The sequence below is a fragment of the Schistocerca cancellata genome, chromosome 12 (genome assembly GCF_023864275.1).
Source record: "Schistocerca cancellata isolate TAMUIC-IGC-003103 chromosome 12, iqSchCanc2.1, whole genome shotgun sequence".
NCBI lineage: Eukaryota > Metazoa > Arthropoda > Insecta > Orthoptera > Acrididae > Schistocerca > Schistocerca cancellata.
In genome coordinates, this window is record NC_064637.1 from 62,527,364 (window position 1) to 62,815,721 (window position 288,358).

At 41.1% G+C, this 288,358-nt stretch overlaps 2 protein-coding genes across 5 annotated transcripts; one reads left to right on the top strand and one right to left on the bottom strand.

Annotated features, from left to right (window-relative positions):
* Positions 1 to 1,680: 1,680 nt before the first annotated feature.
* On the bottom strand, positions 1,681 to 29,964 carry LOC126109648 (ELMO domain-containing protein 2). The gene is made up of 2 exons (XM_049914698.1): positions 29,395 to 29,964; positions 1,681 to 4,116 (listed from the first exon to the last, which is right to left on the bottom strand). The coding sequence occupies exons 1-2, from the start codon at positions 29,829 to 29,831 to the stop codon at positions 3,618 to 3,620; spliced, it is 936 nt and encodes a 311-aa protein (XP_049770655.1). The 5' UTR covers positions 29,832 to 29,964; the 3' UTR covers positions 1,681 to 3,617.
* A 7,280-nt stretch (positions 29,965 to 37,244) lies between these two features.
* LOC126109764 (neurexin-4) lies at positions 37,245 to 204,435 on the top strand. Of its 4 annotated transcripts, none has more exons than XM_049914817.1 (25): positions 37,245 to 37,344; positions 37,651 to 37,746; positions 57,386 to 57,582; positions 84,760 to 84,901; positions 88,962 to 89,165; positions 91,028 to 91,194; positions 105,743 to 105,922; positions 109,734 to 109,895; positions 114,974 to 115,190; positions 119,445 to 119,536; positions 126,081 to 126,240; positions 141,128 to 141,253; positions 144,088 to 144,291; positions 149,375 to 149,530; positions 166,712 to 166,939; positions 171,267 to 171,437; positions 173,108 to 173,225; positions 178,548 to 178,648; positions 185,663 to 185,767; positions 190,655 to 190,786; positions 192,589 to 192,768; positions 195,037 to 195,170; positions 195,464 to 195,674; positions 197,090 to 197,227; positions 201,270 to 204,435. In XM_049914817.1, the coding sequence occupies exons 1-25, from the start codon at positions 37,281 to 37,283 to the stop codon at positions 201,458 to 201,460; spliced, it is 3,876 nt and encodes a 1,291-aa protein (XP_049770774.1). In that variant the 5' UTR covers positions 37,245 to 37,280; the 3' UTR covers positions 201,461 to 204,435. The 4 variants fall into 4 exon arrangements, with proteins under 4 accessions (XP_049770774.1, XP_049770776.1, XP_049770773.1 ...); XM_049914819.1 differs by having other exon boundaries at positions 166,793 to 166,939; XM_049914816.1 differs by lacking the exon at positions 57,386 to 57,582 and adding an exon at positions 74,596 to 74,795.
* Positions 204,436 to 288,358: the final 83,923 nt, after the last annotated feature.

Below are 288,358 nucleotides of genomic sequence, written 5' to 3' on the forward strand. Positions count from 1 at the left end.
GTGCAAATATTCTGTTATTAAAGGACTGACAGACAGTACCTTTGTACTGAACTCACTTTTTACAATATTTCTGGAATACAATGTTAAGTCAAATTCTCTTAACTGGTTACTCAGCCTTACTGTTGTTGTGACTAAAGAATCAAGTTATAAGGGATGATAAAAAACTTTCCATACAATGCCACTGCAGCAGCGTATATGCAACTTAGATTATTGAAGCAACTTAAAATGGGAAGGACACACAGAAAATGTTGTTGGGAAGGCAAACTAAAGACAGCAATTTTTTGGCTGAACACTTAGAAGATGCAACAGATCTACTAAAGAGATTGCCTACACTACACTTGTCCGTCCTCTTTTGGAGTACTGCTGCGCAGTGTGGGATCCTTACCAGGTAGGATTAATGGTGTACATTGAGAAAGTTCAATGAAGAGTAGCACATTTTGTATTAGCAAGAAATAGAGAAGAGAGTTTCACCAGCACAATGCTGGATTTGGGGTGGACATCACTAGAACAAAGGCATTTCCCGTTACAGCGGGATCCTTTCACGAAATTTAAATTATCTACTTTCTCCTCCAAACGTGAAAATATTTTGTCGATGCTGACCTACATAGGGCTAAAACTGTCATCACAATAAAATAAACGAAACCAGAGCTCGCATGTAAAGATATAAGAGTTTGTTTTTACCTCACACTGTTTGAGAGTGGAATAACAGAGAACGATTGTGAAGGCGGTTTGATGAACCCTTTGCCAGGCAGTGTCATTTGCAGAGTATCCATCTATCTGTAGAGCGACTCTGATGCGAGTATATAAGCATCGACATTTAGGCAGGTGATTGGTACGGCATTCGTGTCTTCAGCGTGTATGTGGTAACGTGAACTACGGCAACATTATTACCAAGTGTGTCTCAACAGGACGGACATGCTGTCGAATGCTGCTGATTCTTGATAATGCACGGCCCTATATTGCAAATATTGTATCACAAAAGTGACATCGACTCAAGTGGGAGAGTCTAGAGCACCTGCCCTACAGTCCTGATCTCTCACAATGCTATCATCACATGTTCAGTCCCTTAAAACATGTCTCAAATGGTCAACAATTCCTGTTGGACTAGCATGTGCACAGGCAGTTAATGGACTTCTTCACACAGCACGACATGGTGTTTTACCAAACAGATATCTTCAACCTGCAGCATCGGTTGGGCAGTAGCCTCAATGCTCATGGCGATTTTGCCCATTTGGCTCAAATATGGTTCAAATAGCTCTAAGCACTATGGGACTTAAACATCTGAGGTCATCACTCCCCTAGACTTTGAACTACTTAAACCTAACTAACCTAAGGACATCACACACAGCCATGCCCGAGGCAGGATTCGAACCTGCGACCGTAGCGGTCGCGCGGTTCCAGACTGAAGCGCCTAGAACCGCTCGGCCACTTCGGCCGGCTAGCAAGATTCAATTACATTTAAGGACAAACTGTTGAACATAATGCAAGTGACTACAATGATATTTAACAATTAGCATTGGTATTTGTACAGTAATAAACAGAAATGACAATGATTCTAACAGAAATAGTTACAAGCAGCAGAAATGGAGGTTTTGAAGACAGAAATACATATTTCAGTACGAATATATTAGAAAAAAAAAAGGAGCATCCATATGCTCCATTCCAAATTATTTTTATAAAACAGTACATTTCGTGTACATTCATTTTCTTAGTGGTGTGTGGTCTAATTGGAGAAACAACTAACAGTAAACAGTTACGTGCAGTTTTGGAAATTCAGTTAGTAGAGGCCCTATGAAATGGTCTGCAGTTCAAGTACAGCTAAGGCTCTCCATATTCTACCATATAATGGTCGTTTGCTTTAGATTTATTTAGTGTGTGAAAATTGCCAATCAGAAGCTGATTGTCCAAGAACCGAAAGACAAAGATGAATGCCCAACTTTTCTTCTTCTTATCCCATTGAACAAACTCAACTTCAATAAACCAAGTCTCTTTTGTTCACCGGTGGTAATATCGCACTGTCAGCGCAAGTTGGAAAATCCAGAGGTCTCAAGAGGATGCCTCTACAAGTTTACATGACAAAAAAAAATTCACGTTGTTGATTATGTTTTAATTTTTGAGAATGTAAAACATAACACTGTTAAATTAAATACAATTGTTCCTCGGACTTTTATGAAATGTATAGCTACTGCCACATGGACGAGGCAGTACCAAAACACAAATGTATGAAAATGTAACTAATTAAATCTCTTAATTACTGTGAATGTAAAAGCTGAGCTTCTTTCATATCAAATATGATAGTTTGTTTGATTTTAAGAAATAGAATTGCTTCTGATGACAGTGTTATTTCAGGCCTACCCATATGTTCCATAGAGCTAGAATGGCCACAGAAGAGCAAAAGTCGGCACTGATGCTACGAGGGGTGTTGCCTGGTGGACGAGTACAATTCAGAAGCCAAGGTTTTTGGTTCAATGCCTAATTGGTCCTAGGATGTTTTCATCCAACTTACTGCTTCTTTCACATCTGGCAATATTTTGCGTATGTGACAAACACAAAGTTGGTGAGTTGTCAGGATTCCACATTCTCCTATAACTGGCTGAATAAGTCAGGACAATAGCAGCCCTACTCGTACAGAGACAACCGACTCTGCTCCTCCAAAAGTCCTCGCCCATTATTGCCTGCTCTGCCAAATAGATGAGGATACGCTTTTTACTGAGTAACATAGAATGACAAGTTCAAGTAGAATAGCCATCTCGATACAATAAAGTAACAGGGGAGCATGTAACTGTACGGTTGTTAACCACACAAGTCGTCAATATTATGAGGGGTGTATAGACAACTTAATGACTACACTTTTAAAAAAAATTATTATTAACAAGCATCTCTTTTCTGTTTATTGAACACAGAAATATTCCATTCATTTATTATTTCCATCCTGAATGCATGTATTCAATTTTTCAAAGTCATGCACAGGCAATATTTTTCTAGTATCCACAGCCACAAAAATATATCACATAATAAATATAACACACACAAGTTAGCTCTGACCACACTGTCAGAGGTCTTTGCAATCTTAAACACTAAGAGAAAATAATTCTCATAGATTCTATGAACACATTTAACACGGTGCATTCTCAATTACTGAAATACTATTTGTCGCGACCTGTATAACGCAACAGTCTCGTACTTGAAAAAGTAAGGACTTAACAGGATATTTAAAAAGTGCAAACAAAATCAAATAAATAAGCACAAATGGAATCTTACAGTCTTACAATAACCAAAGTCGATACAATAAAATTCAAATAAAAACAATAGTTAATCATACATGGTATGTCAAAAGAAAAAAAAAAAAAAAAAAAAAAAAAAATAGCCAAGCCTGCATAATAAGTAAAACTTTGGTGGAGATGATGACCATTATATCACATAATATGACACTCTACAACTCATTCTTGTTAAGAGACTTAATGATTTTCTTTTGAGGAACTTCAAATCTGAAAGCCTATCCGTGCCACATTCTGCATCCTGGTGACAACTTTCTGGCAAGAAAGGACAGGGAAGAAACGTGCAAAAGGAGAGGTAACAATTCTAGCGAATGTCACTAGCCGTTCCAGGTAACCTAACTATATATTGTCTACTGATATGTTCAACCTGAAAATTGTACTTGGATTAGTGAGAGATGTGCGGATGGCACTTTCGAAACGCTCCTTGATTCGTGCGAAGTCCATAACATTTTCAGGTTTGGACTCTATCCAGAACCTGTCGAACTCGTAGAACAGGAAGCAGTAGAACTGGTGGAAGGAAGATATGGCGGGGCAGCCGCGGGTGACATTGAAGAAGTGCGTCTTGGCCGTGCCGTCCTTCAACATGTGGTAGGCCATGCTAGTCAGGTTGATGCCGACAATGGCGAAGGCGTACCCGTAGCGGGGGTGGTGCGAGTGAGAGAGCACGTGGCACGCGGCCCCGGGGTACTCCTGGGCAAAGTATATCAGGTTCTCCAGCCCCAGGAGACCCATGCCGCGGAAGTCCGTCTTGGGGTCTTCCCCCTGGAAACCGATATCCTGCCACTGCTTCGTAACACGCGACTCCAAAGGTTTGTCGGGCATCAGTAGCTGCCACAACCTGGAATGTAGAGAACACTGTAAGAACACTGGACAGAAAGGCCACAAATTTTCAGCAGACTTCAGCTAATTGTGTTTATAATGCATTACGAGATGTGATCAAAAAGTAACAGGAATTTTTTAATTTTGCAGGCTTCATACATCCAATTTTCAGAAATTTTTTTATCTTATTCGTGGACATATTCCTGATGTATGTTTGAATTTTCAGCTGTTTTAAATATTTAGTTTACTGTTGACAGTCGAAAAAGTTACACATGTTTTCGAGTGATCAGTAATTTTTTTATTTTTTTATTTTTGGAAACAGTGGATCAAAGAATTTGCATTAAATTTTGCTTGAAACATGGAATGAAGTGCAGCACCACATTCAAAATGTTGTCTGTGGCCCTTGGCGACTTTGCCACAAGTAAGACAAAAGTTTGAGAGTAGTATAAATTTTCCAAAGAGGGTCGAGAAGACTTTGGTGATGACAACAGCCCTAGCCATCCTAGCATATCATTACCAATGGCAATGTGGAAGAAGTAAAAAAATAAATAAAAATAAAATAAAAAAGTTCTGGAAAATTACAATCAGACAGGTTGCTGATGGTGTCAGTATAGCCTTTAGCTCATGTCAGACAATTTTTTCTGAGGTTTTGGGGCATTAAACATGTAGCAGCAAAGTTTGTTCCAAAATTGTTGAATTTTGACCAAGAACAGCACTGTGCAGACATTGCACAGGATCTGTTGAATGAAGTTGACAATGATCCAGAACTTCCAAAGACAGTTATAACAGATGGCAAAGCAAGGGTAGAACAGTATGACACTGAAACCAAGACCAATCGTCCCAATGGAAACTGCCTGATGGGCAAAGACCAAAAAATATTCCACAAGATCGGCCACATGTGAAGGTTCTTCTCACTGATTTCTTCAACCGCAATGGGACAGCTCATCACAAGTTTCTGCCTTATTGTCATACAGCCAACAAGGAATACTACTTGGAATTTATGTGCCATTTGCGTGAAGCAATCCAAGAAAAATGACCAGAACTGTGGTGAAACCGCTCATAGAAATTGCATCACAATAATGCTCCCACTCACAGCTCAATGCTTCTTTGCGTTTTGCTGGCAAAAAACAAAACTGTTATGTTGTCTCAGCCACCGTTTTTGGCAGACAAGGCCCCCTAAGACTTCTTTCTTTGTTTGAGAACCCTGAAATGACGTCTTTTGATGCCCTGATGAGATAAAAACAGACTTGCTGAAGGAGCTGAACACCATAGTGAAAAGCGAGTTCCAGAAGTGCTTCCAAGACTGGAAAAAGTTCTCACACAAGTGTATTATATCTGAGGGAGTTTACTTTGAAGGGGGCAAAGATGATGATGAATAAATAAAGACTCTTTAAGAAAAACAAAAATTCCAATTATTTTGTGATCACATCTTGTACATCCTTTAAGACACAATATTACATTGTGGAGAGAATCATTTTAGCAATGAAAGAGTCTAATGACTTTTTTATTTAACTATAATGACTGGTCTTTGGTGAATTGGGCTGTCTTCAAATGTGAAACAAAACACACAGGAGGACAGTTGTTACCACTGGCAACAGCTGCTGAGCATTGTTACAAATTGCAAACCATATTTCCAAAACTACCATACAAAAGAAGGCCAACCACAAATCAGTTCCTACATTCAACCACTGACCACTGTACATATGCAAAGACGACAGATACAGAATTAAGTGACTACTGCAGCAGAGGGACAGCTCAAATGCTGCCAGTTTTAGGGTTGTCTGTAGCATGGCTATCCGCACACACTCTGACTGTGAATGTATACATTTTGCTAACTGAGTGAATTAGTCTTTCCTGCAAATAATATTACCATGGCAGCATACTATGGAAATAAAAGATTTTTTTGACAGTGTGTGATAATATTGCTGATTGACTTACAGTCATAAGGCTGTGATAAAAGGCACAGTTCGCTGCTTAATGTTTCATCTTTCACTACCAGAGACTTCAGATGTTATAACAAGTCGATAAAGCTGTTAAAGACTCAAAACACACTGAACTTCCCAACTTGTCACAGTCTATGATGAAATCTCCAACAGTGGAAGGCGAAATGTTAGAAGGCAATTATGTATTGGACCATGGCCTTATGCCAATAAATCAAATATCAGCAATATCGCAAATACCAGCCATGAATGTCTACATTGTATGAATAATTTAGGAAGAGACAGATTGCTACTTACCACACATATGACACTCTTCAGTTACAGATATGCACAATTAAAAGACACTTACAAAAAAACTCCCAGTCACATACTTCATCAGCAAAAGAGAAATGCACCTCATTCATACACACAAGCAACTCGTGTACAAATGACGCCAACTCTGGCAACTCGGGCCAGAATGCCTTGTATGAATGTTTGATAATGCCAATGTTTGGGAGAGTACAAAGGACCACCTCTCCAGGTACGAAACTTGGGGAGTGCAGATAGTCAACAATGCCACCACACCTACACTCAATACAGTCTAAGGTTAATAACTGTATTGAGCAAATGTGTCCACAACAAAGAATTGATCAGCTCCTCAAAACTGAAACACAAATCATCAGAACTCTCATAAAAAAATAAATACCAGATTAAAGGAGCCAGAGAATCCTCCCCAATGAATCTGTGTAATGAGGGATTGGCCCAATAACAAGCACAATGAAAAAGAAAAATTTCTTTCACATCTTGCGACTGCAAGGAAACAAGATCTTACTACAACTTGTGATGAGAAAGAAGACAGGATGATGATGGATCTGACAAATTCAGGAAGATTCTCAAGCAGTTAGACTCCAGATAACAGATGCAGAAAACAAAGACGAAATACTTTTCTTAAGAATCATGAAATTTCAGATTAAATGTGAAAATCATGATCAGAAATAATGAATCATTATTGAGCAGATCACAAGCACTGAATAGTACAACCTCCAAAAAAAAAATAAAAATAAAAACTGAATGTATTATGACAAGTGGTCCAATGTGGCAAATAAAGTGAACAATAAGAAGAAGAAGAAGAAGAAGAAGAAGAAGAAGATGATGATGATGATGATGATAATGATGATGACTAACCCATCCAATACATAAAACAACTACAGAGGAATCTCCCTCCTGATCACCAGAATCCCATCAGTTTGTCTCTTGAACAGAACACAAAAACAATTGGTACCTAAATCAGCAGAATATCAAGCTGGATTCAGACTGAACAGGTCATTCCAAGAACAAATTTTTAACTTCAAAACTGCATTCAAAACGTGAGCCTTCCCCCCAGTCACAAACCTCTAGTATGTAGATTTGTCGATTTCAAAACAGTGTTCAACTGAGTAGACAGGCTCAAACTATTTCAAATCTTGGAAGAGAAGGGATTAGACCCAAAACACAAGAACTTAAAAAACAAACATGAACTGGCACAAAATCTAAATTAAATTTTACTGGGGAAACCTCGGAACCCTTTGACATTAAAACAGGTGTGATACAAGGAGAAGGATTCTTTCCTATTCTGTTCAGTGTCACCCCAGATAAGGTTATGGAAGAATGGGAGAAAGAACTCAAGAAATGTGGATTTTGGAAGCCAATCTTCCGGGGCTTTCCCAAAGACAACCACTACATACCATACCTCGCATTTCCAGACGACCTGGCAATACTTGCAGAAGACAAGAGACTGCTGTCAAACAGCTCAAGGCTTTTAAAGAACATGCAGAAAACGTAGGGTCTGAAGTGTTGCATGCACCTTTCCTTGTCTACACATATGATCTGAGAGGCACTGATTAACGGGACCTCTACTTCCAAGAGAATCAACTGCAGTGACTGGATTACAGGAAAACGTAAATATGTCAGATGTTACGTTGTGTGCAGATCTCATGAAGTGTTTCAACTACAAAGAGTGAGTCAGCTGCTACATAAAACCCTGGACCAACAAGAAAAACACTTCAGGTTACGAATCTCATTCAAGAAAACTGAATTCTTATGTCTGAAGGTAGAAGTGGGGAACCCGAAAATAAAACACAGTAAAATCAACAGGGTCCTGTATTTTAAAAACCACTAAGAATTCATCAAACTGATAGGCCTTGGAAAACATCTCTCAGCAAAATTGCCTCCAAAATGTCAGCATTAAGGTAAGCCCAAAACCTCTACAGCAAAAAAATCCATGTCAAGACAGACAAAAAGTCAGCACTACAACACATTTATACAACCAACAGTCTCTTTACATTTGCGAAACACTGACACTTAATAGAAAAAAAACAAATTTGAAGGGCTCAAAACATGAGAGAGAAAGATAATTAGGAAAATTTTAGAAGAAAGACATCCCAAAGACAGTTATAGGCTACAAACAATCAAAACAGAAAAATTTTCAAATATCTGAAGTCTAAATTCACATTACAAAAAGGTAAATCAAATTCTTTTATCATCTCAAAAGACTACCAGCAAAGCAAAAGACAAAAAGGATAATAGACCAAACAACACCACTGAAAAATTCAACACTTTGGCTGAACGCAATCTGAAAGGATCTCAAAACCACAAACATAAGACCAACCGGCATTTTAAAAAGGGACACCTTAAAACACACAGTGACAAATGGGAAGCTACATCACGGCAACAAAACAAATAGCGTACGGGCAAAAGTGGTCAGAAGAATGTAAATAATCTTTTTTGGAAAGAACAAAAGCTTATTGGAAGAACAAGAAGAACCTAAAGAAAAGTTGACTGACTTAACTGCTTAATGTCTCATTTATTAGGTGAATTTGATGATGATGATGATGATGATGATGCTTTTTAAATAATTACAACTTATCATTTGAAATGGTAAGTAGGTTAAAACATCACACACACTGAAGTCCATGTCTTCACAGTTCAACAATAGGAAAGAGTCGGCCACTCAATCCATTCTGTAACAACTCGGGGATGAGTCCCGACTCATCACAAATGCTTAAAGCCTCCGCTTCACTCATCCGATTGTTACTCAAAATAGTCCAACCATTTATTGCCCTAGTAGCAGCATACAGACAACATTAAAATATGGCACACTGTTACAGTAACGCCATATGCATCACCTTCTGGAGGTCTATCAAGATGCACGAGAAAGCCGTGGGTTACGGTGTAGAGCCCAAACTCTAGGATGAGCTAGGCTGATTTTGTTTCCTCGGAGTGGATTGACAAAAGGAGGCCACAGTTAGGTCACCCAACCAAAGTTTGCAATATTTCTAGCCAGTCTCTTTACTCACATGCCCACAATTGTGCTCCTCACCAGTAATATTTGCCTTTAGAGCTGGATGACCACCCTACGGCTTGTGACTAGAGTCACGCTCTATCAAAATGACATTTCAGTAGGTTCGGTGCAGTACATAAATGACAATGTAAATGCTAGGATTACAAGTAGTATTCGTAGCACTGATAGGGAAAGAAACATAAATGAACATGAGAGAGAGAAAATGGGAGCCGATCATTTCTCTTTGCTTTTTGTCTGTCTGTCTTGCACATAATTAGAACTGCATATCATTCAGCATTAGTCCATTTTACATCACTAAAAAATATAAGTAATAAAAATCAGTTGATCACATAACTTCTGTGCTTTTATGCAACTGAAGCAATTACTTTTGAGGCAAGTATAGCTTACACTGACAAACATAAAAATATGGGTAGTTATTGTTATTCTGTACTCAAAATAACATTCTTCAACAGGGTCGAAGGCAAGTGTTTCCTGTTATTACTGATAAATGTGTAAGTTAGTCTGTGAATAACAGAAACATTTTATCGCCAACTGCGACATAATCACGTGTACAAAAACAGTGATCCAATACTGTAAAATGCTTTTTTATTCCAGTCACTGATCACAAATGAATTCTTTAGACGATAAAGAATTCATTTGTGATTAGTAACTGGAATAAAAAAGGAGAAACATTTTATGTAAGAGTGCCCAAGTACTAAAGGGATGTTTGATATATTTTTGTTTAGTTTTATTTTTTGAGGAAATTGTGTTTTCTTGCACTATACAATAAGTCTGTGTTGTTTCCTTTATTTCTGCTACAACATCCTGTTTTTCACACTACAGTTCAACAATTTATGAATAAAACCTGAACCAAACAATTTCAATTTTTCTATAAATAGTGTTTATTTTTACGTAACAAACAAGAGAATAAGTAAGTAGAACGAAAATGTTTTTTAGGTTATGGAGCCCTTAATATATTCTCCTCAGTTTCTAGATTGTTCACTTTGTCCAGTTTCTAGGGAATCTAGGAAAACACAGATCACGTACGTAAATTAAACGATAATAATGAGGTAGCACCTGATAGGTATGCAATACATCTAACATTCTGGTAACAAAGGTACGATCTCAATTGGGAAACGCTATTAGAAAAATCTACCACCATCTACACTGGCTTGACGTAACCTATGGTAGTTTTACAACTCTACTTGCAACAAAACATGTGATCTTCTTTAGATTTCCTCTATCGGCCCCATCTGGTGAGGGTCCCAGACTAACAAACTACACTCAAGTATCAGTACAACGACAAAAAAGTTAGAAGCTACTGTGAGGAATGAGAAACTGGCACAGTGTGCACTAGACATTGTGGGAAACGTGTGCAGAAAACAGGATCTATGTGTCAGTCACAAGAAAACAGTAGTTTTAACACTTATAGGGAAATAAATCCACCACACATACTACAGTGTGTTTAACACTGTTTTGACAATTTCAAATTTGAATAAAACACAAACTAACTGCAAAACAAAGTTGAGCATTTTACACGAGATACAACATTTATTCATATTTACTTACAAAATACTACATTCGGCAAATGACGACCGTTCACGGCTACGTGACACTAGAGGCATTTCACCCAGTTTTTGAATAAACGTTTTGTAACTGCGGCAAATTTCATAGAGAATCTGAGCTTTTAACTGCTGCAAGCTTCTGGGGGGCAGAAACAGAATATTTGAGTCAGTACAGCCCGAAGAATTAGTGTCGAGTAAGGAACTAGTAAAAGGTCTCCTGGTGCTTTTTAGGAGTACCCGTTGGCTTCACTAGACTCACAGGAAGCAAAATTGCACAATAAATCCAGTTTTTCTTGCGAGCAAAGTGGGCTTAGACCACTGCTGTTTTCGTCTCCCTGCGTTAATCAAATCACCAAACCAAACTGGTAGAATGAGGGTTTTGTAAGCTACTTTGCTCATGGGTAGGCAGATTTATCTGAAGATTCCTCAGGAAGTCTATCCGCCTACTGTCTTTCTGACGATTACTTTAAGTATTGTTGCACTTTAACCATTTTTGTCTTACCTAACATATATGTTATGTAACAGTCTGCCATCATTTTCTCTTACCAGTAGCAATGCATACGTTTTGAATGCCTGCTGTTGTTGCGTGGACAGACACGGACACATTTGTACAGGCACACGAAAGTGAGGTCTTTAGTGCCCACGCAAAAACAGGGCGAGACTAATGTCAATAAAATACACAAAACAGGAAGATAAAACAGCATGTAAAACACAGGTAACAAAAGTTGAAAAACTATATGCATACCCGCACAGAAACATGGAGCGATATATTGCGTCAGAACAGTCAATATAATGACTCTTTCTTTTTAGATGCCTGTCTGTACATGATATCCTAGCTATTTTTGAGGAGGAGGAGGAGAAGATGCAACATATATTTATTGAGCCTCTTGAAGCTAATATGGAGTCAGATGAAGATTCTGATGAAGAAGATGCGGGTGGAAAGATTAATAATGTCGGCTTCAGGCTGGTGCAGAAGTGATTTTAATCAGAAAAAACAGGTTAGGTGGCAAACCTGAGAACGAGTACTTTCACGATGACATAACAGAAAATGTTAATTCCAATGAAACAAAGGCCACCACTGTAATCAAAAATTGGAGAAAGTACCATCTGCAAGGTATTAATGCTGTATTTCCCGACAGTGATTGTAGTTAATACAAAAGCTGGTCTATAATTCAGCACTTTGAACTGTTTCTGAATGATTAAATAATTAAATTTTTCCGTCACTGGATCAACGAAATAGACTTCATTCAAGAACTGACCAGATCTGAAAATAAGACATGAGGAGATAAAAGGCATTCTAGGGAGTCTAATTGTCACAGGCTATAAACCCTGTCAAGTAGAAGATGTTACTGAGAATCGGAGTTGGACATGAGAAATCAAATCATGTGCAACATAATGAGAGAGAGAGAGAGAGAGAGAGAGAGAGAGAGAGAGAGAGAGAGAGAGAGAGAGATTTGAAACAATAGTGAGATTCATTCACTAGTATAACACACAAATCAGTGTCAAGGACAAAATGTAGAAACTTTGTCCATTGCCAAATACGCTAAGAAAATAGCTCTCTCTCCACTTTTGTCTTGAACAGAATTTGGATTACGATGACAGCATGAGAAGTATTTTGTCAGGCAGAGATGCAAACAGTTTCTGAATGGTGTGTGCATTAGATCTGGTTACAAAATACTAAACACAAACACGAGTTAGTGGATTTTTAAATACATCAAGGAGCTGAAACACAAATGAATGAAGAGCATGAGACAGCATTTGGGAAATGTGGAGCACCTCTGGCTCAAGTGTTCCGTTCACTTCCTGAAAAAAAAAAGTAGGAATCTATCCTTATCAGTTTTATTTTCACAACCTCTCTCCATTGCAGATGATATTGGTTCACCTAAAGGAAAGAGATTATGGTGCTACTGAGACTATTCGTGAGAACTGCCTACCTAAAGAATGTCAGCTTGTACCTCGTAAGACAATATCCTAAAGGACTATGAGGAGACTTTGATTACACGAGCAGCAAGGAAAGTGGAGTTGTTATTACCAAATGGCTATATAATTATGCAGTAACAATCGATTCAACCAGCCACAGCACCAATTGTCAGAGACTCCAAATAAAGGAAGAAAAGAATCATTGTATCTAAACCACATTTTATTGAAGAAAACAACAAAAATATGGGGAAAGGGGGACGTGAACTGGCTGAATGGACAAAAATATAATGTTATATAGGGAGAGTATTTGAGAAAAGAAATAGTGGTGGCCAATTTGTAATTGGATTCTGGATGCATTTGTACATAATGGATGGCATCTTCACAGGAAGATGTATATGAATATGTCACAGTTGCAGTGTTAACACTACATTACAAAACATTAGCGGACTTCCAATGCAACAATCTCTAGAGATCCTCGATGCCCTGCAGGTAATTTGTATAGAGGTAAAATGGTGCACAACATCAGGTGTGATCAGAAAAATCATCTGGCAGTTATGGTATCAAGGGAAAAAAGAAGACACTGTACTGCAGAAAACTGAAGAGGAATTCTGAGAACAATGGGCTGCAACTGCAGTATAGGTTTGTCCATAGTGTGTCCGGTCTGTATCACTGAAAGTGAATACCATCACCTAAACATAATATAGATAAACACTGCATTATTTTATTTGCTGTGATGCATTCCACTTAAAATATATGTTCTGTCTAGGGTGACATACAGGGCAAAATATATTTAAAAAACAAAGATTCCATGACTTACCAAACAGGAAAGCGCTGGTAGATAGGCACAATAAAAAAACACACAAACACACACACAAAATTTCAAGCTTTCGCAACCAACGGTTGCTTCGTCAGGAAAGAGGGAAGGAGAGGGAAAGACGAAAGCATGTGGGTTTTAAGGGAGAGGGTAAGGAGTCATTCCAATCCCGGGAGCGGAAAGACTTACCTTAGGGGGGAAAAAAAGGACAGGTATGCACACATATATCCATCCACACATATACAGACACAAGCATACCTGTCCTTTTTTCCCCTAAGGTAAGTCTTTCCGCTCCCGGGATTGGAATGACTCCTTACCCTCTCCCTTAAAACCCACATCCTTTCGTCTTTCCCTCTCCTTCCCTCTTTCCTGACAAAGCAACCGTTGGTTGCGAAAGCTTGAAATTTTGTGTGTGTGTTTGTGTGTTTTTTTATTGTGCCTATCTACCAGCGCTTTCCCGTTTGGTAAGTCATGGAATCTTTGTTTTTTAATATATTTTTCCCATGTAGAATGTTTGTTTCTATTTTATTTGTGACATACAGGCGGCGCACAAAATGTGTTACCAATTGTTTCTTTCACAATTTACGACGCACATTAGATATCCCACTGGGATCTCTACAGCAGTACCAGCAGAGCTTGGAAAAACAAATGAGTTACGAAATGACGTGTAATTCATGATACTGCCGCTAGGAGACTAGTAAGCAGCAATGGCTGACAATGGAAGACTGACGACACAGCAACGATCGGCAATTGTGTTACTTTTTCATGAAACGAAAAGCCTTGTTGTGACTCAGAGGCATTTTCGACAACAGTTTAACACACGATGGGTCCCTTGCAAGAAGACTATCCACAGGTTATACGATAAATTTGTACAGGAAGGAACAGTATTGGAAGCGAAGCGACCTCTGCCTAAGCCTGTTTGTTCACTGGAGAATATTGAAGCGGTACGAGCTGCTGTACAGAGAGGTCCCGGGAAATCGTGTAGAAAGGCAGCAGTGCAACTGGGAATATCCAGACGCTCCGTTCAACCCATTCTTAAAAGTGACCTCCATATGTACCCATACAAGATGACCTGTGCACAGAAGCTCACTGAACAACGCAAGCAGCAGAGACTACTGTTTGCTCAGTGGGCGGAGGATAGGGAAGAAACTCTCAACAACGTTTGGTTTTCAGACGAGGCGCATTTTCATTTAGACGGTGTGGTTAACAAACAAAATGTATGCTTTTGGGCCACTGAAAACCCACAAGTGCTTCATGAACGACAACATTATGCTCTGAGGGTTACAGCATGGGCAGCAATTTGCAGTCACGGACTTATTGGACCCTTTTTCTTTGAAGAAACTGTGAACAGCGAGTGTTATTTGAGCATGCTTCACAATAGCTTCATTCCACAGCTTCTTGCTACTGCCTTGCCCTTCAACATGCAGTGGTTCATGCAAGATGGAGTAAGGCCACATACTGCAAACACTGTGTTGGAGTTTTTACACGAGCATTGTGACATGCGGATCATTTCACTCAGGTTTCCAGGTCGCTTGAATGACGGACAAAATTGGCCCCCCCAATAGTCCAGACCTCAATCCATGTGACTTTTTTCTTTGGGGGTACCTAAAGGAAAAAAATTTCCTGAAATGTCCACGTGATTTAATGGAGCTCAGAAGGCTTATTGTTCAAGCTCGCAGTGACATTACGGAAGACATGTGCCGTAGGGTAATCACTAATTTCAGTGTTCGTTTGAAGGAAGTTAGGAAACTAAATGGTGGACATATTGAGCATGTGCTGAGTTACAACAAATCTCCATGGACGGCTCTTCATTGTAGTACATGTTCCTTTCAGATTGTATTGACAATAAAGTTTATATTCAAAAACAAAATGGTAACACATTTCATGAGCCACCCTGTATGTGCATCACTTTTGTTTAAATCATTAAACATATGCATATCTATGACGAAGTCTTCTCGGGTTATCAGCCATGTCAAGGCATCATTCTGCGGCAATGTTTCGACAAGTTTCCTAGTTGTCATCTGCAGGTGAAATGTCAGGTTCGTGACCTGTCTGGGTCTTTATAGCCGCTGAGCTACAGGTTCCTCCCAGGAGGAGGAGGAGGAGGAGGATATTAGTGTTTAACGTCCCGTCGACAACGAGGTCATTAGAGACGGAGCGCAAGCTCGGGTAAGGGAAGGATGGGGAAGGAAATCAGCCGTACCCTTTCAAAGGAACCATCCCGGCATTTGCCTGAAGCGATTTAGGGAAATCGCGGAAAACAACCTAAATCAGGATGACCAGAGACGGGATTGAACCATCGTCCTCCCGAATGCGAGTCCAGTGTGCTAACCACTGCGCCACCTCGCTTGGTAGGTTCCTCCCACTCGCTCACATCGGCAGCACTAATTGCACCCCTCAGGAAGGGGTGTCGCAGCCAGCGGTGAGGTGGAGTCGCAGTCTATGGTGGTGGTGGGAGGTTCCCTGTGTGCTGGTGGGTCTGTACTTTGCGTCCTTGTGGGGCCGGTCCATTCCATCCACTGCCTTCACCGGTTTTGCATCAGTGTTCTTGCCGTATTTTTGTTGTTGCTGAATCCCATGTGGCACTAAGTTGGAAACCACTATGTAGGTTGACGTTGTCATGGACTCTTATCTCCATAGCCTCTTTAATTATTGAACACCAGAACCTGTTAACCCTGCACAGCAGTTCTGACTGTTCGAAATAAAACATACAATTTTCCTTGAGATTGTGTTCCACCACTGCAGATTTCTCATTTTGGCCTGGGCAAACGTTCTGAGCAGCTCTGTGATATACATCGCTGCGTATGGCCTACGTATTGTTTGCCATACTCACAGCTGATGCTGTAGATCCTAGGTACCTGTATTTCTAGTTTATCCTTCACTGAGCCCAGCATATTCTTGATTTTGGCGGATGAGTGAAAGATTGTTTTTAGGTTGCTCTTTTCTAATATTGTGGCAATCGTTGCCGTCTGTGGCCCAGCTTAAGGAACCGACGCCAAGCCCTTAGTGCCTTCTTCACATACGTCTTCTTTCTTCATCTCGCTCGACCGGACAGCGCAACTTACCTGCGCCTCAAAACAGCCATTCTCGCAGAAGGTTTTCCTCAAATGGTGCAGTTCCTTGTCACATTTATCTTTTGCTCTGTGCACCAAGGTGGTGAGCAGGGATTTGCGTTGTGCTGGATGGTGGCAGCTATTGGTGTTAAGATACAGGTAAGTGTGTATCTTCTTCCTGTAAATGGAATGATCTAACATGCGGTCAATTCTCCTCCTATACCGTGATGCTGAGGAAAAGTAGAGATCTGTTTTCTTCCGCCTCCACGGTGAATTTAATATTGACATGTATGCTGTCAAGTGATTAAGATATTCTTTTAGATTTTCCTTTGTCACGCGGCCAAATTACGCATGTGTCGTTCAAGTAGCGGCAGAACACCTTCGGTTTCACGAGAGGCATTTTGAGAATTTTTAGCATATTGCAGCCCCGTCAGCAACTGTGATAGATTAATATAGTGAAAAATCCGCCTCTGTTGTGAAAAATTTCTGGTCTTTACCAAGGTTTCAGCTAGAATAATCTAGCCTTCTTCATAAGCATAAAATTACTATAACATACCAAAATTACTATAACATGCCAGAGTCAGGCACAGTCAACATTAAAAATTAAAACCTATAGTACTGTGGTACCAAGGCACCATGTCGAATTAAAATTACTTAACTGAAGTCCAGCCCCAGCATCACTTCACCACACTGTTGGTTGGCAGCAGCAACTACGCTGGCACTGACTGTTGCATGCGGAATTGCACTGCAAAATTTTTGCAACTGAGGCAGATTTTTCCAATATCAGAGCCATTTTGAGAGATGTTTCTTCAATGTGTTCCATGTATAGATTTGCAATACGTGGCAACAGAGAGGAACCCAAGGCAACTCCTTCTATCTGTCAGTAGAATTTACCACCACACTGAAAGTATGTGATGCGAATGCATGGAGGAACAGTTCCACTGTGTTTTTGTTGAAGTGGCCCTTAGTTATGTCGAGGAGTCCTGAAGATGAGCACATCATCAAAGCGGACTAGGATGTCACCTTTGTCCAGACATGTCCCTCGAAGTACCTTCACAAACTCTGTTGAGTTTAACATGGTGAGCACAATGTGCCACAGGATACTTCAATAGCTGCACCAGGCGTTTGCCTACTCCAAAAATTCGCGAATTTATTGTATCCACTACTGGATGTAGTGAAAATCCCTTCTGGTGTACCTTTGGAAGTCCGTACAGGCACAGTGGTATCGGTGCTCTGAGGTACAGCCATCTAACTATATCCTTGTCTGTTCGTGAATCTTTTACCAGCGAGATGGTCTTCCTCGTCACAGCTGATTTTGGATCTTTTTTCACTTGTTTGTAAGCTGGATCTCGTAAAAGGATCTGAATCTTCTGCCAGTAGTCAACTGATATAGCACTTCTATCGCATTACCCTTGTGTACCGCTAGAACTACTTTATCTTTGTCTTCTCGTAGGTCGCTTACGGTATTTACTCGAATCTAAGCCGCACTTTTTTTCCGGTTTTTGTAATCCAAAAAACCGCCTGCGGCTTAGAATCGAGTGCAAAGTAAGCGGAAGTTCTGAAAAATGTTGGTAGGTGCCGCCACAACTAACTTCTGTCGTCGAATATATGTAGCGCTACGCAGGCATGCTTCGCAGGCACAAAGACAAATACTGGCACCAAAACCTCTGCGACAGTAAATAAATTAAAAAAAAAAAAAAAAGGTGGAAGACGAGCTTTTCTTTCTCTGCCCCGAGTTTCGACCACTGCATTTTCATACATTATCCAACGAAGTAAATACAAATTCCGTATTGTTCCTCTTCGAACGTAGCAGCATTTCAATGTACTACGAAAATCCGACTGGCAATACTGTTTGGGATGTTTGTCAATATGGCCAACTCTGCTTTCTGAATTTTTTCCTAACTTTGAGAAGAAATGGTTGCTAATAGGAACTTTTATGGATTGTGAATCACATACAGAATTCTCTTCACCATAAGAATAATACGAATATAAACATTTTGCCATGTATTCTTTCATGTTTGCTGCTATCTCATTTAAATCCTGTCCGCCTAACAAACTACGAAACTAGAGTGAGACAATAGCAGACGCGGAAGAATATACATACCATGTCATGTTTATATTCCTATTATTCTTATGCCTAGTAGTGATACAGTCAGAAATGAAGCACGGCAATTGACTAGATTTTTAAATCTAAGATGACTAATTTCTGTGCATAATGTAATGTACTAAAGAGGCGTCTGCAAAGATTTTCAAACGGAAAAAATTTTCACTAAATTCTCGTTCAGAACATCTTCTATCATACGCAATCTATTATTTGGTTCTTGCTGATCATTATCAAAGAAAGCAGCAGTGTAAGTAGCAACGAATAGCAGTCTCTTGCCATTGTTTCGCTAATGAGACGATTCCTTTCTTTGTTTTTTTTAATTGTAAGCGGCGGTAGCGTGCACAAAAGCAAGCCATACCGCGAGCGGCGACAGGCCGTAAACACGCACTACCAGAATGCAACAAACAATGCATGACACAGTACAGCAATGCATTTTCAGCTTTGAGTGACGCAAACACCTATAACAAAGAGAACTGCACTTGTCAGATCAAAGAAAAATAAGCAATCAATTCAAACCAGACGAAGCACGTGAAAAAGGAAGGGTACCCGTATAAATAAGGATGGAGCGCCTGATGCATAACAACGGCTACCTGGTAAAGCTTAACTGCTAAGCTTACGACTCGAACCAAACTACTACAGCTCTATCGTCATTCATTCAACCTAAATTGTGTCTCATATTACAATGGACCAACTTTGTTTCGATTTGGAAGTGTGACCTAAAACTTTTCTCTCCCTTGAATTCCGAGTCTCAGATTTCAGGTGCGGCTTAGATTCGGGAAAATTTTTTTTCCTCGATTTCGAGTCTCATTTTTCAGGTGCGGCTTAGATTCGAGTAAATACGGTATCACCCAGCTTTCAGCTGTGGAGAAGCCTGTTTTCAGCATTTCTCCCCTTTTTTTCAAGACCCTAAGAGTCTCCCTTCTGAACTATTTGGCAGTGTCAGACATCCCTTCTAGAGGCACACAGTTGGCATTGCCTACACAGACGAGGCAGAGGACCCTGCAGTTCGGCTGCTATAAAGACCCGGAGAGGACACGAATCCAACAACTCACCGGAAGATGACAATTAGGAAACTCGGTGAAACATAGCCGCAGAGCGACACCTCGACTCAGGTGACAACCCGAGAAGACTTCAGTGTTGAGATTCGCCAAGATAGTATAAAATTGCATATATGGATATGCATATATGGATAAGCAGAAAGGTGGAAGGAGTATATAGAGGGCCTATACAAGGGCGATGTACTTGAGGACAATATTAAGGAAATGTAGATGAAGATGAAATGGGAGATATGACAGTGCATGAAGAGTTTGACAGAGCACTGAAAGACCCGAGTCAAAACAAGGCCCCGGGAGTAGACAACATTCCATTAGAACTACTGACAGCCTTGGGAGAGCCAGTCCTGACAAAACTCTACCATCTGGTGAGCAAGATGTATGAGACAGGCGAAATTCCCTCAGACTTCAAGAAGAATATAATAATTCCAATCCCAAAGAAAGCAGGTGCTGACAGATATGAAAATTATGGAACTATCAGTTTAATAAGCCACGGCTGCAAGATACTAACAGGAATTCTTTATGGACAAATGGAAAAACTGGTAGAAGCTGACCTCTGGGAAGATCAATTTGGATTCCGTAGAAATGTTGGAACACGTGAGGCAATACTGACCCTATGACTTTTCTTAGAAAATAGATTAAGGAAAGGCAAACCTATGTCTCTAGCATTTGTAGACTTAGAGAAAGCTTTTGACAATGTTGACTGGAATATTCTCTTTCAAAGTCTGAAGGTGGCAGGGGTAAACTACAGGGAGCGAAAGTCTATTTACAATTTGTACAGAAACCAGATGACAGTTATAAGAGTCGAGGGGCATGAAAAGGAAGCAGTGGTTGGGAAGGGAGTGGGACAGGGTTGTAGCCTCTCCCCGATGTTATTCAATCTATGTATTGAGCAAGCAGTAAAGGAAACAGAAGAAAAATTCAGAGTAGGTATTAAAATCCATGGGGAAGAAATAAAAACGTTGAGGTTCGCCGATGACATTGTAATTCTGTCAGAGACAGCAAAGGACTTGGAAGAGCAGTTGAACAGAATGGACAGTGTCTTGAAAGGAGGGTATAAGATGAACATCAACAAAAGCAAAATGAGGATAATGGAATGTAGTAGAATTAAGTCGGGTGATGCTGAGGGAATTAGATTAGGAAATGAGACACTTAAAGTAGTAAAAGAGTTTTGCCATTTGGGGAGCAAAATAACTGATGATGGTCGAAGTAGAGAGGATATAAAATGTAGACTGGCAATGGCAAGGAAAGCCTTTCTGAAGAAGAAAAATTTGTTAACATTAAGTATAGATTTGAATGTCAGGAAGTCGTTACTGAAAGTATTTGTATGGAGTGTAGCCATGTATGGAAGTGAAACGTGGACAATAAATAGTTTAGACAAGAAGAGAATATAAGCTTTCGAAATGTGGTGCTACAGAAGAATACTGAAGATTAGATGGGTAGATCACATAACTAATGAGGAGGTATTGAATAGAATTGGGGAGAAGAGGAGCTTGTGGCAGAACTTGACTAGATGAAGGGATCGGTTGGTAGGACATGTTCTAAGGCATCGAGGGATCACCAATTTAGTATTGGAGGGCAGCGTGGAGGCTAAAAATCGTAGAGGGAGACCAAGAGATTGATACACTAAACAGATTCAGAAGGACGTAGGTTGCAGTAGGTACTGGGAGATGAAGCTTGCACAGGATAGGGTAGCATGGAGAGCTGCATCAAACCATCTTAGGACTGAAGACGACGATGACAGATATTTAAGTTGGAGAAGTCGGAAGTGAAAATTACTTCAGGCAGAAATGGGTTAAACTGGTCCGCATGCATACTCACGCGTACTTCATGTAAGTGACTGCACCCAGCGATTAATCATCCATCATGTAATTACACAATAGTGAGTCTTTGCACCTATATCACAAAATGTTACATTTTGTTTATGTTGAGAGTCCACTGACAATCCGTGTATCAAATGTCGACCTTCTGCCAGTCTTCCTGCATTTTGCTACCATTTTCTAGCACTGCTACTTATCTATTTACAACCTGTGACTCCTCTAAGGCATTTGACTTTGTGAATGTATTTTCCTAGATAAACTGAAGTTATACGAGACTGATGGTATAACTAACCAATTGGTTAATGTCAAATATGACCAAAAGAATGCAGGTAGATGTTCTCAGTAATTCAACCAGCATAGTACGGGAATGTAATTCTGACTGGGGAGAAGTCATGTGTAGAGTTCTGTGAGGCTTAGTCTTAGATACACTTGTTCCTCATATGTGAATACAACAAGCACACATACAGAAACAGAAGAAATGGTGAACAAAGTTAAGGGGGGAAGTAATGGATTTTGGTAAAAAAAATCAAGTTTTCAGAAATATTATTTTCTTGATCTACACAGTTTAATCTATGTTGTGTGTAAATTTTATCATTTGGGGAACTGCTTGCTTCAGAGGAATTTTTATCAGTGCTAAGGCTATTTTCTTTCGATATGTTTGGCTGACATCTATATTTCTGGCTGACACCTATATATTTGCCTGAAAACTTGCTTGCGTGTGGTTTATTAATGTTTTGACAACACTAACACATATTAGTGGGTGGAAGGTTGAATTCGCAAATCTAAATGTGGAGGTCAAGATTCATGCATAATGGGTGGTGGAAAAACTGTGTTTAGGAAATGGAGGTTTCATGGAAATCCTTCTACCAACAAAAAAGATGAAGCAGCCCGAAACGTAGGACACAAGCTCTAAGCTTCAGCATCGAAACTTGGGACAGGAGAATCGTACAGGTGTGTGAAGTTGATTTGGATTCCACTGGATTCAGACATTGATTTACAGCTTCTCTCCCAGACTATAAAGTTTTTGTTTCATGTGTTAGCTGTAAAAAATACAGAATGAATGATTGTTGTTGAAGAAAGAGGAGTGGGAATTGCTTGTGATTTTAAATTAATTTGTAATTCGTGTGGCTATGAATTTTCATTTTCCTTCTAAAAAAAATATATATATACCAGGTGATCAAAAAGTCACATAAATTTGAAAACTTAATAAGCCACGGAATAATGTATATAGAGAGGTAAAAATTGACACACATGCTTGGAATGACATGGGGTTTTATTAGAAAAAAAAAAAAGTTCACAAAATGTCCGACAGATGGCGCTGGACAGCAAAACTTCATTGACTGCACACGACAACTGTGTATAAAAGGAGCTGTAATGAGAGACAGTATCAGATGCGCCAGTAGTTGCAGCATGTTGATGTTAACTGAAAAAGCGCTTTTAGTGAAGCTGTATTATTAGAATGGGGAATGTGCTAGTTCAGCATTACGATCCTATCACCATAGGAATGGGATTTGTTGGCCGGGGTGGCCGAGCTGTTCTAGGCGCTACAGTCTGGAACCGCGTGCACAGTCTGGAACGCACGCACGCACATGTTTTAGATTAGTTTTAGGGTGCAAAAAAAGCTATGGTCACAAGCACCCATTCTGTGGGGGTGAAGAAGGGTAGAAACAGGAATTTAAATCAGCAGCAATGGGAGCAAAACTCAAGGAGGGAAACTAAAAACGGAAGGAAATCTTAGAAAAGTGTTACTGAAGGGGGATTGTTTTCCCCAAAAAGAGCTTCAAATGACCAATGTCATCTCAGTAACACTTATATACTCAAGGACGCAATACGCTGAATGTGCGTCATCTGCTAAAAGGTTAGATATATCAGGCGACAGCTGTAAACGGGCACATAGCAGATTAAAATAGGGGCACTGAAGTAAAAGGTGTCTCACCGTCCACGATTGAGAGCAGTGGGGACAAAGCAGGGGAGTATCGCCACTTAATATATGTCGATAGCTAAAAAGACAGTGCCTAATCTGGAGTCTAGTTCAAATTACCTCCTCCCGATGATGAGGCCAAGAGGAAGAGGTCCAAACACACGGAAAAGGTTTTATGCCCTGTAATTTATTATCCTGAAATGCAGACCAATGTGTGTTCCGTAAAAGAGCAAGACGACAACATAAAACGCTCTGCGATCAGCACAGGGAACCATGCGAACAGTGGTCCGAGGAAGAGAGACAGCAGCCTTTGCCGCTGTATGGCTGCCTCATTTCCGCGTATAGCAACATGCCCTGGGATCCAGAGGAATGACACAGAGATGCCCCCAAGTGGAGCTTGTGGAGGCAGGTTGAGAAGAGACGTGAGCAAATACGAGAGTGGTTTGAAAAGTTCTCAGAATCACCACGAGAGGTCAGTGCTAGTGCAATGAGTTGTTCACATGATATCAGGATATTCATTAAACTGTTGCCTGTAAACACGTGCCACATCAGTGTTCTTTGAAGAGAGCTGCAGGGTGTGTGTGTGGGGGGGGGGGGGGGGGGGGGTGCAGGGATTAAGTACTTCGTAAAGAAAGGTATGAAAGCAAAAGACATTCATGCTGATTTCCAGAATACACTGGGGGACTCTGCACCTTCACATTCAACTGTTGAAAAGTAGACACGTGAATTTAAATTTGGTCATGAGAACTTAGATCATGATCCACGCAGTGGTTGGCCAAGATGTGTCACTACTCCAGAAGTGCACAAAATGGTCACGGATGATTGCCGATTGAAAGTGTGTGAACTTGCTCACACTTGCCACATGTCATCTGAAAGGGTGTACCACATTTTAACTGAAGAATTAGAAATGAAAAAATTATCTGCAAGATGGGTACAGTGACTCTTGATGCTGGATCAAAAATGCATGAGAATGGACATATCAGAACAATATATGGCCCATTTTAGTACAAACAAACAAGATTTTTTGTACCAGTTTGTGACCACAGATGAAACTTGGGTGCACTACTATACTCCAGCGACAAAACAACAGTCAAAGCAGTGGAAACATGCTGATTCTCCACCACAAAAAAAAAAGCAAAAGGACATTCATGCCGATTTCCAGAATACACTGGGGGACTCCGCTCCTTCATATTCAACTGTTGCCAAGTAGACACATGAGAGCTTACATGATGATCCAAGCAGTGGTTGGCCAAGATTCAGCGGGAACGGTCATGGCATCAGTGTTATGGAATGCAAAGGGGATTCTGTTTGTAGATTACCACCCCACTGGGCAAACAATTACTGGAGGATACTATGCTAACCTCCTGGACAAATAGCAACAAAAGATACACAAAAAAGGCCAGGTTTAGCAAGGAAGAAAGTCATCTTCCATCAAACACATGTGCCATCATCATGGCAAACTTACACAAACTAAGCTATGAATTGTTGCCACACCTGCCATATTCACCTAATATGGCTGCGTCAGACTTCCATCTCTTCTGAAAACTGAATTTTTTTTCTTGGTGGACGAAGATTCACTCCAAACAAAGAATTGATAGCCAGAGTTGACAACTATTTTGAAGGCCTGGAGGAAACTCATTGTCGAGATGGGATCAAGGCACTGGAACATTGTTGGATTTAGTGCATTAATCTACAAGAAGACTACATTGGGGGAAAAAAACGTAATATACCGTATCTGCTGATGGCGATGGATGTATTGGAGAGCCTGGAGAACAGCTTAAAGCTCCACAGTAAAAACCAAACACTGGTTGGAAAGCCAAAATCTAATACGGGTGTCTGCAACAATACAGGCACTCCAGACATCAAAGATGGTCTTGGCATCGTCAGTGTAAATAAATTTGTCATCCTCCATTTGTGTGCATAAAGTAGCAAATGCCCGACGATAAACTATGGGGGGGGAGATACTATCCTTGGGAAGCTGACAAAGGTGACGGCAAAGGCAGGTCCGGGGGCGAAGCCAAGGTGGCATTGTACTCCCATTGTCAAGAAAGTTTTAGGAAAAGGGAAGGAAAGTGAATGCCACACTTGATGGAAGTAGACTCCCGGTGGTAGTAGATGGGAAGGGCTGCCAGCATACTCTAAATCCAAGGAGGTGTCGAAGAAAAGGACATGGGTCGGACGAGTAGGCATGACAGGTGACTAACTTGTAACGACTCACGACAGCACACCGACTGGACAGTGGAGGACCAGAAGGCTCTCCATAGGGCTAGTATAAAAAGCTCCAGATGCTAAACACAATCCATGGTGGTGGACAGAATCTAGACGCCAAAGAATAGACAGCCAATTCGGAGACCACTCGGTCCGCTCCCAATCAGGTACCACTCAGAACAGGGAGGGTCTTGAGGGATCACAGACAGTGAGCCGAAAGATATGAAACGTGAGAAGGCCAGCACAGTTTTCTGTCAAACTTAAGTTCCAAGAATTTACCGACGACAGCGAGCAAGAGGTCAACAGGGCCTAGATGTAGGGCAGGTGGATAAAACTCTGTAGGACGCCAAAAATTTACAAGATAGTCTTACTGGGAGAAAACGGGAAGCCGATTTCGATGCTTCACGAGTAGATGTGATAGAGACATCCTTGAAGACATCGTTCAAGAAGATCTGGTCCGTTGAGATCTGTAGTAGACTGCAAAATCATCGACGAAGAGGAAGCCCGAGACATCGGGAAGGAGGCAATCCATAATTGAATTTAGGGCAATGGCAAACAGTACAACACTTAGCATGAAGCCCTGGGGCACCCCGTTTTCCTGGAAGAAGTACGGAATGGAGTAGTGTCCAGCCGCACCTTAAATGTGCGTCCTGTCACAAATTCACGGATGGAAAGGAGTAGCCCCAAGAGAATAGTGTGCGGAGGATGCCTGTCCTCCAACAGGTATTGTATGCCCTCTCCAGATAAAAAAATATAGCTACCGTTTGGCGCTTCCTGCGAAAACTGTTCACAATATAAGCGGAGAGAGCAACAAGATGGTCAACTGCGGAATGATGCTTTCGGAAACAGCAGTGGGCAGGTGTTAAAAGGTTTCGGGACTCCAGACACCAGCCTAAACGGCAATTTACGATACGCTCCAAACCTTACAAATGCTACTCGTTAGAGAGATTGGGCAATAGCTGGAGGGGAGATCTTTGTCCTCTCCAAGTTTCAGAACAGCTTCTTGCCATCTTCTGGGATAGGTATAGTCAACCCGAAGTCGATTATAAAGGCGAAGGAGGCACCTAGCACAGACTAGGGTATGATAGATGTAGCAACATTTGGACATATGTAACAATGGCATCCTGTACCTCAATTGACCTATTAGGCCAACTGAAGTATAGGATACAAATTTTATTGTTGACGGTTTCTTCACTATCGCTAGTAATACTATCGTAATTTTCACTCGATATTATTAGTTTTGAAGGTGAATAAAAAATTTATAGCCCATACTACAGTTGACATATATAGGCCAACATTCATCTTTGCTGTTAGATATGTGCAATACATCATCTCTGGTAATTTCTGACATCATTGGTCAAAGCCGATGGGTTGTATCCCATTCTTCGGTAATCCCTAACAGCGCACACTATCCTAGTGTGAGATTTAGAGGATTTATTGTGCTAGTTTTATGTGGAAACCAACTACTAGACGTGCACTCTAAGGAGAGTTTGATCAACATGAGTGACAGAAGACGCAATATCCAAAGAAGTAAATCTATCAATACTGTCAATTTCTAACCACTGTCAACTTTAGCTAGCTGATAATACTGTGTTTAATGCATCTACGTCTATGAAAGCTGAAGCAATATGGAAGTTAATGAATACTGGAATATTATGAGTAATTCTGCCTGAAATCATCTTACTTGGGAGAGCTCTACGATCAATGAAGCTCCGCCATATAAAGGAGCACTACTGTTCCTTCCTCTTAACAGATACCATGAAAAATAGTATGTTCCACACATTAAGAATGAAAATCAACGTAACTGTCACATCAACAAAGGAAACTTTAGGCACAAATAAAGATTTTAATAAGTCTGTTTTCTGATAGCGGTTTCTCCCTTAAATTCAGAAAAACTTATTCCGGCCTAGGTTCATGGATTTTGTTACACTGTGATGTGATAGCTAAGAAACCCACCCTGATGTCTTGTGATGCCTGTATAATGGATTTCTAGCACAGGTTCAAATGTGAATACCTGTTACTTCCAATCTACAATAGGCCTATGCATAATATAGTAAACCACAATGTGATTGACACAGTGGTGAACAATGTTTTGTATATCACCTGGTGATTGTTATGAAGGACTACTAAAGCTTGTTCTTCCATCATGTCATGCCCTCAGACTTGGACAATTGCATGATGACAATGTCACACCAAAGCATCCTTAAGTTTGGGTATCAGGGCAGTTGAACGACCAACAGGTACCAGGAGTCCACTTCAAGCCACGATGAAATGACGTGGTGTGTGATGTCATTTGTCCAGGCAGAGATAGCACAGAAAATTGACAGTATTTATTTTACTTTTATGTTAGTTTCTGGAATGTAGGTTGTCAGAATAAACTGATTTCCATTACAGCCAGAGGTGAGGTGTAAGTTACGTTTATAGGTGACTGGCTGTGATTTGGCAAAACCAAAAATGTCAATACAAAATTTTTGTTTTGTCAACATCCTGGTCTTTAGCCTAATTTGAGGCCTAGTTAGAGCTGAATGGTAATAGTTTGGTTAAGGGTCAGTGAAGCCAACAATTGTGAAGTGATTAGAACTATAATGTTCTTGTTATAGCACATATTTTGTACAATACTGGATTTTACCAACCAGTTTTTTGACTATGTTCTGCACCCTACCTTCACCTTATCCTACCATATCTTGTTAATGAATGTGTGTGTATGTTATTTCTGCATGTTTCTGACATGTCCAATACTATTGTACTGAGTGGTCCATGGACGAATAAATAAAAGAGATGGTGGTATTAGCAGGATTCAATATTTTTGGGTATTAGGCATTACTTATGAGAGTTACACAGTGGGCACCTTAACACTAAAAGGCTCAGAACCCTGAAGTATGGAAAGTAAATTTTCAGTCATAAGTACTGAAGGAACTTAGATTGTATTTACAGAAACAAGCAGACATAACACAAGGCTGAGGAAACAGATGGATAGATGACTACCCACATATGGAAATCATCAGGTCTTTTCACATTGGGGTACTATGGTAGAGCTATCAATACACATATGAAATGATACATTTTAAGAGCAACTTCATTAAAGAAGATCTGGCTTTTCCATTGCTGTACCTTAACAGGTGAAACCTAAAAGAAATGTGTCACAAGCAGATAATTACAGGAAGCAGACAATTTATAATGTTACTTGCGAAGGCCCCTCATAATAAAACATCACTGAATCGGTTTTAAACAATACCATACACTTCTCTGAACGATAACTGTGTAGGCCTACAGCAACCAGACCACATTAAATAGTCTATGCAGTTGAAGTAGTTCCTCTCGTATTTGCCACAGCCTTCGTGTTAAGTCAATTGCCTCATTTGGGTAAATAGTATAAGGACTACTGACAAACAGTATAAGGACTACTAACAAACGTGAAGTGTATCCGTCATTTCCTGTAAAATCTTTGAGTAATCATTCTAACAGTCTTTTACTTTGATGTTGCTAGATTAACTATCACATAAACCGATTACTCAAATGCAAAGTTACATGTATAAATGATGGTGAAATACACTCCACTCATAAGGCGGAAACTGCTGAGCGATTTTCATGCACATACATACCTTAGTAGTTTCCTTTCATGATCTAAGTTGGATGCGTCGTACCACGTCTTCCTCAGTGACTCTACGTGGTGTATTAGTTCCCGATAGCCCCAAATTTGTTCTATACAAGTACTAAACGATTTTATGAACTGTCTATGAATATGGAGATTGATTTCCTTCGCACTGGCCACAGTATTAACGGCGAAGGGAACAAGACTTTTTCTCTCCGTTATGAACAGTTTAGAGTCACACTGGCGATCCAGTACATCCAGCAGTTTCCTAATAGACTGACTTCGTGAGTAGCGTAAGGAGAATTCCACACCATGGGCGCGTGAAGCCCCAGGCTTTTCTCCGTAACATATCCTTTGTAGCTCACACAACTTTGTAGTTTTCCTTAGGATCCACTTAACTGCCGGTCTTAAAAGCCAATAAATGTATGTCCACATCGATCGAAACATCTTCGCTCAGCCACTGCTTCCACATTACCGGAAACCGCCCTTTCTCACACACAATTTATATGACTCACATTCCAACACATCTACAACGCCGTCATTTTAAACGACGATGGAAGTTTGTTTTCCTCGTAACCAAAGTTGTTACACGTAAGCTGTGTCCGTTTTCCACGTGACCAAAGTTTTTACACGTAAATTGGAGCCAGTCACTAGAGTCTTGCGTATACGAAACGAGCGATAAAGCGATTGCGACATCTAAGGGAGTAGTTTCGTATTTGCGAGAACACGAATTAAAGAGATATTTGCGTTTCCTATTCCGCTGAAATATAACATAATAATCGCTTACTTGTTTCCAATCGTTATTAAAGGAATGCTTGAACGGGCAGATGTACATAGTGCTCTACTTAGTATGCTTTTTAAGGGGCCCTTAAGGTTCAATAATATTGTCAAACCGTTTAAGAGCGCGTATTGATGTATTACTAACACCAGAAATATATACGATCAGTACTGATCGACTTCAAAGTATTCTCAGTACTGTCAATACATAATGAACGAGTTTGACAATATTCTCCATTCAAATGTTGACAGACCTTCACGAACCAGCCACGCAGCGTTAGTGTAGAATGTTATTTTTCAATAAGCCGTTGTGTATATCATACCCAAGATTGAATTTTTAAGGAGTCTCTTAATACAAAAGAATATTAATAGCCTATGCAGGGGTAATCATTGTTGATACCACCTTTGTATTCTTAACGGAGGATTCGCTAAGACACTGCTAACATCATGAATTTGAAAATATAGTACAGATTGGTGTATTATGTACCAGTTTGGAAAAACTCTCCCATTTCTAAAATTGCGTCCTATATCTTCAACGACTAGTAAGAGGTCTGCAAAATACACGTCTTCAACAAATTGTCACAAATCATAAAAAACTATTGTACATTAACTGCCTAAACAGGTCCTTGCAAGGCAGATGTAATTGCTTCACATGTCTCGGATCTCTTGCTCATGATCTTCTGTCTTCATTACGACGGTCGCATTCCCTTATCGACAGGCAATGTCAATATACTCTTGTCGGCGTTGAGTTTCTTAATGGCTTGTAGTAAACGTCAGTAAAATCATTCGATGAACGTCGGCCGAAGAACCCGAGACAGAATCCAATAGGCAGTTTGTCAACAAGCGGCCACGAAAGCCTTAACAATTTTGTATTACGCCTCTATGGGGAGGAGATTTACAGATTGTACCGACGCCTTGACCAACGACGGAAGAACAAAGCGCGATTGATGTCCTTTCTCGCCTTTCTGTCACGGTGCCGAGATGAAGATGCTACACCAAAGTTCTTGAAATGTAAGCGCCTATTCACTACCACCCAAGCACATCGTATCTACGACAGAATGGAACGAGCTTTTCTTCCTGAGCGAATTCATATAACATGGAGAGACTTGGCAAGAACGGATCAGGAACTTTTGGACATTTTCTATCAACTAAGTAGCAGAATGCATCGAGACGACTGGGACAAGAACGACAGCATCACTCACAGGAGCATGCAGAACGAACTCGAGCACTGCACTGAGCGACAGAAGAAAAAGTCTGAAAGATGCCGAAAGCAGATCGATAAGGCGATTCCCGACATGTCACACACAGTGGTCAACCTCAAAGAACGACAATTGACCGTAGAGGAAGTGTCTGTTCTTCAAAAAGGAGGGAATTTTGCAATTATCCCGAGAACTGTACCTAAGGAGGACATCATTGCCAACACCGAAGCGGCCATTCGGACCCTTCCTTGTGAAAGGGCAGAGGAAATACGCACTGAATCACGATACACTTGGGACTTCAGGTAACCCCAAAGGCAATAATCACACAGACTGAGATCTGGGGACCTGGAAGGCCAAGCATGACGACTGTCATGCGCAGTCACTAACTTTTTGCTGTCCAGCGCCATGTGTCGGACATTTTGTGAACTTTGTTTTTTTTTTGTTCTAATAAAACCTCATATCATTCCAAGCACGTGTGTCAATTTTTACCTCTCCATCTACATTATTCCGTGTTTTATTAAGTTTTCAAATTTATACTGACTTCTCGATCACCCAGTATTACTAGGGGTAAGATATATACTGCCTACAGGAAAATTAAACAGACCCTTGAATACAACAGAACCACTTGTATGAATGTCAAGAGCTCTGATGGAAAAACAATTCTAAGCAAAGAAGGGAAAGCAGAAAGTTGGAAGGAGTATATAGAGGGTTTATACAAGGACCATTGCTTGAGGACAATACTGTGGAAATGGAAGAGGACGTAGGTGAAAATGAAATGGGAGATATGGTACTGCATGAAGATTTCGACAGAGCATGGAAAGATCTAAGTCGAAACAAGGCCCTGGGAGTAGACAACATTTCATTAGAACTACTGATAGCCTTGGGAGAGCCAGCCATGACAAAACTCCACCCTCTCGTGAGCAAGATTTATGAGACAAGCGAAATACCCTCAGACCTCAAGAAGAATATAACAATTCCAGTCCCAAAGAAATAAAGTATGGACAGGTGTGAAAATTACCTAATTATCGCTTTAATAAGTCATGGCTGCAAATTACTAACACGAATTCTTTAGAGACGAATGGAAAAATTGGTAGAAGCTGACCAGGGAATATCAGTTTGGATTCCGTTGCAATGTTGTAATATGTGAGGTACTTCTGACTCAACAACTTATTTTAGATGATAAAGGAAAGGCATTCCCAATCTAAAACAGAGCGGAACAATATTGTCTGTTATGGACATACTGTGGCTGAATGAAATTCGGTCACTACCATACAGTTTTGTCAAAACATTTTGTAACACGAAAAATCGGTTTTTTGTCTAAAACAGAAAACGCTGTTAGTAAGAATAGTACACATAACTTGTGTGATTTTTCGATTTGGTTAAGCCTATCGTGCCACTGTATGCTAAATAAAACGAAACAGTATTTTCCACTACTGTGGCAGTTGTAACACATGCACATTGGAGGTTGTACAACTGGCCCCTAAAATGTTATTTGATAAAAGTTACTTCATCAGTTTATGTTGTTACTTATGTACACTGTGGGTGTCAGCTCTGTTGTGTTATTGTAAAACCTAAATAATTTTTCACTTTCAGATATTTGGCCCCGCTTGAGGAAGAACACTGAATTGAAAGAAATAATCCAAGTCGTCATGGAACACTTGATTTGCCATGAAAACGAGGCACGCAATTAAAATAAAGATTAAGAATACAAAAAAGGACAAAACCCACTATTATATGAGCGAGCATGGCGGTAATAGGTGAAGTTACAATGTTAGGAGACTTCATCACTATCAAAACTTTTTCCCAAGAAATCTTGAAGTGACATGACGTGACATAACTATCCGATGACGACCTGAGCAAATGCCGCTATTTGAAATGCATTGTGTAATGTTTAGATGTGGCGTAAAGTGACATGACTGCCAGTGCGAATTCTGTTGCAGTAAATGCGAAGTCACACTGGCCGTCACGGCTCCATCACGTCATGGCACACAGTTGAGGTAAACTCACATGTCCGTCAAGTCACATCCAGCTATTTCAAATCCCATGATCTCAGCTCATATGGCTGTCCTCAACTGTTTTCAATCTATAACAAATAACAATAAGTAACAAAGAACGAACAATCATGATGTAGACTAACAACTGACATCACCCGCAAAAACCACGACCTAGTGAAGCAACGATGAAATGAAGACTGGAGAATGAAAACATGGCTGTCTGTCGACAGAAAATGAGCTTGGGGGTCATGGAAGATGACACTGTCCATTACATTACGTTAATACCTATTCCATAGATCATGAATACGACACTGAATACGACATTTCGTAAGGATGTGGAACATGTAAGTTTAACATACAGTTTCTGTAGAATATATAATTATTTTTTCTTTTTTTGCAATCACCACTTCACATCTAAAGGTTCATCTACTGAACAGAAGGAGTTTTCATTCGTAATTATTTTAATTTAGTTTTAAGTGCTGCTTCTTGGCTATTTGTCAGACTTTTAATGTTATTTTGGAAATGACCAAATAGTTTTGTGGCAGCATAATTTACCACTTTCTGTGCAAAAGTTAAGTTTAACCCAGGATTGTGAACATCAACTTTTCTTCTAGTGTTGAAATCATGCAATTCGTTATTATTATTGGGCTGGGATGGGGTATTAATCACTAATTTCATAACTAAATATTTGTATTGTGAAGGTACTGTGAACAGCCCTAGTCCCTCAAATAAGTGCCTGCTAGGTGATCTTGGATGCAGTCCAGCTATTGTTCTGATTACATTCTTTTGTACAATGACTACTTTTTATCTTTATGACGAATTATCACAAAATATGACGCCATATGAAAGCAGTGAATGAAATAGGTGTAATAGGCTAATTATTATATGTTTTTCAACAAATTTTCGATAACCATAGTAGATAAGTAGCTGAACTCAAATGTTTCAACAGATCGTCAATGTGTCTTCCAATTCAATTTTTCATCAATCCACACAGCCAGATATTTTGAACTGTCTGCCTTAACAACAGGCTTTTCTTCATAATCTGTATTTATCAATGGTGTTATGCCATTCATGGTTCAGAAATATTTAGTGAGACTCCATTTGCAGACACAACTTAATAATTTTCTGGAAGGCATTATTTGCAATTTCCTCAGCTAATTCTTGTTTGTTGAATGCGATTATTATACTTGTATCATCAACAAAAAGAGCTAGCTTTGCATCTTCATTAATATAGAGTGGCAAGTCACTAATTGCAATGCGAAGCCATTAAAGGGCTAACGTACATGCAACATTTCGGAATAATGGTAAGGAAGGCTAACGTTGAAATACAGTGTTAAGTGCACTGTTGTTTGAAAACGTAGACACCTACATTTTATTTTCCTACGCGACTTTCCTTAGATCATCGAAAAGAGTGACTATCCAAATTAATGCTCGCTACTATCTGTAATGTTGTATCTACATCTACATCTGTGCTCTGCAAACCACTGTGAAGTGCAGAGCATGCATCCCAACAGACCAGTATTAGGATTTGTTCCCGTTCCATTTACTTATGGGAAGACTAAATATTGTCTGCAAGGTCATTAATATACAACTTGAACACTAAGGGTTCCAGTACACTTCCCTGGTGCATCTCCGAGTGGAACCTATATGCAGATACATTCTTGCGGTTGGCACGCTATGCTTGTTCTCTAGTGTTCCCTCTCTATGTTCAAATGACAAATATAAGCAGATGCCAGTGAACAGCGACCACTGGCGAACTGTCTGTGAATGCTCGTACGCTTATGTTAACTTCATTTGCTCCGATGTAAACGAAGTTTAATCCAGATGTCAATAATGAAAAATCCAAGAAGTGCCAACAGAAGGAATTGTGGATTGATCAATCTCTGTACACAAGGAAGATAGAAAAGTCCAATATGGAAAATTGTTAACCTGTTTCTACTCCTATGGAAAACAATGCAAAAATGCTAACAACTGATGATGACAAGAAATGTAAGGAATGTGTACCCTATTTGGAAGCTGTAGGAAGTCTACTGAACTTAGCACAGACTTTCAGACCAGACATTGCATTTGCCACAAATGCAGTAAGCAAGTTTTGCAGTGATCCGAGAGAAAAGCACTGGATGGTAGTCAAGAGAATATTCAGATATTTAAATGGAACTGCTGATTATAAGTTAAAATATTCTAAAACTGGAAATATAAATTTCGAAGGATACAGTGATGCAGACTGGGGAAATGAGTTGGAAAGCAACACTCCATCACTGGAAGTTGTTTGAGACTAATGGGAGGATTGATATCATGGTCTTGTAAGAGACAAAGAACTGTTGCTTTGAGTACTGTAGAAGCTGAATAGGGGATATATGGCCTTGTCCTCCGCTATCCCAGGAGCTCTTTGGATCCGTACACTGATGAGTGAACAGAATCTCCTTCAACATTAAAGCCAACTGTGATATTTTGTGAAAATATTTTTTGCAAAAAATAATGTACCAGTGTAAGATCCAAACATATTGACATAAGAGTAATTTCCCTATCGACGTCAAGGTGTCCAAACGATACATATCGAGCGTGCGATCGTAAATCGATCATGCGACTCTGGTGGCAGGCGTTATGAGTATGTTTCCGTTGGTCACTACTGTAACGAAAAAAGTAAAGCGTTGCAAAAATACTTGTCACTGCAAAGGAGACGACTTACCTTACTCGTCGTCGGTGTTGTCGTCATGTGAAAGTCCATTACGGTGGTCTGGGTGGATAATTTGAATGAGTCTAACCACGTATTTTTCCTGAAACTCGACCGTTTGCGCACTGTCCGCAATGAAAGTGTAACGGTACTTCTGCATCGAAACTGTTCTTACGAAGTTGTACACACTTTGCACCACCCCAGTCTACACAGTCCCTTCTTTCCTCGTCTGGTAGTACTCCATATTTGCGACAAAAAGTCGAACAATTGTCTATGCTGGATAAACATGGAATTAGGTTCTTCCATGTGAGAGAATCCGCCGAAGAAACGTCAAGTACACCAGACATCCAACTCACTAACGACATAAATCGTCTCGGTTTCCCTAGCAACTCACGAATAATTCGCGGAGGTATGTAATTTAGAGTAACTAAGGGAACGATGCAAAACAGAAAATATGACGATCAAAAATAATTGATCAGAACGCCCCACAGCGGTGTTACATGATCGATTTACTATCGCACGCTCGATATTTACCGTTTGGACACCTCGACTTCGATAAGCAATCATTCTTGGAAATTACCGACATAAGGCATCACTTTATAAGACATCATGTGGAACAGGGGAATATAATCCTCAGTTATCTATGCACGGAAGAAATGTTATCTGATCTCCTAACCAAGCCTCTCAGTAAGGACAAATTTCAGAAGCTGGTGAAACATTATGGTTTAACCTGGGATGTATAGTGTTGAGTATCTGAAAAATATTTGTTCAAGGGGGAGCGTTGGGGATATTTGAACAAACATTTTCCAGCGTGCATAGTGGCGCACAAGATATGATGTGCAGAGTGCATTAGACTCTATGGAATATACATGTCCCATGTTTGTTGATGGGGCAACGTAATATAATTTGGTAATCAAATGTATTGATGTGTGTTGTGCGAATAAAACATAAGTTTATTTTGTCCCTTAAATCGTGTTACCTGTCATTTAGCTGCGTTAACCTGCATAAACTATGACAATGGTCGTTAAACTTTTTTCTCTTCCTTTTAATGTAGCAGCCATACTTAAACTTCACAGCATAATGATTGTTTCCTTGAAAGTGTCTATGTTAAGATATTTCGTGAACTATAGATGAACCGAAAGTGCAACGAGTTGGATGACATATATCGATATGAACTGGGCGTGTGTTGAGAATTGTCATCTAACTGTCTCAATATCTTTGGTTGGTGTTAGGTGTGTTTTGTTCTGTAACCATGGTGTACCTGAATTACTGTGTTCTATTTGTGTGCATTCTTAGTTTAAATTACGTTAAAGCAAGTAAGTAGATCAATACGATCGTTTTCATAAACACATTTTCCATAGTGCTTCGAGAAATCATTGTCATGCCACTTCACGGAGGACTCTGATGATTCATAACGGCCAAGCCCGTTCGAAAATGGCGCTGAATTAAATAAAATTGACGATTTCAATATTTACAGGCAATATTGTATCGGTGTAGTGTATTCGAAGTATTCTGCTAAGGTTTTTCCTTTGGTGCCAAACTTCTTTCCTTCCCTCAACGTTACTTGCCAGTCGTAACTGCCCTCAAGTATGGCACAATACATTTTACTTTCATATTTTCAGCTGATTACGACTGCAGCCAACCTCTTCTGGGGAATGCTGTGCTAAAATCTACTTCATCTCTTCGTGGACGAGGGCCAGAAAATGTACGCCTTGATGGTATGTCATTGTGAAGCATTTCCCCTCTCATTTTTGTAAGGTTTTTTCCTTGCTAGTGAGAGTAGTATCGTTAGTAGCACTGGTTTCTGAAATGTATGACTTAAGAATTAATAAGGGAAAGGATTACGGTCATAGAATGCTATATTTATCAAACTGAACCAGGCTTCCGTTGTTGTGTAAGTGGCGTTAGTGTTTCAGCTAAACAAGTAAGATATTGGCGAACGAAGTCTCGAACCAAAGCTGTAGTTGCCTTTGGTTTTGGTTCCGAACTTCTATGCCTTGTTCGCATAAATAAATCTGTTGTACACTAAAGTCTCACTTCCTGCTACTGTAGCCCAACATACAATACAAATAACGACGCTCTTTTATTTTGTATTTGTAGACAGGGGCATTCAGGTATGTACTACTTTTAACAAGTGACTCCTCTTAGCGTTTACTTGTTTTGTTACAAACTGTATGAATTTTGGGATTAAGGCATGTCTAATAGGTCATTGATAAAAAGGTTTACTGGTTTCTGACAGTTACTCATTATGCTAGCAGGCCTAGGTCTGCTGTGATCCATTGTTAAACAAAACACGAAAAGAAATAACTTTCAAACTATTAACAACATGATGAAATCATTTCTAAGTCGAAACAAGACCAGTAGCCAATAACTAAAGGCATTAAAGTAACTGTCTGTAAAGACAACAAAAGCAAACTTTGAAATATCGAATAACTCACAGCGCTATGCCCAGTGGCACACTAACATTACTTATAAACAATTTACGAACATATGCATACCACATTAGAGTGTTCCATTGTTTACTCCAACATACCCTCTGCAAACACAATCCGTTTCAAACACACTGCACCTCAAAGACCTCACACAACACAGTTGCAACATGGGTCAGAGCAGGCAGGTGGATTTAGACCCTTCAGTTGACCATTCATTAATTGCATAACAAAAATCAAAGACTTAACTCTACAAAATATTTGTCCTGTCACATCAGTAGTAGTTTTATAATTTGATATTTCTATAGTTCGGCTGTTGCTGTATTCATAGCATGTTTCCTGGTTATTGAATTTCATTTTTAAGATTTACAGTGTGAGGCCTGATTTACCACTTAGCTCAATAACTCTTCCACCAATAGCTTGTCAGCCCTGTGACATAAGCTCTCTCTTCCAGGTTAAAGTACTTGGTCATTTGTGCAGTGGAGTTAGCATTGCAGTGGGAAAGTAAATACTAAATATTGCACTTAACACCACCTACAAATGCAGTGCGTCGGCTGTGCCAAATGTTGTTTGGTGTGAAGATCACTGGCTATATGTGTCTTCCAGGCATTCTTCTTCTTTAACATCTCAGTGATGGATACCGTGATATATAGCTGGAACACATTGCTTTTAGTAAACAATGACTTTTAACAGAGTGATATTGTGCAAGTTCAAAAAAGAAGTTTCATAAGCAGAGAAAGCTGAGATGCATGAATTTGGTGCTTTCACACATTGAACTGTTAAGCATTACTGCAACGTCATACATAGTGTTCAAGCACTTACGATAAATTATATACAAATATTTTTGCTTGATGCGTTGTAGTTAAATCTTAGTTAAGTTTTATAAAATAATATGAACAGTTTAGTGGAAAATATGCACATTCTGCATTACCACTCTTGTGCATTAGAATATGTATAAGCCGTCTTGTACAAGTTTGAGAGTTTTTTTGCACACTGCACTAGTACGTTTTGCAGTTGAGAAAATAACTATCAAATCACATTTGGAAATTTGTGGTAAGTATGTATACCACACAGATGTGTGTGTGTATAATAGTAAAGTGACCAACTGTTTATCCAGTGCTCAGAACAATGGAGCTTGCCTTAAGTATTGGTACCAAGAAGACATAGTGGAATCTGTAAGAGAGAAAATACATTCTTTCTGTTTTTGTGGTATTTTGGTAGCACTGTCAGACTGCAAAAAGGCAAATACCTTTAGATATTTGCCAGAAATATTTTTGGTTGCTATTAAAGGAATGACACAAGCAAAGTCAAGTGCCTCGTGCCTGAAACTGAGTGAATTTTGTGGCAGTTGGACAGATCAACTGGAGGGTGCAGTTTTGCATAAAATGGAGGAGGCATCACTTGCAAGCTACGAGGAAGATAGAGTAACAAGGAAATCTGAAGTTGACTCTGCTGCTGTATCTCTTAACACTGAACATGTTGATGGTATAGCAGTGAGCACAGATGTTCCTTTAGAAACCAACAATAAGCAGGCAGCCAGCACTTCTCCACATTCGGTGAGGTGCCCAGAGCGAGATCTTGCAGACTTGTCAAAAAATGCTGAACCTGTTGTAACCGGAGGGCAAGAACAGCTCGCAAGTGCAAAGATATCTGCAGTGAAGGAGATGAGTGTGCGATGGATGTTTGACGTCGGTTCATGGCGCCCATCTGAGGCAGAGTGGGTCTCGGCACTGTCGAGTGTCCAGCCAGAAGAGTGCACTCGAATCCGTCGATTTGCTTTTCGGAGAGATGCTCGTGCGTCCTTGGCAGGTCGCCTCTTAGCACGATTGTTTGTGAGTCGCGCTCTGTCCATCCCGTGGAGTGCTGTTCGCTTGGAACGGGACAGTCGGGGCAAGCCGACGGTTCAGGAAGGGCTGACAGATGCCAAAGTCAGTTTCAGTATCTCTCATGCCGGGAGGTGGGCAGTGCTAGCTGGTGAAGCAGGATACGGAAGTTCAGTGGCTGATACTGTCGGTGTTGACACTGTAGAAGAGAAACATCGTGATGCTGCACACTTGTTGCGCATCATGAAACGAAATCTCTCCGCAGTTGAACAGGTTTCAATTGAGAATGCTGGCAGAGATGGCCCTGCCGTGTTCTTCAGGTTGTGGGCCCTTAAGGAGAGCTACCTGAAAGCAACAGGTGAAGGTATTGGTGGGGGCCCTGAATTATGCGATTTGAGTTTTTCATTTTGCAGCAGTCGTCTACCCGATACCCCCGGGTGTGTGGAGGTGGGTACTGCTCTGGAGGTGAAGGGCCGTCCTCTTCCTAGTGGATGGCACTTTGAAGAGTCTCGAATCGACGCCTTGCATATTGTCGCAGTGGCTGTTTCTGGTTCGGAAGATAACTGCTGTAAAATGAAATCAGCACCTCCAGTTTTTCAAGAAATATCTTGGAATGAATTTCAGGGTGCTTTGGAGTCTGTCACACATCATGAACCAACATTCTATCTGGATTATTTTAATAAGCCAGAAAGCCCTGCATACTTGCAGAACACTTCAAGGCGATGACTTTGCTGAAGTGCAAGAACAGGATACACACCATTTTGTTAGCATTAGTAGTACACTTGCTTTCTTGCACATTAAAATTTCTTAAATGACTAGATACCAAGCATAATTTTCAGGTTTTATACAGAAAGATAAAACACAAGGCTACTGACATTACTCTGCAGAATCTGCACAAAGTGTTCCTATATAATCGAACTGATAAATTGCTTACAATTAGTGGTGAGGCTACCACTTTGTCACAGACATTTTACAAAGTTGTTTATGCCAGAAACTTTTTGAAATGTTTGACAAAACTGGGAGGGAGATTATGACAGATTGAAGTAGTGAAGACAGATGTGAGATATGTCTGGATAACTTATTTGGTAATAATTTTTATCTCGTTTAAATAAATTAATATATAAGTTGGCCTCACAGTAGACCGTTACCTTTCTTTGGTTCTATTGGTTGGGCTGTGTTACAGATATCTTATGTACCAACATATTTGATTTATTAATGTTGTTAATGGTGTTTTGATGCTTACTTTGGCTGTACTTTTACATGGAGTATGATGTTGAGTACACTCTGTTTCTACATGCTGTTGCATTATTTTGTTTGATATATGGTGCAAACAGTGAAACATTTGATAATCAGAAGTGCCCATTAGCTCTCAGTAGAATTTGTGTTTTTTTAACATAGCACTTTCCATCTGTAGATAAGTCACATTTCTAAGGAACCATGTGCTACTTACATTTGTTTCTTAAGCTGTACTTTTGTTTCTCATGTAAAAATGTTACAGCACACAGTGGAACAGCTTGTTATATTTGGTTCAACTTCACTTATACTGCCTGTCAAGTAATTTTTGTATAATTGTATTCACATTTTATAAAATTATGGTATTGGAATGCTAGATCAAATTCAGTTTTTAATATCCTTTTTCTGTTACAGCATAATGTTATGTTCCAGTATATTAGTAGCACATAATGTGCCCTATAGCTTTACATTTTGCATTATGTTGCATGACAAATAGTCTGCCGTTCATTTTATTATGAGCAGAAGTTAATGGTGAAATATTTCTTCAATATTACGGGACTGTCTAATCCAGTATATAGCAGTTTGATGTGTAGAAAGTTCAGATTTGTTTTGTGTGTCTAAGTAAAGAAAACATTATAGCAATGTGCGTATGTCTGTTAAAAAGTAGATGTATCATGAGATAACAAATTTTTACTCGTATGTCCTCTTGTGTGTTTGATCTTTTAGTACTCTAATAATAGTATTTCTTTAGAATAATATCATGTTTTATTGTTTATTTCATTTACATAATGTTCTTTCTTACATAAACAGCAATACTCACACAAGTGTTTCCACAAAGAAGTTACTACAGTTTTAATTATTTAATACACCACTCATCATTGTGTTAGTACGCTGCAGAAACACTAAAAATAACAAGTACTAAAGCTACTTCCAGTTAATAAGTGTGTTCTGTAGTTGATTTACACAACACGTTTCTAAATCTGTAGGAATGAGAAAGTAAATGAATAGCAGTTTGAAAGATGCTGATAGATTACGTATACATGCATTGGGTATAATACAAGATAAATTAAGACTGGTCACTTTCCAGAGAGATAACATTGTCTTCACTGCATTTAATTTTGTGACAGTTTCAGTTCTCATTATTTCTTGTGCTTCATACGTTCAACCTTCGACCTGGCAAGAAGATACATTTAGCATTTCAGTAAAGTACCTTACATTCCAGCTTCGCTGGTAAAACTTGTACACTATCTGATCAAAGTATCTGGACACCCATTAGTGGACATTAATATGGTACGTCTCCACCCTTCATCTTTATGACATCGTGAACTCTGCTGGGGACACGGCTAATAAGGTATTTGAATATCTGCAGAGAAATGGCAGCCCGTTTTTCCTCGAGAGCCAAAACCAGAGAAGGCAGTGATGTTGGACACTTGGGTCAGGAGTGATGTCGGCATTGTAACTCATTCCAGAGGTTTTCATTGGGTTCAGGTTGGAACTCTGGGCAGGCCAGTCCATTTCAGGAATGTTTTTGTAAACTATTGCCTCACAGATGCTGCTTTATGACAGGGAGCATTTTCACGATGACATAACCAGTCATCGCCTCGAAACTATTCCTCCACTGTAAGATGTGTTCGTACCTTTATCCTTCTGCTGTTAGCGTTTTCTTTAGTGTACTACAAGGACCACACCCTAACCGTGAGAAACCCCAATGTTGTAACACCACCTCCTCTGTATTTCACTGTTGGCCCTGCACACAATGGCAGGTAAAACTGTCCAGACATTTGCCGAATCTGGACCCTTTCGTTGAATTACCACAGGGGGGTAGAGTGGTTCATCTCTCCAAATAACTCATTTCCAGTCATCCACTATCCACTGCTGTCACTCTTTGCTCCACCACGAGCATCACTTAACACTGTCTACAGAATGTGCGGTTTGTGAGGGGCTGCTTGCCCATTGTACCCCATTCCTTTTAACTACTGGCACACGGTCATTGTGCTGTAGCTGGGCTGATTCTATCACTTATGGAACTCCCATGTTAGTCCTTCTGCCAATTTCATTTGTGTACAACAATCCTCCATAACGTTAGACAGTCCGTGTCTGGCAGTATGTGTGGTCTGTCTTGTCTCGGTTTACCCACAGTTGTTCCTTCACATTTTCCCTTCCGATCACATCACCTGCAGTCGACTCTGATGGGTTCCAAAAGGTTTAAATGTCACTGACGGATTCGTTTCATCCAGTGACTACTCAGTGTTCAAAATCACTGAGCTCTCCTGACTGATCCATTCTACTGTCACTGCTTCTCTGCTTACAACCTAGTACTCACCACCTTCTTTTACATTGCCGGGTCCACCTCTTGTGATGTCTAACAGTCAGTTCCACAATACTTGGGGATACCTAGACACTTCTGATCAGATAGTGTATGTGATGGCACTGCTATGACGCCAGTGCTCACATTTAGGCAGTATCTTCTGCAACATAGAACATTTGTAGCTCACAGCTTTATGTGTATTAATAGAACAATGTTCAGGAGTGGAGGGCAGTGGACGGTATATGGAAAAGGAGAGGGGACAATTATGATGTTTCGATTATCGTCTGGACAAAATAAAGTTACATAATTGTGTGTAATCTTGGTACACATTGAAATCAAAGTATTGCAGTAAAATAGCAAGCTGATATGGAATCCAAAACAAAATGCTGCAACTAACGATAAAGTGGAGATGGGCTGCATTGTTTTGTTGTGGCTCCTCGAGTCACGCGCTGCATTACTGTGACATGGAGATTTCCGTGTGCACTAGGAATGCAGACACGTATCTGCAGACAGACAGAAGATTCACCTTGTAAAGGTGCGTCCACATGATGCCTTTTTCTGTTCAACTTTGCACAACCGCTTACATTTCCAACACTGCAACTATGCATGCACGTTTGTGCACATGTAATTTCCTCGATATGGAGGCCATACATATACTGCGTCACTTCCCAGATTCAGTGCAAATCTCCGACACTAATTAGCAGACGACAGGTAGGTGGGGCCCATGTGTGTTACATTGTGCAGTGCGTTGAGGTTGTGGTATAACGTCATTTTCGTGTAGAAATGTCAGTTTATTCCTAATAATTTATAAATGATGAGATTTGGTGCCCTTGGGTGTCAAGTACGATAAGTCTCCGATTATATCATTATAACAAACAAGACAGGTCTCAAAGTAGGAAAATGGAGGAGGAGGAGGAGGAGGAGAAGCCTACAAGTTTGTGAAATATGCATACGGAAACATCAAATATTCATGTTATGGTGACTTAATAGCATAGCAGTTGAGGAGTCTAATGTTGGAACAGAAGAAAAGATGAGGTTGGTGGAACTCTTCAACAAACAAATAGAAACTGAAATGAAGGACTTTGATGATGCAGGATGTACAAACTTGGAAAACACAGCCTCCATTCTAGCAGATTCTGGCATCTGTGTGAATTTGCAGAGTCACAGGGTGTTAATCTACATATAACCTTTCATGATTAAAATTTTGTAAATAACATTTTTTTGTAAAATAAAATACAAATGACACATTGAAAGTTAAACCTTCACATAACGACTAAGAATCTCCCTTAAGGATGTCTCAGTTTCAGAAAAAAATCATTGAACTGCTTCATTTTGAAATGTGAAATAGTGCAAACTGGCATACAAGTTGCAGTTACCAGCTAACATAATATTATTGCCAACCTTTTATCACTGCAGTTTTCCAAACACAAAATGTAAATATATGCTGTGACCACCTCCAGAAATTTGCAGACTAAATGGTGTCATCGCTTTGTGTTTCTCATACTTCTGTTTTTTAGATACTTTCTTACCCAATATGGTTTTTGTGTTTTCTTTTTCTCTCCCTTTTTCACCACAATAAATGCAGCACAAACTCCCAAACAAAGAAGAATGTTAGACCTGTTGTGCAGCAAGGCAATTTGTGGGCACAAAAAAGCCCATGCATACGTGTGTTTGTTCCATAAATTGTTGAGCATGCACATGTGTGTGTGAGTGCGCATGAGGAAAGAGGCATCGTGTGAATGTACCTTTACTTTGTTTTCGAGATGATAAATCTTTGTGACTTTTCCTTGTTTGTACTCCAGTGTTCCATACTCCATTGTACTTTTGTACGGGTCATTTTTACAGATGAAATTTTTAAAGTGGGGGGACAGTTTTTAAAAATAGTAGTTTCCATTGTCGAGAAAGTAAATACCTCATACTGAATTTTTAGAAAATTGCAAGAAGACAGAACAGCTGCTCAGGACCTTTTAGGAAGTGCCAATCCTAATACTATCAATACACACTTGAAAGTAGAAAATATTAATTTTAGCTTTGATAATGTCTATGTTCCTTTTCTGGGAGAGAAGAGGGATTATTTATGGGTGGTTGGAAAGTAGGGACTTATCTTTTGTGAGATGAGAGGAGAAAATCTACCCAGGAGTGGATTACACGTACTCATTGTACCGATTTTGTTCAGATGTATGGTAGATGCAGGGCTTGGCCAGGAATGAAAGTGACAGAAGTCGAAGCTTCAGATAGCCAAATATTTAGGAAATAAATAGCATTTTTGGCATATGTAGGGTGAGGCATTAGCCATTTACATTATAGTTTAGTTTCCAGACAGCACTTAACGCGGCAGAAAGAGTGTAGAATGGTAATCCGAGGGTCATTGGGTCCAGTCCTTATATGAAATTTTTTTGTTATTTTCAATTTTTATGTTACTACACTGCAAATAAGCCAAAAAATGCACAATAAATTATATTTATTAATATCTATGTAAAGGCATGAAAGGGAAAGGCAAAAGAAACTTTGGGATTGCAAATAATTTCCAAGAAAGGGTTGCACTTAACAGCTTCCATGAGGACTCTGCAAATAATTTTCCAAGAAGGGATAGTAATTAAAGCATACAAGACTTCACATTCCATTAATTTAACTTTGACCTCTGAGCAACTCTTGGAAGCTGCACACTGTTCTAAAGACAAATATCACACTGGCATGTGTAAATCATCAACTGTAAGAGTATCTAATGATACATATAAAGTTTTTGTGTATGCTTTGCAATCCTTTCCTTAAAATTTATATGCAATTTGAAATTTGCCTTTGGCTTTGCCTGTGTAAGCTTTCAACACACTGAATACACTTCCTACTCACCCTCTCTGTGTCCCTGTGTCCATCTCTTTCTCCATTTCTGTGTACAATTGATCATCATCCCATCTCTGTGAATTTCCTCCCCATTTTCTCTCTCTCTCTCTCTCTCTCTCTCTCTCTCTCTCTCTCTCTCTCTCTCTCTCTCTCTCTCTCTCCCTCTCTTTGTCCATTTCCTCCTGCCCCTCCCTCTGCACACTTTTTCCTCCCCCTTTCTTACCATCTCTGCCCACTGTGCCTCTACATCTCCCAACTGCTTCATGCATTTCCCCTTCCTCTCCTCTGTCCATTTCCTCCTCCTCTTTGCTGTGTCCAGCCCCCCCCCCCCCCCCACCCCTCCAAATCCATCTCAACCTGTCCCCAACAAGTGTAGCCTGTGCAGTATAGTTCAGTAAAACAGGCTGATATTCTCACAGTGCATGTCACATGGCCCTGTCATACATCAGTGACTTGAAAATCATTTATTTGCCCCTGGCATATAGGCCGCCATGCAGAGCAGATCAGTGATACTTTAACACAACATGCCTGTCTTGAAGTGTATACTACATGTCTGTGGCTAGGAAAACCATTTCTTGCCCCTGACATGTAGGCTTACCTTCAAAGCAGTTTGATTTGGCAGGTTGATACTGTTCTGTCATGCAGGGCAACCTATATGCCAGAAGTTTGAAAAACATGTATTTACCCATATCTGCACACCTATTTGAGCTAGGAGGTTATAAACCCCAGAGTGCTGATACATTGAGGCCTGCTGTTTGTGTGCCAAGTTTGGTTGAAATTGGTTCAGTGGGTTTGGGAGGAGATCCCAGATGCCCCCACATATATATATATATTTCTAAAAAGAAAGATGATGAGACTTACCAAACAAAAGCGCTGGCAGGTTGATAGACACACAAACATACACACAAAATTCTAGCCTTCGCAACCAACGGTTGCCTCGTCAGGAAAGAGGGAAGGAGAGGGAAAGATAAAAGGATTTTGGTTTTAAGGGAGAGGGTAAGGAGTCATTCCAATCCCGCTTTACCCTCTCCCTTAAAACCAAAATCCTTTTGTCTTTCCCTCTTTCCTGACGAGGCAACCGTTGGTTGCGAAAGCTAGAATTTTGTGTGTATGTTTGTGTTTGTTTGTGTGTCTATCGACCTGCCAGTGCTTTTGTTTGGTAAGTCTCATCATCATCTTTCTTTTTAGAAATATTTTTCCCACGTGGAATGTTTCCCTCTATTATATATATATATATATATACCTAAAAACAAAGATGATGTGACTTACCAAATGAAAGTGCTGGCAGGTCGACAGACACACAAACGAACACAAACATACACACAAAATCCAAGCTTTCGCAACAAACTGTTGCCTCATCAGGAAAGAGGGAAGGAGAGGGAAAGACGAAAGGATGTGGGTTTTAAGGGAGAGGGTAAGGAGTCATTCCAGTCCCGGGAGCGGAAAGACTTACCTTAGGGGGAAAAAAGGACGGGTATACACTCGCACACACACACATATCCATCCACACATATACAGACACAAGCTTGTGTCTGTATATGTGTGGATGGATATGTGTGTGTGTGCGAGTGTATACCCGTCCTTTTTTCCCCCTAAGGTAAGTCTTTCCGCTCCCGGGACTGGAATGACTCCTTACCCTCTCCCTTAAAACCCACATCCTTTCGTCTTTCCCTCTCCTTCCCTCTTTCCTGATGAGGCAACAGTTTGTTGCGAAAGCTTGAATTTTGTGTGTATGTTTGTGTTCGTTTGTGTGTCTGTCGACCTGCCAGCACTTTCATTTGGTAAGTCACATCATCTTTGTTTTTAGATATATATATATATATATATATATATATATATATATATATATATATATAGATGATGAGACTTACCAAACAAAAGCGCTGGCAGGTCGATAGACACACAAACAAACAAACACAAACATTGTTTGTGTGTCTTTCGACCTGCCAGCGCTTTTGTTTGGTAAGTCTCATCATCTTTCTTTTTAAATATATTTTTCCCACGTGGAACGTTTCCCTCTATATATATATATATATATATATATATATATATATATATATATATATATAGTTATAATAGAAGGAACCCTGCCTGGAACAGTTCCGTCCTCCGTCACAGCGGGACCCACCCCCTCTTCCTCAGAATCACCCTCTCCAAACCTTCCAGGAATTTCTGACTTCCAGCCTTGCCTCTCAATTCTTCTTAAAAAACCTTAATCCTACTCCCAACATCACCACTGCTGAAGCCCAGGCTATCCGTGATCTGAAGGCTGACCGGTCCATCGTCATTCTTCCGGCGGACAAGGGTTCCACGACCGTGGTACTTGATCGTCGGGAGTATGTGGCTGAGGGACTGCGTCAGCTTTCAGACAACAACACATACAAAGTTTGCCAAGGTAATCCCATTCCTGATGTCCAGGCAGAGCTTCAAGGAATCCTCAGAACCTTAGGCCCCCTACAAAACCTTTCACCTGACTCCATCAACCTCCTGACACCCCGCACCCCTACCTTCTACCTTCTTCCTAAAATTCACAAACCCAATCATCCCGGCCGCCCCATTGTAGCTGGTTACCAAGCCCCCACAGAATGTATCTCTGCCTACGTAGATCAACACCTTCAACCCATTACATGCAGTCTCCCATCCTTCATCAAAGACACCAACCACTTTCTGGAACGCCTGGAATCCTTACCCAATCCGTTACCTTCAGAAACCATCCTTGTAACCATTGATGCCACTTCCTTATACACAAATATCCCGCACGTCCAGGGCCTTGCTGCGATGGAGCACTTCCTTTCACGCCGATCACCTGCCACCCTACCTAAAACCTCTTTCCTCATTACCTTAGCCAGCTTCATCCTGACCCACAACTTCTTCACTTTTGAAAACCAGACATACCAACAATTAAAGGGAACAGCCATGGGTACCAGGATGGCCCCCTCGTACGCCAACCTATTCATGGGTCGCTTAGAGGAAGCCTTCTTGGTTACCCAGGCCTGCCAACCCAAAGTTTGGTACAGATTTATTGATGACATCTTCATGATCTGGACTCACAGTGAAGAAGAACTCCAGAATTTCCTCTCCAACCTCAACTCCTTTGGTTCCATCAGATTTACCTGGTCCTACTCCAAATCCCATGCCACTTTCCTTGATGTTGACCTTCACCTGTCCAATGGCCAGCTTCACACGTCCGTCCACATCAAACCCACCAACAAGCAACAGTACCTCCATTACGACAGCTGCCACCCATTCCACATCAAACGGTCCCTTCCCTACAGCCTAGGTCTTCGTGGCAAACGAATCTGCTCCAGTCCGGAATCCCTGAAGCATTACACCAACAACCTGACAACAGCTTTCGCATCCCGCAACTACCCTCCCGACCTGGTACAGAAGCAAATAACCAGAGCCACTTCCTCATCCTCTCAAACCCAGAACCTCCCACAGAAGAACCACAAAAGTGCCCCACTTGTGACAGGATACTTTCCGGGACTGGATCAGATTCTGAATGTGGCTCTCCAGCAGGGATACGACTTCCTCAAATCCTGCCCTGAAATGAGATCCATCCTTCATGAAATCCTCCCCACTCCACCAAGAGTGTCTTTCCGTCGTCCACCTAACCTTCGTAACCTCTTAGTTCATCCCTATGAAATCCCCAAACCACCTTCCCTACCCTCTGGCTCCTACCCTTGTAACCGCCCCCGGTGTAAAACCTGTCCCATGCACCCTCCCACCACCACCTACTCCAGTCCTGTAACCCGGAAGGTGTACACAATCAAAGGCAGAGCTACGTGTGAAAGCACCCACGTGATCTACCAACTGACCTGCCTACACTGTGATGCGTTCTATGTGGGAATGACCAGCAACAAACTGTCCATTCGCATGAATGGACACAGGCAGACAGTGTTTGTTGGTAATGAGGATCACCCTGTGGCTAAACATGCCTTGGTGCACGACCAGCACATTTTGGCGCAGTGTTACACCGTCCGGGTTATCTGGATACTTCCTAATAACACCAACCTATCCGAACTCCGGAGATGGGAACTTGCTCTTCAATATATCCTCTCTTCCCGTTATCCACCAGGCCTCAATCTCCGCTAATTTCAAGTTGCCGCCACTCATACCTCACCTGTCATTCAACAACGTCTTTGCCTCTGCACTTCTGCCTCGACTGACATCTCTGCCCAAACTCTTTGTCTTTAAATATGTCTGCTTGTGTCTGTATATGTGTGGATGGATATGTGTGTGTGTGCGCGAGTGTATACCCGTCCTTTTTTCCCCCTGAGGCAAGTCTTTCCGCTCCCGGGACTGGAATGACTCCTTACCCTCTCCCTTAAAACCCACATCCTTTCGTCTTTCCCTCTCCTTCCCTCTTTCCTGATGAGGCAACAGTTTGTTGCGAAAGCTTGAATTTTGTGTGTATGTTTGTGTTCGTTTGTGTGTCTGTCGACCTGCCAGCACTTTCATTTGGTAAGTCACATCATCTTTGTTTTTAGGTATATTTTTCCTTCGTGGAATGTTTCCTTCTATTATAACTATATATATATATATATATATATATATATATATATATATATATACACTTAATGACAACATACTTAAGAACTTACAGGTTCAAAAAATAACAAATTGCTTTTGTTATGTAAAGGCAATTTTTTAATTTTTTGTTTTATTTGAGAATTCAACATCAATTTATAAAAATTACTCTGAGTTTTTCATACAGTATTCAGCAAAACAGTTTCTGCTCTTTCATTGTCACATGCAAACACAGTGCACAGTATTTCAAATCTGATCATTTCATTTTCAAAGAAGAAACATTGACATTTAATTACAATCTTCACAAATTTTATCTCCTTTGTGCTGATATGATTTTGTTACGCTATTTTACTAAAATGCTGTTATTTCAAGTAAAAAAAAAAATACAAAATGATATAGAGAAATTCACAAACGTACAGGTGGCCGGCACAGTTCTCAGTCGTCGGACCCGTACGACACAATGTGACTATTTTGGTTACGGACGGTCCAGGGGCAAACCACAGAGCGCAGGCCTTCCTGGCACTTAGTACGGTCTGGATGCCTCCTTGGAGCGCTTCAACTGCACCTTAAGTCTCTTCGTGCCAATCTGGAACCCGTTCATCGCCTGTATTGCTGCCTGGGCGCTGACTGGGTTGTCATATGACACAAAACCAAAACACTTTGAAAGATTGGTTTGTTTATCAATGAATACTTTGGCTGACACAATGTTCCCAAAGGGCAAGAAGGTGGATGCAAGATCAGTATCACTGAATTCTGAATTCTTGTGGTAAGTGGTAGATGAAGAGGTTTGCTCCCTCAGGCCCCTCTATCTGCTTGCCAGCTGGACCTGCAGTGCTTCCAGCCCCTGTTATGCTCCCAGGTCCAGAGCCACCTCCGTGGGCACCGCCACTGCCAAATGCCGGAAAACCAGTGTACTGCTGGATGCCCGAGTAGGCAGGACAAACGTCGGGTGGTAGCCCACTGAGCCCTGTTACGAGCATGGGGCTGGGCAGCTTGACAGGGTCCCCACTGAACTCGATGGCCTCCATCAATGGCCTGGGTTCAGCAGCTGCGGCGCACAATGGTACGGGGCTGGGACTGGATGCCTTGACATCTGCCTACTCGGGCATCCAGCAGTACACTGGTTTTCCGGCATTTGGCAGTGGCGGTGCCCACGGAGGTGGCTCTGGACCTGGGAGCATAACAGGGGCTGGAAGCACTGCAGGTCCAGCTGGCAAGCAGATAGAGGGGCCTGAGGGAGCAAACCTCTTCATCTACCACTTACCACAAGAATTCAGAATTCAGTGATACTGATCTTGCATCCACCTTCTTGCCCTTTGGGAACATTGTGTCAGCCAAAGTATTCATTGATAAACAAACCAATCTTTCAAAGTGTTTTGGTTTTGTGTCATATGACAACCCAGTCAGCGCCCAGGCAGCAATACAGGCGATGAACGGGTTCCAGATTGGCACGAAGAGACTTAAGGTGCAGTTGAAGCACTCCAAGGAGGCATCCAGACCGTACTAAGTGCCAGGAAGGCCTGCGCTCTGTGGTTTGCCCCTGGACCGTCCGTAACCAAAATAGTCACATTGTGTCGTACGGGTCCGACGACTGAGAACTGTGCCGGCCACCTGTACGTTTGTGAATTTCTCTATATCATTTTGTATTTTTTTTTTTACTTGAAATAACAGCATTTTAGTAAAATAGCGTAACAAAATCATATCAGCACAAAGGAGATAAAATTTGTGAAGATTGTAATTAAATGTCAATGTTTCTTCTTTGAAAATGAAATGATCAGATTTGAAATACTGTGCACTGTGTTTGCATGTGACAATGAAAGAGCAGAAACTGTTTTGCTGAATACTGTATGAAAAACTCAGAGTAATTTTTATAAATTGATGTTGAATTCTCAAATAAAACAAAAAATTAAAAAATGTCCTTTACATAACAAAAGCAATTTGTTATTTTTTGAACCTGTAAGTTCTTAAGTATGTTGTCATTAAGTATATATATATATATATATATATATATAGTTATAATAGAAGGAAACATTCCACGAAGGAAAAATATACCTAAAAACAAAGATGATGTGACTTACCAAATGAAAGTGCTGGCAGGTCGACAGACACACAAACGAACACAAACATACACACAAAATTCAAGCTTTCGCAACAAACTGTTGCCTCATCAGGAAAGAGGGATGGAGAGGGAAAGACGAAAGGATGTGGGTTTTAAGGGAGAGGGTAAGGAGTCATTCCAGTCCCGGGAGCGGAAAGACTTACCTTAGGGGGGAAAAAAGGACGGGTATACACTCGCGCGCACACACACACATATCCATCCACACATATACCCCCGAAAACCATCCTTGTAACCATTGATGCCACTTCCTTATACACAAATATTCCGCATGTCCAGGGCCTCGCTGCGATGGAGCACTTCCTTTCACGCAGATCACCTGCCGCCCTACCTAAAACCTCTTTCCTCATTACCTTCGTCAGCTTCATCCTGACCCACAACTTCTTCACTTTTGAAGGCCAGACATACCAACAATTAAAGGGAACAGCCATGGGTACCAGGATGGCCCCCTCGTACGCCAACCTATTCATGGGTCGGGTCCTACTCTAAATCCCATGCCACTTTCCTTGACGTTGACCTCCACCTGTCCAATGGCCAGCTTCACACGTCCGTCCACATCAAACCCACCAACAAGCAACAGTACCTCCATTATGACAGCTGCCACCCATTCCACATCAAACGGTCCCTTCCCTACAGCCTAGGTCTTCGTGGCAAACGAATCTGCTCCAGTCCGGAATCCTTGAACCATTACACCAACAACCTGAAAACAGCTTTTGCATCCCGTAACTACCCTCCCGACCTGGTACAGAAGCAAATAACCAGAGCCACTTCCTCATCTCCTCAAACCCGGAACCTTCCACTGAAGAACCCCAAAAGTGCCCCACTTGTGACAGGATACTTTCCGGGACTGGATCAGATTCTGAATGTGGCTCTCCAGCAGGGATACGACTTCCTCAAATCCTGCCCTGAAATGAGATCCATCCTTCATGAAATCCTCCCCACTCCACCAAGAGTGTCTTTCCGCCGTCCACCTAACCTTCGTAACCTCTTAGTTCATCCCCATGAAATCCCCAAACGACCTTCCCTACCCTCTGGCTCCTACCCCTGTAACCGCCCCCGGTGTAAAACCTGTCGCATGCACCCTCCCACTACCACCTATTCCAGTCCTGTAACCCGGAAGGTGTACACGATCAAAGGCAGAGCCACGTGTGAAAGCACCCACGTGATTTACCAATTGACCTGCCTACACTGTGAAGCGTTCTATGTGGGAATGACCAGCAACAAACTGTCCATTCTCATGAATGGACACAGGCAGACAGTGTTTGTTCGTAATGAGGATCACCCTGTGGCTAAACATGCCTTGGTGCACGGCCAGCACATCTTGGCACAGTGTTACACCGTCCGGGTTATCTGGATACTTCCCACTAACACCAACCTGTCAGAACTCTGGAGATGGGAACTTGCCCTTCAACATATCCTCTCTTCTCGCTATCCGCCAGGCCTCAATCTCCACTAATTTCTAATTTCAATTTGCCGCCGCTCATACCTCACGTGTCTTTCAACATCATCTTTGCCTCTGTACTTCCGCCCCGACTGACATCTCTGCCCAAACTCTTTGCCTTTACAAATGTCTGCTTGTGTCTGTGTATATGCGGATGGATATGTGTGTGTGTGCGAATGTATACCTGTCCTTTTTTCCCCCTAAGGTAAGTCTTTCCGCTCCCGGGATTGGAATGACTCCTTACCCTCTCCCTTAAAACCCACATCCTTTCGTCTTTCCCTCTCCTTCCCTCTTTCCTGATGAGGCAACAGTTTGTTGCGAAAGCTTGAATTTTGTGTGTATGTTTGTGTTCGTTTGTGTGTCTGTCGACCTGCCAGCACTTTCATTTGGTAAGTCACATCATCTTTGTTTTTAGATATATTTTTCCTTCGTGGAATGTTTCCTTCTATTATAACCATATTATATATATATATATTTCAGAGGGAAACATTCCACGTGGGAAAAATATATCTAAAAAGAAAGATGATGAGACTTACCAAACAAAAGCGCTGGCAGGTCGATAGACACGCAAACAAACACAAACATACACACAAAATTCTAGCTTTCGCAACCAACGGTTGCCTCGTCAGGAAAGAGGGAAGGAGAGGGAAAGACAAAAGGATTTGGGTTTTAAGGGAGAGGGTAAGGAGTCATTCCAGTCCCGGGAGCAGAAAGACTTACCTTAGGGGGAAAAAAAGGACAGGTATACACTCGCGCACACACACACACACACACACACACATCCATCCGCATATACACAGACACAAGCAGACATTTGTAAAGGCAAAGAGTTTGGGCAGAGATGTCAGTCGAGGCGGAAGTACAGAGGCAAAGATGTTGTTGAAAGACAGGTGAGGTATGAGCGGCGGCAAATTGAAATTAGAAATTAGCGGAGATTGAGGCCTGGCGGATAGCGAGAAGAGAGGATATATTTAAGAGCAAGTTCCCATCTCCGGAGTTCGGATAGGCTGGTGTTAGTGGGAAGTATCCAGATAACCCGGACGGTGTAACACTGCGCCAAGATGTGCTGGCCGTGCACCAAGGCATGTTTAGCCACAGGGTGATCCTCATTACCAACAAACACTGTCTGCCTGTGTCCATTCATGCGAATGGACAGTTTGTTGCTGGTCATTCCCACATAGAATGCATCACAGTGTAGGCAGGTCAGTTGGTAGATCACGTGGGTGCTTTCACACGTGGCTCTGCCTTTGATTGTGTACACCCTCCGGGTTACAGGACTGGAGTAGGTGGTGGTGGGAGGGTGCATGGGACAGGTTTCACACCGGGGGCGGTTACAAGGGTAGGAGCCAGAGGGAAGGGAAGGTGGTTTGGGGATTTCATAGGGATGAACTAAGAGGTTACGAAGGTTAGGTGGACGGCGGAAAGACACTTTTGGTGGAGTGGGGACGTGGAATGTTTCCTTCTATTATAACCATATATATATATATATATATATATATATATATATATAAAGAAAGATGATGAGGCTTACCAAACAAAAGCGCTGACAGGTCGATAGACACGCAAACAAACACAAACAGACACACAAAATTCAAGCTTTCGCAACAAATGGTTGCTTCATCAGGAAAGAGGGAAAGACGAAAGGATGTGGGTTTTAAGGGAGAGGGTAAGGAGTCATTCCAATCCCGGGAGCGGAAAGACTTACCTTAGGGGGAAAAAAGGACAGGTAAGTCTTTCCGCTCCCGGGATTGGAATGACTCCTTACCCTCTCCCTTAAAATCCACATCCTTTCGTCTTTCCCTCTCCTTCCCTCTTTCCTGATGAAGCAACCATTTGTTGCGAAAACTTGAATTTTGTGTGTATGTTTGTGTTTGTTTGTGTGTCTATCGACATGCCAGCGCTTTTGTTCGGTAAGTCTCATCATCTGTGTTTTTAGATATATTTTCCCATGTGGAATGTTTCCCTCTATTATATTTATACACACACACACACACACACACACACACACACACACACACACACACACACACATCATTTCAGTTCATTTGCAGTGTAAGTAATGTAAAAATTCGGAAAAAAACACACACACCCTTCCATGAATGGACTCGTCCTCACGAACTTCGGATTACTGTTCCATACTGTTTTTCTTTGTGCCAACCACTGTCTGGAAACTACACCAACATAAATGGTTTGTGTCTTGTCAGAGCCGCACCAAAGTTTCTAAATGCTTGATCATCTGCGTCCCCACTTCCGTCACTTTTGTATTTCATTAAGGATGGCATGTACCAAAAATTTTGACAAAATCGGTGACTAGTAGGTACAGCTGCCTCATGAGTGAAATACTTATACTTATTCCCTTTGCCTGTGGAAGTTCATTGCACATGTCTTTGTCTTATGTCTACGGTGCTACAGGTGATACAGAAATGTTATGCTGAAAGGCAAATTCAATGACTGACACACACACACACACACACACACACACACACACACACACACACACACACAATGGTGTAAGAAAGATGTGTAAGATACAAAGTTATTTCATGCACAAAATTGGTTGCTTCGTAAGATCAAGGAAATTAGCTCAGCACTAGGAGTGTGTTCAGAGAATGTGTAGTAATGTAGTGGCACACCAGGAGCCAACGCATGGACGGCCTCCAGCTCGGACTACGACCAGTTCCTGACCGTCGACTTGGGCTACACTTACAACATAACTGGAATCGCAACTCGTGGACGTCCACATTCGTCTGAGTACGTGCAAGAGTATGCCGTTCAGTATGGCATGAATGGACTTGACTTTTCTTACTTCAAGGAACCAGGAGGAGAGATAAAGGTCTGTATTTCACTGTGATGTATGCCACACTGTTTGGGGACGTGTTGCCACTGTTTGAGTATAGGATACATTTGACTGTGCTTGGAGCAGAAGCCTAATTGGAGCATGTTGTGATAGTTGTCAAATGAAATTAAATGGTTTGATAGGAGTGAATATAATTATTTTGTCCTCCATCAGGAATCTCACAATACATTTTATATAACTACAAATTCTTTCAGCTTCAGTTGTGGCTGGAAAGACTTTGAAAATAAATAAAAATTAACACAGTATAAATAATTGGATGGTAAAAGAAGAATTCGCATTATATAAAAACTGTTAAAGATTCAGGTTTACTGTGCGATCAAAATTGGCCAACTTACAGGAAAATTTTTGGAAGTAGATCAGCCTTTATTAAGCAATGGTTTTTAGATAAACTTTTCAAAATGCATGTTTGTTGGTGCTGTGAGATTACGGAAACCATTTAGTCACTTTATTACTGACAAATCCCAATAACTGTGGAGGGCATTACAATATCACCTTATCCTCTTTTTTTTTATACTCTAAGTAATTACCTGGCAAAGCAAACTGATGACCTGGCCGGGATGGCAGCAATGTAACGTTTATGTCAAAGAAGTGGATTAGGGGTGGAGCTAATAGCAGTTTACAGCTCTGTATACTTGCTGTCAGAGTGCTCACATTACTACAATATGCCATTGCTTGGATTCCACAACAAACAAACGCTAACTGGCAATTTTGTTTGACTGTACTTACCCACTTTCACTGTGACAGCATTTATTTACAGTGTAATGTATTTGAATAAACCACTGGCCCCTTTCATTGCGATGTTTCACTTTTTTAAAAAATCTCTGTGGGAGAGTTGGAGGTTTCCTTCTTGTTGTTCAAAATAATGCAGACATTGCTGTCTGATAACACAATTTATCCATATTGTCAGTGGGATATTTATTGTGTGCACATTGCCCCCTCTTCGCCTCTTTTGTTTAAAATAAAGTACACCTAATTTGGTGTCACAATTCCCCACTGCTCCTCTGGTATTTTGCACACCTGATATTTCTATACCTGAAGAACAAGGAAATTTCACCTACATAGCATTTGCTGTTATGGACATTATTGCCAGAAAATGTAACTGGTCACTTAGCGAAGCTTGATGCATAAATTTGTTAAAAAAAAAAGAGGGCTATAAACACGGTTTGCACACAGTATCATATGTATACACAGGACGTCATTGTGTGTATGCTACAGCCTGCTCAACTACTTCTTTGGTCCTTAATTTTCAGTTTGTGTTTTAACATCACTGTGAGGAGAGGGGGTGAGGACATTAACTTTATTTGCAAATATATAGTCTTGCAATGATAGAAATTAAGAAAATCATCTTGGAGGCTTCTAGCTGCATCATGTCCTTAAATTCTCATAAATGCTTAGACGATGTCAAGTGGTAGCGTACTGTTTTGTAGTTGACAGTCTCGTCCTCACTTAACCTCTTGATGCTGGCAGGCTATTCTCTGGTGCTACATCCATTGCCAAATGAGGTTGCACTGTGCAACCACCACAACTAATTCTGTCTAACAGTGACTGCACCCTACACTGAACTGAGTTGCAGGCAGCAGTTTTTATTGTGGGTATTTTCTGAGACTTTAATTTCAGGAGCTGCTTTTATCATTATCTCACAAATCATATGTCATTGTAGTAGATGATGTCACCTTATACAATTCCCAATCCATTTACTAAAGGTGTTCTGAGAAAAAAACATCCCTGAAAAATATAGCAAGAGGCTTTTGTTTTTGCCATTTTGTCACCTAGTGATGGAGGAGCGAGACAACATTACCCAAATCACTCAATCCTCCAACGAAGATATGACGCTTCATCAAACAATATAAGAATTATGAGGGCATGTTGGAAAGTAAGGCCTCCAATTTTTTTGTGCGAAAACCATTACAGTTATTTAAATAAAACAAAAATTATTAACATTCTACATCTTTATTCTTCATGTCTACATACTTATTTATCAGTATAGTTACCATGGTGACGAACACATTTCTTCCAACAAGAGGCCAGTTTATTGGCACTGTTGAATGTTTAACTTTATCAATGGAACCACAGTCTCACCACTGGTTGCACTGCTTCGTCACTTTCAGAGTGAAGTGCTTAAAGATGTTTTTTTAAGTTTTGGAACCTGATTCTACAAAGTCTCATCAGTTTCTGTACGTGCCGTCCACTCTGAGCCCTGTCACGTATGCTGAGGTTAGTACCACAGTTTCCTTTATTATGAGTACGAAGAACGCAGTGCCACACATTACTGATGTCGATACAATCATCGCCGTACATAGCTTCTATTCTCCTATGGATTTCAGTTGGAGGCTCGTTTTCTGTGGTCAGAAACTTGATTACAGCATGGTGTTTCTCACACACTAATATAGTTAAATGATACACAGCTATGTTAAACATTGCAGTTCGGAGCCCTTTAATGGTAGAGGGTTGCAGCATGTGTCAGCGAAGTGGGAACGTCAATCAAGTAACATTATTGTGGAAACGAAAGTTGCTACTCGCCATATAGTGGAGTTGCTGAGTCACAGATAGGTACAACGGAAAGACTGTCACAAATATAGCTTTCGGCCAGTAAAGCCTTCATCAAAATTAGACGAAAAAAAACACTCACGCAAATGCAACTCAAACATTTGTGACTGCAGTCTAAGGCAACCAAGGCATTACTTCTGAGCATGCACTCAGAGAATGCACAGGCATTACTTTTGTAGGATGTATTTATAGAATGCCCATGTTAAGGGTGCTATTATATTGTTTAGACAGTGTACTGTATTTACTCGAATCTAAGCCGCACATTTTTTCCGGTTTTCGTAATCCAAAAAACCGCCTGCGGCTTAGAATCGAGTGCAAAGCAAGCGGAAGTTATGAAAAATGTTGGTACATGCCACCACAACTAACTTCTGCCGTCGAATATATGTAGCGCAACGCATGCATGCTTTCTAGGCACAAAGATAAATACTGACGCCAAAACCTCTGCGTCAGTAAATAAATTAAAAAAAAGGAGAAGACGAGCTTTTTTTCTCCGCCGCGAGTTTCGACCTCTTCATTTTCATACATTATCCAAAGAAGTAAATACAAATTCCGTATTGTTCATCTTCGAATGTAGCACAATTTCAGTGTACTACGAAAATCTGACTGGCAAGACTGGGATGTTTGTCAACTATCTGTGCGAAGAGATGGTTGCTAATAGGAACCTGATGAAATTTGAATCACATACAGTATTCTCTTCACCATAAGAATAATACGAATATAAACATTTTGCCATGTATTCTTTCGTGTTTGCTGCTATCTCATTTAAATCCTGTCTGCCAAATAAACTACGAAACTAGAGAAGAGTGAGACAACAGCAAACGCGGAAGAATGTACGTATTGTGTCATGTTTATATTCGTATTATTCTTATGCCTAATAGTGATACAGTCAGAAATGAAGCACGGCAAGTGACTAGATTTTTAAATCTAAGATGACTGGAATTTCTGTGCAGAATTTGATGTAATAAAGAAGCGGCCGCAAAGCTTTTCAAACGGAGAAAAATTTCCGCCCAACTCTCGTTCAGAACATGTTCTATCATACGCAGTCTATTATTTGAGTCTTGTTGATCATTATCAAAGAAAGCAGCAGTGTAAGTAACAACAAATAGCAGTCTCTTGCCATTGTTTCGCTAATGAGACGATTCCTCTCCCTCTCTTTTTTTTTTTTTAATTGTACGCGGCGGTAGCGTGCACAAAAGCAAGCCATGCCGCGAGCCGCGACAGGCCGTAAACACGCACTATCAGAATGCAACAAACAATGCATGACACAGTGCAGTAATGCATTTTCAGCTTAAGATTGACGCAAACACCTATAACAAAGAAAACGGTACTTATCAGATCAAAGCAAAATAAGCAATCGATTCAAACCAGACGAAGCACGTGAAAAAGGAAGGGCACCCGTATAAATACGGACGGAGCGCCTGACCCATAGCAATAGCTACGTGGTAAAGCTTAACTGCTAAGCTTACGACTCGAACCAAACTACTGTAGCTGTATCGTCATTCATTCGATCTAAATTGTGTCTCATATTACAATGGACCAACTTTGTTTCGATTTGGAGGTGCGGCCTACAACTTTTCTCTCCCCTTGAATTTCGAGTCTCAAATTTCAGGTGCGGCTTAGATTCGGGAAATTTTTTTTTCCTTTATTTCGAGTCTCATTTTTCAGGTGCGGCTTAGATTTGAGTAAATACGGTACACTGCAGAGCAATGCTGATTCAAACCAGTTGACACCTATGCTGTCCTGAGAAGTTACCTGTGGGGAACAGGCTTCAGAAAATGAATTTGAATTGTATTTTAATACCTCTGCCATTAACAGTACAAACCGTTTATGAGTTACCATATTAAAAGAAGTGACTGAAAGAGAAAATCTCAGAAAGCAACCTGTAAAAGACAGTGACCTACAATTTAGTACAGGGTGGGAGCCAGGTATCGTGAGGTGGGAGTGAATGCGCCAGACTCGTTGCTTTATCTGGTGATAAACTGATAATCATTGATGTCGTAGCCAAAAGAAGCAGGATGTTCATATAATAATGAGCTCTCTCTCTCTCTCTCTCTCTCTCTCTCTCTCTCTCATGTTTCACATTCTCCTGGATAATACATAAATAAGTTCATGAATCTCTGAAAAAGTCCGATGGTCATTAACTGCAACAGTTAGGATAGAAATTTTACTACTACAGTTCACTTCTTATTGAGGATTCGTATTTTGTAGTCGAAAAATGTACAGTAATCAATACTTAATTGAGTGTTCCTGATAATTTTTTATGTGTAGCTGTGTTATACCAACTGTAGACACCTTGGTGTGAGTAAAGTTTTGTAACTGGTGTTCAGCTGTTCACTGTATTTTTTTCAAATAATTTAACCTGTAGCCACAGAGCTCAAACATGGTTATCGTGGATAAATTAATTTTGTTTCTGCAGTTCACTGAGGAAATACGTCAGGTGTATTTACTAACAGAAGCCACAGTTATTTTCTTTTGCTGCCAAAATACTTAATTAGTTTATTTAAAAGTGTACATTATGTATAGATGTCATACATATCACTGATAAGTGTAGCTTGGGGTTCAGTGGGTAGGTAAGTGACATTGCAAATCTATAGGCCTGCGGTTCAATCAGTGACCGATCCTGGGATTTTTGTGCATCACCCCTGACGGTGTTTCATTAATGTGAAAAATGCCAACTTCCACTGAGAGTTGGTGTGAAATTTAAACTCGGTTCTCCCAACAACTGACATGATTTGTCGGTTTGGAGGTTGGATGAAGCGAAGAGCATACCACTCATAGTAAAACACCACATTGTTGAAACCAACCATCGGGTTGATGATGTGGTGACTTCACTTAATTTAATAAATTCTTTCACTTTAGACATGAAGATGTGGTGACTGGCTCTCTCTTGACTTCCTGAAAGCTAGTAAGTTGCATTTAAGAGGAATAACGTTCAAATCTCTGTATAGTTTTCCTAATTAATATGTCCTGTGGTTTCCATAAATTCAAGAAGGCTATAGAAAATGCATGCCCCTCTTTGTGAAATTGGCCTGATAAGGATATGAGAGAGAGAGAGAGAGAGAGAGAGAGAGAGAGAGAGAGAGAGTATAGGTATCTTTTTAAGGGAAAGCATTAGACAAAGGCACATTCTCTTTACAAGGAATGTCTTGGAAAGTGAACAGATCATAATGAGGCTTTTGCTCCTTGCAGGCAAATGAATGCGAGAATAAACAAACGTGAAAGATTCCCGCTTGCTGGTGGGTGAAAGAGTGGCAAGGGAGTCCTGGGAAAAGAGTCCTCAGGCTTTTGGAGTTTTATTTATTGTTGTGTCATAAAGATAAGTCTCTTTCCTCAGGAAATGAGAACGGGGAGAAGCAACTGCATCTGATGTAGTACGGAACCTTGAAAAGTTGTTATGCTTTTGCAGGAACTGATAATATGTGATAGTTGAAATTTAAGCATGTTGAAGCTGTGAGTTTGTCCATGACATACTTTGGTGGAAATCTTTTGACTCACTGGTGTGACTTGATTGTATGGTGTTGATTCTGCACCTAATGTGTATCTCTACGACAGTGACTTTGTGACTTTGGCTCTAAATGTCTGAGGATTCACTTCTAGAACTGCTGTTTTTTTTCCTGAAGTGCTACTCTTTCACTCGCTGCTGAACGGATGCCATTGATTATTGTTATTGCTAACATACTATATATTAGGGGACTGATGACCTCAGATGTTAAGTCCCATAGTGCTTAGAGCCATTTGAACCATTTTTGAACTTACTATATCATTGTTATTTTTGAATTATTTTTTACTGCATATTCATATGTTGCCACATAAGCTCCAACAACATTTAAGGGATTATGTGTAAGTGTAATAATTTTAAATAATGTACAGTTTTTGTGAGGTGTTGATAATAATGGAAACGAAATAAATAGCAGAATGTTTGTATGGTTGGGTGACAGGGAAAGGTGTGCTTACTCAATACTTCGTTAGTAGTATACAGTGCATGGCTAACATAGCGTATATTGAGCATTTTTGAGTGATGAAGTGGTGCTTTGTAGAAAAGTAGTTTTTTTTTATTTGAGTTGCTTACATTCTTTCTTTGGTGGGATGAATTTGCATTGTGCTGCATGGTGGTTGGGCTTTTAAAAGTTGTTAAGTATTGTCATTGTAGAATTTGTCCAATAGTGATTGATATTGACCACTAAGGGAAAGCATTGCAACAAGTGCACAGTCAACGGAGAAGTAAATTGTTACACCATGGTTCAGTGTGAAGTGCGGGGTTATTAAAATTATAAAGCAGTGCACCAGCTACGATTATTTAATACTGTTAAGTGTTGTGGTATAATTTTATTGGGTATTGATGCGGTTTTATGTTAATAAATGGACAGGGAAAAGTAACAGATCAAATAAAAATGTTTAGCAAATCTCTGGTGTGAATTGTTGTAAATCAACACCACTTCCATCATTTTGTATACATGATAGTTTTTTCTGTGATGGGGAAATCTGTGAATTCTTTTTGGTAAATATCGATCTAGTGTCCATTCAAGTTTGCCAATCGATTTGGCTCGGAATGTTTGATTACTATACATATTTCCAGTGTGATGCACATTTATGCCAACAAGTAATTTATTGTTTTGAAGAGGCTAGATTTTTAGTGTTTACTGAAAAAATCTAATTTTTTTCATTAAGGACGTACTAAATGTAATCAGTAGGACACTTTTACAATATAGGTTTTCTGAGAATGAAAATTGAATGGTATTGTTAAGAATCACTAGAAAAAAGCTGCATAGGAAAATACACATGCTGTTGTGTCAATTTGTCATCATGGTGCAAATACATACTCAGAGGAAAAGAAAATTTGATGCAGTTTGTGGAACACTTCTTTCTTTTGTGGTTAAAGAAGTAAATGCGTAGAAGATGGAATTATTACGAAAAAGCTTCTCACATCAGCAAATCACAGAAATCCGTGATGTACTTGAAAAACAGTAAAAATGATGTTTTACACACTTGGGAGCAACAGATTTATTTTAAAAAAAAGTTAGAATATGTTTTTAATGACTGGCCTAAAAAGTTTAATAGATTACAACACTGACTGTCCACAGTGTACTTTATAGAAAAGTAATTACTATGTGTACAGGTTGTGGAAACAGAAAATCACTTACTGCAATCAATAATTCTTGCCCTTTGTATCTTGAGTCTTATTTGTGCAGTTTCTGACTTTCCAGAATGACAGAGGTAACTTGCAATCACTAGAAAGACACATGGAAGTGTCAGAGGGTCATTGTTAATTAGAGAAAAAAGTTCAGTGGTTTAACTGTGAAGAGGCTTTGCATGCTAAGAGAATGGCTGTAGTATGTCAAACTTCATGTGATAATCACAATGAAATAATAGCAGAAGCTAGAGGTTAAACACAAATACAGGCAGTTCTGTTCACTGTATCCTACTTTTCATTAGAGTAAGGGAGATTTTAAAGTAATAAATGCTGAGTTGAGGTGTATTATTATCTGTGGCTGTAGGAGGAGGTAACAGTGAGGAAAGGAAGTGTGAAAAATCTCATTGCCATGGATTTTCAAGAGGTTATAATGAAGATGATTATCACATTTATACCAGTTCATTGGGCACTGTTGTAATGGTTTCCTTTTGGTTTGGGTGTAATGTCAACTGCATGGGTTCCCTCATTGTTATTTATTTTAAGGCTATCATGCACATTTTTGTGTTGCTTAAATTATGAGAAATGTCAACCTGTAATTTGATTTTCTAAACAATGTATTTGTCATAACTTTACAATTGTATTCAAAAGAATTGTAAATTCACTTATTTTATTGTATCTGGAAGTGTTGTTAATACTTGAGACACATAAGTAAATAAATAAATAAATGAAAAAAAATTAAATGTCATCCTAATTTATTATTTGTGGATAAGGGGTGAAAGAATAGTAAAAGTACTTTTAGTTTTACTTACATTCCTATCATGCACAAAATATATAAAAGACAACTTGATATGATAATGCTAATTTCATATATTGTATACAAATTTGATTTATAATTAGTCAGACATGACAGCTATTATTAATGGTGGCATGTCAATGACTGAAATATGTAGAAGACATTATAGAGGACATGATGTCTAATTGACAGATGGGGAGAAAGCAGCATTGAGGTATAGCAGTCAAAAAGTTAATGCTTTTTGCATATATATTTACAGACGTGGCCATGCAGTGAGTACGTATCGTCAAATTTCCAGTGATTATTGGCTAAATCTGTTGTCGCTCCCAAATTTCACTCAACTATCACCCCCAAATTTATGTTAAGTGAACAATGAAGGCAATGGTCCATGTTAAAAGTGAGTAGAAACTAAGGCCTAGTGAGGGAAAAACAATTTAAATCACATAGGCCTAACCAATATCAAACATTGTGACTGTTTCCCTCATGTCCTATCCTTTTCTTCTCCGTATTTCTGACTACACTAGAGCTCCGATGGCCTGTTTATTTCTAATCCCTACCTCATTTCATATTCATAATTATCACGTCTGCTGAAGTAGTTTTACCTCCATATTTCACTAATTCAGGGTAAACATAAAGTCACGATCCTTTCTCCTAAGTAATTGATACATTTACATAATACAAATTTATATGAAGATGGTATCTGTTCTTTCGAACATGTCCAAAAGATCAGATACCACTGGTTATTTGGCAGCTATCAAAGAATGAAATTACAATGTAATCAAGATCTTTAGCTGCTTACAGGCGTTGATAAATATCAACGGGGACAGTTGAAAATGTGTTCCCCGACTGGGACTCAAACCTGGGACCTCCTGCTTACATGGCAGACGTTCTATCCATCTGAGCCACCGAGGTCACAGAGGATAGTGCGACTGCAGTGACTTACCTCTGGCACACTCCCCGTGAGACCCACATTTTCAACTTACTGTGCACACACTACATTTGTAGTGCCCCTGCTCACATACTCACTACTCGCAGCAGTCTGTCTACCGATTCCCGTAAGAGTTCGGGCAATGTGGGTGCATCCCCACTGAAGATCATCATTGGTCGGTTAGCCTTATCAATATGATGATGATGGTATCTGTTCTGTGACTGTGTTGTTAATTGATAAAATTTTCTTTTTTGATATATTTTGGTCATACATTGTTTAGGTATCTTATAACTGATGTTCAAACATAACTTCAAATATACTTCAGTCATTCTGGAATTTCATCAAGACTAAAGGCAGGCAGTACAAATTGCTGCCTCAGTTTTTTGTGAAGGGAAGTCTTGCCTCATTTATTGTGAAGAAAAATTCTAATGACTTTGTTCCAGTGCTTACATTCTGTAAACAATTTTGTGCAATCCTTCTGATAATTTTTGCTGCAGCCTTAATAATTCCGTTCTTCAGGCTGTGAATGGTTTTACCCACTTCATCGGCCATTATCTCCAGAATTTTGTTGTTTTCAGTGTTTACTGTCTGTATTTTTGATTCAGTTTATGAAATATATGAACCTTGAAAGGCATCTTGGAGTGTTTTCCAATTTGATCTGTTGTTACTTACTGTGCCATTTGCCATATTAACTGCAAATTGTGTCTAATCAACATGGGTTTCAGTTTTGTTTTCTTTTTAATTATGTTGTTTCAAATTCTTTGATCTTATCAAATTTTTTACATTCTCTCAAGGACATATCCCTATAGTTCTGTGTATTATATCATGTGACTATTATCATGTTCTTGAAATTGTCGCCTTCTCTTTAGCATCTTACTTACCTTGTTCTATTTAAGATTTTCCTTTCACGTGATTTCTTTGTGTGTACATATTTTGCTGTTTAAGCAAATTGTTCATTTTGTCTATGTCTGTATAATTATATATCTATATCTAAAAACAAAGATGATTTGACTTACCAAACGAAAGCGCTGGCACGTCGATAGACACACAAACAAACACAAACATACACACAAAATTCTAGCTATCGCAACCAACGGTTGCCTCGTCAGGAAAGAGGGAAGGAGAGGGAAAGACGAAAGGATTTGGGTTTTAAGGGAGAGGGTAAGGAGTCATTCCAATCCCGGGAGCGGAAAGACTTACCTTAGGGGGGAAAAAGGATGGGTATACACTCGCGCGCGCGCACACACACACACATATCCATCCACACACGTACAGACACAAGCAGACCAGTCTGCTTGTGTCTGTATGTGTGTGTGTGTGTGTGTGTGTGTGTGTGTGTGTGTGTGTGTGTGTGTGTGTGCGCGCGAGTGTATACCCATCCTTTTTTCCCCCTAAGGTAAGTCTTTCCGCTCCCGGGATTGGAATGGCTCCTTACCCTCTCCCTTAAAACCCAAATCCTTTCGTCTTTCCCTCTCCTTCCCTCTTTCCTGACGGGGCAACCGTTGGTTGCGATAGCTAGAATTTTGTGTGTATGTTTGTGTTTGTTTGTGTGTCTATCGACGTGCCAGCGCTTTCGTTTGGTAAGTCAAATCATCTTTGTTTTTAGATATATTTTTCCCACGTGGAATGTTTCCTTCTATTATATTCATATCATTAATTATATATCTAAAAACAAAGATGATGTAACTTACCAAACGAAAGTGCTGGCATGTTGATAGACACACACACACACAAAATTCAAGCTTTCGCAACCAACAGTTGCTTCATCAGGAGAGAGGGAAGGAGAGGGAAAGACGAAAGGATGTGGGTTTTAAGGGAGAGGGTAAGGAGTCATTCCAATCCCGGGAGCAGAAAGACTTACCTTAGGGGGAAAAAAGGACAGGTATACACTCTCTCTCCGCGCGCACGTGCCCCCCCCCCCCCTCCCACACACACACACACACACACACATACATATATTCCCACATAGAAAGCTTCACAGTGTAGGCAGGTCAGTTGGTAAATCATGTGGGTGCTTTCACACGTGGCTCTGACCAGCAACAAACTGTCCATTCGCATGAATGGACACAGGCAGACAGTGTTTGTTGGTGATGACGATCACCCTGTGGCTAAACATGCCTTGGTGCACGGCCAGCACATCTTGGCACAGTGTTAAACCGTCCGGGTTATCTGGATACTTCCCACTAACACTAACCTGTCAGAACTCTGGAGATGGGAACTTGCCCTTCAGTATATCCTCTCTTCCCGTTATCCACCAGGCCTCAACCTCCGCTAATTTCAAGTTGCCGCTGCTCATACCTCACCTGTCATTCAACAGCATCTTTGCTCTGTACTTCCGCCTCGACTGACATCTCTACCCAAACTCTTTGCCTAACAAATGTCCGCTTGTGTGTGTGTGTGTGTGTGTGTGTGTGTGTGTGTGTGTGTGTGTGTGTGTACGAGTGTATACCTGTCCTTTTTCCCCCCTAAGGTAAGTCTTTCTGCTCCCGGGATTGGAATGACTCCTTACCCTCTCCCTTAAAACCCACATCCTTTCGTCTTTCCCTCTCCTTCCCTCTTTCCTGATGAAGCAACAGTTGGTTGTGAAAGCTTGATTTTTGTGTGTATGTTTGTGTTTGTTTGTGTGTCTATCAACATGCCAGCACTTTCGCTTGGTAAGTTACATCATCTTTGTGTTTAGATATATTTTTCCCACGTGGAATGTTTCCCTCTATTATATTCTTATCTGTATAATTATATGTAAATATAACAAAGGAAAATTCGTCTGAGAAAACTAATAAATAATGAGACAGAATCACTGTCCAGTACATTCAGGAGGCAAAACATTTATGGCCAGCAGTTCAGTCTCAGTATTTATTAATATACAGAAACATGCACAGATTATACACACATAAGTATGAGATTTCAGAACTCTTCCAGGAGAAAGTCTTGGTATTTCAGACCACATGAATTCATGACCAACTGTCTACAAAGTAAGTTTACCATCTCCAAACCTAATACAGTGAAAATGCTTCACATTTCAAAAGTTGCGTATCTTGGGGAGGAGGGGAATCCATTCTTCATTTGTTTCTTCCCTTTTAATCTAATTACAGTCACCACCATCAGTGCCACCATCATCACTACAATTATGACTTCAAACCCAATAATCACCTTATCGCTGAATTTAATGTTATTGTATTGCGTGAGTATATCCTTAATGATTGGTGTTCGAATTGTATTATTGGCACTGAATAACATATCTAGCATATTTGTTTTAATCTCTTCAAAATTATGAAGCCTGTGCTTGTGTTGAGATTATGTGCCCATGGGATCTTATTTTGTGGAATGTGTAGCTGAAATATTTCAGTTCTGCCACATCCATAACTGTTGGTAAAACATATTAATGCTTATGATGTTGCAGTGGATGTTTAATGTGTGTATAAGTCATCATAGTACTGCAACTATCATGAAAAAACAAGTTAGGTCACTTTGAGCCATTGAAGTGTTCACACGAACATCATAGTGTAGGTAAGATGATGCCCTAGAGCCAATGACATCTGAAAAATATTAACCATTTGTAGTCATTGTTTTTATTTCATATATCATCTGCTGGAGCCAACACAGTTAATTGATTTTTTGTGGAGAAATATCAGAGTTCCTAAACAAGGTGGATTTCTGCTGGCTTCCCCCCCCCCCCACCCCCCCCCCACTTCTTCTTCTTTTTCTTCTTCTTCTTCATCATCATCATTTCTTCCTACTCTCCACACTGCTATAAAATATGTTTGCACTTTCATATGTACCTAAAGTAACAATGCACAATTCATCCAGAGTGTGAACAGTGGTGCTCCAAAATTTAGTTTCAGAGCCCAGAAAAATTAAAAAGAATAATAAAAGGAATAGTGCTTGGGACAGCAAGTACTTCATAAAAGAAATATTACCTACACTTTGAGTGAAACTGTTTTGATGTTATTTAATGGTTAAGCGAGTTACAGACATATAAGCTTGAATGCAGTATTGTCAAGGATTTAAGAAATTGGCATTTGTTATTTAAATTTTTGTAATGTGGTAGTTTGAAATTCTGTGGTGCTATTTATTCCTCTAACCAGATGTGTAATGGTGTAGTTTTTATTGTTTAGTTAGATGCACAACATTGGTATGAAAGAACTAGTGTGTAACAAAGCATTAAAAACAAGTCAACAAATGTTATTTCAGACAATAGAATAGAAATAGAAAGATAAAAACCTTATCAAATCGTGGTAGAATAGTGGATATGTACAAAACTAGACAGATCTTATAGATTCTGGAGACTGGTGTTGATTTGTGTGGCAAACAATGGGAAATGTATCAGAAATAATCTAGGTTTCAGGGATTAGGTCATGACCCACCCCATGCTCAGAGTGAAATAACTAAGACACAAATTTCCACCTGTAGCTATATCATTCCTGTTGTATGCCATGTTTGCAAGGCAAACAGGGAGAACCACTTAATGCATACATATGTGCTATTACAGCTGTTAAACAAGAAGTTTCTGGGTGTGTGTATTGATGAGAAATTGAGTGGGAAGAAACACATTTGAGGATCTGCTGAAACAATGAGGTGCAGCTATTTATGCTAGTAGGGTTATTGCAAATTTTGGTGATAAACGTATCAGTAAATTAGCCTACTACGCCTGTTTTCATTCACTTCTTTCATTTGGCATCATATTTTATGATAATTCGTCATTAAGAGTGTGTAATCAGAAAAATAGCTGGAGCACACCCAAGATCACTTTGCAGACATTTATTTAAGGAAATCAGGATATTCACAGTACCTTTGCAATACATATATTCACTTATGAAATTTGTTATTGATAACCCATCCCATTTCAAAAATAATAGTGAAGTGCATAGCTACAAAACTGGAAGAATGGATGATCTTCACTATTCTGGGTTAAATATAACTTTGGCACAGAAAGGGGTGAATTATGCTGCCACAGAAATCTTTGGTCATTTGACAAATAGCATTAAAATTCTGACAGATAGCTGACCATTATTTAAAAACCAATTAAAAGAATTTCTGAATCTCAGTAGATGAATTTTTCGATATGAACTACCGTATTTACTCGAATCTAAGCCGCACTTTTTTTCCTGTTTTCATAATCCAAAAAACCGCCTGCGGCTTAGAATCGAGTGCAAAGCAAGCAGAAGTTACGAAAAATGTCGGTACATGCCGCCACAACTAACTTCTGCCGCCGAATATATGTAGCGCTACGCAGGCATACTTTGTAGAGGATAAATACTGGCGCCAATTTCTCAGCGTCAGTAAATAAATTAAAAAAAAAGGAGAAGACGAGCTTTTTTTCTCCGCCGCGAGTTTTGACCACTGCATTTTCATACATTATCCAACGAAGTAAATACAAATTCCGTATTGTTCATCTTCGAATGTAGCACAATTACAGTGTACTACGAAAATCTGACTGGCAAGACTGTGTGGGATGTTTGTCAATATGGCCAACTCTACGTTCTGAATTTTTTCCTATCTGTGAGAAGAGATGGTTGCTAATAGGAACCTGATGAAATTTGAATCATATACAGTATTCTCTTCACCATAAGAATTATACGAATATAAACATTTTGCCATGTATTCTTTCGTGTGTGCTGCTATCTCATTTAAATCCTGTCTGCCTAATAAACTACGAAACTAGAGTGAGACAACAGCAAACGCGGAAGAATATACGTATCGTGTCATGTTTATATTCGTATTATTCTTATGCCTAATAGTGATAAAGTCAGAAATGAAGTACGGCAAGTGACTAGATTTTTAAATCTAAAATGACTCTAATTTCTGTGCAGAATTTGATGTAATAAAGAAGCGACCGCAAAGGTTTTCAAACGGAGAAAAATTTTCGCCTAACTTTCGTTCAGAACATGTTCTATCATACGCAGTCTATTATTTGATTCTTGTTGATCATTATCAAAGAAAGCAGCAGTGTAAGTAACAACAAATTGCGGTCTCTTGCCATTGTTTCGCTAATGAGACGATTCCTCTTTTTTCTTTTAATTGTACGCGGCGGTAGCGCGCACAAAAGCAAGCCGTGCCGCGAGCCGCGACAGGCCGTAAACACTCACTATCAGAATGCGACAAACAATGCATGACACAGTGCAGTAATGCATTTTCAGCTTAAGAGTGACGCAAACACCTATAACAAAGAAAACGGCAATTATCAGATCAAAGCAAAATAAGCAATCGATTCAAACCAGACGAAGCACGTGAAAAAGGAAGGGCACCCGTATAAATACGGACGGAGCGCCTGACGCATAGCAATGGCTACGTGGTAAAGCTTAACTGCTAAGCTTAGACTCGAACCCAACTACTGTAGCTGTATCATTCATTCGACCTAAATTGTGTCTCATATTACAATGGACAAACTTTGTTTCGATTTGGAGGTGCGGCCTAAAACTTTTATCTCCCCTTGAATTTCGAGTCTCAAATTTCAGGTGCAGCTTAGATTCGGGAAATTTTTTTTTCCTTTATTTCGAGTCTCATTTTTCAGGTGCGGCTTAGATTCGAGTGCGGCTTAGATTCGAGTAAATACGGTAGTAACTGCCTAAAACTAAAATAAAATTATTAATTATATTGTTTGAAGAAAATTTATGTTAAACTGACAAATTCTACATCATTACGAAATGTTGTATTCATGATCTACGGAACAAGTATTAATGAAATGTAAGTTGGGGGTAGTGTATGTGTTTCTTGACTAATGATGCAATTGCAGCAACAAATGTGATTTCAGATATGGAAAAATTATAACAGGCGAAGAGTGTGTATGAGAAGGGGAGAGATGAGGAATAGAGATGTAAATGAGAGACAGATCTCCATGCCACCCTTTCACACTCATCATCATTTGTCTTCTACTCCTCTTTAAAAAGAATCTTTGCCAAATTTATTTGGCTACATTTCTCAAGTTTATATTTTATTTCCTGTTGTCATTTCTGGTTTTGTTAATTCTAATCACTGTTGACTTATGTCTGTTTTTTTAGTCCGTATTTCTCTTGTCATCACTCCTGATGTTACTTTCCCTTATCTCCTGTCTGGCTGCCTACCTTCTTTCCCATTTTTAATTTCTACATTTATCAAATATCCTGTTTTACTCACAATTTTATCAGTTACCTTTTCTACTAATCTCTCTCAATGGGTTCATTGTTTTGATGACCTTTTTGCTAATTCCTCATAAACTGTTGTTGGGTTTTCTCTCCTTTCTGCCGGAGAAAACCGATTTACCTAAGCAAATGAATCTGTCAGCTGGTATTTATGTTAATCAGATCTGCTGCTTTCTGCTAAGTAGACAGCATTGAATGGGTTGGATGGGAGTAGTTTCATTTTAGACTATTGGTTTCTTTACAGAATACCTTTCAGTAATTCATTATACAATTATAAGCCATTAAAGAGGATTATAAAAGTAAGGATAGGAGTTGCTTTAGAAAAGGTAAGGTGTCAGAAGGGAACACCGAAGCTGGTAACCCACGATATTTGAATGGACCTGTCGAGTTTTCCTACTTGCTTGTAGCTGTGTGCGAACCATTTCTCCATCCCTCATGCGTATGCCGTCCGGCTACGACTTCCCTCACGCAGGTCCCGGTAGCTGGAGCCCGGCGACAAACACGTACACTGAGTCGCTGAGTATCGACCTGCGCAGCAGGTGGCAGGTGCAGGCCATCGAAACCCAGGGCCGGGCAGGCACGCGCAACGACTTCGTCGAGGAGTTCCTCGTCCAGTATTCAGACGATGGCGAAACGTGGAGGACTTACACTGACGAGACAGGAGAGCCGCAGGTGAACATGTGTTGTGTGACGTCCCAGACTGTCGTCGTTACACTGCCACTAGTGTGAAGGTTGTGTGTCGTTGGCGACGACCGCTTACACGAGCGCTAGTGGTAATGTAGTGGACAGAGTATATTGTATTTTACATATGAATTTTTAGTGCAAATCCAGTAATTGTACTTTCCGAATACACTTTAGATAAATAACAATGGATGGCAGTTTGTTATGTAATGAGTGACAGTGATTCTGGTTTATGTTTTTAAATCTGTAAAAAAAAAACACACACACACACACACACACACACACACACACACACACATTGATGACAGTCTGGTGATCAGAAAATCCCACCGCCACAACCCCATTTCACTTATGAAAATTATTTGACATTTAAAAAAAATTCATTCCTTCTTGTGAAGCTGTCAGTGCTGTTGAAGTTTCTTGTTCTCAGCATCTCATGTATGTATGAATCCTGCATATCTTTTTGACCAAGTTTTGTTTTTGTACTTCCTTGTATATTAAGAGTTATTTGCTCATTAGTGTCTCATTTCTGACAGAAGATACTGTTTATTTGTTTAATTTTAAGTGACAAATGCCATCACTGATGTACATATCTGCAACTTTGCATGCAATGTGCTGTGTGGTGGTTGCAGTTTTTTGGCCCAGATTCCTCAACAGGACATTAACACAGCTTTCACTGCACTTTGACTAACATCATTTTTTTGCACCGAGTTTGTTATAACACATGCGATTTTCAAGGATTTTTAATATGTACTGTGTTTTTTCTAATGCTTAATTAATAACACCACTGCACCTGTGCTGTGTGACTAACATGAATGTGATTAACATGCTTTGAGGTAACATGCAAGGATACCTGCAAAACTACTCCATGTTGAAAGAGCTTTTTTTACAGATACCATTTTATTAAGTTTTTCTTCTAGTTCAACAGAGCTGTCAAAAGTGCTTTCATGGTAAGTACACCATTTAGAAATGTGTTGCCATGTTTGTCAATGAATGAACAGAATTTGTCAGTACAATTTTGTTATGGTGGAAACATGTACATGATTTTATGCAACCTTTCTGCCTGAGTAACTGCTTTAGTGATAGCAGTGGAAGCGACCTAGTAACTCTTAGCTCATTTATTGTGAAAAAAGTCATCACAGTGGGAGCCCAGTTCAGTCGATCGACATTTTGTGTGAAGTTGTAGTCCATTGTTAAGAGATCATTTATGGTACAGATACTGTGCATAAACATTGATACTAGTTTTTAAGGAATTGTGGTTCCACTGAGGCTGTATGTTGTTTGGCTTTACTCACTACTATTTGCCAGTTTCAAGAAAAGTAATTGTAACATATACCTAGTAACAAATCAATGGTCATACATTAAGATATGAACAAGCTGAAACATTCTGGTTATAATGTCACAGGTATCCAGGACGCTCTTCTCCTTTTGTGAGGATAGTGAAAGAAGGTGTTAATTTGCTAGGCATCAGGACGCAAGGGAATTCCTGAAAATTAAGTCTATACTGCAACGTTGGAGGCATGTGTGGTACATGATGTTATCCAGTGTGTGTATCCCTCTGTGTATCGTAATGTCATTGTTGGAATAGTCTGCAATGTGTCTGCAGAACAAAGATTGGCTGGGATTGGTGGATAAGAAGTTGAGATCGGTAAAAGCAATTGTACAGGGTCTACCCCCAAAAGATTCAAGAGTAATTGTTTCTAAAAAGAATTGTTGCTAAAATGCAAAACTTCCTTCTGTATCTACACATTGCTCCCACCCCTTTGCCTAGTCTGTGTAGTCTTCCTGGGAGGGTTCAACGGGAACCTCGCATTGAAACCCTTTTACCCTCTCCGAAAACCTATGATGTCCCTCTAATTTTTTCTGCACTCTCGGAAACAGAAAGAAGTTCAGTGGGGCCAAGTCAGGGCTGTATGATGAGCGAGGCAGCGTTGTGGCCACACCATTCCTGGCTAGACACCAGTGCACAATGAGGACATTGTGGCCCAGAGTGTTGTCTCAGTGGAAAATCCATTTGTTCACTATGTCATTGTTGAAGCATTTCACACTACCCTGCAACTAGATGGGGACTTGAGTGTAAAGCTGATCATTAACTTTTAATCACACCTTTGGAGTGGAAAAGACAATGTGCATTGTGTTAACCTCAACAAGGTGGACCTTCTTTGGCCAAGGTGAATTTTTCGTGTACCACTTACTGCATTTATTTTCCGATTCATTATTGTACTCAAAAATCCTGTGTGTCGTCACGTGTCACAACTCTTCCCAAAAGATTAGGGTGCCAAAAGCAGCATTCAAACAACTTGCAACACTTCAGCACACTAATTTCCTTCTGTTCATCAGTCAGCACTTGTGGGACCGTCTTTGCGCACACCTTTCTTGTCTCTAAATTTGTCTCAAAAAATGTGTTAAACTTCTAATTTCAGCACATTGCAATTGTATACTATTATTGTTACTCAGGTGTCGATATCCGTTCCAAACTTTTTGCACATTCTACACATATGTGCTCGGGATGTTGACGGACACCCAAACTGCTAGTTGTTGTAGACGTTTTCTTGGCCTTCCCGGAAAATCTTGTGAGACTCGTAAACTCTTGGCTGGGACAAAGCTTCCCCCCCCCCCCCTCCCCACCCCCTGAATGCTTCTCGAAATAGGCCCACCATCTCAGCTCCCAATTTTGTGAGTTAAACACGAAATTTGATTGCGTGTCCCTGCTCGATTAAATGTAGCCCTCTGTGTTTTGAGACATCATCAAAATACACACTGTGGGGAAAGAGTCCTCAGTCTTATCACTGCCCAGAGGCGACTGGCCAAGTTGCATTCGTTACGTGATCCCTTCTCACTACCATTACCACTGCAGGCCGCATTTTTCTAGCTCTTGTGGTTGACTAGAGAGTTATATTCTCGAAACTTTTGGGACAAACTCTGTAAGTTCATGGCACAATTCCTGGCCGGTAGGGGTGATGTGTCGTAGAGTATATAGTAGCCAACTGACAGGGTTTCCCACCCATACTCAGACATGAGGATCCTCCAGTTTGTTATACATTTGTCATACTTCCCTCTGTCCTCCGCAACAGAAAGAAGTCCAGTGGTGTCACGCCAGAGTCGTACGGCGGGTGAGGCGACGTTGCCACACCATGTCCAACTAGAAACCCTTGCGCAACGAGGGCTCTGTGGCTCAGAGCCACACTTTGAGTGTATTTTATATTGTGACAGCAGCACCTAAGCCAGTTTATTAACAGATCTGCTGTCAATTTTAAGTGCTACTGAGACGAATTTGTGTTGTCAGTCCTTCCATCTAAACTGCATCAAAAGGAAGATTCACTCAAGAAAACTGTAAAGTTGTGAAGACAGAATTGCTGGCCAGTACTTACTTCAGGATGCAAAATATCAGTACTGTGGATAGGCCCATATAAAAGTACACCGCACTGTCCAAGTTGTGTATTTCTATGAGTACGTGGCAGCACTGCTGATATTTCATCTCTTGAAGGTAAATGATGGCCAGCCATAATGTCTCATAATTTTATAGCTTCCACCTAAACCGTTATGTGAGAAATTTTAGTGTAATTGTGGGGGGATAGTAGTCTCAGCAAGTTATTATGTAAGTGATCAGTAAGCCAAAACATTGCAGACTTTTTCTGTCTTTTATAGTCCTGTGTTTGTATTTGCACCTGTGATCTAGAGGTAGCATCTTTGATTAGTAATGAAAATGTCATTGGTCCCAGGTTCAACCCCCCCCCCCCCCCCCCCCAACACACACACACAGCTTAAATTTTAATTAATAATCAACATTGGCAGCCGAAGACCTCTGTCATAAGAAGTCACCCCATTCTGCCAACGGCCTTGTCAAAGAGGGCGAATGTACAGACAGAGGTTTAGGGCACTCTCTTGTCCTAGGGAAACTGCCCCTAATGGCAGAAGAATCAGCAATGATCAATGGCATGAGGATGCAGAAGGCAATGGAAACCACTGCATTAAAGACATGTAACATGTATCCACAGGAGATGTGGCCCGTAAATGAAAAAGTGTCATGATGATATCTCCATTGGCAAAAGATTCCGGAATAGTCCCCCATTCAGATCTCCGGGAGGGGACTGCCAAGGGGGATGATACCATGAGAAAAATATTCAATAACTAATGAAATAATAATGTTCTAAGAGTCGGGGCATGGGATGTCAGAAGCTTGAATGTGGTAAGGAAGCTAGAAAATCTGAAAAGGGAAAAACAAAGGCTTACACTAGAGATAGTAGGGGTGAACGAAGTGAAATGGAAAGAAGCCAAGGATTTCTGGTCAGATGAGTATAGGGTGATATCAACAGCAGCAGAAAATGGTATAACAGGAGATTGCATGCACAGCCTCATCACTATCAGAGTGAAGTCCTGGAAGGTGTACTTTAAATTTCAGTAAGAGATGAAATCAGTTCGGCCTTGTTGGGGACTGTATGGATTATGCTCAGTGACAGTGAACTCGAGGCATCAGATTATCGTGAATGTCATAATGCTCGTGTGTGGTCTGGCATTTTCCTGCTAGAGCAGAGGGTACACCATATGTGGACAAACTCTTCAAATTCATGCTTTCAGTTTTCAGAAGTATTACAGCACAATTTCTCATGCACTGCGAATTGCATTCCACATCACTGTGTAACACACTATCATTTGGAGCCCTTTTGTGGCAGAGGGTTGCAGCTTATGTCAGCAAAGTGGAACAGTCAGTGGAGTAATATGCACAACATGTAATTCCTCAACTGATATTGAGAACAGAATAAAAGATTCAGAGGCATTACTTTTCAATATCTCAGTATTGATCCGTGCTGTATTATGTACATGATCGATGATATATTTGGATGATACTTTGAATTTTTTCTTTAATTGTGCCTTCGTGTATGATCTGTCAGTAGCGTACTGTTGTTGAAGAAACTGCTCCGTGTAACTGAGTGTGAGTGATTTGCCAAGTATATGCAAAAGCATGTGCCGTCACATCACTTTGTTATTGCTCGTTAAGCTTCTTTCCGTGTTTAATAGCAATTCTCAAGTCAAGGCTTCAGTTGATGGAAATGGACAATCTTTTCACAGCGAAAGAAATTGTTGCCCACTTGAAAGTAGTGTATGAAAGAGGAGATTTGTTTTTGAGACTGACAGTTATCAACCACTGCATCATTCACCAATCCTCTGCAAATCTTCCTGGATTTCTCTACATTTTCAGGCGCAGTAACCTTCCTGTAGACAACAGCATTGTCTGTGGAATGCTTCAGGGAACATCAAACACACCAGTTATGCAGTATTTCATTCTTTTGCAGTTACATAAAATTTACACCTTATTGTATGTTTTTTTACTTATTTGGTATTCCTTTACTCCACCTTCTTTGTGAATAATAATAATAATAATAATAATAATAATAACAACTTTGTGTGGCTCAATGGCCAAGTACATAGTCTTTCAATCTTACACTACTTCGGTGACTTGTGTGTCCGTAACCTACCCCAGCTATCCAGTTGGGAAAAGGGGACCTATAGTTTAATGTGCAATCCAAACTGAATGTTGTTTCTGGCAATACCCACATCACTAAGAGGTGAATGCTAAATTGAAACGCAGGCTGGAAAATCCGTGGTCCGATCCTGCAATCTTTCGGGTTCCAGGCAAGTGACTTTTGCTGCTGGATCACCATGCCCGACATGATGAAGGATTGAAAATTAGTCATTCCTATAGTGGGTGCACTTATTTCACTGAGTCCAGTATGCCAGCTGATGAAAATCTGGAAAATTAGGAAGTCATTAATATGGTATAGATTCTTCAATTATAATTTGCATTATTGTGTGTACATTTAGGTATTATGTTTTTATTGCTATGATTTTTGTACTCCTCTTGTAGTGTACTTGTGACTGTATGTCATATTGGTTTTCACTTTGTATTTAGATTTTACTCATCATGTATATCCATTTTTATTAGGTGCACAAGAAAATGATCATTGGGTAGAAACTGGTCAGTAGTGGTTAATAAAGCATTCCATTCAAATAATATACAGCCTTAGCGGAACAATATTATTTCTTTCAATCAGTGTCTGATAGCTGTGGCCCCCAAGCACAAGGAAAAAATTATATTAGTATTGAAACTTCCTGGACTGTGCTGGACTGAGACTCGAACTCAGGACTTTCATTTTGCAAACATCCCCCGGGCTGTGGCTAAGCCACATCCCATCCCATCCATTGGAACCCAACTACTGGTATCACTACGCAAGTACGGTAGAAGTCAGTCACACTTGTTTGTTACTAGGTTTTTGGCTGCAGTGTATTGGCCATCACCGAACATCTTAAAAATGCCAATGGTTGTGAGCAAAATAACAAAATAAAGACTTTCATTTTACAAAAATTTCAAAAGATCTTCATGGGCAAAAACTGAAAGAACCTTACCACCAGTCTAATGGAGCCACTGAGTGTTATATTACTACCTAATAGGTACATGTCAAACAATTTTAGTGCTATCTAAACATGCAGCAGATGAACATTAAATACAGTAGCCCCAAGTCCTGCCCATAGAGTCTTACGCAGCCTTCAGGAAGGCTACTCCATGTACATAATAGAATGTAAATATTCAGTCATCGTAAAGTATCATTCAAATTTAGAAACACCTGCAGTACACACAAATTCTGTATTAGCACTAAACGAAATACAAAGGTATTCAGCAATATGCCAATTGGTATAATGACAGCCACAAATGTTACAGTTTATGATGTACATCATGGTTGTCTAGATACACATGACAGTATGTCACAAACAAAATCTTTTACAATTGGTTCACCAAGGTACAAAATATTAATGTGGCATATTTTGAGAAAATGTGACTTAGTGATGAATTCATACTTAATCTAGTCATCATCTGACTCGCAATATCTGCTACTCCTCTCTCCTCCTCTTCTCTTCTTTTACATTCCTCTCAGCTCTCTCTGTCATACTAGTTTGTTCTTATGAATATCCCTTCCCTCATTCATTAACTCTGCCTCGTGATCTTCGAGCATTCGCTAGATATGTCCAAACCACTTAAACTGTCGCTTTTGGACATTCTTCTTCATAGGCTTTGCACATAATTTTTTCTGATTCTGTCCTTCCTAGTCTAATTTTCTATTTTTACTTACTATAGGGATTCACAGCCATAGGTCATTGTTAAGATGTAGTTGAGCAGTATACAGCTAACTTTTTCCCTTTCAGTATCTTCCTCTCTTGCTGAGGAACTTCTCTCTAACTGCATTGAACAGATGGCTTACTGTCCCAACTGTTTCCATTTATTTCATTTTCCATCTTTCCATTACTGCTTATGATGGAGCCCAAGTGCTTAAAATTTACAAGCCAATTCTGGTAGTTGTCTTTCAACTGTGGTGTTATACCTTTCTTCCCTTTAGTTAACAATCAAATTTTTCCCCATATTTACTTCCATTCCAGGTGTATGTTACATTTTGAAGAAGTGCAAAATACTGATGAATTTGTGAAAACCTTTACATAAAAATTTTAATTTTGAGGTTTCAGTCATTTGGCATTGACATGGGCATGCAGAAGGTGTGATGCTGCTCTTCCAATTTCAGTTGCACATTCAGTTTCAAGTAGTGTCACAATAGGGAAGACAGTTCACAATTCTGAATTAATGCAACTGAATACCACATCTACAATCCAGTAAAGCATTTTTTAAGCATTCTTTGGTTGCATGTAGGGCTATAATGTACGTGTATTCCACCTACTAGTATTACATTTGATTTTACTGTCTTTGTAATGTGTTGATTTTATTTCTTTTAGCTCTGTATCACACTTGGCACACTTGGGTGATCATTGAATTATGACCACTTTACTAATATTTAAATAAGACTGTATTGTGTTTTTTCCCCTCCTCTTGAATCATTGCATGACCTTGTTTTGTGTGCTGTTGGGTCTCAATTTGTACATAGTGGAATTGAAACAGAGGCAGAACGAAGGAATTTATAAGCTCTTGATAAAAGACGTACTATAAAGAGCTGGAGTGATTCTTCTATTTCAAAGCTCTGAAGTTTTATGGGCTTAAAGAAGTCATACAATACTGCCTAGAACTTAATATTTGTTTGGAGGGGGGACAATTTTTTTTTAAAGGGTCGAAGGATGGCTGTAAAAACGAGGCCACAGGTAGATTATTAGTATTTACCAACAGTTGTAGCACTTTGGAAAAGATGACCACACTAGACACCAATGGTCAGTCATTAGATATCCATCATGTCTCCTGCTCCTTACAGTGATAGCCATAAATGAACCGTGCATTGCCCTATGAACGTGCCTGTTGTACTGTTGGTGTCATGGTCATCAACTGAAATTGCAAAACAGCTGCACACATTGCCATTTTATCAGAAGTTTTCTTGATTTGATGGATACCTACTCTCACAGTTTAATGTGCAGAGCACTGGCACGCAAAGAAACTGTGCGTGAATCATTGTGCCAACTCTTGACCAGGTACACCGGCCACTGTATCTGCGGTTTATAGGAAAATACTGGCCCAGCTCTGCACCTTGGAAATCCAAGAGCCACAAAACTCTGCTGTTTTATCACATTCACTCATGGGCTCCATAAACAAATTTTGCTTGGAAAATATGGACTGCCGCATTACCCCAGTAAAGAACATACATCAGAAGGTCGTTCAGTAATGTTATTTTGTTTTCAAGTAAAGTTGATACTTTTGGATCAACAATATTATGGAAAGGACATATGCTGCTCGCCATAAAAATGACATATTGAGCTGCAGACTGGCACGACGAAAAGAGAATTACACATTGAGCTTTCAGCCAAAGCCTTCTTCAGAAAGGGGACACACACACACACACACACACACACACACACACACACACACACACACACGCTATATCCAGCTGCTCCAGATGCAACTCACTCATATGACTGCAATATCAGGCAGCTGAAACCACTTTCAGTTGCCTGAGACTGTGTGTGTGTGTGTGTGTGTGTGTGTGTGTGTGTGTGTGTGTGTGTGTTGACGAAGGCCTTATTAGCTGAAAGCTTTATTTGTGACAGTCTTTTTGTTGTGCCTATCTGCGAGTCAGCATGTCCGCTGTATGGTGAGTAGCATTTTCCCTTTTCATTATATTGTTACATTACATCTTGGATTTTCCATTGTGTGGAGAAAATAGTGAGAATTTCTATAAATGAAAACATTTGATTATATTAGTATTAATGGCAACAGTTGTGCTTTCAGGTCACTTGTAGTTGGTCAGTGATTTCACATTCATCAAATAAATTGAAATATGACAGCATGATAAGATTTTCCAAGATGTGAGTGCACCTAAGCTTTCTTCACCTCCTTTTCAGATCATACTTGACCACTGGTTCAGCTCTTATTATGCTGATTGTCCCCCAGTTCTGTTGCATGCTTCATTAGCTCTTACGATTAATTTATCTGGTCATTTGATAAGCTCCTACTGCCAATTGATTACATAGTTATAGTGAGTTGCAGTGTGTTTAGTCATACCACAAAACTACAGTAGGTAAGTTGATACAGGGTAGCCAAATAATTTAACTTCTGATTGGCAGGTGGAAAGAAGACGTGTGCAGCTGGTTATAATTTAGTGGTCACTCGGTGTATGTTGTGGTAATGTTGTGAGACTGTGAATAGGAAAGAAATTTTTCATGTTATGAACTGCGAAAAGGGAGATGTAAAATCACATGACATGGAGATGAATCCCAGTTGGCTGAAACTAGATATTTATATGTTGAGTTGCAGGGAAGAAGGCAAAGGGATAAGGCAACTGAAGAATAAAAAATGTGTGATTTCTCTGTCTGCCATATTTTAACATGGGAAAAATCAGTTGTCAAGCAGAGATTGTGTGTCAAGTGTGATATGGAGACATTCTTTGAGAGTATGATTAGTTGACTGACTGACTGTTGTCCTTACCCTGCACTGGATTTGTACTGTAATGTGAACATTATCCACCCACAGATGTTCAAAGGTAACATCGACGGTGACTCCACGCGCCGCAATCGGTTTGATGTGCCCATCATTGCGCAGTGGATCCGCATTAACCCTACCCGGTGGAGGGACAGAATCTCACTCCGTCTTGAGCTGTATGGATGCAGATATGGTGAGTATTGGATAGAAATTGCTAAAGAATATGTTACCAGTATGTGAAAGATATGCCAATCTGAAGCATTGTGAGATTCTCATTGGTCACTGGTAAAGTATGGTTCACTGCTGGGTGCAAGCCTCTTCTCAGGTGATTCCGATATGCATTGATGCAAAAATGACAGATATAGAAATAAGCGTATGCAACTAAAAAACTAGAATTACACCATTACTGCAGCAGTTGGTATCAGGTGATTTATTATGAGCGACTTGTATTGAAGCTAACAGTTTCTATTAAAAATTCAAATTTGTTTCAACAAATATACTCATCTATGATCAGTTTAGGAATTGTGTAATCATATGGTGATGATAAAGCACTAAAGCTTGTGGTTTTGAATTGATTTTATTATTCAAATCAGAAGCAGGCCAGGCAAAAAATTATTCACCCAGAGGATATGTCATACTGATGTACTGTAAGAGCACCTCTGCCCATGGTAATGGCCTCAGTTCATCAAGGAAGTGTGTCCATCAGTTATTTCATATATGCTAATCCAGCTGAAGTCACTCATCGATGATTAGGTCCCATAGAGCAAGGACACTTAGGGTGAGATAATTGCATGCGAGCCAGATGTAGGGGCGGCCTGACACAGCTTTGTTCGATCCTTCTCAGAAGTATCTGGTACAGTGTGATATTTCATTTAATGTTGCAGTGTGGCATTTTTCGTTCAGCACAAGTATCCTCAGTTCGGCAGATCTTGGTGTCAGTGTTGCTTACCCTTAGCTATTTGTGTGCGGTATCAAGGGTGTCCAGAAGTGCAGTGGCTGTTTGTACAAAAAGAGGCAGTCAAGCAATATATCGCCACAGTCCTTTAAGACTGAATGGGAATAGCAGAAGAGAGAGACGAGACTTCGTAATACCTGTTAATGCGTCACACAGTTGACCGATATTGAATTTGCTGTGAAACAACATTACTGTATCATACAGAAAGGATTTAAAGATTTAGTTGACAGTGAAAAAGCATAATATTACAACAATCAGTTGGTGGGATTCATTATTCTATACAGTAAGAAACACTTTCTGCTAAATTTGGAGGTGTGGGGCATGTGAAGAAGTTGATTATACAAATAGTAAAATTTCTGAAGTCGTGCACATTATTCCTCTGTCAGTTGCATCAGTTTTTGATGGAATTGAGTGAAGATTATGGAGACTTTACTACAAAGTATGTTTGTTAAATCGATGGATGTGCCTAGAACAGTTTTCAATTTAAAACCAGCTATTGTTGAATTTTTGAAGGGAAAAGCACCGCACGATGAGAATTGAAACATTTGAAATTAATTGCAGACCTCACATTTTATGTGGACTTGACTGCACGCTGCCCACAGCAAGACATTGCAATGTGAGAAACCACGCATATCTGATTTGATAGGGATGCATTTAACAAGAAAATTGCTTTCTAGAAGGGACAAATTCTGACAGACACAATCCTGTTCTCCAAGTTCACTGGTACTAAAGATAATGCAAAGTTTAGAGAACTCACTGTGGCTTTGAAAGAATTGCAAGGACGGTTTCTAAACATTTTGGTGACGTGCCAATCTCACATCTGTTTTCGAGACCATTTGCTGTTTCAGTTGAAAGCGCCCTTGTGCATGTGCAGATGTAGCTGATTGATGTGCAGTGTAATTAATGTTCTAAAGAGAAAGCCTTTAACATTAAAACTGTGCAGGCTATGTCTACATTGTTCTCCTCAGGTAGAGTTTCAACATTTCCTTAGTGAGGTTGCAGTAGTGTTACAGTGTTTAGTTCAACATATGTGTGTGAAAGACTTTTTTTCCATTGTGATAATGAGTTAGTCTTGATTACTGCAAAAATCAGTGTAATTGTCTGTGTCTGTCTGTATGCTGACTGTTTCGACCAGATAAAAATTATGTCTTCAGCTTGCCAAAATTAATTAAATAATAATGAAAATTTGTTTTGTTCGTGGTCAGTTTTATTGAGAAACATCAAATAGGAAACCGAGTAATTGTCATTTAAATATGTCACATGTGTTGTTTGCTCCTCCTGCCACTCCTTGTACTCATAAAGCGTTCTGTGGCAGTGGGGGAAATGTGTAGCAGTGTGAGCAGGAGAAATGTGTAGCAAGGTGAGTGCTGTGGCACTCGTACCAGGCCATGAAATGTCAGCCAAATTCTTGGCTACCCCTGCCATAGGTCTATGAAATTGTGGATATGTTACCTGTTTTGTAATTGCTATGGGGTTAAGGTCAGGTGAAGTAGTGGGCCAGTTGAGGTGCAATACGTTTCATAAGTGTTTGTGAAACCAGTAATGCAAGTGTGCAATCCTTTGAAAATGGCTGTTATTATCTAGGAAGTGGTAGTGACCTCAGCATACTCACCATGATGCACAAGAAAGAGCAACACTTGGTCACTGACATTATTGAAACAAATATTTTACTTCAAGTAACCTGAATGAATTGGCCCACATCATTGAAGTGTGTCCTTGTGGTTGGTTATGGTGTGATGCACTCCATACATGATCTGTCACCCACTCACATGTATGTCAACTTTACCTTCCAGTTAATTGTTAGTTGCTCTTCTTAAAGATAATTCTGTAGTGGATCTGCTTTGCAGTGCCACTACACTGTGCCTTGTGAATTCTTCTACTTTGCAGCTGGGGCTAGTGCTGAGAGTTCTGTTGTATTTAAGCTACTGAAATGGCGTAATCAGGTTTGCGGTAACTCTTCTGTGTTATAACAGCGATGTTACCACCCGTAAATTGACTTTTACAGTGGTAGATGATACAGATTGCTCACAAGTTGTAGCTCACAGTAGGTCATAACATGTCTATATTCTGCTATGACATTCAGTTGTGAAATAACGGGATGACAACTCTCAAGTTCAGTCATTTACATTTTTGCTAGCACCCTCTTTTCTATGGGACTTCTGAGGCACCACCAAGCCACGATGCCAAAGCATAAATGAGCCTCCTCAGCATCTGGAGACGCACAGTCACCATCGCACTGTGTTGATGCCTGGAGCTGGTGGCTTTCACACCCCGTCAGAACGTATGTTAAACCAAAGTGCACACGGTGAGATATTCCACTGCCTAAAGAATATTTTCAGTTTCCACAAGCATCTTTTGTCGGACTAATAAGATAAAGTTGTAACATGTTATTGTGTAGAATCCCATGTGACACCACATCGTGGCATGAAAAACACCTGCAAAACGTCACAGAACCACCTCCAGCCTGAACTACACCCTCTAAACACTGCAGGTTTAGTGGCTCATTGGATCGTCTGCTCCCTCAGTCTTTTATCGTATAAAAAGAGGCAAAAATAATGACTTCATGACAACAGGCAGTACATGCTTCCAGTCAGCTGCTATCTAGTTATTGTTTTGTTCCATCCATTGAAGATGTTAGATAACCAAAAATGTGTAATTCGTAATTTAGGAAAAGAGTATTGCATCATAGCATGTAGTTCATACAGTTTCCAAAGGTGACAGCACTTAACCCAACACATAAATGCCACATGGCATTAGCAGTACATTACATTCTAATACACAAGGTGGAAGAAGAAGGAGAAGAAACAGTCAAATGGTACACAAAAGTTGTATAGTCCATTTAAGTTATAATAATACAGGTTCACAGCACCTATAAATTCTTTCAATGTTGTCGTGTTCACTATTAGCAATTTCAGTTTTTGTGCAATTTCCAAGCATAAAAATTTGGTGTTATATTGTGGCATAGAAAGAAGTTCTTGGAGGTCTGTGTCTTAAAGAAGTTATGTGGTGTCTTGTATATAAATGCAAAATCCCACCAACATCCTATGTTTTTACTGCTTTATTGGTTTACTCTATATGAACATTTGAGAATTGCTTCATGGTAGTAAGTGTGCAGTAATGAAAACAAAATTACAGGATATTTTTATCGATTTGATGGGAACAGAACTCTATCATAAAGATAATTTGTGGTGACTGTGCATCTTGTTGCAGCTAAAAGATAATCACTTGCAACTCAGTAGCTGTGTTGTGAATTTGTTTGAAGTATTATTTTGAGACAAATGTTTGCTTGTTATTGCAGAGGCAGAGACGGTGTATTTCAACGGCACTGCCCTCGTCCGCAAGGACCTGCAGAGGGACCCAATATCAGCAACGAGGGGTGTCATCAGGCTGCGCTTCAAAACTAACAATGCGAATGGAGTCCTCATGTATAGCCGAGGCACACAGGGTGACTACATAGCGCTCCAGCTGCGTGACAATCGTATGCTTCTCAATTTGGATCTCGGTGAGTTTGCAGGGTTCAGTCTTACCTGTTCTTGGTACCTTTTAAATATTTGTTGCTCTTCTGTTGACATCTTTATTTTAACCAGTAAGTCGTTATTTGTGAATTTAGCCATTGCATTTACAACTGCTAAAAATATTTATTACATTTGCAGTTTCAATATTTTGTCATTTTCAGGCATACTGAAAGCAAACACTGTCACCAAATGAAATATGCTAATATTTAAAATAAAGCAGCAGAACTTGAAAGCTGAAAACATTAGTACTTACCCAGATTGTTAAAGCTTAGTCTATGGTGTTGAGATGTTCTGTGCTGTAACATAACTTCCAGCAATCAGAATGCAAATATGTGAATATGTGTGGCGGTATAAGCATACAAGTACTTCCACATGCTGTGTGAAAAAGTGCGAGTACAGCATTACGCTAACGTAAAAGTAGAGCTTTGTGTAGCCAGTGTGGTAATTTGAGTATAACAGTGATAAAATAACAAGGCAAGTTACAGAGGGTGAGCTCAGGCATGCAAAGATATTAGTACTTGTAGTCAATATATTACTCGTAAGATGTGTAACCCCGCCCCCTTCCCTCCCTCCCTCCTCCTGTGTGTGTGTGTGTGTGTGTGTGTGTGTGTGTGTGTGTGTGCGTGCATGCACGCAAGTTCTATGACTACAACCGTGCAGTTATTAGAATGATTAGGAACGTCTTGTTTATTTCATGACTGTTATTATTGCAGCAAGCTGTTTGTGCTATGTGTGGTTCCTATGCAGTTTCAAATAACCTTGTATGAAGACAAAATTTATTTGTGATGAGATTCAGGTTTGTTGAGGCTTTTCACTATTAGTTTCAATTTCGGAAAGGAAATGAAAGTACATGGAAGCTCTGTACGTGTTTGCAACACAAGTGATGAATTATAATTGTGGAGAGCAAATGGAAAATTCTTAAGAGACTATGCATTATGTAGCATTTGGCAGTTTCGGGAAAAAGAAGAGAGTGATACAGATTAATTTAGTTACAAATGTAAAACCAGAATGCTCAAGAAAATAAATGCAAAATAAGATTGCATCCTAAACAGGATCAATGTGGAAAAAAGACATTTATATGATCTGCAGGGATACAATAGTTCATATAACAGGAGAAAATTGTTTACATCTACATACATACTACACAAACCACCACATTGGGTGTGGCAGAGGGTATGTTTTACCACTGCTAGTCATTTCCTTTCCTGTTTCAGTTGCAGTTAGAGCAAGGGAAAAACTGTCTGTATGCCTTCATGTGATCCCTAATTTGTTGTATCTTATCTTTGTGGTCCTTATGCAAAATGTATCTTGGCAACAGTAGGATCTTTCTACAGTCAGCTCCAAATGCTGATTGTCTAAATTTTCTAAATAGCGTTCTTCAGAAGGAACATAAACTTCTGTCAGGGGATTCCCATTTGATTTTCTGAAGCATCTCCTTAATATTTGTGTGTTGATCAAACGAATACGGTATTTACTGTGATGATTTTCATAATTAATCATAAACCTATTTGAATGTTATACGTCCAGGTGTATAGAACCTTAAGAGAGTCACCAAAAGTTTGGTAGAAGTGTCCCAATTTCTGAAGAATTAAAAGGTAATATTGTAATCAGCAAGGACAGCTACAAAAAAATATATGTGAACTAGCTTTTAGAATTAACTGATTGCTGTGACCTACTCTTGTTCATGAAATTCATTGTGGGAATGCTCATAAAGCCAAAACCTCATGGTAAATGAATTTTGTATCACATTTATAGCACTACATGTTATGTACAGTGAGGGAATCCTGCAATGTATTTGAAGAATTGAGAGTATCCTTAAAATAATTAACTTTTTTTTTTTATTTGAAAGGTTCCGGTGTAGCAACAAGTCTGTCGGTGGGAAGTCTTCTCGATGACAACCTGTGGCACGATGTTGTGATAAGTCGCAAGCTGAGGGACATAATCTTCTCTGTGGACCGTGTGGAAATAAGAGGGCGTGTCAAGGGCGAGTTCCTCAGGCTGGACTTGAACAGGGAGGTAAGTATTGCTTCTCTAATGATAAAAATAAGCAACAGGCTAGTACAAATGATTAAAACCAGTGTTTTGTGAGGAAGGCTCTGTCAACATTGTTAACGTGACAAACGGCTGCACCTCTCACTGAAAAATAATTTATCTATTGAAAATGTTTTTTTGCCGCCATTCCCATCACTGGCACATGACTAAACAATGGAAGTTCTTCATTAAAAGTCTTCTCTAGTATCCTTATGGAGCGACGTGACCGAATGATGGGACAGTGGACTTAGATTTGGGGAGATAGCAGCTCAAATCCCCGCCCATCCATCCAGATTAATGTTTTCAATGATTTCCTCATCTCTGATTACCTCATCGTTGACGGAACGTTAAATTCTAATCTTTCTTCCCACCTCCTACCCTATCTCTTTTCCAAGAGTAGAAGTTATAGAAATTCGGCCTCATTCTCTTCGGGAGTTTTCAGTTATTTGCAATTGAAGTTGTGGAACATCATTTTAGCATCATTGTGTATGTCTTACGACAAAGTAATCAGTATTAATATGTTGGTTATAGGAGATATTGTTACCATGCAAACTTTAGTTAGGAAATAATAAAATGCCCACATGATACTCCACACTTCTTTCTCTTTATCTCTCTCTGAAAGTAAAATTAGTAATTTGTTAATATAATGCATTACTTCCTTCCGGTAGACACAAAAGGCACCCACATCATAGCTCTTTCCTTTCTAGGCTTAGGAGCAGTTACTTTTTTACTTATCAATTGTGAGAAAGAGATAGCAAATGATTTAATATGCCTATTACGGAAATATATGCTTTTAATATGGCAGTTATGAATTAAAAATGCAATGTTAATGAAAAAAGGCAACATATGCTAAGAAAATAATTTTCTGCTGAAATAGCGCTTTGTAAAGAACATGGAAATGTGACAATATGGTCAATCCTTATGAAGTGATCCAATGAGAGTTGCTTAACCATTTTTAAATATTATTTTTTATGTGTGATACCCTATAAATGAGAAGTCCAACACAGTTTTTTTTTACCTTGTATTATTACTGAATGGTTGCTATTTTTATTTGTAAGTGCACAACGGTTTTTCAATTTGGAGACATTATCATTAATTTGAATATATCTGCACTGGCTTAAGCTACAACATTGCAACAGATATGATTGTTTTTTATAACAGTCTCCTCTACAATATTGTTTGTTATCCAAAGTACCCCAAATCGAAAATAATCATTTGAAAGGACCTACAGGATTTGGTATTGAAAACTTAGAAAAATCCACTTTTTGGAGCCAAAAATAACATCTGGAGTGATTTATCAGAGTGTATTTTTTCCTCAGTTAGATATCATAAATTACTAGCCTTATATTGAGCAAGAACACTGACAAATGTTTCCTTCTTTTTTTATAAATTTTTGAAATATGAAAAATCTTTATTTTGTTGTGAAGTTGGGGCTAGTTATCTCCTAAGGGACTGAATACAAAAATAATAATAATAATAATAATAATAATAATAATAATAATAATTTTTGCTGATTTTGTACACCTATATGGTAGCAAAGTACTATAGAAATTTCAACATTGATATTTAACTGTGAACAAAGACATGAATTTTTGAAAATGATGAAATAATTCACATTACACTGCAGTTGATCTTATGGTAGTTGCCTATTGTTTCATTGTAATAAATTTTACTTGTGACCTGTTATTTAGTTAACATTGTCATCCTGTATTTAGTTAGTATTATTTATTTTAATAATAAAATATTAAGCAGTAAGAGCTTTTGCTTTAGTTCTACATTTAAAAAATTGCCCATTTACATCTAGCTTTATTGTCGGTTAAGTAGCACATTATTACAAGTATAGAATGATAAAAGTAAAATAAGAAACTTGTTAAATTTCTTTGTTGTTGAGAAGGCTACAGTTTTGTGCATGAGTTTACTCCTCAAGACAGATCTGTACAGGAGCCTAATGGACAGAGTTAAAAGTCTGCACAAGTCCCACTACTTAGTGACAGGTCTGTACATGAACTGTGTACCCCGACTACATTTGCTGGCTGTGGCTTTTTTATCAGTAGTCTGTTCAGAAACCTCTGTTAAGAGTGTAGAATATTTTATGTGCTTTAGTCGTGATTGTAATTTTTAATTAACTAAAATAATTTTAAAATTTAATAGTAAATAAATTTGAAAGAATAATTGGAATGCAATGAAATGGATGAACAATACTGTATTAGACAAATAGTAAGTGAAGTGCATCACGAAACAGTTTATGGTTCAGTTTAAAAATACTTAAAAAAATGTGGTTGACTTTGATGAATATAGACAGACTTTGTTTAAATTAAAAGTGCGTTCTTCTGTATCATCAGTTCGTGAGTATCATGAGAAAAAATATATTCCGAAGTACAATTACATGTTTGGATAAAAATGCTGTGATCCACTCAAAGTTCATAATAAGCCAGTTATTAAAGGTTTGAGAGAAATAAAATCTGAACATTTATCCTTGTCAAGTGTGAGTAAAACGGCTTCCCAAGTGAAACTTAATGTGATTCCTGGAAATTCCCTGTGTCCAAATTGTTACTCAAAAATATTTTATCATGAATCTAGGACCATAATCATATAAGCTTGTTAATGATATTAGCAAACTGGATCCGCTGGATTTTGGTTGTTCTAATTTGGAGATGTCTCCTGCTTTGAACATAAAAAAAGTGAGTAGCGGAAAAAGAAAATCAGCTATAGAATTTCAAACAAAATTAGAAAATGAAAACCACTAGTTTGCTCTTGTTCTACAGTATACTGTAGGTTAGTTAACAGTATACTGAAGAATAAAAGCGAACTAGTGCTTTTTATTTATTATAATATTGTTCTACCAAGAACCGGTGGAAGAGCCAGTTAACAAAATTAAAAGAGACTTAGAATCGTGCTTTAATAATGTAGATACCAACTGTGTTTCTAAAAAAGAAGAAAACCTACGTCCAGAATCATCCAACTCTGAATATTTGAGCTTAATTGAGAAGTTAAAGAGTAAGTAAAATTTTAAATTTGCTCCCGACTCATGGGCAAGAGATAAAATAGTTCACGAGTTCGTTGTTTCTGATCATTTGGTTAAACTCACCTGAAAATTAGTGAAAGAACAAGGCATTATACCAGTTTTAGGAAGAAAAAAGGAGTAGGTGTAAGTGAAAAAACAAGTGAAAAGATCCAGCTGTTTTTTTGAAGACGGTGAAAACAGTAAAATGTGCAAAGATAGCAAAAGAGTTGTTATAAATGAACAAATAGTGCTGTCAAATTTAAGTGAACTTCATACAGCTTTCAAAAATGCTCATTCTGAATGCAAAATTGGAAGGTCAAAAGTTGGTGACCTTCACCCTAAGGAATCCCCCCAGGGGGCTCGCCACTCTTTGGCAGGTTCGTGCTCGACTACCACGGGCCCCCAGCCTTTGCAGCATTTTTTCCTTCCGTGCTGCAAGTCTATCCTCTAGCTATTCTTTTTCCCCTCCCTTGGGGAACACGTGTGGGGTGTTATTGGAAATGTTCGGCATTCTGTCGTTGCCTTAAGAACAGTCTCACCTTTCTTTTCCTTTTTTTTTTGTTTCCCTTCTCCTCTCATTCGGCCGCTTCGGCATTTGAGGTTCCACTTTCTTCTCTTCCTCCCCGTGCGCTTCTGAAGGCTGGCCCACACGTCTGACGCATAACAGGTGACTGGGTAATGTGAAATTCCCAGCCCCGGGCCGACAGGTATGATTCGCACATACCCCGTGGTACAGGCCGGGCCAAGGGAGAGGCGATCGCCTGAGCTGTAACCTTTCAAATTGCCGATTGGCTCCTCCGTCAGATGTTCGGGAGGTGTGTCCTGAGGTGTGAAGAATCACCTAAGGCGGGTGCACCTCCTTGTGTAGGGGTCCCCAGTTGGAAGGAGTGTATGAGTCATCTTCCCACCCAGCATCTACAAAAATTAAACGTAATGAGGCTAATGATTTGAAGACCCTTCCCACTGCACCACAGTAAATCCATTTATTATTCAGAAAGGTGTTCATGCAATTGCCGGCCCTGTGAAACCCTGCTCTTGTTTATGGAATGGCACTTTGCTTTTGGAGACCACTTCTGATTCTCAAGCACAACAACTGTTTGCTGCCTCGCTTCTCCACGGTTACCCTGTTCGTGTCGAGGTCCGTAGAACTTTGTATTCTTCCCGTGGTGTAATTTACGCCAGGCTGCTCGACAGTCTACCTGAGGCCAAAATCCAATCTTACCTCTCTGATGAATGAAAAAGGTAGAGTCCCACCTTAGTGCCCACCCACAGTCCTTTTCTCACCTTTGATAGAGTGGTGCTTCTGTCCAAGATCAAAGAGGGCTATGAAATTATCACAGTCTGGCTGTACATTCCAAACCCAGAGCGCTGCTACCAGTGTCGTCCTTTCAACCGCACTAGAACGTCTTGTTGACATCCAGCCAAATGTGTCGCTTGTGGTAGGGATGCACACGAGAACAATTGTCCACCTCCTTCTCCCCACTGTATAAACTGCAATGGTGGCCATGCCGCCTACTCTCGGGATTGTCTTGAGCAGGCTGTTCAAAAGCTCCAGGTAAAGAAAAAAGTGCCTTATCCAGTCACTCTCTAGTTACCGGCTAGTCGCAAATCCTGCGTTCTCCCATCTGGTACCTATAGTTCTGTTCTTGTTATCCCTCGCTCCGTGCAGGACATGGCCATGCAGATGTGCGACCTCTGATTTAGCTCTGAGTTTGTGAAATCGACCAGTGTCAAGGTAGCATCGCCATCCCCCCGTCCAGCTGTTTCACAGAGGAAGACCGCATCGCACTTCCTTCTCTAAATCCTCGCACGAACGAAAAAATGGCTGGCATCGAAATAAGTGTCCAAGGAATAGAAAAGCAACAGGAATCACTCAACAGAGGAAAGTCCACTGGACCTGACGGGATACCAATCCGATTCTACACAGAGTATGCAAAAGAACTTGCCCCCCTTGTAACAGCCGTGTACCGCAAGTCTCTAGAGGAACGGAAGGTTCCAAATGGTTGGAAAAGAGCACAGGTAGTCCCAGTCTTCAAGAAGGGTCGTCAAGCAGATGCGCAAAACTATAGACCTATATCTCTGACGTCGATCTGTTGTAGAGTTTTAGAACATGTTTTTTGCTCACGTATCATGTCGTTTTTGGAAACCCAGAATCTACTCTGTAGGAATCAACACGGATTCCGGAAACAGCGATCGTGTGAGACCCAACTCGCTTTATTTGTTCATGAGACCCAGAAAATATTAGATACAGGCTCCCAGGTAGATGCTATTTTCCTTGACTTCCTGGAGGCGTTTGATACAGTTCCGCACTGTCGCCTGATAAACAAAGTAAGAGCCTACGGAATATCAGACCAGCTGTGTGGCTGGATTGAAGAGTTTTTAGCAAACAGAACACAGCATGTTGTTATCAATGGAGAGACGTCTACAGACGTTAAAGTAACATCTGGCGTGCCACAGGGGAGTGTTACGGGACCATTGCTTTTCACAATATATATAAGTGACCTAGTAGATAGTGTCGGAAGTTCCATGCGGCTTTTCGCGGATGATGCTGTAGTATACAGAGAAGTTGCAGCGTTAGAAAATTGTAGCAAAATGCAGGAAGATCTGCAGCGGATAGGCACTTGGTGCAGGGAGTGGAAACTGACCCTTAACATAGACAAATGTAATGTATTGCGAATACATAGAAAGAACGATCCTTTATTGTATGATTATCTGATAGCGGAACAAACACTGGTAGCAGTTACTTCTGTAAAATATCTGGGCGTATGCATGCAGAACGATTTGAAGTGGAATGATCGTATAAAATTAATTGTTGGTAGGGCGGGTACCAGGTTGAGATTCATTGGGAGAGTCCTTAGAAAATGTAGTCCATCAACAAAGGAGGTGGCTTACAAAACACTCGTTCGACCTATACTCGAGTATTGCTGATCAGTGTGGGATCCGTACCAGATCAGGTTGATGGAGGAGATAGAGAAGATCCGAAGAAGAGCGGCGTGTTTCGTCACAGGGTTATTTGGTAACCGCGATAGCGTTACAGAGATGTTCAGCAAACTCAAGTGGCAGACGCTGCAAGAGAGGCGCTCTGCATCGCGGTGTAGCTTGCTGTCCAGATTTCGAGAGGGTGCGTTTCTGGATGAGGTATCGAATATATTGCTTCCCCCTACTTATACCTCCCGAGGAGATCACGAATGTAAAATTAGAGAGATTCGAGCGCTCACGGAGGCTTTCAGGCAGTCGTTCTTCCCGCGAACCATACGCGACTGGAACAGAAAAGGGAGGTAATGACAGTGGCACATAAAGTGCCCTCCGCCACACACCGTTGGGTGGCTTGCGGAGTATAAATGTAGATGTAGATGTACAACAAGCTGTCAAACTCTTACTCAAGGGACGAAGCCATTAGCTACACAAGCGGTAGGCCAGAAAGAACAGGAAGAGTACTCCCGTGAAGACTTCCTCCGTCTCTCCAGCCAAACAACACCCGAGTCTTCCTGTAACCAGAAAGGCTCGAAGAAGTCCACCAAAGGCAAACGCTCTTCTGCTTCACCAACTCAAAGTCCTTCGATGGTGTCACTGTGTGATACCTTAGTAGTGCGGCCAGCCTCCGTGTCACTGGTGCGCACCGACAACTGTTCTTCAGCATTGGACTCCACAGACTGACCGCACGAGCAAGCTGATGCTCCTGTGGACCCCATGGGGCAGGATCCTCCAGCTTCTGTGCCCTGTAGCAGCGCCTCTTCCCCAGCCGCCGAGGTGACACCCCTACACCTCTTCCTCGTCGAGACTCTCCTCCAGTGGAACGTTCGTGGCCTTCAGTCCCACAAAGAGGATTTCACCTGTTTCTAGTGTTGCAGCGCCCTCTTGTACTCTGCCTTCAGCAAACAAAACTGCGCCCTCAGGACCGCTTTAAGCTTTCACATTTCTTACCGATTCGTTTTGACCTTTCCCCTGAGGTCGGCATTCCATCTCGTGGGGGCGTCATGTTGCTCGTACGAGATGACGTTCTCATAGTCAACCCATCTCCCGGATGAGCAATCTTTAAGCTGTTGCAGTTTGCCTTTTCCTTTCCCATCTGACTTCTTTTCTCTGTACCATTTGTGTCCCTCCGTCATTCCCTGTCACCGGGGCAGACTTGCTTCAGCTTATTGGGCAGCTACCTCTCCCATTTTTGCTACTCAGTGACTTAAATGCTCATCATCCCTTTTGGGGTTCTCGTAGGGTGTGTCAGAGAGGTGCCCCCTTGGTTGACCTTAACCAACCTCTTCTGCCTTAACAGCGAAGCACCCATTTTCCTCTCCAACTCCTCGCACACCTATTCCCATTTGGACCTATCCTTGTGCACTGCCAAGCTTGCCCCTCCATTCTTTCTGACACCTAATCGACTGACCATTTCCCCTGTGCTATCCATTTGCTGACTCCTACTCTGCATGCACGCCCAAGTGGCAGCTTCCTAAGTCTGATTGGCAGCTTTACTCCTCCCTGGCGACCTTTGAAGAACAAGATTTCCCCAGTTGTGATGACCAGGTGGAATATCTCACAAACGTTATCCTTAGTGCTGCAGAATGTTCCCGTTGTCCGCACTTCCTCTTTACCACATTGTGTCCCAGACTCTTGGTGGACTGAGGCAGGCCTTGATGCAATTCGCACACCGCACGTGCTCTCCGTGTTGTTAACCACCATCCTACGATGGAAAACTGCGTTCGTTATAAACAGATGTGTGCAAAGTGTCGTCACGTTCTCTGGGATCGCAAAAGAGCTAGCTGGATTTTATTCACTAGTTCTTTTAACAGTTCCACCCCTTCCTCTGTTGAGTGGGCCTACCTCCAGTGGCTCACTGGGACCAAGACCCATTCCCCAATTTCTGGCCTGACAGTAGCTGACAGTGTCATCGTGGACCCTATTGCTATCTCCAACACCTCAGGCTGCCGTTTTGCGGAAGTTTCGGGCTCTTCTATCGCCATCACCCTGCCTTCCTCCATCAGAAACGAGTAGAGGAGGCTCGGGCAATACCCTTCTCTTCATCGAATCGTGAGTGCTACAATGCTGCCTTTACTATGAGGAAGCTAGATCGTGCTCTCAGTTCATCCCGATCTTTCGGCCCAGGGCCAGATGTTGTCCACATTCAGATGTTGCAGCACATTTCTCTTGTAGGCAAACACTTTCTGCTTAACATGTACAACCTCAGTTGGGCAGAGGGCACATTTCCTGGACACTGGCATGAAGCCACCATTATACCCATACCTAAGCCCAGTAAGGACAAAAACCTTCCTCCTAGCTACCATCCCATCTCTCTTACCAGTTGCATTTGCAAGGTGGGGGATTCATGCCCGGCTAATATGGAGGCTCGAGTCTTGCAATTTACTGACGAATGCACAGTGTGGATTTCGAGTATGGTGTTCTGCAGTTGACCATCTCGTTACTTTGTCCACCTGTGTGATGAAATCGCTGACTGGCCATGTTTTTTGATTTGGAGAAGGCCTACGACACCTGCTGGTATCGTCCATAGTCTTTACACGTGGGGCTTCCTTGGGGGCCTGCCCTGTTTCCTTCAGGCATTTTTAAAAAGACCGAGTTTTCAAGGTATGTGTGGGTTCTGCTTTGTTGGACACCTTTATCCGGGAAAATTGCGTGCCTCACAGTCCTCTTTGCTATCGCCATTAACCCTATAATGGCCTGTCTTCCGACGGGCATCTCTGGCTCCCTTTTTGTTGACAATTTTGCAATCTATTGCAGTTCTCCACAGACCTGTCTCACTGAGTGGCGTCTTCAGCAATGTCTTGATCGTCTTTGCTCCTGGAGCATTGACATTGGCTTTCGCTTTTTGACTGAAAAAACAATTTGTATGAATGTCTGGTGGTGCAAATCGTTTCTCCCACCATCTTTACATCTTGGGACTGTTGCCCTTCCATTCGTGAAACTGCAGAAGTCCTAGGGCTCATGCTCGATAGGAAGCTTTCTTGGTCCTCCCATGTGTCTTACCTGGCAGTCCGCTGTACTCGGTTCCTCAGTGTCCTGTGTCCTCAATGGTACTTCCAGGGGAGCTGATCGGACCACCCTTCTGCATTTGCACCAGTCCCTCGTCAGTTCGAAACTCGACTATGGTTACTTTGTTTATGCATCTGGACGTCCGTCCCTCTTACGTCATCTCAGCAGTATTCACCATCGTGACATCCGTTTGGCCATGGCGCCTTTTACACTAGCCTGGTTGAGACTCTGTATGCTGAAGCTGCTGGTCTACCACTGTCCTACCACTGATTTTCTCCTCAGCAGATATGCATTCCGTTTGTCTGCCATGCGTGGCCACCCATCCTATGCTTCCTCCGATTATTCCTACGATTGCAAGTTCGGGCACGTCCCTCTTCTCTGCTACCTCCTGGAGTCCTCTTGTGGCCACTTGCTATGGTGGCTTAACTTCACACTACCTGCAACTTCCCCACCAACTTTCCCACTGTGTGAGAACCCTTCACCACCTTGGCTTCGTGAAGCGGCCTGTATTAACTTCGGCCTTCATTCGTTTCCTAAGGGCACTACTCCAGCCTTGGTCTATCGTCTTCAGTTTCATGACCTTCACATGTTTCATGACCTTCGCATGGAACTTTGCAATAGTATCTTTGTATACGCTGATGGCTGTCGGACTGACCGTGGGGTTGGGTGTGCCTTCGTCGGCACCCATGTCTTTCAATATCAGCTTCTGGTAAATTGCTCAGTATTTACAGCCGAGCCCGTCGCCCTGTATCAGGCCACAGAGTACATCCGGCAACACAGCCTTTTCAATTATGTCATCTGCTCAGACTCATTCAGCACCCTTCAAAGTCTATATGCGCTGTACACTGCCCATTCCTTAGTGCGGCAGGTCCAGGAAAACTGTCACTTGCTCTCTCTTGGTGGAGCCAGTGTGATGCTTCTGTGGGTTCCTGGTCATGTTGGTCTGCCAGGCTGCTGACGCTGCTGCCAAGCTGCAGTCCTCGTACCTCAGCCCGCGAATTCCTCTATTCCCTCCGATGACCTAAGTGTTGCTGTCTGTCAGGTGGTGGTGTCCCTTTGGCATCGCCAGTGGTCTTCCCTTCTCGGGAATAAGCTCAGGATTATTAAGCGTCTCCCAGTAGCGTGGACGACCTCCTCTCGGCCCTCCGACCAGGAGGAGGTCGTTTTAACTAGACTGCACAATGGGCATTGCCTTTTTAACCATTGTCATTTGATAAGTGGCGCTACCACACCACTTTGTACACATTGCGCCCAAATTTTAACTGCCCGCCACTTCCTTATGGACTGCCTATTTTTTTAAATGCTTACGTTCCCACGTGGGTTTTTCATCTGAGTTATCGGCCATTTTAGCAAATGACACGCGAGCTGTCGACCACGCTTTACTTTTTACCTGCCATGGCAATGTGGCAAAGGCCATTTAATTTTTAATTTTGAACCTCAGTTTCTAGAGTATGGTGTCTTTTTTAGCCCTTTTTCCACGTGCCTGTTTTCTATTATGTCAATAGGGACTGGTGTATAGTCGTTTTTTTAACTCCTCTCTGTCTTCGTGTTCTATAGTTTTGACTTGGGCGTGTATGACCTCAGTTGTTTTTTGCACCCTAAAACAGAACAAAACCAAAAAACCGTAAGTGGTGTACTATGGCCGGCTCCTCAGGAACACGCTCCATGTGTGTTTGTTTATATCATCAAAATGTCAACTGATGACTTTGGATGCAAACTCAATTATGTTAACTGCAAAGAGTTACTATAAGGGTAATCCCAAAAGTAAGGTCTCCTATTTTTTTATAAGTACATATACCTGTTTATTTCTACAATGGTTTACATCAGTTTACAGCTTGAACATTTAGCTATTTTTCGACATAATCACCATTTCTGTCGATGCGTTTTTGTAGACGCTGTGGCAGTTTTTGTATGCTCATGTCATACCAGCTGTTCAGAAAGTTATTAACCATTTCTTTCACCTTGTCGGAGCTGAATTGCTTTCCGGCCAAATGTTCTTTTAACCTAGGGAACATGTGATAGTCACTGGGCGCCAAGTCAGGACTATAAGGTGGGTCGGTTAGTATGTTCCACTGAAACTGTTGCAGGAGAGCAACCGTTTGCCAAGCGTTGTGTGGGCAAGCGTTGTCACGGAGAATGTGTACGCCCTTGCTCAACATGCCCCTTCTCTGGTTCTGAATTGCCCGTTTGAGTTTTTTCTAAATCTCACAGTAACTGTCAGCATTAATTGTGGTCCCAGCGATTCAACTCCAATGACGAGGTGAAAGAAGAGGTTCATAACTTTCTGAACAGCATGGCGGTGAGCTGGTATGACATGGGCATACAAAAACTGCCACAGCGTCTACAAAAATGCATTGACAGAAATAGTGATTATGTCGAAAAATAGCTAAATGGTCAAGCTGTAAACTGATGTAAACCATTGTAGAAATAAGCAGGTCTATGTACTTATAAAAAAATAGGAGACTTACTTTTGGTATTACCCTCGTAGATTTCATGGTCTGTGATGCTAACAGTTACAAATGCATGATGAGTTCTATGATAAATGCCATGGTAAAGAAACCGCTCTTGAACTGTTTAATGAATCTGAGGAGGGAATGCCTGAAAATGTTACCTTCAAACAGTGAGTCACAACTGACAGTACTGAAATGATAACAGTGGTTAAATCTCAGGAAAAGTACTTCAAATCTTTAATTGATAAGTTAGAAAATCTCAAAATTCACCATTATGTTTCTAAATGTAATAGTAAGTTTTTGAAGGACAAAAAAGGACAACTTTATGAAACTAAACGCATAGGCGTAGGTGATTTTGCAGAAAACTTTTCATTTGTGGTTCAGAATGAAATAAAAGGATACCACTGGATCACTGACCAGGCAACAGTGGATCCACCTGTTCTGTACTTCAGAAATGACAAAGACAAAGTTTGCAGTTCTTCAATTTGCATTCAAAGCAAGGACTTGGACCATAGCACTTAAGTTGTCCCAGAGGTAGGTTGGAGTTCGAATGACACGTTTTTGCTTCTTGCCATGGTAAAAAATGTATGTGATGGAGTAGGAGGTTCAACAAAATGTGAAGTGAGTAAAACCAGCCTACAAAGACCACAGACCAAATTCTTACAATAGAGGACATGTATGCCTTTTGCAAGGATAACATTAAAGGCATCACCTATTTTCTTGTCAAGAAAGAAGAGGTAGTTCTTCATATTAAAACAAACCTTCAAACCAGATTTGAAAACTATATAGCTGTAACAGGAACAAAGCAGTTCCAAAAATTCCTTGGCATTGCAGAAAACTTAGTTTGATCCTATGTAACATCGGAAATTGAAATACATGAGGATCATTTTGTTAGTAAAATTACATCTCTGTCTTTAACATTGAATGATTTAGTGGCATATGTATATGATGGAGAATGGTGGCTTGCGCAGCTTGCGAGAATAAGTTTGGAAAACAATGATGTTCTTCGGCCAGCAGGCTGGTTAATCTGGTTAATATGCACAAAAATGTCATTCAGGAAATCTGCAAGTGATAAAGTTTGGATACCAATGAAATACATAAAAAGAAAGCTTTCAGTGCTTGAACATACCATAGCAACTCGGAGGTCTTATTCTTTATCACTAAAGCTGTCTGAAGAAATAAGTGTTCATAACAATCACTACTAGCATTAGGAAGCATCATATCTCAAAACTATGTTAATTGGAAATACTTAATTTAAATTTGTCTAGATAATATATTTTTTTTGCGCCTAATTCAGTACATTAACTACAATAACATGATCATATCTAATCAATATGACACGTGAATTAGGCAACAGCCGAAAGCTCAATTGTTGTGTAATGTGAATTATTTTCTGATTTTCAAATTTCACATCTTTGTTCACAGTCAAATATCAATGTTGAAATTTTTACAGTTCTTTGCTGTCATATAGGTGGACAAAATGTGCAAAAGTCAAATGTTTATATTCGATCCTACCAAAGATAACTAGCCCTGAACTTTACAAAAAAATAAATATTTTCAAATTTCAAAAATTTATTCTTACTCTATACAAGGCTAATATTTATATCATCTCACTAGAGAAGAAAAAAACACTCTGATAAATCATTCCTTGGTTGTTATTTTTGTGTCTAAAAAGTGAATTTTCTGAGTTTTCAATACCAAATTTTGGAGGTCATTTCAATTGGTTATTTATTAATTTAGGGTATTTTGGGTAATAAACTTTGTTTGCAGACGAGACTTTTCTGAAACAAGCGTGTCAGTCGCAATGTTCTAACTTAAGCCAGTGTAGAGATATTAAATTAACGATAATGTCTCCAAACTGAAAATTGTGTGCTTACAAATAGAAATGGCCGCTATTCAGTAATGGTGCAAGGTTAAATTTTTTTAAAAACTGTTTTAGACTTCTCAGTTAGAGGATAATCACACGTAAAAATCCCAAAATATTTGAAAAATGTCAAGTGACCAACTTAATTTTGTATTGGATCACTTCACTTGGACTGACCCAGTATTAAGAAAAGGATAAATTGCTTCTCATCATATAGTGGACTCACAGACAGGCACAAGAAAGAGATTCCTAAGCAAATAAGCTTTCGGCCAAAATGCCTCCTTCTGAATTAGACAACCTGCAGGTGCATATTCATGCAAACACAGCTCACACATACGTGACCACTGTCTCTGGCTGCCGAGGCCAGACTTGGGTCTCAGCAACCAGAGACAGTGGTTGTGTGTGTCTGTGAGCTGAGTGTGTGTGTGTTGTGTGATTTTGGCCGAAAGCTTATTTGTTTAGGAGTCTCTTTCTTGTGCCTGTCTGCAACTCTGGTCTCTCCACTGTATGGTGAGTAGCAATCTATAATTTTCATAATGTTGTTGTTGTTATTCCATCCTGGATTTTGTGTGGAGAATAGTTAGATATATGCCCGCATCTCGTGGTCGTGCGGTAGCATTCTCGCTTCCCACGCCCGGGTTCCCGGGTTCGATTCCCGGCAGGGTCAGGGATTTTTCTCTGCCTCGTGATGGCTGGGTGTTGTGTGCTGTCCTTAGGTTAGTTAGGTTTAAGTAGTTCTAAGTTCTAGGGGACTTATGACCACAGCAGTTGAGTCCCATAGTGCTCAGAGCCAATAGTTAGATATAGTTACCAAATTGTGAAACATTCCAGCACACCTTTAAAAGTGTGGTCTAATGCATGGATTTAGCAAAAGTGCTAGGGTCTAGTATTGCATGTTCTTGAATGCATAAATAAAGTGTGCTTCACATTGTTTTATGTCGCTATAGCAATTCAGAAATTGTGGAAGAAAAGCAATGTTTGAATATTTTAATAATACTAAATTGCTGTAACAATTCCAAACCTTATATTTTCCAAGCATACGTTATGCTCAGCTATAGTTAATATAGTAAGTGTTGAACCCTTTTTTGTGAAACACATCATTAAATTGATCATTGTTGTTTATTGAGAGTAATAATCAGTAACCTTGTGCCTTATTATTATTGGATTAATTCCCTGGATTGAAATGTTTGAAATAATGTTTTTATATTTCCAAATGTATACTTCTTTCTGCAGTTGTTTATTGGTGGTGTCCCTAATAAACAAGAAGGCTTGGCGGTCATCCAGAACTTCACAGGGTGCATGGAAAATGTATACCTCAACTCGACCAACCTGATAAGTGTTATGAAGGGCTCGTCAGAGTACGGGCAGGATCAGTTTGACTACCGGACCATCAATACAGCATTTCACTGCCCTGTGAGTTACTGTAGATTTTTTACTTCACCAGTGTGTTAAGATCATTTCCTTACCACGTCTTTTTATGTTTGTGTGATCTTGACTCGTAATAGAAACTGGTATTCAGACACTTTTCAAATTAAAACATTGTAACAGGAAGATGTAATGTAATGTCACCATTATGACGCAGTATGCTAAATTCTTACTGGCAAAATGAGCACTAAACCAGACAATACTCTTTCAGAACACTTTATCAATAATCTTTCAGAACACTTTATTCCTTATCGAGTAAGGTCGCACAGTGCTTACAATTGAAGTAGCCCTGAATCTATCAGTGGAAAATGCGAAAATATACCGACGGTCTCACTGAAGCCTTCACTGACCGTAATTATCCTTGTAACCTTGTACAAAAACAAATCTCCCGTGCCTTACCTTTCCAGTCTCCCACCACCTTCCAAAGCCTGACCGTCCAGCATTCCACTCATAACTGAGTACCACCCAGGACTGGAGCAACTGAATTACGTTCTCCGCCAGTGTTTAGATTACCTCTCATCATGCTCTGAAATGAGAAATGTCCTGCCCCACTATCCTTTCCACCCCCCACCCCCACCCCCACCCCCCACCTCCCACACTCACATAGTGGTATTCCGCCATTCACTGAACCTACACAATATACTCGTCCATCCTTATACAACCCCTTACCTCCTGGCTCATATCCCTGTAATAGACCTAGATGCAAAGCCAGCCCTATACATCTTCTCACCACCACCTACTCCAGTCCGGTCACAAACATTGTCCACCTCATCAAAGGCCAGGCTACCTGTGAAACCAGCCATGTGGTCTACAAGCTAAGCTGCAGTCTCTGTGCTGCATTCTATGTAGGCATCGCAGACAACAAGCTGTCTGTCTGCACGAATGGCCACCGACAAACTGTAACCGAGAAACAAGTGGACAATCCTGTTACTGAACACACTGCCAAACATGATATCTTTCATTTCAATGAGTGCTTCACAGCCTGTGCCATATGTATCCTTCCCACCAGCGCAAGCTTTTCTGAATTGCGCAAGTGGAAACTGTCCATGCAATACATCCTATGTTCCCGTAACCCTCCTGGCCTCGACCTTTGTTAGTGCTGTCCTCACCAATCCCACCCCTTCCCTGCTCCCATTCCAGCACTACACACCTGTCATTCCACCACCACACCCAGTCCTCTCTCTCTCTCTCTCTCTCTCTCTCTCTCTCTCTCTCTCTCTCTCTCCTCTTTTTTTTTCCCCCCTGCTACTCCCCCCCCCTTCCCCTCTTCCCCCTTCTTGCCGCCCAACCTGCAGTACTTCACTGTCCGCCATACCTACCATACTATCCCTCCCCCTCCCCGCCCCAGCCTCCTCGTTTCTCCCATCCAGTTGCCACTCCCATCATGCACTGGTGCTACTGCTCACAGTGTGGTTTCAGTTGCCTGAGACTGCAGTCGTGTGTGTGTGTGTGTGTGTGTGTGTGTGTGTGTGTGTGTGTGTGTGTGTGTGTGTGTGTGTGTGTGTGTGTGTGCGTGCGTGCGTGCGTGCGTGCGTGCGTTAACTGAAAGCTGTAAGTGTAAAAATCTTCTGTTGTGGCTATCTGCGACTCAGTATCTCCACTATATGGTGAGTAGCAACTGTCCTTTTCATAATATTGTTACATTCCATCCTGGATTTTCCATTGTTTTATTTTTCAATTGACAAATTTCGGACAAAACCTAGTCTTATAATTGGGTATTATGGCATACATGTTTGTAATCGGCGTGAAATGCTCTTTCCTACAGGGCAGAATTTTTTTTTCCAAATTTTTGGTCATTTTTCAAACAGTGACTCATCAAAGAGCAACCGAAAAGGCTTGTATGGCCTGAGATTGAATAATAATATAACAACAACAACAACAACAACAATAATAATCTAACACAGCCACACATCGATCAAGACGCATCCAACACATGGCTAAGAAAAGGCAATATATACAGTGAGACGAAAGGATTCGTGATTGCAATACAGGATCAAACAATAAACACCAGATATTACAGCAAGCATATTATTAAAGATCCCAATACCACAACAGCTAAATGCTGACTTTGCAAACAACAAATAGAAACAGTAGATCACATCACAAACGGATGTACAATACTAGCAAATACAGAATACCCCAGAAGATATGACAATGTAGCAAAAATAATACATTAACAACTTGCCATACAACATAAACTAATAAAACAACACGTTCCCACATACAAGTATGCACCACAAAATGTACTGGAGAATGATGAATACAAATTATACTGGAACAGAACCATTATAACAGATAAAACAACACCACATATCAAACCTGACATCATACTCACCAATAAAAAGAAGAAATTAACACAACTAATCGAAATATCCATACCCAGTACAACAAATATACAGAAGAAAACAGGAGAAAAAATTGAAAAATACATCCAACTGGCTGAGGAAGTCAAGGACATGTGGCATCAGGATAAAGTTGGCATTATACCAATTATACTATCAACTACAGGCGTCATACCACACAATATCCACCAGTACATCAATGCAATACAGCTACATCCAAACGTATATATACAACTACAGAAATCTGTAATTATTGATACATGTTCAATTACCCAAAAGTTCCTAAGTGCAATGTAACATATACCGTACAATTAAAAGGAAGTCACGCTTGATCAAGGTCCGCGTCACTTTCCATTTTTAACCAGACATAACGTCTGAGACAGGAAAGAGAAATAATAATAAAATAATTTGTTTGCAAGGTTCTCACTGTGTTCCCCTAAAGCAGTATAACTATTCCGTATGAGCGTAAGTGTTGGGAAGTCCTTTATAAAAGTATTTGTCTCGAATGTAGTCTTAGAAGTGAATTGTAGATAACAAACAGGACAGAGAAGATGAGAATAGAAGTTGTTGAAGTGTATTAAAGAAAAAAAAGCAGATGAGTAACTTGAATAGTAGGTACTGATTTGGTTAAGAAGAAGAAAAACTTTATGGTACATATTAACTAACTGATGTGATAGATCAATAGGACATATCTTTGAACACAAGTTAATTTGATAATACACTGTCACAGGGGTGATTGGGGTTGAATGTACGAGTTAACCAAACTTTGCAGATATCGCGACATTGAATATAGAAAACAAAACAAAAATTAAGATATCAGAGAATCATTAATTGTGAATCTACAATTATTTGCACAAGCTGGACTAGCATAGAGAGTTGAATCAAACCTTTCTTTGGAGTGTTGATTACAACTTAGGAAGTGTAGTATTCCTTGAAATAGATCAGTGAAACCAAATGAACCAGCGTTTTGCATTCTATGAGCAGTTCTCTCTCTTTACTTTTAGGTTACTCTGAATATCAGTGAAGAAAACCCTTCAGCCAGACACATTTTTAATGAATTATTTATTTCGTTGTAATAAGTTGTGGGCTTAGTCTTTAGAAGGCAGCAAAAATTTCATGTACAAATTTCAGATTTTTGTCCTATAATGTATGAAACATGTGAAATTTGTACAAAAGGTCTTTGTTGTCATCTGGTAGATGTAGACCTAAAACTAGTTATGGTGAAATAAATCATTCTTTCAGAAATTGTGAATGGTTGCAGTTTCTTCTTCAATGATATGAAAACAAGTGTGTTTTTCAAAAACAGTTGTCAATAAAATAAGCAGCAGCTCTGATTTAATATGAATGCCTCTGTCATTTGTTCAAATAATGCTAGCTTGCCACTGTACATTTTGTCACAAATGCATTACGGAGATGTGCTTTGACCCACTCATGTGTATGCTTAATTTCTGTTTCAGGATCCCCCTGTTACACCAGTTACATTCCTCACTGCAGGATCATTTGTGAAACTGAAAGGTTACGAAGGTGTCCGATCATTAAATGTTTCTTTTGCTTTTCGTACATATGAGCCCAATGGTTTACTAATGCATCACAGTTTCCTTACAAGTGGACATGTGAGGGTAAGTTCAGCACAATATCTATGTTGCATATAATCATTTTTGGTACCTGTGCTTAAATATTACTAGGCAATGTGATCTGGTAATCAGGTTGTAGTGTGAATAATGTGGTCATGTGTGATTAGATCGGCCATCATGAAATTAGTCTCCTTGAGGCCACACCCTCTATCCGCAGTTCACAGGTGCTGTGAGCTGTGATTTGCATGTCTCATAGTTTTGTTTTCATACTGTAGGCAGTGCATTAGGCCAGTGCCAGCTAAATGTCCATTGTCTCCGTCCGATATTGTGCGGTTTCAGTCTTCCGTGGAACGGTGCATTGATGTGTGTTTGGTAGTCACCGAATCGTAGAAGCAAGGTCCTGTGTAGAATACTCTTAGTCATATTAAAGTGAGATGTTGGAACTAAAATCCTGGCAGTGGTGTACAAGTAATCGCACCTGCTGTGCAGGGATCCTCTCACAAGTAAAATGTGTTGTGACATGATAAAATAATAACGTCTCAGATGCTACCAAAATTAATTTTATAGTTTTCTTAACATCTTTCTTACTGGATGTTTCTACAAAGTCCAACAAAACGCAAATTCATTAGTGACTGTAATTTTCATTACACGTGTGGAGTAGTTTTGAGCCTCTTGTGATTTTTTGTTTTTTGTCTCGAAATGCTTTTATGTTTTCATGATAAAATATGTGTCACATGCTTCTATAAACTTTCAGAATGTATGTGTATTTTTTCAGTCGTAAGATGTCAGTGGTGCTGTTTGATCAACTGGGTGATTTCTTGGAATGTTATTTATTTATTTATTTTCATAGTAGTTGGCAGGAATTTACTTTTAGAAATTAATAATAGGGATGTCTAATGTTTTGGAATTTTTACTATAATTTGAAATTACCACTAACTGGCAGTGCTGTAAGATAATGAGATGACTTTGATGTGCCTATTTTCATGATGACTGCTACAGGTACAGTCACAATCCACTTCAAAGTAGCACACATTGCAAACAGGAAAAGTAATTGCAGGAAATGACGTTGCAGAAAGTTGTGAGAACTTACTTTAAATTTCATTAATTTTACTGGTAGTAAACATGGAAGGCGTTATAGAGCCAACAGAGAAGGAAACAGAATATGCAAGCAATTGTTGACAAATGAAAGTAAGTCAATGTTGCTCAATTGCGGAAGGAGGGGTGCAATACTGAGTGGAGCAGATTCAAGGACCTGCCCCAAAGCAGAATAAGTAAAATTCACACAGTAATTATTGCACTGATGGTATAGATGAAAGTCTCATTAGACATCAATTTCTATGATATTAGGCAACATAATTTTTGCAAGTAATTCACAGCTTTTGTCATGCAGAACTGTACTTTTAGGCTAGCAAAGAAACTCTGCAGAAATTTTTAGTGTGTGGTATTTGATTTTAAAAGGTGCCAGAATTTAGTGTGAAAAGTTTCATCGTACAGCAGTGCCAAGTAATGTGTAATTGTGGATGCAGAGTTTCATTTCGTGTTTACTTCTCCTGTATAACTATAACTGGAAATTTTCAGATACTGTCGTAGAAGTGGACAGAAAAAAGTAAAAATGTATAAAGACAAACTTTTGCCATTAATGATCCCTTTTACGGCTACAGACATGCTCTCTACATTCCGTGCTAAGTGTGTGTTTGTTGCTGTTGTACTGCTCACCAAATGCTGCTACTTGTTCTAAGAGGTGTTGTTCCATGCACATACTTATTATCTGATTTTAAAACTTTGTGTTGCATTAATTTTAGCTCATACATTGCTGTGTGTGAAATGTAGATAAGGTATCAAAATTTTATTTAAATTTGGAGTATAATGATATCTTGTTCTCGAGTTATTGGTTTTTATACTTGGTGGGCAGTAGCGTGCGGAGTGCACAGTGCCTGCGCTTTGGGAATTGTATGCCCGTAAAAGTCATCATATTTCATAAATGATTCAGCATATGAAAACAAATGGCTGATAGTACACAAAGAGGTACATGTCATACGATAAATACTTTTTATTCACTGAGATGCAGAAGAAACTTGTCTGCAGCAGGGAGAGTGGCAATGGGATGGGTAAACACATCAATAATGCTTAAGGGAAACTCAGAGGTTGCGTTTAAACATAACCTCAGCACTGGGGAGCAGCGGAGCATGACGAAGTTATCTCATCCACAGCAGTCAGAGGGCTAAGGTGCACTAACTTTCTCTTCTTTGTTCTGCTGATAAAATTTTGCAAGAAAGTGGTTTGGTTCCTATTCACACTGTGTCATCTGGACTTAAATCCTGTAGGAATTGTCCATAATTTTCTAAATAATAAGTTCTATAGTTTTTGTCAAACATCTTGCACTCGAACCCGAAAAAATTACGGTTACTGCTTTATCTGGCAATAAATAGTTATCATATTTCACATAGCCTTACGCAAGCTTCTCGGTATTATGCTGCTTCAGGTACTTGAGCATTTGTTTTGTTACTTTTATATTCGAGCAGCTTTCAAATACTGAGTGGACCTCCTTCAAGACGTTTCCACCAGAGAGAAATTTGTGGTGGTCATCAGGAATTGGAACCTAGTCATCAGGTTTACTAGCTAATAACTCTAACCATAAGAACACACGATCAGTTGGCTGTCATTTTTGTGACATTATCTTTTACCCTTGTGACACTAGATGATTTTAAAGGACATACATCGTACCGAGAAAGTGTGTGATGACTGTTAGTGGTGAAACACTTTGGCAAATGAGGAAACTGGAAAATACAAAGTGTATCAGAAAAATTTGGTGAATCATCATCGTCTTTCTCTTGTGCATTTGTTCTGCATTGGCGTAGGGTTGGCACAGTTGTTAACCCTTTAACTGCAACAGACGTGCCCCCTGCATTCTGTGCTGAGGGTGGCTTTTGTTATGGTTGTACTGCTTGCCAAATTCTGGTGCCTGTGATGAGAGGTGGCACTCTATCTGATATGAAGTACTTATCATTTGATTTTCTTGAAAAATATTAGGTGGAAAGAATTTGATTTTCGCACATCTTACAGTTCGATATCTTCACTCGATAAAGGACTGAATTTGCTTTCATTATTCATCATAGTTACTGTACTGTATCAGATTAAATAAAACATTGCACGAAATTTTAAAGGTTTTTCAGAGGTGAAAATGCATTGCACAAAGTTTGAGTTTGGCTGATTTTATCTCATACATTGCAGTTAATGTAATGTAGATTAGATATCGATATTTTACTGAAAATTGAGAGCAGAACGATATCTCACTTCATTCTCGAGCTATCTCCTTCAAAATACTCCCCTCCACAATTGATACACCACTCCCAACGCTGTTTCCACTTCCAGAAGCAGTCTTGGTATGCCTCTTGGAGCTATACAAGAACATAAGGTAAGTCTTTCCGCTCCCGGGATTGGAATGACTCCTTACCCTCTCCCTTAAAACCCACATCCTTTCGTCTTTCCCTCTCCTTCCCTCTTTCCTGATGAAGCAACCGTGGGTTGCGAAAGCTTGAATTTTGTGTGTGTGTTTGTGTTTGTTTGTGTGTCTATCAACATACCAACGCTTTTGTTTGGTAATTTACATCATCTTTGTTTTTAAACTATGTTCTTTGTTCTTTAAGTCTGAAATTTTCAAACTTTAATGAGGAAAATCAAATTAAGCTGAAAAAATGCTATATAATGGAGCAATTTCATTTTGTAGTCTTCAAAAAGAGTATATTGCAACAAAACACAGATCTCCAGGCTTCTTGATCCTTATCTTTTATGATGATGTCCTCACTGCCTGTGTGACCAGTCTGTGCTTTTCAATATTCCTGACCTAATCTATATTTTGGTTTTGGTGATATTTGTTTTATGAGTGTTGGATGGTGGTCTGAAGCATATTTCTTGGTCTAACATTTTGTTTTCCAGTGCTTGTTTGAGCTAGTAAATAAACCCTGACAATGTCTCCAGCACTGGAAGATTAAACTTTAGACAGAGAAAGATTGACCCCAGTGGTACTCAGTGCAAAAAAAAACCATGAATAAATTTTAAAGTGTCACAAATAAAAAACTGAAAAAAAACATGTATTAATGTGAACTGTGTTGTGATTTTCTCTTCTTTGATTTCTAATGTTTAAGAATGGATTTATAAGGAATGGTGTAAATCTATATCCACTATCACCTAATAAATATTTATCTTGAATCCTTCTTGGTTCAAATAACATTCTAATTTGTGAGTTGTCACAAATGAAACTAAACTGTCATGAACCAACACTGGCCAGTGAGCTGCTATGGTTCTAACTATAGGGTAGCATAACAAACTGTCTGCCCAAATATGGAGAATTATGATTTTCTATTGCAAAACATTTTCGCATTATGATCACCAGGTGACTAAGTAGGTATATGAGTACTGTCAATAGCTCCTATTACTCCAGGTAAGATACTAATCATGTAGAAGTCCAGAATAACTGAACAAACTTCATCACCTTCCAGGAATTTCACATATAGGGGTCTCAGCAATTTGGTTGTTTCTGATACCACATTGATGCATCAACATGTAGTTGATTTAGGTCTTCTATTACCATTTGAAAAGATCCAGTAGCATAGAAATGCAGAGTTGCAAGCAGCTGCTGTTTTAGAGTTAGAGGATACTCTTGACTATTTTCATTTGTTCCAGGAGTTTGTCATTCATTATGTAGGAATGGTCATTGCACTCAGAAATTACTCATTCAGGCCATAGATTTTCTAGCCGATCTATGTACAATAACTGTGCATCAAAATTATGTCCCATCTTCACAGCTAAAAGTCATGAACTGCAATAAAGTATCTAAATTACCTTCATAACAGCTCCTTAATATTCCAAATACAGTGGACCTATCTTATTTAAATGAAACTTCAAATGGTTTGAAGATCCAAAATCGGCACATCAGTTTTGATCATCATAACATTTAACAGACATCGATAAAATGAAAAATAGAAAATTAGACAATTGTTAAAAGATTGGGTAGTCATCAAATTCATAAAAGAAGCTTGGAGAAACGGGGGATGAAACTACTTAGTGACAAATTCACTTGACGTTTAAGTTCTCTAACGAGTACTGTGTTCATACTTTCACAGTTATTTCTGCATGAAGGAAAAGTGAAGGTGAGAATAGTGACAAATGGGAATCCGGCAGCACTTCTGGACAATTACGATGAGCGCTTCGATGATGGACAGTGGCACTTTGTCATCCTGACTGTTGCACCTAACCTACTCGTGCTGTCAATTGATGGCAGACCTATGAAGACAGTGAGATTAATAGCCATGACCACAGGATCATCATATTATGTCGCAGGTTGGTATTGCTAGAGGTTCGTACTGTTAACGTTAGGAAGTAAAGGTGTACAAGTATTTTTTTGAAACAAGTGAAATGTGGACAGTAATCTGTACATGCAGGAAGAGAGCAGAAGTTTTTGAAATGTGTTGCTACCTACAGGAAAATGATGAAGATTAAGTGGGTGGATGAAATAACTAATGAAGAGTTAATGAATCAATCGAATGAAACTATTGGGTGGGTGCTTAAGTTGTAATATTTTTACATAAGTTTAATAAATACAGCAGATACATGTAACAGAGACTTCAGTCATCAATAATATATTCTCCTTCACTATTTACAACAATCTGCCAACACTGGAGTAGGTTTTCTGTTCCGCGACTGTAGAAATCATGTTTTGAGATAAAGACCTCGTCTAACTATGTTCGGAGTGTATATTCATCCAGAAAGGAAGTACCGTGAAAGTTGTTCAGCAGAGAGCAGAAAAGGTGAAAATTTGAGGGTGCAAAATCAAGTGAATAAGGTGGTTGCAGAACGACTTCCCAACCCAACTCGTGTATTGTGTTTTTTGTCAGTCTAATGGAATGCAGGCATGCATTTTCGAGATGTAGCATTAGTTCACATTGTCTGCCCATAGCTCATTTGCTACCGATGTATGACGCATGTTCAGAAGGGAAGTACTGTTTTGGGGAAAAAAAAAAACTCATAAAACATTTCAAACCAAAATTTATTTTTACAAGAAAGAACTTATCTTAAACTATTTTTCTATGTAGTTGCTGCCATTGTTCAGACATTAATTATAGCAGGAAACTATTTTCTATGCCACCTTCATAGAAATATGCCGCCAGTGAAGGCAGTCACTCTTGAACATGATTTTTTGTGTTGTCATCACTGTCAAAGCACCTTCTTCCAAAGCCACGCTTAAATTTCAAGAATATGTCGTAGTCAGAAGACGTGAGATTGGGGCAGTACAGCATGGAATGCTCAGTCAAGGCATTGCGTTGTAACATCGTACACATGTGCCCCGTCATGCTGATATCACTCAAAACCTTATTCAGAAAATCAGGTGCAAGCAGTTCAATCACCCATCATACAGCCTCGATTCCACACCTTCTGACTATCACTTGTTCCTGAATTTTGAAGTGTGATTTTGAAGTAAGTCGCTTTGACAGAAATGACAATGCAAAAATCGATGTTCAGGAGCGGCTGTCTTCATTTATGGCATATTTATATAAAAAGGGCATAGAAAATTTGGTTTCCCACTATGACAAATGTCTGAATAATGGTGGCATTTATATAGGAAAATAGTTTAGAAAGTGGTCTTTCTGCGAAAAGTAAATCTTGGTTTGAAAAAAAGCATTTACAAGATTATTTTTATAAAACAGTACTTATCTTCCAGGGAACCCTTGTGGTGAAAGTTATCTGCTATTTTTATTGTCTCTTTTCCTAATTTAATTCCTTAAAGACACCGTCCATTCTACATATATTCTTCCAAGTTTCGCTGCAGTTGACTCTTTGACAAGTTTGTTCTCGCAGTTTTTTTTTTTTCCATTTTCAAGTGATACTTCAATAATGGTACAATGTTTTGTAATATTATACACAAAAAGTATATTGCTTACATCTGTGTTAGTAGTTGTTTGTCTTGCAATGTACACCACAATATAGGAAGTGTGATCGAAAAGAAATGGGAACTTTTAATTTCACAGCCTTTATACATCTTGATTTTCAATTTTTTAAATCTTATTGGTACACATATTCCTAATGTATGTTTGCACTTTCCGCTGTTTTGAATATTTAGTTTATTGTTGACAATCAAAAACGTTGTGTTCTTCAGTGCTTGGCGAATTTTTGCCTTTGGAAAAGATGGATCAAAGAATTTGCATTAAGTTTTGCTTGAAAAATGGAATAAAGTGCAGCACCACTTTCGAAATGTTGACTATGGCTTTTGGTGAATCAGCTATGAGTATGACAAGAGTCTACGAGCAGTATAAATGTTTCAGAGAGGGTCAGGGGGATATTGAAAATGACAGCCACCCTGGACGCACTAGCACATCAATTACTGACGACATTGTGGAAGGAGTAAAGAAAATGTTTCTGGAAAACTGCCGAACCACCATTAAAGAGGTTGCTAATGATGTTGCCATGTCCTTTGCCTCATGTCAAGCAGTTTCTTCAGATGTTTTGGGCATGAAACAAGTAGCAGCAAAGTTTGGTTGAATTTCAGCCAAAACCGACATCACATAGACATCTCTAAGGAATGGCTGTATGAAGTTGACACCGGTCAAGAATGTCTAAACAATGTTATAAGAGGTGATGAAACGTGGGTATACTTGTATGATGTTGAAACAAAGGCCCAGTTGTCCCAGTGGAAACTGTCTGAAGGACCAAGATGGAAAAAAATTTGACAAGTTCGAGCACACATGAATGTTCTCCATACTGTTTGCTTCAATTACAGTGGGTTCTCCATCATGAGTTCCTGCCTTATGGTCACATAGCCAGTAAGGAAAACTACCTGGGAGTTATGCACTGTTGGCATGAAGCAATTCAAAGAAAACGACTAGTATTGTGACAACACCACAAGTGGAAATTCCATCACAGTAATGCTCTCAGTCACACCCCAATGATTAGTTGTGATTTTTTTCCAAAAAAACAGAATTGTTTTGTTGTCCTAGCCGCTGTATTCGATGGACGTGGCCCCTGCAAGTTCTTTCTATTCCCGACGCTGAAGGCAACCATGACTGGACAACATTTTGCCACCAGTGATGAGATAAAAAGAGAACTGCTGAAGGAGCTAAACACCTTAACAAAAAATGAGTTTCAGAAGTGCTTGGCAGATTGTAAAAAGTGTAGCCACGTGTGTATTATATCTGAGAGGGAGTACTTTGAAGGGGACGAGGTAGATGTTGATGAATAAATAAAGATTCTGTAAGAAAAACAAAAATTCTCATTAGTATTTGATCATACCTAGTATTATGCAACAGGAGTAATGGCCTGTGTTTTTGTAAATAGTTGTTAAGTTGGTTTCAGTATAGGATAATATAAAAGTATATGGCTTACGGTTGTATTAGTAGTGGTTTGCTTTGCATCTCATATGTTACAACATGTATTACAATACTTGATCCTGGAATGTTTTTTGCTTATCTGTCAATTTTTTGCTTTTGGTAATTTCTGTATGTGATGATGTTTATAATAGCATGTACATAGGTTAGACGGCATTCTCCAGTGATGCTCTAAATTTTATGTGCAGAAAATCAGTGATAATAGGTGTATTACAAAGATTGTGTGACTATATTTTTTTTAGTTTCTGGTACAAAGATATTTGTTGAACATTATGTTATCATTTCTCTTTTAGGATATCAGTAAAATCGTCTTGACACTTTTGTATGTTTTAGTTTCATTTGCTCATTAAGAACTTCATACGCATTTAGTTCTTCTGGGATACTTATTGTTATGTCCTTTTGAGTACCTTATGCTAAATTCTTACTATTTCCCCCCACCGTTTGTAGGTGCATGTAAAATGTAGATTGATTGCTCTCACTGCCCTAGGTGTATTCTTTGTGCCTTATTCTGAAATTTCTTCCTTTGCCATCTCTGACAGAAGTGCAGTCTCACTGACAATTCTCATGTGATTGATTTATTTCCCTCAAACTTAGTCCCTTTCCAGATTTCACTTTGGTTTCCGTTATTTCTGGGTCAGCGTAGGGACTGGACATCATATATGAGTAGAGTTTTGACATATGCAGTATATGGACTGGATAATATCTCTCTCTCTCTCTCTCTCTCTCTCTCTCTCTGCGCCCCCCCCCCCCCCCCCCTATCACCTTCCTCAACTAATGCTTTTCCCTCAGATTCATTGGCTCCTGTAACTTCTGACTAGTTTCCGTACACGTAGGTGATTATCTTTGACTGTATCATTTTATCTTCAGAACTTTTCAGTAATTTCGCTTTTAATTTGACACAAAAAATATTTTTTTTCTACCTGGCGTAAAAATGCAAGTAAGTTGCGAAATGGACAGTTGAGGAAATTTTGCATTGAAAGGATCATGTTCATTACTAAATTAAATTGTATTAAGTTAGCAGTATTAAGTTAGCACAAGATATACTCCTAGAACACAAATATTTTGTTTTGATTCTGCTTGAACATATAACTGTGTGGTGTACATGTGTGTATCATGTTATTTGCATGTGATGAGGGACTTGAATTACCATTCTTGAACACATTTTGTTAGCTTGGGCTGAATGAAAACTGATGTCTTTTTGTATGTCTGCATTTAGGTGGAGTGACTGGGACTCCAGGTTTTGTTGGCTGCATGCGTTTGATTAGTGTGGATGGAAATTACAAGCCACCAAAGGACTGGACGCCAGATGTGAGTAGAGTTTTGAAATTTGTTTTGAAATTTTGAAAGCTGAATGCTTGTTGAACATTACTGTGTTGTACTATGTATAATAAAATCCCAATTTAACAAACCCAATCTTAAGGAAATCCTACTTTTAAAGAATATTTCCATTACTGGTGAAACTGGCATAAGAAGAGTGGCGAAATTCCCATAAGAACAATGTTATTCTTCCCCACTTTGAGGGAGCGCTACTTTTAAAAAAGCCTGCTGTTATGGAATAAGCACAGAATGTTCTGACAATTAAAATCCAGTTTTTGTGCAATTCCTGACACGTCTGAGTGACTTTGACTTTTCATTTTCTCATAGGTCTTACTTTGTGTGATGATGCATTAAATGATAATCAATTGTTTCACTCGACACTTACATAGATTGTAGTTTTTTGGATTAGTTATTCAGGTTCCCTTGTAGCGATACTGGAAAGCGTGTTGAACAATTCCAAAATCAGTATCTGCCCTGCGTAATATGTGACGTAGGTCACTTGATCTGATGTTGTAGTCACGGAGTGTACAAATGTGAGATGTATAGTTGTTTGGTTATTGAAGTAAAAGAGTCATCAGTTTTACTTTTGTGGAGTTATAGCATGAAAATGTAGAAAGGTTACAATTCAGGAAAAGCTGATCTTCCTCAATGTCGAAGACAATCGTAAGATAAAATTTTCCAACATGGTGAAGAAGCACTGTTTCGTACCATCTATGTTATGAAAAATACTTAAAAAAAAAAAAAAAAAGGAAGTGTTCTTCAATTCTGAAGCTCCTCTGGATCCAACAGAAACATCATTTGTATGTCTACAGGGTTGGCGAGAAGTCCCCGTATCCACAGGTATCAAGTGAGGAGATGCTGTGTGTTGCTGCAACCATATGCATTCTGTGAAGCCCCTTTCCATGAGCTGAGGTATTGGCTGTGTTTGTAATGTGTAAATAATTTGCGCCATTCACAGTTCCTTAAAAAAAAGTACGATCCAAGTAGATTTGATGTCCTCACTGTCCATGTCCATATGTGAGGCAGATTCCATTCTAAATCAACTGCGTAATGAGGATTCTCTTACAGGGGTACAGGGACTTCTCACCCTCTCTGTGCATTCAGTGTTGTTGTAAATATTATTTAAAGTGGGCTCAAAAAATCAGAAGTAGCAACATTCTTATAAGCAGAAACATGCTGCAAGAGAAGCCTCATAAAATTGCCTTGAGATTGGCGTTTAAAATTTCGGTGCACCCAACAGTTGGTTGGATTATCTCATAAATCATCATAATGTGTTGTTCAGGGAGTAAGCGGAGAAAATGTGGCTGTGGATGTAGAAAGTGTTAAGTCCTGCAAAAACCTATTCCTATCAGGGAAAAAATGCCACGGGGATAAAAAGGTGAAGAAAAACTGATTGCACTATTGTGTGTACACAATGACGGAAGTGAAAATTTGGCTCCACGAATAAAATGCAAATTTACTTGTATTAAATTGGTGCATAAATCCGTAATATTTTTTTTGTAAGTGTAATAAACACAACAGGCACTCATAACATAGTCTGTAGTCATCAGTAATCTATTCTCCTTCACTATTTACATCAGTCTGCCAACGCTGGGGTAACTTTTCGATTCTGTGACTGTTTTGTGGCAAAGAACTTGTCAAGCCATGTTCTCAGGAGTTTCCTTGAAGATGATTTGATAGAGTGCGGACAAGATAAAAATATGAGGCTGCGAGATAGGAGAATAACGTGGGTACAGAATGACTTTCTAATTCAACTCCCGTATACTGTCTTTTGTCAGTCAAGCAGAATATGCATTCTTGTTGTTATCAAGTAGCAAAACTTTGTAGTCTTCCTGATTGTTGTTTATTCTTGGATTACCTCTGCAAGATGTCTTGAGTTGTCAACAATAAATGTCCGCCGTGCTGGGTGCACTCAGGGAAGCAATTTGTAGTACACTACACTGTCGCTGTTGCACCAGATTTGTAACATTACCGTTTGTGGATGTGCTCAGGTCTTTGTACAGAGAGTTGCTGCATTGTTTGGGCTCAGCCATCCTCTCCTTTTCCTTGTTTAGCATAAAGACACCATTTTTCATCACCAGTAATGATACGTGATATGAGTGGTTGGCGTGGTTCAAGAGCCAGTTGATGAAGAGGAAGAAGAGATGCACTCATGGCCAACCACCGATTTTTGTGATTTTGACTTACAGCATGCTGTACCCATACACCTGATCTTGGAACTTTCCACATTGCACGCAAATGTTGCGCAATGGTGAATTGATCACAGTTCATAACATTTGCCAGTTCTCGAGTACATTAAAATGTGTCATTGTGGATTGATGTGTTTAAACGATCTTCTAGAACATGGAGAGTCACTGATGTCAAAATGATCATCCTTAAAATGATAAACCATTTTCTTACCATGCTCTGTCCAATGGCATTATCCTCATATGTGGTACTAGTATTTCTGGCAGTCTCTGCCACTCTCACACCTCTGTTAAACTCAAACAGAAAAATATGTCAGAAATGTTCAGATTTCTCCACTTGGCAATCCATTTTCTAGCATTCGCAGCTCCACTCACTATCTTCAAATAATAAAATGACAATATGTAACACAAATAGCAACAATGAACCACAAATAAAAAGGGCAATCAAAAAATAAACCCATAGCAACTGGAATACCAACATGCAAAACAAAAACCTCTAAGAAACTACCTAATACTAATGAGTACAACAGTAGTGCCTGGATGAGGTCAGAAATCTTTGAGATTTCTCAGGTGTTTTGATACCAAGATGGGTGCAGCATTATTGATCAATGCCCTGTGCATCTCGAGGAAATATCCCTTCAGGGAAATGTAAATGTGTTACTTCCTCTGAACAGCACAAGTCTTTGGGAGAATCTGGACCTGGGCATAATACACTCTGTTAAACCTGGATATGGATTAGCAGTTGTGCAAAAGCCTTTTCATTCTTTACAAGGAAGGAAGTGGTGAGAATGAGCTGCTTCTTTCTTTCTTTATTTATTTATATATATATATATATATATATTTAAAAAGAAAGATGATGAGACTTACCAAACAAAAGCGCTGGCAGGTCGATAGACACACAAACAAACACACAAAATTCAAGCTTTCGCAACAAACTGTTGCCTCATCAGGAAAGAGGGAAGGAGAGGGAAAGACAAAAGGATATGGGTTTTAAGGGAGAGGGTAAGGAGTCATTCCAATCCCGGGAGCGGAAAGACTTACCTTAGGGGGAAAAAAGGACAGGTATACACTCGCACACACACACATATCCATCAGCATATACACAGACACAAGCAGACATTTGTAAAGGCAAAGAGTTTATATATATATATATATATTTTTTTTTTTTTTTGAAAAGTCATTCTCCAAAACAGAAGTGATGTCTGACATTTCCCGAGGAAGGGTTATAGACCCTCTGCTGTTCCTAATCTATGTAAATGATTTAGGAGAAAATTTGAGCAGCCCTCTTACATTCTTTGTAGATGATGCTCTCATGTACTATCTGGTAAAATCATCAGAATATTAATACTAATTGCAATATTATTTAGACAAGATATCTGTATGGCGGGAAAATTGGCAATTGACTCTGAATACTGAAAAGTGAGATATTATCCATATGAGTACTAAAAGAAATCTATTAAATTTCAGTTACACAGTAAATCACACAAATCTCAAGACTGTCAATTCAACTAAATACCTAGGAATTACTAAATACCTAGGAATTACCCCATGAACCATGGACCTTGCCGTTGGTGGGGAGGCTTGCGTGCCTCAGCGATACAGATAGCCGTACCGTAGGTACAACCACAACGGAGGGGTATCTGTTGAGAGGCCAGACAAACGTGTGGTTCCTGAAGAGGGGCAGCAGCCTTTTCAGTAGTTGCAAGGGCAACAGTCTGGATGATTGACTGATCTGGCCTTGTAACAATAACCAAAACGGCCTTGCTGTGCTGGTACTGCGAACGGCTGAAAGCAAGGGGAAACTACGGCCGTAATTTTTCCCGAGGGCATGCAGCTTTACTGTAGTAGCATGGAGAGCTGCATCAAACCAGTCTCAGGACTGAAGACCACAACAACAACAACAACAACAACACTTAAGTAGGTACTATCACGTCGATAAGAGGGCTGTTCAATAAAGAATGATCTAGTCATAATTTCTCGCTCTAAAATTTAATCTTATGATATTCTGGTAGCTTAATGCGTAGCGGTTTCATTGTTGGGACTCCTGGTTCCCGCCTGTGAGAGGCAGGCAGGGTCAGGCATGTTCAGTATCGCATACCACTGCAATGGAGGTAACACATGAGGAACAATATGTGACTTTGAAATTCTGCTTTCATCTCAACAAATTTCCAGCTGAGGCCTATACAATGTTACAGGAAGCCTAAGGAGAGCCTGTACTTCCCTACAGCACAGCTCGAAGGTGGTTTAAAATGTTTAAAGAGGGGAGACAATCAATTTCATAGGAAGTTGGACCCGATGCTCCAGTTACTGTTCTTATGGAAGAAAACATCAACACTGCTGCTGTCATTGTGAGAGAGGATCGATGAATTACCTTAAGATCACTTTTGAAATACTGAACATTTCATTGGGTGCCATCCACACGTGAGTGACAGAAAAATTACACACAACATGTGTTTGTGCACGATGGGTTCCAAGACTGTCAATTCCCGAACAAAAGGACATTCGCGTGCAGGTCTGCATGCAGTTAAAGTTGATGTTAGAGGAAGATCTGGAGTTTCTTTCAAAAGTAATTACTGCTGATGAAACTTTGCTACGTCATTTTGATCCTGAGAGCAAACAGCAAATCTCAGTGTGGAAATATGCTTCATCACCAACCCCCAAAAAAGCAAAAATGGTTGCTTCCACTGGGAAAGTTATGGTCATCTCATTCTTTGGTATTCATGGAATGGTTTATCAGCATGTTGTACCTGCACACACATCAGTAACTGGACAATACTACAGGTATGTCTTGAAAACATTGTAAGTCCATATCAGGCGCAAAAGACTACATTTCCATGAAGCAGGCTGGATGCTGCACCACAATAATGCGTGGCTGCATATTGCCAGTGTTGTTGCTGAATATCTTGCAGAAATCATCGTGAAGTGCATCCCACACCCTCCCTATTGTGGGGAAGGTGAACTAGAGATTACATTTGGTTGAAGGAACACTTAGAAGATGTAACTTATCCACTAAAGAGACTGCCCACACTGCACCTGTCCACCTTCTGTTAAGAATATTGCTGTGTCATACGTGATCCATACCAGGTAAGATTGACGGACGACATTGACAACTACAATGAAGGGCAGCTTCTTTTATATCACAGAGTAGGGGAAAGAGTGTCATGGATATGATACTGAAGTTGGGACGACAATCATTAAAACAAAGGCATTTTTTGTTGCGGCAATATCTTTTCATGACATTTCAATCACCAGCTTTTTCATCCAAATGCAAAAATGTTTTGTTGACGCTATCTATGGAGGAAGAAATGATCATCGTAATAAAATGACAGGTATCAGAGCTTCACAGAAAGTTTTGGTTGTTAATTTTTCCTGCACCCTGTTAGATAGTGGGACAGTAGAGAAGTGGTGTGAAAGCAGTTCAGTGAACCTGCTGCCAGACACTTAAGTGTGAATTGCAGAATTGTTACGTAGATGTTTTTGCTGGTTGAGATTCTGTAACACAACAGCTTGTGTTAAATTGTGTAATAAAGACTGACTGTAGTACATCAGTTGCTGTTGAAGAGAACATTGTCCCAGAAGAAGAAAGTAATAGAATCACTAATCGAACAATGGAAAATCCAGGATGGAATGTAACAATATTGTGAGAAGGAAATGAGTAGAATCACTGATATTTCTTTAATATCCACTCCATAAACACAGTTTTACTGTAATTCTAACTAATACCAATCACTTTATAGCACCAGATGTTAGTAATTTTGTAGTTAAATAGCCCTTATATTAACTAAACATGCTTGAATTATTATTTTGTGTCACTCCTGTGTACACATGCAAAACCCCTAATTAAGATAAAACCCTGTTTATGGAGAATATATTTGGGCCTTGAGAGATTCATTAAATGGGGGTCTTACTATATTACATTTTATTAGAAATGAACTGAAATAGTTGACAAGCAAAGGAGTTTTCTAGAGAGAGAGCAGAGCTTCATCCTTATATCAGCCTCACTCGATCATAGCACAGCTTGTCCTTTCGACAAAAATACTCTGTGAACTTTTGATGCAGACCAACAGATTCTACATTCTCACACTTCCAGAAAGCATTTGACACTGCAGACTGTTAACAAAGGTCAAAGCACAGGGAATAAATTTCAGATATCTGACTGGTTTAAAGACTTTTTGAGTGATAGAATGCAATATATTACTGTAGATGAGACGAGCGTTTGTCAGAGACAAGAGTGCCCTCAGGAATACATTTACTTACTAAGCACAGTGTTGGTCAGACCAAAAACTTTGAAGCTTACTTGTATAGAAATGTATTCCTGGTTTTAATTTAGTCTCGTTGGATTTTTGCAGGAGTATTGCTGTCCTGGTGAGGTGGTGCATGAAGGTTGCCAAATGATTGATCGTTGCAATCCAAATCCCTGTGAACATGCGGGTGCCTGCCGCCAGAACTCCCACGAGTTCTTTTGTGACTGTACTGGAACAGGTTATTCTGGAGCTGTTTGCCACACATGTAAGTCCAGTGACAAAAAGTTACTTTTCTTTTTTTAAATTTTAAGTGTGGACAAACACAAGAGCAGGCATTGTCTGCAGGGAGAGCAAATGTTAAAACTATTTTGGAAACAGCCACAAGTCGCATTTGTTATTTTTTATTTACTGATTTCACTCTTAAAATGAGCAAGAGCATTGTCAGAATATACACTGTAAAAGATAGGAACTGAGCAGCACAAAAAACTTACATTGACATTACATAAGGTAATATTCTATTTATAGTATGGTGACTTAATGTTTGAAGTTGGCTGACAACGCTAAAGAGTAATCTGGCTCTACTATAGTTCTTAAACTTATGTTTAAAGTATAGTTATAATTGATGACCTTGACAATGCTAAAGAATAAATTGACTGTACAACACTACCTGTAACGTCCGTTTCATAGTGTATCCAAAGATAATTATATGTGTATGTGTGTTCGTGTGTGTGGACAGCTCAGATCTTTACATGTCTGCTTATCCTTCAAAATACATCTGTAATAATTACAATGTGTTTCAAAATATATTATAAAAATCAAAGTCCGCAGGTCGTGGTCTCGCGGTAGCGTTCTCGCTTCCCGAGCACGGGGTCCCGGGTTCGATTCCCGGCGGGGTCAGGGATTTTTCCTGCCTCGAGATGACTGGGTGTTGTTGTGTCATCTTCATCATCATCATTCATCCCCATTATGGTCGGAGGAAGGCAATGGCAAACCACCTCCACTAGGACCTTGCCTAGTAAGGCGGCGCGGGTCTCCCGCGTCGCTCCCCTATGCTCTGTAAAGGAGTATGGGACTCATCATCATCATCATCATCATCATCATCATCATCATCATCATCATCATCATCATCATCATCATAATATTATAAAAAAGGCATATTAAAAATGTCTGTACAAACATGCATTCAAAATTACTGTTCCTAAATATTAAATGAACAAACTGAATGTAATTTCTGTAGGTTCTTCTAGTTATTTGATGACATATTACCTCAAATATTTCTATAAATGCATATTTGTGAAGACATTTTAATATGTATTTTTCATCATATATTTTGAAAGATGCTGTAATTTTTACAGGTGCATTTTGAAATTTTAGCAGATATGTGCAGATATGAGATGTCTTTCTGTAAATTATCTTTGGCTACACTATACCATGGATGTTTAAAGTACTATTGTACAATCAGTTTCATCTTTGCCATTGCCAGTGCCACCACTTACTACTGTACTTTAAATCTAAGTTTAAGTACTAAAGTACAGACAGTATAATCTTTATTGCTGTCAGCAAATTTTAAACGTAAGTCACCATATTGTAAATAGAATGTGTATGTACCTTATGTAATGTCAATGTAAGTTTTCTGTGTTCTCAATTTGTATCTTTTACAGTATATATTCTGATGATGCTCTTGCTAATTTTAAGAGCAAAACTGGCAAATAAAAAGTACTAAGTGTGACTTGTGGCTGGTTTCAAAAACTTGCATCATGTTGTCTTTTAATTTAGAGTCCATTGTTCAGTTTTTATCACACATATAGCAAATGAGTCCACTCATAATACTGCTTTACTTCCTAGCAATATATTGCAGAACAAGTGCCCACCTTATGTAGATTCTTTTCCTATAGGCTCCCACATATTGCCTGTGCTGATGAATTCCTTTCCACAACATGTTTAAATTGCTGATCTCAAGTGTAATGCCGTGCAATTCATGGAGATGAGGACATTGCCATTCAAATTTTGTAGTTTTTGATGATGTAGCTGAGCTACTCAAAAAGTGTTTAAGAAGATAATGAAGAGGATAGTGCTGCTTACTATTTAATGGAGATGCTGAGTTGCAGAAAGGCACAACAAATAGACTGTCAGAAAGTTAGCGTTCGGCCAACAAGGTCTTTGTTGAAAATAGACAACATACACACGCCTGCGCACACAATCGCAAGTCACACACACATGACCACAGTCTCCAACATCTGGAATTGGATGGCAAGCAGAGAGGCAACTGGGTGGGGGTAAGGAGGAGAGATGGATGGGGAGGGATAGCAGAGTAGGGTTAGGGATATTAAAGTGCTCTTGGGAGCATGCAGGGGTGATATGGAGTATAGGGCCGCTAGGTGCAGTTGGGAGGTTAGACTGTGTGGGGGGGGAGGGGGGGGCAGCGGAAAAGAAGATAAGTAAAAAGAGAGGATGCATTGGTGGAATAGAGGGCTGTGTAGTGCTGGAATGGGAACAGGGAAGGGACTAGATGGTTAAGAAAAACGACTGTCAAAGATTGAGGCCAGTAGGATTACGGGAACACAAGATATATTGCAGGGAGAGTTCCCACCTGCACAGTTCAGAAAAGCTGGTGCTGGTGGGAAGGATCCAGATAGCACAGGCTGTGAAGCAGTTATGTAAATGATGTCCTTCATGTTGGCTGGCATACTCAGCAACATGGGACACATGTTGTTTGTGACTGGACTGGAGTAGGTTGTGGTGAGAGCATGCATAGGACAGGTCTTGTATCTAGCTCTGTTACAGGGATAATAGCCATGAGGCAAGGGGTTGGGAGCAGGGACTGTGTAGGGATGGATGAGGATATTGTGTAGGTTCGGTGGGCAGCGGAATGCCACTGTGGGAGCGGTGGGAAGGATAGTGGGTTAGATGGATGTAGTTGAAACCCTGGTGGAGAATGTAATTCAGCTGGGTCGTACTGAATCGCGAGGGGAATGCTCCTCTATGGCCAGACGGTGGGCCTTCATTATGTGTTGGGTGACTGGAAAGATCTGTTTCTGTACAAGATTGGGAGGGTAATTACAATCTGTAAAGGCCTCAATAGACCCTCTTCATATTCAGAGAGGGCCTGCCCTTCACTACAGGTGCGATGGCCATGGGTGACTGGGCTGTATGAAAAGGAGTTCTTGGTATGGAATGGGAAGCAGCTCTTAAAGTGGAGTTATTACTTGTGGTTGGCAGATGTGATATGGATAGAGGTTCTGATTTAGTCATCTTTGAGGTGGAGGTCAACATTGAGGAAGGTGGCCCGATAGGCTGAGTAGGACCAAGCAAAGTGAATGATGGAGATGATGTTGAGGTTCTGGAGGAATGTGGATAGGGTGCCTTCACACTCAATCCGGATCACTAAGATGTCATCAATGACTCTGAATCAGGTGATGGGGTTTGGGATTCTCAGTGTTTATGAAGGATTCCTCCAAATGGCCCACGAGTAGGTTGGCATAGGATTGTGCCCATAGTTGTACCCCAGATTTGTTTGTAAGTAATTCCTTAAAAGGACTAGTAGTTGTGGGTGAGGATATAGTTGATCATGGTGACTAGGAAGGAGATGGTCGGTTTGGAATTTGTCACACGATGTGAAAAATACTGTTCATTAGTGCTAAGACCATGGGCATTAGGGATGTTAGTGTAAAGGGAAGTGTCATCAATAGTGATGAGGACACTACGTGGTAAGGGAACGGGAACTGTGGAGAGTCGGAGGAAATGGTTGGTATCTTTTATATAGTAGGGTAGATTGCAGGTAATAGGCTGAAGGTGTTGGTCTATGAGAGCAGAGCTCCTCTCAGTAGTGGCACAGTAACTCACGACAAAGGGGTATCCTAGGTTGTTGGGTTTATGGACTTTAGGAAGCACGCACGCGGTGTGAGTGCAGGGAGCATTAGGGGTGAGGAGAGAGATGGGCTCTGGGGACGGGTTCTGGGATGGGCTTAAGGGTTTGAGGAGAGACTGGAGATCCTGCTGGATTTCTGGAATGGGGTCACTGTGGGTCAGTTTGTAGGTGCATGAATTTGACAGCTGGTGGAGTCCTTCTGCCATGTAATCCACGTGGTTCAAAAGAGTAGTGGTGGTGCCTTTGTCAGCAGGTAGGATTATAAGATTGGGATCAATTTTTAGATGGTGGATTAAGGATCTTTCTGCAGATGTAAGGTTATTGTGCATGTTGTGGGGTTGGGGAACGATGGTGAGGCAAGATTCGAGATTTAGAATTTCTGAAAAGTGAACAAGAGGTGATTTGAGGGCAGTGCGGGTGGATCACGATTGGATGGAGGAGTGAACTGAGTAAGGCAGGGCTCAACTTTGATCTTTGGTTGAGATTGATCGGGCTGTTGGTGATAAGTGTTTTCCCCCGTAGAGACTGTGAGAAAGAAAGAAGGTCTTTAACAAGTCCTGCATGATGGAACTTGGGAGTGGGGCAAAAGGTAAGGCCTGCGGGAAGGACTGATACTCTCATGGGGCTAAAGCTTTTGGAGGAAATGTTCACGACAGTGTTTCGGGTCTGTTTAGGCTCTGGATTCTGTGTGGTGCTGGGAGGGAGTTTTGGAGGGTGAGGTAAATGTAGAATGTCTACGACCATTGGGTTTGAAGCTTTGAGAGGACTTGGGGGCAGTTTGGAGGTTGTTCTGGAGGTGGTGGACATTGCTGGTGTAAGATGGGAGTAGGAAGTGAGCAGGTTGGAGAGATTTTTGAGGTGGCATTATGCGTGTTGTTCTAGTTCCTGGAGGGCAAAAGTTCAATGTTTGTTATGACATCAGGAATTTGGGATTGCATAGTTAGAGAATTTTACAGCTGGAGAGAAGGTATTACAAGAATGTTTGGGCCTAACTTATATGGTTTTGCAGGATTCTGTTGGTGAGGGTTAAGGTTTGGCAGAATGTGAACAGATGAATGTCATTGTGGAAAGAAGGGTGGCAGCTGGATATGGTAATTTGATGGAAGGCCATTTGGGAGATTCTATGAGTCAAGCAAACCCTCCCCCCTCTCCCCAGCCCCCCTCCCTCCCACACACACACACACACACACACACAGTGTGAAGTGACTTCATTGCAGATATGGTACACAGGAGTGTTTTAGCAATTGATATTCCACTAATGACAGCCATCCTCAGCACTTCTTATAACTTAACCACCAGTAATTAAAGCTAGATTGCAGGCCACTTCCTTTGTTGACAAATGGTTTCAATTTATGAGTGTTATGTTGTGATTAGGAACTATATACATTAACTAGACATGTTCCTGAGTTAACATTTTAGTCCCACACACAATGTGACTATTGTTGAAATTCATAGCAGGAAAATTGTTGGCCATCCTAGCATCACACAGCAATGGAACTCAACATATTTTGTGATAAATTATGAAAGGTGTTGGTTTCCATGTATTGTGAGCCATAAATCTGTTGGTAGTCACCCGCTATCCTCACATTTATGACATTATTGCTCAGGCCTCAGTGAAATGGTAGATTTAGGGGTATTTTGTATAAAAGAACGTAATTTTAATGTAATTTGTTCTCGTGTCATTTAAGGCTCATCAGCCAAATTGTGTCATGGCAGCACAATGTCACACAGTAACATTACAGTGTGGTAAAAGTTGAATATTGTCAAAATACTATTGGTCAGTCACATATCTTGCAAAAAGACATACAGATTGACATTGCAACTACATAACTATCTGAGCTTGTTTGCAGTGGAAGCAGTAACTGTAACCATTGACTGTGTGTTGTGACATTTGAGTGGTCAACAAGCACACAATAGAAAATCCAGGATGGAATGATAATAACAATAATAATAGGAATTAAGGTAGATTGCTAGTAACTGTATAAAGAAGTTGGACAAAAATATGGAAACACCAAAAACCCAACACATTACCAGGCCTAAGACAGTGTTGGAACACTGTTGGCATTCAAAGCAGCTACCAGTCATCTTGGAATGGATGAATACAGATCCTGTATGGTTTTCAAAGGACTGTATACCATTCTTCCTAGAAAATAGTAACAAGTTCAATTAACAATGATGGAGATGTTAGCAATTGTGCATCCTTTTCTCCAAAGTAGACCACAAAGGCTCTTAATACTAAGATCTGGTGACTGTGGTGGTAGGGGAGATGTGACAATTCATTCTTGCACTCACAAAACCAGTCTTTGGCTATGCGAGCTGTGTGAACGGGAACCTGCTTGTCTTTGAACACTGTGTCACTATTGGGGAATAAACATTGCACCATGGGATGGACATGATTGGCAACGACCATAGAATATCATGATATGTCTACCTGATCACTGAGCCCCCACCATGTTTCACTCTTGGGATGTAAACTCATCCAGAAATTGGAAACAGCATCCAATAAGACACGTCTGACCAAATTACGTTCTTCTAATACGCCATAGTCCAGCGTTTGTGGGTTTGACACCACATTTTCCTGTTGTTAGCATGTGCATATCTGAAGAGTGATTTTTAGATTCCAGCTTGTTAAGCAATTCCCTGTTTCTAGAGCTCCATTTGGGTTTTGGTGCTGACAGGGTTTGCAAGTGCAATATTCTGTTCTGCAGCGACTTTCACAGCTGTTGTCCTCTTATTTTTCATCACAATCCTCTTCAGTTATTGTCTGTCATAATCAAGTGCAACGAGCACTTTTATCCGTATTGCGGCTTAGTGGATAATCTTTTTGCTGCTTTCCCTGTACATCGTATAAATCCTCGAAATGGTACTTCTGAAAACATCGAACACTTAGCCTCCCTTGGTTGTGGGAGCACCCACTAAATCAGCACCGACAATTTTGCCACTTTCGAATTCCCTTAGCTCAGACATAATGCTCACAACTACACAAAACATTCTTCTGATCATAACTGATACATGCTGTGTATTGGGGTATTGCACAAGTGCCTTTTGTGCTCATATACAAAAACAGCAACTTTCAGATTTGGCTAGCATATGCTCAAGCGAGCATTTCTCGTGGTGTGTCCATATTTTTGCTAACCTGTGCAGAAGAGGTGTTGAGCAACAGACGGGCACATTTAGCAGTAGACTAAATTATCAGACAAAGCCCTTCTTCAGATTTAGACCTTATAATCGTACCTGCCAACAAAGGCTCCACCACTACCATTATGAACTGCACAGATTACCTGGCTAAGGTGCTCTGCCTGCTGTCAGACGTGTCTGCCTGCAAGTCCTGCCACAGTGACGTCATTCTTGAAATCCAGTATGATCTGTTCCTCCTCAAATCCTAGGTCCATCCCATAACCTCTCCTCTTGAGTCTCCCTCACTCCTCATCCCTACTGCTTCCCACACAGCTAACTTCTGCATGCTTCCTACAATCTTAAAACCAAGTACCTGTGACACACCATTCTGGTTGGGATATTGCAGATTCACTGATAGGATTTCTGCACTTGTGGAGCAACACCTGCAGCTTGTTACCCATAACCTATCCATGTATGTGAAAGACGCTAACCATTCCTGTACTAACTTTCCACAGTGCCTGTCCGCAGCTCGTGATCTCGCGGCCACGTTCTCGCTTACCGAGCACGGGGTCCCGGGTTCGATTCCCGGCAGGGTCAGAGATTTTCACCTGCCTCGAGATGACTGGGTATTTGTGTTGTCTTCATCATCATTCATGAAAGTGGTGTGATTGGACTGAGCAAAAGTTGGGAATTTGTATGGGCACTGATAACTGCGCAGTTGAGTGCCCCGCAAACCAATCATCATCATTCACAGTGCCTGTCCTTTTACCACTCAGTGCCCTGCTCGTCACTGTGAATGCCACCTCCATCTGTACTAACATCCCCATTGCCTGGGGCCGTGGCACCAGTGAACACTACCTTTCCTAATGCCGAAATTATGCCAAACATGCCATCCCCTTCCTGGTCACCATGACTGCCTATATCCTTTCCCACAATTTCTTCTCCTTTGAAGGTATCAGATACAAAGGAAACTGCAGTGCAACCACAGGCAACCACATGGCACTTTCCTGTATCGACCTTTTCGTGAACCATCTAGCAGAAACCGTTCTAGCCACCAAGAATCCTAAAATGCTCATGTGGTTCTGATTCGTTGATGACATTTTCATTACCTGGACCAACGGCGAAAACACTGTACTCGTTCAATAATGTCAACACCTTCTTCCCCATTTGTTTCTTCACCCGGTTCTCCTCAGTCCAACGAACCACATTCCTTGATGTTTACCTTCACCTCACAATTGGCCCGTTCACATCAAACCTACCGAACACCGACAATACTTCAATTCCGACAGCTGCCACTTATTCCACACCAAAAAGTCTCCGAATATTCTAATGGTCTCACCGAGTCTTTACACGCGTAAATTATTCTCCACACTTCAGCATGGCAATTCATGTGCAACATTCGGTCTGTTCTTTTATATAGATAACAGACTAAATGAAAATAGCAAAAAAAAAAAAATAATCCAGAAACAAATCTAGGCCTAGTCTCACCAGTCACCTACAATAGCTCATCCCCACTAATTGGGTACAAAGAAGTGTCTTCCTCATGACAGCATCACCTAGGATTGGAGCAGTCGAGTAGTGTTCTCTACCACGGTTTTGACTATCTCTTGTTACTTCGTTTTGAGAAATATTGACCCCACCAGTCCCACAGTGGTATTTCGCTGCCCACTCGACATATGCAATGGCCTTGTCTGTCCCTACTGCACCCCTGCTCCTAACCCCCTTGTGCCATGGCTCATACACCTGTAAGAGACCTAGATTCAAGAACTGTTCTGTACATCCTCCCGCTACCACCTAGTACAGTCCTATCACAGGCATTTTCTACCTCATCAGAGGCAGGGCCAGCTAGAAAAGCAGCCATGTGGTTTAACAACTTAGCTGCAACCACTAACAAGCTGTGTGTTCCCACAAACGGCTACCAACAAACTGTTTCAGAAAGACAATTGAAGCACCCACTTGCTGAGTGTGCTGCCAAACACTATGTACTTGACTTCAATAACTGCTTCATAGTTTGTGTCATGTGGATTCTTCCCCATGATATCAGCTTTTCTGCAATTCCTCAACCTTATATAGCCCCTGTCCATCACCTGCCTCTATTCCCATCCCTGTTCCCACTCTGGCCTCACGCACGTCTTCTTTCCCCTTCTCCTCCCTCCCAGCACAGCCTTCCTATGCTGCGCCTTACAACCCACAATCCTATTGCTCCGACGTCCCTGCACACTTCCACACACAGCACTAATATCTTCCCCCCTTCCCCCTGCTGTCCTCCCCCCTTCCTCGCCCCACTCTTCTGTACCACCACTATCCACCCCAGCAGAGAAAAACCAAGCACTGGTCTGTCCTTGGTATCTGTAGACAGTGATGGAAGTTGCGATTCAGGAAGGACCCATATCTTGCACAGCAGTTCACTCTAATTAATTACTGGAAAGCGTAGTGGCAGACAGTAGCAGAAGATATTTATCATAATATGGGGTGCTCAGTTTTTTTGTATTCTTCTTCTTTCTTCTTCCGTGTCCGGATGCACCAATTATATCTTCCCTTCCCAGTAATTAGCAACGTAGATTGCTTTGTCATTGACTTTCAAAATATCATCTTTAGTGCATGTTATAGACATATCTGGGCAGATCAGTAGGTGGTCCAAGTCCTGTATTGCTCCGCATTCACACCTGTCGCCATCACTGTAACCCCATTTAAATAGGTTTGATTTGCACCCAGTTACTCCAGTGCGCAGCCGGTTTAATGACCTCCAAGTTGTAAAAGGTAGTTGAAATCCTGCAGATCCCTCCTCTACATCTACATCTACATCTACATTTATACTCCGCAAGCCACCCAACGGTGTGTGGCGGAGGGCACTTTACGTGCCACTGTCATTATCTCCCTTTCCTGTTCCAGTCGCGTATGGTTCGCGGGAAGAACGACTGTCTGAAAGCCTCTGTGCGCGCTCTAATCTCTCTAATTTTACATTCGTGATCTCCTCGGGAGGTATAAGTAGGGGGAAGCAATATATTCGATACCTCATCCAGAAACGCACCCTCTCGAAACCTGGCGAGCAAGCTACACCGCGATGCAGAGCGCCTCTCTTGCAGAGTCTGCCACTTGAGTTTGTTAAACATCTCCGTAACGCTATCACGGTTACCAAATAACCCTGTGACGAAACGCGCCGCTCTTCTTTGGATCTTCTCTATCTCCTCCGTCAACCCGATCTGGTACGGATCCCACACTGATGAGCAATACTCAAGTATAGGTCGAACGAGTGTTTTGTAAGCCACCTCCTTTGTTGATGGACTACATTTTCTAAGGACTCTCCCAATGAATCTCAACCTGGTACCCGCCTTACCAACAATTAATTTTATATGATCATTCCACTTCAAATCGTTCCGCACGCATACTCCCAGATATTTTACAGAAGTAACTGCTACCAGTGTTTGTTCCGCTATCATATAATCATACAATAAAGGATCCTTCTTTCTATGTATTCGCAATACATTACATTTGTCTATGTTAAGGGTCAGTTGCCACTCCCTGCACCAAGTGCCTATCCGCTGCAGATCTTCCTGCATTTCGCTACAATTTTCTAATGCTGCAACTTCTCTGTATACTACAGCATCATCCGCGAAAAGCCGCATGGAACTTCCGACACTATCTACTAGGTCATTTATATATATTGTGAAAAGCAATGGTCCCATAACACTCCCCTGTGGCACGCCAGAGGTTACTTTAACGTCTGTAGATGTCTCTCCATTGAGAACAACATGCTGTGTTCTGTTTGCTAAAAACTCTTCAATCCAGCCACACAGCTGGTCTGATATTCCGTAGGCTCTTACTTTGTTTATCAGACGACAGTGCGGAACTGTATCGAACGCCTTCCGGAAGTCAAGGAAAATGGCATCTACCTGGGAGCCTGTATCTAATATTTTCTGGGTTTCATGAACAAATAATGCGAGTTGGGTTTCACACGATCGCTGTTTCCGGAATCCATGTTGATTCCTCAAGTAGTTCCATTGTGGAGTGTGGCACCATTTCTTCCCAAAGAGATAGCCGCCTTGCGGCGGGCTTGGTGGCGAGCTCTTCAGTAGTTTCAATGAAACTCCTGCGGGATTTCAGCTGGACACGTTGTTTTCGGTGCATATGCATCGGGTGTCGAGGATCATTCTTTTGTTTTGATCTTTCGATCTCGGCGGCTACTTGTCTGCAGATAGTGGGTGGTGCTATGCCTATGATGGGGTAAATGATGTCTGTGGGAGTTGGTTTGAGGCATCCTGTGGCAATACGTACAGTTTCGTTTACGGCGACGTCAACTTGCTTAGTGTGAGCAGAGTTCCTCCAAACTGGTGCCGCATATTCCGCTGCTGAGATACTCAGCACCAGACCCGTGGTGCGCAAAACATGTGGTTGAGCTCCCCACGATGAACCTGTTAGCTTCCGCAGTATGTTGTTCCTGGTACAGACTTTTTTTTTAGTGTTGTGACAGTGCTGCTTAAAAGTAAGTGCTCTGTCCAATGTTACTCCCAGGTATTTTGGGCTGTTTGTATGTTTCAGCTCTTCCCCTTGCCACATGACTCGGAGTTTCCGTTTAGCTTGTTTGTTCCTAAGATGGAAGGCGGATTTTTGTATTGTGTATTAGGGACATTCCAGTAAGTTTCCCTATTTCATAAATAACAGTATACGCAATTTATCATTTCAAAATAATTTTATTGGGATTGTAAAATGTTTCTGTTACTTTTATATGTAGTCGCCATGTTTTTCCGAGCATTTTTGGTAATGTGACACAAATTTTTTTTAAACTGGCGTTCTGGCAAGTTGGGTCCAGTGATTGTTACTAGCTTTTGCTGTCAGATGGCTTATCTCCAATTTGACCTTCGAGTCAGGGGGAGCACGTAAAAATCACTCGGGGGCGAGATCTGGCAAATACAGTGGACGAACACTTCCCAGTCGAATTCTCTAAGATCCGCCTAGGCCGTTTGAACTGTACGAGGCTGAGCGTTATCGTGAAGAAAAACAACTGTGTGGAACGGAAGTCCGAAATGTTTTCGTTTAATGGCAGTTTGCAGATTCCTCAAGACATTACAGATCATCACTGCATTCATTGCGGTGTTGCAAGGCAGGTAGTGGATGAGCAAAACCCCCAGACAGTCCCAAAAGATGGTTGCCGTAACTTTCCCTGAGGTATGTGTAACCTTTACCATTTCTGGTGTACTTCAGTCAAGTTTCTTCCACACCATGTCCCGACATTTGGTCTCAGGAGTCGAATGATGGGCTCGGGCCCTTTGAAGAGCAGATCTCCCTCTGTGCAGTGCATTTTGAGAAACATTCTGACCGAATTCATTTGCTGCTGCTTGTGGATATCTCTTAGCAAACATGGCACCCGTCTCACACAGAGTTTGCTGTAGCGAAGACGGTATGTTGGGATCTCCCTGACGGATGAGTGTCTGATTGCGATATCAGGAGACAGTCGAATTAGGATGGTATTGGTGGTAATACGGCAGTCTTCTACTACAGTATTGTGAGTTGCAATAATGATATCGTCATGTGTCTCTGTAGTGGGCTTGACTGTGCATTCTCATTGTGCACATCTTTGTGCCCTTCCACAACTTGTACACACCAATTTCGAACCATTTCGATGCTCTTACTGCCTTCTCTGTTGATGGACGTTAATCACTGATGGATAGCGACAACAGATAATTGTTTTGCTGCGAAGAAAGGAATGATAGAGCTCGGTTCACAAGCAGATACACTTTTCAGTGGTAGCTCCATGCTAGCTGGCAGTGTATTCGCACTAACTGCGGTATGCGTCATAAGCCAATGTGAGCATTGTCATGTTGACAGCTTAGTTTGCCCAGAAATAAAATGGGGAAATGACCCTTGTAAATAAAAGTAATGTCCATTCAATTTATAGCAGCCCAAGGGTGTTCGGAAGAACAATAGAACATTCGCCTTCCGAGCCCATTTGTGGGGAGAATGGCCAAACGTTGAGTAACAGTTGACTATAATATATAGCTAGCGCCCACTTATCTGGATATGAATTACCTGGCTTCCAAATTCTCCAGTTTACAGTTTAGAAATTTTTGAAAAGATCTGCAGCTGCAGGTATTCTATTATAATTAAAACATATTTTCGTTTGGAATACAAATTTCTGGTTGTGAAGACACAGATACGAAAAACATCTGCAAGAGGCTTGAAAGCAGTCCCTATGAACATGGATTTGAGCAGCTCAGTGATGTGGATTTAGTGAACAAAGTATGTTCGCTAGAGGAAGAGATCGAAGAGGAGGCAGTCAAAGAACCCATTATCACGTACACTGAGGTACTGAAAGGCTTTGATCAGTCATTAGAGTATGAAGGACAAAATCATTTGATTATACTGATATTTTGAGTTTCTGGAAAATGAGGACTCGCGTCCAGAGAAAACTGAGTCAGGAGGAGAGGAAAAAATTTATTGTCCAAAACTGAACTGAAGCCAAGCGATACAAAATACAGCGTGTTTTAATTGTAATGTTCTAAATAAGTTCAATTTGGAAAGAATAAGGTGCTACTCACCACATAGAGGATGCACTGAGTTGCAGACAGACACAATGACAAGAATGCTAGAAATGTTCAGCTTCAAGCTAAATCTGTCATTAGAAGTAAAAACGTACATGTGCGTGCGCACCTACGTACGTGGTCACTGTTGTCTCCGGGCACTAAGGCTTTGTAATAGGCTCTGAGTTCCGTAGGGTGGTGAAGGCGAGTTTCTGGTGGTGTGGTAAATGTAGTACTTGGCAACTATGGGTGTTGTGGGGGAAGTGTAATGGAGCTTCAACCAATGGAAGCTTAGACACATTATGAATATAAAATGAAGGTGACTTCATACCAAACACTGCTGTTCTTGAGAAGGAAAGATGTGTAGTGTGGAAGCCCCTGTTGGTGGTCACCAATGCTGATGGATTGGATATATCCTGCAGATGAAAAACAACATACTTCCTTGGGAAATTTTGTACAATGAAGTGAGCACAGGTAGAAGGCCCCATGATGCTCCTCTGACGTGCTATAAGGACCAAGTCGAGAAGAATCTATTGAGTCTAAACATTGACCCGAGTAACTGATGCACCGCAACGGAAGATCGTAAATACTGGTGCACAACTACTTCGGCTGCTGTCTTACATTTTGAGCAGGAATGTCGGAGGCAGAAAGATGAGCACCTGATCCTTCACCCTCTATTATACGCAATCTATGTGACTGTATGTTTCACGCTAGATTTGATCTGCTAATCTATCAAAGGCATCTCCATCACTGAATTGAGATGCAATAATGGAAATGCAGGAGAAAAATGAAAACGCAGATAAAAGTATCAGTCGCTGTCGGTGGTGAAGGAGACACTTCTAGTGGTGGGTCAGTTGTGGTAGTCCAAGGTGGGAATATTAGATGAATAAATTGGAGACTTTTATGAGTTTCTGGTGAGCCAGGGTTTCAGTATGGGAGACAGGATGCAGGAATTTGCGGTTGCAGAGCATGAGAATTTTGCAAATGAATAGGAAGTAGTGCAAGGAGGTTTCGACCTGATTTATATGGTTTTTCAGAACTAGGTTCGTGAAAGTTGTTGACTGATGAAATTTGAGCGGCTAGAGGTCGCTGCGGAAGGAGGGCTGCCACTAGAGCATCTGGACATGACAGTGGCCGTGTGTGTGTTTTTTGTTCTTCTGCCGAAGGACGTAGTCCAAAAGCTGAACATTACTAGCACATTTCCCCTGTGCCCCTCTGTGATTGAACACCACCTCTATATTTTGAGTAGCAGTCTATTTTTCTCATATTGTTCTCTGCAAATAAGTTGTCAGTTTACAGTGAGTAAAGTGTTAGTAATGCAGTATGCTTTTAAATATGACATGTAGCATGTTTTGTAAACACTGAAAATAGCAGTTACCAGTAAAAACGTGAAATTTGAATTATCCTTGTTTTTTGCTTATCTGTTCATAACCCAAATAATCAGGACCTGAAAAAGCAGAAAAGTTTCAGGAGGAAGAAGAAGAATCAGGGACTTGCTATATTTTGATGTGTCCTGAGAGTTTTAATTGTAGAGACTAGATGTCATGGTGTTTGGTTCTTGATCTTTTATTGTTATTGTTATTATTATTATTATTATTATTATTATTATTATTGAAACTACACTCCAACCTTGTAAATCTTCCTTTCAGCTCTAAATCCACTGTCTTGCACGGCATACAAGAACACAAATGCAGTCAACCAGCAGGCGGAAGTCAAAATAGATGTGGATGGCAGTGGTCCGCTAAAGCCGTTCCCAGTAACGTGTCATTTCCATGGTGAGTACATAGAATGGTAGATTGATTATGTCCTTTTTTCAGTTTGGTGCAAATATTTGTTGACCCACATTACATGTGAATATCTGCAGTGTTGGTTAACCACTTCTGCATTGTGGACGGATTTACATGCATGAAACTACACTAACAAGCCGAAACATTATGACCACTGCCCAACGTGATATTGATTGCCATCTGGTGGCATTGTGAGTACGTTAAATGGTAACAAAAGTATGTAAGCGGAGCAGACACGGACGAGGGACCACTCTAATGGAGATAAGGGCTGCAAAGGGGGAAATCCGTTGAGATAAGCGACTCTGACAGAGGACAGGTTATCATTACACAGAGCCTGTGTACGAGTATCTTGAAAATAGCATCTCTGCCAAAAGAGCACAGTTCTGGTGCCCACACAGGTGTTTCGGAGCACACCGTTCGTCGTACATTGTCAAACGTGGAGCTCCGCGGCAGACCACCCATCACATGTTGACCTGACGACATCGTCAATTAAGATTGCAGTCGGTACAGGGCCGTAGAGATTGAAGTGTCAGTCAGTGGAAACGTGTCAGCTCTTTGGGTGAATCACATTTTTGCTACACTAGATAGGTAGTTATCTCCACAGACGCCATCATCAAGGTGAACAGTGGCTCGAAACGTGCAGTGCGCCATGGATGCAGGCTGGTAGGAGCAGTATTACGCTAAGGGTGACATTCTGCTGTGCTTGCTTGTGACCTTTGGTAGTAATTAAAGACACGCTGACAGCTGTGAACACCTGCACCCCTTCGTGCTTTATGTCTTCCTGATGCTGATGTCATATTTCAGCAGTATATTCGTCCTTGTGTCCAAGCCAGAACTGTGCTAGTGGGGTTTGACAGGGTGTATACGACCCGGGACAACCGGGAGATCCGGGAAAAACCCAGGAATTTTTTCATCCGGGAGAGAACCGGGAAAAACCCGGGATATTTTTAGAATTCCGGGAATTTTTCATTGTTTTAGTTTTCAGTTAAATTTTTGTAATTTTGACTGGTAAGAAACGACATGCTAACAAAGGATATTATTGTATCCCGCTACTGCAGAATAATACTTCAACAATAAAACATAAATGAGAGAAAAAATCGAAAATAACTTAATTTGCAAAGGAAATGCGCCTACTGGTTGAATTCCATGCATCTGGCAGTTATTGTGCAGCAGATATTGTTGTAATTACAATCTCTGCTATTGATATTTGCATCACACAGTGCATACAGAAGATCTTCAATCACTGCCGTGTTCCCAAGTTCAACTTCAGTGCTTTTCTTTGGTCTCTGGCAGACAATCATTGAAATCCTATGGCTCTGTTGGGATCTTGTATCATAGGCATTCCTAGTGTTTCAAAGATATTGGATCTTTTCTTTGTTGCATTCTGTTAAGTAACTCTTCTTGCCTTCTGTAAATAGGCATAGGAGCTCATTTGCTAACGAAGGTGTTACAAAAGGTGACAAAAAATTCCTTTCTTACCAGACTGTAGTACTCAACCTCATAGTATTGCAACAAATTAGACGATCATTTCAAAGTATGTTCATAATGTTGTAACTACACAGCACACGTCGCTCAATAAAAGCCGAGGTATTCTTATGAAATTATGTCTGGGCACTGTATATTAATACTATATGTATGTAAGTCTGTTTCATATGCTGTGTATGGAACTACCTTAATGGTTGCTACATTCTTGTACCACAGAACACGCGCGTGTGTGTGTGTGTGTGTGTGTGTGTGTGTGTGTGTGTGTGTGTGTAAGTAATACTATTTTGTAGCATGATATTGTAGGTGCGCTAAATTTGTTGTGAAACTGTGCGCCCAGCTGAGAGTCGCATCAGATGTGCATATCAACTTTGTTGCAGATGTGATTACGAGGGGAGATCAAATGTGAACCAGAATTATTTTTGCTAACTTTATTGAATCAACTAAAAACAAAATACACGTGCCTCATACTTCTATGTAATTCCCTGATTTTGCTACCATTTTGTCCAGTGAATTGGCAACTTTTTGATGCCGTTCTCGAAAAAAGTGGGATGTACATACAGCGAACTCTTCTACTGTTGCATTGTTATCAAACCAGTGTCTTCTGAGTTCTTAATTTTGTAGTCCAAACATGATGCAGTCAGGGATTATGAATCTGGACTGTAGGGTGGATATTCCATAGTTGCCCAATGACTTTATCCTGTTTTTCCATCGTTAAAGCAGTAGGTGCTGAAGACTCATCAGTGATGATGGCACGAGCATTTTCACAGCTTATTCCTGTCGCCCAAGCAATTTCGGAAAATTTCATGTGCAGTTCTTTTGCAATAATGTCCCGTACGGCACGAATGTTGTCTAGTGTGACGCTTGTTCGCAGCCATCTTTGATAGGATACACTTTCTGTGGCTACCCATTCTGCCACAAACATTTTATGCCACTGATACACTTGAATCTTCAAAGGGGGTTCTTCACCAAACTGTGCAAGAAGCCTCCTCCAAAATTTCCGCAGCGTCGGTGACTTCTTTTGCGAGAAACTTCATAATTATGCCCTGTGCAATGAACTCGTGTACCACTAGCTCACACACTGTGGCCTAACTTGAGTGGTCGTATCACTCTAACTGCAGCATGAAATTGCTAACTTCGACATCAAATTGCTCTTCCAAACATCCACACCAACATCCTGTCAAGGTTGCACCCATATCCGTCTACTACCACAGCCTCCAGGTTTAACGTCCAGTTCATATTTGATATCCTTTTACAGAATTGAGAGTCACTGAAATTTTATTTCGGAGCAGGTGAATTCAGAATTTCTCTATAGTAATGGTTTCATTTCAATTCCACAGCTGATGGGCGTGTTGTGACAGAGGTGAGTCACAGCAACATGCAGATCACACCTGTAGATGGCTTCCAGGCACCAGGCAGTTTTGTCCAGTCCATACACTATGACGCCGACATGGATCAGCTGATCGCACTCGTCAACCGATCCCAGTCCTGTCAGCAGTCCCTGATGTACCAGTGTCGCAATTCTAGGCTCTTCAATGCAAATGGTAAGTGTGTAGTCATTGTGAAATGTGCTCTCTATCTTTTAAGTTCTCCCCTTAGGGGTGACTTAGTCATATAAAAATTGCTATTTGCTACAGAATTTAAGGTGGTAGTAAAATACTCAGGAGGGTTACTGGTAAGTCTGCGGTACTGGCTTGTAACTTCTCAACACCTCTTTTTAACACCAACGCATATATTTTACACCTTATGTGCCACACAAAATCAAAATGGACCCCTGTAGCTTAACCCTTTCACTGTTGTGGACGAGTTAACTCGTCGTAATACGCTGGCCCCCAGGTGCTGAGGACACGTGTTTAAAAAAGCCCTCCGGGCTTTATTTAAGTGCTGTTGATGTGGTTTTACGTGTCCTGTTCCATCAGTTCTTTCACTGCTGCAGACGAGTTACTTCCATATCTTGGTAAATAAAATAGTTTTGTGTAGTTATCATACAACATACGTGCCCAAAAAAAAAAAAGAAAAAAAGAACTACATTGTATTGATTGATATCTTGAACTTCGTATGAAATATGAATAAGATTTTTATTTCTTTCTTTCTTTTGCTTGTGCCTGTTTTCCCACGGATATGCAGCGTCAGCATGGTTAATCGGATGTGGCAATGTTAGTATAAGGGGGTGGCCGGATGCCCTTCCTGCCGCCACCCCGTACCCCCCAGGACGGAATTGGTGTAGCCCAACTGCCTGCGACTAGTGCAAGCCATGGAATAGTGCGAAAGTGTTCAGATGTCTGCGAGCCATGTAACTGAGGTGGGACGTGGGGACCAGCCCGGTATTCACCTAGGGAGATGTGGAAAACCACCTAAAAACCACATCCAGGCTGGCCGGCACACTGGTCGTTGTCGTTAATCCGTCGGGCGGATTTGATCTGGCGCCAGCACGCCTACCCGAGTCCAGGAAGCAGCATGTTAGCGCTCTCAGCTAGCCTGGCGGGGAAATATGAATAAGATTGTTATGACTGCATAATTCCTAATATGCATCTATCTATCTTTCTATATTTCATACAAAAAAATGGATAAGCAAAGTCTGTGCAACGGGTTTTTGTCTTTGCAAACTCTTTAAAATTTCGTGCAACGGTTTACTTATGTTTGATGCAACAAAGTAACTGTGATGAATGACAAAAAGACATTCAGTCCTAGATTGAGAAAAGGTATCAGACTGTAAGATACACAAAAAAAAAAAAAAAAAAATAATAATCAATTATTAGTTTCTTAAAAATTGAATGATACGTAGTAAAAGCAACCAGAAAGTTCACATGGGCATAACTGGCGCTCCACATGTGACCATCTACTGCATATAAAAACCAGTAACTTGACAATGAAATGAAATAGCATTCTGCTCTTAATTTTAAATAAAATTTTGACACCATATCTACACTTTATACACAGCAGTGTACAGGATGCAATGTGGGAAGATTCTTATTTGAAACATGCACCACACAGCAACCGTTATTCATTGCTGTGTGTGCGTGAGTGTATTCGGAAGGGCAGGACCTAATGTTTTTAAGATGGTTACCGTAGTAGCAATTGTGCAGTGGGCAAAAGGCGAGGACGTGCCTCTTTGCACGCTGTCATTTGCTGCTCGCTTTCCAAATTGCTAGTAGGTCATAACGACCTAGTGTGCATTCAGGGAACAGTTTAATATTGTACCTGCAGATTGTGTTCCTGATCAAATTTTATTTTTATGGGGATGGAGATGTTCATGGGTACTGGTAATGTGCAGAAAAAGAAACCAGTATCTTTAAGAACCACCACGACACTAGAAAACATCGAGAACGTAAGACTGGGTATTTTGAATTCCCCCAACTGCAAACATCCAGTGCTCTTGCAAATTCTGGTCACCCAGTAATATGAATTCTTCACGAAGACATCAGATTTCATCCATAAAAACTGACATTGGTGCACACACTTAATCCATGCGATTTTGTTTCATGCAGAAATGTGTGTGAAGCCTTGATCGAGAACCTGCTTCATGACGCCCTCGTGTTCTTAAGCGACAAGGCACATTTTCATTTGTATGGTTTTGTGAATAAACAAAACGTCTGATACTGGAGTGGCACAAATTGCCAAGCCTCCGTAGAGAATGTGGGATTGTTTGGTGTGCTTTATCCAAAATTGGCATTATTGGCCCTCTCTCTCTCTCTCTCTCTCTCTCTCTCTCTCTCTCTCTCTTTCTAATGAGAGAGAGAGAGAGAGAGAGCTAGAGCAATTACGGTCACTTCTGAGTGTTAAATCCAGATGATTGAGGAAATTTTGCTTCCTGAACTTGAAGAATTTGACATGGGGAATGTCTTTTTCCAAAAAAATGTCACCACAGTTCACATGGCACGAACATCAGCGACGTCCTTGCGCTAACACTTTCTTGGCCATCTCATCTCTTGCAGAGGGTGATCTTCAGTGGCCAGTATGGTGTCACATTTGGCCCCTTGCAATTCTTATGGGGCTATTTTAAATTCTTGGTGTATACCAGTTGTCCATGTACCCTAAGTGAGCTGTGGAACAATATTTGTGCTGCCATTGCCAATGTAGACAGACATATGCTGGACAAGGTGGACTGAAACTTCATAGTTTGACCCACCAAATGCATTGAACAGAACAGAGGCTGCCTTCGAGATATCATTTTCAAAACCTAATGAAATAAAACTTTAAATGTGTCTCTAAGTAAAGAAAAGAGAATTAAATTGATTTTTTAGTACTTTCTCTTTTATGATTTTTTTTTTAAATAAGGAAGTTCCCACACAGCACCCTGTATGAGCTAAAATCATATTTACGCAAAGTTTACACAGTGCATTTTTACTGCTGCAAACCCTTCAAAATTTCACACAGTGCTTTATTTAATGTGATGCAGCACAGTAACAAATATGAGTAATGAAAAGAAATGCAGTCCTTTATCAAGTGGATATCAGTCTAGGATGTGCAGACATCATATTGTTTCACCAAATAGATATCTTTCAATTGGATGATGAATAGTTCATTGATAAATGAATGCCATCTCTCAGCACAGTTAGCAGCATTAGGCAAGCAGTAGTGTGACAAGAAAGCCGCACTCAGCACAGAATGCAGAGAGCATGTCTGTAGCAGCCGAAGGGTTAATGCAATCTAGGTTGTGTGAAGCGACTGTGAATTCTAGTGACATTGCCACATATCAGGTTGGTTCTAGATACATTTCTGGCAGGTTTTATCAAAATGCAGGTATTGCATAAATCCTATATGAACTCGAATGGGAACATCTAGAGGGAAGATGATGTTCCTTTTGGGACGCACTGTCGAGAAACTTCAGAGAACCGACATTTTTGACATAGTGCCGAATACCGCTACTGCCATCGCCACCGAAGTACTTTTGCATAAGGATGTTGAAGAAAAGATCAAATGTGGCTTGTACGGATGCATATAGGATGCCAGGAAAGGGAGTGACTAGCAATTGTACGAGGTGACTTCCGCCATGCGTCATACGGTGGCTTGTGGAGTACGTACGTATTTAGATGGTGTCGCAATGAAATCACTATCTATTTACAGCTATGTTGATGTAAGAGGCCAGTGTACTGTGTATCTGTGGTTGGCCTGTTGGGTTGTGGATCTGACATGCAACAAGTGGCCTGTAGCTCATTGCATTATACCCGCAAATTTCGAGGACCTGATTTGTGGTTTCTGTTTCAAATCTTATTCTACGCAAGGATTAGGAACGTGGGAATTAAGAGAAGTTTTCTATTTTGAACTGTGTCCTCTTCCTCCTCACACCATAAATCTATGCAGTCTGGAGCAAGTGGTCCTAACAATAGACTTTCGCACAGGGAGGGATGTTTGACCATAGATTATGGTTTTTTTGCTCGTGCTGTATTTCCTACCTGATCAACATCTATTCACTTTAAAACACTAACAGCATTTACAACTCTCCTGCCTACCTGCTTCTTACAGGCAGTAAGGGCTTTCATGTTGTACTTATGTAGCAATACCAAGATGATTGCTGCTGACTTCTCTTAGTTCTTCAGCAATGTTGATTTTGAACTGATCACTGGATGCACATTAATTTTAAGGTTTGTTATTATATATTTTGCATGTATTGTGCTTGTACCAGTAATTATTTCTATGGCTACTTCTTGGTAGCATTTTATTCCCTACAGGTGATTTTATTCCCTACAGATGATTACATAAAACATTCGAATCGTGTAGTTATGATGTCACTCTTGAGAATCCCACCAGTAGAAGCTCTTTTGTTTTTTATTATTTTTTGGATTCTATATTCGTTATCAAATTGAAATATTATTGACAAATATTATATCATAATTTATTAATTAATATAAGATTTTTATTTTTAATTGCTAATAACATGAATGTGAGTATTCAAAATAAATTAATATTTGATACAAAATATTAGAAAAGTCTAATTGTTAAATGAAAAAATATATACCTCAATAATAGTGTTCATTCTCTGGAAAGAAATCAGTATTTACTTTTCTAGCTATAAAAACTCGATTACTTTACAAATGAGTTAATGCATTAAGTAATGTAAGGAAATGGTAGATTGCTAGTCACTCTAAAGATGACATGTTGAGTAGCAGACAGGCACAATGAAAACACGCTTTTGGCAAAAGAGTTTTTCAGATAATGAAAGACACACACACACACACACACACACACACACACACACACACACACACACACACACACACTGCACCCGGTCATGTGTGCGAGAGATGTGCTTACTTGTGTGAATTAATTTCAATTTCGTAGTAAATATGGAATTGAAATTAAAATTGAAGTATAAATAAAAAATTTTGAGCCAGTATAAGGTTTGAATGCTACGCATTCAGCTTTTAATACAATCAAAGTGTTTTGTACTTAGCAGCACTTGAAAACTTCAGAGTTGATTATTTTGAGTGCTTTTAGGAATTGCATGTTCCTGTTTTAGCGAATTGATGCCCTGGCACTTGCCTCCAAATCTTCGTGGTATGAAAAATTGAAGAGGGCCAATACTTAAGATTGTTGTGTATGGTATTCCTCAGTCCTCAATGTTTTGCGCAGTCATCATGTATTTCCTGTTGTTTTATTTGTAAATTTTGTTCCCGTGTTTTTCAGCACAAACGGACAGGTTTGAACCCTACTCTTGGTGGGTGTCCCGGAGTAATCAGAAGATGGACTACTGGGCAGGAGCTGTTCCGGGTTCACGCAAGTGCGCCTGTGGGATCATGGGGACGTGTGCTGACCCGACCAAGTGGTGCAACTGCGACGCAGGTAGGGGGTTCACTAGATGACCAGCTGCAGCATTTCTGGACCTGCCGGTAAAGATTATGACACACACAAACTGTCAAGAACACGTCAACTTTGAGCATGTAACATCCCCCTATGGTCTCCACAGTTTTTATGTTGCCAGGTTTGGTCACTTTGCTATCTGTAATGCTCTTGCAGGAACAATAGGAAATTTATTGTTACGTTGGAGAACAAGTCAGAGCTACAGTCGGGCAATAATAGTTCAGCGAGAAGCTTGGGACATTATTATATACTTAAGTTGATTCACTTTAGTAAATACTTTTGACCAGTTGATTAACTTTAGCAAATACTCTTGACAAAACTGGAGTGTAAATTAAATACACTATCTGCCCTGCACATTATCGAAATTACAGTAGATGTGCCATCTCAGATAATCTGTGCAGTAAGTGAACCAGCATATATGCTTCCCACCATTGCAGACTCAGAAGCGTGAGTGTCTGGTGACAAGCGATAATGTCAACAGCTGCTACTCTGCTACTTGTGGTGATTGTTATGTCCATAGACTACATTTAATATGTCTGGTGTTGCAAACTATATATGTGTTGGGGGGGGGGGGGGGGGGAGATTCGTTTTTGCAATGTATAGATGGAGTTGGCTTTGCCAAATACTGTCTCTAATGTTTTATCTGATGCCTAGCTTGCTTTATTTCTCATCAAAAACAAAATGTTTTTTAAACAAAAATTTTTTGTGCCCTCTTGATAAAGCAATCACAAATAACTCTAGTGCGACATTTGGAGTAATGACACATCCTGTAGCACTTATCATATTGGGACAAACATGTTGACCTTGCCTTGCTTGCTCCTTTACTTCATGCCTCCTCTGCTGTGGTGGCTCTCTGCTACATGTACCAACAACACTTCTTAGTCACTACTGGACTACTAGCTATTCTTCATGTTTTTTAGTTCCTGTTGACAATGTTGAATATAATACAGATTTAAAAAATATAGGGTGGACACTATCTGACGGCTTCCTAGAATTTGTGTGAAACTATCGAAAAGAAATAAACTTCTACCTGCACATATCACAGGTTGCCATGTTCTTTTTTTTAACTTTTCCTTTTGTCTCTTAGCAAGCAGATGGTCTAGTGGCAAGGCATTGGACTTGCGTTTGAGTGGACAGGGTTAAAAATCCTTATCAAGACTCCAGATTTAATGTTTCTGTAGTTTTGCCAAATTGTTTATAACAGATGCTAATGCCCATCAATACAAACATGTTCTCTGTCTACAATCATTTGTCATCAGTGGATGTTGATCAATAATCTTCTGTCTCTACTTATGTCCTGAACATTTGTTGTCCACCACAGACAAAACCTTGTAAATGTTTTGACTTAACTGGCTCAAGATGGAATATCAAAATGCAAGTTTTTGACAGATTCTCTTCCTTAACCTTCACCGAAGAACTGTCATTTGATTTACTCTCTTTTTGTAGTTCGTTGTCTTTCCACCAACCTGATTAAATTTTTTCGTTGTTACGTCACAACTTATGTCAAGAGCCCTGATTGTCAAGAGTAAAGAAATGCTGTGTGTCATTCTGCCACAGATATACACACAAGTTTTGCGAAGCTATTCCACACCCAATGCAATAGAGTGATATGGAGAAAATGATCATCAGGACAATATTTCAGGAACTTGTGGCTGATGTCTTCTGCAGTTGTGCTTTACAAGACTGTCTCACTTTGAGTAATAATGCTCATCTCATTCCCCTCACCCCCTAATGAGCCATGTTATTTCATGCTGTTTTAAAGCTGGATAACTGTGTGGGCCAGTTAAACATGTTGTGGGCGAAGAATCTGGAATAATGCTCTAAAATTTTACCATTTGCTTTGATTTGAGTCGGGATTCAAACATTGGCTAACTATGGTGTGAAAATGTGTTGCTACATACCATCGTGAAAACAATTCAACAAACACCCTAAGACAAGTAAAATTCACTGCTTAGCAGCAACATTGTTTCTGTCGCTAGGCTACCCAATACATTATGCTTGATACAGTGCTTCCAAAGCATGGTAACAAGTGCAGTTTTTTCACATATGAAACAAAATTATGTTTCTCGTTCAGACAGGTACGCAGAATAAAAAGAACACACAGTATATTTCCCACAGTGTCCTGTTGCCATATGAACCCGGAAACATGTCATAAAATAAGGACCCATACTCTTCTTTATTTTTTATCATGTGTGAAATACTGTGATAAGTCAAAGCATTATAACCGTGACATTGAATCTCCATTGACGTTGCAGGCATGTGACACAATAAGGAAAGTGTATAAAAAAAGCTAAGAGAAATGAGAATCTGTGGCAGATGACAAGACTGCATTGTTGGTGGCACAAATGTTTCGGAGCAGGCTGTTCAGTGCACATTTTTTAAGACAAGGCTCTGTAGAGGTGACTTATCTGTGTTCCCATGTAAACCCAACAGCATCATTAATTACAAGTGCAGTGCATGCGGGATATCGTGATTAGACCATGTGTAAATGGAAATGTGTCTCCTGGTTGGATAAATCACATTCCTTGTCACACTAGGTCGACAGTCGTGTCCTGATATGCCACCATCCAGGGGAACAGCTGCTCGAAATTTGCACCGGGCCATGGATGCGGGCTCATAGGGGTAATAGGTATACATGTGACAGCATGCATACCTAATATGTTCCAAAATGCCATGCGTAAAAACAGGATTTTCTGATGCTGATACCTCGGGTTCTACTGGTGATAAAAAGGTGTTTTGGATAATTCTTGGGCTAGGGACCATTTGCATTCCCAACAGTAGTATTGTCTTAGTGTCACTATCCTGCACTACACATCAATGTATGACTATTACGCTCTTCCTCCTGATTAGCCAAATAGAGCAAATCAGTTGATTCTTTTTGCATTGGATGTTGTCTACAGTGAGCTCGGTGGAATTTATGGAGGTACTACAGACGGTTCCTCGGGAAACCCCACAAAAAGGTTTTTTTTATTATATTTTTGTCATCACCAGAGGAACAAAACACAGCCGAGGATTCCAAGACACCTGTGCACAGGAAGTGGCTGAAATTTTTACGCTATATTCCTAAGATCCTGATCTCGAACAACCTCGAAAATTTTCACGATATCTTTATCCGTTTCAAGGTACAGAGGTTCAAAGTTGCCCTACTTCTACACATAAAATGCGATAAGAGACAAAATCTAAGTAATAACTGCAACAAATTGCTAAAATTTGTATGGCATATTCTCTAGGCATTTATCTAGAGGGGCTATCTCCCTGCTTTCAAAAATATTTATCTGCTATCAAGAAACAATCCAAGAAGTTGTAGATTATGAGATAAGTCCAGCAAATGGCTGCAGTTATTACAATGTATTCCTAAGATCTTGATCTCGAACAAGCTTGAAAATTTTTCCCATCTCTCTGTCCGTTTCCAAGATACAGAAGTACAAAGTTACCCTACTTGTACACACAAAATACTCCTTTAATATCCGGTATGAGGTGAAAATATAGTTTATAAAGTGACATAGCAAGGAGAAATATGCTGTCAAGTATCTGTTATCGTACGAAAACCCCACGTTTTAGTACTGAGTCCGCACACAAAATTGTTTTTTGCACGTAAAGTCCGCTCTGAGGTGTAAATTTTGTGTTATGTTATTTTAATTTCACATAAATAAACTATCAAAATTTTAGTGACCAATACATTTCTTTTCGTATGACTTACATGCCCTGCTGTAGCAGTGAAAATAAAGGAAACTGCGGAAAAATACTGTTACTGGAGCAAAATGGGGTACCAGCCTGGCTCATTGTACCTTCCTCGGTACCTTCAAAAATTTTCACAAAAACTCTTATCGTGTGAACATATTTGCACATTTTTATGCTGAGAGAGAAGACAGTGTCAGTGGCAAATACACAGTAAAGTAATAAATACTAGAATATAGTAGACAGTGATCATATTATAGAAAGAGCGAAGGAGACGATGGTAGTGTGCGAAAAATAGAGGGATGTAGTGGCAGTGGAACATAGTTGAAAGTGACAGAACAGTAATAGGAAAAGAGTGGAGGAGACTGTGCTAGAGGGGAAGGAGAAAGTAGAAGTGGGTGAGAGCCAGTGATAATGAGAGACAGAGTATACGAAAATGACAAAAGGAAGTGAGAGACAGTGACAGTGAGAAGAAACAATAGCAGTAAGAAGAAAGGAATGAGATGTTAGCAGTAAGAGAGAGCAATAGGAAGACAGTGAGAGGAGACTAGCAATAGGACAGAACACATGTGACTGTGGCCGTGACACAGGACACAATGACAGAGACACTCAAAGAGGTAATGACAATGGGTTGAGTTAGGCTGAATGAGTAAGTGAGATAGGGCATCTGGGAGTGGATGGGTATGAGCAACTTACAGAAAAGCACTAGTGGGTGTGAGTGTGTTGCAGTGGGGGGAGCTTGTGGGAGTTTGAGGTGAGTTGCATGTTAAAAAAAGTGCGAGTATGTTCACATGCCAAAATTTTTAAACGTGCTGAGGAATGTAGCATGAGTCAGCTGGTACGCCATTTCTCGGTCACAGTCTTTTAAACAAAAAGGTGCATATTCACATCTTTGTGCTCTGATAGGAGCTTTTTTTCTGCTGGTATTATGCTACGAGGGATACTCATTTGAGCTTCCAGGGCCTGTGATAGTATAATCGAAGGCACTATGACAGCAGTGAATTACACTGAAATGCCAAAGAAACTGGTATTGGCGTGGGTATTCAAATATAGAGATATGTAAACAGGCAGAATACGGGGCTGCGGTTGGCAATGCCTGTGTGAGACAGCAAATGTCTGGCACAGTTATTAGATCAGTTACTGCTGCTACAATGGCAGGTTATCAACATTTAAGTGAGTTTGAATGTGGTGTTAGAGTCGGCACATGAGCAATGGGACACAGCATCTCCGAGGCAGCGATGAAGTGGGGATTTTCCCATACGACTATTTCGCAAGTATACCATGAATATCTGAAATCCTGTAAAACATCAAATCTACGACTGTGGCCGGAAAAAGGCCTTCCAGGAACGCGACCAACGATGATTAAAGAGAATGATTGAATGTGACAGAAGTGCAACCCTTCTGCAAATTGCTGCATTATTTCAGTTTTGGGCCATCAACAAGTGTCAGCATGTGAATCATTCTATGAAACATCAATGATATGGGCTTTCAGAGCCGAAGCCCACTCTTGTACGCTTGATGACTGCACAACACGAAGCTTTACACCTTGTCTAGGCCTGTCAGCACTGTCAGCAGGGGATTGTTAAAGCTGGTGGAGGCTCTGTAATGGTGTGGGGCGTGCGCAGTTGGAGTGATAGGGGGACCCTTGATATGTCTAGATGCGACTGACAGGTGACACGTACTTAAACATCCTGTCTGATCACCTGCATTCCTTCGTGTCCATTGTGCATTCCAACAGACTTGTGCACTTCCAGCAGGACAGTGTGACATCCCACACATCCATAATTGCTGCAGAGTGGCTCCAGGAACACACTTCTGAGTTTTAAACACTACCTATGGCCACCAAACTCCCCACACATGAACGTTATTGAGCATATCTGGAGTGCCTTGCAATGTGCTGCTCAGAAGAGATCTCTACCCTGTCGTACTCTTACAGATTTATGGACAGCCCTGCAGGATTCTTGGTGTCAGTTCCCTCCAGCACTACTTTAGACATTAGTCGAGTCATGCCACATCGTGTTGTAGCACTTCTGCTGCTCGTGGGGGCCCTACATGATATTAAGCAGGTGTACTAGTTTCTTTGGTTCCTCAGTGTATGTGAAGATTATTGTGGCCCACCTTTATCTCTTCATGCTGATGTCTTCCGTGACTGTAATGGCACTTTCCAGGAAGATAACTGTTTTATGAGGCCAGAATCATGCTACAGTGGTGTAAGGACTGTTGTGAACCTGGTGAACTTGTCTTTGCCACTGTGGGATGTCAGCTCTTTGCCTACAGACCACTGGCTTGTAATTTATGGGAGTTGCATGATTTGGGTCTACACATCTGGTACCACATACATCTGGAAACCTACTGTGGGCTTGTCAGATCCACTGTATGCGGAATATCTGTTGTGTTGCATTGCAAAGGTGAACCCATAAGCTACTAAGCAGGTGGTCATAATGTGTTGGCTCATTAGTGTATTTTAGATGATTGTACAGTCATCAAACAGTGCAGGCTTTCATCATCAGTGTTTATTTCATAGATTACATCTAATATTTTGAACTTGGGCCATGATGACAAGCATAATATTCTGCTTGAAATTTTTGTGGAGATGACAGTGAGAATTATGCACGATTACTGTGTAAAAAAAATTATAAAAAATACTATCTCTGCCATTGTTGCCAAGCTGAGCTGAAGTGTGTCCTGAAGCCTCTGTGGGAAATGAATAAATGCTGTTTTCTTTAATGCCAAGGACCACAACTACTCCAGTATATGTTGTCCTCCTCGTTTTGAACTTATTATGTTTTTTATTTATTTATTTTGATGTCCCTCCTGGTACATTGTAGTGCAATAATGAGTACACTTGGAAAAAATTGTGCTTTCAGACAAACATATTTGTGATTTTTGTACTATGGTAAATGGCATGCTACTCCTAGGTTTTAGGGCAGCCCAGACCTATTGTGTTCATGGATTTTAAGAGGACATCCATTAATTATGTGAGCTCAAAATGACGGAGAGGGGTCTGGCAAAATCTCACCAAATCTTATTTAAAGGGGGAGAGGGGCACTTAGAATCTCATGTCAGTTTTATAATTCAGAGAATATATGTCATTATAATGGATAACATTTTGTTTTACATAATAAATACTGAGCATAGACATTATTTATTGTGACTTGGCAAGACAGCCAAGCCACTATGATTGGTAGCCGATAGGCACGCGTCTAAGCTCACGCAGACTGGCGTGAGGTCTGGAACAGTTATAGGAGTTTATAGTAGGAAGAAAAGTACATAGCTTCTGGAATACTTAACTTTAATCCATAATTGGTGAACATCGGTCTGACAGTACATGCATCACAAGATAAATAGCAAATGATAATGGCGCCTTGCTAGGTTGTAGCAAATGACGTAGCTGAAGGCTATGTTAACTATCGTCTCGGCAAATGAGAGCGTAATTTGTCAGTGAACCATCTCTAGCAAAGTCGGCTGTACAACTGGGGCGAGTGCTAGGAAGTGTCTCTAGACCTGCCGTGTGGCGGCGCTCGGTCTGCAATCACTGACAGTGGCGACACGCGGGTCCGTCGTACACTAGCGGACCGCGGCCGTTTTAAAGGCTACCACCTAGCAAGTGTGGTGTCTGGCGGTGACACCACAATATTAATGTGCCGACTAATTTTTATTACCTCTCTGAACTGAACTAAATGCTTTACACATGTGCATGCCCAGAATTTCCCAGTTTGGAACAAATGCCGCACAAGTGTTAATTAGATTTCATTCAGGGAGTTCTCTGCCTCTTCGGTCAAAATTGCTGTGTGCCAGTCAGTGAGTCAGTCATGATATTCTGTAACGTGTATGAAGCTGATGTTATTGTGCTCAGCTTTTACAATCTATATGTTAAGTGGCATGCTGACAAGCCAGAACAAATAAGAAGTTGATTGTTTGTGGATGGAACCTTAGCTGAAGTTCACAGACAAGAATTCTCTTAGTGATCATATAGATAACGAGGCTGAAAAGCTACATAATCATACAGTTCAAAGGAATGTACAACAAATGCTGTTTTTCAAATGCAGAGTAAGTAAAGGTTCAATTACATTTAACGTATACAATATAATAATAAAATGTCAGTTTTCAAAGATCCGTCAAAACAGTTAATATTATTTTCTTGGAGCCTTTTTGTCTGAACACTGCTCAGGTTGGACTGTTTAAATAATTTTTTTAATCACATGTTAAAACCACTGTTTATTACACTTTATAAATATAACATGGCTTTATTAAAGTGGAAAATCCAGGATGGAATAATGACTAATATTACGAAAAGGATGGTTGCTACTCACCATATAGTGGATATACTGAGTCGCAGAAAGGCACAAGAAGAAGACTGTCAAAAAAAAACACACACACACACACACACACACACACACACACACGAGACCACAACCTCTGGCATCCAAGGCCAGTCTGCCCTCAGCAGCAAGAGACTGTGATCATACGGTGTGTGTGTGTGTGTGTGTGTGTGTGTGTGTGTGTGTGGTCGTCTAATTCTGAGGAAGGCTTGTTTGGCTAAAAGCTTTGTTGACAGTCTTTTTCTTGGCGAGTAGCAACTACCCTTTCATAATGTTGTTTTTGTTAAACTGTTTGTCAGTGTTTAAAAGGAAATAACAATATCTCACCAAATCTCATTGAATGGGGAGGGATTGGTCTAAATTTTAAAGAAAATCCCTCACATAATAAATGGATGTTCTCTATCGTTAATGCTGTGTGTACATCTCACCATTAAACTCTTATTTTACTACTAGTCCAGCTACACAATATCTTCCATGTACAAGCATATTAATCTTGTAGGCTACAGTGCAAGATAAATCTCTAAATGTCCTGTAGAAGAAACAGGATCAGAGTGTGCTCAGATCTGGAAAAGACTGAAAATGTCATTTTCTAAGATATGTACAAATTCTTTTTCAGGATGAGTTACAGAAGAGAAATAAAGTCTACAGTCAAATGTATGATGCTACAGAGAAATTTAGGGAACAACTTTGGTAAAGAATGTATACATATTGTCTGTAATGTTTATGCAACTTTATTGTAGGCAGTCCATAAACAAATAGCAATGATGAATTTTAGAAAGGAGGGTGTAAAATACATTACTGCACAGAGGCATCACACACCCTAAATTTGATACTGAGCACTCTGTTCAGACAAGCAAAACAGATGAACAAATACCTGGATTCCACATAAGACTGCCGTTCTCTGTTACCTACAGCAGGACAAAATTTTGTTGCCCTGTACAGTTTGCACCTCTTTGGCACGTGCCCAAATATGGCTCTGACTGTGTCAGTACAATGAAATAACTCCAGCACCCACTTTGGATAGGCTATTCAGTATTTGCGTACATTATGTCAAAATTACAATATTGTGCCTATTTTGTATATACAAATAAGCACTTTGACTCTATTACATATATGTCAGAGAATTTAGATACCGTATTTACTCGAATCTAAGCCGCACTCGAATCTAAGCCGCACCTGAAAAATGAGACTCGAAATAAAGGAAAAAAAAAAATTTCCCGAATCTAAGCCGCACCTGAAATTTGAGACTCGAAATTCAAGGGGAGAGAAAAGTTTTAGGCCGCACCTCCAAATCGAAACAAAGTTGGTCCATTGTAATATGAGACACAATTTAGGTCGAATGAATGACGATACAGCTACAGTAGTTTGGTTCGAGTCGTAAGCTTAGCAGTTAAGCTTTACCAGGTAGTCATTGCTATGCGTCAGGCTCTCCGTCCATATTTATACGGGTACCCTTCCTTTTTCACGTGCTTCGTCTGGTTTGAATCGATTGCTTATTTTGCTTTGATCTGATAAGTGCCGTTTTCTTTGTTATCGGTGTTTACGTCAGTCACTCTAAGCTGAAAATGCATTACTGTACAGTGTCATGCATTGTTTGTCGCATTCTGATAGTGCGTATTTACGGCCTCTCGCCGCTCGCGGCATGGCTTGCTTTTGTGCGCGCTACCGCCGCTTACAATTAAAAAAAAAGAGAGGAATCGTCTCATTAGCGAAACAATGGCAAGAGACTGCTATTTGTTGTTACTTACACTGCTGCTTTCTTTGATAATGATCAACAAGAACCAAATATTAAACTGCGTATGATAGAACATGTTCTGAACGAGAGTTAGGCGAAAATTTTTCTCCGTTTGAAAATCTTTGCGCCCGCTTCTTTAGTACATCAAATTCTGCACAGAAATTAGAGTCATCTTAGATTTAAAAATCTAGTCAGTTGCCGTGCTTCATTTCTGACTGTATCACTATTAGGCATAAGAATAATACGAATATAAACATGACACGATACGTATATTCTTCCGCCTTTGCTATTGTCTCACTCAAGTTTCGTAGTTTATTAGGCAGACAGGATTTAAATGAGATAGCAGCAAACACGAAAGAATACATGGCAATATGTTTATACTCGTATTATTCTTATGGTGAAGAGAATACTGCATGTGATTCACATTTCATCAGGTTCCTATTAGCAACCATCTATTCTCACAGGTAGGAAAAAATTCAGAACGTAGAGTTGGCCATATTGACAAACATCCCAAACAGTCTTGCCAGTCGGATTTTAGTAGTACATTTAAATTGTGCTACATTTGAAGATGAACAATACGGAATTTTTTTTTTTTATTATTTTTTTTTATTTTTTTTATTTTTTTTTTTTTTTTTTAAATTTATTTACTGACGCAGAGGTTTTAGCACCCGTATTTATCTTTGTGCCTACAAAGCATGCCTGTGGTAGCGCTACATGTATTCGACGGCAGAAGTTAGTTGTGGCGGCACCTACCAACATTTTTCTGAACTTCCGCTTGCTTTGCACTCGATTCTAAGCCGCAGGCGGTTTTTTGGATTACAAAACCCAGAAAAAAAGTGCGGCTTAGATTCGAGTAAATACGGTAGCTAATTCCATACATCGTATGGCAGAAGAAGATATGTTATGCAAAAAATTATACCTGTGACTGAAATACTGGGTGTTACCATTGAACTGTAATATTACTGTACTTAAATTAACCAGTGTCACTGAATATTCACAAACAGAACAGAACATTGCACATTGTTTTATGTGTTATTTGGTGGCTTTATCCCTGCTATTTCAAGTGAATGCACAATGTAGGCTACTAAATGTGTGTATGGTTTATACTTGCACTGTGTGAAGTTAGTAGTAGAATAACTTGTGCAGTTGAAGTAGGTTTGCTGTAGTAAATGTTTTGTGTGCCCAGCTTGTGTAGTAAAATTATAGTGGCAGTAATGCATTGATTACTATACTTACAGAACTGTATAGCTTACTTGTTTTGTATAATCAAACAATTGAAACTCCAGGTAGGAATATCACAAATATAGAAAGAGAGATTGCAATTACCATTTTTAATTGTGTCTGTCAGCAATTTAATGTGTCATCATTACAGGAAGTAGTAATCTGTCTTTTCCTACATTGTTTATATTACTTGCATTGTAATGGCACTTAAGGAGAAGATCTTCAGAGTGAAACTACATCCAAATATTGATGGGAAAGAAATTGTGTGTTAAGTGACAAATACTAATGCATCTGAAGTTTCTGGTGCACATTGATGTAGTGCTCAATTCAGAGACAACCAGTTTCATATTCAGTATCTAATCAGCTAGGCAAGGAGAGCTGATGACCTTGGAATCTGTGATTGCAAGACTATACACAAATATCTTGAGCTAAAATCCAAACCTCCCCACATTTTCTCTTGGAGCTAGAACATGTTTTACTGCTGATAGTACAAATACTCAACAATTTTGTACACGAGACAGGTACCCACTTGACACTTCACAATGGACAAGAAGGCAGCTGTGACAAACCAGCTCAACAAGTACCTAAAAAACAAAGCAAGATTTCTACATTGTCCCCAAAACTTGAGGGACTAGCTGTGACTTACTTTGGATGTTAACTTGCAGCAGACAGACAAAAACAGAAATGAAGGTCATGGCCGAAACTTTTAAGCACTTCCAAATAATTACAGATGTGAGCTAATGTGTTGGGTTCTGTCTTCTTCAGTTGTGCATCAGGAAAGAAAACAAAGAATTTGGCATGATAAATGAAAAGTGTACCAAGTGTCACCAGTAAAGTTGGGAAGAGGGAAGCAAGGTATTGAAATGAACTGTTAGATGGTTGTGAGACACTACCTGAAAATCTAGCAGATAACTCTGTGGAGAAAACTAATTTTCGTACCAACACTGAAAATGCACTGATGTTTTTAGTAGCAGACATTGGCGAATTATGTAAAGCTGTCGTCAGCTTGAAGGTTGTTTTTTACTAGGCACGATGCTATTGAAGTTGCTAACCCATTGACTTTCTCTGACCTTTGAACTGACTGACCTATGTGGTTACAGGGAGACCTGTGGTTTAGAGTGGGCTCTGAACCATGGAACAGCTGGGCATTTTTCACATTAACAAACATTGCCAGAGGTTAAAAAAAGTTATATGTAACAAATAAAAATGCTAGGACTGAGTGGGAAATGATCTCCTTACCCTTAGATCTGTTATCTGCTACTTCACAGGGCCACACTGGTTTAATAGACTGGATTAAACATTTAAGCTATGTAGTACAGAGAATGAAAGAAAGTGGGCCAGAAAACCTTCCACAGATAAAGGGGAGGAACTAAGAATATTTACAATAAAAAGTGGGTATCAAGAGATGCAAAAATAATGCTGTAACAATATGGTAACGTAACTGGAATGTGTCTGGGCAAACCGATACTGAGAACTAATAGTGAATTAGATTGACTATAAGAATTGGAGAAGAGAATTACAAAGAAAATTATAGTTAAAAAAGGGGAGTGAGCACAGAAACCTAAAATTAGGGAGCAGTGAGAAAGATAATAGGAGCAATAAGAGAAGTAAGAACCACGTGTTAGATATTTACACAGAATAAACAAGAATAGGCTAACAAAAATCAAACAAGGAAAATCCAGGATGGAATGTAACAATATTGTGAAAAGGAACGTTGCTATTCACCATATAGTGGAGATGCTGAGTCGCAGATAGGCACATCAAAAAGACTCTCACAAATACAGCTTTTGGCCTAAAGCCTTCATCAAAATTGGATGACACGCACTCACACAAGTGTTGCACAGGACTGCAGTCTCAGGCAACTGAGGCCACACTGTGAGCTGTAGCACCAGGACGTGATGGGAGTGGCGACTGGGTGGGGGAGGGATAGTAGGGTAGGAGTGGCAGACACTCACGTGCTGTTGGGGAGCGCATAAGTATGATGAGGTGGAAGGAGGGTAGAGCAGCTATGTGCAATCAGGAGGTTAGGCGGAGGGCAGGGGGGAGAGGGGGGGGGGATAGCGGAAAAAGGAGAGAAGTAAAAAAGACTGGGTGCGATGCTATGGAGGAATGAGGGCTGTGTAGTTATGAAATGGGAACAGAGAAGGGGCTGGATGGGAGAGGGCAATGACTTAACAAAGGTTGAGACCTCGAGGGTTACGGGAATGTAGGATATATTGCAGGGAAAGTTCCCACCTGCACAATTCAGAAAAACTGGTATTGGTGGGAAGGATCCGTATGGCACAGCAGTCATTGAAATGAAGGATGTCATGTTTGGCAGTGTGCTCAGCAACAGGGTGGTCCACTTGTTTCTCGGCCACAGTTTGTCGGTGGCCATTCAAGCGGACAGACGGCTTGTTGGTTGTCATGCTCACGTGGAATGCATCCGCAGCTCGTGGTCTAGTGGCTACTGTTGCTGTCTATGGATCGTGGGATCCCAGGTTCGATTCCTGGCCGGGTTGGGGATTTTCTCTGCCTGCGGACTGGGTGTTTGTGTTGCCCTTATCATTTCATTATCATCATCTTCATCGTTTGGGACAGCATCGGGATTGGATTGTGAAAAAAATCGACTCTGCAAGAATTGGGACTTTGTATGAGTGCTGATGACCATGCAGTTGAGTGCCCCACAAACCAATCATCATCATAGTCATCATCATCACCACAGTCACATGGAATGCAGCACAGTGGTTGCAGCTTAGCTTGTAGATCACATGACTGGTTTCACAGGTAGCCTTGCCTTTGATGGAATAGGTGATGTTTGTGACCAGACTGGAGTAGGTGGCGGTGGGAGGATTCATAGAACAGGTCTTGCATCTAGGTCTGTTACAGGGGTATGAGCTGTGGGGAAAGGGGTTGGGAGCAGGGGCTGTGTAGGGATGGACAACTATATTGTGTAGTTCGATGGACAGTGGAATACCACTGTGGGGGGTGGGAAGGACAGTGGATAGGACATTTCTCATTTCAGGGCATGACGAGAGGTAGTCAAAACCCTGGCAGAGAATGTAATTCAGCTGCTCCAGTCCTGGGTGATAGTTATGAGGGGAATGCTCCTCTGTGGCTGGACAGTGGAATTGTGTGAGGTGGTGGGAGACTGGAAAGATAAGGCACGAGAAATGTGTTTTTGTGTAAGGTTGGTAGGAGAATTACGGTTTGTGAAGGTTTCAGTGAGACCCTTGGTATATTTTGAGGGGGACGGCTCATCGCTGCAGATGCGAAGACCGTGAGTGGCTAGCCTGTATGGAAGGGACTTCTTGCTATGAAATGGGTGGCGGTTGTCAGAATGGAGGTATTGCTGGTGGTTAGTAGGTTTCATATGGATGGATATACTGATGTAGCCATCTTTGAGATGGAGGTTAGCATCTTGGAAGGCAGCTTGTTAGGTTGAATAGGGCGAGGTGAAGCAAATGGGGGAGAAGTTGTTGATCTTGTGGAGGAATGTGCACGGGTTGTTCTCACCCTCAATCCAAATCGCAAAGATGTCATCAGTGAATCTGATCCAGGTGAGGGGACTCTGGGTGTTTAGGAAGGATTTCTCTAGACGGCCCATGACTAGGTTGGCATAGGATGGTGCCATGCGGGTGCCCATAGCCGTACCTGTGGGGACACCCAGGACATCCCATTGTGGTTGGTCACTGCAAAGGGAGACTTTTTAGAAGGAAAAAGTTATAATTTTAAGTCTTCCAAAGCAGGAATTTGAAGAACGAAGGTGTAATGTGGTATGAAGAAAGAAAAAGACATGGTGGGATTATTTTAGAATACTGGATGAAAACAAAACAGTGTAGCAGAAGGAATTGAAGTTTTCCAGGAAGCTTAGCTGGAGTGAGAGGAACACTTCCAACTGTAAGTGTATTTTTGTGGTTTTGGAACTAGCCAAGGAGAAGTAACTGTTGCAATATCTAAATAGGACTGTTAGACAGGACTACAGAAATGGACACAGAGCATATGCAGGAACCTTGAATTTGAATATTGAGTGATTTCTGTTCTTAATCCCTTCTTAGTATTGTGTCTGTCAGATCTTTCTGTAGTTTTACCAGTTTTACCTCTTGTGCAAAAGCTAGTGTTTGTGTCAACTTAATAAGCAGAAATATTTTTTTGTTTCGTAATTGATGTAACATTCTGTCCAGCATACTTGCTTGCTGAAAGAAATTTGTATGTTATCGCATTATTGATGCAGCATGTAAGCTTTTAATATAAAAATGTTTAATATAAAAATGATGCTGTTGCAGTATGCTAGCTTGCCAGTTTTTTGTGTGCATTGTAATTCCAGTTGTAGCATGGCTAGTTTTATTTTTGCATATTGTGCATGAAAAGAGTGTTCAGTATAAAACTGATTTGTGTTGCTGCATACATTTTCCTTTGTGTACTTTTTGCAACAATATAGTAATTTTCTTGCTTGTGATTGTATACTTTTTCTTCGTTCTGTGTATCTTCGTTGTTTTGTGTGTTTATATTTGCATATTTTTGTGATGTAGATTTTTTGTACCAAGTAAAACTTACCTTAACTCTCTCAGGATTTTCCGGTGCAAACAGTGGCAGAATGAGTGGTGAAATGCTACACTGGGCTCCTTTACCGAGATAAATAAAGGAATACTGCTGCCATTTAATCGTTGCTACACTGTAGTGGTCATTGACATTGGGCTAGCGATGTATGTTGATCTTGTACAAAGAAGAGCAACGTGTATGTTCACAGATGGGGTCTGACTCGTATAGGATAATCCCATAAACATTGGCAAAATCTGAAGTTATAATTATATTGTAGAAATCAACATACAAGATATTGCGCAGGCATATGGTCTCATGTGCTTCAGTGATGGTTGTCATTTGTTGTGCACGTGTTTGTTGAACTAAGTTTTCATTGCCATCATAACTCTCAGAAAAAGTTTACTAAATACTAAATTCAAGATGTAAAAATATATTTTGAGGGTTCCTCCAAAAGAAAAAAAAAAAGAAAAAAAATAATATTGTAGGCTGAAGCAGTGAATTAAAATTCATACCAGTGCCGTAACTCATACCCTGGTTTCCTGCTTACTGGGCGTACACACAATGATAGTACGTCGCATTAAGTAAGCAGGAGAGACCTGAGTTTGAATCGTGATGTTGGTACAAGTTTTAATTCATTGCTTCAGCCTACATCATTGTTGTAGATAAAGGTGAGACTAAATATGTCTCAGGAACATCAACTGCATACAATTCTTTTATTTCTCACACGTTACAGTAGTGTTGCACCATCATTAGCAGGTTTTTACCTTATTCTAATGAAAACTAAATGTTGGATGAAAACACATACATCTTGGTATTACAGTTATAGGATTAAGGAAAACTGTTTCAACAAAATATGTGCGCCTGAGCATCAAATTTTGTTGTTTATGTTGACTGAAGTTGTAACTAAAACAAGTGTGGTAGGTAGAGAAAAACATGGAATTGTGTTTTGCTCGTGGCAGAATACCGAAAATGTGATTATTTTTCAAGGAAACGTGGGTATATATGATCATCTTTCCAGAAGAAACTCGTATCAAGATAAAAGGTGGATTTATTGAAATGATTACACTTTTTTAAAGTCAGTTTTTCAGTTCCTTCCCCCTTTCATTTCTTTACAACACACGAAAGCATTGCGTGGTGTGCCACAAACAACCAGCTAGTGGTCAGTTGAGAATGCAAGTTAAGTCATGTCATTGCTTTCAGCATGTGCTCTTTAGTCTGATGACCAATGGTTGGTCAAGAAAAGTTGTATAATGTGAAATTATTTTCTGATTATGTTGTAAGAGAATAAAAGAAGACAATCGTGCAACTCCATCGCGAATGTAATTTTTTCCAATTCCTTCTTCATTTCAGCTCTGTGCAAAAATATAGGAATTGCAATGGCTATTGTCAGACACCCCTTTTGTGTGCATGCACAATAAATTTTGTGCTCTCGAAGATATTTTTTGAAAATTTAGTGGTTCAGTGCTTCTTGCCATACTGTAACAAGTGAATGTTATAACAGCTTTATTCCAGGAATTTATACGCATTGCTTTTCCTGTACATGTTTGCTTGCTATTTATGTAGTTTGTCTGACTCGTTGTTGTTGTTCCAGTGTGCATTAGCTTGCTGTCTGTGTAGATTGCCTGACACGTTGTCGTTGTTTGTTTTGCTCGTGGTGCTTCCCTTCCTCACCCGCACGACCCGTAGACCCGCGCACTGTTCAGGCACTGCAGCAGCAGCAGCGCGAGCAGCGGCTGGCCAACGGGCTGAGTGTCGGTGATAACCCAGGTTTCGAGGGCTGGCTGGAGGACTCTGGGGACATCACGGAGAAGGAGAACCTGCCGGTGAAGCAGGTGCGCTTCGGGGATACCGGCGGCCCGCTCGACGACAAAGAGGGGCGCTACCGCCTGGGCTCACTCCGCTGTGAGGGAGACGGTAAGTTCTTCAAATTAAATGCTGGGTGCATATTGAAATTATTGCTATTTATTAGTTATTACTCGTACTTGTGCTGACGAATTGGGATTACTTGTTCATTTAAGGTTACTTCGACTGTTTCGCGTATTGAGACGCAGGCAGTATGACTTTTGCTTGTGAAATGTGTTCGGGTGGCTGGTCGTCGTGTGATGGGCCCTGAGCACATATGTATTGAGTTCCGCAAGTATTTCAGCTCGAGGGCAGTCTGCAAAATTTTTTCTTTGCATCTCATCTCGCTAGTCTGCAGCAACACAATAGAAACGTCAACAGCTCCCACAAGAGCAGCCGTTTATGCCATGCTGGGTTTTGTTTCCTAAAGTGCCAGGAAGTTCTACATCAGTGTATAAAACATTTACCATTTGAAGGATTGATTAGTTTTGAAGCTAGTATATTATCATTTAAAATGAAAAAAATGTATTTTCACCCAGAAAAAGGTGTATTTTCCCTTGCGATACAGCGTATCCACAAATCCGGAAGAAATCTGTTCCCTCCTCCCCTCCAGCATATACACCCTAGTACATTCCTTCCACAACCTCACATTAATTCATTTGTGTTGAGACCAGAACTATAATGCTTCAAAACCGGTCAGTGAAGTAACATATTGAGCTGCTACATGGTCGAATTTCTTTTCCTTCTGCAATGATAATTGCAGCTGAAGTCCAACTACATTTGACCACAATGTGGAAAATAGTCAAGGTAATAGATCATTGTTGAAGAATGTTGTGACAACTTCACATGAAGTAAATCCCAGAGAAGCAAAGCTTCTGCTGATTCTATAAGTTTTCTGATAAACCCATATGCACAACTTAAGAGTAGCCTCGATGTCTTCAAGACATCTCATCATGTCAGTCATCACTATTGTGGTATTATTTGAGATTGGCATGCTTTCCGGTAGTAGCAGTGCTATGAATAGGCATATTCATTCTGTTCTGTTTAATCAGAGAAGGAAACTACCACGTGGTTGTTGTTTTTTTGTACATACATAGACAAAGCTCACTGGCTAAGCGGAATGCTCCTTGAATCACGCACATAGCGTCTTAGCTGGTCTTGATTTCTTACAAAGTCATCAGCTAATATTAATATGCCACATACTGAAAGGGAGAAGAGGAAAAATGGTAGGAGAACATTGGCTAGGAGAAAAGAATAAAAAGTGAAGCCACCTGGTAGAATTCTGCACAGAGCATAATTTAATTATTGTTTTTACTCGGTTTAAAAATTATGAGAGATGTTTTGTGTACATGGAAAAGACATAGTCACCGGTAGGCTTTAAATAGATATTATATAATGGTAAGACAGAGGTTTCAAAAGCAGATTTCAAATTGCAAAACTTTTCCAAAACATGGCCATAATTTATTGGTTATGAGGTGTGTATCAGAACTGAAGTAATTGGAGAAAGATAGCAAGTTAAGGAGATGGGATCTGGAAAAATTGAAATAACCAGAGGTTGTTGAGAGTTTCAAAGGTAGCATTAGGCAGTGATTGACTGAAGCAGCTGTAAGTAACACAGTAGATGAATGAGGCATTGAATGAAATGGATAGTGTCTTGAAAAGATTTTGTAACATGAAGATCAACAAAAGTAATGCAAGGGTAATGGAATGTACTCAAATTAAAGCAGGCGATGCTGACAGAATTAGATTAAGAAATGAGACACTAAAAGTGGAAGATAGCTTTTGCTGTATGGGTGCCAAAATAACTGACAGTAGGTGCAGTAGAGACAATATTCGTGAAATGCGGGCTTCGCATAGCATGAAAAGCTTTTCTGAAGAAAGAGATTTGTTAAAATCTTAACATAATTTTAACCATCTTGAGGCTGAAGCTCTTTTGTCTGTGTTTGCTTTAGCAATAACACATGTTTTTGGGTGGGGTCCACCTTTAGCAAGTTGTTTGGGTCAACAAACAAAATTGTGTTTTGCTAAAGGCAGACCCTATCCAAAAACATACGTTATTATAATTTTAACCATTAGGAAGTCTTTTCAGAATGTACCTGTCTGCAGTTTAGTGTTGTATGAAAGTGAAACGTGGATATAGGCAGTAGAGAATAGGAGCTTCCAAAATATGATGCTACGAAAGAATGCTGGTGACTTGATAGATAGATCAACTAACAGAGAGGAAATAAATAGTGTTGGGGAGAAAAGAAATTTGTGGTGCAGCTTGACTGGGACACGTCCTGAAGTACAAATGAATTGTCAGTTACGTAATGGAGGAAAGGGTAGGGTAAAAATTGTAGAGAGAGGCCAAGGGGTATTTATGGGGTGAACAGGTTCAACTGTATGTGGGTTTTAGTAGTTGCTCAGAGATGACAGGGCTCGTATAGGGTGGACTAGCATAAAGAGCTGCATCAAATAGGTTTTCGAACCAAAGATCACAGCACACGACTGAATAGTAATTCGCCCAGCTCAGCAGAGGTCCTCCCAGTGTCGGCTCACACTAAGAGCGCTAGAGGCTAGAAAAACAACTCTAATATTGAAGGTTGCTCACATTAGAAAACAAGGTGTCGCTATTACATCCGTACTCCAACTTCCTTCCTTCCCACTGTAGTTCCACCAGCATGGTGAGCCTCAGAACAATTGGGTTACAGTCACTTTCTGCTTGATGCATTCTCTTTTCCTGAGATGTACAGGAGTGTAAAAGTGTTTGTGCACTAGCAATTAACTTTCGCAGTTAATTTCTGCGAGCACTTGCTGAGCTATTTATGTTGGAACAAGAACTTGTGCAAATTTACTTCTGCAAGTTGCTTTGGTAAGCTAGTTTCAGCAATCTGCTGCAACTATTTACATAATGTTGCCACTAGAGATGTCTCATGAGATCCACAAGAGGAAGTTTAGTGTCATGCAAAAAATGGGAGTAGCTGCCATCATTGTTGCAGCATAATCATAATCATAATCATCATCATCATCATCATCATAATCATAATTATTATTATTATTATTATTATTATTATTATTATTATTGAAGAAAAATTGTGATGTAAATCAAAAATTTAAGAAAAAATGTTTGGGTGAAGAAATGAATACAGAGGTGTACATATTTATCAAGAAACACTGCTGAATGAATTAACATCAGAGAACTTTGCTCAAATTAAAAACTTTATGAGAATATCATACTCAATTTTAGAAAATCTCTTGTCTGTTGCACAATAAAATATTCAAAACCAGGGCTAATAGGGAATTGTGTAACTTGTCTTCATTTCTTTTTTGAAAACTATTGCAAATTTATATTAATAATTAAGTACCATATAGAGAATGCACTTAATCTGTGTGTCCTGCTTTCTTGTACTGTCAGTAATGTGTCAAAATGGTTGTGTGTGTGTGTGGGGGGGGGGGGGGGGGGGTTGTGTGTGTGTGTGTGTGTGTGTGTTAGAGAGAGAGATAGAGAGACAACATAATTGTTGTACATTCTCTGAATAGAGTTTTACACACACACACACACACACACACACACACACACACACACATATTGTATGTCAGCAAATATGCGCTTCAAAACTTACTTTGTGTACATAGCTTAGAAGAAAATTGTCAAGGAGGTTTGGTAAAAACTAATTTACATCCTGTTTGTGGGCAGAAGGGAACCAACTTTGTTATTGTAAGTAAGCGAGATTTGTTCTTTATTTGCCACAAATCTCTTTGTCTTAATGATCTGACAGCCAGTGTAAAAATACGTGCAAAAAAAAAAAGATGAAAAACAGCTAAATCCATTGCAATGTTACAAGGTATATTGAAAAACCCTTGATGTAGGTTTCGATGTCTTTAAAATGTCTCCTTCAGAAGGATCTGTGATTAACACAGGTGAATTTATGTTTATGGAAGTAGCTTAAATATGTAGCCATAGGGCACAAATGAATATCAAGTTCATCTCTTAGTAAAACTGCAAAATTTTGTGCTATCGGTCATTGGGAAGTACTTCACAAACACAAAAGTTGCAATTTTGAGGTACTTTATGATGACAGTGAGTACGGTATATGGTGGTTTTATTATTATGGAGATGAATTTGATCTTCATTTGTGCCCTATGGCTTAATATTTAATGTACTTTCATAAACGTCATGTTACCAGTGTTAATCATTGATCCTTCTGATAAAGACGTTGAAAACATATGTAGAGCATTTTCAGTAAACCTAGTGCTATTGCAACTGATTTGGCTGTTTTCTCACCTTTTCCTTCAGAAAGTTTCTGCGTCTAGCCATGTTCAAGATTTTTAAAAACAGAAATAGGAAATGATTATGTATCAAACTAGGAGAGTGGACTTGTCAGCTCAAATTATCTGAACTAAAATGCTTCTCTTGCAGATCTGTTTGACAATGTGGTCACTTTCCGCATATCTGATGCCACTATTAATCTGCCAAAATTTGATATGGGGCACAGTGGTGACATATACTTTGAGTTCAAGACAACAGTAGAGAATGCTGTTATCATCCACAGCAGGGGACCAACAGATTACATCAAGGTTTCAATCATTGGTGAGTTACAAACTCCAACATGGAAGTTTACAATAGTTAAATGTTATTTAAAAAATAAAAACAAAATGCACAATGATTGATTAACAACACTTTTGCGAAGTAGATTTGATTTACACATTTAAATTGTACTAAACATGTTAATTTGTGGTTATTTAAACGTTAAAAATTGAAATGAGATGTCCCGTCATTTTCCTTCAGATGTTGTGTTGAAGCATTTGAATTATTTGCAGTGAGGATCATGTATGTGAGGTGGAGTTATTTGTAATATATGCTCAAAAAATAATGCATACAGTTTGGAAATGGGCAGTAATGAAATACAATTTTCACAATACTCCAAACCAGTCTATGCATTATGTAGATTTATAGGATAAATGAATACAAGACAACCTCCAGAAATAAAGGATTTTTAGTCTGAATTTACATTAAACTGGCTGTAATAATATGGCCGGTACCTGTATGGCAACGGTGAATCAGTGCTCCTTGGAAAACATTATTAATATGGTGGCTTCTTTTTGAGATATTTTTATTTAAAAAAATTTATTATGATTTCTGTGTCTATAATTATGATTTAAAATTGAAGTAAACACTGAATAAAATGGTTATTCTCATTTTTTAATTTTTATTGTTTGTTTTTATTGTTAGAGGCGGTACTTCCTGAGTAATCAGACCATTGTCTTCTGTGCTCAAGCAAAGTTTTTGTAAGGAAAATAAAGTTTTACATGGGGCAAATCTAATCTTTTATTTTTCTTGTGAAATAAAGGTGCTGTTACTCAAAGCCAATGACAGTCTTGGCTGAAAGTGTTCCTATTGTTTGTGAGATAACAAGTAAGCAGCAATGGCTTGCTCTAAATTAAGTTGCTTGTGCTTAAAGTTGATAGTAACTAGGCACCCACTTTCTCGTCCTTTGCTATGGACTACAAGTAAGTGCTATGGTGCACTGATGCATTTGCCATATTGTCACTACTTTTACTGCTTTGGTACATAGATCATCATCATGAGGACAGGCACTGCTAATCGGTTCTCGCAAGTTGTTTGTTATTGTAATTCCCAACCTGGAAATCACATCTGGTGGTCGCCTTTCTGTTCTTGGGAATGTCACAGATAAGCACTGTTTTCTAGCAACTGCACAAGTTGTTGACTTAATTCAAGTCCATCAGCTTCAGCAGCTAGATGGTTTTACACCTCAAGATGTGTTATTGGCAGTGCTTAAAATTTCACTTTCTGAAAGTAAGTAGGGGGGCAACCATTCAGTTGCCTTTTTATTTTAGTTTTCTCACTTGATTTCTTACGTCGATACAATATTCTGCTTTTATCTTCTCTGCCTCACACCTTTCCCTTTTGAAAAAAATACATATAATACATTGAACCTCTCAGCCATCTCTACCTGTAATGATGCTGATAGAACCATAAAAATGCTTGAAAATAAATGTTTGGTTCCAGACTGGAATAATATGAAGTCTGGAGAAAAAAAAAAAACCACACACACACACACACACACACAGTAATTGTATGTAGTTATGGGAATCAGTTTGCCAAAAAGAAAGCATTCTTCAGAAAACTAATGTCGCAGTTTGTAGATGTATAAATTGCTGATAGAGAGACATGTGAAATACTGTACTAAAATTGTGTCTATTGTAATGTGTAGTTGTACATTTATATTAATCTTACAGGAGGAAACCATCTTCAGTTTATTTACAAGGCCGGCGGTGGCCCTCTGGGAGTGAATGTGGAGACTTCGTATCGCCTGGCTGACAACAACTGGCATTCTGTTTCTGTGGAAAGGAACAGGTGAGCCACCAAAATGATAGACAGTCAAAAATTGTTGTTGTACTGATGCTTATAGCTACTATTGATAAGTAACTTTTTGCAATTATTTTGTGCATTGTGTTCCCTTTGCAGGCTGCAAGATAATATACATTAAGTCCTGTTAATATATCTCATTGTTTGCAATCCAAACTTATCTTTCACGAGAATTCTTTGACAGAAACTTCATAATAATACTGGTTAGTGAATTATATGTTTGCTTTTCTTACGTTTATACTTTTGAGCATAAGTATTTTCTTTTGAGATGCTGTCAGCTTTTATTTTGATAGTGGCCGGGAAGAACAAACCTAGGCCTAATAAGCAATTACAGAGTGGTGCAAGAAATGTTACCATTTTGTTTTTTAATATAAACTTTATTGTCAGTGCAATCTGAAAGGAACATGTACTACAATGAAGAGCCGTCCATGGAGATTTGTTCTAACTCAGCACATGCTCAATATGTCCACCATGTCGTTTCCTAACTTCCTTCAAACGAACACTGAAGTTAGTGATTACCCTACGGCACATGTCTTCCGTAATTTCACTGCAAGCTTGAAGAATAAGTCTTCTGAGCTCCATTGAATCACGTGGACGTTTCGGGAAAATTTTTTCCTTTAGGTACCCCCAAAGAAAAAAGTCACATGGATTGAGGTCTGGACTATTGGGGGACCAATTTTGTCCGTCATTGAAGCGACCTGGATACCTGAGTGAAATGATCCGCATGTCAAAATGCTCGTGTAAAAACTCCAACACAGTGTTTGCAGTATGTGGCCTTGCTCCATCTTGCATGAATCACTGTGTGTTAAAGGGCAAGGCAGTAGCAAGAAGCTGTGGAATGAAGCTATTGCGAAGCATGCTCAAATAACACTCGCTGCTCACAGTTTCTTCAAAGAAAAAGGGTCCAATAAGTCCGTGACTGGAAATTACTGCCCATGCTGTAATCCTCGGAGCGTAATGTTGTCGTTCACGAAGCACTTGTGGGTTTTCAGCGGCCCGAAAGCATACATTTTGTTTGTTAACCACACCTTCTAAATGAAAATGCGCCTCGTCTGAAAACCAAACGTTGTTGAGAGTTTCTTCCCTATCCTCCGCCCACTGAGCAGACTGTAGTCTCTGCTGATTGTGTTCTTCAGTGAGCTTCTGTGCATAGGTCATCTTGTATGGGTACATATGGAGGTCACTTTTAAGAATGCGTTGAACGAAGCGTCTGGATATTCCCAGTTGCACTGCTGCCTTTCTACACAATTTCCCGGGACCTCTCTGTACAGCAACTCGTACCGCTTCAATATTTCCGGCAAACAAACAGGCTTGGGCCGAGGTCGCTTCACTTCTAATACTGTTCCTTGCTGTACAAATTTTTCGTACAACTTGTGGATGGTCTTCTTGCAAGAGACCCATTGTGTGTTAAACTGTTGTCGAAAACGCCTCTGAGTCACAACAAGGCTTTTCATTTCATGAAAAAATAACACAATTGCCGATCATTGCTGTGTCGTCAGTCTTCCATTGTCAGCCATTGCTGCTTACTAGTCTCCTAGCGGCAGTATCGTGAATTACACGTCATTTCATGACTCATTTGTTTTTCCAAGCTCTGCTGGTACTGCTGTAGAGATCCCAGCGGGATATTTAATGTGCGTTGTAAATTGTGAAAGAAACAATTGGTAACACATTTTGTGCGCCACCCTGTATTTGCTAAAACAGTTGAGAAAAAGGTCGGAAAATTTATATTGGGATGGCCAGTACGAACTTGGATCTGACTTGTGGCAGTAATCGAGCATTTAAATTTGCTGGCAAATAACTTGGATCAATCAAAGTACAACAACTAGAGTGCACCATGTCCCTTCAGTTGCTTTCATTTGGCAGGTAATCATTACAAGTTAGTATAATTGGAGTGACCTCCATCGTCATCTACCATGAAGTAAGAAGACTTTCTCCATATATTTCATTTACTTTCACATAGATACAAGTGAGATACAAATTATGAAAAAACAAAATGAATTTCTAACTATCACAGGCTTTGGGTCAATACTGAGTGAATATTAAATTGGATTCTAAATATTTTCAGTACTAGTGCTAAGAATGGCTACAGTACTGTATACACTATGTGACTAAAAGTGTCGGGACACCCCCAAAAACATTCGTTTTTCATATTAGGTGCATTGTGCTGCCTATTAGGTGCATTGTGCTGTCATCTGCTGGCAGGTACTCCATATCAGTGAGCTCAGTAGTCATTAGGCATAATGAGAGAGCAGATGGAGAACTCCGCGGAACTCACGGACTTCGAATATGGTCAGGTGATTGGGTGTCACTTGTGTCATACATCTGTATGCAATATTTCCACATTCCTAAACATCCCTAGGTCCACTGTTTCCGGTGTGATAGCGAAGTGGAAATGTGAAGGGACACGTACAGCACAAAAGTGTACAGGCTGACCTCATCTGTTGACTGGCAGAGACCGCTGACAGTTGAAGAGGGTCGTAAATGTGTAAATGGCAGTCATCTATCCAGACCATCACACAGTAATTCCAAACTGCATCAGGATCCACTGCAAGTACCATGACAGTTAGCCGGGAGGTGAGAAAGCTTGGACTTCATGGTCGAGCAGCTACTCATAAGCCACACATCATGCTGATAAATGCCAAACAGCACTTCACTTGTCAATATTGGACGATTGAACAGTGAAAAAACGTTGTCTGGAGTGACAAATCACGGTACATAATGTGGCGATCCGATGGCAGGGTGAGGGTATGGCGAATGCCCGATGAACATAGTCTGTGAGCATGTGTAATGCCAACAGTAAAATTCGGAGGCGATGGTATGAACGTGTTTTTTATGGAGGTGGGCTTGCACCCCTTGTTGTTTTGTGTGGCACCATTACAGCACAAGCCTATATTTCTTGCTTCCCACTGTTGAAGATCAGTTCGGGGATGACGATTGCATCTTTCAACATGATTGAGCACCTGTTCATAATGCACAGCCTGTGGTGGAGTGGTTACACGACAATGACATCCCTGTAATGGACTTGCCTGCACACAGTCCTGACCTGCATCCTATAGAACACCTTTGGGATGTTTTGGAACACTAACTTCATCCCAGGCGTCACTGACCGACATCGATACCTCTCCTCAGTGCAGCACTCTGTGAAGAATGGGCTGTCACTCCTCAAGAAACCTTCCAACACCTGACTGAACAGATGACTGTGAGAGTGGAAGCTGTCGTCAAGGCTAAGGGTGGGCCAACACCATATTGAATTGCAGCATTACCGATGGAGGGCACCATGAACTTGTAAGTCATTTTCAGCCAGGTGTCCAGATACTTTTGATCACATAGTGTATTAATTTAATGTTTTGAAGCCCTTATTTTCTTTTACAAACAGCATAAAATGCATCAGATAAGCCGTAACAACTTTTATTTCCTGTAGAGTGTTGGGAGAGAAATGAATCGCTTTTAAAAGTTATCAGGCAGATGATGATGATGATGATGATGATGATGATGATGATGATGATGATGAAACTGTAATATAGCATATGTTGCTTTAATACAAAGACATTTTTACATCACTTAAATTAACGGAATATCGCAATAATTAGAGAGCTTCGTGATGCATCTGTGAAAGGAAAAAAGAAAAAAAAGGAAAGAAAGAGAAAAAAGTCTCACTGGGAAGGATATTTCCTTTTAATCTGACTGTATAGGTGTAATGCCAGTTTTACAAGAAGTACAGCAAATATTGAATGGTCATTAATCTAGCATGGTATTTGTGAGGAAGGAAGTTGAATTGAGTAGGGGAGGTGATTGCAAAAGCACAGGTAGTGGTTTGAGATTGGAAAGAAAGCTAGTGCAATATTCTAAGGGCTCTGAGAATGCCTTCAAAGAATTGTATTAATTTGTGGATTACTAATTGCAGCTGCATGTAGTTGGGAACCTAGCAAATATCCCGTGCAGGGAAGAAGTTGCAAAGAACCTTGGGTTTTGTGAAAATAATTAGCTTACATTAGAAAGTCGCATAAGTCAGATAAACTGGTGTTTGGAAAGAAGAGACAGTTTCACCACAAACGATTCATTTTTTCAACAAAAATTAAATATTAGAATATCATGAAAAGCACAAATCTTTGCATGATACTAGCAATATAGGCAAAATAATTCTACTGTGAATAAAATTATGCATGACATTATTGTATACAGCAACACAGTGGAATGAAAATGAAGATGATGAAAGAAGGAAATAGTGAATCTTGACAGTTCTAACGAGGTAATAATTTAGAAATGAAATGACATGTGGGAATGTTTAGAGATAGGAATAATATAAATGCACAATGAATTTAGAGAGAGAGAATTAGCATGGTGATGTACAGAGGAAAAACAGCTTACATATTTGACATTATGAAACTAACTCTGGGTTGGAAAACCAACAATATAAGGAAAAGATTGCTATTCACCATAAGGATGACACGTTGAGCTGCAGACAGATATAATGAAAAGACATTTACACATTAGCTTTTGGCCAAAGCCCTCATCAATAAGGAAACACACACACACATTCATTCACATAAGTAAGAACACCTCACACACACAACCGCCATCTCCGGCAGCTCAGAGTGGAATGCTGGAGATGACAGTGAGAGGTGTACTTGCTTGTGTGAATGAATGAATGTGTGTGTGTGTTTCCTTTTCTGAAGAAGGCTTTGGCTGAAAGCTTACGGCTGTCTGCAACTCAACCTGCCATCATTATGACAATTAGTAGTCTTATCTTATCTTTTCCTTATATGTTTGACATTATGAAAGATAAAAAATTAACATTTCAGTGCCAACAGTACATTCTGGAATGTCCCATGGTAGTCACGACTATTAATTAAGATTACTAAAAGCATATTGCATGGCCACAGCAGTAGACTGTGTGTCGATGTGTAGATCATCGTCATTCTCATTTTGTACAGTTTCCCACCGCTGCCTGGATATGTTTGGAGCACAATCTCTCTATATTGTCAGTTCTTCCCACCACCTGTCTGTTGATTCCCTGGTCCAGACTTCTCCATTCGGTCGCCTCTAACTTGGTCTATCTATCTTCAATCTTCTTCTCATGTGTATTCCTAGGCATCCTTCTCTTCTCCATTCTATACAAATGCCGTATAATTTTAATCCTCTTCCATCACTCTTGTCTTGTAAGGGTTTCTCCTGTGTTAACTCGCTAACCCTTCAATTTCTTATCTTTAGAAGACTCTTCAAAACCATGTTGCATCGTTTCATGAACTGTAATCCTTATCTTGAAATATTTCTATACTGTACATTTCTCACGTGTTTATTGTCTTTCAGGAAAGAAGCTCGCATAGTGGTCGATGGGGCTCTGAAGGCGGAGGTACGAGAACCCCCTGGACCTGTTCGAGCTTTACACCTGACATCGGATCTCGTCGTTGGTCGGTGTTCTCAGCATATTGTTGCTTACACTAACTTGAAAGTTCAATATTGTTATTTTTAATTAAACAAAAGCATACTCTACTCTCATGTTTCACAGTATTTGCTATTTCTGCTAGTAAAATACAGTCTACTAAGAGAAGCTAAATATGGAACCACAATTTCAAGAGATTGAGCAGTATAAAATGTAATTACTTTAGAAGTAAAGGAGACCACTCACCAAATAGTGGAAGCTTTCAGTCATTGACAAGCACACAGTAAAGAATGGAAATTTGCTAGCTTTCAGACATCTCCTCTAAAGAGCTAGAGAGAGAAAACACACACACACACACCTGTATAACTACATTGTGCTAGCTGAACACACAGTGCAGAGATAGTAGTTCAGTAGGTGGGCTGGAGTGAGGGGTTGTCTTGGGTGGGATAGGCAGAGGAAGAAAGAGCCAGGAATTATGAGGGGAGTTGGGAGGGATAGTTGGCAGCTTGGAGGATGCCAGTATGTGGGACAAAAATCCAAGAGAGAGAGAATAGAGGTAGCAGGTGTGTGACACAGGGGCACTGGTGCCAATAAGATTGTGCAGCACAGAATGACAACATGGATTAGGATGGGGCAGACATGGATTAGGATAGGGTGACATGACAGGGCAAGAGGAGACCATTGGGTAGGTTGTGTGCATACAGATTGGGTTAGTGGAGGTTGAGGCCAGGAGGATTATGGCAGAGTAGGATGTGTTGTGACATTAACTCCTGTCATCATACTTGAGAAAAGCTGGTATTGGAGGAAATGATCAGATGGCACGGGTTGTGAGGCAGCTGTTGAACTTGTGTCGAGCTCAGCAACATGTTCCATGACTAGTTGGTCAACTCTTTTCTCATCCACAGTTTGGCAGTGGCAATTAATTCTGGTGGGCAGCTAGTCAGTGGCCATACCCATGTAAAATCCTTTGTATAAATTGCAGAGAGTTGATAGGTGATATGGCTGCTTTGCTTTCACAGGTGGTCCTGCCTCTGTTTGGATAAGCCTGTGACAAAACTAGTAGTGGATGTGCTGGGTAGATGAATTTGGCAGGTCTTATGGCAAGGGTTGACCAGAATTTATATACACATATCAGAAAAAGTTTTGCGTCACCCTGGTTCCCAAAACTACTGAAGATAGACGTTAACTGTGGATATTTTATCACAGACACAGTCCCTTTGACTGTTCAGAGATGTCACTAAACCCTTAATCAACCATGCATGAGGAGCTCCTATTACACGGAGGGGGTCCGACAGCCGATCAGTTCCAGTCATTCCACCAGGAAAGAGGTACAAGGCTCGTGTTGTCTATAGGTCAACCATGCCTAGGCGGTCAATACCGCAGTTCGATCACGTTTGCATTGTTACTTTGTGGCAGGAAGGGCTTTAAACAAGGGAAGTTTCCAGGTGTCTCGGAGTGAACCAAAGCGATGTTGTTCGGACAAGGAGGAGATACAGAGAGACAGGAACTGTCGATGACATGTCTTGCTCAGACCGTCCAATGCTACTACTGCAGTGGATGACCACTACCTATGGATTATGGCTCGGAGGAACCCTGACAGACAGCCATGCCACCATGTTGAATAATGCTTTTCGGGCAGCCACAGGACGTCGTGTTACGATTCAATCTGTGTGCAACAGGCTGCATGATGTGCAACTTCACTCCCAATGTCCATGGTGAGGTCCACCATTCCAAACACGAAACCGTACAGCACGGTACAGATGGGCTCAACAACATGCTGAATGGACCGCTCAGGATTGGCATCACATTCTCTTCACCAGTGAGTGTCGCATATGCCTTCAACCAGACAATTGTCGGAGATGTCTTAGAAGGCAACCCGGTCAGGCTGAATGCCTTACACACACTGTCCGCAAGTGCAGCAGGATGGAGGTTCCCTGCTGTTTTGGGGTGGCATTATGTGGGGCCCACGTACGCCGCTGGTGGTCATGGAAGGTGCCGCAACAGCTGTATGATACGTGAATGCCACCCTCTGACCGATAGTGCAACCATATCGGCAGCGTATTGCCGAGGCATTCATCTTCATGGACGACAAGTTACGCCCCCATCATGCACATCTCGTGACTGACATCCTTCGGGATAACGACATCACTCGACTAGAGTGGCCAACATGTTCTACAATCATGAACCCTATCGAACATGCCTGGGATAGATTGAAAAGGGCTGTTTATGGACAACATGACCCACCAACCACTCTGAGGAATCTACGCCGAATCTCCGTTGAGGAGTGGGACAGTGTGGACCAACAGTGCCTTGATGAACTTGTGGGTAGTATGCCATGACGATTACAGGCATGCATCAATGCAATAGGACGTGCTGCTGGGTATTAGAGGTACCAGTGTGTACAGCAATCTGGACCCCCCCACCTCCGAATGTCTCGCTGTACGGTGGTACAACATGCAATGTGTGGTTTTCATGAGCAATAAAAAGGGTGGAAATAGTGTTTATGTTGATTTCCATTTCTATATTCTGTACATGTCCCGGAACCGTGGTGATGCAAAAACTTTTTTTGATGTGTGTATTTTCCAGAGCTGGCCGAATACCACTTTAGAAAAGGTGGAAAGGATCAGGGGCAGGATGTCCCTAATTTCTGGGCAAAACATTAGATAAAGCTCTGGCGAAGAACATGATTCGGTTGCTCCAGTCCAGGTTGATATCGGGTGACGAGAGGGCCACTCCTTAGCAGCTGGTTCTTGGGGGTTATGGGAGTACTAGGGGTCTGCGGGGGTATGATACAGTAAATCTCTTTGGAGGTGATATTGCTCGTCTATGAAGGCCTATGTGAGACCTTCAGTGTTCACTTATTTGCATTTGTTTTCTAGCTCCTCAAAGGATTTTCTTGAAAGTTAGCAAGTTTTCATTTGTCTCTGTGCGACTGTCAACAGCTCAAAGCCTGTTCTATTCAGTGAGTGGTGTCCGTCACTCCTAAATTATTTATGTTCTATCAAAATGTTCCTTACAGTATCCACAGATATAAAAGTCATATTCAATTATTTTCTTTCGATTTTGGGTGTGAGGCCTATAGTGTAATTGGCAGGACCTTACAAGTTTTGAAGCATAATCATGAATGAGAGTTTAATGAGAAGAAACACACACTGATGGCTCTTAAAAGCTAGAAACAAATCAATAAGTCATCAATTTTGTGTGTTTTCTTTAACATCATCTCATTGAATAATGTTTGGGGCAACTTGTCTTGTAGGAAGAATGCTTACATTATGCAAAAATACAGTGTTAGGGTAATATCTAGTGCTCATCCCTAATATTGTTGAGACCTCTTTACATTGCAAAGTGTTTCTAACAACTTAGTTCAGTTGAAGATGTGCCCATAATTAAGCACCAGCAAAATCTTGTATTAACAGTTCATTCAGGGTAGCGTTCTGGAAAACCTTGAATTTATTTACCAAAAAAAAAAAAATCACAGAAATCTCAAGGAATTTCAGGAATTTCTTAAAATCTCGGGGAAGTCCATGTTTTTAACTCAACATTGAAATTAGAATCACAGATTATGAAATACTTAATATTTCAAAATGTGTTAGTTATACAAATATTATTCCTTATAAATATCAATATTTAAAAACTACAGTTAAACAACAGCTTAAGGCAAGTACCGTATTTACTCGAATCTAGGCCGCACTTTTTTTCCGGTTTTTGTAATCCAAAAAACCGCCTGCGGCTTAGAATCGAGTGCAAAGTAAACGGAAGTTCTGAAAAATGTTGGTAGGTGCCACCACAACTAACTTCTGCCATCGAATATATGTAGCGCTACAACAGGCATGTTTTGCAGGCACAAAGATAAATACTAGCGCCAAAACCTCTTCGTCAGTAAATAAATTTCAAAAAAAATGTGGAAAACGAGCATTTTTCTCCGCCCCGAGTTTTGACCACTGCACTTTCATACATTATCCAACGAAGTAAATAGAAATTTCGTATTGTTCATCTTCTAGCAGCATTTCAATGTACTACTAAAATCCGACTGGCAAGACTGTTTGAGATGTTTGTCAATATGGGAAACTCTACGTCCTGAATTATTTCCTACCTGTGAGAAGAGATGGTTGCTACTAGGTACTTTTATGAATTGTGAATCACATGCAGTATTTTCTTCACAATAAGAATAATACGAATATAAACATTTTGCCATGTATTCTTTCGTGTTTGCTGCTGTCTCATTTAAATACTGTCTGCCTAATAAACTACGAAACTAGAGCCAGACAACAGCAAACGCGGAAGAATACACAATCATGTCATGTTTATATTCGTATTATTCTTATGCCTAATAGTGATACAGTCAGAAATGAAGCACGGCAATTGATTAGATTTTTAAATCTAAGATGACTCTAATTTCTGTGCAGAATATAATGTACTAAAGAGGCGTCTGCAAAGATTTTCAAACGGTGAAAAATGTTCGCTAAACTCTCGTTCAGAACATCTTCCATCATATGCAGTCTATTATTTGGTTCTTGTTGATCATTATCAAATAAAGCAGCAGTGTAAGTAACCTCGCACAAGAGCAAGCCACGCCGCGAGCGGCGACAGGCCGTAAACACTCATTATCAGAATGCGACGAACAATGCAAGACACAGTACAGTAATGCATTTTCAGCTTAGTGACGTAAACACATAACGGCACTTATCAGATCAAAGAAAAATAAGCAATCAACCCAAACCAGGCGAAGCACGCGAAAAAGGAAGGGTACCCATATAAATACAGACGGAGCGCCTGATGCATTTCAATGGCTACCTGGTAAAGCTTAACTGCTAAGCTTACGACTCGAACCAAACTACTGTAGCTGTATCGTCATTCATTCGACCTAAATTGTGTCTCGTATCATAATGGACCAACATTGTTTCGATTTGGAGGTGCGGCCTAAAACTTTTATCTCCCCTTGAATTTCGAGTCTCAAATTTCAGGTGCAGCTTAGATTCGGGAAATTTTTTTTTCCTTTATTTCGAGTCTCATTTTGAAGGTGCGGCTTAGATTTGAGTAAATACGGTATATGAGAGGATAGAAAGTCATTATTGTGGTGTCACCCCCTCCTCTTCCCTTCATCACTCAATGCTTGTTCATCAGGAGCTTCATATGACACAGTCATCCTCCCCATATATGGAGTTCTCTTGGTGTTTTATTGCACCCCCCCCCCCCCCCCCAAACTTTGTGTAGGCGGTTTGCAAATCTTTTCAGCCAGATGTCCTGTGATGTAAAATACTTCATAAGTGACAAAGTGAATTGAAATAAGTTTTCAGCTATAAACACTCCTTTACTATTCATGAAGGTTGTTAGAGAGCAGAAAAGGTGAAAATCTGAGGGGACAAGCTCAGGTGAATAAGCTGGGTGGGAAATGACTTCCCAACTCAGCTCCTGAACAGCATTTTTTTGTCAGTCAAGCAGACTGCGAATTGGCATTGTTGTGGAGTAGCATCACTTCATGCAGTCTTCCTTGCCATTGCTCTTGGATTGCATCTGCAACAAGTCTGAGTTGTTGACAGTAAATGTTAGCAGTGATGGTTACGCACCACTAAAGCAATGTGTATTAGACCACTTTTTTTTTGTGGGTGCATGCAGGTCTTTGTGTGAGCTCACTCTCTCCCTTCTTTTCCTTATCATTCCAAAACACCATTTGTCATCACCAGTAACAGTACGGGATAAGAATGCTCAATGTTGTTTGTGAGCCAGTTGATGATAAGGAGCCAGAGATGCACATATGGCCACCTGCGGATTTTTGTGATTTTGGATTAGAGCGTGCAGTATCCGTACACCCAATTATTTAACTTTTCCCATTGCGTGCAAATGTTGCAGAATGCTCTACTGATCACAGTTCATCACGTTTGCAGTTCTTGAGTACACTGATGTGGATCATTGTGGATTAATGTGTTAAATGATCTTCATCAAATCCTGAAGGTCTTCCTGAATGTGGAGAGCACCTAATTTCAAAAAGATCCTTCTTAAAATGAGAAAATTATTTTCTTGCCGTGCTCTGTCCAATGGCACTATTCCCATACCCAGTGCAAATGTTTCTGGTTGCCTCTGTTGCTGTCGCTCCTGCATTCGACCAAACAAAAGAATGTCAGGAATGTTCAGATTTCTTCATTCCATTCTCTAGTGTACACAGCTCGATTCAATATTTCCGAATGACAAAATGATATTATTTAAAACTCAAGTAATAACAGTAAACTAAAAATAAAATGTGACAGTCGAAAAATAAACCCGTATCAACCGGAATACCAACGTGCATCACACAGACGCTACGAACTTATGCACCGACCTAATTATACTTACAGGCTTTCGGATCATGTAGCACACAAGATTTTCAGAACATTTAGATATTGTAAAGGGTATGTGAATAAATAAATTTGGTGTAGGAATCGTCGTAAGCTACCAGACCGTCAGTTATTGCAATCTTAAACACTAAGTTTTAGCAGCTGCACAAGACCCATAAGCAAAAGTAAAATCTTGAAGACTGTGACAGTCTTCTTTAATGCAAAGGAAAAGGAACTTGTGTCTCTAGACAATATTAGATGCTGTGTTCCAATTAAAGGGTGATATCTGCTTTAACAAACTTTTAACTTGAAATCCAGTAGTACTCAGTGACATCCACCCGAGCAAGTCTGAGGCGAATGGTAGGAGACAGCTTTACAGTCGCAGTTAAAACATATTATGGGATTGCCGTACAAAACAGTTTTGTGTATACTGCTTGCAAAAGAATTGCTTCAATTGTTGCAACTTCGTGCATCATTTGCTCGAGTAGTATTTTATGATGATCCACTTGTAACATTACTGAAATGTGCTTAGTTTGCATCTTCATTTCTTTATTTCGTGGCTGTAAATTTTATTTTTTATATTATTTTGCATGCAGCAGTTCATAATTTCAAAAAACATTTATGTTTGCCACCTCATTGCTTAAAAAATGATTCACACTTTCTGTTGGACATCATACATTTGATACAACATAATGTGGATACTTTTGTAATGTTTATGTGGCGGTTTACAGGAGCATCTGTAGACTACCGAGATGGATTTACGGGCTGCATCCGAGCTTTGCTGCTCAATGGACAGCGAGTAGACTTGCGAAGCTATGCGGAGAAGGGATTGTATGGTATGTAGCATCGCTGTTTTGGTCTTTAAGTGGTAGCAATTACGTTTATAATTATCTGGTGAGAGATTTAAAGGCTGTTGTACCTGTAAACGAACCAGTGAGTTGCTGATTCCACAGAAATCAGATGGCCAGTGTTTGACATTTCTCTATCAAAATTGGTTTAGAATAGTAGCTTTTCTTTCTGTGTAAGAGTTTGATATTGAGTTGACGAGTATGGTTCTCGGCGCTACAGTCTGGAACCGCGCGACCGCTACGGTCGCAGGTTCGAATCCTGCCTCGGGCATGAATGTGTGTGATGTCCTTAGATTAGTTAGGTTTAAGTAGTTCTAAGTTCTAGGGGACTGATGATCTCAGAAGTCCCATAGTGCTCAGAGCCATTTGAGCCATTTGATGAGTATGGAAGCAGGAAGGTGGACGGTATTAGTGGTAGAAGCCAGGTTGCAGTTGGGAAAGATATCTTTAGTTAGGAGATGTGTTTTTGGATCTTCATCTGAGTTGGTGATTTCATTTTTATTACAATTTTTAACAATTAAAATATCTGTCTTATTTATAAGTAGGGACCTGACAATGTAGTGTCTGTTTTTAGGGAAATTGCATATAATTTTTTTTGCTTGTAAATTAATGTGCCTGAAGATAAAACCTTATTGCATTGAAACTGACTATTAAAAAATGCCATTCGACTGGAGCAAACACTTCAACGATTTCTCTCCGAAATGGCGTGCGATTGTGAAATGGAAACATGAAGGAACAACTAGACCTAAACAGAGACCAGGCAGGCCTCACATACTGATGGACAGGGACCGTTTCACATTGAGGAGGGTGATTGTAAAATATCATTGATACCAGCAGAACAACTCACTCGTGAGTTCTGAAGTGCAACCAGCAGTCCAGCTAACGCAATGTCTGTTGGTAGTAAGTTAAAAAGAGTGGGGTATAGCCACGTAGCAGCACATCATACGCAATGCATTTCTGTAGTCAGTGCTAAGTGACTCTCAAGTTGTGCAAAGAGCAATACCACTGGGCAGTGAGTAGCTGGATCTGAGAGACGTGGAGTGACAAGTCGCACTATAGCTTGTGGCAATCCAGGGGAAGGTTTTGGGTTTAGTGAATACCTCGAGAATGTTGTCTGCCATCTCGTAAAGTGCCAGCAGCGAAGTACAGAGGACGTCATGTTATGGTACGGTTTCTTGTTTCATTGTTAGGGTGTGCATTGAAGAAAATTCTAAATGTGGAAGGACATGCGCCCATTTCATAGCATTGTGTAAGGTAAGGAAATGGATTGTGGTTAGTAGCATTCCTGAAATTGGCTGGCCTGGCAAGAGACCAACTTGAACTCGATGGAAGAGCTTTGGAACAAGTTAAAACGTTGGCTTCACGCTAGAGATCGGTGTCCGACATCACTACCATCTCTGGTTTCAACTCTTGAGGAAAAATGGACTTCTGTTCCTCCACAGACATTCAGACACCTCATTGAAAGTGAAAGTGTTTCCAGCAGAGTTCAAGATGCCATAAAGATAAAGGTGAAATATAGCCCGTATAAATTTTGACTAAAAGGTTTCTGGTTAGTTTTTATCAGATAATCTACACTATGTGATCAAAAGTATCCAGACACCCCCAAAAGCATATATTTTTCATGTTAGGTACATTGTGCTGCCACCTACTGCCAGGTACTCCATATCAGCGACCTCAGTAGTCATTAGACGTCGTGAGAGAGCAGAATGGGGCACTCCGTGGAACTCACGGACTTCAAACTTGGTCAGGTGATTGAGTGTCACTTGTGTGATATGTCTGTACGCGAGATTAAACATAGATAGGTCCACTGTTTTTGATGTGACAGATTAAACATAGATAGGTCCACTGTTTTTGATGTGACAGTTAAGTGGAAACACGAGGGGACACGTGCAGCACAAAAGCGTACAGGCTGACCTCGTCTGTTGACTGGCAGAGACCGCCAACAGTTGAAGAGGGTCATAATGTGTAATAGGCAGACATCTGTCCAGACCGTCACAGAGGAATTCCAAACTGCATCAGGATCCACTGCAAGCACTATGGCAGTTAGGCATGAGGTGAGAAAACTCAGATTAGATGGTCGAGCAGCTGCTTATAAGCCACACATAACGCCAGTAAGTACCAAACGTCACGTCACTTGGTGTACGGAGTGTAAACATTCGATGATTGAACAGTGTAAAAACATTGTGTGGAGTTTTGAATCACAGTACACAATGTGGCAATCTGATGGCAGGGTGTGGGTATGGCGAATGCTCGATGAATGTCATCTGCCAGCGTGTGTATTGCCAACAGTAAAATTCGGAGGCGGTGGTGTTATGGTGTGCTCGTGTTTTTCGCGGAGGGGGCTTGCACCCTTGTTGTTTGGCGTGGCACTATCACAGCACAGGCCTACATTGATGTTTTAAGCACTTTCTTGCTTCCCACTGTTGAAGAGCAATGCGGGGATGGCGATTGTATCTTTCAACACAATCAAGGAGCTGTTCATAATGCACGGCCTGTGGCTGAATGGTTACACTACAATAACATCCCCGCAGTGGACTGGCCTGCACAGAGTCCTGACCTGAATCCTATAGAACTCCTTTCGGATGTCTTGGAACGCTGTCTTCGTGCCAGGCCTCACTGACACATCGATACCTCTCCTCAGTGCAGCACTCCATGAAGAATGGGCTGCCATTTCCCAAGAAACCTTCCAGCACCTGATTGAACATATGCCTCCAAGAGTGGAAGGTGTCATCAAGGCTAAGGGCGGGCCAACACCATATTGTATTCCGGCATTACTGTCGGAGGGCGCCACAAACTTGTAAGTCATTTTCAGCCAAGTGTATGGGTACCTTCGATCACATAGTGTATTAATTTGTTATTTTCAGCCAAGTGTCCGGGTACCTTTGATCACATAGTGTATTAATTTGTTGACCAGGTATATAAAGCTTTTGCAGCACAATGAGAAAGTGACGAACTATATGAGTCACAGCTTAGGACCGAGGGTTCGGCTTTGATGATGAAGGAAATCTTGAGTGTTGTAGCAACCCGGAGAGTGGGGCCGCTGTGGTGTAGAGGTGGTGAGGTGGTGGGTTGTGGAGCCAGTGGTGCTGGGGGGGGGGGGGGGGGGGGGGTAGGAAAACTTACCTGTAAGATACAACATATTTTATTCATCTTAAATTACAATGGCGGAGTGCGGTGATGCCCCTGGATTTGCCCTTAGTAGGCACATGGTCCACTAGTGATGCCGACGACGTCAGAAGGCCACAGCGTTGGGTGGCCAGTCGATGTCTGTGTCCTGCTTTGCTGACACTGTTCATGTCAGTCAGCAGCATGTGCTTGAGTGAGCACTGCCAGTGACATGTATGTCTGCTAAATTCTTGTAGTCTTCTGGGTTAGAAGCTCACCCTGGTTCTGAGGTACGGCAGCAGTATTGCCGTGGGTGTGAACTGCTGCCCTCTGAGACAGAAATTCAGTGGTGCCTGGGGGGCGGCTCCCTGTTGTGTCACCTAAGTCTGTGGGCCAGACTTAGAATTGTGAACTGGTCTGTTGGAGCTGGCTGCCCAGACCTGCATCAGCTGCTTACTGGCCCGTAGCACGTTGGAGATAGATGTGGACCCGATGTCGTGGAGGGTGCTGCCAGCGTGCACGTAAGTGGCTAGAAGCAGAGTGTGTTTATAGCAATTAGTTGCAACCTTGTTGTGCCGTTACACTGCTTCCGGGCACGTACTGGTCAACATCTCTGTGTCCCAACGGTGAGGAAATAAACCGCAGGCCAATCGGGCATTACGCAGCCTTTGTGTGATGTCACTACAATTGCGCACCTTAACCCGGTTGTCTTGTGGTGTGCAAAGGGGCTCAGTTGTGAAACTGCATATCAACACCTCTGTGCCTGCCCACTTGCCTCACATGTGGCTGCAACAGATCTACTGTAATTCGGTAACACAGAAAACTTAGTGACTGCAGTACAACTTGATTTAAGAATTATAATAGCCATAAACTCTCATAATTTTGACATCGTACAAACTATGCATTTACTATTATTGATATTTCACTGCACTGTGATTGTGTACATGTGAATGCAGAATACGACTAAGCGAGTGTGCGCAAGGGTGAAATGCTGATTCTTTGCTGTTTTGACCTATGATCCTGAAATCTGATCGTCTGTAATTTGTTTTTTCTTAGTAGAGTGAGGATTCTTTTGGATTGTAAAGGACTGTACTTTACACTTTTGTAATCCAGTAGCTTTTAATTTTGAAGATGGTACTATTGGTATCAGAGTCCCTTGTTATTTTTGGTCTGTTCTTATTGGTCATTATAATGTTTGAAACTCGGGTTTGAGTCTCGGTCTGGCACAACAGTTTTAATCTGCCAGGAAGTTTCATATCAGCGCACATTCCACTGCAGAATGAAAATCTCATTATGGAAACGTCCTCCAGGCTGTGGCTAAGCCATGTCTTCGCATATCCTTTCTTCCAGGGGTGCTAGTTCTGCAAGGTTCGCAGAAGAGCTTCTGTGAATTTTGGAAAGTAGGAGATGAGGTACTGGCAGAATTGAACCTGTGAGGACGGGTCATGAGCCGTGCTTGGGTAGCTCAGCTGGTAGAGCACGTGCCCGTGAAAGGCAAAGGTCCCGAGTTCGAGTCTTGGTCTGGCACACAGTTTTAATCTGCCAGGAAGTTTCATATCAGTGCACTCCGCTGCAGAGTGAAAATCTCATTCTGATTATAATGTTTAGTTGTGAGATAGGACTTACTCCATATGTGGAAAAAGATTCCACCTTGAAACCCCTTCGCCTGTCTTACTCCCCCTGAGTTTCTTTAGTTCCTTTCACACTTATGTGCATGTGTGCTCTGTGATATTACAAGTCTGTGTTTTACTAAGTGTTCTGCATTGACAGGTGTAAGCCCAGGATGTATTGGCAAGTGCGACAGCAGTCCGTGCTTGAACAATGGGACGTGCCACGAAGGCTACGATAGCTACTGGTGTGACTGCAGGTGGACTGCCTTTAAAGGGCCCATCTGTGCTGATGGTAAGGACGGCTGCTGCTGCTGGTGCTACTGTTGCAGTTGTCTTCTTCAGCCCCATATTTCAACTATACTCTGGTCTGCAATGTACTACTTACTACAGTGATATTAAATGTAAAATTAATTTTAGCGGAACTCTCCCATAAAAAAAATTCAAAAAGCAATGTACAGTATTCTTATATATTTCATCCCAAAAAATATTACAGTTGTGTTTAAATTTATGCACACGTATGAAAACAAATATTGATTTGTATTAATAATACAAAAATACAAAGGTAGATCAAATATAAATGGTATTTTATTTTTTAAAAATTAATTCAAATATAATTTATTTTTCTACATAGTTCTCTGCTTTAGAAATAAGTTTTTCCAGGAAGAAGGAAAATTTTTTATCGCTGCATCATAGAATGAAGCTTGTTGAGTAGGGGGCCAGTTGTGCACAAATTCGTGTATGCCCTTGTCATCTTCAAATCATTGCCTTTCCTCAAGTGTGTTTAAGTGACCAAAATAAACTAAAATTGCAGAGCAATAGTTCCAAGCTATGATCAAATTGTGTCCAAGGAATTTCTTGATGTTTTCAGACTATTAGAGAGGCAGTATGGGGCATGATATTGTCTAGGAGGAAGATAGCTTCTTGAATTGGTTGGTCTTTTGCGGTGATACGCAGGCATCACCTCATGCAGCTGGTCACAGCAACATGCAACACTGATTGTGCATTGCTTGTGCAAAATGTTAATGAGTCAAGTGCCTTGTCGATCAAAGAAAATGGTTGAAAGAACCTTGCCAGCTGACAGTTTTGTCTTGGGTGTTAGTTGGGCTGCGTGCCCTTTCCTTCGCCATTCCATACCGGCTAGCAAAAGATTTTTTTTCCTTCAAAATTACGTTGAGACAGAATGGATGACTGTGACACCATTATGAGTTGAAATCAAAGTACTGCCAGTAGACACATTAAAGGTTGAAAAATGCTGTAACTAGTTTTCCAGATTGCAGGTCATCATCTGGACGGGAAGAGGGCTAGGTTTGGGAACATCGTAAAGAAGGGCAGCTGTGTCCAGCCAGTCTGTCCCATAATATTATAGTTTGTAATGCGACAGTGTGACAAGGGACTGAAACAATGTATTTTGCTACCTTTTCAGAATGCACCACCACCTTGTATACCTATTTATTACAGATTTCTGTACAATGTACAAGGGTCACTCCAAAAGAAATGCACAACATTTTCTGAAAACTTCAACTTTTGGTCTGTATCTTTAGTATTTACAGAGGACGTAGAAACATTCTTCCTGCATGTATTCAAATTTAATTCAATCTGTTTCCACAAATCACACTGTTGTAGCACTGCATGAAGACGGCTGCTGCACTTGATGTTGGTCTGAAGCAATGTGTTGTTAAAAAGTTCCTGTGTTCTTAGAACAAGACAATGACAGTGATGTAAGGCAGTGAAAAAATGATGTGTGTCAACATACTTTAAAAATGTCGAAGGTGTAGAAGATAAATTGGATGTTCTAAAAAGCATTATGCATTTCTTTTGGAGTGACCCCCATATAAAACATTATGTAGAAATATTTGAATTTGATTTTTTACTTTGGATGATCTACCTGCCAGCAGAGGAATTATGTTTCTTTATCCATTATCTAGCAGCAGAGAGAAGGCAAAGCTCTTCTGGTGCAATACGGCTGGTTATATCTGTGTAGTATTAACTGAAAGTTGTCCCAGCATTTCAGTTTGATGTATAATTTTCGTTTTAAGGCAGTCAGCTTCCTCTGTTGATAAGGATCTGTTGTAGAGTATGTGGTTGTTCTTTCAGAAATTGGTGTGGTCATGAAATCTAGCTCCATCGTTAAGTATGACTTCATGGGTAGCTGGAGGTCAACCATTTCAGAAAAGATTCGTGTCGGATTCACGACCACCAACCCAAAGGGGTTCCTTCTGGGTTTCTTCTCCAACATCACTGGTGAATACCTCACAATCATGGTTTCCAACAGTGGTAAGTGAGATATCATATTTATATTGATTATCATTGGGTGTTTGCCTGTCAATACCTAGCAGAAACTGTAAGTTTAATTTGTACAGTCATATTTCTGTGTTTTGTTCATGTTAAATCTTTGAATGTGTAATATGTTGATAATTATTATGGTGAGGCTATCAGTTAATAATAATTACGCTGGCTGACAAAAAAAAAAGTGAAACACCCAGAAGACATGGTCAGTTGTAAATGTAACTTCATACACTTACACACCATTGTCGGGCTTGTGAATGATTAGATACTACGTAAATTGAAGTGGGAGGGCGAAGGGAAGGGAAGGAACTGACAATATAAGCTGCATTGGGACATTGAAAGGAAGTTGAGTGAAATTGTGTGACGGACAGGGACTCGAACCTGGGATCTCCTGCTTACTAGGTAGTTGTGTTAACCGCTGTGCCACCTGGACACAACATTTATTGCAAATGTGCGGACTACCTCTGCAGTCTCCCCGTCCGTGTCCTCCGTGCTCACTAATTTTAGAGTCCTGCAAAAGGTCAAATGTAAATGTACATCCATACTGAAGGTTGTGGATTGAGTCCCCGTCAAGGTGAATCAATTATATGAATGTGTAATGTCTGTCGTTTCGGCCATGTCCGAAAGAACAGATGATTAAAATCTCTGTAACTAGTAGAATGGCAATCAGAGTGCGTTAGTGTTGTTCGTGTTTAATATTGTGACTTTGTCTGGTAGGGCGTGTAAGGGACACAAACAGTATCAGATGTTGTGTGCTCACAGTCCAGGACATAAAGATGTTGAGTATTCGTGTGAGACAGCATTATCAGCATGTGACCCTTTGGAAAGAACCTCATTGTGGGTCTTCCATTGGCCAGTTTGTCGTCGGACTGTGTCAGAACGTAGGGGCAGGCATACTCATTAATGAGGGTACACTCGACAGAGTCTGACCACCACAGTGGAAGATTGACATATTGTGCATTGGGTGCATCATAAGCTCTTCACGACTGCACCTGCCATCTGAGAACAGGTAGTGGACTACCTACGACACACCATTGATCGAAGAATAGCAGCACCAGATGTAGGGAATTACCGTCCCGTGCGTAGGCTGCTGGTAACACCACAACACAAACTGCTGTGTTTAGTGTTGCCATGACTGGAAAGCACTGACTGCTGACGAATATGCCACATTGTGTTCAGCAACAAATTGCACTCCTTCATTACTCCGGACCGCCACTGTCGGCAATTATGGTAGCAATGTGGGGAGAGGTCCCATTCTTCCAATGTTTTGGAGAGGCACAGGAATATTGCTGCTGGTGTCGTGAGGAGCCATGTATATGACTTTAAGTCACAGCCGGTAGCAATTGAAGGAACTGTGACTGCTCAGCGGTACGTCACAGACTTCCCGTAACTTCGTGTTACCTCTCCAGAGTGTATACGATCCGGGACAACCAGGAGATCCAGGAAAAACCCGGAAATTTTTTCATTGTTTAAGTTTCAAATTAAATTTTTGTAATTTTGACTGGTGAGAACTGACACTCTAACAAAGGATATTACCGTATCCTGCTACTGCGTAATAATACTGCAGCATTAAAACATGAACGAGAGAAAAAATGAAAATAAAACTTAAATTGCAAAGGAAATGCACCATATAAAATAGCAGTGCACGTACAAGCGTCTGTCAACAGCAAAATGTGAAGACTGTGCAATGCTTCATAACGACAAATTGCCTCCAATGAGCGTGACATCACAACAGTTTACATTAAGATTCATTTAAGCAGTTACAAGCGGGCTCATACACATGCACAGTTGAGTCGCATATGACTAATACCTTCTCCTGCTTCTGGCTACTGAAGTGAGGCTGTTGGCTGTGTAAGCAGCAGTAGCAGCAACCAGCCACATGAGGTACTTGGAAAAATTTCACTGGCATGCCCAAGCTGCCAGGTTCACTCGTGTATCTGAACCGGGTGGCAATTTTTTTTGTCTTCTTTGGGGGGGGGGGGGGCGGGGGGGGGGCTGAGAACTGCAGGCCACATGAATACTTGGTCGTGAGCCCCAGTTTGACAACCACTGGTCTAGAAAATTCACTGTAATTGGATTTTTAATAATCTCTCAAGATATTGTGTATACACACACACACACACATACACACAAATAGGGCAACAAGTTTGTATGTTCTTGCTGAATATGGCTGCTCAGGTTCTTTGTTTTTTGGTTTTGCTGATGTTCACGTTGGTGTTCTGAAACTTATTATATTGGTAAATTTTCATTTTACAGGTCACTTGCGTGTCGTATTTGATTTTGGCTTTGAGAGACAAGAGATCATTTTCTTGGAGAAGCATTTTGGACTCGGTCAGTACCACGACGTTCACTTATCAAGAAAAAATTCAGGTGCGACAATGATCCTACAGGTATGGAACTCTTCACATCAGTTTTTATGTTATGTTATGTTGCATGAATAATAGTGGTAATCTTGCAGTGCACAAAATTCATCAAGATGCCTTGCAAATTCTTGCAGATTATAAAATTCTTCAGTAAATTCTTAATGATGTAAAATAAGGTAAAATGACATTATGATATGAATTTCATGATAAATGCAGTGGCTTTGTAGTTTTAAACTTTTTTCTGCCCAAGTTTAAATAGAACCTACAATAGCTTATTCTTATCACTTACAGTTTAACAGTGTATTTCTTTTGTAATCTAGGTTGACAATGACGAGCCACGAGAATATAATTTCAACATTAAAGCCTCAGCAGATGCGCAGTTCAATAACATCCAGTACTTGTACATAGGGCGAAATGAGTCCATGACTGAGGGCTTTGTTGGCTGCATATCACGTGTGGAGTTTGACGACATTTACCCTCTCAAACTGCTTTTCCAGGAGAATGCCCCACCCAATGTCAGGTCTCTTGGAAGTGAGTATTATTATTATTATTATTATTCCCCCAGGAATAAACTAGAAACTTCTGCTGTGAAACATTTTTATTGTAACAATTTTATTTCCTGCTAACTGTTCAGTAGTTAGCAGCAAGCACTCTGTGAATGAACTTTAACTTTTTTACTTGTGTCCGAGTGTAATGTACAGAGCAGACAGCTAGCACCATTTCACATAAGTAGCATATCTGATGATTAGAAGAAATATCAGTAAGTAAATATGGAGGACGTAGAAGCTTATAACAGAACAGAACGTAACATGAAATCGTGGTAAGAGGTAATAAATACAGCAGCTCAGCCTGTTCTGCATTCCCACCTGCGGGCCAATTTGAGATGCAGTGACGAAACTGCTCATGTGCAGACAGTCAAGAAAGTTATGGAAAACTCATTAAATCCTCCTCTCTCTTTTATTTAAAATACCCTCAGCAAAATGCTGACACATTTAACACAATGTCTTCATTCAACCAATCCACTAACAGGATACAAAACAATTTCCTTACATATGACAATGCTTAGTCAGTAGAGAACTCCACATGTATACTAATACTTTGTGGTGTACTAAACATCATTCTCCAACATGTAAATAAAGAGGGTCGCGATTCTGTGAAATATTTGTCTGTGTAATCTCTCTTTTTGGTAGGATTTAAGTAGTTTTCTGTGTAGAGAATAGAAATTTTGTTTTTGGGAAATTTGTTAACACTAACCGCAAGGAAATTTAACCTTGGACGAATAGAATAATGGAGATTGAGTTTCTTTGTAACTAGCTTGTATATTTATTTTGAATGAGGCACTCCTGATTGCAGTGATATTGTAGTTGATATAATGGTGGTGTTAAAACAAAGTTTAACATTGTTAACTTTGAAGCTTTCAAAAATATTTATTCTGGTAATATGCTGAGTTAGTATTGGAGTGGTGCTTGTGATTTTTCCAACTACTACATTTTAAATGACAACTTTTCTATTGCAAGTGCTGGTCACTCTATGATGATGTGATTTCTGATTTTTGCACTCATCTGTATTTTTTATATGCAGTATAATGTGATATTTGCAAGACTTACATATTTGTGGTATATTTAAATTTGTGTATACAGAGGTGATAGTTGTGTGCTGTAGTGTGAATATGTGAAACTTTGAAAGACATATTAGAAATAAAATTGTACTTCTTCCCATAGGTTGTAGAGCATTGTAAAATGACACCCAATAACAGCACTTTTATAACATTCACTTTAGAAATATTTGATTGCTACACAGGTGTTTGAAGTGTATCTTGGCTAAAGTTGTCTGTCACTTCTGAGCTTGGGGAAAACGATTCTTGAAAGCATTAAACACAACAGTATGTTGTGAAAAAAACCTGTACACAAACTGACCATAGTTTACTTCTTTTGTATTACCAACAGGTCCACTGAATGAGGACTTCTGTGGTGTTGAACCAGTGACTCATCCACCTGACATTATAGAAACTCGTCCACCACCTATGGTCGACAGTGACGTATTAGATAGGATTTATCGCCATACGGATTCTGCCATACTTGGAGGTGAGTGTCTGGGTTTCGGTGCTACAGAGCTTTTATGTTGACTGCAATAATTACATATGAGGGTCTGAAATAGGCACAACACCATTTTGTAATGTGAGTGGTATGTGTGCTAATATAACAGAGCATCTGGGGAAATGTAATAACAATTGTTGTCAACTATGCTAGTTCCTTAGATACAGTTTGTGTTTATAATTTTATTTCAGAATAGGATTGTGATGCTGTGGCATGAATATCACATAATACTTCCCATGGCATGCTGTCATAATATTGTCAAAAACCTTTCTGGCTTTGTAGACAAATCGTAGTGTTCTGTTACTCAGTATAACCGTCATCTCAGTATTGCTTAAATAAAGTGCAACGCCCCCCCCCCCCCCCCCGCCCCCAAAGATACAACTAGTTGTTACCCCACTGACAAAAGTTTCCCAGTCGCTATAGTGCAGTCGCATTATTGGCGATAGTGGCAGACAGCCGCAAGTGTGTAAAAACGAAGGAAAAAAAAGAGAAAGAACTAGAATTTTGCCTGCTAGATGGGAGAGGAGAGGTGCAGGGAAACGAGCCCCACCTCCCATTAGCAGGGCGGCAGCCCACAGCAGGACTGATAAGTTGTTACAGGGATTGTCAATCTCTTCTGGTGTTGTAAGGGTGGTAATCGAAATACATGATAGACCAGGATTAGTCACTTGACTTTTTTAAAAATAAGAAAAGAAAACAATGAGCAACGCATGATAAAAGACATTTGGGGACGGCTATGCGCAATTGCTTGTTGAGATTAGCAGTGTATTGTTAACGACATAGTTTAGGCACGACCTGTCGTGGTATTCGATGAAACCACAGTTCAAAACATTTGCCGTGTTAAAGGTTTCTGCATTTTTTGAGCTTTGGCTAACAAGCAAACAAAACGTACGCATTTCTTGGTTGCAAAATGCTAGGTGCCACGGCTGAGAACTACAAAGTTGCATTATATGGCGTGTATCTTAAATAGACCATTCAACCGTCCACAGTTGGCATGGCGCCAGATGACTGTGCTTGGCATGGCACCAGATGACTGTGCATTGATACCTTGTTGCGTTTTTACACTTTATTTTTCTGCAAACAGGTTCTTATGCACATTATCTTCCCAAATTGGGTTTCGCCAAATGATGTACAATACCAGTAACTGAAAATTGGTTACTTTTTCGATATTTATATCCAGACAAAAGAACTGTTACATATTATCTCAGATAAAACAGTTCATATGCATAGAATTCACTGTGAAATAGTGTCTATTAAATAATTTTGCATTTTGAGGCTGAATCTGCATCTATTTCGTGTTTATCACAAAATGTGTTTTTTCTGGTCCCTAGCCACGAGTTTAAATTCAAGTCTACAAGATGCTTCGTCTGTCACAGTTCAGCCATTGGTCACTTATTGTTGTCAACAGTCCATCTTGCATTTCTGACGTACGTTACATTGGGCGCTTCCGACACTGCCTCCGCATTGCACATTAACAGCATTTGTGAACTGGTCCATTGTGTTTGTCACCTATAACCGAGTGGTAGCTGGTAGCCACTGTGGCAACATTGTAGCAGCAAGTGACAGACATCATCGACCAAATAATTTTAATTGGAGTATAGTTTCAAATTTTTTGCTGATGTACTGCTTCTTGCAGGAAAATACATGAACTAAATGGGATTTGTTGGAATATTATTTTGTGTAAGAGAACAGCTTTACTTGCTGTGAGTGAAAGAAGCAGCATTTACTTTTTCATTCCTACTTATTTGGCACCTCTGAAACCATTCACATTTCCTGAGGTGATAGTTAGATTGGCAACTAAAAACACAGCTGAATTTAATTGCACATTCCACTCTATATCATGTCATATATATTTATAATTCGTTGTGCACTGTTTAACTTGCTACCACTAATGTTGTTAGACAAATGCAGTTGGTCAACATCTTGTAAACATCTCTCACTGCCAACCGCTATACTGTATTTTGCAGCCGGCCGCTGTGGCCGAGCGGTTCTAGGTGCTTCTGTCTGGAACCGTGTGACCGCTACCGTCTCAGGTTCAAATCCTGCCTCGGGCACGGATGTGTGTGATGTCCTTCGGTTAGTTAAGTTTAAGTAGTTCTAAGTTCTAGGGGACTGATGACCTCAGATGTTAAGTCCCATAGTGCTCAGAGCTATTTGAACCAATTTTTCTTAAAATATAACTTCTCCCCCCCCCTCCCCCATATGGTATGGCAAGTTTATGACTTGTAGCAGTAAATAAAATACTTGTATATACTCCGTTCATCATAAGAATAAACCTGATATAAACGGACACAAACATGATGATTGGTTTGCGGCCGTAGCTCTCGTATTGGCGGTGTTCTGTTCTTGGAAGTAGGTCCAACTTTTATGTATTGATTCCTTATTACTGTGTCATTGTAAACGAAACTTTAAGACATTCTAATGTATAAACAGCAATCAAAGTTTTTCTTAATCATACTTTAGCTACGTAATTTTTATTTCAAAAATCGTGTACAGTCACAATCTCTGTAAGCAGTACTCGTGCTCTGATAGTACCACAAAAATGGATGACACTGCTTCCTGCATCTAGTGAAGCTTGTACGCAGAACACCATTAATGGCTAGAAACAAGTTGTTGTTAATGTTTTTCACAACACTGCAGAAACAAATCATCTTTGACATTTTTCAAGAAACATTATGTAATAAATATTAGGAATGATATTTCGGACATATTTGTGGCGTGTGTTGCAGATTGATAATTGGGTGGGCAGAGGTTCGTTACCCGTTATGACGTACAATATATTTTGTTTTGTTTGTTCGGTTTGAATAACTAAAAAAATTGTTAAAGATTTTGAATTTATGAAAACATTACACAGTTAAATTTTTTGGAGAAAATTGAAAAATCAAATACTCTTTGTTTGAATATGCCCGTTGTTTTATAGGACAGATGTGGTCTCACACGAGCCAGAGTGATAAGTGCCATAGAAACATAGAAAACAATTTTCACAGTGTCAAACAAACACTGCAAATTATGCATTTTTGCAGTGGTCACCTGAACACTGCATTCTGAACCCAGCCGAATCAGTCTGGAGCCATGTTAGGGGATTAGCCACGAGAAATAACATGACATTGAAGCTGCCAAACTTACTGGAACTAATGCACGAAGCTTTGTGACATGTCACTGCTGAGCGACGGTGAAATGCAGTACAGTGCGTCATAAAAGAAGAGGGGAGGAAATGTGGACGTGTGGCTTGGGATTCTGTTGCTGATCATCTCGTTGTCAACGTAGCAGTACTGAAATGTACCACAATCCTCGGAGTCCAATATGAAAGAAGTTCAGTGATTACCAGATTAATGACTGTAATACTTTCAGTGGCTTCAATATTTAGCTACATAGTGAAATCTCAGCACTGCGCTCTTACGCCTCACGTCACTAGTGCAGAAAAATTACCCTTGTTAAAGTCAGGAATTTTCATCACTCTCGTGTTTAATTATAGTACTGTGTTAGCCAAGATTGAGAGCATGTAATGTTTTTCATCAGCTCACCTAAGAAGCGTATCGCCTGAGTTTTACCATTATTTTCTTCTGTTCAAAAACTGAATGACATTCAAGGCTATTAAATGACGTTCAGGGCTATATTGTTCACTACTTGTCTCTTTATGTGTCTTTCCTACAACTGTTTATATCACTGCAGGTTTGTTGGACCAGATTGCTGGCCAGTGCCTTCCAAGTTATATGCCCCGATAAAGCTGTTGTCCCGTATTTTTGCTGAGTCGATGTACACGTAATGCACAGCATAAAACATATCCTCATTATCGTACTTGGCAGTACTCGAGACAGCTTGGCTTGTGCTCCACGTCAACCAGAATCTAATGACATGCCAGCAAACGCGGAAGAATACATAGTGTAATGTTTACATGAGGTTTATTCTTATATATAATATATGCCGATATCTCTTATTGGTTCTGAATGTTTGCTAAAGTTTTACCAGACTGTTTATTTAGTGAACTTCAGTTAAAATAATTATACTTTTTTTTTTTTTTTTTTTTAAGGTGTCCTTGCAATAATTTTCTTGGCCTTGGTGCTGATGGCTGTTCTGATTGGCCGATACCTGGCCAGACATAAGGGTGAATATTTGACACAAGAGGACAAGGGAGCAGACGATGCGCTCGACCCGGATCAGGCTGTTGTCCAGTCGGCGACAGGCCACCAAGTAGAGAAGAGGAAGGAGTGGTTTATTTGAAGTGAAACAGGTTCCACGTAGTGACAGTGGCAGACTCTGAAGTTTGTCATTATGTTGTGTCAAATGCGACCCGTGCTCTTAGTTGTGTGGGAGTAGTAGGTGCACGCTATTAATGTTCACAAGAAGAAATCTCACAAAGAAATCACACCAAAACTTTTGAGTGAAAAGGGAGTTATATCGAATTCAGTCAGCGTCGGTGAAAGATATCTGCTTTATCGCAAGCTTTATTTCAGAGACAAAGTGCAAAGTTTTGTATGGCGAATTCTGTACTGGGCTGCAGTGTAGAGGTAGAGTTATTTGCAACTGGCTGGTGTTTCCTCAGGTATACATTTTATAACAAAAGAGTACTTTTTTTGGGAATTGAAACTTTTGCTACTACATATCAGTTAAAGTTTCCATACCAAAAGTAAAAAGAGAAGGTAATTTGTTCAAACAACCTTGTCATTATGGACCTTATAGACTGACAGTACCTATTTGAGTAATAAGAAATTGTGGTCATCTGCTAAAACAGTCTGTAGGTAGAAGATTCTTTTTACTTTGTTTCTACAGATTTAGTAAATGACAAAGCAGTCAGAATGCTGCTGTAAATTTTGCTGAGTAAAATGCAGTGTTTTGTAGTAACTTGTATAGTTTGGTTGTGGCAGCTGCCTCCATTTTATGTACTTTACAACCTATCCTTTTCCCCCCTAAATTAAAGATTTTTACATATCCAGATTTTAATAAACTTTTGTGAAAAAACTCCAATTTGATTAAAAAAAAGATAACCTTTTCATCCACTGCCACTAAAAACTAACCTGTTGCTCAGAACTGTAATTTGTAGCCACAACAGAGGTGAAATATTTGACCTGAGTGTGCTGTGTGAGCATGCCTTTGTATCTCTGTGACTAAAGTCACTGTTAGAGATTTATACTGTAAAATTTTTATTACACTTTGTGTGGTTGTGTATTAATGATTGCACTTAATTTTTTCAGTATTTCCCAGAGCAATAAGCAGATATTATTACCACAGTCTAACGCATGCAGTCATAACATTCACGGCTGTGAAAGTTGTTACTGTCTGGTAGCCGAAACAAGACTAGCTCCCCCAGTGGCAGGAAATCCCAGGATTGGATCAGAGTTTGTTGTTTGTTCTTTTTCTATTTAATTAATGAAGTGATTGCTATATTTTTGCTTTCTGAGCATTACTTAATTATCAAGAGACGTGAATTGTCATAAAATAAAGCAAAAACAGCTCAATCTGACAGATTCAGTGACATAATCTACAATTTGTTCATGAAGAAATACTCTCAAATGCTTGCATAATTGCAGCTTACTCAGCTGAAAACAAGTGAGTGTAAACATATATTTCGTCCATGAGAAGCATATATTTCTGTTGTTGTCCTTTCTTATTGTGATTGACACTTAACTCAACACAAAACAATTTTGTATAGAGTCTAATGATTCGCACATTCCTAATACATGAATATTTTCATAATTGTAATTACTTTTGCTTCAGAAGAAAATGTCTTGGAAGAATTTTTATGGCAGTACTACACCCCCTTTAGTAAAAAATTGTTTTACAAATCAATATAAACGATACTATTCATATTTGTCAAATATCGTGTTTGACATTGTAGCTTACTCTCCGCTTGGAGTGCTGCTGTCACAGTTTATAGCAAAATTTAGCTGGAGTGTAATGACTGTATGTGTTCGACTGTGTTATTACTAAGGCATTATAATATTTTATAGATTTAAAAGGTATTTTATTTAATATAAATGTTCTGAGAAAGTATTATCTGCCACCTCTTTTGTTTCTTATATTTAAATGTCTAATTAATCTACACAAGTAAGAGTAAGCCTGCTGATTTTGAGAAAGGTAGGCAAGCACTTTTTCAGAGTTTATTAGTGTCTGATGGTTGTTGTGGAACATGTGCATGCAATTTTTAAAATTCGTACATTGAAACAATTTTCTCTTCAGCCAGTTGTAACATTATTTTCAGTGGTTGATAATGTGGCACAAACCAAAAAAACAATAATAGTTTTGCGTCATGAGAGAAAGACATGCAAATTATGTCATTCACCAAGTGTTTAAGAGGTCCTTCAGTAATGGTACGAGATTATTTGTCCAGAGTGCTTACTCAGATCTTTGGCTCAAAGAAAAATATTAACAGTATCACTTGTATGTGGTAATTATAGTGGAACAAATCTGTGATGCTGTTTGTAGAAAATGAGCTTAGGATGAAAACCACTGTTGTGACTGAAATTCTAGAAAATACATTGTTAAAATAAGGGAAGTTTCTTATTTTATTGTAATGGAACCAGTTTCTACCACTATTTCTGAATATGGCAAGTATGTGGTGATTTTTAGAAGAATCCAGTACTTCACTTTTTTATTTTTTATTATAAGTGCAATCTGTAAGAAAGGAATCTCATTTAGTGTTTTGAAGTTACTTGTAGGCTGCAGCTCTGAATAATCTCAGATATATTTTTTTATGTGGAAAAAGAACAGTGAAGACACTGTATTTGTTTAAAGTACACTCTGCATTCAATGGTTTGTGTCACAGATTTAAATTAAATATTGCTTTGTTAGAACTTACAGTATTTTATTTAGAGAAAATGAATAAAAATAAGTTACTGGAAGGTAATTTTAGTCCTTCACAAATAGGGATAGGAAGTATTAATTCTGTGTGTAACAGAGCATTGCCTTGCTAATGTGACATGCATATTTTAAGACTTGTCATGGCCTTTGGAACTTGTGATAACGTTATGCAATTTATGATGCTGGAGTTGAAGAAATTTAAATATTTTATTTCTTAATTTTTATTTTGTCAAGTAGTTGTATATATTTGTTATTTTGGTGAATCACATCGCCGAAGCATCGGCAAATTATGGCAGCTATTAATTCAGTTATACATATGTTGTGTCTTATATTTTAGTAGTATACATGTGATTTATTTTCAGTTTATATTTTGTAATAAATATACATTTGAAATATTATTTATAGTTTTTTTCCATCTGACACCAATAAGCATTTCCTGTATTGAGAGACCAAAAATATATGATGATGTTTAGGTCCTACTTTATTGTAAAATCGTGCAGCTGTAGTTTAAAGAAAAATTAGCAGTGTCATCAACTTTTATTTTATTTAAGACAGAATGATGTACACAGGCAAAATCAAAACATAATTCTGGGCTTGCATGTGTTGTTGTTGTTGTTGTTGTGGTCTTCAGTCCTGAGACTGGTTTGATGCAGCTCTCCATGCTACTCTATCCTGTGCAAGCTTCTTCATCTCCCAGTACCTACTGCAACCTACATCCTTCTGAATCTGCTTAGTGTATTCATCTCTTGGTCTCCCCCTACGATTTTTACCCTCCACGCTGCCCTCCAATACTAAATTGGTGATCCCTTGATGCCTCAGAACATGTCCTACCAAACGATCCCTTCTTCTGGTCAAGTTGTGCCACAAACTCCTCTTCTCCCCAATCCTATTCAGTACCTCCTCATTAGTTATGTGATCTACCCATCTAATCTTCAGCATTCTTCTGTAGCACCACATTTCGAAAGATTCTATTCCCTTCTTGTCCAAACTATTTATCGTCCATGTTTCACTTCCATACATGGCTACACTCCATACAAATACTTTCAGAAATGACTTCCTAACACTTAAATCTATACTCGATGTTAACAAATTTCTCTTCTTCAGAAACGCTTTCCTTGCCATTGCCAGTCTACATTTTATATCCTCTCTACTTCGACCATCATCAGTTATTTTGCTCCCCAAATAGCAAAACTCCTTTACTACTTTAAGTGTCTCATTTCCTAATCTAATACCCTCAACATCACCCGACTTAATTCGACTACATTCCATTATCCTCGTTTTGCTTTCGTTGATGTTCATCTTATATCCTCCCTTCAAGACACCATCCATTCCGTTCAACTGCTCTTCCAAGTCCTTTGCTGTCTCTGACAGAATTACAATGTCATTGGCGAACCTCAAAGTTTTTATTTCTTCTCCATGGATTTTAATACCTACTCCGAATTTTTCTTTTGTTTCCTTTACTGCTTGCTCAATATACAGATTGAATAACATCGGGGAGAGGCTACAACCCTGTCTTAGTCCCTTCCCAACCACTGCTTCCCTTTCATGTCCCTCGATTCTTATAACTGCCATCTGCTTTCTGTACAAATTGCAAATAGCCTTTCGCTCCCTGTACTTTACCCCTGCCACCTTCAGAATTTGAAAGAGAGTATTCCAGTCAACATTGTCAAAAGCTTTCTCTAAGTCTACAAATGCTAGAAACGTAGGTTTGCGTTTCCTTAATCTTTCTTGTAAGATAAGTCGTAAGGTCAGTATTGCCTCACGTGTTCCAGTATTTCTACGGAATCCAAACTGATCTTCCCCGAGGTCGGCTTCTACTAGTTTTTCCATTTGTCTGTAAAGAATTCGTGTTAGTATTTTGCAGCTGTGGCTTATTAAACTGATTGTTCGGTAATTCTCACATCTGTCAATACCTGCCTTCTTTGGGATTGGAATTATTATATTCTTCTTGAAGTCTGAGGGTATTTTGCCTGTCTCATACATCTTGCTCACCAGATGGTAGAGTTTTGTTAGGACTGGCTCTCCCAAGGCCGTCAGTAGTTCCAATGGAATGTTGTCTACTCCCGGGGCCTTGTTTCGACTCAGGTCTTTCAGTGCTCTGTCAAACTCTTCACGCAGTATCGTATCTCCCATTTCATCTTCATCTACATCCTCTTCCATTTCCATAATATTGTCCTCAAGTACATCGCCCTTGTATAGACCCTCTATATACTCCTTCCACCTTTCGGCTTTCCCTTCTTTGCTTAGAACTGGGTTTCCATCTGAGCTCTTTATGTTCATACAAGTGGTTCTCTTATCTCCAAAGGTCTCTTTAATTTTCCTGTAGGCTGTATCTATCTTACCCCTAGTGAGATAAGCCTCTACATCCTTACATTTGTCCTCTAGCCATCCCTGTTTAGCCATTTTGCACTTCCTGTCAATGTCATTTTTGAGACGTTTGTATTCCTTTTTGCCTGCTTCATTTACTGCATTTTTATATTTTCTCCTTTCATCAATTAAATTCAGTATTTCTTCTGTTACCCAAGGATTTCTACTAGCCCTCGTCTTTACCTACTTGATCCTCTGCTGCCTTCACTACTTCATCCCTCAAAGCTACCCATTCTTCTTCTACTGTATTTCTTTCCCCCATTCCTGTCAATTGTTCCCTTATGCTCTCCCTGAAACTCTGTACAACCTCTGGTTCTTTCAGTTTATCCAGGTCCCATCTCCTTAAATTCCCACCTTTTTGCAGTTTCTTCAGTTTTAATCTACAGGTCATAACCAATAGATTGTGGTCAGAGTCCACATCTGCCCCTGGAAATGTCTTACAATTTAAAACCTGGTTCCTAAATCTCTGTCTTACCATTATATAATCTATCTGATACCTTTTAGTATCTCCAGGGTTCTTCCATGTATACAACCTTCTATCATGATTCTTAAACCAAGTGTTAGCTATGATTAAGTTGTGCTCTGTGCAAAATTCTACCAGGCGGCTTCCTCTTTCATTTCTTAGCCCCAATCCATATTCACCTACTACGTTTCCTTCTCTCCCTTTTCCTACACTCGAATTCCAGTCACCCATGACTATCAAATTTTCGTCTCCCTTCACTATCTGAATAATTTCTTTTATTTCATCATACATTTCTTCAATTTCTTCGTCATCTGCAGAGCTAGTTGGCATATAAACTTGTACTACTGTAGTAGGTGTGGGCTTCGTATCTATCTTGGCCACAATAATGCGTTCACTATGCTGTTTGTAGTAGCTTACCCGCGTTCCTATTTTCCTATTCATTATGTGTAGTGACAAACAATTGTACTACAATTGAGTTGAAAAACACTATTGTTCCATTAACAAGTTCTAATGGTATTAGTGACAAGAAGAGTTAGAGCAGTGAATCATGTGCAATGTATTTTGTATTTGAACACACAGAAAGGTTTGGCTCTTGTAAATTAAGAGGCAAACTCTTGAATGCACTTATTATTGACAAAAATTTAACTGTGTGCATGATGTGTGTGGGAACTGTACAGACTGAATATTCAAGTAAAATGAAAATGTAGCACTGAATCCAGTCGCACCAAGCTGGACTAAAAAAAGAGATACACGGCAAATGTCAAATCGGAGAACAAAGATAATTTAATACTATGTCATAGATTAGACAGAATGCGCTGACATTACACTGTTGTGGTGGATGATAACTGTGTTACATAGTGAGTTGGCTTGTGGTGCAGTTGTCTACAATAAAGTTTCATCTTTTAATAGCTGTAGCCTTAGATGGTGCAAAACTTGAGATCTTGCATGTGAAAAGGAATGCTCAGTAGCTTTTGAGTGCAGTGTTTTGTTGAGCTAATTGATTGATTAAATAGTGGTAGTGCTACACAGTGGAATTAACATAAAATTGTTGGAAGTATTCTAAAAAACTTGATCCAGCTGCAAAAGAAAGTATACAAGACCCGTGTACAACGTACCCTCGAGTATTTAGGATCGTCATCATGTTGAGTTGAGAGTAGGCGGTCAAAGGTGTGCTGGTAGGTTAGTAACTGGCTTGTTCAGTCAGTGAAACAATGTTACAAATGTCATCATGGTTCATAGAGAACTGCCAAAATTCTTGTAACAGAAATTCATGGGACCCTGTAACTTCATCTGAAAGTCTTTTGGGAGGGTCGTAGTAATGTGATAGTCTGTGACATATATGTCGTCTGTATGTGGGACAGGAAAGGGGGGGGGGCAAAAAGTGGTATTAAGCACCCTTGCTGTTCACACTACAGAAGTTTGCTAAGTGCTACTGTAGATGCCTGTAGGTTGAGGGGGACCACGAGTGAAGAAACAGCTCACGAGAAGGGACTTGACAGTGCCGGCTGTTGAGTTGTCCATGACAGGAAATATTATTCTAACTGGATGTGTTTAACAGAAAAATTTAAAGCAAGTGAAAAAAACTAAAATGTTATTGCTTGTGGATATGGCATTTCTGTTTATAACAACTGACAGAATATTTAGTGTCAGATCTAGTGTTTCCACACACACACGCGCGCACACACACACACACACACACACACACACACACACACACACACACACACACACACACACCAAGACTTCAAGTCACCAAATTTTGGTGTTGCTTGCAAAATTCTTACATATGTACACCACAGCACCACCACAACAAACACGTGCAGTTGCAATAATAGTTCTTGATCAGTATGCAGTTTTTTAAATCAGTCACTTATAATTATATTTCCAAAGGTGCAGTGTACTGTATATCTGAAAACTTGAGTCTTAAATAATTTTGATTCATCTCCAGGGCTATGCAGGTTGTGAATATTGATTTCAAAACTTTAACAATAATACACAACATTTTGTTAATGAACTGTGACTCATGTGACCAGAGGTAATTGTAGTGATGAAATACATTTGAAAGAATTCATTTGTGATCAGAGACGGGAATAAAAAAGCATTTTACATTTGAAAGAAGTTAAATTACCTGTACTGAGCTGACATTCAGATAGATGTATTATGTCATTGAGAGCAGGTTTGATCATAAGACGGAATTAGGTGCAAATGTGGTGTAATAGAGCCACCTAACAGGTAGTGAAGTTTAATTTGCATAAAATACTGGTTCGAAGTTCACAGGTATTGCAGGAGATATGGGACTCTGTAGGACTTTTAGCAGCTGCTGTATTTACTAGCATAAGAATAGGCGATGTTCTCTTCAAACAACGGAAAATCCAGAATGAAACGTAACAATATTGTGAGAAGGAAAGTTGCTACTCACTATATAGTGGAGATGCTGAGTCGCAGATAGGCACAACAAAAAGACTCTGACAATTAAAGCTTTTGGCCCATTGGCCAATATCAACAGCAGACACACACACACACACACAAAAATTTTACCCTTCCACATATCGCTATTAAAATTCTCTGTCTTTGCACAAATTTTGAAAGCTTCAAGAGGTGTAAAAAATAATAATAATAATAAAATTACTTATCTTCATTATCTTCTTCTTGTTGTTGGCTGTAATTATTGTTGTAACTAGGGGTACATCCTTATGGCTGAAATTTTGATTTAACTGGTTCCTGATAACTGAATAACTAATGAAGATTTGCCTGTTGCGATGAATATCTTATTATATTATCCCATTCTTCTAAATCACACCGACTTTACAATTTTCACTTCTATCACTCCACAAATTACAATACACGTCTGTTTCCATGAGAGACATGACCACCACTACTAATTTTCTGCTGTACTAACAGTATTCCAAAGAGTTTATGAGGCAAAACAGTTTACAAACTTTCTTGGCACGAAAATAATCTTTACTAATTTATACCATTATTTTATAAATGAATTCAAAATTAAATTTAATAATTACCATTAGATTGTGCAATTATAATATGAATTTTAAATATACAGAAATTTCATAATTTCAAATATTTTTAAAAGAAGAGCAATTTTAACTGTACATACAGAGTACTAACAAATTAATTTCTTTTTACATATTTTAGCCTGAAACATAACACACACACATCATCATATGAAGGTCATACAGTTGCACGCGCGCACACACACACACACACACACACACACACACACACACACACACACACGACTGCGGTATCAGGCAAGTGAAACCACACTGTAGTGTGGTGAGACTGCAGTCGTGTGTGTGAGTTGCGTTTCTGTGAGTGTGTGCGTCTATTGTTGACAAAGGCCAATGGCCAAAAGCTTTAATTGTGTGGGTCTTTTTGTTGTGCCTATCGGTTATGTTGTCTTGGTAAACAAGCATTGAGAACATTTATCATAACCTGGTATGATTGAAGGCTAGTTGTTCAACTGCCACAGAAATTTTCCTTCAACTGGTTCAAGGGGGAAAAAAGCTTTATTTTCGTGTCTCAAGCCTACCTTATGGTATACAACTATTCTACCTGGTCAGAGATGCCTGTTTGGCTGTGTTTGAACCACGAATTCTGTTTCCATCCACCGTGCTCACAAGTTATAGAACATTTCTCGATTTTTTTTATGGCAGATTTCAACATGAACCCTGGACCATGCCAGTGGTGGGGAGGCTTGCGTGCCTCAGCAATACAAATAGCCGTACTGTAGGTGCTACGACAATGGAGGGGTATCTGTTGTGACGCCAGACAAATGTGTGGTTCCTGAAGAGGGGCAACAGCCTTTTCAGTAGTTGCAGGGGCAACAGTCTGGATGATTGACTGATCCAACCTTGAAACTCAATCAAAGCACCCTTGCTGTGCTGGTACTGCAAACGGCTGAAAGCAAGAGGAAACTACAGCCGTAATTTTTCCCCGGGGGCATGCGGCTTTCCGGAGGCAAAATAGTCCCCCATTGGGATCTCCATTCGGGGACTACTCAGGACGACGATGTTATCAGGAGAAAGAAAACTGAATTGCAGCTTGTAATGTCAGATCCCTCAATCCGCCAGGTAGGTTAGAAAATTTAAAAAAGGAAATGGATAGGTTAAAGTTAGATATAGCAGGAATTAGTGAGGTTCAGTGGCAGGAGGAACAAGACTTCTGGTCAGGTGTATACACGGCTATAAATACAAAATCAAATATTGGTGATGCAGGAGTAGGTTAAATAATGAATTAAAAGAAAAAAACTGGAGCACAGATAAGCTACTACAAACAGCATAGTGAACACATTGTTGTAGTAAGGATAGACACGAAGCCCATGCGTACCATAGTGGTACAAGTTTATATCCCAACTAGCTCCGCAGATGATGAACAGATTGAAGAAGTGTATGATGCAAAGAAATTATTCAGATAGTTAAGGGAGACGAAAATTTTATAGTGTGGGGCGACTGAAGTTTGATAGTAGGAAAACGGAGAGAACAAAAAGTAGTAGGTGGGGGCATGGAATGAAAGAGTAAGCAGTGTGGTAGAATTTTGCACAGATTGTAACTTAATCATCACTAGCACTTGTTTTAAGAATCATGAAAGGAGGTTTGTGTACATAGAAGAGACCTGGAGATACAGAAAGGTTTCAGATTGATTATATAATGGTAAAACAAATTTAGGAACCAGGTTTTAAATTGTAAGACATTCGCAAGGGCAGATATGGACTCTGACCACAATTTATTGGTTATGAACTTTAGATAGAAACTGCAAAAAGGCAGGAATTTAAGGAGACAGGACTTGGATAAACTGAAAGAAACAGAGGTTGCAGAGAGTTTCAGTGAGAGCATTAGGTAATGGATGGCAGGAACAAGGGAAAGAAATACAGTTGGAAAAGAATGGGTAGCTGTGAGAGATGAAATAGTGAAGGCAGCAGAGGATCAAGTAGGTTAAAATATGAGGGCTAGTAGAAATCTTTGGGTGACAGAAGAGATATTGAATTTAATTGAAGAAAGGAGAAAATGCAAAAATGCTGTAAATGAAGCAGCCACGTCTAAAAAATGCGATCAACAGGAAGTGAAAATTGGCTAAGCAGGGATGGCTAGAGGACAAATGTAAGGCTGTAGACGCATATATCACTAGGGGTAAGATAGATACTGCCCGCAGACAAATTAGAGAGACCTTTCGAGAAGACAGGACCACCTGTATGAATATCAAGAGGTCAGATGGGAAACCAGTCCTAAGCAGAGAAGGGTAGCCCTATAACACATGGATTCTTACTACGGCGAGAGGACCCTCCAATGTGTGGTGCTTGTGGCGTGCAGATTACGGTGCGCCACATGTTATTAGGACTGCATTTTATTTGCCGAACAGTGGACTGCGGCAGATTTTCCTTGCCGACGGATGTTGTCTATTTTATGTAATCATCAAACGAATGTGGTTAGGGTTTTAAAGTTTTGTGAATTGTCCAACGTTTTTAACAAGATTTTAAGGAGATGTTCTTAATGTGTCAAAGAGTGGATGACTCGCCCTAGTTTTTTGTAAGTGGTCAGGAGTAACAATTCCCTGTGGTTTTTTTTTAGTTCTGTGTTTTGTTTTCTCTATGTCTTAATTCATTGGTTAGCTCTCTTCCCTCCTAATTGGTTTTAGTGTATATGATACTGAGTTACTGTGTGGTCCTTTCGAGTGCACGCGTGCACAACACATTTAGTTCATCTCTACATTTGTTTGTTTTCATAAGTGTAAGGGCACTGATGACCTCACCGTTGGGCGCCCATCACACACACACACACACACACACACACACACACACACACACACACACACACTGAAGGGAAAGCAGAAAGGTGAAAGGATGAAGATGAAATTGGATATATGATACTGCGTGAAGAATTTGACAGAGCACTGAAAGACCTAAGTCAAAACAAGACCCCGGGAGTAGACAATATTCCATTAGAACTACTGACAGCCTTGGGAGAGTTGGCCGTGATAAAAATCGACTAACTGGTGAGCAAGATGTATGGGACAACCGAAATACCCTCAGGCTTCGAGAAGAGTGTAATAATTCCAACCCCAAAGATAGCAGCTGTGGAAATTACTGAAATGTCAGTTTTAATAAGTCACGGCTGTAAAATACTAACACGAATTCTTCACAGACAATGGAAAAAACTTGAAGCCAACCTCAGGGAAGGTCAGTTTGGATTCCGTAGAAATGTTGGAACACACGAAACAATACTGACCATAACACTTATCTTAGAACATTGGTTAAGCAAGGGCAAACCTACATTTCTAGCATTTGTAGAAAGCTTTTCACAATGTTGACTTTGTTTAAAAATCTGAAGAAGGCAGGAGTAAAATACAGGGAGTGAAGGACTGTTTACAATTTGCACAGAAACTGGATGACTTAACAAGAGTCGAGAGACATGAAAGGGAAGCAGTAGTTGAGAAGGGAGTGAGACAGGGATGTAGCTTATCCTTGATGTTATTCAGTCAGTATATTGAGCAAGCAGTAAAGGAAACAAAAGAAAAATTTGGAGTAGGTATTAAAATCCAAGGAGAAGAAATAAAAACTTTGAGGTTCGCCGATGACATTGTAATTCTGTCAGAGACAGCAAAGGACTTGGAAGAGCAGTTGAACGGAATGGACAGTGTCTTGAGAGGAGGATATAAGATGAAGATCAACAAAAGTAAAACGAGGATAATGGAATGTAGTCGAATTAAGTCGGGTGATGCCGAGGGAATTAGATTAGGAAAAGACACACTTAAAGTAGTAAAGGAGTTTTGCTATTTGGGGAGCAAAATAACTGATGATGGTCGAAGTAGAGAGGGTATAAAATGTAGACTGGCAATGGCAGGGAAAGCGTTTCTGAAGAAGAGAAATTTGTTAGCATCGAGTATTGATTTAAGTGTCAGGAAGTCGTTTCTGAAAGTATTTGTATGGAGTGTAGCCATGTATGGAAGTGAAACATGGACGATAAATAGTTTGGACAAGAAGAGAATAGAAGCTTTCGAAATATGGTGCTACAGAAGAATGCTGAAGATTAGATGGGTAGATCACATAACTAATGAGGAGGTATTGAATAGAATTGGGGAGAAGAGGAGTTTGTGCCACAACTTGACAAGAAGAAGGGACCGGTTGGTAGGACATGTTCTGAGGCATCAAGAGATCACAAATTTAGCATTGGAGGGCAGTGTGGAGGGTAAAAATCGCAGAGGGGGACCAAGAGATGAATACATTAAGCAGATTCAGAAGGATGTAGGTTGCAGTAAGTACTGGGAGATGAAGAAGCTTGCACAGGATAGAGTAGCATGGAGAGCTGCATCAAACCAGTCTCAGGACTGAAGACCACAACAACAACAACAACAACATGCAAAGGCTCCAGGAAACCAAGCAGATGCAAACAGTCTTCTCGTTTACCAACTCAGAGATCCTTTCCAGTGTCGCCACATGGTACCCTCTCCTGGCTAAGCTCTGTGTCACCAGTGCGAAATGCCAACCATTTTTCTGCCCCAGACTCTGAAGGAGAATGCTGATGTGCCTGTAGATCTCATGGAGTGGGATCCTCCAGACTCTGCGCCCTGTAGCAGTGAGTCTTCAAAGGCTGGCACTGAGCAGCCGCCAAGGTTGACACCCTTTCATTTTTTCCCTCCTCCCCTTTCCTTGTCCTGACTCTCCTCCAATTGAATGTTCACAGCCTTAGATCCAACCAAGAGGAATTAGGGATGCTCTTGGAATCGCTGTGTACACTTGTTCTTTCCTTACAGGAAACAAAATTGCATCCTCATGATCACTTTCATCTCTTGCATTTCATTCTAATCTGCTTTGACCTTCCCCCCCCCCCCCCCCCCCCCCCCCCAAGGACAGCATTCCATCTCATGGGGGCTCATGTTGTACGCATTTTCCTTCCTCAACTCACCTTTTCCCTTTGTACCATTTACATCCCTCCATCATTCGATGTCACCAGAGCAGACTTCCTCCAGTTTATTGGGCAACTCCCTTGCTCTCTGCTGCTTGATGACTTTAATGTGCACCATCCCCTTATGGGTTCTCACAGAACCTGTCCGAGAGGTGCGGCCTTGGCTGACCTTCCCAGTCAACTTAAACTCATTTATCTTAACACGGGAGCACCCATGTTCCTTTCAGACTCCACACGCACCTGTTCCCATTTGGATCTCTCCTTCTGCACTGCACAGCTTGCCCATTGTCTCAAGCGGTCTGTTCTCCCTGACACGTACTTGAGCAAGCATTTCCCGTGTGCTATTTGCTGACTCCGACCCCACCTACATGTAAACCCAAATGGCAGCTTTCTAAGGCTGACTGGAGGCTTTACTCCACTTGGCGACCTTCTACAAACCACATTTCCCCAGCTGCGATGACCAGGTAGAATATCTTACCAATGATATCCTTACTGCCGCCGAACATTCCATTCCTGGCACTTCATGTTGTAACGTTCTTCGGGATAGCAAAAAAGTTAGCTGGATTTCATTTACTAGTTCTTTTAACAGTTCCACTCCCTCTTCCATCATGTGGGCCAACCTATGACGGCTCTCTGGGACCATGGTCCATTCCCCAATTTCCGGCCTGGCCATAACAAATGTGATAGGGGTCCCTATCGCTATCTCCAACACTTTGACCTCTATTTTTCGGAGATTTCGAGCTCCACCCACTATCACCCTGCCTTTCTCCATTTGAAACGAGCACAGGTGGCTCAGGCGACACCCTTCTCTTCGTCCGCAGCTCGTGGTCGTGCGGTAGCGTTCTCGCTTCCCACGCCCGGGTTCGATTCCCGGCGGGGTCAGGGATTTTCTCTGCCTCGTGATGACTGGGTGTTGTGTGATGTCCTTAGGTTAGTTAGGTTTAAGTAGTTCTAAGTTCTGATGACCATAGATGTTAAGTCCCATAGTGCTCAGAGCCATACCCTTCTCTTCTCAGAATTGTGAGTGCGACAATGCCACCTTTACTATGACGGAGATATATCATGCTCTTATTTCATTCCAGTCCTCCACCCCAGGGACGGACGATGTTCAAATTCAAATATTGCAGAACCTTTCTCTTGTGGGCAAGCACTTTCTCTTTCATACGTACAATCGCATCCGGGCAGAGGGCACGTTTCCCAGATGCTGGTGTGAGGCCACTGTCATGACCATGTCTAACCCCAATAAGGACAAACACCTTCCTTCTGGCTATCGCCCCATTTCTCTCGCCAGCTGTGTTTGCAAGGTGATGGAATGTATGACTCATGCACGGCTGATATGGTGGCTCGAGTCTTGCAATTTATTAACCACTGCACAATGTGGTTTCGAGCACGCCGTTCTGCAGTTGACTATCTTGTTACTTTGTCAACCCATGTCATGAATGGTTTTCTACAGAAACACTAGAGTGTGGCCATGTTTTTCGACTTGGAGAAAGTCTGCCGGATGGCTGGTATCCTTCATACTCTCTACATGTGGGGCTTCCAAGGCCGCGTGCCCAGTTTTCTTCAGGAATTTTTAAAACGCAAAAGTCTCAAAGTACATGTGGGTTTTGCCTTGTCGGACACCTTTATCGAGGAAAACAGTGTACCTCAGGCTTCCGATCACATCTTTGCCATTGCCATTAACCCTATTGTGGTCTGTCTCCTGATCAGCATCTCCAGCACGCTTTTTGTTGACGATTTTGCCATCTATTGCAGTTCTCCACGTAATTGTCTCCATGAGCAACGTCTTTAGAGTTGCCTCGTTCGTCTTCATTCGTGGAGCATCGACAATGGCTTTCGCTTTTCCATTGACAAAGCCGTTTGTATGAAATTCTGGCGACGCAGTTGGTTTCTTCCACCGTCTTTAGATCTTGGGCCTGCTGCTCTTTCGTTGAAACTACGAAATTCCTGTTCTCATGCTCGGTAGGAAACTTTGTTGGTCCTCTCATGTGTCTTATCTGGCTGCCCGCTGTATGCGGTCCCTCAGTGTCCAACATGTCCTCAGCGGTACTTCCTGGGGAGCGGACTGGACCACCCTCCTCCATTTGTTCTGGTCCCTTGTCCATTCGAAACTAGACTATGGGTGCTTCATTCATGCCTCTCCACGTTCGTCCACCTTATGCTGTCTCAATACTATCCACTGACGTGGCATCCATTTCGCCTCTGGCACATTTTACAGTAGCTGGTTTGGCAGAAGCTGACAAACTTCCACTGTCATACCGCCATGATTTTCTTCTAAGAAGATACACATGCCGTTTGTCTGCCATGCCTAGCCATCCATCCTAAACTGCCTTCTTGGATGGCTCCTTTGATTGCCAGTATGAGACGTATCTCTCTTCTCTGTTACCTCCTGGAGTTCACTTTTGGCTATTGCTCCGACAGTTCAACTTCACGCCTTCTCCCACTTTCCCAATGAGAGTGAACCCTTCATCACTTTGGCTTCGTGCAGCGGTGAGTACTGTTAGAGTGTTTGGGAGCAACTCCAGGTCGGTTCAAAGAAAGACTCGAAGCAATTCAGAGGTTGTTGTTGTTGTTGTTGTTGTTGAGGTCTTCAGTCCTGAGACTGGTTTGATGCAGCTCTCCATGCTACCCTATCCTGTGCAAGCTTCTTCATCTCCCAGTACTTACTGCAACCTACATCCCTCTGAATCTGCTTAGTGTATTCACCTCTTGGTCTCCCTCTACGATTTTTACCCTCCACGCTGCCCTCCAATGCTAAATTTGTGATCCCTTGATGCCTCAGAACATGTCCTACCAACTGGTCCCTTCTTCTTGTCAAGTTTTGCCACAAAGTCCTCTTCCTCCCAATTCTATCCAATACCTCCTCATTAGTTATGTGATCTACCCATTTAATCTTCAGCATTCTTCTGTAGCACCACATTTGTCTAAATTATTTATCGTCCATGTTTCACTTCCATACATGGCTACACTCCATACAAATACTTTCAGAAACGACTTCCTGACACTTACATAAATACTCGATGTTAACAAATTTCTCTTCTTTAGAAACGCTTTCCCTGCCATTGCCAGTCTACATTTTATATCCTCTCTACTTCGACCATCATCAGTTATTTTGCTCCCTAAATAGCAAAACTCCTTTACTACTTTAAGTGTGTCTTTTCCTAATCTAATTCCCTCGGCATCACCCTACTTAATTCGACTACATTCCATTATCCTCGTTTTGCTTTTGTTGATGTTCATCTTATACCCTCCTTTCAAGACACTGTCCATTCCGTTCAACTGCTCTTCCAAGTCCTTTGCTGTCTCTGACAGAATTACAGTGTCATCGGCGAACCTCAAGGTTTTTATTTCTTCTCAGAGGTAGGCTGCTAGATTTGTTACCGATAGGTAGTATGCAAGTATTACAAAGATGCTTCGGGAACTCACTTGAGAATCACTAGAGGGAAGGAACATTCAAGGAGCGCTATTGAGAAAATTTTGAGAGCCAGCATCTGAGGCTGCCTACAGAGCAATTTTACTGTCGGAAACGTACATTTCACGTAAGGACCTTGAAGATATACTATGTGATCAAAAGTATCCGGACACCTGGCTAAGAACGACTTACAAGTTCGTGGCGCCCTCCATCGCTAACACTGGAATTCAATATGGTCTTATCCTTGATGACAGCTTCCACGCAGTGGACTCGCGTTCGGGAGGACGACAGTTCAATCCCGCGTCCGGCCATCCCGATTTAGGTTTTCCGTGATTTCCCTAAATCGCTCCAGGAAAATGCCGGGCTGGTTCATTTGAAAGGGCACGGCCGACTTCCTACCCCGTCCTTCCCTAATCCAATGCGACTGATGACCTCGCTGTCTGGTCTCCTCCCCCAAACAACCCAACCCAACAGCTTCCACTCTCGCAGGCATACGTTCAATCAGGTGCTGGAAGGTTTCTTGGGGAATGGCAGCCCATTCTTCAGGGAGTGCTGCACTGACGAGAGGTATTGATGTCGGTCGGTGAGGCCTGGCACGAACTCGGCGTTCCAAAACATCCCAAAGATGTTCTATAGGATTCAGGTCAGGACTCTGTGCAGGCCAGTCCATTACAGGGATGTTGTTGTCGTGTAACCACTCCGCCACAGGCCGCCAATTATGAACAGGTGCTCGATCGTCTTGAAAGATGCAGTCGCCATCCCCGAATTGCTCTTCAACAGTGGGAAGCAAGAAGGTGCTTAAAACATCAATGTAGGCCTGTGCTGTGATACTGCCACGCAAAACAACAAGGGGTGCAAGCCTCCTCCATGAAAAACACGACCACACCATGACATCACGGCCTCCGAATTTTACTGTTGGCACTGCAGACGCTGGCAGATGATGTTCACCAGGCATTCGACATACTCATACCCTGCCTTCGTATCGCCACATTGTGTACCGTGATTCGTCACTACACAAAGTTTTTCCACTGTTCAGTCGTCCAATGTTTACGCTCCTTATACCAAGCGGGTCGTCGTTTGGCATTCACCGGCGTGAGTGGCTTATGAGCAGTCGCTCGATCGTGAAAACCAAGTTTTCTCACCTCCTCCCTAGCTGTCGTAGTACAGGGCTATTACAAATGATTGAAGCGATTTCATAAATTCACTGTAGCTCCATTCATTGACATATGGTCACGACACACTACAGATACGTAGAAAAACTTTTGTTCGGCTGAAGCCGCACTTCAGGTTTCTGCCGTCAGAGCGCTCGAGAGCGCAGTGAGACAAAATGGCGACAGGAGCCGAGAAAGCGTATGTCGTGCTTGAAATGCACTCACATCAGTCAGTCATAACAGTGCAACGACACTTCAGGACGAAGTTCAACAAAGATCCACCAACTGCTAACTCCATTCGGCGATGGTATGCGCAGTTTAAAGCTTCTGGATGCCTCTCTAAGGGGAAATCAACGGGTCGGCCTGCAGTGAGCGAAGAAACGGCTGAACGCGTGCGGGCAAGTTTCACGCGTAGCCTGCGGAAAATTGGCTCATGCCACAACTGGAGACCGACAGCGCCGACTTCATCTTTCAACAGGATGGTGCTCCAACGCACTTCCATCACGATGTTCGGCATTTCTTAAACAGGAGATTGGAAAACCGATGGATCGGTCGTGGTGGAGATCATGATCAGCAATTCATGTCACGGCCTCCACGCTCTCCCGACTTAACCCCATGCGATTTCTTTCTGTGGGGTTATGTGAAAGATTCAGTGTTTAAACCTCCTCTACCAAGAAACGTGCCAGAACTGCGAGCTCGCGTCAACGATGCTTTCGAACTCATTGATGGGGACATGCTGCACCAAGTGTGAGAGAAACTTGATTATCGGTTTGATGTCTGCCGAATCACTAAAGGGGCGCGTATCGAACATTTGTGAATGCCTAAAAAAACTTTTTTGAGTTTTTGTATGTGTGTGCAAAGCATTTTGAAAATATCTCAAATAATAAAGTTGTTGTAGAGCTGTGAAATCGCTTGAATCATTTGTAATAACCCTGTACTTGCAGTTGACGCTGATGCAGTCTGGAATTCCTTTGTGATGGTCTGGACAGATGTCTGCCTATTACACATTACGAGCCTCTTCAACTGTCGGCAGTCTCTGTCAGTCAACAGACGAGATCAGCTTGTACGCTTTTGTGCTGTACGTGTCCTTTCACGTTTCCACGTCACTATAACATCGGAAACAGTAGACCTATGGATGTTCACGAGTGTGGAAATCTCTCGCTCAAACGTATGACACAAGTGACAGCCAATCACCTGACCACGTTCGAAGTCCGTGAGTTCCGCGGAGCGCCCCATTCTGCTCTCTCACGAGGTCTAATGACTGCTGAGGCCGTTGATGTGGAGTACCTGGCAGTAGGCAGCAGCACAATGCATCTTATATGAAAAACGTATGTTTTTGGGGCTGTCTGGATACTTTTGATCACATAGTGTATGATCAGAGAGATCAGGGCTCGTACGGGCAGACATACACACATTCGTTTTCCCCTTGCTCTGTTTGTGAGTGGAACAGACAAGGAAATGATTAGCACAGGAAACGGCTAGTAGTGGTACACAGTACCCTCCGCCATGCACCATCTCGTGACTTGCAGAGTACGTATGTAGATGCAGATCAAGACGAATGAAAACTGTAGTACATTTAAAGGATCCAGCATATGGGATGGAAGGTGCTGTATGATCATCATATGGGGGAAGTTAAAATTCTGTGCTTGCTCCGGTATTTGAACTTAAGTGCCTTCCTATCCCAGCCAGAACACTACAGATTTCCGCATATGTGTGCATCTCTTCAACTGACTCCAACATCCATCTTTTAATTTTTTTCGGAGCCCCTTTTGCTATGCTACTTGATTGTCAGCTTGTAACCTCCCCCTCACTTACCGACCCTAATAACAGTGAAAAATTAAACCGCGTGTACCTAATGGAAATTTGGGAAAAGCAATCGTCACCGAAGTTAATCTGTCGGTAAAGAGGGAGGAAATGGTTACATCTAAATGAAAGGAAAAATGCAAATGAAACTGGTGGAAATTAATTTTGAAAAGGGGTAAAGTTAATAAAGAAAGTAAATGTGCGGCTGTTGCGTTAACAATTAACTAGCGGTAATTAGATATTTGAGATTTGGGGAAATTACGGTCGCCAGTCCTAAGGACAATTACTATAGTAACTGAAAAAGAAAGATTATTACACATATAATTAGCACTAGAAGCGTGGCAACTGAAGTTGACAAGTGTAGTGTGAAAACTGAAAGTTTGTCAGAAGTAATAAATTTCGCTACACTCTGACTTAATTTAGCAAAAGAATTAATATAACCGGAAATTGAAAGTTAATTTAGTGACTGAAATTAACAGTGAGCTTTGTTTCTGAAGCACAACGAAATTCAGTAAAATGCGGTTAGTCTTGGACTACCTCAACATTTCAAAAGCTACTTGAATCTACACAATTTAGAAATAAGAGATTTAACTTTGAACTTGAATTAAATGATTCTGAACAATTAACAATAGTAAAATTTAGTATGTACCAAGCTGAGCTGCAGTCACAGGTAAGCTAAAATACGGTAACAAAACTCCCACTCTTAATTCGTCCTTGTGTAATCTAAATATTGTAGCCAGCTATGAATACTTTTACTGAACTTTGAAATTAAAGCAGCGAAATTGAATTATATTGTACTTTAATGCTGGCGTCTGAATTTCAACGACACTCGGGTTCATTTAGGAAAAGGAAGGGACCCTGCTTGGTAATGCGATTGGGACAATGAGCAACAAAAGTTCATGCTAAGTTGCTGTAATTTTGTGATGCAACAATTTTAAAAGTTTTAAAAGCTGAGGTCTGCCATACAGTTCTAAAACTTTACGTGCTTCCAGTCTTCCTTGTTGGTTGATTGAAGGTTTGAAGCCGTCGATCGAGGAGGTGGCGACAGTCACTCATTGTCGACCGTCGCTGTTGCAGAAGCTGGATGTTGGCGCGCCTTCTTCTCGACACGGTCACCAGACGAAACGGGCTCTTGATGTGCGCCAGCTAATGCTTTCCGTCCGCGACACCATGTCAGAAACTATCATCGCAAGTCACGTGCAATTACATGCTGCCAAACCCCGAAAGCGCGGCAACTCGCGGGAGCTTCACACAACACACCTGCTCCACTCGCTACTCCAGCCAGACTCTCTCTTCTGCCCGCGCTCCACGCGACAGTTAAGACTCCCAAAGATCCTACACACTTTGATTCTTCACACGACCTATCGATGTAATCGTTCGATAGCAGTTTTCCCTAGGCAAGACTCAGCGTAAAAATACAAATAATATTCACAAAACAAACAAACATAAATGCATAAATATATATATACAAACAGTAAAACAATTAAAATATATAAAGAGACAGAAATGTCATATCTTGAGGTAACAAAGCAAGGAAAAAAATTATAGTACAATAGATGGAAATAGGAGGATATACATTTCCGGCGTTACAAGCTCTCCAAGCAAGAGTAGAGTGACGATTTCAACTTAAAACGAAGCCTGAGAACCAGCTGACAGACCGTAGCCAGTGTGTAGCTTCATGACAAAGGTAGAGTAAGTAGAAAGAATAGAGACTTCGTATCTCAGTGTGACCAAACAAACTCTAAATAGAGTGCGAGTACCCTTTTCGTCTTCTTCTCTATGTACTCTACATTTTCCCTTTATTTACACATTCTGTACTCTTTTTGAGCTTCTCTGTCTCACATAATCTAAAATGCTTTGGGTTCAAAGTTGGCAGCACTAATGTTAGTTTATGATGTATCGCGGGTATACTGTTGCAGGATGAGACCATTTCGTTAAATGCAGGCAGAAGCCGTCTAAGTTACAGTGGAGATGCCTTTGTTGAGCAGACGCCAACTTGCAACGCAGCCCCCACCATTGTCTAGCCGTCAGCAAACTTACCTGCAGAGTTATTTAGCGCACGTTGTTGTACATGCGCAAGTCAATGTGGGTCTTTGCTGAATTAGTTTGCATTAGTTACCTCACTGTGGACGGAGTATGATCAATTATTGAACAACTGCTGCCGGCCGTGGTGGCCGAGCGGTTCTAGGCGCTAAGTCCGGAACCGAGCGACTGCTACGGTCGCAGGTTCGAATCCTGCCTCGGGCATGGATGTGTGTGATGTCCTTAGGTTCGTTAGGTTTAAGTAGTTCTAAGTTCTAGGGGACTGATGACCTCAGATGTTAAAGTCCCATAGTGCTCAGAGCCATTTGAACCATTTTTTTGAACAGCTGCTTAACAAGAACTGTGGAAAAACTGAAGTGACACATCGAAAATGTAAATTTCAAGATCGTTTTGAAAGTGTCTATCCTGGCATAAAGCGATTTAAAGATGACGACTGCAAGGCAAAACGTGTTACCCGAAATGTAATTTTGTCAATTCAAAACAACATTTAAATACGCCACTGCACAACTTAAAAGTAAACCAAAGTTCGGGTTCCAAATCTACGTTAGAAATGTTCTTTCGACCACAGCAGAGGCACCGAAACTGCGTCACATCTAACGCGTGTGGTCATACCATAATGCAGCATATAATCAATCGTTTAGAAGTATGGACTCTACAAGCACTCTTTCCAAAAAGTAATGTGATCAGCGAATTTCTGTTGCAAGAACTAAACCAAAAGCTATTCTTACGAATGTTCTATACAGGGTGGTCCATCGATAGCGACCGGGCCAAATATCTTACGAAATAAGCATCAAACGAAAATACTACAAAGAACGAAACTCGTTTAGCTTGAAGGGGGAAACCCACATGGCGCTATATTGGCCCGCTAGATGGCGCTGCCATAGGTCAAACGGATATCAACTGCGTCTTTTTCAACATGAACCCCATTTTTTATTACATATTCGTGTAGTACGTAAAGAAATATGGATGTTTTAGTTGGACCACTTTTTTCGCTTTGTGATAGATGGCTCTAATAGTCACAAACGTATAAGTACGTGGTATTACGTAACATTCCTCCAGTGCGGACGGTATTTGCTTCGTGATACATTACCCGTGTTAAAATGGACCATACACCAATTGCGGAAGAGGTAGATATCGTATTGATGTATGGGTATTGCGATCAAAAAGCCCATCGGGCGTGTGCTACGTATGCTGCTCGGTATCCTGGATGATATCATCCAAGTGTCCGGACCGTTCGCCGGATAGTTACGTTATTTAAGGAAACAGGAAGTGTTTAGCCACATGTCAAACGTCAACCACGACCTGCAAGAAATGATGATGCCCAAGTAGGTGTTTTAGCTGCTGTCGCGGCTAATCCGCACATCAGTAGCAGACAAATTGCGCGAGAATCGGGAATCTGAAACACGTCGGTGTTGAGAATGCTACATCAACATCGATTGCACCCGTACCATATTTCTATGCACCAGGAATTGCATGGCGACTACTTTGAACGTCATGTACAGTTCTGCCACTGGGCACAAGAGAAATTACGAGACGATGACAGAATTTTTGCACGCGTTCTATTTAGCGACGAAGCCTCATTCAGCGACAGCGGTAACGTAAACCGGTAAAATATGCACTATGGGGCAACTGTAAATCCACGATGGCTGCGACAAGTGGAACATCAGCGACCTTGGTGGGTTAATGTATGGTGCGGCATTATGGGAGGAAGGATAATTGGCCCCAATTTTATCGATGGCAATCTAAATGGTGCAATGTATGCTGATTTCCTACGTAATGTTCTACCGATGTTACTACAAGATGTTTCACTGCATGACAGAATGGCGATGTACTTCCAACATGATGGATGTCCGGCACATAGCTCGCGTGCAGTTCAAGCGGTATTGAATAGCATATTTCGTGACAGGTGGAATGGTCGTCGAAGCACCATACCATGGCCCGCACGTTCACCGGATCTGACGTCCCTGGATTTCTTTCTGTGGGGAAAGTTGAAGGATATTTGCTATCGTGATCCACCGACAACGCCTGATAACATGCGTCAGCGCATTGTCAGTGCATGTGCGAACATTACGAAAGGCGAACTACTCGCTGTTGGGAGGAATGTCGCTACACGTATTGCAAAATGCATTGCGGTTGATTAACATCATTTTGAGAATTTATTGCATTAACGTGGTATCTACAGGTAATCACGCTGTAACAGCATGAGTTCTCATAAATGAGAGGTTCCCAAAGGTACATGTATTACATTGGAAAAACCGAAATAAAATGTTCAAACGTACCTACGTTCTGTATTTTAATTTAAAAAACCTACCTGTTACCAACGGTTCGTCTAAAGTTGTGAGCCATGTTTGTGACTATTACAGGGCCATCTACCAGAAAGCGAAAAAAATGTTCCAACTAAAACATTCATATTTCTCTACGTACTACACGAATATGTAATAAAAATGGGGGTTCCTATTCATCATCATCATCATCATCATCATCATTTAAGACTGATTATGCCTTTCAGCGTTCAGTCTGGAGCATAGCCCCCCTTATACAGTTCCTCCATGATCCCCTATTCAGTGCTAACATTGGTGCCTCTTCTGATGTTAAGCCTATTACTTCAAAATCATTCTTAACCGAATCCAGGTACCTTCTCCTCGGTCTGCCCCGACTCCTCCTACCCTCTACTGCTGAATCCATGAGTCTCTTGGGTAACCTTGCTTCTCCCATGCGTGTAACATGACCCCACCATCTAAGCCTGTTCGCCCTGACTGCTACATCTATAGAGTTCATTCCCAGTTTTTCTTTGATTTCCTCATTGTGGACACCCTCCTGCCATTGTTCCCATCTACTAGTACCTGCAATCATCCTAGCTACTTTCATATCCGTAACCTCAACCTTGTTGATAAGGTAACCTGAATCCACCCAGCTTTCGCTCCCATACAACAAAGTTGGTCGAAAGATTGAACGGTGCACAGATAACTTAGTCTTGGTACTGACTTCCTTCTTGCAGAAGAGAGTAGATCGTAGCTGAGCGCTCACTGCATTAGCTTTGCTACACCTCGCTTCCAGTTCTTTCACCATGTTGCCATCCTGTGAGAATATGCATCCTAAGTACTTGAAACCGTCCACCTGTTCTAACTTTGTTCCTCCTATTTGGCACTCAATCCGTTTATATTTCTTTCCTACTGACATTACTTTCGTTTTGGCGATGCTAATCTTCATACCATAGTCCTCACATTTCTGATCTAGCTCTGAAATATTACTTTGTAAACTTTCAATCGAATCTGCCATCACAACTAAGTCATCCGCATATGCAAGACTGCTTATTTTGTGTTCACATATCTTAATCTCACCCAGCCAGTCTATTGTTTTCAACATATGATCCATAAATAATATGAACAACAGTGGAGACAGGTTGCAGCCTTGTCTTACCCCTGAAACTACTCTGAACCATGAACTCAATTTACCGTCAACTCTAACTGCTGCCTGACTATCCATGTAAAGACCTTTAATTGCTTGCAAAAGTTTGCCTCCTATTCCATAATCTTGTAGAACAGACAATAACTTCCTCCTAGAAACCCGGTCATATGCCTTTTCTAGATTTATAAAGCATAGATACAATTCCCTGTTCCACTCATAACACTTCTCCATTATTTGCCGTAAGCTAAAGATCTGGTCCTGACAACCTCTAAGAGGCCTAAACCCACACTGATTTTCATCCAATTGGTCCTCAACTAATACTCGCACTTTCCTTTCAACAATACCTGCGAAGATTTTACCCACAACGCTGATTAAAGAGATACCTCTGTAGTTGTTACAATCTTTTCTGTTTCCATGTTTAAAGATTGGTGTGATTACTGCTTTTGTCCAGTCTGATGGAACCTGTCCCGACTCCCAGGCCATTTCAATTATCCTGTGTAGCCATTTAAGACCTGACATTCCACTGTATTTGATGAGTTCCGACTTAATTTCATCCATCCCAGCCGCTTTATTGCACTGCAATCTATTGACCATTTTTTCCACTTCCTCAAATGTGATCCTATTTCCATCATCATTCCTATCCCATTCTACCTCGAAATCTGAAACATTACTGACCGCATTTACACCTACATTGAGCAACTCTTCAAAATATTCCCTCCATCTGCCCAAGGCATCCACAGGATTCACCAGCAGTTTTCCTGACCTGTCCAAAATACTTGTCATTTCCTTCTTACCTCCCTTTCGAAGACTGCTAATTACACTCCAGAATGGTTTTCCAGCAGCTTGACCCAAAGTCTCCAACCTGTTTCCAAAGTCTTCCCACGATTTCTTCTTGGATGCTGCAATTATCTGTTTGGCTTTGTTTCTTTCTTCAACATAACTTTCTCTGTCTACCTGGGTTCTGGTATGTAGCCATTTTTGATACGCCTTCTTTTTCCTTTTACAGGCTGCCTTGACTGTATCATTCCACCAAGCTGTTTGCTTCATCCTACTTTTACACACTACTGTTCCAAGACATTCTTTAGCCACTTCTAGTACTGTGTCCCTGTACCTTGTCCATTCCTTTTACAATGACTGTAATTGACTACATTCAACTAACTGGTACCTTTCTGAGATCGCTGTTATGTACTTGTGCCTGATTTCCTTATCCTGAAGTTTCTCCACTCTTATCCTCCTACATATGGACCTGACCTCCTGCACTTTCGGCCTCACAATCCCAATTTCACTGCATATTAAATAATGATCAGTGTCATCAAAGAACCCCCTGAATACACGTGTGTCCCTCACAGCCTTCCTGAATTCCTGATCTGTTATTATATAGTCAATGACAGATCTGGTTCCCCTGCCTTCCCAAGTATACCGGTGAATGTTCTTATGTTTAAAAAAGGAGTTTGTGATCACTAAGCCCATACTGGCACAGAAATCCAAGAGTTGTTTCCCGTTCCTGTTGGCCTCCATATCCTCTCCAAATTTACCCATAACCTTTTCATACCCTTCTGTTCGATTTCCAATCCTGGCGTTAAAATCACCCATGAGCAGAACACTGTCCTTGCCCTTTACTCTAACAACTACATCACTGAGTGCCTCATAAAAACTATCCATCTTATCTTGATCTGTCCCTTCACAATGCGAATATAGTGACACAATCCTAATTTTCTTGCTAGACAGTGTCAAATCTATCCACATCAGTCGTTCGTTTACATACCTTATTGCAACTACACTGGGTTCCATTTCTAAAACGTCCAGCCCCATCTTACTTGCAGCCTCTGCCAGCTCTACCTTCTTCCCAGAGTAGCCCCCATTGATATTAATAGCTCCCCATCTCATTACCATTTGTTTGCCAAGTCGTATCTTAGGAGTCCCTGGTTTGTCAGTTAGAGGTGGGACTCCGTCACCTCCAAAGGTCCGAAGCATTTTGCTCTGATTGTTGCCAGCATCATATTTAAAGTACCAGGGAAGCAGGTTGCTAGCCTTACTTGCCCCGAGTCCCATTGGGTTTTACCCCTAACGGTTGAGGGACTAACCGGTGGATTTGGTAGTCTTTGCCGTATGAGCACAAAGGTGACCACGACTCAGAATATGTCCGAGATGCCCAGCCTTATTCCAAAGTAACTGGTATCCCGACTGTCGGGACCACTTACTTGGCCACTCATACGTTGCCCGTGGTTCATGAACTAGGACATGACTACAGGAACCCACACAACGCAGTTGATATCCGTTTGACCCGTAGCAGCGCCATCTAGCGGGCCAACCATAGCACCATCTGGTTTCCCCCTTCAAGCTAGACAAGTTTCGTTCTTTGTAGTTTTTTCGTTTGACGCTTATTTGGTGAAATGTTTGGCCCGGTCACGATCAATGGACCACCCTGTATAACAGGTTTGAAGAAAGAATAAAAGTAGAGATTAGGTCGTAGTGGCATCGAATAGGAAATACAAGAAGATGCTTCCTGTTCTGATGAGATTTTGCAAATTTTTAAGCGTACCTGACAACACGAATATAAATGTAAAATTGAGGCTTCTGCGAGTTTGCAGTCTTCCAAACGGGACTGCTGAGACTGTTGTTCAATCTATGTGAAGGTGTTATGTGCTGGAAGAAAGAATTATTGGTTATGTCGCAGATAATGAACCTGTCAGTTTTGGGTCTCTGGTAAATACAGTTCAAGGTAACAACGTACGCTCTATACTGGAAACGACCTGTAGGACGAAGATACTGACAGCAGGGTGTACTGCACATATTGTTTATGATACACTGGAATCTGCAATGGCAAAGACGATACCTCTTGACATAAACAATATATGTACGAGACATACCATCACTTCGACATTTACACAGCACGTGTCAATGAGCTGAAGGAATTCTGTGACTTCATTGAAATCCATTATCAGCAAGTGCTGCAGCATTGTAAGACTCGCTGGGTGTCTCTCTTCCCTGTGGTGGAGCGTATCCTAAAATTGTTTGAACCACTTTTTTTAAGTAATACGGCCTCTCCAGTAACTTCAAAAAAGTCCTTTGAACAAAAAGATAGTGAACCGTGTAGACTTGGCCACTGTTTCTATGTTTCGATACAGTGTACCGATACATGGAACTGTTTCAGTGTTTCGGAACGGCTGTGGTTCACTGTTTCGAAACAGTGGTGTTTCATTCCGCCCCTGTCTCGGACCGGATTCGATATCGAGCCAGACACAGAAACTGTATCGTTGTTTCAAAATAAGGCTGTTTCAGTACACCTGTGCTTGGAACGGACTAATTGTATCGAAACACTAATGTTTCATTCCGCTCTGTGTCGGACGAGATTCGGGCTCGGCACAGGTACTGAAACACAACATACCACTTCATGAAACACTTTCAAGAGTGTCGCAATCTTTTTGACAAGCAATAGCATGAAGTTTAAGATATCCGAAAATAAAGCTTCGTTTCTAGCTAACTGTCCTATTACGAAATGACGTAACATCTGCTTTATACACACTAACCAAACAATAAAACAACGCATACTAATCACATTCAAAATAATAAATATGTGAAAATCATTCAGTTAAATTACCCTTTTTTATAACATACGCTTCTCTGTTCATGTACAGTAATCATATTAAGAAACGCAAGTAAGCCTACAACATCTTGAATAAAAAAAGGCGTAGAGTGACAATTATTAGACATATACATAAATTTGATGAAGGTATAATTGCAAGCAATCTGTTTGAAATATCACTGATAGAGCAATGGTGAACGGGAAGGGCTGGGAAGCATGGTGAATTTATAGTAACGGTTCGAAACACCTTGCAAGACAAAGTTTTTTCTGTTATATTTTGTTATTTATTCGAATTATTTGGCGTTATTTGTGAGTCTACAGTCACTGTGCCTATTATCCACAATGATTCCCTTAGTGTGCGTGGAAATTATCAGGATGGGTATATTATCCATACTAACGGAATGTGGGAATCCCAGTAGCATATCCGTTGTTTCTGCAGTCTGCTCCCATCTCCAGTTCCGTTCGTGGTGGTTCTTCTGTCTTCAGCTATGGCTGTCCTCAACCAATTGAAAAGTATGAAATTCACACGACACGAAAGCAGCGCATTTGCTGCAGGAAATACGAAACTGCCAAGACGCGTAAGTGAGAGTTTCATACTTTCTCCGATATGATTAGTGCTCTCGCACCTCATTTGTGTTTATATGGGCATACTTATACAGTAGACATTCAAGATGATAAAATGTGTAGGTTTATTAGATTACAAATCACAAACTGTTTCACTGTTTCGAAACAGCGCATCGAAACATTACATTGTACTGTTTCATTTGTTTCGAAACAGTTACGTGTTTCAGTTTGCCCATCTCTAGAACCGTGGTTTCTGTTTATGCATGTACAACTTAATTTATTCAGTCATTGTCGTGCAACAATTCAGAGGTAAGATATTACTACAGCAACAGAATATAACAATCTACTTCAGAAGTTAGAAGACAGTCGCCTACAGTAATGAGACTGCAGTTCACATTAGCAAATAATGGTGTTCTAAACAAAATTCAGTTTCAGGAAACTGTCAGGACATTTTACTACGAGTGTGTAATATATACCTAAAAAATTGGTCTAAACGATTTATTGAAGATGTGCTTGAACTAAGGAAGTTGCTGTTAAATCCTGTCATCTAAATCTACATCTACGTGATTAGTCTGCTATTCACAGTTAAGTGCCTGGCAGAGGGTTCAATGAACCACCTTCAAGCTCTCTACCGTTCCACTCTCGAACGGCGCACGGGAAAACGAGCACTTAAATTGTTCTGTGCGAGCCCTGATTTGTCTTATTTTACCGTCATGATCATTTCTCCCTATGTACGTAGGTGCCAACAGAATGTTTTCGCAATCGTAGGAGAAAATTGGTGATTGATATTTCAATAGAGATCCTCCCACAACGAAAAACGCCTTTGTTTCAATGATTGCCACTCCAATTCACGTATCATGTCTGTGACACTATCTCTCCTATTTCGAGATAATACAAAACGAACCGCCCTTCTTTGAACTTTTCCAATATTATCCGTCAGTCCTACCTGATACGGATCCCACACCGCACAGCAATACTCCGGAAAAGCGCGGACAAGTGTAGTGTAAGCAGTCTCTTAAGTAGATCTGTTGCACCTTTTAAGTGTTCTGCCAATGAATCGCAGTCTTTGGTGGTCTCTACCCACAACATCAGCTATGTGATCGTTCCAACTTAGGTTATTTGCAATTGTAATCCCTAAGTATTTAGTTGAATTTACAGCCTTCAGATTTGTGTGACTTATCGCGTAATGGAAATTTAGCGGATTTCTTTTAGATCTCATGTGAATAACTTCAAACTTTTCTTTATTCAGGGTCAATTGCCAATTTTCGCACCACGTAGGTATCTAAATCATTCTGCAATTTGTTTTGGGCATCTGATGACTTTACAAGACGGTAAATGGCAGCATAATCTGCAAACAATCTAAGAGGGCTACTTACAAGGGAACATCCCCATCGCACCCCCCTCAGATTTAGTTATAAGTTGGCACAATGGATAGGCCTTGAAAAACTGAATACAGATCAATCGAGAAAACAGGAAGAAGTTGTGTGGAACTATGAAAAAATAAGCAAAATATACAAACTGGGTCGTCCATGCGTAAGATAGGCAATATTAATGGCAATGTGGGGCGAGGAGCGCCGTGGTCCCGTGGTTAGCGTGAACAGCTGCGGAACGAGAGGTCCTTCGTCCAAATCTACCCTCGACCGAAAATTTTAACTTTTTATTTTCAGTTTATGTGAAAAACTCTTATGTTTTCATCACTTTTTTTGGAGTGATTATTACATCCACAAGAAAACCTAAATCGGGCAAGGTAGAAGAAACTTTTCACCCATTCGCCAAGTGTACTAGTTAGGTGGGTCGACAACATATTCCTGTCATGTGACGCACATGCTGTCACCAGTGTCGTATACAAAATAGCAGACGTGTTTTCCTGTGGAGGAATCGGTTGACCTATGACCTCGCGATCAAATGTTTTCGGTTCCCATTGGAGAGGCACGTTCTTTCGTCAACTAATCACACGGTTTTGCGGTGCGGTCGCAAGACACAGACACTAAACTTATTACAGTGAACAGAGACGTCAATGAACGAACGGACAGATCATAACTTTGCGAAAATAAAGAAAGCAAAATTTTCAGTGGAGGGCAGATTTGAACCAAGGACTTCTCGTTCCGCAGCTGTTCACGCTAACCACAGGACCACGGCGCTCCTCACCTCACATTGCCATTAATATTGCCTATCTTACGCATGGACGATCCAGTTTGTATATTTTGCTTATTTTTTCATAGTTCCACACAACTTCTTCCTGTTTACTCGATTGATCTGTGTTCAGTTTTTCAAGGCCTATCCATTGTGCCAACTTATAACTAAATCTGAGGGGGGTGCGATGGGGAGGTTCCCTTGTTAGATTGTCTCCTATGTCGTTAACATAGATCAGGAACAATAGAGGGCCTATAACACTTCCTTGGGGAACGCCGGATATTACTTCTGTTTTACTCAATGACTTTCCGTCTATTACTACGAACTGTGACCTTTCTGACAGGAAATCACGAATCCAGTGGCACAACTGAGGCGATATTCCATAGGCACGCAGTTTGGTTGGAATACGCTTGTGAGGAACGGTGTCGAAAGCCTTCTGAAAATCTAAAAATATGAAGTCAATTTGACAGCCCCTGTCGATAGCACTCATTACTTCATGAGTATAAAGAGCTAGTTGTGTTCGGCAGGAACGATATTTTCTAAAGCCGTGCTGGCTATGTGTCAGTAAATGCTTTCTTTCGAGGTATTTCATAATGTTCGAACACAGTATATGTTCCAAAACCCTACTGCAAATCGAAGTTAGTGATATGGACCTGTAATTCAGCGGATTACTACTATTTCCCTTTTTGGGTATTGGTGTGACTTGAGCAATTTTCCAGTCCTTAGGTACGGATCTTCCTCTGAGCGAGCGGTTGTATATAATTGCTAAATATGGAGCTATTGTATCAGCATACTCTGAAAAGAACCTGACTGGTATACAATTTGGACCGGAGGGCTTGCCTTTATTAAGTGATTTAAGCTTCTCATCCTAGCAGTTGTTCTTGATTGGAATTCAGGAATATTTACTTGGTCTTCTTTGGAGAAGGAATTTCGGAAACTGTGTTTAATAACTCTGCTTTAGTGGCACTATCATCTGTGACGTCAGCGTTGTTATCGCGCAGTGAAGGTATTGTTGCGTCTTGCCACTGGTGTGCTTCCTGTTTGCTTTGGGTTTTCTGCGAGATTCCGAGACAGAGTTTCGTTGTGGAAATTATTAAAAGCCTCTCTCATTAAAGCACGCGCTATATTTCGAACATCTGAAAAACTTTGCCAATCTTCGGGATTTTGCGTTCTTTTAAATTTGGCATGCTTTTTCGTTGCTTCTGCAACAGCGATCTGATCCGTTTCGTTTACCATTGGGGATCAGTACCATCACTTATTTGTGTGTATAATATCTCTCGTAACATACGAAGAATTTAAATCCTGCTTTGAAATGTACGAAAATGTAACTGAATACCATGGTGACGAAAACATTATTTTTGATATGTCCTGCGCCATAAAGCGAGTAACTGAAGAATACGTGGAATCCTGGAGTGTCAATAATGTGTGTCTTCAGGAAAATGGAATATCGCCCTACAATAATGTATGAAGGATAGCTGTGATTTAAATGAAGAATTTAAAAGGTTCGTGGAATCCATTTTTGCTGTTCCAGAAACCTATGCAGTCTGTGAAGGAGTCTTCAGTGTTATCTCAAACTATTGGTCAGCTGAAAAATCTTGGCTTTCAGCAGAGACAACGGAAAGTGTCTAACTCTGACCACAACTGCTAGAAGTTTTGGGATGTCACGAGAAAAGAGACCTCCCTTTTCGAAAAAGTGGGAATCTCAGAAAAATATAATAAGGAGGGACCAAGCTGCAGCGCACAACAGTCATAAGTGTTCATATGTTATAATCAGAGAAGACGATGTTAAATGTACACTGCTGGCCATTAAAATTGCTACACCAAGAAGAAATGCAGATGACAAACGGGTATTCATTGGACAAATATATTATACTAGAACTGACATGTGATTACATTTTCACGCAATTTGGGTGCATAGATCCTGAGAAATCAGTACCCAGAACAACCACCTCTGGCCGTAATAACGGCCTTGATACGCCTCGGCATTGAGTCAAACAGAGCTCGGATGGCGTGTACAGGTACAGCTGCCCATGCACCTTCAACACGATACCACAGTTCATCAAGACTAGTGACTGGCGTAATGTGACGAGCCAGTTGCTCGGCCACCATTGACCAGACGTTTTCAATCGGTGAGAGATCTGGAGAATGTGCTGGCCAGGGCAGCAGTGGAACATTTTCTGTATCCAGAAAGGCCCCTACAGGACCTGCAACATGCGGTCGTGCATTATCCTGCTGAACTGTAGGGTTTCGCAGGGATCGAATGAAGGGTAGAGCCACGGGTCGTAAAACATCTGAAATGTAACGTCCATTGTTCAAAGTGCCGTCAATGCGAACAACAGGTGACCAAGAAGTGTAACCGATGGCTCCCCATACCATCACGCCGGGTGATACACCACTATGCCGATGACGAATACACGCTTGCAATGTCCGTTCACCGCGATGTCGCCAAAGACGGATGCGACCATCATGAAGCTGTAAACGGAACCTGGATTCATCCGAAAAAATGACGTTTTGCCATTCGTGCACCCAGGTTCGTCGTGGAGTACACCATCGCAGGCGCTCCTGTCTGTGATGCAGCGTCATGGGTAATCGCAGCCACGGTCTCCGAGCTGATAGTCCATGCTGCTGCAAACGTCGTCGAACTGTTCGTGCAGATGGTTGTTGTCTTGCAAACGTCCCCATCTGTTGACTCAGGGATCGAGACGTGGATGCACGGTCCGTTACAGCCGTGCGGATAAGATGCCTGCCATCTCGACTGCTAGTGATGCGAAGCCGTTGGGATCCAGCACGGCGTTCCGTATTGCCCTCAAGAACCCACCGATTCCATATTCTGCTAACAGTCATTGGATCTCGACCAACGCGAGCAGCAATGTCGCGATACCATAAACCGCAATAGCGATAGGCTACAATACGACCATTAGTTATCAAAGTCAGAAACGTGATGGTACGCATTTCCCCTCCTTACACGAGGCATCACAACAACGTTTCACCAGGCATGTCAGCACATTGTACACACAATGTGCTGACACAACCTTGTGTGAATGCTCTGAAAAGCTAATCATTTGCATATCACAGTATCATCTTCCTGTCGGTTAAATTTCGCGATTGTGGGCACGTTATCTGCGTGGTGTAGCAATTTTAATGGCCAGTAGTGTATGTATTTTTAAAGGAACAAATAAATATTACATCTTTGAACAATTCAATTGATATGTACTCTTTTCCAGTTGGTAATATATGGTCAACCTGCCGTAAGAGAAGGCAGTCGGTGGAGGGCACTTGTGAGGTGGAGCCACGTCATGGCTGGCATGTCGTGCATCGTTATTTTAGATTGTTGAGTTGGCGTTACTTTTCCTTATCCTGGAACCGTTCGTGGCCTACCTGTTGTAGAGTAAATAATTGTAGTGTAATACATACAACTACGCGAAGGGAACATAATTTTAGTATTCGAGTGGGGTATCAGATGTACAAACTGTAGAGGGAGAAAGAGCAGGTTGCCTGAAGTGGAGGCAGATTTTCCGCAGTTATTCGGAGGTAGAGAGGTGTGCACAGCGAACACACAACTCTGCCCAGTCTGTCTCACAACAACAACAACAAAGACACAAATAGTGCTTCCACAGGAACCTCAATAGAATAAAGATCAACGCAGAAAAAACAACGGCAGTTAGGTTCACCCGTCGGCGTACGATACTTCACGACCGAACTGAAGCACATGGCAGACACCTAGAATGGACGACCAGCGTAAAGTACCTGGGAATACCGATTGATAGCAAGATGCTCATCAAACCACAGATTGAGGACAAAAGACTACGAATATCACGAACAATTGACGCCATATGTCCTCTGCTTGCAAGCAAGGAAATGAACCACAAAACTAAACATACACAAGGCCATCATCCATCCCATGATGTTGTATGGATGCTCATCATGGGAAATTAGATTAGATTAGATTTACGTTCATTCCAGTTGATCCGTAGTGAGGAGGTCCTCCAGGATGTAGAACATGTCAGATAAACAATAATACATGACAAATATTTACAACTGAAGCAAATAAGCTAATGTACCTTCCACAGGCCCCAAGTGGAATGATCATCATTTTTTTAATGAACACGATATGAAAAAAGTATTTTACAAACACTAATGCACTGAATTTAAAATAAAAAAAGGTTTTTTTTATTTATAAGGTAATAAACATGTAATAGAACTACTATAATACTTATTTACAATGAACACATTACTGCACTGAAATGGTGCGGAAGTTAGATTGTACTTACACACACACACACTCACACAAACACACACACACACACACACACACACACACACAGTCACACACACACACACACACAAATCAGTTGGTTCTACTGACAAATTCATCAATGGAGTAGAGGGATTTGGCCACCAATAAATCCGTTAGGCTTCTCTTAAACTGAATTTCATTGGTTGTTAAGCTTTTTATGGCTGCTGGCAAGTTATTGAAAATGTGTGTTACTGAATAATACACACCTTTTTGTACAAGAGTAAGTGACTTTAAATCCTTGTGAAAATTATTCTTATTTCTAGTATTGATTACAAGCAAGTCAATTGAAAGACCGCTGCAAGTGCTCCAAAACAGATGCCTTAAACTTGTATTAAATGCACCATGGTGGTCAAACACTGACCTAATTGATGCAGAACTCGCCATGCCCACAGTGGAAAGTCAAATCATCCAGGTAACAAGAAGACGTTTTGAAAAGGTAGGTAGGCTCAGACCTACTTGCAACCAACTCCAGGACTTAGCAACTGTGCAACCAGCACCCTGGCACGAAGTAAGAGTAGCAATGGCAGTATTAGAGAACGAGCAAGTTAGAATCACTTCAAAAACCAAGAATAAGGATACGAATAAGTTAGGAGCACTTTAAAAATCAAGAGTAAGAGGAACCCCTGAATTAAACCAGGAATGAGTGCCTCAAGGATAATATTAACGCCCAAAGGCCCTCAAAAGTTCAAGATGATGCCCCATTTTATGCAAATAAATGGGTCCTCAATAAGCAACCCTACCCCCTACAGTTGAGGGACCACCCTCCACCGAAGGTAGAGCCCTAGCCAGCGCAAAAAGAAAAAAGAAAAGAAACTAATCACAATAAAGGGGCTGGCAGAGGGTTCAATGAACCACCTTCAAGACGTCTCTCTACCGTTCCACTCTCGAACGGCACGCGGGAAAAACGAGCACTTAAATTTTTCCGTGCGAGCCCTGATTTCTCTTATTTTATCGAGACGATCATTTCTCCCTATGTAGGTGGGTACCAACTGAATGTTTTCGCAATCGGAGGAGAAAACTGGTGATTGAAATTTCATGAGAAGATCCCGTCGCAACGAAACACGCCTTTGTTTCAATGATTGCCACTCGAATTCACGTTATCATGTCTGTGACGCTATCTCCCCTAATTTCGCGATAATACAAAACGAGCTGCCCTTCTTTGTACTTTTCGATGTCATACGTCAGTCCCACCTAATGCGGATCCCACACCGCACAGCAATACTCCAGAATAGGGCGGACAAGCGTGGGGCAAGCAGTCTCTTTAGTAGACCTGTTGCACCTTCTAAGTATTCTGCCAATGAATCGCTGTCTTTGGTTTGCTCTTCCCACAATATTATCTATATGATCGTTCCAGTTCAGGTTATTTGTAATTGTAATCCCTAAGTATTTAGTTGAATTTACAGCCTTCAGATTTGTGTGACTTATCGCGTAATGGAAATTTAGCGGATTTCTTTTAGATCTCATGTGAATAACTTCAAACTTTTCTTTATTCAGGGTCAATTGCCAATTTTCGCACCACGTAGGTATCTAAATCATTCTGCAATTTGTTTTGGGCATCTGATGACTTTACAAGACGGTAAATGGCAGCATAATCTGCAAACAATCTAAGAGGGCTACTTACAAGGGAACATCCCCATCGCACCCCCCTCAGATTTAGTTATAAGTTGGCACAATGGATAGGCCTTGAAAAACTGAATACAGATCAATCGAGAAAACAGGAAGAAGTTGTGTGGAACTATGAAAAAATAAGCAAAATATACAAACTGGGTCGTCCATGCGTAAGATAGGCAATATTAATGGCAATGTGGGGCGAGGAGCGCCGTGGTCCCGTGGTTAGCGTGAACAGCTGCGGAACGAGAGGTCCTTCGTCCAAATCTACCCTCGACCGAAAATTTTAACTTTTTATTTTCAGTTTATGTGAAAAACTCTTATGTTTTCATCACTTTTTTTGGAGTGATTATTACATCCACAAGAAAACCTAAATCGGGCAAGGTAGAAGAAACTTTTCACCCATTCGCCAAGTGTACTAGTTAGGTGGGTCGACAACATATTCCTGTCATGTGACGCACATGCTGTCACCAGTGTCGTATACAAAATAGCAGACGTGTTTTCCTGTGGAGGAATCGGTTGACCTATGACCTCGCGATCAAATGTTTTCGGTTCCCATTGGAGAGGCACGTTCTTTCGTCAACTAATCACACGGTTTTGCGGTGCGGTCGCAAGACACAGACACTAAACTTATTACAGTGAACAGAGACGTCAATGAACGAACGGACAGATCATAACTTTGCGAAAATAAAGAAAGCAAAATTTTCAGTGGAGGGCAGATTTGAACCAAGGACTTCTCGTTCCGCAGCTGTTCACACTAACCACAGGACCACGGCGCTCCTCACCTCACATTGCCATTAATATTGCCTATCTTACGCATGGACGACCCAGTTTGTATATTTTGCTTATTTTTTCATAGTTCCACACAACTTCTTCCTGTTTACTCGATTGATCTGTGTTCAGTTTTTCAAGGCCTATCCATTGTGCCAACTTATAACTAAATCTGAGGGGGGTGCGATGGGGAGGTTCCCTTGTTAGATTGTCTCCTATGTCGTTAACATAGATCAGGAACAATAGAGGGCCTATAACACTTCCTTGGGGAACGCCGGATATTACTTCTGTTTTACTCAATGACTTTCCGTCTATTACTACGAACTGTGACCTTTCTGACAGGAAATCACGAATCCAGTGGCACAACTGAGGCGATATTCCATAGGCACGCAGTTTGGTTGGAATACGCTTGTGAGGAACGGTGTCGAAAGCCTTCTGAAAATCTAAAAATATGAAGTCAATTTGACAGCCCCTGTCGATAGCACTCATTACTTCATGAGTATAAAGAGCTAGTTGTGTTCGGCAGGAACGATATTTTCTAAAGCCGTGCTGGCTATGTGTCAGTAAATGCTTTCTTTCGAGGTATTTAATAATGTTCGAACACAGTATATGTTCCAAAACCCTACTGCAAATCGAAGTTAGTGATATGGACCTGTAATTCAGCGGATTACTACTATTTCCCTTTTTGGGTATTGGTGTGACTTGAGCAATTTTCCAGTCCTTAGGTACGGATCTTCCTCTGAGCGAGCGGTTGTATATAATTGCTAAATATGGAGCTATTGTATCAGCATACTCTGAAAAGAACCTGACTGGTATACAATTTGGACCGGAGGGCTTGCCTTTATTAAGTGATTTAAGCTTCTCATCCTAGCAGTTGTTCTTGATTGGAATTCAGGAATATTTACTTGGTCTTCTTTGGAGAAGGAATTTCGGAAACTGTGTTTAATAACTCTGCTTTAGTGGCACTATCATCTGTGACGTCAGCGTTGTTATCGCGCAGTGAAGGTATTGTTGCGTCTTGCCACTGGTGTGCTTCCTGTTTGCTTTGGGTTTTCTGCGAGATTCCGAGACAGAGTTTCGTTGTGGAAATTATTAAAAGCCTCTCTCATTAAAGCACGCGCTATATTTCGAACATCTGAAAAACTTTGCCAATCTTCGGGATTTTGCGTTCTTTTAAATTTGGCATGCTTTTTCGTTGCTTCTGCAACAGCGATCTGATCCGTTTCGTTTACCATTGGGGATCAGTACCATCACTTATTTGTGTGTATAATATCTCTCGTAACATACGAAGAATTTAAATCCTGCTTTGAAATGTACGAAAATGTAACTGAATACCATGGTGACGAAAACATTATTTTTGATATGTCCTGCGCCATAAAGCGAGTAACTGAAGAATACGTGGAATCCTGGAGTGTCAATAATGTGTGTCTTCAGGAAAATGGAATATCGCCCTACAATAATGTATGAAGGATAGCTGTGATTTAAATGAAGAATTTAAAAGGTTCGTGGAATCCATTTTTGCTGTTCCAGAAACCTATGCAGTCTGTGAAGGAGTCTTCAGTGTTATCTCAAACTATTGGTCAGCTGAAAAATCTTGGCTTTCAGCAGAGACAACGGAAAGTGTCTAACTCTGACCACAACTGCTAGAAGTTTTGGGATGTCACGAGAAAAGAGACCTCCCTTTTCGAAAAAGTGGGAATCTCAGAAAAATATAATAAGGAGGGACCAAGCTGCAGCGCACAACAGTCATAAGTGTTCATATGTTATAATCAGAGAAGACGATGTTAAATGTACACTGCTGGCCATTAAAATTGCTACACCAAGAAGAAATGCAGATGACAAACGGGTATTCATTGGACAAATATATTATACTAGAACTGACATGTGATTACATTTTCACGCAATTTGGGTGCATAGATCCTGAGAAATCAGTACCCAGAACAACCACCTCTGGCCGTAATAACGGCCTTGATACGCCTCGGCATTGAGTCAAACAGAGCTCGGATGGCGTGTACAGGTACAGCTGCCCATGCACCTTCAACACGATACCACAGTTCATCAAGACTAGTGACTGGCGTAATGTGACGAGCCAGTTGCTCGGCCACCATTGACCAGACGTTTTCAATCGGTGAGAGATCTGGAGAATGTGCTGGCCAGGGCAGCAGTGGAACATTTTCTGTATCCAGAAAGGCCCCTACAGGACCTGCAACATGCGGTCGTGCATTATCCTGCTGAACTGTAGGGTTTCGCAGGGATCGAATGAAGGGTAGAGCCACGGGTCGTAAAACATCTGAAATGTAACGTCCATTGTTCAAAGTGCCGTCAATGCGAACAACAGGTGACCAAGAAGTGTAACCGATGGCTCCCCATACCATCACGCCGGGTGATACACCACTATGCCGATGACGAATACACGCTTGCAATGTCCGTTCACCGCGATGTCGCCAAAGACGGATGCGACCATCATGAAGCTGTAAACGGAACCTGGATTCATCCGAAAAAATGACGTTTTGCCATTCGTGCACCCAGGTTCGTCGTGGAGTACACCATCGCAGGCGCTCCTGTCTGTGATGCAGCGTCATGGGTAATCGCAGCCACGGTCTCCGAGCTGATAGTCCATGCTGCTGCAAACGTCGTCGAACTGTTCGTGCAGATGGTTGTTGTCTTGCAAACGTCCCCATCTGTTGACTCAGGGATCGAGACGTGGATGCACGGTCCGTTACAGCCGTGCGGATAAGATGCCTGCCATCTCGACTGCTAGTGATGCGAAGCCGTTGGGATCCAGCACGGCGTTCCGTATTGCCCTCAAGAACCCACCGATTCCATATTCTGCTAACAGTCATTGGATCTCGACCAACGCGAGCAGCAATGTCGCGATACCATAAACCGCAATAGCGATAGGCTACAATACGACCATTAGTTATCAAAGTCAGAAACGTGATGGTACGCATTTCCCCTCCTTACACGAGGCATCACAACAACGTTTCACCAGGCATGTCAGCACATTGTACACACAATGTGCTGACACAACCTTGTGTGAATGCTCTGAAAAGCTAATCATTTGCATATCACAGTATCATCTTCCTGTCGGTTAAATTTCGCGATTGTGGGCACGTTATCTGCGTGGTGTAGCAATTTTAATGGCCAGTAGTGTATGTATTTTTAAAGGAACAAATAAATATTACATCTTTGAACAATTCAATTGATATGTACTCTTTTCCAGTTGGTAATATATGGTCAACCTGCCGTAAGAGAAGGCAGTCGGTGGAGGGCACTTGTGAGGTGGAGCCACGTCATGGCTGGCATGTCGTGCATCGTTATTTTAGATTGTTGAGTTGGCGTTACTTTTCCTTATCCTGGAACCGTTCGTGGCCTACCTGTTGTAGAGTAAATAATTGTAGTGTAATACATACAACTACGCGAAGGGAACATAATTTTAGTATTCGAGTGGGGTATCAGATGTACAAACTGTAGAGGGAGAAAGAGCAGGTTGCCTGAAGTGGAGGCAGATTTTCCGCAGTTATTCGGAGGTAGAGAGGTGTGCACAGCGAACACACAACTCTGCCCAGTCTGTCTCACAACAACAACAACAAAGACACAAATAGTGCTTCCACAGGAACCTCAATAGAATAAAGATCAACGCAGAAAAAACAACGGCAGTTAGGTTCACCCGTCGGCGTACGATACTTCACGACCGAACTGAAGCACATGGCAGACACCTAGAATGGACGACCAGCGTAAAGTACCTGGGAATACCGATTGATAGCAAGATGCTCATCAAACCACAGATTGAGGACAAAAGACTACGAATATCACGAACAATTGACGCCATATGTCCTCTGCTTGCAAGCAAGGAAATGAACCACAAAACTAAACATACACAAGGCCATCATCCATCCCATGATGTTGTATGGATGCTCATCATGGGAAATTAGATTAGATTAGATTTACGTTCATTCCAGTTGATCCGTAGTGAGGAGGTCCTCCAGGATGTAGAACATGTCAGATAAACAATAATACATGACAAATATTTACAACTGAAGCAAATAAGCTAATGTACCTTCCACAGGCCCCAAGTGGAATGATCATCATTTTTTTAATGAACACGATATGAAAAAAGTATTTTACAAACACTAATGCACTGAATTTAAAATAAAAAAAGGTTTTTTTTATTTATAAGGTAATAAACATGTAATAGAACTACTATAATACTTATTTACAATGAACACATTACTGCACTGAAATGGTGCGGAAGTTAGATTGTACTTACACACACACACACACACACTCACACAAACACACACACACACACACACACACACACAGACACACACACACACACACACACAAATCAGTTGGTTCTACTGACAAATTCATCAATGGAGTAGAGGGATTTGGCCACCAATAAATCCGTTAGGCTTCTCTTAAACTGAATTTCATTGGTTGTTAAGCTTTTTATGGCTGCTGGCAAGTTATTGAAAATGTGTGTTACTGAATAATACACACCTTTTTGTACAAGAGTAAGTGACTTTAAATCCTTGTGAAAATTATTCTTATTTCTAGTATTGATTACAAGCAAGTCAATTGAAAGACCGCTGCAAGTGCTCCAAAACAGATGCCTTAAACTTGTATTAAATGCACCATGGTGGTCAAACACTGACCTAATTGATGCAGAACTCGCCATGCCCACAGTGGAAAGTCAAATCATCCAGGTAACAAGAAGACGTTTTGAAAAGGTAGGTAGGCTCAGACCTACTTGCAACCAACTCCAGGACTTAGCAACTGTGCAACCAGCACCCTGGCACGAAGTAAGAGTAGCAATGGCAGTATTAGAGAACGAGCAAGTTAGAATCACTTCAAAAACCAAGAATAAGGATACGAATAAGTTAGGAGCACTTTAAAAATCAAGAGTAAGAGGAACCCCTGAATTAAACCAGGAATGAGTGCCTCAAGGATAATATTAACGCCCAAAGGCCCTCAAAAGTTCAAGATGATGCCCCATTTTATGCAAATAAATGGGTCCTCAATAAGCAACCCTACCCCCTACAGTTGAGGGACCACCCTCCACCGAAGGTAGAGCCCTAGCCAGCGCAAAAAGAAAAAAGAAAAGAAACTAATCACAATAAAGGGGCTGGCAGAGGGTTCAATGAACCACCTTCAAGATGTCTCTCTACCGTTCCACTCTCGAACGGCACGCGGGAAAAACGAGCACTTAAATTTTTCCGTGCGAGCCCTGATTTCTCTTATTTTATCGAGACGATCATTTCTCCCTATGTAGGTGGGTACCAACTGAATGTTTTCGCAATCGGAGGAGAAAACTGGTGATTGAAATTTCATGAGAAGATCCCGTCGCAACGAAACACGCCTTTGTTTCAATGATTGCCACTCGAATTCACGTTATCATGTCTGTGACGCTATCTCCCCTAATTTCGCGATAATACAAAACGAGCTGCCCTTCTTTGTACTTTTCGATGTCATACGTCAGTCCCACCTAATGCGGATCCCACACCGCACAGCAATACTCCAGAATAGGGCGGACAAGCGTGGGGCAAGCAGTCTCTTTAGTAGACCTGTTGCACCTTCTAAGTATTCTGCCAATGAATCGCTGTCTTTGGTTTGCTCTTCCCACAATATTATCTATATGATCGTTCCAGTTCAGGTTATTTGTAATTGTAATCCCTAAGTATTTAGTTGAATTTACAGCCTTCAGATTTGTGTGACTTATCGCGTAATGGAAATTTAGCGGATTTCTTTTAGATCTCATGTGAATAACTTCAAACTTTTCTTTATTCAGGGTCAATTGCCAATTTTCGCACCACGTAGGTATCTAAATCATTCTGCAATTTGTTTTGGGCATCTGATGACTTTACAAGACGGTAAATGGCAGCATAATCTGCAAACAATCTAAGAGGTCTACTTACAAGGGAACATCCCCATCGCACCCCCCTCAGATTTAGTTATAAGTTGGCACAATGGATAGGCCTTGAAAAACTGAATACAGATCAATCGAGAAAACAGGAAGAAGTTGTGTGGAACTATGAAAAAATAAGCAAAATATACAAACTGGGTCGTCCATGCGTAAGATAGGCAATATTAATGGCAATGTGGGGCGAGGAGCGCCGTGGTCCCGTGGTTAGCGTGAACAGCTGCGGAACGAGAGGTCCTTCGTCCAAATCTACCCTCGACCGAAAATTTTAACTTTTTATTTTCAGTTTATGTGAAAAACTCTTATGTTTTCATCACTTTTTTTGGAGTGATTATTACATCCACAAGAAAACCTAAATCGGGCAAGGTAGAAGAAACTTTTCACCCATTCGCCAAGTGTACTAGTTAGGTGGGTCGACAACATATTCCTGTCATGTGACGCACATGCTGTCACCAGTGTCGTATACAAAATAGCAGACGTGTTTTCCTGTGGAGGAATCGGTTGACCTATGACCTCGCGATCAAATGTTTTCGGTTCCCATTGGAGAGGCACGTTCTTTCGTCAACTAATCACACGGTTTTGCGGTGCGGTCGCAAGACACAGACACTAAACTTATTACAGTGAACAGAGACGTCAATGAACGAACGGACAGATCATAACTTTGCGAAAATAAAGAAAGCAAAATTTTCAGTGGAGGGCAGATTTGAACCAAGGACTTCTCGTTCCGCAGCTGTTCACACTAACCACAGGACCACGGCGCTCCTCACCTCACATTGCCATTAATATTGCCTATCTTACGCATGGACGACCCAGTTTGTATATTTTGCTTATTTTTTCATAGTTCCACACAACTTCTTCCTGTTTACTCGATTGATCTGTGTTCAGTTTTTCAAGGCCTATCCATTGTGCCAACTTATAACTAAATCTGAGGGGGGTGCGATGGGGAGGTTCCCTTGTTAGATTGTCTCCTATGTCGTTAACATAGATCAGGAACAATAGAGGGCCTATAACACTTCCTTGGGGAACGCCGGATATTACTTCTGTTTTACTCAATGACTTTCCGTCTATTACTACGAACTGTGACCTTTCTGACAGGAAATCACGAATCCAGTGGCACAACTGAGGCGATATTCCATAGGCACGCAGTTTGGTTGGAATACGCTTGTGAGGAACGGTGTCGAAAGCCTTCTGAAAATCTAAAAATATGAAGTCAATTTGACAGCCCCTGTCGATAGCACTCATTACTTCATGAGTATAAAGAGCTAGTTGTGTTCGGCAGGAACGATATTTTCTAAAGCCGTGCTGGCTATGTGTCAGTAAATGCTTTCTTTCGAGGTATTTAATAATGTTCGAACACAGTATATGTTCCAAAACCCTACTGCAAATCGAAGTTAGTGATATGGACCTGTAATTCAGCGGATTACTACTATTTCCCTTTTTGGGTATTGGTGTGACTTGAGCAATTTTCCAGTCCTTAGGTACGGATCTTCCTCTGAGCGAGCGGTTGTATATAATTGCTAAATATGGAGCTATTGTATCAGCATACTCTGAAAAGAACCTGACTGGTATACAATTTGGACCGGAGGGCTTGCCTTTATTAAGTGATTTAAGCTTCTCATCCTAGCAGTTGTTCTTGATTGGAATTCAGGAATATTTACTTGGTCTTCTTTGGAGAAGGAATTTCGGAAACTGTGTTTAATAACTCTGCTTTAGTGGCACTATCATCTGTGACGTCAGCGTTGTTATCGCGCAGTGAAGGTATTGTTGCGTCTTGCCACTGGTGTGCTTCCTGTTTGCTTTGGGTTTTCTGCGAGATTCCGAGACAGAGTTTCGTTGTGGAAATTATTAAAAGCCTCTCTCATTAAAGCACGCGCTATATTTCGAACATCTGAAAAACTTTGCCAATCTTCGGGATTTTGCGTTCTTTTAAATTTGGCATGCTTTTTCGTTGCTTCTGCAACAGCGATCTGATCCGTTTCGTTTACCATTGGGGATCAGTACCATCACTTATTTGTGTGTATAATATCTCTCGTAACATACGAAGAATTTAAATCCTGCTTTGAAATGTACGAAAATGTAACTGAATACCATGGTGACGAAAACATTATTTTTGATATGTCCTGCGCCATAAAGCGAGTAACTGAAGAATACGTGGAATCCTGGAGTGTCAATAATGTGTGTCTTCAGGAAAATGGAATATCGCCCTACAATAATGTATGAAGGATAGCTGTGATTTAAATGAAGAATTTAAAAGGTTCGTGGAATCCATTTTTGCTGTTCCAGAAACCTATGCAGTCTGTGAAGGAGTCTTCAGTGTTATCTCAAACTATTGGTCAGCTGAAAAATCTTGGCTTTCAGCAGAGACAACGGAAAGTGTCTAACTCTGACCACAACTGCTAGAAGTTTTGGGATGTCACGAGAAAAGAGACCTCCCTTTTCGAAAAAGTGGGAATCTCAGAAAAATATAATAAGGAGGGACCAAGCTGCAGCGCACAACAGTCATAAGTGTTCATATGTTATAATCAGAGAAGACGATGTTAAATGTACACTGCTGGCCATTAAAATTGCTACACCAAGAAGAAATGCAGATGACAAACGGGTATTCATTGGACAAATATATTATACTAGAACTGACATGTGATTACATTTTCACGCAATTTGGGTGCATAGATCCTGAGAAATCAGTACCCAGAACAACCACCTCTGGCCGTAATAACGGCCTTGATACGCCTCGGCATTGAGTCAAACAGAGCTCGGATGGCGTGTACAGGTACAGCTGCCCATGCACCTTCAACACGATACCACAGTTCATCAAGACTAGTGACTGGCGTAATGTGACGAGCCAGTTGCTCGGCCACCATTGACCAGACGTTTTCAATCGGTGAGAGATCTGGAGAATGTGCTGGCCAGGGCAGCAGTGGAACATTTTCTGTATCCAGAAAGGCCCCTACAGGACCTGCAACATGCGGTCGTGCATTATCCTGCTGAACTGTAGGGTTTCGCAGGGATCGAATGAAGGGTAGAGCCACGGGTCGTAAAACATCTGAAATGTAACGTCCATTGTTCAAAGTGCCGTCAATGCGAACAACAGGTGACCAAGAAGTGTAACCGATGGCTCCCCATACCATCACGCCGGGTGATACACCACTATGCCGATGACGAATACACGCTTGCAATGTCCGTTCACCGCGATGTCGCCAAAGACGGATGCGACCATCATGAAGCTGTAAACGGAACCTGGATTCATCCGAAAAAATGACGTTTTGCCATTCGTGCACCCAGGTTCGTCGTGGAGTACACCATCGCAGGCGCTCCTGTCTGTGATGCAGCGTCATGGGTAATCGCAGCCACGGTCTCCGAGCTGATAGTCCATGCTGCTGCAAACGTCGTCGAACTGTTCGTGCAGATGGTTGTTGTCTTGCAAACGTCCCCATCTGTTGACTCAGGGATCGAGACGTGGATGCACGGTCCGTTACAGCCGTGCGGATAAGATGCCTGCCATCTCGACTGCTAGTGATGCGAAGCCGTTGGGATCCAGCACGGCGTTCCGTATTGCCCTCAAGAACCCACCGATTCCATATTCTGCTAACAGTCATTGGATCTCGACCAACGCGAGCAGCAATGTCGCGATACCATAAACCGCAATAGCGATAGGCTACAATACGACCATTAGTTATCAAAGTCAGAAACGTGATGGTACGCATTTCCCCTCCTTACACGAGGCATCACAACAACGTTTCACCAGGCATGTCAGCACATTGTACACACAATGTGCTGACACAACCTTGTGTGAATGCTCTGAAAAGCTAATCATTTGCATATCACAGTATCATCTTCCTGTCGGTTAAATTTCGCGATTGTGGGCACGTTATCTGCGTGGTGTAGCAATTTTAATGGCCAGTAGTGTATGTATTTTTAAAGGAACAAATAAATATTACATCTTTGAACAATTCAATTGATATGTACTCTTTTCCAGTTGGTAATATATGGTCAACCTGCCGTAAGAGAAGGCAGTCGGTGGAGGGCACTTGTGAGGTGGAGCCACGTCATGGCTGGCATGTCGTGCATCGTTATTTTAGATTGTTGAGTTGGCGTTACTTTTCCTTATCCTGGAACCGTTCGTGGCCTACCTGTTGTAGAGTAAATAATTGTAGTGTAATACATACAACTACGCGAAGGGAACATAATTTTAGTATTCGAGTGGGGTATCAGATGTACAAACTGTAGAGGGAGAAAGAGCAGGTTGCCTGAAGTGGAGGCAGATTTTCCGCAGTTATTCGGAGGTAGAGAGGTGTGCACAGCGAACACACAACTCTGCCCAGTCTGTCTCACAACAACAACAACAAAGACACAAATAGTGCTTCCACAGGAACCTCAATAGAATAAAGATCAACGCAGAAAAAACAACGGCAGTTAGGTTCACCCGTCGGCGTACGATACTTCACGACCGAACTGAAGCACATGGCAGACACCTAGAATGGACGACCAGCGTAAAGTACCTGGGAATACCGATTGATAGCAAGATGCTCATCAAACCACAGATTGAGGACAAAAGACTACGAATATCACGAACAATTGACGCCATATGTCCTCTGCTTGCAAGCAAGGAAATGAACCACAAAACTAAACATACACAAGGCCATCATCCATCCCATGATGTTGTATGGATGCTCATCATGGGAAATTAGATTAGATTAGATTTACGTTCATTCCAGTTGATCCGTAGTGAGGAGGTCCTCCAGGATGTAGAACATGTCAGATAAACAATAATACATGACAAATATTTACAACTGAAGCAAATAAGCTAATGTACCTTCCACAGGCCCCAAGTGGAATGATCATCATTTTTTTAATGAACACGATATGAAAAAAGTATTTTACAAACACTAATGCACTGAATTTAAAATAAAAAAAGGTTTTTTTTATTTATAAGGTAATAAACATGTAATAGAACTACTATAATACTTATTTACAATGAACACATTACTGCACTGAAATGGTGCGGAAGTTAGATTGTACTTACACACACACACACTCACACAAACACACACACACACACACACACACACACACACAGTCACACACACACACACACACAAATCAGTTGGTTCTACTGACAAATTCATCAATGGAGTAGAGGGATTTGGCCACCAATAAATCCGTTAGGCTTCTCTTAAACTGAATTTCATTGGTTGTTAAGCTTTTTATGGCTGCTGGCAAGTTATTGAAAATGTGTGTTACTGAATAATACACACCTTTTTGTACAAGAGTAAGTGACTTTAAATCCTTGTGAAAATTATTCTTATTTCTAGTATTGATTACAAGCAAGTCAATTGAAAGACCGCTGCAAGTGCTCCAAAACAGATGCCTTAAACTTGTATTAAATGCACCATGGTGGTCAAACACTGACCTAATTGATGCAGAACTCGCCATGCCCACAGTGGAAAGTCAAATCATCCAGGTAACAAGAAGACGTTTTGAAAAGGTAGGTAGGCTCAGACCTACTTGCAACCAACTCCAGGACTTAGCAACTGTGCAACCAGCACCCTGGCACGAAGTAAGAGTAGCAATGGCAGTATTAGAGAACGAGCAAGTTAGAATCACTTCAAAAACCAAGAATAAGGATACGAATAAGTTAGGAGCACTTTAAAAATCAAGAGTAAGAGGAACCCCTGAATTAAACCAGGAATGAGTGCCTCAAGGATAATATTAACGCCCAAAGGCCCTCAAAAGTTCAAGATGATGCCCCATTTTATGCAAATAAATGGGTCCTCAATAAGCAACCCTACCCCCTACAGTTGAGGGACCACCCTCCACCGAAGGTAGAGCCCTAGCCAGCGCAAAAAGAAAAAAGAAAAGAAACTAATCACAATAAAGGGGCTGGCAGAGGGTTCAATGAACCACCTTCAAGACGTCTCTCTACCGTTCCACTCTCGAACGGCACGCGGGAAAAACGAGCACTTAAATTTTTCCGTGCGAGCCCTGATTTCTCTTATTTTATCGAGACGATCATTTCTCCCTATGTAGGTGGGTACCAACTGAATGTTTTCGCAATCGGAGGAGAAAACTGGTGATTGAAATTTCATGAGAAGATCCCGTCGCAACGAAACACGCCTTTGTTTCAATGATTGCCACTCGAATTCACGTTATCATGTCTGTGACGCTATCTCCCCTAATTTCGCGATAATACAAAACGAGCTGCCCTTCTTTGTACTTTTCGATGTCATACGTCAGTCCCACCTAATGCGGATCCCACACCGCACAGCAATACTCCAGAATAGGGCGGACAAGCGTGGGGCAAGCAGTCTCTTTAGTAGACCTGTTGCACCTTCTAAGTATTCTGCCAATGAATCGCTGTCTTTGGTTTGCTCTTCCCACAATATTATCTATATGATCGTTCCAGTTCAGGTTATTTGTAATTGTAATCCCTAAGTATTTAGTTGAATTTACAGCCTTCACATTTGTGTGACTTATCGCGTAATCGAAATTTAGCGGATATCTTTCAGTACTCACGTCAATAGCTTCACACTTTTCTTTATTCAGGGTCAACTGCCACATTTCGCATCATACTAATATCTTATCTATTTCATTTTGCAATTCTTTTTGTCATCTGATGACTTTAGAAGACAGTAAATGACAGTATCATTTGCAAACAATGTAAGAGGGCTAATCAGATTGTCTCATATGTCGTTAATGTAGATCAGGAACAATAGAGCGCCTAGGACACTTCCTTGGGGAACGTCGGATATTACTTCTGTTTTACTCGATGACTGTCCGTCTATTACTACGAACTGTGACCTTTATGACAGGAAATCACGAATCCAGTCGCACAACTGAGGTGATACTCCGTAGGAACGCAGTTTGGTTAGAAGACGCTTGTGAGGAACGGTGTCGAAAACCTTGTGGAGTGAGCATCAGTACAGCTGTCAATTATTTATGAAAGAGAAACCGAATACGAAGACATGATCGAAACAAAAAACGATCTGCAGCAAGGAAGGGGACAACCAGTTTTAAGCAGCTTTGTATAGTGTCCGTCGCGCTACCTCAGAACCAGTACATATTGCGGTCTCAGATGAAACAGTTGCTGAACAGTTCAAAGAAAACTTGAGTCTCATCACAAGTAGATACGCTATTCATACAATTATAGTTGTCAGTGACTTCAATCTACCTTCCGTCTGTTGAGAAAAATACATTTTGAGACCCTATTGTAGTTAGAAAACAACTTCCGTAACTGTTCTAAATGCTTTTTTTAAATTCTTTTGAACAATTAGTTCACGAGGGCATTCAAATTGAAAATGGTTACGAAAACACACTTGATCTCTTAGCCGCAAATAATCCTGAGCATCACGACGGATACATGGATTAGTGAACACATAGTCGAGCGAGGCTCAATTCCGTAAAAAGAAATTTACCAAAACTAAACGCGAAATATATCTATTTATAAAAGCAGCTAAAAACTCGGTTGACGTCTTTCTAAGAGACAGTCTCCAATACTTCCAAACTATGTAAGTGAAGACCATATGTGGCTCAAGTCCAAAGAAATAGTATCAACAGCACTCGAGGGATTCATACCAAATAAATTAATAAGAGACGGAACTGATCCCACATAGTACAACACGACAGAAAGCTGCTGCAGGAGCACCGAAAAAGGCACGTATAATTTAGACGAACGCAAAATCTCCAAGATTGGCGAAGTTTTACTGAGCCTCGAAATTTGGTGCGGATTTCAATGCGAGATGTATTTAACAGTTTCCACAACGAAAGTCTCTCTAGAAATGTGGCGGAAAATCCAAAGAGATTCTGGTTCTATGTTAAGTAAACCAGCGGAAAGGCTCAGTAAGTACCTTTACTGCGCGACAGCGATGAGGGAGAGACAAGAGACCCAACCCTTCGAAGCAGGTAAAACCGTGGCAAATGTCCGCACACCGTAGAGCCCATACCACCGCATCACCGCATTAAAAAAAAAAGAAAAACCTGTTATCTCGTTACGAATGAGAGCTGCTTCTGACTTTCAGTGAATCTCACTACAGCTGTGAATTATTTCTGAAAGACAAACCGAATACGAAGACAAGAATCGAGAAAAAAACGATCTGCCGCACGGAAAGGGACTGCCAGTTTTAAGAATAGTGGAATACTCTCTTTCAAATTTTAAAGGTGGCAGGGATAAAATACAGGGAGCGAAAGGCTATTTACAATTTATACAGAAACCAGATGGCAGTTATAAGAGTCGAGGGACATGAAAGGGAAGCAGTGGTTGGGAAGGGAGTGAGACAGGGTTGTAGCCTCTCCCCGATGCTATTCAATCTGTACATTGAGCAAGCAGTAAAGGAAACAAAGGAAAAGTTCGGAGTAGGAATTAAAATCCATGGACAAGAAATAAATACTCTTAGGTTCGCCGATGACATTGTAATTCTGTCATAGACAGCAAAGGACTTGGAAGAGCAGTTGAACGGAATGGACAGTGCCTTGAAAGGAGGATATAAGATGAACATCAACAAAAGCAAAACGAGGATAATGGAATGTAGTCGAATTAAGTCGGGTGATGCTGAGGGAATTAGATTAGGAAATGAAACACTTAAAGTAGTAAAGGAGTTTTGCTATTTGGGGAGCAAAATAACTGATGATGGTCGAAGTAGAGAGGATATATAATGTAGACTGGCAATGGCAAGGCAAGCGTTTCTGAAGAAGAGAAATTTGTTAACATCGAGTATAGATTTAAGTGTCAGGAAGTCGTTTCTGAAAGTATTTGTATGGAGTGTAGCCATGTATGGAAGTGAAACATGGACGATAAATAGTTTGGACAAGAAGAGAATAGAAGCTTTCGAAATGTGGTGCTACAGAAGAATGCTGAAGATTAGATGGGTAGATCACATAACTAATGATGAGGTATTGAATAGAATTGGGGAGGAGTTCGTGGCACAACTTGACAAGAAGAAGGGATCGGTTGGTAGGACATGTTCTGAGGCATCAAGGGAAGACTAATTTAGTGTTGGAGGGCAGCGTGGAGGGTAAAAATCGTAGAGGGAGACCAAGAGATGAATACACTAAGTAGATTCAGAGGGATGTAGGTTGCAGTGAGTACTGGGAGATCAAGAAACTTGCACAGGATAGAGTAGCATGGAGAGCTGGATCAAACCAGTGTCAGGACTGAAGACCACAACAACAACAACAGTGTCCGTTGCGCTACCGCAGAACCAGTACATATTATGTATAATTTATGTTATGACGAAGGCGGCAGTTTACAGTTGAAGCTATCCGTCTGGAATGGATGCAGTGCTCGCATTCCACGTCGGACTTGTGAAGAGCGCGGCGAGTTGAGCAGGATTTTCGCCGCCAGACCAGTGGGCGGAGGGGGTGGGGTGGGGGGGGAGGGGGAGTTGTCCCGCCGGTCATCATCCGTGATTCATCAGCACGCCACGCTGCCTATGACGTCATGGCAGGTGGCTGCGGCGATGAGTCACGAGAGATGGCGGCAGCTTCCTCCCAGAAAGCCTCGCGTGCACCGGAGCAAAAGCCGTCGGCACACGGACCGTGCTGTCGAACGTTAACGCTGAGCGTGCCAAGTTCAACGTGCCGCTGAACGCTCAGGAACGATGCTGCTCGTGCATACGGTACGACGGCCCCAGCGTGGTATACGCGATCGCAACGCACTCCAGCGGCAGTTGAGCGACGTTCGTAGTTCGTAAATCACACAGTTTAGTCAACGGGCGCGCTTCAAATTCCCACGTTAGCTCTATTAAAACGCACATTTCCTCCATCGTCCGCGAAAAGGAAAGTACCATGTCCAATCAATAAGGACACAGGCTTATAAAAGTTCCATTACAAACAGTGCGGTACAAATCTGGAGTACTTCTCCGTATAAGATAAACATTATTTCATCATTCCCACATTTTAGTAAAACCCCAAGATCAGTCTTACTTGATCACTGTTCCTAGCCAGTAGCAGAATCTTTGCAACACGTGAATTGCGAAGCGTAAAAGAAAAAGGAGAAAAATATATTTATACAAGTAGCGCAAACTGTCCTGTAGTTTAAGCCAATCGAACAGTCACCCCTCAAAAAAAAGTGATCTTATATTTACATAACATCAAATATTATAGCATATACTCATATTAAACTAATAATAAAGTACCAGAACCTAATAAAAACGCGAATGTTAGGGAAAAAAAATTGGAAGTGTTAAGACGCGAATCACTGCCTCAATAAAAACTCATTAGCGGACACAGACGCTACTCATTACGCTTTTTTTTTCGTTTTGTTCGTTGCATCTGCTCGGTGCGGACGTCTTAAGACATCCGTTTAAGTTCGTTGTTGATCGATTACCTCAGTTTTTTTTATCACAGTGGAAGCTAACCCCTTTTTTTTAATCTCATTGTTGTTTGTTTTCGTTCGTTGTGTCTGCTCGGGGCAGACGTCGCAAGACACCCGTTTCATTTCGTCGTTGATCCATTAACTCAGTTTTTTTTATTACAGAGGGCAGCGAACCCTCTGACCGAACACGCTGATCTACGGCGCCGGAGCTAAACCAACATGCTACTTATATTTAATCATATTATCTTACACCTTACTGAAAACGTTAATCGTAGATAATTATGTTACTAATTGAAATTTAATTATAACAAACTGTACCAAGAACAAAGCGTTTTGGGTGGATCTTCAGTGTGTCTCTGCCTTCAAATAGCCTGCTCTCATAATACGCATGTTACAGTAATTCTTTTGCCACGAATATGATGTTTCTCATTATTTTATTGGAACGAATCACACAGTTAACAACGGATTTTCCAATGATTCTCAATTTGCTGGTGCTCAGAAATGCCATATAATACTTAAAGTAGTAAAGGAGTGTTGCTATTTGGGGAGCCAAATAACTGATGATGGTCGAAGTAGAGAGGATATAAAATGTAGACTGGCAATGGCAAGGAAAGCGTTTCTGAAGAAGAGAAATTTGTTAACATCGAGTATAGATTTAAGTGTCAGGAAGTCATTTCTGAAAGTATTTGTATGGAGTGTAGCCATGTATGGAAGTGAAACATGGACGGTAAATAGTTTGGACAAGAAGAGAATAGAAGCTTTCGAAATGTGGTGCTACAGAAGAATGCTGAAGATTAGATGGGTAGATCACATAACTAATGAGGAGGTATTGAATAGGATTGGGGAGAAGAGAAGTTTGCGGCACAACTTGACCAGAAGAAGGGATCGGTTGGTAGGACATGTTCTGAGGCATCAAGGGATCACCAATTTAGTACTGGAGGGCAGCGTGGAGGGTAAAAATCGTAGAGGGAGACCAAGAGATGAATACACTAAACAGATTCAGAAGGATGTAGGCTGCAGTAGGTATTGGGAGATGAAGAAGCTTGCGCAGGATAGAGTAGCATGGAGAGCTGCATCAAACCAGTCCTGGGACTCAAGACCACAACAACAACAACATATAGGCTTGAAATGAATGCCAATATGGCGCCTCATAACTCAATACTGAAGGGAGGCGGCGTGCTTGTGACGTAGGCGGCGTTGTGATATCTCATTGGTCAACGCTCAGACGCACGCTCAGAATATCTGACGTGCCAGATATCGCTCTGCACGTTCGGAAAGACTCCCGAACGTGCTATTCCACGCTATGACGTCAGAAACTCGGCACGCTCATCGCTCAACGTTCGGATGCACGGTCCGTGTGCCGACGGCTTAATACCGGCGAACGAGAATTCGCTCTGCTGCGAAAGACAGGCGGGCTGGACTGAAGAGCATTCGGTTAGAACTCGCAGGTGCCAACCTGCTTTCAACTGGCTTTCAGTCTTCGAAGCAAGTTTCGTATCCTGTCTAATCGGGTGCTGCTTGCGGACTATTTCCTTTGTTGATACGACTTTCGTGAGGCCTAGAGTGGTCGGAAGAGGATGTACGTTGCTGACAGCATTATCACAGGTGCTTGTGCGATCCGAGAAACCCACTGCGTAAAATGCCGAACATATTGAAATATAATTAGTCTACAGTAGGCCAAGTCCGAGCTGTGGAAGAGGCAAACAATAGGTTGAATACATCGGCTGTTGACAGTGATAATGGACAGTCGGTGTGAAAAACATTTATTGGAAGTAAAACATGCTCCATGACGAGCTTCATTCGTAGTAGTTCAAATGGCTCTGAGCTCTATGGGACTGAGGTCATCAGTCCCCTAAACTTAGAACTACTTAAACCTAACTAAGCTAAGGATAGCACACACATCCAAGCCCGCGGCAGGATTCGAACCTGCTACCGTAGCAACAGCGCGGTTCCGGACTGAAGTGCCACAACCGCTCGGTCACAACGGCCAGCTCGTAATCCGTATCTATATCTATATCGATACTTCGCAATCCACCTTACGGCACGTAGCGGAGGGTACCCCGCACCGCTACTATACTCGGTTCATCATAAGAATGAACCTGATGTAAACAAACAGAAACGCGATGGCTGGACAGAAGCCGTAGCACATGTTCATTGGTGTTGTTACGCTCTTGGAAGTAGTTCCTACTTATGTAAGAGATGTACTACGCTACTGGCCATTAAAATTACTACACCAAGAATAAATGCAGATGATAAACGAGTATTCATTGGATAAATATATTATACTAGAACTGACATGTTATTACATTTTCATGCAATTTGGGTGCGTAGATCCTGAGAAATGAGAACCCAGAAAAACTACCTCTGGCCGTAATAACGGCCTTGATACGCCTGGACATTGAGTCAAACAGAGCTTGGATATCTCATTGCGTGTACAGGCACAGTTGCCCATGCAGCTTCAACACGATACCACAGTTCATCAAGAGTAGTGACTGGCGTATTGTTGCTCGGCCACCACTGATCAGACGTTTTCAATTGGTGAGAGATCTGGAGAATGTGCTGGCTAGAGCAGCAGCCGAACATTCTCTGTATCCAGAAAGGCCCGTACAGGACCTGCAACATGTGGTCATGCATTATCCTGCTGAAATGTAGGGTTTCGCAGGGATCGAATGAAGGGTAGAGCCACGGGTCGTAAAACATCTGAAATGTAACGTCCACTGTTCAAAGTGCCGTCAATGCGAACAGGAGGTGACCGAGACGTGTAACTGATGGCACCTCATACCATCACGCCGGGTGATACGCCAGTATGGCGATGACGAATACACGCTCCCAATGTGCGTTCACCGCGATGTCGCTAAACACGGATGCGACCATCATGATGCTGTAAACAGAACCTGGATTCACCCGAGGAAATAACGTTTTGCCATTCGTGCACCCAGGTTAGTCGTCGAGTACACCATCGCAGGCGCTCCTGTCTGTGATGCAGCGTCAAGAGTAACCGCAGCCACGGTCGCCGAGCTGATAGTCCATGCTGCTGCAAACGTCGTCGAACTGTTCGTGCAGATGGTTGTTTCCTTGCAAACGCCCCCATATGTTGACTCAGGGATCGAGACGTGGCTGCACGATCCGTTACAGCCATGCGGATAAGATACCTGTCATCTCGACTGCTAGTGATACGAGGCCGTTGGGATCCAGCCCGGCGTTCCGTATTACCCTTCTGAACCCACCGATTCCATATTCTGCTAACAGCCATTGGGTCTCGACCAACGCGAGCAGCAATGTCGTGATACAATAAACCGCAATCGCGTTAGGCTAAAATCCGACCTTTATCAAATGTAATGGTACGCATTTCTCCTCCTTACACGAGGCATCACAACAACGTTTCACCAGCCAATGCCGGTCAACTGCTGTTTGTGTATGAGAAATCGGTTGGAAACTTTCGTTATGTCAGAACGATGTAGGTGTCGCCACCGGCGCCAACCTTGTGTGGATGCTCTGAAAAGCTAATCATTTGCATATCACAGCATTTTTTTCTTTATCGGTTAAATTTCGCATCTGTAACACGTCATCTTCGTGGTGTAGCAATTTTAATGGCCAGCAATGTATGTTTTATTATAGACAATAATATATCTCTGCCATGTTTCATATCTCCTTCCACTATCCCTCCCATTTTTTAAACAAAAAGTGTTGATTCCCTTATACATGCTTTGCGCGTGACCTTGAGCGGGAGTTAGTCGCAGGGGCTGTGCCGGCTGGACTTTCTTTCAGAGACAAGTCATGGGAGTAGCGGATTTATTTTTCGGCAATAAGTAAATGAATATTCTCCTATGGCCATTTACCCCTTCTTTATGTTCCATGTTTCGCGGTGGAGACGTCGTGGCCAGGCCTCGAACAATGATCCTTGCCAACTTTGTCCCTGAGATCATTCCTTCTATTCCTTAAAAAATTACAAAAACAACAAAAAGAAGAGAGATTGTAAGTTTGTCTCAGTCCATGGTTCGCTGGTTCAAGTCTTGCCTGTGTGATTTTTTTTTTCCTCGTTCAACTTGAAATACCTACATCTCGTAATTGTAAGATTCATCACCATCATTATGTTATGCACGTCCTCTTGTTTGCAATTACATATTGCACTGTTGGGCGTGGCCAGCACTTGCGTGGGTGACCATCCAGGCGTCAAGCGCTGTTGCCATTTTTCGGGGTGCACTCAGCCTCGTGATGCGGATTGAGGACCTACTCGACAGAATGGTAGCGGCTTCGGTCAAGAATACCATCACAACGACCAGGGGAGCGGTGTGCTGACCCCACGCCCCTCCTATCCGCATCCTCCCCTAGGATGTCACGGCGGTCGGATGGACCCGGTAGGCCACTCGTGGCCTGAAGACGGAGTGCTAACGTGAAATTCCTGTTTTCATTTCAAATGTAAATTCTTAAATATCGATATTTTATTAAATACTGTTAACAAAAGTCGCTTAAAGTAAGAAAATATAACAGTTTAACTGTTGAAGGTAAAAATGAAAAACCAAATACTCTTCATATGGACCATGTTCATTGTTTTATACCACAGATGCAGATAAGTGTTGTAGAGACATGGAAAACATTATCACAGAATCGAGCACACCATACAAATGCTGCATTTTTGCATTTGATACTGTTCCATTACAATATGAACCCAACGAAACTGATCTGGAGCCACTTTAAACGGTCTGGCCAGAGAAATGATAAGACTGTTGAGATGCCATGCGTACTGGAATTGACGCACGCAGTTTTTTCATGTGTCACTGCCGAATACTGGCAGGATTAGGAAGAGCTGCTCATAAAAGAAGAAGAGAAAATGCGAAGCCTGGGTGGCTTCGTGGATTCTGTTGTTGCTCGACTCGTTATCAACGTAGCAGATGACAGTTCCAGAACGGAAACGTATTTCTCCGATTGGGATAAGGAAGGGGCTAAGAGATTACCAGACTGTCATAATACCTTCAGTGGCCTCAGTATTCAAACGTACGGAGAAATCCCTGCAGTACGCTTTTGGATCACACACAGCTCGCTCAGAAAAATTACCCTGCGTTTAAGTTAGGAATTTTCATCACTTTTGTTCGTAATTAGGATATGTCAGTTGCGAACGCGAGCATTTTATGCTTTACGTCTGGTCTCCTAAGAAGCGCGCGGTAGTGCTGGAATTTCGCCGAATATTATTTCATTCCTTTTAAAAATTAAATTATATTCGAAGCTACATTGTTTCTTTGGTCGTCTATTTTTTACGTCTGAACTGCAACTGCTCACACCATTGCAGGCTAGTTGGAACGCTGGCTGGGCAGTACTGTTGCAGTTTAATGCGCCGGTAAAGATGTTGTCGGGCGTTATTGCGTAAGCGCAGCATAAAAAGTATCCTCATGATCGTACTTGACTGTACTATTCGCAGCTTGACTTCCGCTCCACGCGAAACGAAATCCAATGACATTCAAGGAAACGCGTAAGAATACATGGCGAACAGTTTATATCACGTTTTTTCTTATGATGAGCAGAGTATAGTTGCTTCGTCTCCTGTTTCACTCGCATATGGAGCGAGGGTTCAAATGGCTCTGAGCACTATGGGACTTAACTTGTAAGGTCATCAGTCCCATAGAACTTGGAACTACTTAAATCTAACTAACCTAAGGACATCACACATATCCATACCCGAGGCAGAATTCGAACCTGCTACCGTAGCGGTCGCGCGGTTCCAGACTGCAGCGCCTAGAACCGCTCGGCCACCCCGGCCGGCTAGAGCGAGGGAAGGCCGACTGTTCTTTGCATCCGTATCAGCCCTAATTTCTCTTATCTTATCTTCGTGGTCCTGTCCGCTCCGATAGCTGAGTGGACAGCGTGACGGATTGCCGTCCTACGGGCCCGGGTTCGATTCCCGGCTGGGTCGGGATTTTCTCCGCTCAGGCACTGGGTGTTGTCTTCATAATCATTTCATCCGCATCCGGCGCGCAGGTCGCCCAATGTGGCGTCGAATGTAATAAGACCTGCACCAAGGCGGCCGGACCTGCCCCGTAAGGGGCCTCCCGGCCAATGACGCCAAACGCTCATTTTATTTCCATTTTCGTGGGCCTTACGCGTGATGTATGTTGGCGGGAGCCCGCCCGGTTGGCCATGCGGTCTAACGCACGGCTTACCGGGCGGGAAGGAGCGCCTGGTCCCCGGCACGAATCCGCCCGGCGGATTTGTGTCGAGGTCCGGTGAACCGACCAGTCTATGGATGGTTTTTAGGTGGTTTTCCATCTGCCTCGGCGAATGCAGGCTGGTTCCCCTTATTACGCCTCAGTTACACTATTTGCTACGGAAACAAGTTCTCCACGTACGCGTACACCACCAATACTCTACCACGCAAACATAGGGGTTACATTCGTCTGGTGTGAGACGTTCCCTGGGGAGGTCCACCGGGGGCCGAACCGCACAATAACCCTGGGTTCGGTGTGGGGCGGCGGAGGGGTGAAATGGACTGCGGTAGTCGTCGTGGGGTTGTGGACCTCTGCGGCTGCGGCGGGGACGAAGCCTCTCCGTCGTTTCTAGGTCCCCGGTTAACATACAATACAGTACAATACAATGTTGGCGGGAGCGGAATCGTTCGGCAGTCAGCTTCAAATGCCGGTTCTCTCAATTTTCTGAATAGTGTTTCCCGAAAGTAACGCTGACTCCCCTCCGACTTGAGTTCCCGAAGTATCTCCGAAACACAGTACCTTTCGTTCGAACCTACCGGTAACGAATCTAGCAGCCCGTCGCCGAATTGCTTCGATGTCTTCCTGCAATCCGACCTGGTACGTATCCCAAACACTCGAGCAGTACTCAGGAATAGGTTGCACCAGCGCCCTATATGCCGTCTCCTTTACAGGTCCGTCTCTAATGACCTCGTTGTCGACGGGACGTTAAACACTAACCACCACCTTTACAGGTGAACCACTCTCTCCTAAAATTCTCCCAAGAAACCGAAGTCGACCACACCTCCCCTACCACAGTTTTCACATACTCGTTCCATCCCATATCGCTTTGCATTGTTACGCCCAGGTATTTAAACGACTGAACTCTGTCAAGGTGGACATTACTAGTACTGTATCCAACATTACAGGTTTGTTCTTCCTACTTATCCGCATTAACTTATATTTTTCCACATTTAGGTCTACCTGCCATTCATCATACCAACTGGAAATATTCTCTAGCTCGTTTTGTACCTTTCTACACTCACTCAACTTCGACACTTTACTGTACACCACGGCATCATCAGGAAACAACTGTAGATAGCTGTTTACCCTATGTGCCAAAGTAGCTAGCTCTGTCCGAACAGGCCTTGGAAGGCCAAACGGTACCGACCGACCGCCGTGTCATCCTCAGGCCATAGGCGTCACTGGGTGAGAATATGGAGGGGCATGTGGTCAGCACACCGCTCTCCCGGCCGTACATCAGTTTACGACACCGGAGTCGCTACATCTCAATCAAATAGCTCCTCAGTTTGCCTGACAAGGGCTGAGCACACCCCGCTTGCCAACAGCTCTCGGCAGACCGGAAAGTTATATGTGCCAAATAATTTATCTGTATAGAGAACAACACCGGTCCTATCACACTTCCCTGGGGCACTCCTGGCGGTACCCTTGGCTCTGATGGACACCCGCCGTCGAAGACAACATACTGGGTTCTATAATTTAAAATTTCACCGTACTGTTCAATAAATTGAAGCCACTGAAGTATTATTACAGTCAGTCCTCTCGTAATCTCTCAGGCCGGTATTACACTATCAAATTTCTTTGTCAACGATTTGATCAAAGATGTGATCAAATGTTTGTTGTTGTGGTCTTCAGTCCTGAGACTGGTTTGATGCAGCTCTCCATGCTACTCTATCCTGTGCAAGCTTCTTCATCTCCCAGTATCTACTGCAACCTACATCCTTCTGAATCTGCTTAGTGTATTCATCTCTTGGTCTCCCCCTACGATTTTTACCCTCCACGCTGCCCTCCAATACTAAATTGGTGATCCCTTGATGCCTCAGAACATGTCCTACCAACCGATCCCTTCTTCTAGTCAAGTTGTGCCACAAACTTCTCTTCTCCCCAATCCTATTCAATACTTCCTCATTAGTTATGTGGTCGACCCATCTAATCTTCAGCATTCTTCTGTAGCACCACATTTCGAAAGCTTCTATTCTCTTCTTGTCCAAACTATTTACCGTCCATGTTTCACTTCCATACATGGCTACACTCCATACAAATACTTTCAGAAATGACTTCCTGACACTTAAATCTATACTCGATGTTAACAAATTTCTCTTCTTCAGAAACGCTTTCCTTGCCATTGCCAGTCTACATTTTATATCCTCTCTACTTCGACCATCATCAGTTATTTTGCTCCCCAAATACCAAAACTCTTTTACTACTTTAAGTGTCTCATTTCCTAATCTAATACCCTCAACATCACCCGACTTAATTCGACTACATTCCATTATCCTCGTTTTGCTTTTGTTGATGTTGATCTTATATCCTACCTTCAAGACACCATCCATTCCATTCAACTGCTCTTCCAAGTCCTTTGCTGTCTCTGACAGAATTACAATGTCATCGGCGAACCTCAAAGTTTTCATTTCTTCTCCATGGATTTTAATACCTACTCCGAATTTTTCTTTTGTTTCCTTTACTGCTTGCTCAATATACAGATTGAATAACATCGGGGAGAGGCTACAACCCTGTCTCACTCCCTTCCCAACCACTGCTTCCCTTTCATGTCCCTCGACTCTTATAACTGCCATCTGGTTTCTGTACAAATTGTAAATAGCCTTTCGCTCCCTGTATTTTACCCCTGCCACCTTTAGAATTTGTACGAGAGTATTCCAGTCAACATTGTCAAAAGCTTTCTCTAAGTCTACAAATGCTAGAAACGTAGGTTTGCCTTTCCTTAATCTTTCTTCTAAGATAAGTCGTAAGGTCAGTATTGCCTCACGTGTTCCAGTATTTCTACGGAATCCAAACTGATCTTCCGCGAGGTCGGCTTCTACTAGTTTTTCCATTCGTCTGTAAAGAATTCGTGTTAGTATTTTGCAGCTCTGGCTTATTAAACTGATTGTTCGGTAATTTTCACATCTGTCAACACCCGCTTTCTTTGGGATTGGAATTATTATATTCTTCTTGAAGTCTGAGGGTATTTCGACTGTTTCATACATCTTGCTCACCAGATGGTAGAGTTTTGTCAGGACTGGCTCTCCCAAGGCCGTCAGTAGTTCCAATGGAATGTTGTCTACTCCAGGGGCCTTGTTTCGACTCAGGTCTTTCAGTGCTCTGTCAAACTCTTCACGCAGTATCGTATCTCCCATTTCATCTTCATCTACATCCTCTTCCATTTCCATTATATTGTCCTCAAGTACATCGCCCTTGTATAGACCCTCTATATACTCCTTCCACCTTTCTGCTTTCCCGTCTTTGCTTAGAACTGGGTTTCCATCTGAGCTCTTGATGTTCATACATGTGGTTCTCTTATCTCCAAAGGTCTCTTTAATTTTCCTGTAGGCAGTATCTATCTTCCCTATAGTGAGATAAGCCTCTACATCCTTACATTTGTCCTCTAGCCATCCCTGCTTAGCCATTTTGCACTTCCTGTCGATCTCATTTTTGAGACGTTTGTATTCCTTTTTGCCTGCTTCATTTACCGCATTTTTATATTTTCTCCTTTCATCAATTAAATTCAATATTTCTTCTGTTACCCAAGGATTTCTACTAGCCCTTGTCTTTACCTACTTGATCGTCTGCTGCCTTCACTACTTCATCCCTCAAAGCTACCCATTCTTCTTCTACTGTATTTCTTTCCCCCATTCCTGTCAATTGTTCCCTTATGCTCTCCCTGAAACTCTGTACAACCTCTGGTTCTTTAAGTTTATCCAGGTCCCATCTCCTTAAATTCCCACCTTTTTGCAGTTTCTTCAGTTTTAATCTACAGTTCATAACCAATAGATTGTGGTCAGAGTCTACATCTGCCCCTGGAAATGTCTTACAATTTAAAACCTGGTTCCTAAATCTCTGTCTTACCATTATATAATCTATCTGATACCTTTTAGTATCTCCAGGGTTCTTCCATGTATACAACCTTCTATCATGATTCTTAAACCAAGTGTTAGCTATGATTAAGTTGTGCTCTGTGCAAAATTCTACCAGGCGGCTTCCTCTTTCATTTCTTAGCCCCAATCCATATTCACCTACTACGTTTCCTTCTCTCCCTTTTCCTACACTCGAATTCCAATCACCCATGACTATTAAATTTTCGTCTCCCTTCACTATCTGAATAATTTCTTTTATTTCATCATACATTTCTTCAATTTCTTCGTCATCTGCAGAGCTAGTTGGCATATAAACTTGTACTATTGTAGTAGGTGTGGGCTTCGTATCTATCTTGGCCACAATAATGCGTTCACTATGCTGTTTGTAGTAGCTTACCCGCATTCCTATTTTCCTATTCATTATTAAACCTACTCCTGCATTACCCCTATTTGACTTTGTGTTTATAACCCTGTAGTCACCTGACCAGAAGTCTTGTTCCTCCTGCCACCGAACTTCACTAATTCCCACTATATCTAACTTTAACCTATCCATTTCCCTTTTTAAATTTTCTAACCTACCTGCCCGATTAAGGGATCTGACATTCCACGCTCCGATCCGTAGAACGCCAGTTTTCTTTCTCCTGATAACGACATCCTCTTGAGTAGTCCCCGCCCGGAGATCCGAATGGGGGACTATTTTACCTCCGGAATATTTTACCCAAGAGGACGACATCATCATTTAATCATACAGTAAAGCTGCATGCCCTCGGGAAAAATTAGGGCCGTAGTTTCCCCTTGCTTTCAGCCGTTCGCAGTACCAGCACAGCAAGGCCGTTTTGGTTATTGTTACAAGGCCAGATTAGTCAATCATCCAGACTGTTGCCCTTGCAACTACTGAAAAGGCTGCTGCCCCTCTTCAGGAACCACACGTTTGTCTGGCCTCTCAACAGATACCCCTCCGTTGTGGTTGTACCTACGGTACGGCTATCTGTATCGCTGAGGCACGCAAGCCTCCCCACCAATGGCAAGGTCCATGGTTCATGGGGGGGGGGGGGGGAGATCAAATATACCTTCAAATATATTTGACAAAGATCTTTGACGTAGCGCTAGAAGGGGTATTACACTGTCATCAAATTTTTCGTCAAAGTTCAAGATGGCTGACAACAACCTGTTATTAACCACAGCAGTTGAACGTACCGCAATTGCATTGTGTGCACATGCGGAAAAGAAGTGGGGGGAAAAAGGTACCATACATACGAGGTTGACAGTCTTAAATTCCTGGGATTACAACTTGATAATAAATTCAGTTGGGAGGAGCACACCACAGAACTGCAGAAACGCCTTAACAAGTCTGTATTTGCAATTCGAGTGTTAGCAGACATAGGCAACATAAAAATGAAAAAGCTTGCATACTTTCATTCCATAATGTCATATGATATAATATTTTGGGGTAAATCTTCAAGTCAAACAAAATTTTTCAGAGTCCAAAAGCGTGTAATACGTATTATTTGTTGAGTAAATTCACGAACGTCCTGCAAAAACCTCTTCAAATAACTGGGTATACTAACTACTGCCTCTCAGTACATTTACTCCTTAATGAAATTTGTCCTAAATAATATATCTCTTTTTCCAACAAACAGCTCAGTTCATACATACAATACCAGGAACAAAAATGATCTGCACAAGGACTTAAAAGCACTTACTTTAGTTCAAAAAGGGGTCCACTACTCAGGAACACTCATCTTCAATAATTTGCCAGCAAACATGAAAAATTTAGTTTCAAATAAAGATCAGTTTAAAAGGAGCCTGAAAGACTTACTAGTGGCCAACTCATTCTACTCCATTGACGAAATTTTTAATAGAAACAAATGATGTATTGTATTTATAAAATACTATTAGTATTGTTATTTCAGCTTAAAAAATTGACATGTTCTACATCCACGAGGATCTCCTCAGCGCGGATCTATGGAACGAAAAACTAATCTAATCTGGGTGAAGCCGTTGGTTTCACGACGACACGATAAAAGCATTCAACAAAACTTGTTACGTGAGCTTACAGTGGAAGACGTCAAGTCGTACATCAATGACTTAAGAATGGATGAGTATACATTTCTGTATGTGCTCAGTGAAGTGTATCCTCATATCACAAAGCACAATATTCACTTAAGAACTGCTACATCTTCAGAAGACAGGGTCACTGTAACACTCCGATTCCTTGCTACAGGAGAGGGTTATGTTATGTTAGGTTAGGTTAGCTTAGATTAGGTCAGGTCAGGTCTCCAATCTTCTTAATCTATTTTTGTATTCAGGGTGCCTCCCGTTGTAAAGCGCCTCATCAGCATCATACATCTCTATTAATTTTGTAGTTGTCGGTACACACCAATTGTATTTACCGACAATGGTTATAAAACACTACAGACGACACAACGCTGCAGCGATGCTAGCGCTCCATATGGTAACATGTCACATTACAGTGAACAGAAGACAAGCGGTTTCTTTGATCAAATCTACAGCGAGGCCCTAGATTTGATCAAATTGGACGACATTTGACAAAGTTCCTATTACACTATCAAATATCTTTGACAAAGATTTTTGACAAAGATATTTGATAGTGTAATACCGGCCTTAGCTCCTTCCTTATTAGAATCCGAGAAATACACTCCTGGAAATGGAAAAAAGAACACATTGACACCGGTGTGTCAGACCCACCATACTTGCTCCGGACACTGCGAGAGGGCTGTACAAGCAATGATCACACGCACGGCACAGCGGACACACCAGGAACCGCGGTGTTGGCCGTCGAATGGCGCTAGCTGCGCAGCATTTGTGCACCGCCGCCGTCAGTGTCAGCCAGTTTGCCGTGGCATACGGAGCTCCATCGCAGTCTTTAACACTGGTAGCATGCCGCGACAGCGTGGACGTGAACCGTATGTGCAGTTGACAGACTTTGAGCGAGGGCGTATAGTGGGCATGCGGGAGGCCGGGTGGACGTACCGCCGAATTGCTCAACACGTGGGGCGTGAGGTCTCCACAGTACATCGATGTTGTCGCCAGTGGTCGGCGGAAGGTGCACGTGCCCGTCGACCTGGGACCGGACCGCAGCGACGCACGGATGCACGCCAAGACCGTAGGATCCTACGCAGTGCCGTAGGGGACCGCACCGCCACTTCCCAGCAAATTAGGGACACTGTTGCTCCTGGGGTATCGGCGAGGACCATTCGCAACCGTCTCCATGAAGCTGGGCTACGGTCCCGCACACCGTTAGGGCGTCTTCCGCTCACTCCCCAACATCGTGCAGCCCGCCTCCAGTGCTGTCGCGACAGGCGTGAATGGAGGGACGAATGGAGACGTGTCGTCTTCAGCGATGAGAGTCGCTTCTGCCTTGGTGCGAATGATGGTCGTATGCGTGTTTGGCGCCGTGCAGGTGAGCACCACAATCAGGACTGCATACGACCGAGGCACACAGGGCCAACACCCGGCATCATGGTGTGGGGAGCGATCTCCTACACTGGCCGTACACCACTGGTGATCGTCGAGGGGACACTGAATAGTGCACGGTACATCCAAACCGTCATCGAACCCATCGTTCTACCATTCCTAGACCGGCAAGGGAACTTGCTGTTCCAACAGGACAATGCACGTCCGCATGTATCCCGTGCCACCCAACGTGCTCTAGAAGGTGTAAGTCAACTACCCTGGCCAGCAAGATCTCCGGATCTGTCCCCCATTGAGCATGTTTGGGACTGGATGAAGCGTCGTCTCACGCGGTCTGCACGTCCAGCACGAACGCTGGTCCAACTGAGGCGCCAGGTGGAAATGGCATGGCAAGCCGTTCCACAGGACTACATCCAGCATCTCTACGATCGTCTCCATGGGAGAATAGCAGCCTGCATTGCTGCGAAAGGTGGATATACACTGTACTAGTGCCGACATTGTGCATGCTCTGTTGCCTGTGTCTATGTGCCTGTGGTTCTGTCAGTGTGATCATGTGATGTATCTGACCCCAGGAATGTGTCAATAAAGTTTCCCCTTCCTGGGACAATGAATTCACGGTGTTCTTATTTCAATTTCCAGGAGTGTACGTCTCCGTTCTGGAACTGTTATCTTGCTACGTTGACAACGAGCCGGATTGGGCGACCTTCTCTCCGGATAGGGATGAAACGATGATGAAGACAACACCCAATCCCTGAGCGGGAATCCAGCCGGGAATCGAACCCGGGCCTGTAGGATGGCAATCCATCACTCTGACCACTCAGCTATCAGGGCGGACAACAAGAGTGATAAAAATTTCAAACGCAGGGTAATTTTTCTGAGCGAGCTGTTTGTGATCCAAAAGCGTACTGCTGGGCAACTCACAGATCTGTGAACTAATTCCATGTGCTAATACCTCCTTTAACAACCTGCAATGGGCACCGTATCAAACGCTTTCCGGAAGTCTAGAAATATGGAATCTGCCTGCTTCCCTTCCTCCATAGTTCTCAGCTTATCATGTGAGAAAAGGACAAGCTAAGTTTCGAGCGATGCTTTCTAAAGCCATGCTGATTCGTGGACATAAGCTTCTCAGAATGAGATTTCCACCCTGCAGCGGAGTGTGCGCTGAAGTGAAACTTCCTGGCAGATTAAAACTGTGTGCCGGACCGAACTCGGAACACAGTTTTGATCTGCCAGGCAGTTTCACTCCGCTGCAGAGTGAAAATCTCATTCTGAAAACATCCCCCAGGCTGTGGCTAAGCCATGTTTCCGCAATATCCTTTCTTCCAGGATTCCTAGTTCTGCAAGTTTAGCAGGAGAACTTCTCTGAAGTTTGGAAAGTGGGCGACGAGGTACTGGCGGAATTAAAGCTGTGGGGACGGGTCGTGAGTCGTGCTTGGGTAGCTCAGATGGTAGAACAAATGCCTGGGAAAGGCAAAGGTTCCGAGTTGAAGTCTCGGTCCGGCACACAGTTTTAATCTGACAGGAAGTTTCATATCAGCGCACACTCCGCTGCAGAGTGAAAATCTCATTCTGGACACATCGCCCAGGCTGCGGCTAAGCCATGTTTCCGCAATATCCTTTCTTCCAGGAGTGCTAGTTCTACAAGCTTAGCAGGAGAGCTTCTGTGAAGTTTGGAAAGTAGGAGACAAGGTACTGGCGGAATTAAAGCTGTGAGGACGGGTCGTGAGTCGTGCTTGGGTAGCTGAGATGGTAGAACACTTGCCCGCGAAAGGCAAAGGTCCCGAGTTCGAGTCTCGGTCCGGCACAGTTTTAATCTGCCAGGAAGTTTCATAAGCTTCTCAGCCCAATAAAGTGTACAGTATTGGAACTGAGAATGTGTTCAACAATACTGCAGCAAACAGATATTGATCTGTAATTTGTGGGTCCGTTCTTTTACCTTTCTTATATACTGAAGTCACCTGCGCTTTTTTTCCATTTGCTTGCGACCCTGTGCTGAGTGAGAGATACACGATAAATGGAAGCTAGGTGCCGGCCGGAGTGGCCGAGCGGTTCTAGGCGCTACAGTCTGGAACCGCGAGACCGCTACGGTCGCAGGTCCGAATCCTGCCTCGGGCATGGATGTGTGTGATGTCCTTAGGTTAGTTAGGTTTCAGTAGTTCTAAGTTCTAGGGGACTGATGACCTCAGAAGTTAAGTCCCATAGTGCTCAGAGCCATTTTTGCAAGCTAGGTAAAGAGCTAATGCCGTAGAGGGTCCTTTGTAAAATCGAAATGGGATTCAAGACCAAGCGATATATTTGTTTTCAAATCTTTAGGTTGCTTCTCTACGCCAGGTATGCTTATTTCTATGACGTCCATACGGGAGTCTGCCCGATGGTCAAATGACGGTATGTTTGTACGGTTCTCGTGCGTGAACGATTTCTTGAACGTGAAATTTAAAACTTCGACTTTCGTTCTGCTATCTTCAGCTTCCTCGACTGGTCAATAAGGGACTGAATGGAAGCCTTAGACCCGCTTAGTGATTTTACATACGACCGGAATTTTCTCGGGTTCTCTGCCAGGTCTTTTGCTAAGATGAGACAGCGGTAGGTGTTGATTGCTTCGTACATAGATCTTTCCACAGACGCACGAATCTCTACTAACCTTCGCTTCTCATCATTTATCCGTTCCCCTTCGAACCGATAGTACAACAGCGTCTGCTTCCTCGGCATCTTACAAATTTCGTTATTAAACCATGGTGGGTCTTTTCCATCCTTTAGCCACTTACTAGGCACGTAACTATCCAGATCTTGATTTACAAGCTGCTTAAACTTTGCCCATAATTCCTCTACATCCATCTTACTGGAAGTAAGCGATGCCAATTCACTGTCTAAGTTAGATCTTAATAACTGCTTATTTGCTCTGTCGAGCAGAAACACTCTCCTAGCCTTCTTGACTGATTCATAAACTTTCGTAATGGTTCAAATGGCTCTGAGCACTATGGGACTTAACATCTGTGGTCATCAGTCCCCTAGAACTTAGAACTACTTAAACCTAACTAACCTAAGGACATCACACACATCCATGCCCGAGGCAGGATTCGAACCTGCGACCGTAGTAGTCGCGCGGTTCCGGACTGAGCGCCTGAACCGCTAGACCACCGCGGCCGGCAAACTTTCGTAATCATAGTTGCTGTAATGACATCATGTTCGCTAATCCCCATTTCTATACAGACATGTCGGTAAGGTCCGGCCTGTTTGTAGGTCCAAGGTCCAAGATATTTCCACTGCGTGTGGGCTGCCGAGCTAGCTGCTCAAGATACACTCCTGGAAATTGAAATAAGAACACCGTGAATTCATTGTCCCAGGAAGGGGACAAGCATGGTGGGTCTGACACACCGGTGTCAATGTGTTCTTTTTTCCATTTCCAGGAGTGTAGTTTTCAGAAAACGTGTTGAAAAGTATTTCGCATGACCCCCCGCAATGAATCCATAGACGTCGCAGTCTAGGCAGGTTAAATTCACCTCCAACTAGTATTGCATGATCTGAGTATTTACGCGCTATTGATAGTAGCGGAATCGGGTGGGCGATAAAAACATCCAGCAATCAACTTGGTTTCACCTACACCTGTTATACGCTATCAGATGACTTCACTGTCACACCCAACTTCGATCTCAACAGAAACAATATTTTTATCAACTGCAATGAACACTCCCCTTCCTACGCCCTCTTATCTGCCTTTCCGATAAACGTTCCACGACTCGCAAAATATCTCAGGGACGAAGTCGATGATGAAGTGGAAAACTGACGTACAGTAATAAGCGGGTACGTTGAGTGCAGTCGGAGTTTCTCTAATGTACGTTCTTTTGGCGAAATAATTATTTTCGGTGTGGTACAGTATACAGAAATAATTATTTCGCGAAAAACACGTACATTAGATACACTCCGACTGCACTCAAGTACCCACTTATTACTGTACGTCAGTTTTTAATGGGTACGTTGAGCACAGTAGAATTAATTTAAAATCCTGTAAGTTTTATTATGATGATGAAAATCTGTATCATTATATGTGGACAAATTTTTGATCACTGATAATATTGGGGAATTTGAGCGCGAACTGAAGCAAATTTAGGCCTGTGGTCTAGGTTAGGGCTGCAGCCGCGCACGAGAATTAATGTAAAAAATTCATTTTGGTGTATCAAGTCCTCATGGAGGATGGTAATTGCCCATGAGATTATTAAATGATATTTTACGTTTTATTCAATGTTGGACAGTCATCCAAGACGAGATTAAAACAAAAATTCCAAATCAAGTAATTCATTATCATTACTTTTAAGTATAGTCATTCCTTTATATCTCAGTTTAATATTCCTTTCTTCAAAAAACTGAAAATCCCAATTACTAATTATTTTTGTGGTGTCACCGCCAGGCACCACACTTGCTAGGTGGTAGCTTTTAAATCGGCCGCGGTCCGCTAGTATACGACGGACCCGCGTGTCGCCACTGTCAGTGATGGCAGACCGAGCGCCGCCACACGGCAGGTCTAGAGAGACGTACTAGCACTCGCCCCAGTTGTACAGCCGACTTAGCCAGAGATGGATCACTGACAACTACGCTCTCATTTGCCGAGACGATAGTTAGTATAGCCTTCAGCTACGTCATTTGCTACGACCTAGCAAGGCGCCATAGCATTTGATAATTAATATTGTGAAGCCTGTACAGTAACAAGAGCTATGTTCTACAATTGTGGATTAAAGTTAAGTATTCTACCAGTTACTCTTGTTTTGCTAGTCTTAATTCCCTTAACTGTTCCACCGAGCGAGGTGGCGCAGTGGTTAGCACACTGGACTCGCATTCGGTAGGACGACGGTTCCATCCCGCGTCCGGCCATCCTGATTTAGGTTTTCCGTGATTTCCCTAAATCTCTCCAGGCAAATGCCGGGATGGTTCCTCTGAAATGGCACGGCCGACTTCCTTCCCCGTCCTTCCCTAATCCGATGAGACCGATGATCACGCTGTCTGGTCTCCTTCCCCAAAACAACCAACCAACCTTAACTGTTCCAGACCTCGCGCCAGTCAGCGTGTAATTAAACGCGTGCATTTCGGCTTCCTCCAAACTCCGTGAATTGCCTCCTGCCAATTCACAACAATTTTCAAATCTGGCAAAATACTTTTACATTCATTTGGAGTTTCGTCATATTTTATCTCCGTATAGAGTATGAAAAGTACAGTCTTTAAAGCTATATAAAAGATTTGCACGTAGCTCACTATAAACTTTTTAAACATATTAGTATTGCTCACATTGTTGAGCTTCTCCAAAGTGGTTTTTATGTATACAAAATAAAAATTTATTAACAATTTTGAAAACCATATCGTATTCTGTCGCAATTATATAGAACAATTTGTTTCTACTGAAATGAGAATTCTTTTTTAACTTGTTTGATGACTAAATTTTTAGTATTTACACCTCTAGTTATTTGGTAGTGCTCCAATTGTATTTTATTCTTCACTCCGTCCTCAATTAATCTCGTCATAATTTGCCATTCAATTTGTGAAAAAATTTTGATACTTTATAGCGAATTCTTTACCTTCAGATCTGTTTGTCCATCATTTTTCTCATAATAATAACTTTTTGGTACAGTTGAAGCCCAATTTGTAACCAGTTTATTATTTCCCATTCATCTAACATACAGCTGGTTTCCACAGTTTTTTCGCCATTGTTTAACATACTGAATATCGTGAATACCAGGGATCCGCTAAAACATCAGCTGGAGAGATCCTGCAGCCGGCCGGAGTGGCCGTGCGGTTCTAGGCGCTACAGTCTCGAACTGCGAGACCGCTACGGTCGCAGGTTCGAATCCTGCCTCGGGCATGGATGTGTGTGATGTCCTTAGGTTAGTTAGGTTTAAGTAGTTCTAAGTTCTAGGGGACTGATGACCTCAGAGGTTGAGTCCCATACTGCTCAGAGCCAGCCAGATCCTGCAAGAATGGGACACGACGACTGAAGAGAATCGTTCAACCCGACAGAAGTGCGACGCTTCCGTAAATTGCTGCAGATTTCGATGCTGGGCCATTAACAAGTGTCAGTGTGCGAAGCATTCAGCGAAACGTCATCGATATGGTCTTTCGGAGCCGAAGCTCCACTCATTTATCCTAGATGACTGCACGACAGGGAGCTTTCCGCCTCGCCTCGGCCCATCAACACCGACATTGGACTGTTGATGACTGGAAACATGTTGCCTGGTCGGACGAGTCTCGTTACAAATTATATCAACAGGATGGACGTGTACGGGTATGGAGACAACGCCATCAATCCATGGACCGTCAGGAGGGAACTGTTCAAGGTGGTGGAGGCTCTGTAATGGTGTAGGGCGTGTGCAGTTGGAGTGATGTGGAACCCCTGATACGTCTAGATACGACTCTGATAGGTGCGACGTACGTGAGCATCCTGTCTGATCACCTGCAGCCAGCCATTCGTGTCCATTGTGCTTTCCGACGGACTTGGGCAATTCCAGCAGGACAATGCGACACCCCATACTTCCAGAATTGCTACAGAGTGGCTCCAGGAACACTCCGCTGAGCTTAAACATTTCCTATGGGCACCAAACTCTCCAGGCACGAACATTATTGAGCATATCTGAGATGCCTTGCAACGTGCTGTTCAGAAGAGATCTCCACCCCCTCGCGCTCTTACAGATTTATCGAGAGCTCTGCAGGATTCGTGGCGTCAATTCCCTCCAGCACTACTTCAGACATTAGTCGAGTCCATGTTACGTCTGGGAGCTCGCGGGCTCCTTCACGGTATTAGGCTGTTGTATCAGTTTCTTTGGCTCTTCAGTGCACATATTGCTAGGTAAAGGCTTCCTGTAGCTGATCTTTTTGGTGGTGTAACTTCTGTGCAACGAAACTATACCGTTTCAGAGGAAAATTATGGTCTACCAAAAGGGCATCATGTTGCTACAATTTGGATACCACTCAGCAAGTAATGACATTCGTACGTACAGTATTCAGACAGTGTATAGCATATTAGGAGGTGTGGATGCTGTAGTGTAACGACGTAAGTTCTTTATAAATGATTTTCTTTCGACATATGACCATGTGTAGACTTCGTCACCTACGTCAGTTACAACCCACTTCAAAATTATTTATATTCTTTTTTAAATTGTCACAGAATGGTTCTTGAACGAAATTGTAAAACATCATTTGAGTCGTATGCACAGAATTACGTCACTCGGGTCAATTGGTTTGCGTAAACTTTTTCAATTTTAGATGTCGTTTGTTTCTCCTCAGAAATTATATTGATACACGTTATCTGATTTAATCGATATTAGAACCACATTGAATAAACTTTTTGAGATTCAAAGTTGCGATGAACGCTGTCAAAATTCAGTAATCTTGTCAAATATATTATTAATCCTTTCACATAATTCTTCATAAATAAATTCTCAGAACACGTATTTCAACTTTAGTTGCATCCACTAGTTTATTATCTTCCTACATACAGACGTGAACCTGAGCCTTGACGAGACAAAACTAACATTTTCAATAAGATTAAACTTCCTATGATATCATTGTTCTACAAAAAATTTACATATTTTCATTTATCAATTTTTAGAAGCACGACGCAACAACTCGGTTTCAGGATCTTCTGTTGCTCTTTGGCTGTCGACCCGCGACGTATAGTGGCCAGCAATTTTCTCTCTGGTCCCGGCAGCGAAGATGCTATCTCCGTTCGTTGCGCCGCCCTCTCCGTACATGAAACATAAAAAAATACAAAACTTTAGGCAATTCACAACCATTACAAAATATTACAAAAATACATAAACAAAAACTAAATTAAACTTATATTCACCTGCAAACTGGGCTGACATTGGTGGATGGGAGACGCTTCAATTTCGTCCCACTACAATGCTACGTCGAAGTTGTGGCTCTGGTGATAAGAGGTATGTGCTCCGAGTTCCAATTTTTCTTCACTTTTTGTTTCTTAAGTTGTACTGGGTCTTTCGTATACATTTAACAGTTGATGATGATGATGATGTCCCATTCTCCGAGGAGCGTACTAGGCAAGGTCCTAACGGAGTTGGTTTGACATTGCCTTCCTCCGACCGTAATGGGGATGAATGATAATGATGAAGAGGACACAACTGTTGTGCTGGCAGAAGAGCCTACACCGTGTTACTAGAGGAGGCCGAAATGCACGCGTTTTAGCTCACGCAGGCTGGCGTTTTGAGGAGGGAAGGGCTATACTGACGTGAGGTCTGGAACATGACTAGGAATTAGAATTCAGAAAGCGGACGTAATTAGTTTGATACTTAACTTTAATCCATTAATGAGGAACGTCGCTCTTGACGGTACATGATTCACAATATTATCTGTTCAGAATAGTAACTGAATATGGCGCCTTGCTAGGTCGTAGCAAATGACGTAGCTGAAGGCTATGATAAACTGTCGTCTCGGCAAATGAGAGCGTATGTAGTCAGTGAACCATCGCTAGCAAAGTCGGCTGTACAACTGGGGCCAGTGCTAGGGAGTCTCTAGACTAGACCTGCCGTGTAGCGGCGCTGGGTCTGCAATCACTGATAGTGGCGACACGCGGGTCCGACGTATTTTAACGGACCGCGGCGCTTTAAACAACACCACCCAGTCATCTCGAGGCAGGTAAAATCCCTGACCCCGCCGCGAATCGAACCCAGGATCCCGTGCGCGAGAAGCGGGAACGCTACCGTAAGACCACGAACTGCGGGCTGTAGAAGTATTGTGTCAATCAAAATAGAATGTTATTTAATGTCTCTTCCACGATTCGTGTTGTTTTCCCGCTTCGGGTTTCCTCTAGTCTTCTTTTTGTCATCAGCTTTCTGTCTGCAAGGCGGAACGCGAGTCTAGAGATGCCGCAGCAGAAGAGGCGAGCTTTGAAGGCCAGGCAGGTAGGTATGTCAGAGCGAAGCGCCTCGGACTCCCTCCCTAACCCCTTCCCCGACCCCTCCCCTCCCCCACTACCTACGGTTTTCCCGCCCGCCTCGCTGACGTCAGCGAGCGGCGGATTTCCGGGGAAGCCCCTGTTCTCCCGTTCCGCTCTCACATTCCGCCTTGAGTGGGACGGGCAGCCACTAATGACAATGACCTCGCGTGGGAGCAGTTCAGAACCTGGTGGATCGCGGGATCTATTCAGGTGGGTCGCCGGACGACCTTTAAACTTTCTAAGTCAAATAATACACTACTGGCCATTAAAATTGCTACACCACGAAGATGACGTGCTACAGACGCGAAATTTAACCGACAGGAATAAGATGCTGTGATATGCGATGATTAGCTTGTGACAGCATTCACACAAGGTTGGCGCCGGTGGCGACACCTACAACGTGCCGACATGAGGAACGTTTCCAACCGATTTCTCATACACAAACAGCAGTTGTCCGGCGTTGCCTGGTGAAACGTTGTTGTGATGCCTCGTGTAAGGAGGAGAAATGCGTACCATCACGTTTCCGACTTTGATAAAGGTCGGATTGTAGCCTATCGCGATTGCGGTTCATCGTATCGCGACATTGCTGCTCGCGTTGGTCGAGATCTGATGACTGTTAGCAGAATACGCAATCGTTAGGTTCAGGAGGGTAATACGGAACGCCGTGCTGAATCCCAACGGCCTCGTATCACTAACAGTCGAGATGACAGGCATCTTATCCGCATGGCTGTAACGGATCGTGCAGCCACGTCTCGATTCCTGAGTCAAAAGATGGGAACGTTTGCAAGACAACAACCACCTGCACGAACAGTTCGATGACGTTTGCAGCAGCGTGGACTATCAGCTCGGAGACCACGGCTGCGGTTACCCTTGACGCTGCATCACAGACAGGAGCGCCTGCGATGGTGTACTCGACGACGAACCTGGGTGCACGAATGGCAAAACGTCATCTTTTCGGATGAATCCAGGTTCTGTTTACAGCATCATGATGGTCGCATCCGTGATTGGCGATATTGTGGAGAACGCACATTGGAAGCGTGTATTCGTCATCGCCGTACTTTCGTATCACCCGGCGTCATGGTATGGTGTGCCATTGGTTACATGTCTCGGTCACCTCTTGTTCACATTGATGGCACTTTGAACAGTGGACGTTACATTTCAGATATATTACGACCCGTGGCTCTATCCTTCGTTCGATCCCAGTGAAACCCTACATTTCAGCAGGATAATGCACGACCGCATGTTGCAGGTCCTGTACGGGCCTTTCTGGATACAGAAAATGTTCGACAGCTGCCCTGGGCAGCCCATTTTCCAGATCTCTCACCAATTGAGAACGTCTGGTCAATGGTGGCCGAGCAACTGGCTCGTCACAATACGTCAGTCACTACTCTTGATGAACTGTAGTATCGTGTTGAAGCTGCATGGGCAGCTGTGCCTGTACACGCCATCCAAGCTCTGTTTGACTCAATGCCCAGGCGCATCAAGGCCGCTATTACGGCCATAGGTGGTTGTTCTGGGTAACTGATATCTCGGGATCTATGCACCCAAATTGCGTGAAAATGTAATCACATGTCAGTTCTAGTATAATATATTTGTCCAATGAATACCCGTTTCTCATCTGTATTTCTTTTTGGTGTAGCAATTTTAATGGCCAGTAGTGTACATATGTTTTTCGATCGGGTCTGCCTTCAGTAAAATACAATGTTGTTTTTATCACATACATGATTCACTGCAGTTGCAGAATCTTCCGTGGTCTTTTGGTTCAAATGGCTCTGAGCACTATGGGACTTAACATCTGAGGTCATCAGTCCCCTAGAACCTAGAACTAGTTAAACCTAACTAACCTAAGGACACCACACACATCCATGCCCGAGGCCATAGCAGCAGCGCGGTTTTAGACTGAAACGCCTAGAGCCGCTCGGCCACACCGGCCGGCCGTGGGCTTTTATTTTATGGCTGTTAAAGATAAAGAATGTTCTTTACTGTTTGTATACATGCAAATATTAGATTTTAAATCGTAATCACAAATTTTTGAAGAAACACATAAAATTATGAGCTGCACCTGCGTACTCACGTCACGTGAGAGGACAGCTTTATCTTTAACAGCCATATAATAAAAGCCCACTGAAGATGCTCCAGCTGCAGTGAAACATGTCTGGGATAAAAAAAATGAGTTTTGCTAAAGGCGATATGAATTCATAAAAAGCGGACCCCATCCAAAAACATATGTATTGTTAAAGCAAACACGGAAAAAGAAGCTTGACCCCCAAGATGATTAAGTCAAATAACTTATCATCTAAAAAACTATGAAAGTGTGTGTGATCAGGAAAGCTTTACAATATGAAAAGATATGTACAAAGTCCGATCTAAACAAAACAAAAACGTATTGGCTAATAAATGCTCAGGTCGATATGAGAACAGCGCAGCCATAGGATTTGTCCGTAATAGCGCTATGGCAATGCCTCGTCCCACTCCAACTGCGACAAGCGTCAGATGATGAGTAACCTTGGGTTGATCATGTCTTTCTCTGAAACTTCCTGGCAGATTAAAACTGTGTGCCCGACCGAGACTCGAACTCGGGACCTTTGCCTTTCGCGGGCAAGTGCTCTACCATCTGAGCTACCGAAGCACGACTCACGCCCGGTACTCACAGCTTTACTTCTGCCAGTATCTCGTCTCCTACCTTCCAAACTTTACAGAAGCTCTCCTGCGAACCTTGCAGAACTAGCACTCCTGAAAGAAAGGATATTGCGAAGACATGGCTTAGCCACAGCCTGGGGGATGTTTCCAGAATGAGATTTTCACTCTGCAGCGGAGTGTGCGCTGATATGAAACTTTCTCTGACTGTGAAAGTCAGAGAAATTCTTTCTCTGACTGTGAGATCGTGCGTTATTTGCCTGTTATTTAGTGTGTGCTCGCATGTTTAGCAGTCTCGACAGTTTGAGGTGAATGGTAACGGGGCCACCTCGCACTAATGAAAACTCGAAACATCGAAATTTGTGTGGAATAAAAACGAAATAAAAGGAAGTTGAAGAGAACACAGGTGTCCAAATATGAACTTTTATAAACGATGCATTTACATACGTATTTACACTGCCAGCATAAGGGTGAATAACACTTGTCTGCATTTTAAAACTTCTTGTCAAATGATTTGTGGAATTATAGACCTGTATCTATATCTCTAACGGCGATCAGTTGTAAAATTTTGGAACACGTATTATGTTCGAGTATGATGATTTTTCTGGAGACTAGAAATCTACTCTGTAGGAATCAGCATGGGTTTCGAAAAAGACGATCGTGTGAAACCCAGCTCGCGCTATTCGTCCACGAGACTCAGAGAGCCATAGACACGGGTTCCCAGGTAGATGCCGTGTTTCTTGACTTCCGCAAGGTGATAGATACAGTTCCCCACAGTCGTTTAATGAACAAAGTAAGAGCATATGGATTATCAGACCAATTGTGTGATTGGATTGATGAGTTCCTAGATAACAGAACGTAGCATGTCATTCTCAATGGAGAGAAGTCTTCCGAAGTAAGAGTGATTTCAGGTGCGCTGCAGGGGAGTGTCGTAGGACAGTTGCTATTCACAATATATATAAATGTCCTTGTGGATAACATCGGAAGTTCACTGAAGCTTTTTGCGGATGATGCTGTGGTATATCGAGAGTTTGTAACAATGGAAAATTGTACTGAAATGCAGGAGGATCTGCAGCGAATTGACGCATGGTGCAGGGAATGGCAATTGAATCTCAATGTAGACAAGTGTAATGTGCTGCGAATACATAGAAAGACAGATCCTTTATCATTTAGCTACAATGTAGCAGAGCAACAACTGGAAGCAGTTATTTCCATAAATTATCTGGAAGTAGGCATTAGGAGTGATTTCAAATGTAATGACCATATAAAATTAACCGTCGGTAAAGCAGATGCCAGACTGAGACTCATTGGAAGAATCCTAAGGAAATGCAATCCAAAAACAAAGGAAGTCGGTTACAGTACACTTGTTCGCCCACTGTTCGAATACTGCTCACCGAAGTGGGATCCATACCAGGGTTAATAGAAGAGATAGAGAAGATCCACCGGAGAGCAGCGCGCTTCGTTACAGGATCATTTAGTAATCGCGAAAGCGTTACGGAGATGATAGATAAACTCCAGTGGAAGACTCTGCAGGAGAGACGCTCAGTAGCTCGGTACGGGCTTTTGTTGAAGTTTCGAGAACATACCTTCACCGAGGAGTCAAGCAGTATATTGCTCCCTCCTACGTATATCTCGCGACCATGAGGATAAAATCAGAGAGATTAGAGCCCACACAGAAGCATACAGACAATCCTTCTTTCCACGAACGATACGAGACTGGAATAGAAGGGAGAACCGATAGAGGTACTCAGGGTACCCTCCGCCACACACCGTCAGGTGGCTTGCGGAGTATGGATGTAGATGTAGATGTAGAAGTAGGCACTCTCGAATCAATTTGTTACTCTGATTGTAGAAATAATACCGCAGCTTGTTGTCTTGCGGTGGCGTTCTCGCTTCCCGAGCACGGGGTCCCGGGTACGATCCCCGCTGCGTCAGAGATTTTTCACCTGCCTGGAGATGACTGGGTGTGTGTGTTTTCCTCATCATTTCATCATCATTCATAAATGGGGCGAGATTGGACTGAGCGAAGGTTGGGAATTTGTACGGGCGCTGATAACCGCGCCCCACAAACCAAACCAAACATCATCATCATCATCTAGAAATAACTTCCGTTTTTGTCTATCACTTCAGAGTTTTACACAAAATAAAGGGTAAAATTTTTGAATAAAACGTTCTCGGTTTTCCAGCCGCATCAGTTCGAATAAAATCCTCGAGCTTTCGATGGCCATCTCCGCCAACGTCGTCAGGAGTTCACTGACTGCCGAGGCTGCTACGGTTTCACGCTTATATAGGCATGATGACGTCATCAGCAGCTAATCAGGTAGACCCAATGTGGCGCACGCGTAAGTCGACCCGGTCAGCTAGCGGAGCTGTTGCCCGTGGCAGCACCGGTGACGTCAAATGGCGCCCTGGGGTGGGCGCCACGTTTGAAACTGCCGCTCCCGCGTCGCGCATCTGTCTCTGCTTTCTTTCGATGTCCAACTCTCGCCACCATGCCATGCTTAGTGTGTACCCCTGGTCTCTGTTGAAATTGTTGTTCACACGAATCTCGGCTGCTTCCTTTATTACGGAGTCCCAATATGTAGACGCATGAGCCAACACTTTTGTATTTTCGAACTGTATTTTACGTCCGTTTTCTAGGGAATGCTCCGCTATGTCCGACTTGTCAAGCTCCCTTTGTTTTATATGCCACTTGTGCTCAGTACAACGCTCAGCAACGGTGCGAATTGTTTGTCCGATATACATGCTGCCACTTTCACAGGGTACACCATACACCCCGGACACTCCAAGAGCAATTCGTCTTCAACAGGGCGCAACATACAGGGTATTTCAAAAATGACCGGTATATTTGAAACGGCAATAAAAACTAAACGAGCAGCGATAGAAATACACCGTTTGTTGCAATATGCTTGGGACAACAGTACATTTTCAGGCGGACAAACTTTCGAAATTACAGTAGTTACAATTTTCAACAACAGATGGCGCTGCAAGTGATGTGAAAGATATAGAAGACAACGCAGTCTGTGGGTGCGCCATTCTGTACGTCGTCTTTCTGCTGTAAGCGTGTGCTGTTCACAACGTGCAAGTGTGCTGTAGAGAACATGGTTTATTCCTTAGAACAGAGGATTTTTCTGGTGTTGGAATTGCACCGCCTAGAACACAGTGTTGTTGCAACAAGACGAAGTTTTCAACGGAGGTTTAATGTAACCAAAGGACCGAAAAGCGATACAATAAAGGATCTGTTTGAAAAATTTCAACGGACTGGGAACGTGACGGATGAACGTGCTGGAAAGGTAGGGCGACCGCGTACGGCAACCACAGAGGGCAATGCGCAGCTAGTGCAGCAGGTGATCCGACAGCGGCCTCGGGTTTCCGTTCGCCGTGTTGCAGCTGCGGTCCAAATGACGCCAACGTCCACGTATCGTCTCCTGCGCCAGAGTTTACACCTCTATCCATACAAAATTCAAATGCGGCAACCCCTCAGCGCCGCTACCATTGCTGCACGACAGACATTCGCTAACGATATAGTGCACAGGATTGATGACAGCGATATGCATGTGGGCAGCATTTGGTTTACTGACGAAGCTTATTTTTACCTGGACGGCTTCGTCAATAAACAGAACTGGCGCATATGGGGAACCGAAAAGCCCCATGTTGCAGTCCCATCGTCCCTGCATCCTCAAAAAGTACTGGTCTGGGCCGCCATTTCTTCCAAAGGAATCATTGGCCCATTTTTCAGATCCGAAACGATTACTGAATCACGCTATCTGGACATTCTTCGTGAATTTGTGGCGGTACAAACTGCCTTAGACGACACTGCGAACACCTCGTGGTTTATGCAAGATGGTGCCCGGCCACATCGCACGGCCGACGTCTTTAATTTCCTGAATGAATATTTCGATGATCGTGTGATTGCTTTGGGCTATCCGAAACATACAGGAGGCGGCGTGGATTGGCCTCCCTATTCGCCAGACATGAACCCCTGTGACTTCTTTCTGTGGGGACACTTGAAAGACCAGGTGTACCGCCAGGATCCAGAAACAATTGAACAGCTGAAGCAGTACATCTCATCTGCATGTGAAGCCATTCCGCCAGACACGTTATCAAAGGTTTCGGGTAATTTCATTCAGAGACTACGGCATATTTTTGCTACGCATGGTGGATATGTGGAAAATATCGTACTATAGAGTTTCCCAGACCGCAGCGCCATCTGTTGTTGAAAATTGTAACTACTGTAATTTCGAAAGTTTGTCTGCCTGAAAATGTACTGTTGTCCCAAGCATATTGCAACAAACGGTGTATTTCTATCGCTGCTCGTTTAGTTTTTATTGCCGTTTCAAATATACCGGTCATTTTTGAAACACCCTGTATATCGTATCTTGGGGGCGGGCCGGACCACTAGCCTTAGCCCATGTTTCTGCAGCAGACGTCCTAACTTACTGCTAGTTGCTCCACAGTATGGCAGGAATACAGTCCGATTCTACTGATTCACCAGATGTCTTTCGTCGGCGGCCCTTGAAAGCGTTTGCGATTTCTCTTTTGCTGTATCTATTTTCCCTGAAAACACGTTTTAAGTTCTGCAATTCAGACTGTAGGTGGTCGTCGTCAGAGATAATCTTGGCTCTATGAAACCAACGTGTTCAGGACAGCTTTCTTGTGTACAGGATGGTGGAAACTATTGGCGTTCAAGTACTGATCAGTGTGTGTTGGTTTCCGGTACACTGATGGTCATCGAAGCTCGAGGATTTTATTCGATCTGACGCGGCTGGAAAACCGAGAACGTTTTATTCATGTATGCCGTCACGGAAGACTCCGAGGACGTAAAATTTTTGCAATTTAGCTTCTGGGTCCACAAAAATATTCACACGCCATTTCAAATGGCTCTGAGCACTATGGGACTCAACAGCTGAGGTCATCAGTCCCCTAGAACTTAGAACTACTTAAACCTAACTAACCCAAGGACATCACACACATATCCATGCCCGAGGCAGGATTCGAACCTGCGACCGTAGCGAAAACGCGGTTCCAAACTGAAGCGCCTAGAACCGCATGGCCACACCGGCCGACCACCATTTCACACAAGGTGAGTTTTTCATTGAAAGACATTAAAAAAATAAAAGACGTTTGAAAATACTCTATTTCGTGACTACCCTGAGTAAAAACATGACATCAACAGTGTTCGTTCCTTTCGACTCCTTTTCAGATCCTTGTATATGGTGACGGTCCCTCTTCAGCATCCAACAGTTGTCGGTTCCGGTTCCAGTTTCCCTGCTACGTACTTCCTCAATACTTCCTTAATATGGTGATGAAAGCTTCGCCCTGTTCTTCACAGTAAAGTCCCGAATTTTCCGGAAACTAGTCGATACGTAAGTGTAGAAAGTGAACTTTCACACTCGTGTTACACCCCACTTCTCGAAATTCTGCAAATTTTTTTCAACAATAGCCTTGTAATTAGTATCCTTATTATCCCCTAGAATGTTTCCAGTAACTGATTGGATCTTCATCCTTCATCAATTTCCTTATTTGGGGACCAACAAAAATGGCAGTTTTCAATTTGTCTTGTGTCAAGAAGATCTGTTACTTTGAAAAGCACTTGAAGTGGGTCCATCCCGTGGTGGAGCCTTTACAAATTGCTTCATCAAGCCCAGTTTTGTATGTAGCGGTGGTAAAACCAAGACTTGTTTTTTTGGTTTAATAAGCAGCTCGTACACCATATTTTTAGTTGCAGGTACAAAATTTCTCCGCTCTGGCCAGACAATCACACTCCAGTCCTTTGCCTTGCCCCACTGTCCCGTTCTCACACAAAGCAAGACATTCTTCTGAACCCACCTGAGTGCTAAAAGGAACTCGTTAAACTTCGGACACACGATAAATCAGTCTCATCTAAAAGCCGTAAATTCAACTAAATACCTAGGTATTACAATTACGAGCAACTTAAATTGGCTAACCGAAGACTGCGTTTTATTGGCAGGGCACTTACAAAATGTAACAGACCTACTAAAGAGACTGCCTACACTACGCTTGTCCGTTCTCTTTTAGATACTGCTGCGCGGTGTGGGATCCTTACCAGATAAGACTGACGGAGTACATCGAAAAAGTTCAAAGAAAGGCAGCACGTTTTGTATTATGGCGAAATATGGGAGAGAGTGCCACTGAAATGATACAGGATTTAGGCTGGACATCATTAAAAGAAAGGCGTTTTTCGTTGCGACGGAATCTTCTCACGAAATTCCAATCACCAACTTTCTCCTCCGAATGCGAAAATATTTTGTTGACACCGACCTACATAGGGAGGAACGATCACCACGATAAAATAAGGGAAATCAGAGCTCGTACGGAAAGATATAGGTGTTCATTCTTCCCACGCGCTGTACGAGATTGGAGTAATAGAGAATTGTGAAGGTGGTTCGATGAACCCTCTTCCAGGCACTTAAATATGATTTGCAGAGTATCCATGTAGATGTAGACGTAGATGAACCTAGCTTTCGTCCTAATGGTATTCCCATAACTCGGAAGTTACCGCAGACTAGCCATTCTTGCTTCTGATACTGTATACTTGTTAACAGTATCTTCTCATGCGTCTGTTTCATTTTAACTGAATGGCCACAGGAATGGACGCATACGCGTTCCCATTACTCATTAACACGCCTTTCTGGCCCTTCGTTGATGACTCATGTTCAGTGCCACAGAAGTCCATTAACTCGTTTATGTTATTGCAGTAAATCAAGGACTCGCTCTGCGAATAAAGCAACTAGTTCTTTCTCTCTATGTCTGTACCTTGAGTCATTTGTTCTCATTTCAGAAGATGTTTACTTTTTAAACGGGAGGCAAGTAGATCTGCAGATTCGTTATGCAAATTCATAAATCTTACGAGTTCTTTAAGCGGAGGTTTACTATTGAAACGTCCCCTAGAAAAAAATATACATGACTGTGCTTAAACTGACACACAATATTTTTTTTAGCGCAACGCAATCTGACTTTCAAAAATCCCTACAAAAGAATGGCCCTGACTAACATTAAACTATACCTTTCACAAATCACTTACCTCACAAAAATCTTCATTACTCGAACTACTGCAATACAGCGAGCGCCACTACTGCCAGCTAAATAAAAGATTCAAACTACGGAAGGCACTAACTAATGATAGGGATAGTTAGAAAATAAAGATTTTAATAGAGAACAAACAATGTATTTACCTTAATATCATCAAAAGTCATAATATATGTAATTTCAAAACTCCGCCATTTCCTTCCACACATCCATCGCTGCTGGCGGCTCACCTCTAACTGCGCAACGCTACGCGCTGTTCACATCCAGCTGCCGCTGCCCAACACTACAATGGCGAGTATTACAACAATGCAAACTAGCCACAGACTGCACACAGCACAGCCAGTGATTTTCATACAGCCAGTGATTACATACGTGGCGTTACCAATATAAAACATAAACAGCCTACTTACACTATATTTTAGTTCAAAAAATAGTTTTTTTTAAATTGCATTTTTG

Coding starts and splice junctions, on each gene's coding strand:
- LOC126109648 (XM_049914698.1), bottom strand. CDS start 29,831: ATGTTTCGATCGATGTGGACATACATTTATTGGCTTTTAAGACCGGCA. Junction 4,117..29,394: donor CATGAAAGGAAACTACTAAG/GTATGTATGTGC, acceptor TCTACATTCCAG/GTTGTGGCAGCTACTGATGC.
- LOC126109764 (XM_049914816.1), top strand. CDS start 37,281: ATGGTGTACCTGAATTACTGTGTTCTATTTGTGTGCATTCTTAGTTTA. Junction 119,537..126,080: donor CAAAGGACTGGACGCCAGAT/GTGAGTAGAGTT, acceptor GGATTTTTGCAG/GAGTATTGCTGTCCTGGTGA. Junction 144,292..149,374: donor TAGGCTCTTCAATGCAAATG/GTAAGTGTGTAG, acceptor CGTGTTTTTCAG/CACAAACGGACAGGTTTGAA.